General features: G+C 44.3%; 21 protein-coding genes and 1 long non-coding RNA gene across 32 annotated transcripts in view; 14 read left to right on the forward strand and 8 right to left on the reverse strand.

Moving 5' to 3' along the window:
- nol4la (nucleolar protein 4-like a) overlaps positions 1 to 1029 on the reverse strand; it is a gene marked incomplete at both ends in the record, with an annotated part of 20206 nt that extends 19177 nt beyond the window's left edge. Inside the window, one exon of the mRNA XM_079741227.1 lies at positions 688 to 1029. Coding sequence (XP_079597353.1) covers positions 688 to 1029 — 342 coding nt within the window. The remainder of the gene's footprint in view (positions 1 to 687) is intronic.
- Positions 1030 to 16670: 15641 nt separating this feature from the next.
- dnmt3ba (DNA (cytosine-5-)-methyltransferase 3 beta, duplicate a) lies at positions 16671 to 31480 on the forward strand. 4 transcript variants are annotated; one of them, XM_079741208.1, is made up of 26 exons: positions 16671 to 16723; positions 18326 to 18460; positions 18548 to 18693; positions 19006 to 19180; positions 19681 to 21395; positions 21489 to 21636; positions 22387 to 22443; positions 22825 to 22871; positions 23292 to 23441; positions 23808 to 23879; positions 24159 to 24308; positions 24411 to 24518; positions 25325 to 25457; positions 25654 to 25764; positions 25876 to 25920; positions 26006 to 26085; positions 26305 to 26417; positions 26604 to 26787; positions 28095 to 28179; positions 28404 to 28549; positions 28715 to 28805; positions 29171 to 29319; positions 29416 to 29501; positions 29670 to 29739; positions 29866 to 29984; positions 30194 to 31480. In XM_079741208.1, the coding sequence occupies exons 1-26, from the start codon at positions 16690 to 16692 to the stop codon at positions 30342 to 30344; spliced, it is 4500 nt and encodes a 1499-aa protein (XP_079597334.1). In that variant the 5' UTR covers positions 16671 to 16689; the 3' UTR covers positions 30345 to 31480. The 4 variants fall into 4 exon arrangements, with proteins under 4 accessions (XP_079597334.1, XP_079597337.1, XP_079597336.1 ...); XM_079741209.1 differs by lacking the exon at positions 16671 to 16723 and adding an exon at positions 17990 to 18141; XM_079741211.1 differs by lacking the exon at positions 23292 to 23441.
- A 6623-nt stretch (positions 31481 to 38103) lies between these two features.
- LOC307079145 (microtubule-associated protein RP/EB family member 1-like) lies at positions 38104 to 40369 on the forward strand. 2 transcript variants are annotated; one of them, XM_079741259.1, is made up of 7 exons: positions 38104 to 38240; positions 38519 to 38648; positions 38752 to 38897; positions 38988 to 39177; positions 39560 to 39645; positions 39781 to 39939; positions 40041 to 40369. In XM_079741259.1, the coding sequence occupies exons 2-7, from the start codon at positions 38528 to 38530 to the stop codon at positions 40095 to 40097; spliced, it is 759 nt and encodes a 252-aa protein (XP_079597385.1). In that variant the 5' UTR covers positions 38104 to 38240; positions 38519 to 38527; the 3' UTR covers positions 40098 to 40369. The 2 variants fall into 2 exon arrangements, with proteins under 2 accessions (XP_079597385.1, XP_079597386.1); XM_079741260.1 differs by having other exon boundaries at positions 39563 to 39645.
- Positions 40370 to 54255: 13886 nt separating this feature from the next.
- On the forward strand, positions 54256 to 60549 carry LOC307079134 (oxysterol-binding protein-related protein 2-like). Its single transcript, XM_079741242.1, has 14 exons — positions 54256 to 54337; positions 54641 to 54779; positions 54906 to 55017; positions 55110 to 55185; positions 55730 to 55864; positions 56037 to 56134; positions 56271 to 56453; positions 56575 to 56682; positions 56766 to 56855; positions 56955 to 57081; positions 57568 to 57687; positions 58112 to 58235; positions 58376 to 58466; positions 58799 to 60549. The coding sequence occupies exons 2-14, from the start codon at positions 54743 to 54745 to the stop codon at positions 58899 to 58901; spliced, it is 1404 nt and encodes a 467-aa protein (XP_079597368.1). The 5' UTR covers positions 54256 to 54337; positions 54641 to 54742; the 3' UTR covers positions 58902 to 60549.
- A 202-nt stretch (positions 60550 to 60751) lies between these two features.
- Positions 60752 to 65005, forward strand: LOC307079140 (proteasomal ubiquitin receptor ADRM1-like). Its single transcript, XM_079741253.1, has 10 exons — positions 60752 to 60811; positions 61255 to 61481; positions 61581 to 61697; positions 62463 to 62586; positions 62685 to 62771; positions 62886 to 62967; positions 63127 to 63380; positions 63712 to 63869; positions 64048 to 64150; positions 64408 to 65005. The coding sequence occupies exons 2-10, from the start codon at positions 61272 to 61274 to the stop codon at positions 64509 to 64511; spliced, it is 1239 nt and encodes a 412-aa protein (XP_079597379.1). The 5' UTR covers positions 60752 to 60811; positions 61255 to 61271; the 3' UTR covers positions 64512 to 65005.
- cables2a (Cdk5 and Abl enzyme substrate 2a) lies at positions 64525 to 73074 on the reverse strand. Its single transcript, XM_079741239.1, has 9 exons — positions 72543 to 73074; positions 72101 to 72193; positions 69420 to 69497; positions 69080 to 69179; positions 68535 to 68709; positions 68300 to 68397; positions 67496 to 67602; positions 67157 to 67361; positions 64525 to 66744 (listed from the first exon to the last, which is right to left on the reverse strand). The coding sequence occupies exons 1-9, from the start codon at positions 73067 to 73069 to the stop codon at positions 66604 to 66606; spliced, it is 1524 nt and encodes a 507-aa protein (XP_079597365.1). The 5' UTR covers positions 73070 to 73074; the 3' UTR covers positions 64525 to 66603.
- Positions 73075 to 75528: 2454 nt separating this feature from the next.
- Positions 75529 to 79899, reverse strand: xkr7a (XK related 7a; the record flags this gene model as incomplete). Its single annotated transcript, XM_079741256.1, has 3 exons — positions 79323 to 79899; positions 77099 to 77298; positions 75529 to 76481 (listed from the first exon to the last, which is right to left on the reverse strand). The coding sequence occupies exons 1-3, from the start codon at positions 79850 to 79852 to the stop codon at positions 75529 to 75531; spliced, it is 1683 nt and encodes a 560-aa protein (XP_079597382.1). The 5' UTR covers positions 79853 to 79899.
- Positions 79900 to 80729: 830 nt separating this feature from the next.
- Positions 80730 to 89005, reverse strand: rap1aa (RAP1A, member of RAS oncogene family a). The gene is made up of 9 exons (XM_079741267.1): positions 88947 to 89005; positions 87359 to 87513; positions 85438 to 85526; positions 85098 to 85166; positions 84950 to 85006; positions 84715 to 84855; positions 82600 to 82743; positions 82379 to 82497; positions 80730 to 81453 (listed from the first exon to the last, which is right to left on the reverse strand). Exons 3-8 carry the CDS (start codon positions 85492 to 85494, stop codon positions 82408 to 82410), a joined length of 558 nt encoding a protein of 185 aa, XP_079597393.1. The 5' UTR covers positions 85495 to 85526; positions 87359 to 87513; positions 88947 to 89005; the 3' UTR covers positions 80730 to 81453; positions 82379 to 82407.
- Positions 89006 to 93080: 4075 nt separating this feature from the next.
- On the reverse strand, positions 93081 to 108910 carry kdm5bb (lysine demethylase 5Bb). Of its 3 annotated transcripts, none has more exons than XM_079741207.1 (28): positions 108614 to 108910; positions 107117 to 107194; positions 106720 to 106842; positions 106452 to 106622; positions 105929 to 105985; positions 104996 to 105133; positions 104707 to 104800; positions 104475 to 104602; positions 104090 to 104248; positions 103558 to 103677; positions 103250 to 103408; positions 102978 to 103159; positions 101734 to 101896; positions 101508 to 101627; positions 101193 to 101387; positions 100905 to 101086; positions 98926 to 99050; positions 98628 to 98778; positions 98337 to 98448; positions 97872 to 98227; positions 96926 to 97064; positions 96503 to 96682; positions 96235 to 96390; positions 95635 to 96120; positions 95456 to 95540; positions 95145 to 95353; positions 94767 to 95030; positions 93081 to 94026 (listed from the first exon to the last, which is right to left on the reverse strand). In XM_079741207.1, the coding sequence occupies exons 1-28, from the start codon at positions 108764 to 108766 to the stop codon at positions 93889 to 93891; spliced, it is 4623 nt and encodes a 1540-aa protein (XP_079597333.1). In that variant the 5' UTR covers positions 108767 to 108910; the 3' UTR covers positions 93081 to 93888. The 3 variants fall into 3 exon arrangements, with proteins under 3 accessions (XP_079597333.1, XP_079597332.1, XP_079597331.1); XM_079741206.1 differs by having other exon boundaries at positions 104090 to 104269; XM_079741205.1 differs by having other exon boundaries at positions 100905 to 101110; positions 104090 to 104269.
- A 948-nt stretch (positions 108911 to 109858) lies between these two features.
- tuba5 (tubulin alpha 5) lies at positions 109859 to 113909 on the reverse strand. Its single transcript, XM_079741877.1, has 5 exons — positions 113805 to 113909; positions 112181 to 112406; positions 111416 to 111564; positions 110492 to 111172; positions 109859 to 110393 (listed from the first exon to the last, which is right to left on the reverse strand). Exons 1-5 carry the CDS (start codon positions 113805 to 113807, stop codon positions 110094 to 110096), a joined length of 1359 nt encoding a protein of 452 aa, XP_079598003.1. The 5' UTR covers positions 113808 to 113909; the 3' UTR covers positions 109859 to 110093.
- A 532-nt stretch (positions 113910 to 114441) lies between these two features.
- On the reverse strand, positions 114442 to 122846 carry klhl12 (kelch-like family member 12). Its single transcript, XM_079742415.1, has 12 exons — positions 122385 to 122846; positions 121931 to 122131; positions 121391 to 121544; positions 120968 to 121185; positions 119318 to 119467; positions 117705 to 117819; positions 117472 to 117578; positions 117144 to 117339; positions 116786 to 116944; positions 116586 to 116684; positions 115809 to 115995; positions 114442 to 115428 (listed from the first exon to the last, which is right to left on the reverse strand). Exons 2-12 carry the CDS (start codon positions 122111 to 122113, stop codon positions 115302 to 115304), a joined length of 1695 nt encoding a protein of 564 aa, XP_079598541.1. The 5' UTR covers positions 122114 to 122131; positions 122385 to 122846; the 3' UTR covers positions 114442 to 115301.
- A 173-nt stretch (positions 122847 to 123019) lies between these two features.
- On the forward strand, positions 123020 to 131712 carry ptpn1 (protein tyrosine phosphatase non-receptor type 1). The gene is made up of 10 exons (XM_079740696.1): positions 123020 to 123312; positions 123431 to 123535; positions 124145 to 124235; positions 124640 to 124740; positions 126662 to 126760; positions 126920 to 127057; positions 127515 to 127724; positions 128518 to 128679; positions 128892 to 129052; positions 129548 to 131712. The coding sequence occupies exons 2-10, from the start codon at positions 123479 to 123481 to the stop codon at positions 129864 to 129866; spliced, it is 1338 nt and encodes a 445-aa protein (XP_079596822.1). The 5' UTR covers positions 123020 to 123312; positions 123431 to 123478; the 3' UTR covers positions 129867 to 131712.
- A 5505-nt stretch (positions 131713 to 137217) lies between these two features.
- cebpb (CCAAT enhancer binding protein beta) lies at positions 137218 to 139060 on the reverse strand. The gene has a single exon (XM_079741836.1). The coding sequence runs from the start codon at positions 138840 to 138842 to the stop codon at positions 137955 to 137957; it is 888 nt and encodes a 295-aa protein (XP_079597962.1). The 5' UTR covers positions 138843 to 139060; the 3' UTR covers positions 137218 to 137954.
- A 3418-nt stretch (positions 139061 to 142478) lies between these two features.
- peds1 (plasmanylethanolamine desaturase 1) lies at positions 142479 to 154717 on the forward strand. 3 transcript variants are annotated; one of them, XM_079741337.1, is made up of 8 exons: positions 142479 to 142676; positions 143712 to 143831; positions 143966 to 144057; positions 144404 to 144548; positions 144672 to 144884; positions 152032 to 152180; positions 152516 to 152641; positions 154097 to 154717. In XM_079741337.1, exons 1-8 carry the CDS (start codon positions 142541 to 142543, stop codon positions 154241 to 154243), a joined length of 1128 nt encoding a protein of 375 aa, XP_079597463.1. In that variant the 5' UTR covers positions 142479 to 142540; the 3' UTR covers positions 154244 to 154717. The 3 variants fall into 3 exon arrangements, with proteins under 3 accessions (XP_079597463.1, XP_079597461.1, XP_079597462.1); XM_079741335.1 differs by lacking the exons at positions 152032 to 152180; positions 152516 to 152641; positions 154097 to 154717 and adding an exon at positions 145064 to 145965; XM_079741336.1 differs by lacking the exons at positions 142479 to 142676; positions 143712 to 143831; positions 143966 to 144057; positions 144404 to 144548; positions 144672 to 144884 and adding an exon at positions 148093 to 148141.
- A 1418-nt stretch (positions 154718 to 156135) lies between these two features.
- slc52a3-1 (solute carrier family 52 member 3-1) lies at positions 156136 to 159349 on the forward strand. Its single transcript, XM_079742224.1, has 4 exons — positions 156136 to 156308; positions 156906 to 157986; positions 158212 to 158335; positions 158703 to 159349. Exons 2-4 carry the CDS (start codon positions 156968 to 156970, stop codon positions 158913 to 158915), a joined length of 1356 nt encoding a protein of 451 aa, XP_079598350.1. The 5' UTR covers positions 156136 to 156308; positions 156906 to 156967; the 3' UTR covers positions 158916 to 159349.
- Positions 159350 to 183270: 23921 nt separating this feature from the next.
- scrt2 (scratch family zinc finger 2) lies at positions 183271 to 188387 on the forward strand (the record flags this gene model as incomplete). Its single annotated transcript, XM_079740907.1, has 2 exons — positions 183271 to 183430; positions 187543 to 188387. 2 exons carry the CDS (start codon positions 183271 to 183273, stop codon positions 188385 to 188387), a joined length of 1005 nt encoding a protein of 334 aa, XP_079597033.1.
- Positions 188388 to 197736: 9349 nt separating this feature from the next.
- Positions 197737 to 198983, forward strand: srxn1 (sulfiredoxin 1 homolog). Its single transcript, XM_079741017.1, has 2 exons — positions 197737 to 198018; positions 198123 to 198983. Exons 1-2 carry the CDS (start codon positions 197794 to 197796, stop codon positions 198330 to 198332), a joined length of 435 nt encoding a protein of 144 aa, XP_079597143.1. The 5' UTR covers positions 197737 to 197793; the 3' UTR covers positions 198333 to 198983.
- Positions 198984 to 202134: 3151 nt separating this feature from the next.
- On the forward strand, positions 202135 to 203348 carry tcf15 (transcription factor 15; the record flags this gene model as incomplete). The annotated part of the gene is made up of 2 exons (XM_079741061.1): positions 202135 to 202632; positions 203286 to 203348. 2 exons carry the CDS (start codon positions 202135 to 202137, stop codon positions 203346 to 203348), a joined length of 561 nt encoding a protein of 186 aa, XP_079597187.1.
- Positions 203349 to 209666: 6318 nt separating this feature from the next.
- On the forward strand, positions 209667 to 225818 carry LOC307079332. Of its 3 annotated transcripts, none has more exons than XR_013812044.1 (6): positions 209672 to 210780; positions 210913 to 211032; positions 211242 to 211440; positions 215916 to 216025; positions 216361 to 216900; positions 225689 to 225818. It is a non-coding gene; the product is annotated as an uncharacterized lncRNA (long non-coding RNA). The 3 variants fall into 3 exon arrangements; XR_013812045.1 differs by lacking the exon at positions 225689 to 225818 and adding an exon at positions 217790 to 218220 and having other exon boundaries at positions 209674 to 210780; XR_013812043.1 differs by lacking the exon at positions 225689 to 225818 and having other exon boundaries at positions 209667 to 210780; positions 216361 to 218220.
- Positions 225819 to 234220: 8402 nt separating this feature from the next.
- Positions 234221 to 241772, forward strand: slc13a3 (solute carrier family 13 member 3). Its single transcript, XM_079740869.1, has 12 exons — positions 234221 to 234878; positions 235224 to 235402; positions 235788 to 235857; positions 235950 to 236129; positions 236227 to 236352; positions 237399 to 237491; positions 237597 to 237701; positions 237810 to 237907; positions 238481 to 238593; positions 238798 to 238959; positions 239985 to 240122; positions 241025 to 241772. The coding sequence occupies exons 1-12, from the start codon at positions 234643 to 234645 to the stop codon at positions 241205 to 241207; spliced, it is 1683 nt and encodes a 560-aa protein (XP_079596995.1). The 5' UTR covers positions 234221 to 234642; the 3' UTR covers positions 241208 to 241772.
- Positions 241773 to 243341: 1569 nt separating this feature from the next.
- On the forward strand, positions 243342 to 245218 carry ocstamp (osteoclast stimulatory transmembrane protein; the record flags this gene model as incomplete). The annotated part of the gene is made up of 3 exons (XM_079741876.1): positions 243342 to 243385; positions 243724 to 244699; positions 244865 to 245218. The coding sequence occupies 3 exons, from the start codon at positions 243342 to 243344 to the stop codon at positions 245216 to 245218; spliced, it is 1374 nt and encodes a 457-aa protein (XP_079598002.1).
- Positions 245219 to 247098: 1880 nt separating this feature from the next.
- On the forward strand, positions 247099 to 248647 carry LOC307079879 (thyrotropin-releasing hormone receptor-like; the record flags this gene model as incomplete). The annotated part of the gene is made up of 2 exons (XM_079742381.1): positions 247099 to 247821; positions 248255 to 248647. 2 exons carry the CDS (start codon positions 247099 to 247101, stop codon positions 248645 to 248647), a joined length of 1116 nt encoding a protein of 371 aa, XP_079598507.1.
- Positions 248648 to 259734: the final 11087 nt, after the last annotated feature.

Consider the following 259734-nt stretch of genomic DNA (forward strand, 5'->3'; position numbering starts at 1 on the left):
TCTTTTCTTTTGTGGAGGTATAATCTGACATATAGAACCCAGCCGTCCCTTCGTGCGCACTGAAGCCTCCTCGTCCCGTTTGGACCTGCTGGAGATCAGCTGTGGTCCGTCAGTGGACGTTCATCAAGTAGATCATGATCTCAACTCGACAGCACGTTATTGACCGGGATCCGAGCCCATGGAGGGACGGCTATGCATGACAGCCTACCTTGCGTTTGCCTCAAGGCACCGGCGTTGCTATGGTAGCAAGGATGAGAGTAGGCTGTTCTGGTCGGGAACAGGACAAACTGAACCACCATTTGTATACATAAAGGCCTGCGCATACGGGATAGCGAAACATGGCTAAGTTATCGTTTAATAGTGAATTTGGTCGGACTCGTGCAGAATGGAATAAAAACAACTTAACAGGCAGCGACGGGACACCCCATGCGCGCGTCCACGCGCACGCATTCTCTTCCTCTCTCTCTTATAGACACACACGCGCACATACACACACACACACACAAACACACACACACACACATACAAAGACACATTCACACACACACACACACACACACACACACACATACAAAGACACATTCACACACACACAGACACACACACACGCACACACACACACACACACACACAGGTGCACACACACACACACACACACACACACACACACTCATACGCACACTTTACCGTTGACTTGACCGGGACGTATAGAACCGGCTTCCCTGACGTCCCCTTCTTGTTGTGCTCTCCCAGGACGTTGTTCCCGACCTGGAATCCTTTAGACTTTACCCAGAATTTAAATTTGGCGTTGATGTGGCTGTTGTCGACATACACGCCGTCCGACTCGTCGTTCTGTAACAATGTCTGCATGATTTTGTTGTATTTTCTCCGGGTGACCGTCTTTGTTTTCCCCGAGTCTCCATATGTCCGGAGACACCAGTCTTGAAATTCACTAAACATCTCCGCCTCCAGGACCACCGGACTCCGGCTCCGTTTGGGCACATCCATGCACGCCTTCTTCGTTGCCATTTCTCCTCTCCTCTCGCTCGCTCTCTTAACTCGCTATAGGACGAAGCGGCTCAATAAACGGGCTTCAGCGTCTGTGTGTGTGTCTGTGTGTGTGTCGATCCTCTTTTCCAGCCCCCCCGTCCCGCGTCGAGGTCGGTTCACGCGACGATGGGGATTCTCTCTCCCTTGTGCTCGCGAACGAGAAAACGACCATGAAAGTGATCGGGTTCAGCCGGTACACACCTGTTTGCAGAGATGCTGTGCTGTCCCGAACCGCAACGGCAAAATGTCACTTGCTCGCATCCTCCTCCAGTGAGGAACAGAGAGGGGGCTGTCCTACGCGGAGCGGGTCTCTCCCACCTGTGCGTAAACGACTTGGAGGGTAGAAGGGGGGGGGGGGGGGGGGGGGGGGGGTGGACGGAGTCCTCGCTAAACAACAAAGAGCACGAACACACACAATCGTGCCTGTGTGTTCTGCACCGACCTACTTTCTGTCAATAAACCCTGTTTTCTGGTGCGGGGTTGATGAACCTCCGATGAGCAGAGATCCTCGCGTTAGGCGGTGGACAGGCTGCGTGCACGCGCTTATCCGAGCATCGCCACCTGGGATCTGCTCGGTGCTGCTGCACACCTGTTTGAATGAATGGCACTTTCGCCTGCACCGTCCGGGATCGCCTGGTAGTGGGGCTTCGCGTTGTCTAGAATAAAGATGTGATCATCAGGCGACGACACGGGCTGTTTCACCGCCCTGCCCCGGACCATGATAGTGCCTCATCACTGGGATGGGGGGGGGGGGGCAAGTCGTACGGAAAGAAAATGTCCGATTTGGAGATGGCGTGGATGGATTTTCTTTCTTAATCAAAATGCACACAACTATTAACATCCACGTTTAACCTGATCGTTTACTAGGACGGCTCTGCTGAATAGCCTACATTGACAGCGTGAAATGGGACCGACAGAATCGCGCCGGCCAGTAGTCCGATCGCGAATTCCAAGCACGGCTTTCTTAATAACACCTTTATAACATCATTCTCAGATATAGATTGGACGAAAATTATACGAGTCCAAATGAAAAATATAGATCTCGCATCAATTCGATCCCACCTCCGAACGGCAAACTAAAAAGTTTGACCAGGAATAAAGGTGTCATACATGAATGCATGCATGCTTTTTCGTGTCTTTCGTGTAAACGCGTCTAGTTTGTGTGCCTGTGCTCTGCCCTGGTGCACGACGTGGTGCATGTGTGTGTGCGTGGCTCCTCTTGGCCTGTGCATCGTGGGGCCATGCTGGCGGTGGTGGCTGCTGCTGTTGCCATGACAGCAGCACAGCAGTGGCTCTGGCTGTGCATGCAGCGGGTGAGTGGGATGCCCCATCCTCATCTCTCCATCCTGACTCAGAACACGGAATGCTGGACAACAGCCCCACCCCGACCTGCGTCCACCGCACGCCGAATAATCAACTGCTACTCGATCAATAGGTCATCAAAAAGTGGGCGCGCGTGTGCGTCGACGTCGAGTATGTGTGTGTGTGTGTGTGTGTGTGTGTGTGTGTGTGTGTGCACGCGCGCACGCGTGTGTGTGTGGCAGGGGGATGACCAAAGCAAGTGGAGGCTATTTCATTCAGTTTCATCATTTGCTTCTACTTTTATTTCTCTCTTAGGACTGCTCTAAGTGAAAGATGGATGCTGTAGGACTAAACTATTGGGATCACATTTAATTTCCAAGAATTTTCCCAATTTCCAAATTTGTATTTTGGCACACAACTGCAAAATGCTTTTCGGAAAGAACACACTCACACACACACACACACACACACACACACACACTAAGCTTTTTGCAAATGCCGATACATTCTAGCATAAAGTGCAGCGATATTACTAAAGCAGGCTCGGGCCCCCTCCGAGCAGAGCGACTCGCTTGCCCCTGTAACCGCTGCCGTGTGGTTCAGCTGTCGGACCTGTAGGGACAGTCACGCCCCCTCACTCCTAATGAGGCAAAACTGCTGTAATTATGCTCCCCATCCCCCACCTAGAGCCTTCTTCCACCACGGGGGAAACAAGCCCTAACAGAGGGTCAGAGTGCTGGCTGGCTCGTATATGAGTCTAACCTTTGAGGTGGAATTGTATGTGCTCAAATATATAAGTAGCCTATCTTTCTATATCATTTTCTCTGCATAGGTCTAAACATGTATGATTTGCTTTCATTTATTATTTTTAACATGTTACTCTCCAAACTGCTTCGCTGTCTGCTGTAGGCTATTGTGAGCTGCCTGTCTCCAATGGAAATGACGCAGTGGAAATATCAAATATTAAGTCCATGGGTACATCAGGCCTATTCTTTAATATTAGTCTCTTAGGGGAACATTTGATATTTGCAACTACTAAAAATAGTCTTTCCAATTCGGCTGATGACTAAAAACATTGTTAACAGACAAAGCAGTGAGATGTAATTAGCCCTACTCCGGCGATGAGTTCCCCTTGTCCTATGCGAAGGTTTGTTTGATAAAGTAACTGAGCGACAACGGGACCACTACTGCCCCCTGACGGACAAACGTGGCATTGCGTCTTTCTTTGTGCACCTATCCTGTCCGGACATATCCTACACAACTCCTCAAATAAAAAATTCGAATCATTACCACATTAGGTAAAATCCTATTTATTTTCCATAGCTAACATAGGTTCAGCATTTATGGAAAATATGCATTTTTTACAACTCAAATTTTTAATTTTTAATTAATCCCCAACATTGTTTTTAAAGTGGGACAAATACAGTGATTATTATGGAAATAGAGAAATACGGTGGTTTATTTTCAACCAAGCATTCAAAGCTACTCTGCCGCGGTACGGAGCATCCAGGGGTTGGCCGACAGCGTGTGCCTGGCAGGGCGCTGGGACTGTGGTGCGACATGAACACACACTGACAGCCTTATGGGACCATCAGGCACGGGGGCGGGGAGGCACCGGACGGTGGGTCAGGGCCCGGGGTGGCTACAGGCCACTGGGACAGAAGAGCCATGAGGCAGCCAGGAGACGACAGAATGAGCACAGTCACCATGGAAACACAAGCGGCCCAGGCGAATCATGGCAACTGGTAACTAAGTAACAGGAAACGACGGACCATAGAGGGCCACGGGTCTGGTTAATCATGACGAGAGTAGGGGAGGGGAGGGGGGGGGGGAGTGGGGAGGGACAATGGCAAATAGATTAGGGCCAGAGGTCTGGTTCTGGGATGCCCATCCCCACCCCCCTGTGAAAAGTGTGCTCGTTCGGTCTCCACGCGAATTGGATTGACACAGGATTAGTGTCAACATGTGCACAACAGAGGTGCAGCCTCCGCCCTTCCCAAGCCATCCCTCTCTCTGCAAATGGGACCTTGGACCACAGAACACTATGGGCATGAGCGGAAGGAAATGGGGTTCAGGTGCATAGGCAAATTAACCTGCATGCAGTACTATGTGCATGGCTGTGTGTTTGCATGTGTGCAGTGTGTACAATATCTATTGCATCTTTGTGGCCTTGCTGAACTCGCAGCCTGATTAGGCATTTCATTGTTTAATACAATTTGTGTTTTAATTGTGATAAAACTTCACCTGTGAGGTGTATGATACTTGATGTACTTGTTAATGGACTGTTCATGTGTGAATTTGTGGCCCAATAGGAGGCAGAGCTTTAGACAGGAAGCTACAGTTGAAACCCCAAGGAAGTTACCCTCAGGAAACACCAGTGTAAATGTACCTGGCAGTTCATTTCCATAAATCTCAAGCTGTACATATATTATAGAGGCCAGAGGGATTTCCCCACCAGTAAGTTAGTGCAGAAGTGAGGAGCTTGTTTGCAACTTGATAATCATAATGGTCCTCAAGATTGAATCACGAAAACAATATAAATAAACAAACAAAAAAAACCCTGAATGACTCTCTCTCACTAATGACCACTAACCCAGCCCATTAAATGTGTAGCAAATTATGTTTCTCTTTCAATTACATGCTGCAGGGCGAATACACTTAATTCTACATAAAGACAGGTAGGTTTATATATTTATATATATATATATATATATTTGTATATTTGTATATTCGTAATATTAGACTGTTGGAGGATCTTTTATACTTTTAACTCTGAAACAGCTTGCATTAAATGATGTCGATTACCCAGTTGATAATAATAATAATAATAATAATAATAATAATAATAATAATAAATGTTATTTATAACGCACTTTACATCAACTTAATGACCTCAAAGTGCTACAATGCACATTAAAAGAAATACAACATAAAAGACTAAATAGATTAAACAGAAAAAATAACAGAGATAAAATAATCATTTAAAATAGCAGTTTAGCCAAAGGCTTTTCTAAAAAGATGGGTTTTTTTTGATAAGCAATACACTCTTAAGGCCAAGGAATATCCTTTACTTTAAACGGACATCTATTGCTATCAGGGTTAACCTTTTGATGCTAGCAGCAACCGTTTCAAAAAGTGCTATCATATTGTATCATATCCTAAGTATCTTTATTAGCATAGGATCTGTTGATGCAGGACCAATGCTGGTTTCTCTTACCCATCCGATACCGCTGGGATTGTGTTTGTATGAGGAACATGCCCCCTATTGCCCAAGCATGGTCCAAGTCCCATCCTTCTGTTCCTGATTGGCTGTGACATGTTGGTAGGAACCCCCTGCAGCCAGACTGACAGCTGCTCAGCCACGCTGCTTTTACACATCTGATCATACCTGGCAGCCATTCAAGAAGCATACCCACAATGCACCACGCCAGCTACTTAAGTTGTGAATGAGTTTGCTTTTTGAGATAAAGGGCATATCATTTTATTATTACAGTATTACATTGTTCCTGTGATTGTCATATAATATATATTGTTCACATGTTATAAACATTGGCTATTACTTTTATTTAAATTCTCATTCCAGAATTCCTGAGTTTGACCAAAACCGACAACAACATGGAAAATTGATGTGTGTTATTTTGTGGTACAGTAAATAGTTGTAAGTGTGAAAGAGAGAAAGAAAGAGAAAGAATACGCTTCTTTAGTACTGCAATACTTCTTAAAATAACCTCGACATATCTAAACTCAATGCTGATTGATAGTGATCACCATAGTGTTATCTATAGAATGACACCCTCAAAAAATAGAAAATGCCTGCCGGTCAGTACCTCTCACTTTGTTTATAGGAATTTGACTATCTAGTCTCCCAGAACACCCCCCACACAAACCACCCAGCCAGGCGAGTGACACTAGTTAGCGTCACACCGCTGCACAGTGCAGTCAGAGTGGACTGAACACTAGTATTTCTCTTTTCTAATTCTGAAGCCTCCAGCCTACTAACTGGGAGGGGCTCAATATATCACATTGCAACATAATTAGTCGATGATATATAATCCTTTATCACTAAAGACCTTGTGCTTGTCCTCGTTCTCCTGAATGGGGTGAGGGTTTAACAGACTTCTCCACTGTGATGCTTAGTACTGTTTAGGTAGATAGTTAAAAAAAAAACGTATGATTTAGGTATGATTGGAGAATTGTCAAGTTTAGGTCAGGGGGAAGTTAAGGTCAGAGTAAGGATATGGGGAAAGTCCATACATGTCTAGCTGAATGACGTGTGGTGAATTACTGAAAACTGACATAAAGGTATACCATAATTATTAGCAAATACGTTAAACAGTAGATTTTGCTAACATTATGTTCCTATTCAATTGTTACCAATATATGGTCGTTTTCCATTAAAAAATATACAAATATCCTGCATTACTTATTACTACTTCAATCAAATCTAATGCAATGAACTTTTGCCCCTTGTTTGTTTGTAATCCATGGATTTATATGACAGGTCCAAATATAATAGTTTTAATTGCTAGTTTCTTCTTAGCCATCCATATTCAGATTGTTATACTGTTTCTATATTAGAATGGCAAGAACATGAATAAACAGCTGGGAAGAGGTCTCTGGCAAAGTGCTACTTATTTGTTTTTGTGTGAGAGAGAAAAAATAGTTTGCATAGAGGTAAACATGAGTAACCGTTACTGTTTGGAGCATTTGGCGGCCTCTATTGTTTACAGATTGTAGATTTTAAGTTTTATTAAAAGACAATGTAGAATTTATGAGAAATCTGAAAGCTTATGTTAGCTATGTAGCACTAGCTTCAAAAGACCACCCAATAAAACAAACGTTTCATTGTATTATTCTGCATATTTACATCCTTTGATTTGCATTTCCGAAGTAATTTGTTTTATGCAAATTCAGTTCCAATAGCCTACCTATGTTATCGCTGAGGGGTCCAACGTTCATTTTATTTCTCCCATCAACATCTCAACCATTTATAGCAACAATTATGTCAAAAAGAACTATGGATAGGCTACAGTCCCTGAAGTCTTGTCGCTTGGGTACAAGTTGACCTTAAGTGCCCCTCAAATATATGTCTAATCAATTTTTTTTTACAATAAATGGTTAATTTCAACCCCAACAGCTTTTGAAATAATGTTTTGGTGCCAAACGAAACTGCTGAAAAGCATTCTAACGTTCACAGCTTGGTAAAGCCTACTGAGTCAGTTTTTGCAAAGACAAGTCTTGTCGCCTTGTCATATGATGCACCCAATCCTAGATTACAGCCTCACCTGTGATCAATAATTGATCAATCAATTAGTGGGTGTGTATAAAAAGAACCCCAGCACACCAGACCTTCATATCAACTGCAACTTGACCTCTGACAACATGCCTAAGATTCACCCTGAGACCAAAGCGTTGATTATCAAGAGGCTGAAGACCAGATCCACTGCTGAGGCGGCTGACACCTTCAATGTGTCTCAGCATCAAGTACAAAGAATAAGAAAAAGATTTGAAGAGACGGGAGATGTTTTTGACAAGCCCAGGTCCGGCAGACCCCGCAAGGCAACTGCTCGGGAGGACCGTTTGTTAGCTCGAAAATCTAAGGCCAGCCCCTTTTCCACTGCAGCAGAGCTCCACCAGGCCTGGTCAACTCAAGTCCCTGTGTCAACCAGAACAGTTTGTAGAAGTCTCTCGAAATGGCCTCCATGGTCAAATCAGTGCCCAGAAACCAGCACTAAACAAAAGGCAATTAAAAAAAAGTGGCATTTGTCAAGGCCCACAGCCTGGTAAAAGGATGGACGCTGGAAATGTGGCAGAGGGTGGATTTCTCAGAAGAATCTTTGGTTGAATAACATCATAGCCGCTGCAAATATTGCAGGAGACCTACTGGAGCCCGCATGGATCCGAGATTCACACAGAAAACAGTTAAGTTTGGTGGCGGAAAAATCATGGTCTGGGGTTACATCCAGTATGGGGGTGTGCGAGAGATTTGCAGGGTGAGGCGATGGCTGCTTGAGCTGGCTTGTGCTGGCGACGGCTGTTGGTGGTGGCGACTGCTGGTGGCTGGTGTTGACGGCGACTGCTGTGATTGTTGTCCTTCCTTTCGACCTGATGCACTTTACTATCCTTAACCTCAGCCTGATGTATGTGGAGTATTTTCTTTGTTTATTAATAACTTAAATAATATTCCACCCTGTTCCTTAACTTTGTTCTTGTTTTACAAGTTAGATATACACGCACACCTGTTTACACATTTGTTGTTCTTGTTCCACACATGACTAACTTTGTTGTTTTATTGATACCCCCTGCCTCTACTCTGCTGTTCTTGTTCACACTTACTGTATGTTTGCTTTGTTCTTAGAATTTATTTATTTTTTTCTCAACACTCAGCATCTCAAACACTGGGTCCAGCTTCACATGGTGCATCCTCCTTTGTGCAGATGACAGGCAGTGGAATCTGCATTTGCTGGAGGGTTTTATAACCAGTGGTCCATTTTACTTGTATTGCTTTTTTCAATTGTTTCCTTTCCTCACTTAACACTTACATATAAAATATTCATCCCTGTTCCTTAACTTTGTTATTATTTTTCAAGTTGGATACACAAACACATTATTGTTGCCTCACCCATTGTTTAATAAAAAAAATACTATTTCATTCATCCAAGCGTAATGATTTGTTGTTCTTTATATGTGATACTTTGTGTATGGCTTAGTCTTAAAAGTATCATGGTTGTGTGGTCAGCTCCTGCCTCATCAGAAGTTGCCTGGAAAATAAATGCTAAATGGACTGTTGCTACTCTGCTTTCTCAATCGCTCTCTGACCACGGGTAAGTGAATCGGAATTACAAGCAAAATCAAGGAATTCCAATAGCCCAGTTGCGTAAAAATGAACATCTTGAATCGTCTTTGATTTCAGAACAGGTGTAAGGTCAAGCCACTAAAGTCAGTAGCCTAGTGCTACCCATGCTAACACGAACGTAAAGCTTTCCCTCAAACTTAAAAACGTATCCAAATAGCTTGCAGTTGTCACCCTAACACTCCAAATGTAAAACTGACATTTACAAATATGCAACAATAGTCAAAAGTACTTGGGTATGTGTTTTTTAATTTACCATTCAATGCTGCTGTCAGTCCCATTGAAGAATACAGCAGCGCGGCGTGTTTGGAACTATATAGGCTTACATGTATCTGATCTCTCGCGAGATCAGAGTGTCGCAACTCTTCTCTCTCTCTATGGCTCTGGGTTTCACCAAAAAATCGGCTCCGTGTGGACGGGGCCTGTTCGACGACTCCCGGTCGCATGCCGAGCTGATGAGTTTCCTTTACCAGCGCGCCGAGCTGGGCCGATCCTCTCGCGAGATGCAACCTCTTCTGAGATCTCTACTGGATCGCGCGCGAGCCGTCTCCCGACCATAGATAGTATATAAAATGGATGTAGCATCCAGGCAGACTTCAGTTATTCCAACTGCATCCAATTCTCTTGGGTTATGAGCGTCGCCATCATGTCATAGTTTGACTATACCTCACATCAATGCCCAAAAAAGGGCATTGATGTGACGTCGGGGGGAGATACGCCCATCTAGGTGACGTACACCGAATTAGCTCGTAGCACATTCGTTTTAAAACGATCGGTTGGTACAGTTGACCGCAGAGCAAGGCATCTTGGCACCGGAATGAACAATAGGAATGAACGCAGTCAAGGTCAAGATGACGGAGATAGCATTCTAATCCTGAAAACTAGCCTCCGAGTAGAGGTGAGGGTCAGCGGCGAGCTGTCACTCAAGAGGCCGCGCCCCTAATTATTCATACATTTTAACCTCCAATAAAATAAAAACTAGCCTGCTTAAAAAAGAAATCCCCCCCCCCTCAGTGTTGTCATGGAGATATGAACTAAACATACTGACTAGAATGTTCTTTTGGACCAGGCTGTAAATAGGTTTAATAAGACTGTGAAAACGACCTGTTTAACAAGTGAGTCAACGAAGAATTGCTCACTTTTGGTACCATCTCGAAGTGGCCAGATGGTGCTACTGCAATACTGGTAGAACTCGCTGTGGTTGGGGCTTGCTCCCGACCATGGACCTACTATAGAAAGGACAGCGGACTAATGGCCGCCCATTCATTCCTATGAAAACTGCTCAATGGCGCAGAGGATCATCAAGGAGAGATTCGCATCACGGGCGCCTAGCCGCTCCCTCGTGCATGACGTGGCGGATGCAGAAATATTCTCATTTACTAGCATTGTTAGCATATAGCATCATCGGCGAGAGGTCTGAGCGAGAACAGTCGCATTGTTTACCGATCATGGAAGTATAAGTTAATAACCCCCCCCCCCCCCCCCCCCCCCCCGACCGATGAATTTCTATATGTGATCTTTAAACTACACTCATTCTGCCATCTGGACAACAATTAGTATTGAACAATTATTGTGCCGGGCCGAAACAACATTGTTTCACTATAACTTCTTTCAGCTGCCCACTCCTCCTTCTCCTGCAAAAAATACGTTAATGAAATAAAACGCCTGAGGTGGCGTTTTGAAAAGAGAAAACTTACATTTTATTAGTACATGGTATAAAGATAATTATGAGCCTTTGATTGATATCCAGATTTTTTTCCGGAGACATATTTCTGTTCCCCACTTGTATTGGAGTGAATGGGGATATCTACTTTTGGGACTCCATAGCTGTTGTTCCAAATCGTTCCCTATCACGGATATAGTGCACTATATAGGGTGCTCGCCATTTTGTAGTGGTGTTCGAATTCTCAGTGGTTAATTTCATGCACTATATAGTGCACTTAAAATACCCAAAATTTGACTACATACGATGTTCCCTTCATGTTACTCCCGTATACCACAATGCAATGCGGTCGTGTTTTTCCGGAGGAGAAGAAGAAGCTGAATAACCGCGAAAACGAATACATTTAATGATAGAGTCTCCGGCTTTGCTTTAGAAATGTCAACAATTTATTTGGGATTTAACATAGAAAATGTAACATTCAAAATTAATTTTAAAAAAAAAACTTGATCAAGGAAATGTAACATTCAACATCAATACAACCTCCAGCTTTCCTCATGAGTGCCCGGTTTGTTTACATGATGTGGGCGCATCTGTCTGCGTCACACAAATACCCGGCGCATTTACTGACGCAAATGACGTTTAGAAATGTTCAGCGTAGTGTTCGAATTCTCGTTTGTTTGTTCCCTATATAGTGCACTATATCATGAACACTATATAGGGAATAGTGAGTGAGTGAATAGGGAACGATTTCGAACACAGCGCATGAATCGAGGGACCCGGCCACAGCCCGCTAAAACAGCTGCAATACCAGGCTTGGCCGCTGAGCACTGGTGGATTGCGGAAGTATGCACTGCTCCTGGGGGCCTGCTCCCTACCCATCGCCGGTTGCGATGACGTCAGCGTTGCTTGCCGTTCGGCGCAAGTTTTCTCTCAAATCAAGGAAATGGTTGCTATTACATCTTGCAATATTTTATAACTATTAAAAATAAATGCTGGATTGGGTTTTATTGTAATAAATGCACGCATATCATTGACATACTTGTTGCTGTCTACTGTAGGCCTAGTTGAGATGTTGACGGAAAAAATACAATTCATGTTTGGCCTCTCCGATTTAATAGGAATGCTTTGGCACTTATTTGCATAAAAACAAATTAAATCGGCAATGGAAATCAAAGATGTAATCGCCTCCCAATATGAAACCAACTTTACTGTGGTGGAGGAGCTAGTCAACGCATTAGCTCGGCACTGAACAAATGCACTCCCTTTCGAATAGTTGAGTAGCCTACTTTAGTTCTCAAACTCGGGTGTCATGAAACATACATCACTTGTCATAGCTATCTTTGTTGTATACGGGGAATGGGTTAACCTAGTAATTGTTAGGCACTTCTATGAACATCCTTACTGTACCGACGGCGATATATGTATATTAGCCAAATGTCCTTATTGTAAGTCGCATTGGGTAATAGCGTCTGCTAATGCCCTGAATGTAAATGTACAATAGTGAACCCGTCGCCATTTTGGACCGTGTTTCATTTTGCGGTTGTTTTCCTTCACTGCGCCATCGCTATAAAAAACGGTCGATACTTTTGATTGACTGAATGATTTCTAGACTCTCGTCGCACAATACTAAATAGCATCGCCGTGGCAGCGATGACAAATAATTCGATATTTAAGTCGCTCCGGGGGTTCCTTACTCCGTCCAGACAGTTTTACGTATTTTCTACGTTCCGTAAAATGTCGACAAAACGCTTTCGCAGTCGATACTACGGGTCAAAACTTTATAGGGCTACGATGTTCGTGTTTTAGTGCTTAACGGTAGACACCTTGTTATACGTTCACTTAAATTAGGATGCACACCGAATTTGACTAGAACCCCGAATATACACGCCGAAAAGTCTCTTTATGCAACTTTCTCTAACCGAAATTTCTCAATGAACGATTTACAAGTAATCTGTGCCGTGGCCGAAGCTAGGTCTTCGACCATGAATTGATTTACGAAGAGACTAGCCCTTCTGTGCAGCGCTCGTCCAATCCGGAGCCAGCCCAGCGGGAGGGGGACGGGGCGTCACGCGGAGAGACCTATCCAAGGACCGGGCTGTGAACGAGACCGGCGTTGCAGTCCTCGTCCGCTTCTGAAGAAGGGACAGCTTCTACCCCGGGAGGTGAGTCTGTTTAATTATCCGCACGTTTTTTTTTTTTTTTATGTCGTGCGATATCCTGCTCTTAAAAAGTAGCCAGCAGTATCCACTTACTCGAATGATGCGTTTCTTTCGGGTCCTTTTTAGCAGAACTGTGTCCCACTATAAGACGTAGACCGAGTTTCCTGCAGGGATTTTAAGTTGTGTTCTCTGAGACCAGGGTGCACTCTGTCCGGGATACTTTGCAGTGGTAGTTTCTTTGTTATCACATAAAAGGCGAGGGCATTGTCTGTTAACCGTTGAGAGGACGGGCGCGTATCGAGGGTTCGGTATCATAGAATAACATTATTAACATAAAGCACTAAAAAACGACTGGTAATGCAAGTATACATTTGTTAGCTTTATGACCAAAATGGAATTGTTCCAGCTCTCACTATAGAGAGATCAAGCCGGTTGGGCGAGATTGAAACGGGAATTGTATACACGGCCGATCGTATTGGGCAAACAAAACATGTTACATTTCTAATAATCTCTTGTTATCTAACCGGGTGGAAAGGATATGCATGCACATTGCGTTCGCGGCAAAAGCCATCAACCCGCGAGATTTCATGCTTTACATTGAAAAAGGGGAGGAGAAACAGCAGCGTGGTTGACTCGAGGAGAAAGTAGCAGCATGTAGCCTGGAGCTTTAATTTAGTTTTGACCATGGCATTCTCCAAGATCCAAGAACATAGCATACTTAAATGGATGAAAACTGATCTGGGGAAGCTTGCAGTATTTCCTATGGCCACACAGTAGGCCAGTTCCAAGTATAATAAACGGAGTATAGAAGAACCCACCCATTGTGCCCTTCGTGGTAGAGCCCTTTCTACTCCAGGTTTATAGTGTAGGCCTACAGCCAGAGTCATAGAGAAAGACGAGTTGAGACGCTCGTTGATCTCGCTAGCGGGCTGGTCACGTGGTTCACGTAAGCCTGTTTAGTTCCAAAACACGCCGCGCTGTCATGTTCTTCTATTGGACTGACAAAAGTCATTGTGATATTGAATGTTTAGTATAAATGAAAACACGTACCCAATTAATTCTTTGACTGTTATAGCATTATTGCATATTTGTAAATGTCAGTTTTATATTTGGAGTGGTAGGGGAATACTGAAAACTATTACTAAGAAACGTTTTTGGAGGGAAAGCTTCAGATTGGTAGCACCACTAGGCTACTGGCTTCAGTGGCTTAACCTTAACTTTTACCTTGCTACATCTCTGTTGCCGGAGCCAGGAGTTTTTGGGGAAGTGTTTGAGATGCGTGAGAGTGTTTAGAAAAAAAACCCTCCATAACAGGCTGAGGTTTGCGGAACAAAGAACAGGTGGTAACAAGTAGGCTATGAATAAGAACAACAAAGCAAACATACAGTAAGTATGAAAAGAACAAAAGTAGAGCAGAAGGAATCAATATTAAAACAAAGTTAGCCATGTGTGGAATGTGATGGAAAAATTCATATGTTGCTACCCTTAAGTTATATAGGCTTTGTTTTCCATTCCGTGTATTGTCTTGCCATCCTGCTTCTCAGTGTCATCTCTATATCAACCTTTGTGCTTGGTTCAGCCAACTCATGCTGGAGTGAGTGATGTAGTCAAATTATTAACCCTTGTGCTCTGGTCAGCTTTCCTACCTTTCCCTGAGTCAATCACAATAGTAACCTTTGTGCTCTGGTCAGCTGTCCCACCTTCCTCAGTGGCATCTAAATGTAAACCCTTTTATTTGGGTAACCGGCCAGCCTTCCTCAGAATCAATCATGATGATAACCTTTGTTATGGGGAAAACGGTCACAAGGGATAGGACATCCTCTTGTGCACTCTTCTGCTTGATAAGAACACAGGCAACTCTGTGGCTTGGGTAAATATTACCTGATTTGATTATTGACATCTGCATTAAGGGGAGGATCTGAAACGGTATAAAAAGCTCTGACAACCTGTATTCTGGACTCACTCTGCTAGTAAGGAGTATGTTATGTATGCATGCATTAAACCTAGGTTATATATGTTCAACAAGTATTGTGTTCTTTTTGTATTTAGAAATCTCATCTTTCCTTGACGCAATATCTGTTAAAGGAAATTGTCATGACAACTACAACAAATGTGTGAACAGGTGTGCGTGCGTATCTAACTTGAAAAACAAGAACAAAGTGAAGGAAAAAAACTACAAGTGATTTATAAGCCGTTTCACTCAGGATTGCCTAGAACAGTGGTCATCAAACTTTTTAAGCCCAAGATCTCTGACCTCAGCCTTGGTGAAAGGCAAGATCTACCTATTGAAGCGTTGAGAGAGAGAAAAACACAGCCCAGATTTTTACTTCCAACTTTAGGCCTTTTATTTTGCTAATTGTATTTGAATTACATTGGCTTTGGTCCAACCTTCAACTTGATGCAACCAAGAAATCGATTTTGTTCATTATACATTGTTATAACAACAACAAAAATCAACATACTTAATAATAGTAATCACTGTTTATAATTTAGTCAGAAGGCAAAACTGTTGCAATCATGCCACTCACTCAAGTCAGTGTGATGGCTGTGACTGAACACTGTCTACTACTACTAACTAGTACTGCTTTGTCGTTTGGCTCATAGCTACAGACAGCCAGTCTGAGACAGTCTGTTAGGTGTCTGTTAGTGAGGCGGCTCCTGTAATTTGATTTTATTATTTAATCAGGCATATTTATATTTTATATTTGGATCATATTTATATTTGTGTATGTTGTTACATATGCGTTAATGAAATGGGCCAGCGCGCATACTGTGGTATTTAGGGTAAAGCACGCGGCACATGGGATGATTATGCGGATGTACGTGTGTTATCCGAGTCTCTCAGTAAACGACACTAAACGCAAACTGCCTCTGTTGTCATCATTGACAACTTTTTCTTTTTTCTTTTTTTTTATGTCGTTTTCTTTTATTTTTGGGAGCTACAGGGATAGTCTCAAAGATCTACCAGTCGATCGCGATCGATAGGTTTGCGACCACTGGCCTAGAAAATAATTTCTCTTGCATACTCAGAGGAACTCTGTCCTGAAATTTAAAAAAATGTCCAAAGTGGTTGAGGAGAGGGAGGTAGGATCCTCGTTTGGTCTTGAACTCTGACCTCTTACCTATTCTCAAAAGTCAGAGGGCATAAGTGGTTGAGGAAAAGTTGTCACCCACTCTCTGTGATATTCAATGGTGTTATGGTTCATTGGTTACAAATAACATTTTATAGATCAGTGGTCATAGCATGGTTGGCTGTGCAGCGTTTGGATGCTCCAATCGGTCCGAGAAGGGTTACCGAATGTATGGCTTCCCCAAGGACCAAGAGCGCATGAAGAGATGGATGGCATTGGTCAGCCGTCAAAACCTGCAAATGACATGGGCCAGCAACAGTCGAAAAATATGTCATGTAAGTAATGTTCACAGAGGTGACATCACTTGCTAGCATATCAAATGGCATCATATTTCTAAGTGTAGAGAATTATGACTTTTCGATGATATTTGAAGTGCAATGGAAACTGATCTTGCAAGCCTACCTACAGGTACACTTTGAAGATGACCAATTCACTGCCACAAAAACAGGAGGCAAGTTGAAGTTGAGGCCAGATGCTTTGCCAACAGTATTCATTCATCGGCCTAAGCCGAAGAGGAGGAAACCAATCCAAATGGACCACACATATTACGCCAAATTAAACTTCGGTATGATACATGCAGCTAACAATATTCCCTATTTCATGTAATTCAAGGATAGACTACACTCCTAATGAGATGATGACATTATTCATATTAGTACATTCAGCTACAAAACAACCAGAGGTCAGGGATTCTCTGAGGATTTGCATACAAACTTTAGGTCATTTACAAATTTCTACCCAATTATCCATTGCCAGTAGATGAACTTCTACGTCATATCGGTTTCTGATTGTGGTAGATGATTTGATTCATGTTTCGCTTTAATTTCTTTTCTATAGGAGTGTAGTGTACCCTTACATTTGAGATGACAGTAGGTGCAAATACAAAGGCAAAATACATATTGCAGCAACTTTACCTTGTTATTGTTACAGAGATTGCGGGAGATATGGCGAGAGCAATGAAGGGAACATAACACGAGACAGAGGGAGCGATCCAAAGGGCCACTTTGCCAGGGGCAGGTGATCCAGGGATGTGTGTGCCGAGGGCCAGTCAGTCGGGCCAGCAATGAAGAAACAACTTTGTCAGGGCCAGGTGCTCCAGGGACCAGACTGCAGGGGACTGATAGGGCGACCGTGGAGGACCTAATAAGGCATATCAAAATGGAGAAATTAATAAGGAGAGCAGAGAGGGCTCTTGCACAACAAAAAATAATTAATTTGGCGCTAAGAAAGAGGAGCTATTAAGTTGACCAGAAGTTAACACAAATGTTTTACCGAGACCAAAGTAGAGCCCTCTGACAGGAAAAGAAGACAGGAATGCGGTTGGGAAAGGAGACAATTTTAAAAGCAATGGGGGAAAAAAACGCGGGCACCACTGGTTAGAAATCCCTCCAACAAATTTAGATTCCACTGCCTAACATCCGCATGCTGTGAAGAAGGATGCAGGACCCAGGAGTTAAGGTGGAGCCAGGAGTATTGGGGCAAGTTGAGATGCTGAGGCTGATGGAAGGTGGTATGACTGAAGTGGATAGAGGGTGTGTGCTCTCCTTAGATGAGATGTCCATTACTCCAGGCGTGGAGCTCGATATGGGAACGGGGAGGCTATTTGGCAATATCACGCTGCCGGACCACAAAAGATAAGCGACGCGTTCACTGGTGTTTATGCTGGCTGGAGCTACAACACGGAGGAAACAAGTTGTTGCTTACGACTATGAGGCAAATCCACTAATTGCACAGTTTACCGGCCCATCATAGTCAGCATTGTTGAAGCGGCGGCATCTATAGGGCTTTGTGTGCTTAACATCCCCACAGACTTGAATAGAGCAATGTGGAAGTCCCTTGGGGTAACCTATGACAAGCCATGGATCCAGCATCCTGATGAGCCAAACCAGCGCTTCCATTTCATGCCTGACGTTCTTCAGCTTGTCTCGTTTACCCCGGGAGATCGCGATCGTCTACCAAGATAAAAATATATATAATTACGCTGTGCGTAAAAAAAGTGTCGTGCCATGCTTTGTATACAACACATATCACAAACAATTAACACACTGGAAATATGGAACTGTAGACTTATATTGAATGTGACTATATTCAAGACCCAGAAATAAAATATTAATGTCATAAACTGTTGTCAGTGGAAAATAATGCCATTGTATCTTCTCTTTTACAGCAAACTGCAAGATGGCAACCAATGACATTGTGCTTCCCGATGAGATCCAAGAAAAATGCAGTCGCTATAGCTTGCTGAGATGGCTCAACAACACGCTAAAAGTTAAATTTAATCATGTGTCACAGACATGCTCAGGTAAAACCCATCAATAGATTAAAAAATGTCCCTATTTGAATTGGAAATGCCAGGTCAACCTTCTCAACATCTGTGTGTTTTGTTCAGGTGCCACTCACTGCCAGTTCATGCACTGGCTGTTCCCAGGCTCGCTCGACATGAGCCAAGTGAAGTTCCAGGCAAGGAACGAGGAGGAATTCAGGCACAACTACAATCTGCTTCAGGAAGCATTTGATAAGAGCGGCATTACCAAGGTTAATACTTATACTTAAATTATTTCGTAATAATAACAGAAGATAGTCATTACAATTCTCATCTTCCTTCTTTGCTGTGAGATTAGGTTTAAAGGACAACATCAGTATCATTTTGACTGACCACCAATATCAGAGATGACCTTTTCTTGTGTGCAGTGTATGATTTTTAGAACAAACAGTCTTATCAGAACAAGCCAAATGTATTTTTCTCTTCTAGTTGTGTAATCAATTAATTATAGCAGGTTCTTTAAAAATAACACATTAGGCCACATGTATTTAACATTGCGTACTGTATGCTTTGTCTTTTTCCAGGGAATACCCATTGGAGAACTGGTCACCGGCTCATTCAAAGTAAACTTCATCTTCTTGAAGTGGTTCAAGACGTTTTTTACAGAAAACATCAAAGATATGGACTACGACCCAGTCCAAGCACGGGCTGGTGAAGGAATCTCTCCCGCGCTTATAATGATGAACTCCCCAAAAAGAGGTAGGCCTCAAGTGCCATACCAAAATAGCCACATTTTTTTTATTTTGATTTTGTAGTTCATAACCTCCAAAGAAAGCTGCAATGATAAAAGCAGATTTAATTATGGGGCCACAGACTTCTGTTCCTCCAAATACGTTTTAAACCATGTCAAAGGGTAGGCTTGTTGCTCAATCGATTCCATCCTTATATCATTAATTTGGTCACCTTATGTTTGTATGAAACATCTAGTCTAGTGCAAGCGCTGTACTAGATGTAAAAAGTAGGATAGTCAAATTAATTGTAAGAATGAGTTGTGAAGACTGAAGCCGTAAAATGGCTATCAGGACTTAGAGTATGAAACCAAACAAGCATCAGTTTTGAGCAGAAGGAAACACATGGCTGCTATTGGTTGTTCAATTGAGTAAGCTGACAAATGGAAACCTAGAATGTGCCTTATGTTTGACAAACATTTTTATCATTATGTCTATGCATTTTCAATTAAGTTATTTTTCACTTGGCAGCGAGTTGGAGACTGGAACCTGATGTTGAAGAAACGAAGGCTGCCCAAAATTTCCCCTACACTGAGAAGTGGAAGGAGATGTACAGTTGGGCAGAGCCCAGCACTTGTGGAGAGCTCTACGCTTACTGCAATGTGTGTGGTACAGACTTGTTGACATATCGCAAAGGCATCCAGGATCTAACCCGACACTTTGTCACAAACAAACACAAGACAAGGGCCAAAAAAGCCCAACTGGAACTTCAAGCCCCAAAAACAGGGCCATTGCCCTGTAGCGAGGTTGTCGTGCAGTTCATAAACAAATACTGTTCGTCAAGCTCCTCTGGTGGAGACCAGCCGTCTAGAGACTTTGCACGCTATATGCTGGGATTAGAGTTTCCCACTGATGTTTTATCGATTTGCAAGCAAACACCGTACTGCTTGTACGTGTACGGAGGGGTGACACTGGAGGAGGCGGTCACCGTGTCTGTGGTTCTCGTTGGCTTCTTCGACATAGAATCTGCTACTCACCATATCAGGCTTCTGGACGTTCTGCCCTCTCCTGCAGAAGAAGCAGGGGAAGAACCAAAGAAAACAGGAGGAGCTGTGGTTGAGGCCATGAAGAGATTCAGCCTTCCCTTGATTAATCTATCTGCTGTTTACGTTGATGGCACTGGTGCTTCCGCGGAGCAGATCTGCTCACAGCTCAGGGAGTTCAATCCAAACCTAGTTGCCTTCGGAGATCTGGATAAGTTGGCGGATGCTGCCTGCCATGCCGCAGTCACGGCCCTCTCTGCTTCGGTTCTGAAGATCATTTCAGAGCTCCATGCATATTTCAAGTCCACCTCCATGGAGATTGATTGTTTAAAGGATCTGTTCGCTTCTGAAAACAATGACAGCAAATCATTTCATCCTAGTAGAGACTGCCTTAACTTTAGTCAATTAGTCAGGAAGATGCTGGAAACGTGGCCAGATCTAGTTTCCTTCTTCGATTCTTGCAAGAAGGACAATGACAAAGTCCAGCCAATCTTTGTCATGCTGCAGGACGCAAACCTCAAGGCAACCTTTAAGTTCCTGGCTTTGGCCCTGAAGCCTCTTGAGGCTTTCCAAAAGGATCTAGAGATGCATGATGGAGATACAGGGGCAGACCTGGTGCGCATCTTACAAGAATCCAGCAGCTTGTTGCACACCTATGCCGCCCACTTCCTCAAGCCACAGGCTGCAGAGCGCTTCCTTGAGGAGCACGATGCCCGTGTCCTTACAGACAAGACGCTTCACCGGTCAGGAGCCGACCTCGTGGCTGGGGGTTTAGCCGTGGAGGACCTGCTGAATGAGCCTCTTACACAGCAGGTCTTGTCATTCTACATGACACTCACAGGTCTCATTGCTAAAGAGGTGCCACTAAGTAACAGGATCCTGAAGAGCATGGCGCAGCTCCTGAACCCCGAGACCAAACTCAAAGTAACAGACACGGCCGTGGAAGAACTGGGAAAGAGGCTTGGAGTCTGCAGGACTGAAGGAGAGGTGAACCAGCTCACCAAAGAGCTTCTGGAGTACCAGCAGAGCGAAGAAGAACAGGAGGAAGCTGGAGAACACCAAGATACATCTAGCATCTCACTGGAGAAGCACTGGGCCGGCGTGCTCAAAAACAGGCACTCTTCCTCCGTCCTCAGGAACCTGGTCTTGAGCCTGCTGTCCTTCCCTTGTCCTCCCCTCGAGGCCGAGATAGTCTACGCTCAGGTGCATGAATGTCAAAGGAATTCCAATTGGATTTGTCTGTTAAGGAGTCTTATTTGTTATGTATTAACCCATGCTACATGGGTCTTGTCTTAGGCCGTCGCAAGCGGAGATGCCATATTGTTTTCGGAAGAAAGAGAGGATTCGATTATGGAGGAGGGTTTGAACACCACTATTTCTGAGGGCACTAGTATCTCCCCTGTCCAGAATGGCATAAAGATGGAAGATGATTGTAGTGTATCAGGTGAGTTCAGAGACTGAAACTGCCTTAGCCTCTGTATATGATCTCGATCTTTGTTCTGATTAGTGATGTTGCAATGGACAGAATGCTCTTTTAATGGTGTAGCTCTATTCTGGACCAAACATCGGACAAAATTGTTTATAAACTATTATTTTCTTTTCAGTTCTGCACCACATGAAAGTTATTTAAAGCTTAGGTGGGCAATTATGGAGAAACAGCCAGAGTAAGCTTGAATTGGAATATGGAACCCAAAAATGCTTCGATAATAGATTGCCTACCCTAGTATTAAAGCTACAGTTTGTATGGTCGAGTGGCATCCAGTGTAACAAACTTTGCAGAATATTCTGAATATTCTTTTCATAAGTGTTTCATTTGTGTATAATCCCATGAAAATATTCAGTTGCATGCAACCTGAAACACCAACACTAAATGCCATTTAAACCTACACTCTGAACCTTTAATATAGAATTCAATAAAAGTAAGCAATCTAAACAATGCCTTTGTTTAGCTGGTCTATACTGAAACAACGCCCTACCAATCAAATTATTGTAAATATTACAATCCAGAGATTATAATTATTAAAGCCTTTTAGTGCCTATATTACACCAATCTTAAGTATAGTCGACAAGATAACCGTACTTAATATGATTACATTCTGCATAGAAATTATGATTTTGACAGTAATGATGATTCTTTTCACTAATATTCATTCAAAATGAATGCATCAATCTCTGTTTTCTTTTCTTCTACCAGTGAATTACCTTAATGGGACAGTTAAGCCATGCACAGTTCTCCTGAGGAAGCTCATCCGTAAGAAAGATATACTGAGATAATTTAAATAATATTTGTCGCATAATTTAATTGAATTTGACCACACGAGAATGAATACAGAATGTGGTACACCACTAAAATGCCAATGATGTATCTGTAATCTCTTTTGTTTCAAATGTCATAAATATTAATGATAATGATGCATATCTTACTGTTGAAGGATTGTTTGTGTTATTTGAATATTTAACATCACCTAATGAACATTGTAGTTGAAATAATAAGTAAATCATGTAAAACTATCAATAGATGTGTGTATATATACTAATTTTGGATTCACATTTAGATTAGTGATTATATTCATAAATGAAAAATGTCCTATGTGCACAATTTAGAGAATATTTTATTTGTTTTTCTTCTAAGAACCAAATATTGGGGATGACAAAGATGGACTCGTCTCCAGCCAAGAGGTAGGACATCGGTATACGTAATATGAATATGTTTGGCTTGTTTTTGATTCAAATCCAAGGCTATTTTATAAATATTAGATACTATGATGGTCTGTGAAAATGTATCAGTTGGGAATACATGGGGAGGTTTTGCATGTTTTGGTTTGACACACCCATAAATCTGGGATATTTCTAATGTCTTCACATTTCTTTGGGAAATTTTCTCTTCTTTATTTCTTTACACTTCACGAACTATAACTTTCATCCTCTGAGACTTTTCCCATTTTGGTGAACTGCATGGTGAGCAACGTTAGTGTGTGCGTGCCCAAGGGGACAGGGGTGTCGTTCAGAAAGGCTGGCTTGAAACAGGGCTCAGGATGTACCCGCCACCTGCGTGGGCATGCTGTATGTGTGAGTATAATGAGATGGATTCTCTCTCAGGGGCCCACTAGGGGAGGTAATGGTTGGGAGACCAGCTTGCGGCAGAAGCCCCCGTCCCGCGCAGTGTTTCAGGCCGGCCGGGGCACCTGGGCGAAGCCTGTAGGTCTTGATAAGGACAGCCCAAGGGGACGGGAGTCTGAGGATGAGTTGGTAGGTGTACTCACATATCCTACCAGACCAATCCCACTTGACCATCCTCTTATGGTTCCACATGAAAGCACTGTGATACACGTCCTAGCCTTAAGTGTCCCTGTTGGTTATATCAGACTAACCCTGGGCTAACCATGTTTACCTTCTCTGATAGGGCTGGTGTTAACCAAGCCTGAGGTAGATAATAAGGCCTGCTTGCCCTCTCTAATAACATCTCTTTGGCTGGGTGCCTGCTTTCATTCTAAACCACACGGCCATTGGAAGAAAGGGATCGGGTCTTTCAGGGTTATTGTGTAAAATGTGAAGGCTCACTGTATGCTTTTCAACTCAAACTGTGCCACCTGGTTCTTGTGGCTGGGCTTTCAGGGGAAAGAAACTTCACCATCCAGTAGGATTACACAGAGCGGTCGAAATATGAGACGGGTCCAAGCCTATCAGGTAAGATAGATATCATCTGATAAACGCAGGCTAAGACCGCCATCTAAATTGAAACATACAGTTCAATGGACGGATGGATCTGTCGTTAAAGAGACATAAGTTTTGTTTTCATTTACTGTTTTTTTTTTTGTAATGTAACATGTCCATGCAGACCCAAAAAGCGTACTTGAACCTGGCATGAAGGGTTCCCGGGAAATGTACCCATTTACTGGTTGGCAGGGGGGGCAGGGCCCTGATTGATAGGAGTGGGAACAGGACTGAGTGGTTCCTTCTTGGCAGGATGGGAAGGGCTTCCTGAACGGAGAGCTGGTGTGGGGGAGTCTGAAGGGCTTCTCCATGTGGCCCGGGATGGTCGTGCCCTGGAAGACCAAGTCAGCGCCCCCTGGGATGAGACGCGTGGAGTGGTTTGGAGACGGGATGTTCTCGGAGGTAAGAGGGACCTCCACTCTGTGTGTGTGTGGGCACTCAAATCATTGCGGTTTCTTCAGATCTCAGCATGAATCCACATGTCTTTGTGTTTTTGTGTTGCAGATCCCCTCTACAGGCCTTTTGCCGTTTCATGCCTTTACTCGCTGCTTCTGCAAAAATTCCTACGCCAGCCTGCCCACGTACAAGGACGCTATCTACCAGATCATTGAGGTAAGAGGATCTACCTCTTCATGAGAAATATTCATCCATTTGTAGCGCCTTTTTAGGATTGCATCGATCTTTCTGAGAATATTAAGGAATACTTTTCGACCAAAATAATAGTAATACTAATGTATCGGTCATTGGTTAGCTTCTATTTATCTATAAACTCGACTTGGTGTAAATGTGAAGATCGGGCTAAGGAATCAAGTGGAGGAAACAAAGTTGTTATGGTTGATGCCTTAAGAGATGAATAAAACCTTTTTTATAAAAATTGTTTTTTAAAAGAGATTTCAAAGTGGTTACAAAGCTGGCTAATGTGAGGTCACCAGGCAGGCTGTTTCAATATTTGGGGCCTTGGATGGCAAATGCCCGGTCAGAAGGTCACCAACCTACACTGAGGAAAAACCAATAGGGCCAATCAGAGGACTTCAGGGAACGACCGGCACGTTGCAGTAGGAGCTCAGTGAGGACACTAGGTTCCAGAACACATAGCATGAATAAGTCTTTAGTGAACTTAATCATGGCAGTCTCATTACAGTGCGGGCCTCTAAAACCTGAATGATTATTTTAGAATAAGCCTTGTTACTTTAGTGGCCAGGAATTAAGGGGGAGATACGTTTTTCAAAAACCTTGGATCATGGGGATTTGAAATGGGTCTGTAGTTGATAGGGGTCAGACCCGGGTTTCTTTAGAAGCCGCCGACCTAAGGCACGTTTTAAATGAGGAGTGAACGAAACCAGGGACTATAGCACAATATGTAATGCTGAACGTTAGTGAAGGCTTTACACCGAGCACCCTGTCCGCTCTGCTTCCAGCTGGCCGGGGAGCGCTGCAGGAAGTCGTTTGGAGCGGCGAAGGGAGGCAAGGAGGACGAGCTCAATCTGATGCTGAACTGGGCCCACGGGGGATTCCTTCCAAGCGGGCCGGATGGCTTCCGGCCCCCTGGCTGTAAGTGTTCCCTCTGCTGGACGTGTGTCTCGTACCGGAGTGTACCGTGTACGGGACGTGTCGTCTGAACTGCCATCGTTTTACAGCTAACCACTTAATTTTTGTGTATTTCTTCCAAGGTTCTAGACTCAGCCTTTTGACCCACTTTACATATTTGATACATAATTGTTCTCTATTCTATTTATTTTAAACACAGATACACAGGCAGATCATTCAGACAGTGCACAGTCAGACTACAATCCGCCAGCTAAAAGGAAAAATGTTAGCAAAGCAAAAGCGATTGCACTTGCAGTCACCTACAACAGAGGTAAGTAGTGACTGTTAGAAGTCCTGAAGTCTTTCTGCTTATATTTAGGTGCACGTTTGTGCGACTATTATTGCATTCTTTTTTTTTATTATGATTTATTTTACTTTGCAGAATCAATGATACAGGAAATTGAAGACAAGGGTAAAAAGATTGAAGGTATGCTTGAGTTCCTGTTACAATTTATTATTTTAAGACCTGAAGCATCTATATATCAGGGAAAAACTTAATGTTTTTGTTACAGATTTCTGTATGTCTTGTGGATCACCTGAGACAGAAATCTTCCATCCACTGTTTGTTGGCAGTCTCTGTTTGAAGTGCAAGGTAATCAAATATCCATCATTTAAATTAATCATTTATTCAGTTGACCTCAACCAGCCCCTCTCACTATTCTATTGTAATAAATATTTAGTTGCAAACACTGTTTGCTCCTAGTGTGCTAGTGATGTGTTAAATGCAGAAATCACATTTGGTTGTACTTGTACTTTCTTCTTCTGTTGGTGTTACTGTATTAACAAGTAACGTTCAAATAATGTTTTGCAGGACAACTTTATGGAGACGCTTTATCGCTACGACGAAGATGGCTACCAGTCGTACTGCACCGTTTGCTGTGGCGGCCTCGAGGTGATTCTCTGCGGCAATGCCAGCTGCTGCAGGTATGTACTGTACTGATGTACGCCCTGCATTCAGTTAGTATTAGTATGGACAAACCATGTAGTGTGTAGCCACCTGACATCGCTGTCCCTTGGATAGAGTTCAACTTCTTCACTGAATGTGGGACATTCAGACTTCATCAGACTGTGTTATTGATAGATCTCTTTCGCTGTGTCCTTATTCCTCAGATGTTTCTGCAAGGATTGCCTCAACATCCTGGTGGGCCAGGGGACCTTCGATCTGCTGAAGGACATCGACCCTTGGAGCTGCTACGTATGCAAGCCATCCGAGTGCGGTGGGAACCTGATGCTGAGGTCCGACTGGAGGCTGAAGGTCCAGGAGTTCTTCGTCAACAACAGTGCACTGGCATTCGTAAGTCATACCTGCCGATGTCTTTCCTTAAAGGGACCCAGGGGTAGAAGAACTAACACAACAGCCAGGGATGGAACACATTGAGGAGACACAACTGACAATTCAAAGGTAGATTAAGTCTGGGAAACGCAAAGAGAAGCAGAGCGGAGCCACGGAACAGAAGCTAAAAAGGCAAATGACAATCAAAATGAGGGGGAGCTCCACATAAAATGAATGCAAAGGAAGGGCCAGAGAGAGAGAGAGAGAGAGAGAGAGAGGGTCTAGTTTTATCGTCAAAAAGATTGTCATATGTCTTATCCTCTTTTCCTTCACCTCATTGGAAAAAGTCAGTGAGAGATGTGAGAATATGAAAATTACAGAGGAAACATAAGATGAGATAAGATAAGATTATCCTTTATTAGTCCCACAGTTGGGAAATTTGCAACATCCGGAAAATTTGACTGAACACTAGGCTACACAATGATGCAACAACAGATGTTATGGACGTGGCTCTGCTGTGGTGCAACTACAATGAACCGCAGAACCACAAGTAAAAGCGCTCTTAGATACTAAAACCCTGTGTGTTCTTACTGTGTTATTTCATGCAGATCTATAATTACGTGGACAACACTGTGAAAATATATCATTCATTACCACTGTTGGAAATTAAATATTTATCAACATGAACCCCAATAAGTATGAATCATACTAACTGGGATTGATGTTGATAAACAGGAGTGGACAGGAGGGTGAGCCACCATTCTCAATGTGAAAGCCACTTCGTCTCACTTTATTGACTCAGAGTCTACATTCATTTGTTTATTTAAATTCCAACTGTGGTAATGAAGGTATGTGTCCGCCTTTATTGAGCCTGCATTAGACAACACACAGGGGCGAAGATGTATTTTAGTAAACAAGAAGTTCCACCATCACATCTGGTGTCACACAATGACGCAGTCTAGTGTGAGTGCAGTCTGATTTTCTTGACACCGCTGTTTTCTGTTTCTAAGTTCTTACGAAGGCTTCTTCACATCTTTCTTTTACCTCATGACGTTTCATCCATGTCAGGGAAAAGTGGATAGGAAAGGACATTGTTAGGGGGACAACGTTTTAGTTGGTGACAGAGGCCCAGGGAAAAAAACTGGCTTTGCAACAGCTCATAGCAGCCTTTGTCGAGGTACTGAAAGCGCTAGTGAATATGTGTGCATTTGTGTGCATGGGGATAGTGACCTCTCATACAATACCTCTTAGAATCTAAGCATACAGTTGTTATTGGCTGCAAGGGCAGACTTGAGGCCAGAAGTGATTTGATCATTGTTTTAACCTAGGAACCCCATCGAGTGTACCCCTCCATCTCTGCTGACCAGCGCAGACCCATCAGAGTGCTGTCACTATTCGATGGCATTGCAACAGGTTGGTTCCTCCTTCTTACACGATTGTCAAGGAAACGTTTTCCAAATGCATATCAGACTACATTTCATTCACATTGAATTTGAATTGAGCATTCACATGGATATCTATCTTTCTATATACTTACTACTATACTTACTCTATTACTTACTATATATATAGTGATATATCTAGGTATCTATATTTAAATGTATAAAAACCCGAATCCCATTTCTCTGCTCCTGCAGGTTACCTCGTACTCAAGGAGCTGGGCATCAAAGTGGAGCGCTACGTGGCCTCAGAGATATGCGGCGATTCCATCGCCGTGGGAATGATCAAACACCAGGGAAAGATCGAATACGTCAGCGACGTGCGCACAATCACAAGGAAAACTGTGAGCAGCATTTCCAGACATAAATTTCACAGTCATACCGTCATTTTTGCGTTAGTTAATTATTGAGGCTGTGTGTTTGTCACTTGACAGATTTAATCGCCAGACCTCGTTTTTAAGGAAATAGCTCATTTTCCAACCACTCACCACTTCTCTGCTTCCTACCAGCTGGCCGAATGGGGTCCGTTTGACCTGCTTATCGGAGGCAGTCCCTGTAACGATCTGTCCATGGTGAACCCTCTTCGAAAAGGATTGTTTGGTAAGAATTTGACACGCATCTAGTTCAGAGGAAAATAAGGTTAAAATAAGCATTATTCAAATGTTATAGGTTAAATAACTAGCTACCTTCTCATATTAAGATTCAGCCTGAATGATGTCCTGTTTATCATTGGTAAACTACAGCAATGCAGTTCAAATGTATCGCACTGAAAAAAAACGATTAGGAATGCAGGGATATCTTGTCACCATTATGTTGCTGGGTACTCGATAGGTTATGAATATCAATAAATTTGGGGGCAAATTAGCATCATGTTTGAATTTGTTTGAAACAGAATAATCCACCAAAATCATGACAAACCCTGTATGAATTTCCAATTTTTGTCTCTCCTGCCTCCCTTCTCCCAGAGGGCACTGGCAGACTGTTTTTTGAGTTCTACCGCATGCTGACCATGATGAGGCCTAAAGAAGATGACGACCGCCCGTTCTTCTGGTTGTTTGAGAATGTGGTGTTCATGGGTGCCAATGACAAGTCAGATATCTGCAGATTCCTTGAGGTGTGTGTTCGTGGGAACCTGCAAACCTTGTCAATTTTTATTCTAAGGCAATAGATTGTTATCAGTTTCATGTATTTTTTTTCTCCCATTTTCCAGTGTAACCCCATTCTTATTGACGCAGTGAAAGTCAGTCCTGCGCACAGAGCTCGCTATTTCTGGGGAAACGTCCCTGGCATGCACAGGTACATAGATATGAATACCATAATTGCATTTTTCCAAACAGATATTGTAAAAGTGGAAGTCAAACGTTGTAGGGAATCCAGTTACTTTGGGTTATTGCAGATGTAACAGGACATAAAGTATATCTAATAACATTGTCTCTTACTCACTCTCTTCTTTTGTGTCTTCAGGCCTCTTGCAACATCTCTAGATGACAAAGTTGGCCTCCAGGATTGTTTGGAAGTGGGACGCAAAGCAAAGGTAAAAGAACATCAGGATTCACTTAATAATATAATATAATATTCATAATATTTGTGCATTTACACTTTCCTTGAAAATGTTGAATTATGAAACCTTATTCCCATTTGTCCTTCCCTGTTCCTGTAGTTTGAGAAAGTCCGCACCATCACAACAAAATCCAACTCCATAAGGCAGGGAAAGGATGGTCCTCTTCCGGTGGACATGAACGGGAAAGAGGACTACCTCTGGTGTACCGAGATGGAGCAGTAAGTTTTTCCAGACAATCAATGGCAATCAACAATAAGAGAATAGGGTTTCACTTCAACCACAACAGCATTTGTTATCGAACACAGGAGAATTGCTTTAATTGATATTCTGCACACATCTAATGAGTCACTGTACGAGCTTCAATCGATTGAATCTATTGTTAATATTCCCTTAATTGTTTGTATGTTTCGTTTTTGTGTTGCTGCAGAATCTTTGGCTTCCCTAAACACTACACAGACGTGAACAACATGGGCCGGTGCCAGAGGCAGAGGGTCTTGGGTCGCTCCTGGAGCGTCCCGGTCATCCGCCACCTCTTCGCCCCCCTCAAGGACTATTTTGAATGTGAATCAGGACAGTAAGCTGCAGGCACGATGTGGCAGAACTACTGTTCTGTCCCCTATGTTTTAAACACCCATACAGAGATTCTCTTTAATACTTTCACAATGAAATGCTTACTTTTTATTCAATGATTTATTTTATTGTCGAACTTATGTGACCCTATTAACAGGAATCAGATTTGTCAGTGATTGATCATGGAGGATGCTTTTACATTCAAGCAATGGTGCTGTGCTGAATCCAAACTGTAACACAATGTTCTACCTCGATACTTATTTTTGACCACAACCTTTCGTTTTTTTAACCTGTATTTAAATGATGTATGAAAGGGATGAACTGGTATTTTAATTAGGATTAGGAGTTATGTCTATGAGGTAATCTCATGATAGCATAATAAAGGGCTGTTAGATTTAAACTGTGCTACTAACATGACATAGCAGTTAGGTATCTTAAATAATTAACTCTTCATTAGCTTCTTTTTATAAATTTATCTTCTGTGTGTTCAAACCAAAAGCTAACCACATTTTCTACCCACGTACGCACTTGAGTTTGATCGTGCGATAGGCGCAGAATGCCGCAGGGGGGGAATCAATGTTTCTTTCCGCCAATTAATTCTCACCAATGGCCGAGATATCCACCATTGCAAGTCTTTACCTGTAGTGCAAGTACCGTCGTCTATGGTTTCATAATATCATCCAGAGGCGCAAACAGTTTTTGGCCGTGATATTATAGAGCTCTGGGAGTCCGCAAACAGCAACAATTACATTCCTCCTTCCATTTTTCTGTTCAACCTGGACTTCAGGGAGTGAAGGCTGATAGGCTGTCATGAAAAGGCATCAAGCAAAATTTGTGGGAAAGTTGTACAACTCAAAATATATACAACTCGATGGAAATACACAAATACATAAAAATTGACTTTTTGGTTTGAACTCACCTTAACTCAATGTAAACTTTGTTTTCTCCACTTGTCATTTTGTAATGAACAATTTCACAAAGTTCTCTTTAAACGTCCGATCTAATCATCTTGTTATTAATTAAGCTGCTGAGGACTTAGATGTGTTCCAGTAGCAAATATGCCACTGAGTCATTTTAGCATTTTGTAAAAAAAAAAAAGAAATGTTGTTTGTTTGCCTTTTTACTTTTTTTTAATAATACTAAGATGCACACTGATGTTCAATAGTAAGTTTTATTGTTCTTTGGTTTCACTCTTTGTTTTAAATCTTGACTGAAGACTTCTATGAAAGGTAATATTGTCAATTTGAATGACCCATGGTGCTATACAATATGCCTTTCACACTACGTCTGTGTTTGATTCAGCTCACTTGTTTCCTCAGTACCTATTCCCTCCATGGGGAACATTGCATAGTAAACCTTTAGGAGGGCCTGTACATTGTGAATAACTGGTTCTTACCTAGGCTAAATGGTTAGAGACAACAGAGGAAACAGCTTAAAAGATAACTTTATTATGGTAAAACAACGTAGTAACAGAGTAAAATAAGTTAACCTAAAGGTCAGGCTTGAGAGGGAACACTGAACTTGTAATACTGTGTGCATTGTTTTGATTCTGTCAAAGGTTGAAGCTCCACCTAAATGGGAAGCCTCTCATGATTGGTTTCTGTGGGTATACGCTATCTGGTTTATCCAATTGTGTTAGTGGGGGAACTCCTTGCGGTGTTCCTTTTGGTTGATATAGATACTGTCCCCTGGTATGGTCAGGGAGCGCTGTACCATGGCATGTGTAGGAGGTATAGGTCAAGGTCTCTATGGGAGAGTTGGCATAAAATCTTTTTTATTGCGAATGTGAGTAAATGGCTTAAGCCGTTAACAGGTAAACATAACTATCTCAAGAGTAAACACCCCAAACGTGTTTCATCCTCATGCAGATGGCAGGTGTGTGTGACAGAGATGGGAGGTGTGTGTGTGTGACACAAACGCAGGGATGGGGTCCAGGCCAGTCCATGACCCAGACCTAGAGTGATCCTGCAGAGTATCCCAACAAAGGACCACAACACCCCTGCTGCATATGGCCAAGTGGAGGCTGACGTGGCCTCGCCTCTTAGTACCGACTCGGTGGCCAGCCGTCTTGTAGGGCTAGCAGGGCTCACCATGGGGAGTGAACTCTGACTGTAAATCAGCTTCCTCCCGCCGGTCGTCTGTGGGCTGGTGATCCGTTCAACTTGGTCCAGGTCCTTGGCAACCGAGGACTGATTGGTCGCCCTCAGTGTACTCTCTTATGGTCGGGCTCCAGAACGCCTCACTCATTCTGGTCATTGGTGACCCAATTAGGCTCTCCTTTACCTCGGGAAGGGATGGGTGTGGAGGCCAGGCTGGGCCCCATGGTACCCAGACGTACCAAGGGTCCGATCCCGTTTACCCGGACGGCGGTTGAGGTGGCAGCTAGGATCTTGCCCGGTCCCTTGACTTTTGGCAGGGCCCACCTCTGTTTGAAGATTCGAACAAAGGCCAAGTCGTCCACCGTGAGTTCTGGTCCCCTGGGGTGTGGCTGCCCGCCCCTGTTTAAGCACACACTGATGGACAGACACTGAAGAGGCCCTTCATATATGCAGCTAGCTCATCTTCTAGTCACTCTATGGCTGGTCCCTCCATCTGGGGTCTTGTATAAGGAGCAGGCATGGGTCTCCCTGTTAGCATTTTGTGTGGACTCCAATGGGTGGTCCTCATTATTGAGCAATTCATGCTCACCAGTGCTGCTTCCCATGTTGGTTTAGTCTCTTGATTTGATGGTTCCATTTCCCTTCTCTACTAATCCTGCAGACTCTACTTCTTCCATCGGTTGCCTCCTTCTATCTCGCTTGCATTCCTTTGTGTTTATCTTCTACTTTCTTCCTACATGTCTGATAATCTTTATTCTGACATTTCATTGCCTTTCCAAGTCTCTTCTTTCTTTATATCTTAGTTTTATCATGAAGCTTATGTCGGACCTTGGGGAGGTTGCAGTATTCTTGTGTCAGTATCCGTTTAAACTGAATCTTGGGTCCAAGTGTGTCATGTTTGCATGCATTTGCTCACTCAATCTACTGAGGTCCTTTGCCTTGTAAATGCATCATCATGAAGTTGCCTAAAGCTATATTTAGAGTTACTGCCCAGTTTGAATTGATGTCAGCAAATGCAAAATTAAAAGAAAGCTTGTACAAGGGGTTAAATTGATCACTCTATGAAACACTTACATACCCTGTCCCATGTGGAGAGCTTTAATCTCCAAATCTATGTAGGCACGCACTGACCAAACATACACATATAAAATGTTTATAAATTTGTGTAAAATTCTTACTCATAAAATAACCGACGGTAACCTTGATAGCATTGATAGCAGAGTTGTCGGTCATGAATAGAGATGAATTAAGTGCTGAGTTCATGTCCATTTTTCTGAGAAACTTCTTAGTTAATTCTTAAGCAGATGTCAGTTTTTCTTGCTTTAATCTGCAGCAACCAGGTTGTAACTCATCCACAACAGCCTATAATATAAACAATGAACTGGTTCCTTGCAGAGGAAGTATCCTGAGAAGATAGAGAGTAGGTCAAAATGGGAGGCCTGGTTCAGGTAGACACGATGTCTCGGGCTTGTGTGAATGCTGTCACACTGTCACATTGCCTCTCTTTAAAAAAGTGGTGTCTAAACATTATATCCAATGTTTCACAAACGCTGCAATAGATTACAGTTCCAACAGTGATCTATTTAAATTTCCCAACCCATCTCTCCAAAAAACACAATAGATGTTTATGATCAAAACAAAATACTTGTTACAGTGGGGCAAAAAAGTAGAACTGTTAATTCGAATTGATCAAGTGAATGATGTTGATGAAAATATCTGCTCTACACAATGATGTTCCTGTAATTAGAGTAAAGGTTGTGTTGCTCCTAACAAAGTGAGTGAACCTGAAAGAGTTGTAGGTAGGCAAGAGGTGTTATGAAGCTTAAGGGAAGCTTTGTTTATAGTAAGAAATAATCTACTTGGAAAAGGGAATTGACTCAATGTGGACAAATAGAGGACACAAATAAAATAACAAATTAAAGACATACAAAACCTAAAATATCTATTTAAGTAGGATAACACCAATTAATATGTGTGATTCTGGTTATGACTTTGATTGAGCAACTCATTTGATTGTGGTAACTCTCTTGATACACCAATATGTGAATACTAATACATACAGTGGGGCAAAAAAGTATTTAGTCAGCCACCAATTGTGCAAGTTCTCCCACTTAAAAAGATGAGAGAGGCCTGTAATTTTCATCATAGGTATACCTCAGCTATGAGAGACAATGAAAAAAAAAAATCTAGAAAATCACATTGTCTGATTTTTAAAGAATTTATTTGCAAATTATGGTGGAAAATAAGTATTTGGTCAATAACAAAAGGTCATCTCAATACTTTGTTACATGCCCTTTGTTGGCAATGACAGAGGTCAAACGTTTTCTGTAAGTCTTTACATGGTTTTCACACACTGCTGCTGGTATTTTGGCCCATTCCTCCATGCAGATCTCCTCTAGAGCAATGATGTTTTTGGGCCTTCGCTGGGCAACACAGACTTTCAACTCCCTCCAAAGATTTTCTATGGGGTTGAGATCTGGAGACTGGCTAGGCCACTCCAGGACCTTGAAATGCCTCTTACGAAGCCACTCCTTCGTTGCCCGGGCGGTGTGTTTGGGGTCATTGTCATGCTGAAAGACCCAGCCACGTTTCATCTTCAGTACCCTTGCTGATGGAAGGAGGTTTTCACTCAAAGTCTCACGATACATGGCCCCATTCATTTTTTCCGTCACACGGATCAGACGTCCCGGTCCCTTGGCAGAAAAACAGCCCCAAAGCATGATGTTTCCACCCCCATGCTTCACTGTAGGTATGGTGTTCTTTGGATGCAACTCAGCATTCTTTCTCCTCCAAACACGACGAGTTGAGTTTTTACCAAAAAGTTCTATTTTGGTTTCATCTGACCATATGACATTCTCCCAATCCTGTTCTGGATCATCCAAATGCTCTCTAGCAAACTTCAAACGGGCCCGGACATGCACTGGCTTTAGCAGGGGGACACGTCTGGCACTGCAGGATTTGAGTCCCTGGCGGCGTAGTGTGTTAGTGATGGTAGCCTTTGTTACTTTGGTCCCAGCTCTCTGGAGGTCATTCACTAGGTCCCCCCGTGTGGTTCTGGGATTTTTGTTCACCGTTCTTGTGATCATTTTGACCCCACAGGATGAGATCTTGCGTGGAGCCCCAGATCGAGGGAGATTATCAGTGGTCTTGTATGTATTCCATTTCCTAATAATTGCTCCCACAGTTGATTTCTTCACACCAAGCTGCTTACCTATTGCAGATTCAGACTTCCCAGGCTGGTGCAGGTCTACAATTGTGTTTCTGGTGTCCTTTGACAGCTCTTTGGTCTTGGCCATAGTGGAGTTTGGAGTGTGACTGTTTGAGGTTGTGGACAGGTGTCTTTTATACTGATAAGGAGTTCAAACATGTGCCATTGATACAGGTAAACAGCCTCTTAAAGAAGAAGAAGTTATAGGTCTGTGACAGCCAGAAATCTTGCTGGTTTGTAGGTGACCAAATACTTATTTTCCACCATAATTTGCAAATAAATTCTTAAAAAATCAGACAATGTGATTTTCTGGATTTTTTTTTTCATTTTGTCTCTCATAGCTGAGGTTTACCTATGATGAAAATTACAGGCCTCTCTTGTCTTTTTAAGTGGGAGAACTTGCACAATTGGTGGCTGACTAAATACTTTTTGCCCCACTGTATGTATTAGTATTCACATATTGGTGTATCAAGAGAGTTACCACAATCAAATGAGTTGCTCAATCAAAGTCATAACCAGAATCACACATATTAATTGGTGTTATCCTACTTAAATAGATATTTTAGGTTTTGTATGTCTTTAATTTGTTATTTTATTTGTGTCCTCTATTTGTCCACATTGAGTCAATTCCCTTTTCCAAGTAGATTATTTCTTACTATAAACAAAGCTTCCCTTAAGCTTCATAACACCTCTTGCCTACCTACAACTCTTTCAGGTTCACTCACTTTGTTAGGAGCAACACAACCTTTACTCTAATTACAGGAACATCATTGTGTAGAGCAGATATTTTCATCAACATCATTCACTTGATCAATTGGAATTAACAGTTCTAATATTGTCCGTAGTTTATTGTGAGATTTTTGTTCATTACCATGAATGACAACTGCAAACAAAGAAAGACAACACATTTGATACCTCATTAATTATTTAGAGCCAACAACCAAAATAATAGGGTTATAATAGGGTTACGTTTTTTTTTGTAAAAAAAATGTTATGGAATAGATTATAGTAGACAACATTATATTGAACCTTTTTGCACATGAAATTATTGTGTATTCAGCATTGGGAGTCACATGCTTTTCTCAGTGACCCTGGCAAAAGGTCTTTACATTGTGGTTGAGAAATGGTTCTTACTTAGGTTAAATGGTAAGAGACAATACAGAGGAAACATCTTAAGAGAAAGATTTAGTTTATATGGTAAAACAACGTAGTAACAGAATAAAAATGAGTGAACCTAAGGTCAGTCTTGAGAGTCAACACTGAACATTAGAGACTACCGTATTGCCTGCGTCGTATTATTCTCACAAAGTTGAAAGCTCCGCCTAAATTCGAAGCTTCTCCTGATTGGCTCTTGCGAGCATACGATTCATGGGCGTGGGTAGGGGAACTCGATGGTTTCCATGGATACTATCTTCTCGCTGTCACTGGTCGCTCTACCAGGTCCTTGGTAGGTGTACGGTTGACAAGGAACCGCGAGTCTGTTCTATGTGACACGTCAAACACCCTCTGGTTTCCCCCGATCATGGCCATATTAAGTGACGCTGGACCACTAGATGGTGTTTTATGTCATAGCAAATCGGTTGAATGGCAGACTTGGGATGCATTCTGCGCTTCTGAGGTACCAGCCCTATTGAATTAATCCGCTATAGTAAAACAAAAAGGGTGCGGCTCAGATGTACCCTTATTCTACGGTGCATTGTGGGTATGAGGAACTAGACTTACTCACTGATGAGGACACTATATAGCGCACAAATGGAATAAATTCCAACATAGCCGGTGACATGTGAACAGGGTTGTCGAGTCAATGGCATCTTTGAAAGACCTCTGTTTGGTCACTAGCTGGATATAGGCTACTGGGCTGTAAACATGTGAAGAGATGTCGGATGATCGTGTTGGTCTTTATAAATAAAGTCGTTGTGTAATCTCTTTATTAATTGTGCTTGTGGTTCATTGTAATGAACAAACACCATATATGGTCCCTGGGGGGCAGTTTCCCAAAATAAATAAGGTCGGATATTATAAGAATAAGAAATCCTCACGACGCAATTTCTGTGAAGGGATGTTCTCAATGATCGTTATTGGTGAAAGAGATGGGGGCACTTTGAATTGCATGGGTTTAGCGGCGGGAGGGCGGGACCTCCGGTAGAGGAAATCCATTTCCTTTTTAAATGTTTTGGGTATATTGCTTTTTCAAAAATGTCTGAACCTAAGCTATATTCATTTTCCATGTCGCTGTGATTCTTGTCATCTTCAAATATTCTCGCTCCGAGGACTGTTAACTTGGGAACACAGTTCACAGGAAGATACCGAAATGTGCGTTGCGGTGGACCGGGATAACGCTACAATTCACGATCCTCTCCGACCCTAACAGGGTTTTTATATTAAAATACGACGACCCACGTGCTTCTCATCTATTTAAACAATCCGAGCGTCGCCCACAGGTTTAATACATTAATGAACTAGGAGCTAGACGACAGTCCAGAAGTTTCCACTCACCTGACTTTCCCTAAGCACTGTACGAGTGTGTTGATATAGACGCTGTGCATTGTTACTGTTGAGTTGTTGGAGCCATAGCAACATAGTGAGCGTTGAACCGAGTAAGTACAAGAATGTTTTTCATGCTTTTACGGAACTGCGTAGAGAGCAGAGGAAGGAGCTACTCCGATAGCTCGTCGTATACGAGGTTCACGATCGTTCAATAATGTGGTGGATGTATACTCGCAACATTATTTATGGAGCGATGTGTATTGCACTCGGATCAAAAGCTAGTGTCCGTGTCAAACACTATACAGAAAATATTTGTAGTAGGCCTAAATGCAGATGCCATCCTGAATTGTATTAATTCTCCACATCTTGTGCTTTCCATCACCTGTAGATTTCCCAGATGGCTGTTAATGTTTTCTCAACATCTCTGAACAACGATAACATGAGTCGACATGATCTGCTGTCTTGGGTCAACGTGTCTTTACAGATGAACTACTCCAAGATTGAGCATTTGTGTTCAGGTGCGAAAATACAGTTTTACACAGAAGCCATAATATGCACTGGATATGTTGTAATTTGGATATGTTTTGTATTTGCCAAGTAATGTACTGACTTGCCCTACAGGTGCGGCTTATTGCCAATTCATGGATGTGCTGTTCGCTGGATGCCTCCCCCTAAAAAGGGTGAAATTCAACGCCAAACTGGAACACGAATACTTACAGAATTTTAAAATTCTACAAAACAGTTTTAAAAAGGCTGGAGTTGACAAGGTAAGATTTTAGCCTTTTGGATTTTGTATTATTTACCGTTAAGACCAACGGGTATTTTCATTCTTGGATCTTTTATACCCACTTTCTAAGATAATTCCTGTAGACAGACTGATTAAAGGAAAATTCCAGGAAAACTTTGAGTTTGTTCAGTGGTTCAAGAAGTTTTTTGAAGCAAACTATGATCAGAGGGATTATGACCCAGTGGCGGCACGTCACGGACAGGAGACATCTACGTTTACCTCAGCATCCAATACTCCTGCTAAAGCCAAGGCCGCAGCTCGTGAGAATTGCATATTTTGTATACAATTAATATTCATATGTATTTATCATTACCTGTGTCCTATTTCTAAATATTTCTGATTGGTTTACTTTAGAAAATGTCATTCAACCTGCTGACAGACCGGCTTGTGTTGGTAAAGTAATTTATTAAGCAGTCCTAAGATTGGCACTTGGGGGATGTGGGAGACACAGGGTTGTATCTGTTCCTGAACCATCTCTTGTAGATTGGCTGACTAGCAATGATGCACTGGTAATGTCCACTCTGGTCGTGGTAGATGATTCTAACAGAAGCGCAATGGGTGCTTCATTTCCAATTTCCTATTGTAGAGATGGTTCCTTGTGTGACATTAGGAATAACTTTTTTGTTGCACCTAACATCTAAGCAGCCACAAGGGCAGGCCCTGCCAAAGCGACTGTTCCCTCAAAGAAATCTGGAGCAGGAGATGCGATTGGGGCACTTACTAACGAAGTGAGTAGTTGATCATGTGGTCATTGGAGAATGTCTGATGGCAATTCAAATGATCAGTTGGTTTTCAGTCTAATCACATTCACTGTATATGATGGAATTGAGGATTTGCTTAATCGTAAAGTTCTAACCCCTCAGGTTAGCGAGCTAATATTACACAAGACTACAGCCGAGAAAGAATTAAACTTTTACCTTGGAAAGCTGAGGACTATTGAGCTCATCTGCCAAGATAAGGAGACGGAAGGAGGAGCAGACCCTACTCTACAAAGGATTCTGGAAATACTTTATGCAACAGATGTAAGCAGCCCGTCAACATGGGCGTTATGCCTACATCCCATGATGTCAGCTATGGCTTATCCTGGCAGGATCCTGCTAACTGGATGTGTATCTCCCCATAGGATGGCTTTGTCATGACGGAGGGTGAAAATGGAGACGGGGGGCAAGAGGAGTTCTGATTGGAAAATGGGGAGTCTAATTTTTGATCAAAAACATTTTTAACATGCACTTTGCCTTATTTTGTCAACAGGTTACTTTATAAATGCATCGGAAATCACCTTTGACCCATTACAGTAATGATCTCAAGCAGCAAATGATTTGTTGTTTCTTCTTCTTTGTATGATGGGCAGTGGATTCTGCTTTGTATTAGGGCTGCTCGATTATGTCAAAAATGATAATCCTGATTATTTTAATATCGTAATCACGATTATTAAAGACGATTGTTCATTGATTTTTTTGTTTTTTATTGAGAACAAGCATTTATTGAACTTAACACTGGTATTTCTTTTAACACCATAAGTTTGAACTGAAAAATGCAAATAAAGAGAAATATATTAATAAAATGAATTAAATGATATGTACAAATATACACAATATACAAAAATAACACTATCCAAGACTTAAAGTACTATACATTAAAACAGAATTACTCTTTACCATTAAAAAAAAAAACAACTCCAACTATGCTGTAATGCACTTGCTACAACCTTACCTAGTACTGGAAAAAATACTAGTTATCAGTATCTCAATGATAAAACAGTTAACATGTTGAAACTATTTTGAGGTAGAGGCACCCTTTTGGCCAAAATGGCCTGGTTGCAGGGATGAGCGCAGGCAGGTGACCTCATTACCACCTGTACTGAAAACCCTCTCTGACGAGGCACTTGTGGCTGGAATGCAAAGATATTTCCCTGCCTGATTATAGAGCCCTGGGTAGAAATTCTGGTACATCTTCCACCACTCCAGTGGGTCCGCCTCAGTGTCCAGTGTCCCTGCCTGGAGGTAGGACTGTGGCTCAGAAGCGATGGCCTTGTCCTGGTCCGGTTGCGCAGCAGCGGATCTTTGAGCTGTGCCTTCAGTGGCCGGCTTGAAGAAGCTGCCCAGGGTGTTCTTCTTCTTTGGTGCACCACCAGCAGCAGCTCAGGGGCATCAGCAGGAGTCACTGCTCTCTCAGGGGCCTTCTCCTGGGAATAGGAGGGGGTGAATATTGTGAAGAGAAATTATTGACATGTTTAATCTGACTAAATGGTTATGGGTATTCACAACTAGAAAGAATAAAATATAACTTATCATTATTATAATTACCATGACAGTCTTCATCTCAGAGGACACTCTTCAATTGACCAAGGCTTGTCTTCGCTCACATATGTGAGCTTGAACCTAGGGTCCAGGGCTAAGGCCATGTCCAGCAGCTCCTGTGTTGGAGCATCATCATACCTCTCATTGAGATAGCCCACAATCTTCTCCTTGATGCACTTTGCAAGGTCTGTGTCGTTCTCCTGCACGGCCAATATGGAGGTGTTGAAAAGGTGGAGAGTTGGCTTGACAAAAGACACACTCACATATTGCTCCCTAGAAAGTGCATCTGTAAATTCAACGAGAGGGCTTAGTGACTTGTTTGTGGCCTCCAGTACATCGATGTCCTGCCATGAGGGGGAGAGGTGTCATTGAAGAGGACCTCTGCAATGGCGTGCTGCTCTAGGACCCTGCCAATCATAGCCTGCCGAGACCCCCACCTGGTTGGACACTGTCTTAAGAGAGTGTTCAGGCAGATTCAGCCTCTTCTGTACATCTGTCACCGCCCTCTTTTTCTTCCAACTGTAGGAGAAGGCGCTGACCACTCTTTTGCAGAACCCCATCGCACGGCCAATCCTGTGGTCCTTCATTGCATTCTCTAAAATTACAATAAATATAAAAATGTATCATCATAATCTTCATCAGTGTATCAATAGGCTGGGAAATAGGAATTATTATTATTAGGAATTAAATACATTAGCGTGTGCGTGTGTGTGTGAGAGAGAGTGTGAGATAGATAATAGAGTAGCTCAGATGATATATTCTACATTATTTGTTATTTAATAAATTTCATCACAAAATCAGGAGAAGTAAACCTATTACTCACCTATGGCCAAGTGGAGTCTGTGCCCGAAGCTCTGCAGCCTCATCCAGCCGTTTAGTTTAGCTGCCAGCTTCATGTTTGAGGCATTGTCTGTTGTGATACAGACTTGTCTTTCCTCGGTCAAGTCCCATGCAGCCATCGCTTGCCTCAGGCCCTCGGCTATATTTAGCCCTGTGTGGTCTTAGCCCAGCGAAAAAACGCCGTTTGGAGACAATTCGTCTTCATGGTGAAATTAGCGTCGATGTAATGTAGCGTGAGGCTTATATATGGCTCCATGGTGCGACTCGACCATATGTCCGTTGTGGTGGCAAAATATAATGCTGTTGACACTTCTCTTGCAACTTTTCTTCGACATTCGTCATAAAGGGCAGGCAGCGCAATTCTGCTGAAACGGTGACGTGATGGTAACACATACCGCTTGTCCAATGTATTTATCAGTTTATTGAACCCCGGGTCGCTAACGGTGTTGATAGGGCACATGTCTTTGGCAATCATGCATGCGATTGCATCCGTTATTTATTTATGCCGGCGGGAGCTGGGTGGATATGGGGTGGCATTGTAGAGCGTCTCCTTAATTGAGGACTGTGTTGCGATGGCAGGAGTCGAGGAGCTTTTCATTTTTTCCTTCATTGCTTGGTCATGTATTACTCTGTGTGCGGACTTTAAGTGGTTAAATAGATTGGTCGCTTGAGGTGCAGACACGGTCGCGTGGCATATCTTGCACAATATCTTCGTTTGTTCAGAGTCAGACTCCTCAAAACGAGTGTTTCCACACCACAGAATTCGTTTTACCTTTCTTCCCGACCAAAGGCTGCCTTTCAGCCATCTTCACCGTCTTCTTCTAAATGTTTTGTAAACGCAAGTTTTCAGGCGGGGGCGCAGCGGAGTGCACAGGTGGGAGAAAGAAGGGTTCGCTCCACTTACCACACAAGACACGGCGTGCGGCAGAATGATCGTTTTATTACGATGATGTTGTGATGTATCTAGATAAATTTTGCGCTGTAAACCAGTGTCAAATGAGTTATAAATCAAAACAATTGTGGAAATGAGATGCTAATTAAAGATAAATTATTTAAATTGTGTTATTCAATCTGTTGCTGTCTGTTTCTATGCAGTGCATCATATTTGAATATCTGAAGGCTGCTGGAATGTATGCAGAGTTGAAGGGAAAAGTCTTTACTTATACTATAACCTGTGTGGAAAGTCATTATTGCACCGTCCAACCCTCTTGTCCGAATTAATGTTTGGGCAGGAAGTTTTTATTTTCTCGGAAATACTGAAGCAAGCCAATTCAAAATATTGTGCCCAACTAGCTCGAAAAATAGTGCGTACATATACAAGTAGTAGAATGGTATCTAAACGTAAGCGTTATTATACATTCCTGGAAATTTAAATCCCAATTATCAAAAGTAAGCCATATTTATGTCATTGTTATTGTAATGTATAACCGATTCCGCAAATTTCCCATGGTTTCAATACCCTTTCCATTTGAGAAGGGGTTGGGTTATGGTTACTTGGCGTAATGTCCAGATGCGTCCCTTGCCCAGGGACTGTCTCTCCCGCCTGAACTAGTCTAATTACGTCCTTGAACGAAAGTATCTTGGCCTCTGTTTCTTCACTGTCCTTTCTGCTCGTCTCTTCACTGTCACTCCTGCTGGTGCCAGGTCCGGATCTTGAGAGCATTTCATTCTGGGTTTCAACCTCACGAGGGTCACCGCCGCTCCGGTGTTTGAACCCTGCTGAGTCGATGGGCTCAACGAACCTGGCAATAACAAGGTTAATTTAGTGCTTTATCCAACACACAATCGCTCAGACAGAACTAGAAACGCGTCCAGTTTTAAATCACGAATCAGGTCATGAAACCAGACTCTCCTGGGACCAATGTAGCACTCAACAACTCTGCCTAAACATCTTTACTTGTACTGACAATAGTTGTGTACCGTTTTGAGTTAACTTAAATGCTTTTGGGTCACTTAACTGAGAAAACATACCGGTTATAATAAAATAATTTCATCTCCAGCCCAGGTGCTCCGTGGCCACAGGTGCTGGACCCGTCCACCAACAACAACCCGTTAAGGAACCTTTCATCCGTCTCGAAGTCGTATGAGTTAAACCTTTGGTAAACCTCCTCCATCACTCTAGTACAAACACCACTAACTGGTAGCTTGGTTATATAGTTGCTTTTAAAAAGTCCCCATAATAATCGAAATGCTTTATGACAACAACCCCAGTTTCTACTCCGAATGCTGTCGACAAATGTGAACGACTGCAACCAACAAATAACAACAAGAAGGGCCCACAGCTGAGCACTTTGACCACAGCTCCCCACGCGGGCTTTCGTGGTTGTGTGCCATTTAAAAGCAAATTCAGTTTACTTTACTTCACAGTACTTGACTTAAGTACTGTGCTATCAAGTCTATATCAGCATACGTACGCATTCATGAAAACGGATGTTTCATCTCAATTGTGTGTTTGACTGTAACCGTTTTAAATTGTACGACTATGTTAATGTGTACAATTACATCCATTAGAATCTATAGGATAATATGAATGCTCTGTCGGAGCCCTACTGCATGGTCTGGTAATTGTTGGACTGGACCTGCCCTTGATCTCTGTCGGCCGTCTGCCTGCCGCACCTTTATACACCAATCTTTCTCTGTTGATCTTGACTGCTCCTTTGAATAATCATGTTTTGGACTGAGAGGGCTTCCGTATCCTTCAGCCATCTATGCGCTAACGGTGCAGTGCTGCTGCACACTGCAAAGAAAACTAAAACTTAACTTTTTGTTAATGTTTGGTAAAGGGGGAACCCTAAGCACAACAACAAAGTGCTACGGTTTTTCTTCAATTGTGTATGAAGTCTCACAAATAGGCACAATGTAGGCCTAGTGGCAAGGCAGGATGTTCAGCTACTTGTGTACTACCTAAAAATAAAAAGGCTGAACCTGCATATAGTTAGGGTTTCTGGATTTAAAATAATATATTGTTTAATGTGTGAACATAGTGTAAATTGATATAGAACTCAGTGATAAATCGATATAGTATTATGTAAATGAGGTAGGTGTGTCTTCCCCTGGTGAAAATAAATACACAGCAACTAATGTATTGTTTGGATTAGTGTATTAACTTTTTTTTCTTTTAAATTTCCGTTTGAGTTTAGAGTGAACTGAAAAAAAGTATATTTAAAAAGCTTGATAATCAAATAAAATAATCTTAAATTGCACATCAATAAAATACTAATATGTATTTCAGAATAAGCCACAATATCTATGGTTCTTCTACACATCAGCACAATCTTCCTCTCTATGTTTATTATTCACAAAAGAGTACATATGAATTCATATTAAGTCAGTCAACCCATAGATTCTAGACTTTCTCTTTTAAACTGCCATCCAATCACATCAAACATTAATATCTGGAATTAAAATCGTTGAGCTTCTAAAATTCCATATATAGTCTGGATTCAGATCAGATGACGGCTGAAATCCAGGCTGCCCTTCCTTCTTGTCACACCCAGCTGGGGTCTATGGGCTGTCTGAGTGTTGCAGAGTATTTTAGTCACTGGGGCTTGCCCGGATTCAAGGTTTGCCGTTGGGGACGGGCGAAGCAGAACGTCAGGGTACTGCTGGAGCTGCAGTCATAGTTTCCTTCCTATTGAATAACAACGGTAAAGAGGATGAAATCAAGCAGGTAGATAAGAGAAATTAGTGGATAAGAAGTATAGGGATCATATGTAACTTCGTATCATCATTTAGACGGCTCTCTACGAGACCGGTCTACACGGTATGTACATGAAGACCTACCTCTGCTGTGACACTGCTCGTGCTGCCGTCCCTGGGGATGGCCCCTCTTATCGCCTGGTTCTGACCGCTCCCTTTCTCCTCTCCCTGCTTCATGAACCTCTTGTTGACAATCCTGGTGACGCTGTCATTCCTGTGTAGCGGAACGGCAGGGGGCCTTGTAGGAATGCGCTCCAGGTTCTTCAGTTCAGTCTTCCCCTTTTGCCCAGCTCCTGGTGCAGGCTTCTCTGCCCGCCCGCTTACTTTGCGCAAGAACTCTGTGACCAGGCCATAGCGATGGTTTCCAGCAGCTTTACTGGGGGGCTTAGCGGCTCGGCTGGAGCTGCCAAAGTCAGCGTTTAGTGTGCTTTTTTGGGCCGGGCGGGCCCAGGTCTTCCGAGCAGGGCCTTGATTTGAGAGATTCACCAAGGCTCGTTCCCTGGAGGGGGAGGAGGACAAAGAGGAGGATGCTAGAGAGGAGCTGCTAAAGGTAGTGGAGGTGAGGCAAGAGGCAGAATGCCTTCGGTACAACTTCGGGGAGGTCTGTCTGGGTCTTGCCGCCCTTCCATTGACTTTCTCAGCGGAGGTCGAGTTGTGGAGAGTGCGAGCAGACGACGGGCTCTGCACCCTGGAGGGGCTGTTTCTCACCGAGGCGGCCCCCTGGGGTCCGTCCGTCTGCAGGCCAACGCTCACCATCTGGGGCTGTGTCTTGGTCTGAGTGCCCGAACAGGCCACCTCTACCCAGGCTCCGCTCGATCGCCGTCGCTCTTCCTCCGGGTGACTGGAGTGAGCTACCCGCCTCCAGCTGGCCGTCATCTCTTTCATGTCATCACTCAGGTTGGCAGAGAGCCCCAGATAGAGGGGTGACAGAGGGGTATCTGGGGTGCACCTAGGTGAGAAAATGGTGACAGACTCCCTGTCCGTGGTGGGACTCTGCCGCAGCTGAGCAAGGTGGACTCTGCGTGCAGAAGGGGGGCTGTAATATATACGGATGGCAGTGCTTTCTGGGGCGGTGTGGCTCCTCTCCGTAGATATCTGTTCAAGGTCGAGATCAGGGAAGTTGCATGGCATGATCGGATGGTCCCAGGTCTTCACGGGTTCCTCTTGATCCAGCTGAGCGACCGACTGGCTGAGATAAAACCAGTGTTTCCGGTTGGACTTGCGTGGAGCAAATGGCCGTCTGGACCTTTTCTCTTCAGCCTTGTATGTCCTGTGGGAGAAAGTATGGCTTTGTGTCTCTTGAAGAATTCAATGTCAATAATAAATGTAATATGTGCAGGTGGGGAGGAGAGTAATAAAACTGACCTGTCAATTTCAAAGTATCTCCTCTCATTGCTGATAGCACAGGCGCTGGCATCCTAGGAAAGGAAGTTTGGCAAAAATATAAAGTCTTAAATCAGTTTTGAACTCTCACTGAAATGAGGTAAACATAAGGAATGAATGTCTTTGAGTAACACTGGGATTGCAGTCTCTTACGTCAGAATGAAAATCATTAAAGAAGTTAAACCCTTTCCTTATGAAGCAAATTCAATGATTTTCTCTTCCAACAGGCAACATTATTTTGTGTCAATTATTGTTAGAACTGAAGCATAAAATCATGACTATTTTACTGTAAGCATCATATTTTTACAACAGTCCATGAACTCAAAGGTCTATGGAAGCCCATGCAGTTTTGGGTCGATTTCGGAACTGGTCTGGTTTGGCAGTAGCCCCCGCAGCAGATTGACCTAAATACTGTCGCCCTTGATGAAGTGTGTTGATTTTGCATGCTGCCGACAGTATGACGATGAAGCCATGCCGAGACGAGAGGATCAGCTTGGCTTTCATAAACACACACATTACATAAACATTACATAAACACACACATACATACGCACACAGTCGAGACAAATGGCTGAACTGTAAGAGTGTTCCATACCTCATTCGTCTTGCATCGCACAGCCTTGGGTTCACTGTCACATGCAGTCTGACTGTTGGGACACTTGGCCTCCAGTTCATGCAGCAGTTTCTGTAGCATGTAGATGGTTTTGGCTCTTGCCTGGATCGGGGGGGGAAAACAGACAAGGTCTCAAAAGATGCTCTACATATATTGCAATGAAATATAAACATATATATGAATTATATATATGAATATAATATAAGGAAGCATATAGTAGGCTATAGTTGAAGAAAAGATGTGTAGAAATGTAATCGCTTTATATGTAAGGGACCTCTAGGTATTTCAGTCACAACTTCTTATTACCTCATTTTCCGCCAGTCCGGGTTCATTCACTTGACCCCATCGATGGAGAACTGAGATTGCCTGCAAAATGAGCAGCACTTTTGGATCTCTTTGACTTTGCGTCATGTTAAATTGAGAGGACGACCCCTGCTGTGTGTGCTTCACTCTGTCCTTAATGTCTGTGGTACAGGCCTCTTCCATCATGTTATGTTCAATGACATTCTGAGCATCCATGTTGTGGCCTGCAAACTCCCCCAAAATAATGGGCAACATAAAGGAATCACAAAAATGGGCAACCTTTTGAAACGAAAGATCACCTAATCCACTATATGTCATAAGTTTCTCCAGGTGTCCAATAAAGGCCAGCAACATGTTTTGCAAAAGTGCCAGAGATTCGTTTACAGCTCCCTGAATGAACAAGGTCTGTCCTGGGGGTTGGGCCTTGTTCTGAAACCCGGTCTCGGGCATAGCAACAGGTGTGGAGGCAAGGCCATTTGAGGGCGAGGTTAGAAGTTGAATGGCTGAACTCACAATGCAGGCATGCTCTTTGAGAGAAAGAAGCGTTTCATAGTCTTTAACAGTCTTCCCATGGAGACCTCTGTCGTCCTTTCTGCCGGATACTTCCTCTTGGACCAAAGGACTCCATTCACCACCCACAGGACTCTCTCGGGTGATCTGGCATACAGACAACATCCCTTTGGTCTGTGCTGGGCTCCCGTCCCTAAGGACAGAGCTCTCGACCACACCTGCATCTGTTGTACCGTTGGCTTTATTGTCCTGTGTGTACTCTGTTGTGTGCCCCATTGTCCCACTTTGTCCCCTCTCTTTCAGTTCCCACCCCGGGTCTACCTGGGGAACCAGTTTTTCTGACACTACTTCCACTGGCTCCTCCTCTTCCTCTTCCATCGCACCTCCACATTTATCTCTCATGTCGCTCATCTCTGATCTCAGGCTGCGGTTCTCCACCTCCAGCTCTACAATGCGTCGGCTCAAAAGAGTGGCCTCCTCCTCCACCAGTTTCAAGTGAGCCTTGACCTCCGTCTCCCTGGAGCGGGCGTAGCTGGCTTTACCCTCTGGGAACTGGTTGGGGTCTACATCCCCGTAGGCCGAGTGGTATCTCACCAGCTCCACACGCATGCCTTCACTCTCTGATACCAACTTGGTCAGCTTCTTGCACATCAGCGCCAATTCCTCTTTAGCAAAGTGCAGTTGGCATTTTAGATCAGCGCTGTCCTCCTGAGGAATGGAGCAGGGAGAGAAACACCCAACAACCCACATTAGACAGAAGGACACAAGAGGCCCATAGTGGTTATTGGATACAGATATATTTGAGATCAGTTATGTTATATACGGGAGATATGTTATACCTCTATCAGTTGGGAAAGCCTTCTTTCTGCTTTGCTGATAGGAGATCTGACACTTCTCCTCTTCAGAGAGTTCTGGGGGTGTCAAACAGAGCAAACAGGTCACAGAGAAAACAGGTCTCAAACAAGAAGGTGTTGTAAACAATCTCTTCCTCAGTATAAGCATTAGGTTACAAGTGGTTCCATACTGAGTCATGTGAACTGCTGCATGCAAGCATTTTTTCTTCTCACCACCAAGGGCAACGCTGAACTACATGAGCGAGTTAATCTGTTTGCTTGGGTATGAAAGGAATTCAGGCTGCAGTGAGCCCTGTCTCGGGATGCATTGTCCGGCCAGAAGACACAAGAGCGGAGGTCATGGTTATATAAATAACTGTACTCAGGGGTTAGAGGTGGGGATTATGAGCAGTGCGTTGTTGCCACTGCATGGTCAAGGGTCGCAGATGAAAAGGGTCAATTTTTATGTAGACATAATAGGAGAGTTAATAGGATGTTAGTATTCAGAGTTTTCCTTGCGAGCATGCAACCCAATGCCCTTCTCTGCTAAGGACAGTGAGTTGTTTTTGAAAAGAAGTCTGTTCTATTTCTTCAGCTATTTGTGTGATGTGAACTTGTCTGCAACTGACCAGCAGATCAGTCAAGAGTTTGAAAGCATTTCAAATGTCCATCCTCTTTCCCATCAATCTAGCAAAGATTCTGTGGCCCTAGATTAGGTAATCTAAGTGGATTTCCCACACGGGATAAGAGAGAGTAGCAGCTGTCCCGTTTGAGTGGGCCAGGCAAAGTTAACGCCAAGGCACTGAATCCTGGATTAGTCCAAGCACGTGTGAGTTCAGCATCATCCACATGGAGACGAGGCTTCAGGGCAGAATTGGCAACAACAAGGAAAGGAAAAGGAAAACAGCAGACCAAGACATGATGCATTATAGCGATACGGAATAGTTATCTATATCTTTTCGGTTGTTGTAGGTCAGTATGTCAGCCTGCAAACACTATTTAGAATTCCATAATACATGCTGATCCCGATTTAGCCTAGCTTGATAAAATTCAAATGGAGGGAAAGCGGGACAGCATCTATTTCTGTAATCTCTCTATATGTTGCTTCCATCTCGGTCTCTATTTTGTGAAACCGCTAGTGGGAATGTCAGCTGTGCTGGAGTTCAGGCTTCAGCATACCAAGAGGCTTCACCCCACCCAGGCACCAGTCAGCTGCTGGCCGTGCCCCTGGCTCATATCCTTGATGTGGTCCAGGGTCAAGCGCCATCTGACATCAGAGTAGTGTCAGCGCAAGAGGAGACAACTGCATGGTACGGAGGCAGTTGTGACGCGTAACCAAAGTTGAAATGGGCGCCAGACTGCAGAGATATGGGAAATGTTTATGTGGTGTATGGATGGCAACAGCTGAGGGCCACCGCAAGGTTAGAGTGTACTATGGAGCAGACAGATGCAGATCATTAAGCTAAATGTATGGAAGTCCAACCTCTTTGGAGAAGACTTTGTCCACCTCAGTCTGCAGGACCTGCTTGGCGACCTCCAGCTCCTGGGTCCTTTCTCTGAGCACCTCGTTCTCTACCTCCAACAGGGCTTTCTTCTTCTGCACAGACTCCAGCTCGTTCCGGAGGCGCAGAGAGACGCTCTTTGCAACCTAACAGCAAAGTCATTTATTAATGAAAATACTCAATGTTCTATCAATGATATGATGTGATGTACAATGATGGGAGAAGAATCCACTAAGCAAGTAAATGACGAGGTAATAGAAAGTAACAGTGCGGAATGTTTCTTAACTGTTCCCTGTAAGTCGAGGCAATGATTGAAGCCAGAATTCAACACCATAAAGAGGAGGGTAATAATTGCAAGGGTTAAAGTAGTTTCATTGTTTAGAGAAAGTCAAGAGAAAGTATCAATTACCGTCCTGCGTTATCAGCCCTACGTAAAAGAAGCCAACCAACAAAGTGATAAACTTCAGCCAATGCGTTCCTTCCATGATACTGTTTCCAATCTTAAACTCGTATACGTTTTAGTTTTAGGCCTCTACTTCGTTGGAAACAATCAACCACATAATTATACAGAGCTTTTTTACGAACCTACCAACAGGATGTAGGATAAAAAAACGTTTGCCCCATTAAGGATTTTGTGGCACAAACCAACATCAGGATGTGGCCCGCCCATGAGTCATGCTGCCCTCGACCAATCACAACACTGCCCAGTTTGGGAGTGAGACGCTAAGCAGAGAAATATGTGGATGGTTGAAGTTAATTTGGATGACTCTAATTAACATGATTCACTCAAAAGCAGATTGACGAAGGCTCTTAAACTGTGTGGGTGGTTACTGAGTGCTTCTAAAGTCATCGAGAGGTAGAGAGAGAGAGAGAGCGAGAGAGAGAGAGAGACAGAGAGAGACAGAGAGAGACAGAGACAGAGAGAGGTCTGACCTTGATATCGTGCTCCAGGCTCCTGACCAGCTCCCCGTCGACTTGTCCAGTCTGAGCCACCCTGATGCTGCGACGCTCCGCTTTGCGGAGCCGGTATTGTAGAATGCGGCAAGTCTTGTTGGCCTGCTCCAGCTGCAGCCGCAGCTCCTGCAGCTGGTACACCTCCTCCTCCTGGAACATGTCCCGCATCTCCACCATCTCGCAGTGCAGCTCCTCCATCTCATCCTGTGAGGAGTGGTGTGGAGACACATCTCAAGTCCTTGAGGAGCAGGGCTATCCACTGTGCCACCGTACTAGTTCTAGCTCTAGAGTGCATAATATATCTCCAAACACAATGACCAAATATTTTACTGGCTTGACAAGAGGCAGACGTTGTTGGTGTTGGCAGAGAGCCCAAATACTTGGATTTGTTAACGTTTACTTTGTTAACTATATCATTGTTCCACAATCCGCAGGATACAGGCCCTATAAATTGAATAGGCCTATATGTGTAAATAACATGATTCTATATGGTAGTAGCATTGTTTAAGATGCTTTAACTGTCATATATTGATGTGGCAATCATTTTTGTAAGTAGCATGGAAATTATGAATTGGAATCAATTCATGAAACAATTCGTTGTTTTTCCTTCAGCGACAGGATTTCTGCCTCCCTAACATCGGGCAGCCTGGAGCGTCGTCAGTCACGCGGTCTCGGTCACTAATTGGGATTGGCATGTGCAATTACACAGAATCCTCTCTGCTGTCAAAACGCTGCTCACAGGACACGTGTTGGAGTCTAAAAGACTAACAATAGGTTTAAGGACTATTCAACAGGACGACACTCAATGATAGTTTATATATATATATATATATATATATATAAAAAAATTTGTAAACAAATATATATCCTTACTTTCAAATATTCGTTTTCAGATCTCAAGTCGTCGACCTCCCTGATCAGACCTTCAGTCGTCTCCCCCATCATCAGATTTGAATCATTTTCTGACACATAAGCGACTCCAAGAGACAATCCTAGATCAGGGGGATAGTTGCCCACAGTGTTGCCGTCCTTGCTCTCCTTTTCATCGCCTCTTCCTCCGCCGTGCATCGCAGATGCGCTCCCGTCCGACCAACTTATTTCAGGGTCAATATTCTGAGGGTCTGGCTTGTTTCCCTCCGACGTGCAATCAGACATTTCCGAGCTACTATCAGAAGAAGAGAGTTTCCAAGACACACAACCGGAGTCCTTGCTGTAGTCCTCCGATGCGTTGCTGTCATCGGACAGTTTCCTCTGCACGCTGGCACTCTTAGTGCACTCGTCGTTGGACACACTCTCCACGACGCTTCCCGCTCGCTTCCCTTTTCCCACTGATTTCAGCTCCGTTGCAGATTCCTTCTGAGTCCCCCGTGTGTCGTTGTTAAGCCGTGTCTTAGGGCAGGAGCTCCTCCGGCAGTCTTTAGTCCCCTTCTGGGTCTGAGGGGCGCCCTGCTGTGGCGCCCTGGGTGGCTGCTGGCCCCTGCGCGCCGGCTTTGCGCTGTTGTCCCCCCTGTTCATCTTCTGGGGTCTAGAGTTAATCAGAGTAAATCAGAGTGGGGAATGTAACTACTGTTGCAAAACTGATGAAAGACGATTCCCCAGACTCGACGTTATCTGTACTCACGAGTTATTGTTCGCTTCAAGTCTGAAAAAAGGGCAGAAAGGCGTGAGTTGTTGGTGCCTCCTGGCTGGTTCTCCGCCCACTCTGGCAATTACAGGGGGAGCGCTCATGGCTTAACGTATTCGGCCAAAAAAAAGTCAATCGACATTTCGTGAGAAAGTCAACCACATTGGTTATATGGTCAAGTGACACATTCGCTTCCTGGAATATAGAGGCCCGAAGTCATTTACTTGTTATTTGTCCATCCATATGTTTTTTCCAAAATATGGGGACAAATCATTCCAAAACTGAATTTGACTGACGTAGCCCTTTAGGAATCACATGTTTGATAGGCCAAATAATATAATAGTATAATAGTATTATATATATAGTAGATATAGTATAATATTATGATATAATATAATATGATACAACATATCATAATATAATACAATTGAATAAAATAATGTATTATTATATATTATATCATTATATATTATATTATATTATATTATATCATATTATATTGTATTATGTAACATATTATTATATTTTATTATGTATAATATGATATTTTATCATTATATATTATATGATATTATGTTATATAATACAATACGTTATAATATTTTAACCAATATATCAATGATATAATATAACTACTATAACAATATTAATACAAAGCACTTCTGAAGCCTTTCAGTTCTAGCAGAGAAGGATGTGATTGGCTGACCGAGCCACCATGGGTCTGGCGGTGAAGTCTCTGATTGGCTGATGGCGCCCCACTAGCGAAGTTGCCCTTGACGCCCTCTTCCGCCCAGTTCCTCTAGCTGTGAATTGAGGAATGTTTATGTTTTTAGGTCTTTGTATTGGTGACGATTAACAGGTACTGTAAACGTAATCTCATACATACGTATCCTCCGTTATTCTATCGGCATGTATATGCCAATCTTTGAGATAGAGGTTCAAATAATAGTATTGGGTTCTTCGGTTGTTTTTGAGTGCAGCACCAAGGCTAACCGCTAGCTAACGTTACTCACTAGCTTCTTACATTGCTAATAATAGCTGAAGCTGTCTTTGTCGGAAGTGGTTATCGTTAAGATGACCTGCAAGCGTCTCCCATTTTTAGCAATGTAATTTGTAGTACATGTGTTGGATGATCTTGAAACGGATTGTTCAAACGTTGCAGGTCAAGTGTTAACCTTTCTGTGATGCTCGCTAAGAGCTCGGGGCGCAGTGACAGGCCAGCTGCAGACATGACTTCCCAGTAACACTCCAGACTACGCTCACTATGAACAGCGAGGAAGAGTTCTACGACGCCGAGACAGGTGCCAGAGAGGCCTGATGGCAGCACAATCACAGACAACACATGACATATACAGACGAAATACAAAGTCATACAATGAAATTGGCAAGGAATGCAATGCATTCTGACCAGAACGTCTATGTTACAGGGCTGGAGTCGGATGATTCCTGTGAGGTAAGTTTTAAGGATGCCATGGTGTTTGAAGGCAAGCAGGCAAAGGATGGAAGCACACCACAACAAAATGGAGTATGGGAGCGAAGGTGAGGAAAAACTTCAGTCACTTATTGTGAATTTCGTTTTTGGAGGTGGTTGGAAATGTTACCAAATGATTACATGTTTATTTAATTAACAGGAAAATGCTGCCTGCAGATATGATCTCCAGAAACAATTTAAATATGTGGAGTGTATTAAAGAAATGTATTGGAATGGTGAGTCACTTCTCTTTTTATGCTTGTTCCCCATTTCATCTTTAGCCTATTGCAGAGACTTACGTTTCCAAACTCCAGTCAGTGCTTTGGAGTGTGATGGTGCACGTATTGATTGAAGCAATTCAGCAGCTTACATTGCAACGCCTTGTTGCAACTATTCGCTGCTAGACTTTCGCTGGTCTGATCCCATCTTTTTACAAAAGTCTATGATGCAAAAAACCAGCAGGTTATATTGAAGGTGCAGCTGAGGATGCTGTTGGCAATTTGTTGCGTAATGATTAGATTTTCTGCTCAAGAAATGCATTTTCTCATTATAATAATAATATTGATAATAATCTATCATATTATACATATTATACACATATTATATATAATAATAATGATTATTATTACTGTGGAGTTTGTGCGACATAAATTTGTGATTAGTCAATTACTAAGAAATAGTTTATTGTTTATATAGCATGTAGAGGTTTCTCTATATTGATCCAACCTAGTCATCAATCTAAAACTCAAGCATGTAAGCATGTTTTTTTTGGTGCTTCAGGAACTTTCTAAAATAGCAATGCCGGTGGTGTTCAATGAGCCGCTGAGCTTTCTTCAGAGGATCTCTGAGTACATGGAACACACTCACCTCATTCACAAAGCCTGCAGCTTGTCGGACTCCATAGAACGCATGCAGGTAAACACAACCCACAACCGCGGACTACGTCAAAATATCACTACTCATATTGCTTTTGAAGTGATCATTTCTTAATAATAACCTCCCACTCTATAAATCAATCCTACGTGGGTTATTTGTTATATACTTCAAGTTAATGTGACTTCAAGATCTGTAATTTGTTCCATGACAGGTGGTTGCAGCCTTTGCGGTGTCTGCTGTGGCTTCTCAATGGGAAAGAACTGGAAAGCCTTTCAATCCTTTATTGGGGGAGACTTTTGAACTAACAAGGTATTTAAAGACTAAAGGACTATATATGTCGGTGCATGCAAAATACAATAAATACATACCAGATTTATTGGATGTATTGTCAATTCATTTCTCACTGCAATATTATTAGCTTGAACAATATGTTGTGGTTTTCCAGAGAGGAAGACGGTTATAGATTGATCTCAGAGCAAGTAAGCCACCACCCGCCCGTCAGTGCCTTCCATGCCGAGTCTTTGAAGCAGGAGTTTGAGTTCCATGGCACCATCTATCCCAAGCTCAAATTTTGGGGCAAGAGCGTTGAGGCTGAGCCCAAAGGCACCATGACACTGGAATTGTTGAAGTGAGCCTATATTTGAACCTATAACGCAAAACAATCAATGTCTTCTTTCACTGATGGTTGTCTTGTTACCACGATTCGCTGTTTGGCTGAGCAATCGGTCTCTTGTGTGAGCTTCTTCCAGGCATAAGGAGGCATACACCTGGACAAACCCTATGTGTTGTGTTCATAACATCATCTTGGGAAAGCTCTGGATCGAGCAATATGGAACAGTAGAGATACTCAACCACAGGTAGGATCTAATGTAATGCAGTATTGTAATGCGGCAACATCCTCTTCTTTATTTGATTTCTTGTTTTGCATCTGATTTGTCAGTACGGGCGACAAGTGCGTCCTGAACTTCAAACCATGTGGCATGTTCGGTAAAGAGCTGCACAAAGTGGAAGGCTATATCCAAGACAAGAGGTGAGAGCATAGCACTAGTTATCGGCCCATGCAACGTATACAGCTGTGCTAGATTAGTTGTGAGCTAATGTCTTCATGACCTTGCTGTTTTGTCTTCAGTAAGAAGAAACACCGCGTGATCTACGGAAAGTGGACAGAGTGCATGTACAGCGTTGACCCCAAGGTCTACGACACCAACAAGAAGGCAGAGAAGAAGGCCGGGGGCATTTCCAAAAAGCAGAAGCAGGTGGGAGGAGCTGTCCTTCATAGCCCATTTCAACTCTACTCACACATTTGAACAGACCTCAGGGCTACACTAATCAATCAGGTTTTTACATGGACGTAATGCAAATATCATTTTGTGTTTTACTGCGGGCTCTCAAAGAAAAGACTCAATTAACATTACACATTTCTGAAACGTTATCTTTTTCTTCCACGACTCCGTGCAGTGGCGTTAGTGGAAGGTAAGGTCAAATAACATTTGATATGTTATGATTTGTAGTGTGCCACTGCTGTTGTCTTCTTCCTAGTCCTTGTTCCTGAGTGTAGTGTACGATTCTTTCATTGCCCACAGCCAATCCACAATGCCTGGCGTTGGCCATTGCATCGTTGATTGAGACTTGAGTCTGTGGCAACTTTAGTTTTTCATCACACGTTTTCGTTTGTAGCAGCAGGTGAGTGCTGCTCTGTACTTGTCTGACTGCTGGGTGTTGTGTACCTGTGGTCCGTTTAGGAGACCTGTGCAGAAGGGGACGAGGCAGATGATATGCCGGATCTGCAAGAAACTGTGACTGTGATTCCAGGAAGTGCCTTACTGTGGAAGATTACACCGCGACCACCACATTCAGAAAAGGTGAAATGCATAGATACTAATGGAAGGGAACTTTTTAAGTAACATTTAATTGTTTTATCAAACATGCTCTGCCCTAAACAACATATCCGTTACTTTTCATCTGAACACAGGCAGCGTAGATCGAATGTAGTAGCTGTTGTGTAGTGAATTTGTTATTTAGTTACATGACTCGGTTTCAAATATAAGGCAACATTGAGTTTTCCCATATATCGGAAATATATTGTAAATCACTTTGGATGGGCGACACTTACTTCCCCTTTTCAGTTTTTCATCAGCTGACCTCTGCAGCTTCAGAGTTTTTATAGCCTCTGTCCCTTGTTTACCTTGTAGCTTTGTTATGGTGGATAGTAACGGTCATAACTGGTACAGCCTCAGCCCATTTAAAAACTGTCCAAATGACAAACGTTAATTTTTTTCTGTGTAGATGTACAACTTCACCAGCTTTGCCCTGACCCTGAATGAGATGGAGCCGGGCATGGAGGGGCTTCTAGCCCCAACCGACTGTCGTCTGCGGCCAGACCTTAAGGCTATGGAGGACGGAGACTTGGGTAAAAACACACACAAACAGTGTGTCACTTTGACCTATATTCTTATTCAGTTGCGACGACATCGTAATGCATGCACCACCATGGGGTCCATTGTATCCTTTAATAATTCTGTGTTAATTTTTCCATTTTTCTGCCTTCAGATGGAGCAATGACTGAAAAAGAGCGGCTTGAAGACAAACAGAGAGCCGCCCGCAAGGAGCGCTCCAAAGATGAAGAGGAGTGGTCCACCAGGTCGGTTCTCCAGAGGATCACGTTACATTCCACATAAGGAGTCTGTTGACTACCATGTCACCCAGGAGGGGGCATCAGAATGTGATTCTGATAGCTGGGTTTCTATTAGAAGCTTGATATGCATCTGAAGCAAATTAGAAGTTTATATTTAAAGAACATCAGGATATATACCTGTTCATAAGTAAACAGCAATTAAACTATCCTGGCATCTCCTTGGTAGTTATGTAGCCGTTAGCTGATTCAGTTGTCGTCGAGTTGGAACCAGTATTCACAGTTCGCCACAATGGTGTTCATAATCAGTCCTAATTCTGTGTCGTTTGGTTTCCATCCAGGTGGTTTCAGACAAAAACAAACCCTTACACAGGAGCTGAGGACTGGCTCTACAGTGGTGGTTACTTTGAGCGTAACTTTGTGGAAAGTCCCAACATTTATTGACACAAGCAGCTCCTGACTCGTCCTCTGGCATTCTCCTGCTCCTACCTGATATAAGTGATTTTTATCTCTCATCAAATTTTCAAACCTCTGTGATGTTGAAACGTTCACTTTTACTGCCAATATTGTTTATTCCCTGTTTCTTTTCTCTCTGCTAGAATGTGTTAAAGTCGTGAGCTCAGATCGTGTCAGGCAGAGCTCTGACATATGCAGTTCCACATGAAGTAGCACAGGGCGACTATTTTAGAGTTTACTTGGTTGACTTAACGTCAGCCATCGCTGTGTGCCCTGACTAGGATTCGGCAGAGACTGTCCTGTTTTACCCATCTCACAGATCCATCTCGACTTAGGGATCTGGGAAGTCCTTGTGTGATAACTGGTGTAGCGGCTATACTGGAAACAGACATGGTTCTATGACCTGAGATATGTAGTCTGACCTCACTCCCATCATGTAGATATGGCACACATTACTGGTGAGGTACATGCAAATATCAGGTGCCATTTACATGTGGCTGGTACTTTTTTTATAATATAGCTATCAAAATGGATGATCTCATTTAGTTGGAAGTGCACTAAACCATCCCTCTATCGTTCAAGTGTGATTATGTTCTGTGAGTAGAGAAACTAGATACTAAAGCTGCTTACAATGTTATGAAGGTTTATTGTCATCTGCAACATGTGTCGAATGCATGCTAACCGAGACGGTTTCTTACACAACTCAAAGCCATAGAACTCAAAGGATGGTCCGCACTGAACCATCAGCTGTACAAGAATGTGTGACGTTGTTCGACCACATAAGGACACAGCTCAGCGTATTGATTTTGCCAGTCCGATACCAGTAGGATATAAAGAGAAATACTGTTGAAATTGTGTGTATAATTGACATGCGTTTTATTTTAGGTGTTTTTACATGTAGACCGTGCAACACTGTAACATTTTTAGGGCAGGTTTCTGTTCATGTTTTTCCAAGGCACAATCAAACTTTCGGTCATCAGCCTCTAAATGACCTCTCAGTTTTACTGAATTTCCGTTGGCATCATTGATCTGTATTCCAACAACCGATACAATAAGCTTTGCCATTGTTGACAATGTCAGGTGGCAGAGAAGGCCATTAGATACCACCTACCTATGCAAAGATGCAACTTATTCTGTTTCACCGTCTGAAATGTGAAAATGAGCTAACACCCCCCTCTTTAATATACTAGTAGTATCTGATGTGTGTGTGTACAAGGAATGCACCTGTTGAAATGATTGTTGACATGATACCCAAGTAATACTTGCATATGTGTAGTCGGTGGTGGGTTCCAAGCACTCTAATTCTGCATTGAACTGCACATGAGACCCTAACGCTACCCCCCCCCCCCCCCCCCCCATACATTGTTGACAGTAACAATTCAATGGCGGAGGTCCCCTCACTTCCATGCTCTTGGTATGTTTTGACCTATGTTGTAACTGGCATTGATTTTGATCTGTTTACAATGTACATCTTGCTTTTACAACACAATGAATACACAATACCAAGCAAAGTACTAAGTGTCTACCTACCACTACTGTTGTAGACATTATGCGACCACAAGCATTAGTAATAAATCGTCAACTATTATGAATGATTGAAGTTTTTATTGATCGGTGATGTTCATCCTTTTCTTTGACAATTCCTTTTCAGATTATTTGTAATTTATTCAATAACAAATAGTTTTTTCTATAATAAATATTTAATATAACACTACTAGTAAGTTCCATTTTTCTGACGAATACAAGATATGTTGGGTGAGCTCTCTACCGAACACGCAGGATTCCCGGAGTGACGTGAATCTCGACCAACCACAATGAAGCAGTAACAGTCAGCCAATCGTAGTTGTGTGGTGGTCTGGGTTTACCATTTCGCGTCTGCTGATATTACTGCAATACATGTAAGTACAACGCTCTCAAATAAATGATGCCATATGCTGAATAAAATGTTGAATGGTATATATCTGTTACATATACGGACGCCAAAGAAATCTAGAATTTGAATGAATGTAACCTCAGACGTTAGCTATGCTACATGATGCACTGTCATCAGAGCGACGTGCGGCTGCTCATCTCATCCAATAGCTCTTGCTATTTGTACGTCTAACAGTTACGTTTAATAATATAGACAATCAAGAATGATACCATTTTCTACCCTTTTCCCATATCATTGTTGCATTTATGAGGGTGTAACTAATGTGTATTGAAAATACCTAGCCCTGTGTCAAGAAGATAGCCTTTATATGGAAACAACATCCTCTTTCCCTATATGCACGTCAACAACCAACCCCCATTGGCCTTGGTGCCTGTGAAATGCCTGACATCTCACTGTTTGTCTCCCAAGTCACCCCAGTCATCGCCATGGCCTCCGGAGCCCTGTTCCCTAGCCTGGTGTCTGGCTCCCGTGGATCATCCAGCAAGTACCTGGTCGAGTTCCGGGCCGGTAAAATGACCATGAAGGGCAGCACAGTGACCCCTGATAAGAGAAAGGGCCAGGTCTACATCCAGCAGACTGATGACTCCCTGATCCATTTCTGCTGGAAGGACCGGACCACCGGGAACGTGGATGATGTATGTGGGAAAAGTATTGCCTCATGTAATCAGTCCCATACTCTCAGTTTCGGTCTGTTAGTGAAGCATATTAAGCATCTCCCATGTGTTGATATGTAGGACCTCATCATCTTCCCTGATGACTGTGAGTTCAAGCGGGTGAGCCAGTGCACTACAGGAAGGGTGTATGTGTTGAAGTTCAAAGCTGGATCCAAGAGACTGTTCTTCTGGATTCAGGTATGTGGCTCCATGGACTACTTGACAAATACTCCTATAGTAGTCCTACAAACATTAAACCACTAAGGAATGTTTATGATTAATGAGGTGAACTATGAACGTAGTCTGTAAAAATACATAATACGTTATATATTAAACCACAGTACTGACAAGGGTTGAGGATACACTGAAACATATTTGTCTGTATGTATATCTGTTGTGATGAAATGGTGGCTCGGATGGTGTTTTTGCTACAGCCATGATTTAGTTTGATCGTGTTTTAATGATCAGGTGGCTATGATGGTATATAACAGCGCCTCCTGGTTTGCTTTAGTGCTTCATGGGCGTCTCCAGGGCCTGTGAATAAGGCCCAGTCTGTTTAACCACCCTCTGGTTGGTACATTTACACAGGAGGCCGTTGTATCATTGCAATTTGTGCATGATATCCTGTTACATTGTTAATTAATCAGCTAAAATGCATTTACAAGTGTGGGAGCTTATTAATTCATTGTCAAAACTTTAAAGACCCAATGCAGTCACAGTGTCTGGTTTGAAGGAAAACAATATTTACTTATAATTCGGTAATTTGTCCAGAATAAAATAAAAATAAAAAACAAACATAAATCCATGTCTTTGGAAATAAACCATATTCCAGACATTTTATAACAAATAATAAAAAAAGACTTCCATGAGGATGTTCACTAATAAGTGAGGCGCCAGATCGGATTAGTGCAGCAAATATCGTCCCAACTGGCTCAAGGTTTCCTTTCGTTTTCCATACGTCAGGAGCCCAAGTCTGATAAAGACGAGGAACACTGTCGCAAGGTGAATGAGTACCTGAACAACCCCCCAATGCCCGGGGCCCTGGGCAGCGGCGGCAGCGGAGGACACGACCTGTCCGCCCTCGGAGGTAAAGACAAGGGGCAGCTTCAGTGACTTACTCCTGAGCACTTCTATAGTGTCGTAAAGAAAGAGTCGCATTTCAACACGCCGTCTCTTCACTTAAAGGGGAAGGCGGCCTGCAGAGCCTCCTGGGGAACATGAGCCACAACCAGCTGATGCAGCTGATCGGACCCACTGGACTGGGGGGCCTCGGTGCGTTTCGACCTGACTGAACCGTGTGCACACAGCCCCTGTGAACAGTGGATCAGGACTCCGATTAGTTACTTTGTCGGGAAACTAACATATGTTTCTGAACGACTCACGCAGGTGGTCTTGGTGCGCTGGCCGGACCGGGCCTGGCCAGCCTCTTGGGCAGCAGTGCTTCTGCAGCCAGCAACTCCTCCACAAGGTACTGCATCTACCTATCATCTATCACTGTCCCCCCTGACGCCCTCGGCCTATAAACTATGAATGACGGCTCCTCTGATTGCCGTGTGTAGCCAACTGACTGAACGTCGTCAAGGCCGGCCGTTGGCCATGCACTGACCAAGCCCCTTTTCCCCCTCAGCCCCTCCTCCCTGGTCACCCCGACTTCCGCCGCTGCCGCTGCCGCTGCCACCCGTCTAGGCTCGACCCAGGTGCCCAGCACCCCCGTCACCCCGTCGGCCACCTCGGCCGCCTCCCCCACCGACAGCAGCCCCACCACCCCGGTGGGCCCCAGCCTGGCGGCGGCAGGGGCGGCCAGCCCCACGCAGCCCATCCAGCTCAGTGACCTGCAGAGCATCCTGGCCACCATGAACGTACCGGCAGGGGGACAAGGGGGTGAGGAGAGCACTGAGAGCATGTGGAGAACACAGGCAGCTCCCTGGTGTTATTAAAGTTGGAGATAACACCAGGGATTGTAAGTCGCTTTGGATAAAAGCGTCTGCTAAATGCCCTAAATGGAAATGGAAATGGAAATATGTTATGCATTGTGTCAACTATATTCTGTAGTTAGTACGTTCATTCAGTTGGACTGAATGAACAATTTAAAAAATCGTTTTAATACCCTGGCTCTTCTAGTGTGTGCAGGAGGGGAGTTCAGTTAAAAAATGTCAGCAGTTCAACTGGAGTTGATGGTAACGACCGGGTCAATGGTGTGCTTGTCTTGCAGTGGATCTGGCCAGCGTCCTGACACCCGAGATCATGGCTCCCATCCTGGCCAACGCGGAGGTGCAGCAGAGGCTGACACCCTACCTGCCATCTGGGGAGTCTCTCCCGCAGAGCAGCGAGGAGCTCAGCCACACCATCAGCTCACCACAGTTTCAGCAGGTACAGCGCACAAGGTCACCTCACAGTCACACCATCGAACAATGTCCGGAGAGAATGGACCTGTTTCTATGTTTGCACACATGTATTCAGGTTCATTGAGTAAACCAAGTTAATAAACACAGGGCTGCCTTTCCAAACACGGTGCACAAACCCTCCATTCTGCCGGTGCTTTCTGCAGGCTATGAGCATGTTCAGCAGTGCCCTGGCGTCGGGGCAGCTGGGGCCTCTCATGAACCAGTTTGGCCTGCCTGCCGAGGCTGTTGATGCTGCCAACAAAGGAGGTCAGTGTTTTGTCCACATACCAGGAGTTACCTTGTGACCACATGTGGCCTTTTAGGAATATACTGGACTGTTCAGAAACGATGGGGAGGAAACAAACTGTTCAAACGAGCTGATCTTTGTTTCTAAAATGCTGTTTAAAAAGGCACTTTGTTTTCAAAATAAACTTACTTGGTGATCGCTTTCCATGATCGTAAGTCTATTGGACAGAATGCAGTACGATAATTGCTCAAATGTATCTTATGTGGGATCTCCTCAGATGTGGAGGCTTTTGCCAAAGCCATGGAGACTGAGACCAAGTCCACCGAAGACGGAGACGCCAAAGACAAGAAGGATGACGATGAAGACATGAGCCTAGACTAGAAGTGTTTTATTGCTTGATTTATTTATTTATTTATGCTTTTTTACCACTTCATCATTAGGATTAAAAGACGATGGTAAATATTTATTTAAAAGTGTGGCTGAACAAAGAACATATACTTATGAATACAAATTGTGGCGGTGGCCAAAGCAGTGTGTTGTCAGAGTGGTTTCAGACAGAGCCTCATGGAGTGTGACACATTGCAAGATGAAACATCACTGCTGGGAGTCACAGTCTACAGTAAGAAGACATGTCAACAGCAAAATGGACATCAGCATGCTGGTCTATTTAAAATAAAAACAAAGATTTGGTTGCTCTTCTAGCCATAAGAGTAGCTTTGCGCACAGTATCGGTACCCTTTAAGAACAAACTAATCCTGTAATAAACATACAACTGTTGACTGAATTAAAAGACAATTCATTCTTGTGTTCACAATTCTAAAAATATATATTTTTAAATATTTGTTGGAGAAAAAAAAAATCATTTGATAATGAAACATTCATACAATATATATATATCATATATATTGTGTTACTGTTTTGAACAGTAACACAATATATCAAGAAATGTAAAACGGAGCTCTTTGACAATAAGCAGTAGAGATCAGAATGTAATCCATCTACCCGTGCAGGCAACAATTTGATGATTATTAAACTACTAAAAGTGAAATATAAGGGCTGTCCTTTCTGGACAGACAGGTGATCCCTTAGAATACCACAACTTCAGTAGCTGTGTGACTGAGAAGTTGACTGGATCATCGTCAGTAGATGGTGATGCATTTCACTGCAAAGGTTTGTTGTAGGCACTTTGTTCATAGTAATGTTTTGTGCAGCTAAATCCTGCCAAATGTTGCGCAATAAATACATTAAATACCATGACAGTTTTGGTACATTAAAAACACGTCTGTGCTTATACATTCACTCCCCTATGAATAAAGGTTGAGGCTCAGAATAAATCACCCACTGTTTTAACCTTGACGTTCACTAGAGTTGCCATCAAGACTACTTTTGCCTATCTGACCTCTTTCTACAAGCTTGATGTAATGTCCTGAGAACTGAAAAGTGTTCGAAACGAGATCACTACACTGGCAACGCAGTGTAAAATGTCGAGACCAATATGCACACTTAAGCTGGATTGAAACGGATGTATGATAAGAGTGAACGTTAATCAACAGTGTGGTAGACCAAACAGTGTCAGCACTGACTGCATTCTGCTGGAGCATATATAAACATATTCTCATAAAAATAAAAAACACATCAAATAAATATACTCTACTCCCAATAAAAAAGGCCACCATTTGCACTGGAACATGCTGACCCACTGGTAAGACGACAACACCATCTCTAAATCACCCTAAGACGTTACTTTCTGACCACAGTTCATTGTACGACACACCTGTTTCACAGTGTATTTATAGAAACACAGTAGAGCTGGACCAGACGGGGCTAGTAGGAGCCACTACACGGCCCTGTAGAGACGCTTAAAGTGCAAATGATCTTTAGTTACCAGGTACATGAAGATCGACAAATTCCACACCACAACAAATACATAACATTTAGAAATGGTACCTTTTGCACATGGCATAAATAGTTAACAATACAAAGAGAAGTATAAAATAACAACACACCCCAAAACCAAAAGTAAAGCACCATCAATGTGCTGGTTGAATGTCTCTAACATAGAGTTCAATGCTGGATAGACACCAGAATACCACACCAAAACGAAAACACACATACATTCCAGGCCACAAACACCAACGACGAGTTTCAAAATGATCCCATCCTTCATGAAGAGACATCCTCCATAATACAAAAAGTATCACTAAATACTTACTCACTTTGTTTTGTTTCTCAAAAGATGTCTACGACAGGGTATGGCGGAGATGGATGCACTGATGATGATGTCCGAGGGGAAAGGCCCCCCGACCTCATTGGATCAGTGTTTCAGTCCCGGCTACACGTTCACACAGTCGCCCTCACGCCGCTTCCAGCATCAGGGGCGACCGGTGGAGACAAACAACTTTTGTTTCAATGCGTCATTATGGAACGGCGGCATGAAAGTCAATCTGCTTGAGGGCCAGCGTTACACAGGGGGCTAGCCCTGCTTCACCAGCCGGCGGTAATGTGGCATGACCTTGCTCTCAGGAAGGTAGAGGCCCATCTCCAAGGCAACCAGCACTTGGAACTCCAGAGGAATCAGCTCCCGTCGGTTTATACGAAATCGCTCCTCCAGTTTCTGTTGGGCCACAGACAGAGAGGGTGTTTGTGTTGTGAGTAAGACACTTTAATGGATGTGTTGTGTTGTGGATGTGTTGGGGAGTTGAGTCGCCAACGGCTGGTAATGCATATTGTTGGCTGTTAATGTTAAGCTAATTAGTCACACTGAATCAGCGGTGCAAAGAAGTCATAAAAGCAATCAAGAATATAAGAGCTGCATCACTTTAACATGGTCATTTTAATATCTCTCAAGTCACCCTTAAGGGCTTTACAGGCCATGTTTTATGACACCCTTAACCCCAGCTGCCCAGAGAGCAAGAGGAAAACTCAATGCTCTAATTATCAAGGAGGGTCATGCTGCATAATGCACGCTGGAACAAGCATATGAACAACCAACCGATTAGATAATCAAGCTGCAGGGTGGCACTCACGTCGATGAGCTGCCGGACCTCAGGCTTGCGTAGGTCGCTGCTGATCTTGGCGGCCAGCAGGACGCACGCCGCTGACACCAGCTTCCTGTTGTGCTTGTTGAGGCGGCCCTGCAGGACCAGCTTCTCAAAGTAGACAAAGGCCATAGCTATGGTGACCGGCTGGAGACTGCCCTCCTCGCCCATGGCACGGATCTCTCTCTTCAGACTGGAGGAGGGACGGAGCGACGGACACGTTAAAAGATGATGGAAAGCGCAGGAGACCACCATCCAGATGCACCAACTAACGAGGACGCTGTCGTAAAGAGCTGTGTAAAATGTGAACAGGTGAGGAGACGGTACCTCCTGATCTTGCTGAGCGTCAGCTTGATGTGGGGGAACTTCTCCTTGAAGGTCTCGTTCATGTCTTTCTTGAGGTCTGAGGGCTTCACATACTCTATGACGGTGGTCTGCAGACGACAAACTAGTGTCAACATGGCTTCATCCAGATCTGGTTCACTGGCCCTGAAGGGTCAAGATCATTTTGAATGCTGACATTTGCCCCAGCCTCAGAGGAATATAATAATTTACACTTACCCTCAAATGATTTCCCCTGAGCCCAAACACAAAGACCTGGCTTATCTTACACGCACACACACCTTGCTATAGGAAAACATTCACAATGCTGAGCAAGCAAACTCCAAAACAGCACAGTGGTAGCTTGGCAAAGTGGCAAGTTCAGACTGATAAATGTGTTGATTGTGTTTAATTAATTAAATTGTTCTTGGTGTGTTTCCGTCACTAGTGAGTCAGTCAATGAGGGACACACACACACACACACACACACACGGTTCATGTCGTTCGATTACTAAACAGAACATTGAATTGAACCCTGCCCAGGGTTGTTTGAGTGAATGGCTGTAAATAGTTGTACTACCCTCTACTAACATAGAGTTGCATTATCCTTCACTGCGCAAGAGGTTTGATACTAAAGCAATGGAGCAAATAACCTTAATGGCCAACATCACTGAATCTAAATGGGTTTGATAAAGCAGATGTTTCATCCCTCCAGGCTAGGTTTAGAAAAGGGAGCTCTTGGGTAATTAACAGCAGGTAAGGAAAGGGGCCCATTGAATCACTCATGGATCACATACAACAAAAGCTCACCACATAGGAGGCAAAGATCAGCACCCTCTTGTGTCGGCCGCAGGGCCACTGAGGGTCGCTGAGCCAGCTGGGGTCATACTCCAGCGTCTCCTCCGTACCTGCCCATCAGCGATTCATTCATAAAACCACAATCATTAACCAGGTCACTGTAATAATACAACCTAGGAGGTGAGCCAGAAGACTGGAAAGCATAAAGAGGGAGAGTGAAAGAGTGAGTATGTGTGTGCGTGCGTACATGGCTCCTGTGCAACACTGCTGTTCAGGCGAGCAGGGGCGGTGAGATTCCTCTGCCCGTTGCCGCGGAAACGGGACTGAGGAGTGGGTGCGGCGGCGAAGCTCTCGGGCAGGCCGCTGCTCCGGGTCCGCACCAGGGCGTTGGTCGGGTACAGGAACTGGGCGTAGGACACCGTCTGGGGGAAAGGGGGGGGGGGGGGGGTTAAAGCCTCTTCCAAAATATACAAAATTATATACATTTGTATAATATACAAAATATACAAAACTTTAATATTTTGTATGGCCTCACAAGGCTATGGAGGAAGAGCAAGAGACCAAAACCCTACTGTTGAAGAATCTCTTTCATTCAACATGTTTCATTGAAATGTACGCCAATAGAATGATATGAACTCAGACCGCGGGCAACCGTTTTCATTGTTTACGTCCCAATTGATTCATCTGTGCTCAAGGCTAAACAATCAATGGAGTTTCTAATATAATGTCACCGAACGACAACCCCGCCCACAACCCTGACTTCCTGTGCCCGCCCCCATGGGGAGGACCTACCTTGCCGTAGGCTCCAAGCTCCATGCCCTCCAGAGACGGGATGAGGTCAGCGGCCACCACGGAGGACAGCCTCTGTCTCTGGACCTCCAGCTTGGTGTCACTGCAAAGGGAGAGAGGAGGAGGAAGAAAAACAGAAACACATGTAAGCACTTTCTAGACGATCTCCCTCCCCCACCCTCCCTCCCAGCGCTTTGAGGCACACGGCACACAGAAGAGATGGGCATCATGACCCGGGGATGGATGGAGGCTGGGTGGGTGGATGGATGGATGGATGGATGGATGGGTTGGGTGGGGGGTGAAGGGTGCACTCTACTGGTCGGGGGAGTGGATTGTATAGTACCTGAGTTCAAAGCTGTCTCCATAGGGCAGCACTGAGAAAGCAGCAAATAGAGATCGCTTGGCACATATCAGCATGATCCTGGGGACACAGAATAAAGGGTGTGTGAGTCTACAAGCCCTCACCAGGCTGAACTCCTCCAGGCGGCCCCCACAGGGGCCCAGCCCTCTCGCCACAGGGGTCCAGCCCTCCACAGGGGCCCGGCCGGCGTCCATAGGGGTCCAGCCCTCCACAGGGGCCAGGCCGTCCACAGGGGCCCGGCCGTCCACAGGGGCCCAGCCCTCCCACCACAGGGGCCCTCCCGCCACAGGGGCCCGGCCGTCCACAGGGGCCCGGCCGGCGTCCACAGGGGCCCGGCCGGCGTCCACAGGGGCCCAATTGGCGTCCACAGGGGCTCGGCCCCACACTCGCCACACAGATAAGCACGTGCTCTCCGTTTCCCATTATACTATACTGGCCAGGCTGGACTCAGAACATAACAACAGGGCGACCGGCTTGAAGGTGTGTCTTCAACTGATGACGCACTCGTCTCGATTCGATGACACAACAAACAATTGTAGTCTTTTTTTATATTATAGCCTACCGACAGACAATTTGATTCGTATAAGGGACATCTGATATATTTGGGTTGTTTGAGACATACGGAACCCACACTATGAGATCGGGCATGATGAATTGAGTTTGATATTCAACCTTCCCCTTTTTTTGATTCCTCTTCTCAATAGCTCATTGAGAACCTGATGAATTTCAGATTAGTCTTGTTTACACACTGGACAATGTTACACATATTTTCCCAGGTGCCACACAATGTCCTTAATATCAGGGAAGAAACGTGATGGATATCAATATCAACAATCTAAGAGTGTGAAATATCGTCCATTGTGAAATCTTTAGACCTGGGTTTATTGCCACAAGCCGTATTTTTTTTTAAGGGTGAATATCGTCAAACTGAAATCATTGCAATGCCCTTCTATCCAGCTCTCCATTACCCTTTCTAATAACGCCTATATAGTTATAGGAACGAACAAATAGTCACAAACCAAGCTGTTCGGATCTCTTAGTCATAATCTAGCATGGCGATGCGACTCAAACGCAGTTATGCATTTTCATTGTTGTTTTCCTTCAATTTGAGGTCCAACATCTGCTCCAACCAGCTAGCGAGGCTGACATCACCCAGCCTGCGTGGGGGCAGGTCAGGTCGCTATAGCCCTCTGGAGATACATATCAGGCATTTAAACAGTAATAGAAACGTATAGCAGCGTGGCATTGTTTGACTGGGCCTGGCCAAAAGGGCCAATGGAAAGAGACCACATGTGAGTGCTGTTAGGGGGCTTATGGCCTAGTTACTTGGAATTCGCCATTGACAACAAAAGCACAGCCAAGCAGAGCCCTTCTCAACTGACAAGGTTTAAAATGGATGGAGTTCTTAGCGGTTTGCTTCTTGCAAGCTTCTACAACAAAACAAGTTTACCGAAAGCAAACTCTGTTATTCCAACAATGGTTTCATATGTCACAGGATTTACTGACTTATTGCTTTCTTTGGTGCTTCAGACTAAGAACAATGTTTTCTTAAGATTAAATTCAAACAAGTCTGGTCCTGTTTTAGTGGCAAGCAGAATCCATCTTCACATTTAGGAAATGAAACATACTGAGAGTAGAGCTGGTAGAATTATCTAAAACCCGGTACATTCTTGGAAACAAATGAACAGACTCAAATACGTTTTAGGAAAAGGTTACAGAGGGACAGTTGTTTTGACACTTTGTCCTTATTATCCATTGAATTCTCAATCAGCAAATGTTGATGTTGACCCAACATGGAGTTGGTCTTCTTGACAAAGATAACTGCACAAACACCTGCAGATTAGCCAACTGTCTGGCTCAAGAAATTACATATTTTCAAGCGAATACAGGGTCAGCAGTGTATCCTAAAGAGTATATAACGAGGAAGAGACACCACACCTCAAAGCTTACTGACTTTGTTCAATGGGTATGGGTAAAGGTAGTCCTTAATAAACATACAGGACTGTTAACTGGTTTAATGTTAATCATCTGCCCAGTGTCCATCAACAAGCTTCAAAATAGACACAGAAAGTGTAGAGTGTTACGTTGTGGTGTAGCTACAGGGGGATTCTGCACACACCAGCAAAAACAGACACGGGAAAAGGACTAACCCAAGATAGAAACAAGGGGATAAGAGCACATGACACATGCATGACAGATGAGTATGCCATGAGCTGCTCGATGGAATAATGATAGGATTGAACACCAGTATTAGGGCCTTTTACAAACTTAAAACAAGAATTCCCACAACCACAACACAGAAAAGACATCATAGGAATGAGGAAGACTGCATATTCCAGTCGTAATATTACAGCACCCTCTTACATAAAGGTAACTTAATGACAATCCGGTAGGTAGTGCCATTTTGTACCTCTCTTTGGCCTTAGTTTTGAATGGTTTACGTGATATTGGATATGCCATCGCAATCACCACACAGATGCAGTGCACTGCCTTTATCATGAGTGTGTTTGTTGACCTCCAGGTAGTGTGGGTATAAGGAGCTTATGATTTTAGACTGAAAGATAAGCTTATTATGTAATACTCAGACAACTAGTTACCTCCAGCCAAACAAGGAAACCAGTTTGTTAGTAAATGACACACATACTGCATAACAATGAACCAACCTGCTTCCTCTGGTGTCGTACTGTCTCATACTCCTGATGAAGTGGACCTTCTTGGGCGCCTTCGGTCCAGGGGAGCCGGAGACGTTTCTTATTCTTGAGACAAAACAAAACGGGCACATTCATATATCCTGCAATCAAATGCAATCAGTCGTGACGTGTGTTCACGCATGGGACTTGTTATGGTTGCGAAATAGCTTCCCTCTTCTTCTTTAATGAAAACAAATGAACAAGGAAGATGGGCATATGAGCTCAGACACTTTATTATCCTAAATTGAGTTTTTATAGAAAGCAAAACAGGATGCAGAAGCAAACGAAACTAGTATGAAACAAGAGATGACTAGCGTACCTGCCGATGCTCTAACATACGGAAGTAAACATACCCTAGTAAAGGCCCGTGGATCATCCGCGACACATGAAAACATTCACGAGGCCACTGTCTCACCTTTGACGCGAATCCAGATGTGTGGCACTGACTCCCTGGACGGGGCTGAACACAGACGGCGACCTGGCACTGGACGGATGTCCGGGAGTGATCGGGGAGAGAGGAGCTTCTAGCGACAGGGGCATCGTGTCTTCGCTACCACCCTCCAAAAATACTTCATTGGCCACGGCGACACTTGCTGCTGGTCCCGGTGAAATTACCAAAGAAGGGCGACCGGGGCTCAGCGCGCCGATCGCCGGGCCGGCAGCGGGGGCTACGGGTGACACCTGGACGACACATTCCTGGTTTCCCACCGGCGGAGGTTTGGCCGGTGCGCCGACGTCTCTAACGTGGAGATCGGCGACGTCTTTTTGTTCGATACTTCCATTGGTAATGTGGCACACGGGTCGTCCATCAAGCGAGATATTGGAGAGGAACAACAGCGCCGCTTGCCTCCGTCCTGAATCCTTGGCTTTCTTTTGGCGTTCTTTGTGGGATTTGGTTGTGGTGTTTCCTGTGGACTGAAGACCACAGGCAGCAGTCGCCATTCTAGTTTGAAATGTGGAGGTTCGAGTGGGAAATCCACTAGCCGGTACATGAATACTGACCACGCCCCCACCGTACCCATTGGTCTATATTATTATCATGCAAATACATACAGAGCGATCGTAGTCCATTGGATGACTGAACCCTGTGTTGTAAACGAGAGGGGGCCGGAACAGAGGGCGGGACCAGAGGGCTGGACCGGAGGTCGTGACCAGAGGGCGGGACAAGAGGGCGGGACTAGTGCCCTGGGGACAATGGGTCCTCAGTATTTAACCAGATGGGAATTCTCAGGTGAATCTATAATTGATATGTTGTCAACAGCAATCTTAAATCTATGTCATTAACTAATTTACTTTTATTTACCAATATTAAGCCTATGATCAAATACTAATTTTAACTATAGCTTTTGGACAAACTGATAAAATTCGTCCTCGATATTGACATTATTAGCCAAATTAATTGAAAGGGAAACGTTCAATGTGCTATATAATATAAACATATTGTGTAAAAATGTACCATGGGTTTGTATGAGCACATTTGAAGGTAAGATGTCCAAGTCTATCCAATTTAATGATCCAAATATTGCCCAGTAGGGAAATGTGTCATTTTCCGATGGAGAGGGTCCCACCTTGGACAAAATCCGAATGGAAAAACATATTTTCCTTTTTACAGTCATGGAGGTGAATGACATACATATGGTTTTGGTTCAGGATTCAAACAGTGCTGAGGGGGTTATTATGCTAAGCAATAGTGTCTATGACAGGGTGAATAAACAGTCAAGCCAATTTAGACACACAGCTCTTTTTTATTTTTTTATTTTTGCAACAACAACAACATCATCATGAAAGTGTCCTTCCACCGTTTAGTTCATCTTTTGCAGCTGCTGTGAGCGAGACAACAACCAGTTTAAGGCTTTGATTCTAGAAACGTGAATAGTAGGTATCTGAGGTACAGCCAAACTCTTGTCCAGAACACTATACGGGTCGTAGTCTCATTGTTACAGCGAGGGATCGGACAGTTAGCACCATTATTCATAACCCATGGCTTTGTTAGTGTGACACTGATGGGGTGCTTTGAGGTGGAGCCATTCCTATTTCAGTGGTACCTTGGAGAACACAATGTCCGAACAGTAGGCTAGTCATTTAAATCTGTCACGTTTAAATGACACAGGTTCATAGAAATGCACATGACAAAACACTCACTAAGTCCTGTTCCGTACATCCGTATTATATATGCACCAACTGAGCGTTTCAGCTCACGGCATATTTAATACAGGCACAGCGACATGAACAAACATCTCCCTCTCTGACTACTCTACAGAACATCAACCCAACACCCTGATTTAACAAGTAGCACATGCCTTTATCATCAATAATATAAATGCTTTTTCTGGGGTGTGTGCAGCCAATATTATTTTTTTAACTTTTTTTTTTGAAAAAAACATGTGGACGCACAGTTAAAGATAGAACTGCCCGTGTCTCTACCCCTTTAACATACAGTTGGATCCCACACATACACACATGTGTTCACATGGAAACGGATCCCGATTCTTTTGCTTTTGCTGTGAAAAAAGGGAAGCAGTATGCAATGGTAACCATGGAGATGCAATTAACACAGTGTACTAATCAAATGGCTTGGTTGGCATGGCGCAACAGAAACAACAACCAGGTTGGCCCGTAAACATACACGTCTCAGTTCTTTCTAGCCTAAAGAAGGAAAATAAATAAACCATTGCAATATCTGCTGTCAAACCGACATGACAATTCTCTGTGTTGTCACGATCGTATTTTCAAACTTTTACATTCAATTTAGTTAATTTGCCTGACCTATGAATTGAAGTGGATATTAGCAAGATGTATTCAACATGAGTGACCTGTTCCGCTATCGTATATACCAACTATGGGAGCGATGTAGGGATGTAGAGCATGTGATTTCTCGGTTTGACCACAACCACAACACCAACCGGTATTTCTCTGTTATCTGGCCTATATACTCATACATGTTGAATACTTCTCTCTAAAAGTGCCTCTCTTCAAAGGACACATTCTAGCACCTTTTTGTTATGTATCTCTTATCAGTCGTTTCATTACACATTAGCTCTGTGGCACACTGCTTACCTCAACATCACCGGCTGCCAACTCTCATTCGGGTCAACCACCATGTTGTTTTGTAACATAGCATGACCTGAGAGCCAGACAGGAATATAAATCACCCTTTATTGGATGGCATCACGGGGCTGTAACTGTATGTAGATGAAAAACCTCCCCCTCCTCCCTCACGGTCCTCCCCCTCTCTGTCCGCCTCTGCCTCCAGTGCTGGGCCGCACAGACAGCACTAGCCTCGGTACAGACCTCAATGTCTGTTCAGTCTACCTCTTAGAGCCCCGGCCGGCGCCCGCAGGCATGGTCTCTCCCTGGTACCTCGTCACACAGAAACCCTGCGTCGCCGCGTCTCCGGCGGGTCACACGGTGGTCTCGTACTCCATCACCTCTTTGGCCGTGCCAAGACAGCGGTACTGGATCCTGGGAGTCACCGGAGCGGAGCTCTCCAGCACCAGGATGGTCTTACGCAGCCTGCGGTCGATGAAGTGGGCGTCCCAGGCCGGGTACTTTTTCCTGGGGAGGTCTATCCGAATCACCGGCCCCTCAGTCCTCGGGGTGAGGCGGGGCAGCGTGGCCTGAGCCCCCCGGGTCGCCCGCACCTGAAAGACGTCGGCCTCCCCCCCGACCCCCTGCTCTCGGTCCTTAGTCCTTGGCAGGGTCCTGGGGGGGCTGGCCACCACGTCGGGGGGCAGGGTGGAGGCCGGGGACGCCAGGGGCTCGTCCTCCAGGCGCTCCTTCTCCACGATGTAGCCCCAGCCTGAGATGGGGCCATCGGGGTGCAGCAGGCAGTAGTATACGCACATGAAAAAAGTGCCCAGGGCGTAGCTGCTGGCCACCACGCACACCAGCGCCACGGCGGAGAAGTCGGAGGTGTGCTGGCCGCGGTACAGGTACCACAGGGTGGTGAGGGCCACGTTCTCCACAAACACCGTCAGGCTGTAGATGAGCATGCGGCAGCGTGTACGTCCCTCCCTCACGCTGAACCAGCAGAAGATGTACACAATGCCCACCATCATGTTGTAGATGATCTCCTCCCACTTGGACATGCAGAAGTCTGTCTCACCCTGGATGATCCAGAAGGTCATGATGCACCAGTGGGCCACGATGAAGATGCCAAAGTAGAGCTGGAACACGGAGGCGAACAGCGCGAAGGCCATGGTACGCGCGCCGATGGTGAACAGGTGCCAGAGGATTTGGATGATGACTGCCTTGTAGGTCATGGGGAGCTTGTCGTCCCGGGAGTCCCTCAGGACCTTCTGATAGGAGGCAATCATCCATGACAGAGATATCAGAGAGGCGGAGGCAGAGAGCCCTGGGGACAGAAGACAGCGAGAAAGGAAGTGAGAGAGAAAGAGTGGGATGGAGTGGGAGAGAGAGTGAGGAAACAAATTAGGTTGGAAGGAGAGAAGAAGGGAAATGAGGGTGATTAGAACGGAAGAAACCAGGGGGAAGAATACCACGAAGTAAAGCCGTATCGTGACTGCGCTGCACTCTACAATGCGAACAACTGGCCATTCTGATTATATCATTACTTTCAGAAGGACAAAAGAACTCAACTGAACAATCTCCTCCAAAGAAAATGGCGACTGGGTATTATCTTAACCATGGAGCCCAGCGAGACCAAGTGACACATTTTCAGTACTCAGCAGGCGCCCTATTGAGTCCAAGACAAGTGACTAATCGCCCTCTATGTGAGCAATAGGCGTTTGTGGAAGTGATGTCAATGCTTATTTTTACTGTCAAAAGAGTAGTTGGTAATCGTCTGCCAAAACATGACGTTGATGTCTTCGGCGCTCCGTGTGTAAACAGTTTCCCCAACAGTGTTTCCTGTGGTTAAAGGGCCACTTGGAGGGCCACGGTGCCAGTGTGGACCGGTGTCATGGTGCTGAGTGCTGCAGTGGGGCGGGACCCCAGCGTGGGGGGACTTACCCTGGAGGGGCAGGACCTGGCGGGCCTGGACCATAATGCTGAGCTGCAGAACAAGCTGAGGGGCACTTTTGAGGAAGGATTCCAGCAGACGCAGCATGCTGATATCAGCGCTCTGGAACATCATGCTCCAGTAGAAGTGGTGCCGCTCGTGGTCACCGCGCCAACGGCTCTGCACGCCCAGATACAAGGCGTGGACGTACCTATCGGGGAAGGGGGGGGGGGGGGGGGGGGGGGGGGGGGGGGGGGGGGGGGGGGGGAATAGGGGGAGGAGAGGGGATGCATGTACAGAGGGGGTCCACTAGAGATTCACTGCGATCGGTCAGCCTTAATGAAAATTAACTTAAAGAGTAGAAAGAGTGTGAAATGCGCCTCTTGCAATTTTCTCTAATGCTCCCGAAATGTGTTGCATGTATTGGATTATCGTGAATATTTAAAAAACCAATAACCGTGCCAGCGCTGTGGTTCTCTAAGCTGATGACGTTCCTCGGGTTCGTCCCCTGTGGAGAAACATCCCATTTGGCTTCCAAGAGGCTGTTTTATTTTTTTATTTTTCGCTGCTCTCATGAAAAGAGGATGAAAGCCGCTAAGTAGCGAGGCTGTGTGCATCTCCAGAAGGAGCCTCGCGCACAAGGGGACGATGGAGCCAGTGTGAAAGGGATCGCTGAACCGTGCTAGGGTTTGTGTAACCCTCATTTGTTCTGGTTTCCTGTTACACAAAGTGTCCTGCGGGACGTCATACATCCACACAGTATGTGCCAGCCCGTACAGTACAGCCTTTATTATCTGCAGGAGAGGATGCAGGGGCAATTTACTTCTTAGAATCTTCGATTTTGCTGACGCTTTGATCAGAAGCAACTTACAACCATTTATTCACACATTCACAGCGGAGTCAACCAGTCAGGAGTGGTCAGGGTGAGTCGTCTTGCTCAGGGAAACCTCAACACTCGAGGATCGTACTAGCAACCTTTCGGTTACCAATCACCTCCTGAGCTACTGCAGATACTATAGTGCCCAACCCTTCAAAGATCCTAATTCCGCTGATTGCGTATCACTGTCAGATAGTTCCTGAGTTTACGGCTTAGGATGCACACAGGAGGTAATCCTCTTAAGACACACACCCGCCGCCCTGAGAGCAGCGACAATTAACAGAGAACGCACAACAGCTTTAATGGTATTACCGGTAATTCTGCTTTACCACATCGGTATAATGTACTCCTGGCTTACGCACACACATACACACTCACACACGCACCCACACATACACACACACAAACACACACACACAGACAACAAACGTCTCAGGAAGAAGCCAAGAAATCAATAAATAGTGTTGAAGAGGCAGGAAGAGAAACTGTGAGGAGAGAGGGATAATGGGCGAGAGATGTGGCCTAGAGATAGCTTGTATAATTGATTCCCCTCTGATTCCTTTATCATCACAGAGTCTGTCTGTAAAGATTATTCGTCTAACCTTCCTCCCACCGTAGTTCAGCTGGAAGCCTCCTCCTGGCTGGCAGCAGCACAGATCTGCCAGAGCCAATCAGAGCGTCCAAGACTGGAGGACTGCCTTGCCATCTCTAACCGAGCAGCTGACCCACAGACCTAGAACTACCGAACCATGTGGGAGCGGAGAGGAACCTGTACACCCATTGCTTCATGGTCTCGCTCAGCACACGTTGGGACATTTTTAAGGGTTGAGTTTTAGGGTTGAGCTTAAAGCCGAACATAGAAGACCAAAAAAACAAATAAGTTAATATTATGAATGCTTAAATCCCTTGGAATTAAGCCACGAGAATTGGTCTACATATATTTAGATACTGCAGCAGTACGACTCCTTGTACATGAAAACGATTTACTCAGAGGAGGAGTATTTCACAATAATTTAGAGTCTAAAGAAAGGAGATTTGACTATATTGGCATTTCTGTGGATGAGTTGACGATTTTCCCCAGGAGATTATTGACCTAGAAGCCCATGAATGGGGTGGAGCCACTTCTCCACCCGTGAGACGTCAAAAAATGTACAATATTCTTCGACATGTGAAGTCCTATGCATGTTTCATTAACACATACCCACATGAAATGTAGCTGGGCTTGGAAGAATGCAAAGACTAATCAAAGCCCGCATGCATGCACAGATCGAGAAACAGATACAGATAGGAGCAGGGAGAGCGAGTAGGCTATAGGCTAGTGCATCTGCTTACACCCGTTTATATCGTCACATTCTTACCTCCAGACCTGAGCAAGCTGAAATATGTGAATGATGGCTTGAAAGATCCACATAAAGACTCTGCAGCAACCGTGGGCACCTCCCCCTGTGCCCGCTGCAGGCAGCCCCCCGACCGCAGCAGCGCGGCCAGCGCCCCGCTGATCGCTGTCCTTGGTGCTGAAATTGTTCTCCGTGCCCGTCGCCGCGACCACCGCGGCAGCCGTGCCGCTCTCGGTGGTCTCCGCATAATCGTAGGCGAACCATCTGAAGCTCAACACCTGCACGACCACCGAGGGGACTATCACAAAGACTAGAGTCAACGCAAACCACCAATAGTTTTCCCTTAAGTAGTAATCCGCGGCCAGCCACAGGTCTGAGGCCCCGTCCGAGAAAAAGACCAAAAGGGCGCACAGCGTCCAGCAGCAGTCCAGGAGGGAGTAGCGCTTCTCAGCGGGACGGCACTGCGGCGAGCGTTGGTCCAGGCTGGAGGGGCACTCGGGTGGGCTTTCGTTTCGCAATGAAACGGGTGCACCGTCAGATTTAGCGGCCATGTTTGTTGTAGAGAAGAGAGTGAGTAAGAGAGATGGGAAAATGATGGAAGGGGGAGGGGGTCATGTAGCCTGTGTCTATGCATGCGTGTGAGGGAGAGAGGGAGGATGGGAGGATGAAGAGGGCGAGGTATAGGTGAGAGGATTGGAGGACCGCTACCTCCGCTGCACCCCCATAGCAGAATATTAGTCATTACTATTTCATGAAAAATAGAGCAGTCCTGAGCGCTGGTTAAAAAAAGACTAGCACTGTTAATTAATGGCATTTTTTTTTGTAATATATATTTAAAAAAAACATTGTTGTAAATTGGTTTGTCCCAGAATGAAAAAGATGAATTCATTTTCAAATCTTTCATAAATAATGCACGGAAAGTAAATGATGCTGACACCTAGAGGTGAGATCAAGAACCACACATTAATAAATGAATTGTGGCCTAATAAACTGGTACCAAGGAAGTCTATTATTGTTTCGAACTGGATAACCTTCATTTCAGTATATGGAAATGATTCAGAAATAACAAATCATCTGTTTGGGTGTCATTGAAAAAACAAGCAGGGAGTTCAATATTTTGGTAGAGGGTTAACAGTCTTGGATATCTGTCCATCTACAAGAATCTTGCTTTAATTAGCCATTCATTTAGGCTATGTATCATGGATCATCAGCCCTTAAGTTAACTGATATGAGCTTAATCAAAGTAGCTTTGATAAATCAATTTATTTCTTTATCATACTTAATAAAAAAGCAGTTTTATGCTGAACAAAGTCCATCACCGGCAAAGCTGTTGTTCAATACCAGGTAGGCCAGTGCCTTTTGACATCATTGTCCCACTGAATATCATAATTATATATCCTAATTAAAGATAGACCAAGACGAAAACAATGAAAATGTACTAAAATTTAATCATTCATAAAAGCTGGAAAAATCATGTGTGACAGGGTAACACAAGAAGAATTATTAGAGTTAGTACAATATAATTTCAGCTTCAAGACAGAAAAAAAAAAGCGTAATTTCACCCATCAGTCTATAAAATACTAATTTCCTTAGCTTCATTATGCAAAAATGGAATTAGAATATATTATGGGAATTATGAAAGCCTGGCAGCTTTCAATATAAAACAAAGTCACTTATAGGAGAGATGCGATCTCACGAAGACACTTCCTAGCAGTATGAAACCTATGGACCACAATGCATGTTGTTGACACGGTTAGTGCAGAAGAAGGCATAAGAAGGCCCACGTACATGATTCCTTTTGCAAACATAGTCACAATATGCCAAAAAAACAGTTGTGTTACTTTCAATAAAACACTTTAGTCTCCATATATTATATGGTCTTTCCTTGAAACCTGACATTTTGTCAAAAGATAAGACCGTTGAAAAGAAAGAAAACAGTTGTCATCAACCAAGGCCAACAATGATGAATTACGTGTTGGGGGGGGGGGGGGGCTCTTCACCATTAAAAAGAGAGAAGAAAATCTTAAAATAATGTGCCGTCTCCTCTCCAGAGTGGTGAAGTGGTTCTCTGTCAGCCGTTGTCGATGGGATCCAGAGTGGGCTTGGAATGCTGGCACCATCCGAATGGGCAACAGTTAATCATTACAGGGATCTGCACAGAGGGACAAATCCTGGTGAATATGCAACGCTGTGCTACGTGCGAGAATGCAGAAGCATAAGGAGTGGTTTGTCAAGCCATTTTTGGCTCTTCTGTGAGGAAACGAGTGATTAACTTGGATCAAGTAGCAGCAAACAGCTGACATTTTAATACACCAAAGACCCAAGCAGAATAGCAACAATTTCCTAAAAGCCCATTTAAGGTCGTAATCACTCTTCTTCAGCACACCGCAGTTTGTAACCGGGCAACGCTCTTCAAACACTGAGTGCTGTTACACGGGTTCAACAGCAGATGGAACTGTACGCTAGATTAGGCTTTATGTGCGCATACAGCCCAGTTCAGCCCAAATAAAGGGTTTTAAAACATTGCAGGGTTGCAGCGGTGTGAACTGGTTAGTGCCGGAGCATATGAAGCTGTTGCCTTTCGTCACAAAGTTTACCACGTTAAATCGCCATTTTTAAACCATTTCAAAGCGGTTTTGTCGCAAATCTTTGATCTGAACTTCACTGAAACATGGTGCATACAAATATTTAAAATATATCGCCCTATATCCCATGTCGGATGAAGGCATGTTGGGCCAAGTTCTGCTGAGGCTTTCACTGTCCGCTGGTTATTTATTAATGCCAGACAAACGGGCCTGCTTGTAGCGGGCCAAAAGCAAACACTGCACCGGTCACCTGTTCCAACTGGCTCGCATTCAAATACCACTAACCATCCCTGACATTAAACTTAATCCATCAATCAACCTTCCAGTGGCCATTTAATTGAATTACTTTTCCAAAAAGGATGACCCCCCCGTTATGAACTTCCAAAATCTATTAATTATTATTGTCTTCTGCTGAAGCGTGAATGACTCAAAACGAGTGCATGTACTGATTCTATGAACAGATCATAGGCTTGTTGTCGTCTAGATCCTCACCTGGCTTACCGCTGGGGCTCACTGGCCTCTTACAGCAGCGTGCAGTTGGACTTCTTCTTGGCCTTCTTCTTTTCCATCGGCGTTTTTCTATTGATCTGTCGCACCAGGTCATAGAAAATCTACAACACAGGAGATGGAGCTCAGAAAATGTCTCATGTAGATCTATCGAAATGCATTCATATAGAAACGCTGATGGGGTCATACTTGGCACTGGCACCGACCTCGTTTACGTTGATCTTTGATTTAGCTGAGGTCTCTAAAAAGGCACAGTTGTTCCACTGGCGGGCAAGGTTCTGCCCCTGCTCCTTCCCCACCACGCGCTCGTCCTCCAGGTCACACTTGTTGCCCACCAGAATCATGGGAACCTGGTTCAACACAAGCACTTCTCAGTTAGACACGATTGCTTTGTTATGTTAGACATAAAGTTGCCATCTCGAAGACCTCCATTTTGTTCTTATGTCGTAATTCCCCGCTACATACGAGTGAGTTGAAGAGCGTGCGTGTGCTCTTCTCTGACGGAACCACTGCTGCTGAGTGGTGACACGTCATTAACTGCGCCGCTTGAGATTTGAACACCTGGTGGGTAAGTCTCCAAGGACAACTAGTTTGTAACATTCATAGTACAGAAAATGCAACGGCTTCCATCAGGGGGCCATTGACTCAATGTTACCCAATACAGGAAAGGATAAGGATTTAACAGACATTTATTGAAACAAAAAGCTTCAGGGTTGCCACTTAAATGTAATGATAAACATTTTATAAGGCGTACTACCTCATGTTGGCTCATTCAGTTATACATGGCCAATCAACCCAACTTCAATCATTAGTGAGGAACATTGGCAAGAAATGGATTCAGTATATTACACTAATTAATATTAACCTCTGGTTAATATTCAGTGTTGAGATGAAGCCTTTTAATAGAACACTGCTCGTGAATACAGTGTAACCATGGATACACAATTAGCATCCACTGAGGTCAAACTGTATTTCCTATTCACGCTTTGGGTGAACGTATTTATACACGCCTGACACCAAATACTAACTGCACAGTCACCAGGCAGGCGGCTATGAATAAATAACGCCACTCAGCATGGAGTAGCTCATGCCTCTGGGGCAGGAGATGATGTGAGCCAGAGTGAATGTGGCCGATTGCATCTAATAAAGGCAACTCCATTTCCATTCGGTTTCTACGGCGCCCGCCCTCACCCACAGAGTAAATTTACATGAAGTAGAGAGGATCGGAGATCAATGAGAAACCAGAGCTTCATGTTAACAAAGCTATATTAAAAAAATATGCCGTATTTGTAAACCTTTAGTGTACTAAATCCTTTAATGACCATGATACGTCATCAGGGTTTAAGACAAAATGCTAAGTGGAAATACCGGCTTCTCTGCCAACAATGCAGCGGCCACCTTGTTCTCCTCTAAAACTTCTGTTCCGGGTGAGAACGTTTGTTTTGGTTATGGCCTCTGTGTTATGATTCACTATTCTAAGAATCGCCCAGCGTGCCAGATATGAAACAATCTAGCACACAAATACAGTGTGCTTCCGCCATAGAAGCAAGCAAACAAACTGGATTCACGAGAGCGTTCTCTTCGTTACCAGTAATAAAAAAGACTTGTCTATTTTGAAAATACTTCATGACCAGAGCCGTGCTACATTACTGTAACTACGAAGGGTTGCATTTGAAAGATGGAGACTGCTTTGCGCCCAGAAGGATTTAAAGACATCTGATCCAATACCTGATCAACTTACAGTGTGGGAATAGTAGTATCTTGTCATTGACAAACATAATACTTTTGCTCGACTCAATATATTGCTGCGCTCAGCTGGTCTTGCACTGGTGTTCGTCATAGTCCTCCACCGAGCTGAGCCTCGAGTCTGGGGACGTGGGGGCAGGTGGAGACATCCTCTCCAACATTGTGAATTTGGACCGCGGCACCCATTTTAAAACCAGTGTTACCTAGGTTGCCCATTTAAAATCAGGTTATGTAACTGAAGGTCTCTCTGGAATTACCCTACATGTTGATTTCCTGACTTAACCTTGCACGCTGTTAAACAAGTACAGAACTTCAACTATAACTGGAAATCCATTTGGGTCATGCCATTATCTTCTCCGATTGGGCGTTTCAAGTGACACAGGCAAGGCCATTAGCCAGTGAAACTCTGACGTCTTAAACATGAATAGCAGTGAATGACGCTTGGTGTGGCGAGCTAATGTCTACAAAGGCCTACACTTTATGAGCCTGTGTAGGGCTATGTCGCCAGCATCAGTAATCACATCAGTCCGTTTCTTTGAGTGCGTTTCCATGGGATCAGACTCCGGAACACTCACATCCTCTGTGTCCTTGACTCTGAGGATCTGCTCCCGGAGGTCCTGCAGGTCGTTGAACGTCGACTGTGCCGTGATGGAGTAGACCAGAGCAAAGCCCTGGCCGTTCTTCATGTAGAGGTCCCGCATGGCCGTGAACTGTTCCTGGAGGACCGGGGGAGAGAGAGACACCGTCACCAAAGCCCCCACCTGTGTCCGGACCGCCAGCACCCTGCTGCCGGGTCGCCTCTAAACTTACAGTTCCGGCCGTGTCCAGGATCTCCAGCATGCATTGCTGTCCATCCACCTCCACTTGCTGTGGGGAGGAGAGGAGAGAGGAAATGTGATACACGTGGCAACATGGACCAGGGGAGTTACTATGCAGGAGGAAAAGCAGGCATCCGTACCTTTCTGTAGGAGTCCTCTATTGTGGGGTCATACTTCTCCACAAAAATACCTTGCACAAATTGAACTGTCTGGAAGGCACAAAGACAAATACTATCATTTAGAATAAAACTTACAATTTGAAGCCTTCATTTGTAGCATATGGGAAAGTATAAAGACAATGTAAATGATATGTGAATCAGCCACATATACTTCACATGAATGTAAACTCAACTCTTTATCAAAAATCGAATAAATGATTTGTAGTGACAGGCCCATTATAATGACTTTAATATGGCCTAAATTATAAATGACCAAATGAAAGCCGGCCTGTTGGAAGTGGAAGGCCTGGCCTGTACTCACCAGTGCTGACTTTCCCACGCCTCCTGACCCCAGGACCACTAGCTTGTATTCCCGCATGGTAAGGCTACTTCACTAGACCGCGCAAGGAACTACAGGCGCAGAACAAAAACAAATTAACTGTTGGTTAATTTACAAACCACTATCAGCAACTTTTGTACTTAATACATAGTAATACAAACAAGAGACAATCAAACTTATGCAAGAAGCAAAACCACATTGTGGGTTGCGGTGCCACACTAGCAAATGGTATCCCGAATCCTTTCAAGCACGGCAATTATGACCGAGCAGTAAAGCGCGGCCGACTGACATCAGCAGATTCAACTCTCCCTCTCGGCCAGAAGAATGAGCTCCGTCCCCCACCCACTCTCCGGGGACGTCAGCTGTCTGAGAAGGTGGGGCTCGTGCTGCGCCCCAAGTTCTCATCGCAGAAGAATCAAGAAAAGGAGAAGTGAGGGGGTCACTTCCTCCAGCACAGTCACAGCTCTCTGCTAAGTCACCAGGTAAAGACTCATGGCGCCAGAAATAACTATCAGAACGAACACACACACACACACACACACACACACACACACACACACACACACACACACACACACACACACACACACACACACACACACACACACACACACACACACACACACACACACACATTCTTTTTCCAAAATAAGAAGAGTGATTTAATTGAACTATCGTTTAATTATCATCTAGATGATAAATGCAGACATAACATACATGTAAATGTTTATAACCTGTATTTTTAGGTTCTTCTAGGCTGGGTTATTTCCATATCATGTTTAAAGGCTCACGAGAATATTTAGAAGATTGCAATTGCAGAATAAAATACTACATTTCCCAGGAGCCCCTTTGCCTCTTACCACAGCTACTTGAACTGATTGTGTATTGATTTTGAAGTAAAAAAACAAACAAGGACCTGTAGTATAGTGGTGGCAAGCATCAAAAAGCCAGCTGTGTAGCCAAGGCACAGTACAGTGTCTCAGATGTTCTGGATGCGATGAATGCCCTGTTGTCAACCACCAGAATGAAATGAGAATCCCATTTGATGGTACACCAAAATAGTCCAATTAGCTTCAAATAGTGCATCTTTAAAGTGATATTCTCCTAAAATTAACCAAAACATGTTCCCAAAATATAGTAGCACAAGACAAAAAACTATAAAAACCTAACCCTATACTAACAAAAGCAACCACTGCTCTGGAAAGGCAGCACAAGGCATATATCATGCTAATATGAGGCCACTTTGATTCACAAATGTCAAAGGGGGTGGGCGTGTGCGCAGAGAAATATCATTAAAGAGGCTCTTTGAATCTACTAATCATACCGGGTTTGCCGATCACAGACTTGAATCATTACTGTGGGACCTTTGTCGAACACAATACAAAAAAACACTCTGTCACACTCAACCAGCATTTGCAATTCTAACTACGACGAATGAAGCACACGCAGAATCCCACAATGAAAGACGGACACATGAGGCATTCTACAAAGGACCATTGTGATGACCACCCCCCACTCAAGTGTATCAGACAAACACTGAACCAGAGATCAGAGGAGACAGCATCAGCCACCATGTTAGAATAATTGCAAGAGATATGATACACCTCAGTTTAATGAAACATCTGGCGATACTTATATGGCTTTTATAACAGGGATGAAAAGAGCAATATGACCTTTTTCATGTAAAATCATAAATATGAATACCACAACAAAGGCCAAGCATTAATTAATATGAGCGGTCTCTTTGAATAGCATTCAACTGCATACTACAAAATTGAAGTTTTCATATCAGGAAGTAAAACATGATAGTAAGAAACAACCATCAAGATCAACAGGTGCTAAATAGCTTTGAATAACTTAATATGTTAAGCTTGCGTTTAATCACTTACGAGAAAAGACCTACCGTGTACACAGCTGCTGTCGATGACAGCTCCCTCTACATCTGGCAAGGAGGGCCCAGCAGACCTTGTAGCAGGCTGATATGGAGGGCAGGTGCTGAGCCGTGCTGAGACCCAACAAGCTAGGCTTCTCCAAACGAATTCCCACAGGAAACAAGCACTGTTTTCAAACAGGAAGAACAGTCAGAGTAATAACTTTACACACTGCATTTCCTTTAAAAAGATAACTCGATTTAGAGATTAGATTTGTAACGCAGTGTTTAAAGTGTGGTATATCACACAAATATCGATGTGGCAAGTTATGATTGTCCTATAATATCTGGTTTCATGATCTTTACCATTTTTTTTAAAGATTGGCGTTTATATAAAAGCAGCTTGATTTTTTTTGGATCAGAAAAGAAAACGGCAAATGAGTATACACCGTCTTCTGGGATCATGATGCCATTAGGGCTGATTAAAAGGAAACTCGTTCAAATAAAGGCCTTCTACCAAAGTATTGTGAAAATCTCTCAATAATTGCTGCGCCAATATTTTCTACTGTCGACAATGTAACATAGGCCACAACTCAGCTTCAGCTCTGCTTTGCGCAGTGGCTTCCCCAAACACGATAATAGTTTGAAATAACTTCATAGTAGACATAAATCCAACATGATTTTAATTCTGCCCATTTGTATCGCACTGTGCGGGCAAGTCTAATGATCTCAATACCACACAACTAAGTTATACTAGTGTTTATGTAGGGCTTTATTCGCCGCTTCCTAGAGGAAGGGTGGGGCTGTGAGCTCAGACACCCGACACAGACACACACCCGACGCAGCGGCTCTAGAAGTTCTAACGCGAGGGGAACCGTGGAAATGCGTCGTGCTGACTCCAGCCCAAACGTTGCCCTAACTGCGGCTCCTCGTTGGAGCTGATGTCGTCTAGGTGTGTTAACGCCTTTCAGGCGTGAACCCCTCGGCTCGGTACCCCAGCATTACACACCTAGACATCAGGCTCCACATGCTAACGTTTTACCACAAATAAATCTCCATCAAGTCCAAAACGCGGCTGGTTAGTGGAGCCACGACGCGGTGAACAGCCCTTCGCCAGGGACGTGTCGTGCTACGTCTAGTTATGATCGATCACGTCTGATCAGGCCGTCGGTTCGCCTGGTATTAATAAACCCGTGTTGGTGAATGTTAGCCTCCCTTTACAGCCCGGCGCTAGCGGCTAGGACAGGGAGGCTAGGAGTTAGCAGATCCAAAGGCGTGGAAAAACAACCGAGCCCGTTACTATAGTTAAATTATTTTGTTGGACGTTTACACCCCGTTTATGTACTCGCATATTCAGCGTTTGCAAGCCAGTGGCCCTAGTTCAATACTGATGAAAAAACAGTAGAAGTTGCTCTGATGGCGAACTAGTTATTAGCCGATAATAGCTACTCGGGTTAGTTAGCCTAGCTCTCTTACCCGAATCAGTTATTATCATTTCACTTATAAAAAAATCAAGCTCTCTTGTTTTCAAAGCGATATGCAGAACAACCTGTGTTGTAGGCCTCAACCATCAGATACTAAATGCATATTTCGAGACCGGAAAAGATTTGAAGTCACTTACCGTGCTCCGCTATGTGCAGAAATCACACTCGGCGTGAATGTACGGAAGGGTTGTAGCAGGGGCTGCCGATTGGATCGTCAGCAGCCAATCAGGTTAAAGCGGTTTTATTACATTTATTTAATGTTAATTAAATGTTTTTATTTTTTTATGGAAACACATCCCCTCTTATTTGAAATAAATACAGTAGGCACTATAATGTTGTTGGTTATGCCACTACTTCTTAAAACAATTTATTCCTATATCCTGGTGTGATTATAGGTTAGGCCTACATTATAATTAAGTCTAAAGTTAAATAATCAGATGGAGACGTGGGTTAAGAGAGTGGGATGGATCACAACATATCATATCGATAAAACCTTTAGCATTAGGGAGCTTGTAGCCTCAAGAAAGAAACAACACACTAAAATAGAGCCCTAACATTTTGACTACAACACACAAATATTCAAGTTTTAGATTCATTGTTAACCTCTGCCTTGTCTTGTTCAAAATACCTTTACATCTATGTACATGTCAATGTCCTGTATATGTAACACAAACCTCAGTGATTTTGATGAATTTATCTAGTGACACGGCAATAATAAGAATAAGAATAATGAGGCTTGCCTTTTCATTAACGACAACTCAAGATATGTGTATTTGAAACCTCAACAACTTGTGTTAAACACACATTTGGCAACCACACACAAGGATTTTATCAAATGGTAGTACAATGCCTAAGCTGAATCCTACGTATTTTTCCTTTAATGGTGCACTGTTGAATAACACTTTTGCAATGGGAAAATATTAATTTATGTACATGTATTCTTGAATACTGGATACTATTATCCTGACAAAGGTTGGATCCTGTGAGAATACAGTTCTTCTAACCTGTGTGTTCATAGTTCAGGTTACTATGGGTCTCTTTCACTGACTTCTGGCAATGCCTTTCACAATGTCAATGCACCACGCTAAAGAAAAAGACACCCAACTGGCCACAGCCCAATATCTGAAAGGACCAGGGGAGAACTTACATCATAACTTTCTCAATAGCATGGCCAAATATGGACATTGAATTTATGTGAGGGGTACGCCTGACTTAATGAGTCAACAGGCAGTGTGTGGTAATAACATTGGGATTCTAACACTCATCTTCACTGTATGCTTAGTATACCTGTAATTTATTCATTAAGTTAAAGACGTATCAGAATGTACTGAAAGGTTATTTTACATTAAAGCTTGTTCGGCCAAATCCCAAATGTAAGTAAAAAGTGGACATAAGATAAAATAATTGAATTTGCTTTAAGTAACAAAAAAACATTTCGAATTCATTGTGGTAATAATCTAAGGTCATTCAGAGTATCATCGGTTACAACACATTTATTGCACATTAAAATACATTCCCCACTGCATTTTATGTCCTCATGTTCTTAGTTTTAACAGTTGAATATACAAATGACATTCAGCTTGTCAGGTGGGTACCAAAAATGAATTTGTAGTATCTTTCAAAATATATATAGCATTTTTGTTTTGCTAAATGAAAAATCCAATTTACCTGGCACAAATAATTCAGTTATTGAAAATGTTCTTGTGGCATTAAACAACAAGTTTAATACAAGACATATATATATATATATATATATATATATATATATATATATATATATATTTCAAAACACCTCTAGTCTTTATTTCACTGTTACGAATAGAGTTCAATAAGTGGAATGTTACGCTCCAGCAGGGTCCACCTCTCATGGTGTCTTGGTAGAATTAGGTGGTTCTATCAGAACAAACGTGGTTTCACTGGAGAATGAGAGGAAGACGGATAGGGGGTCTGAAACGATTCCCCACACATTTTGATGTCTTTTAAGGAGAGTCTTTTGTTGATCAATCGTGAAATCAATGGGGAAATCCGGTAAGCCTTCTTGATTCTCTTGTCCCCTATAAAGTCCTTTCATATCTATTGGCCTACCGCTCAGTGAAACGCGCCAGGGGCAGGTTGTAGGATCAGTAAGCATTGGAGACGTTTCCATAGTTCTCTGCTCTACTGTACAGTTCTATTTGGAAATCAGATTAGAATCTGTATTTTACCAGGGTAAGGTGTATCCGGATGAGGCTGCACAGGCCTGTGTTCTCTCAGCTCTGCGTGCCAATAAACCCATTGCAGGCACACTGTACAGTCACTGGGGTTAAAACATAGTATAAAAGTGTAAACACATGCAGGGTGTATGTTTAGACCTTACTGGCGGCTGGTTTTTCATCACTCAGCTCAGGTCAACTAAGGTCATTTCCCTGTATTGCTTAAGGGGATCCAAATATAGCTGCTGCACCCTGTTTCACCCTGTCATGTGTATATGGTCATTCTGCTAGGCCTACGTTAAAGTCTACTTATGTTTCCATTGCTTCCATTTTATTTTTCTGGTGCCATTCTTTCCTTCATGCTTCATTTCTTGCACTCCGCTTTTTCCTATTCCCAATGTATTTTAATTTCCTCAGCGGCCTCAAATCACTTAATGTCCTCCAATGATATCCTCTATGGTGTTTTTATAATCAACGTCCCACTTCGTTCATTTAGACTTTAGACGTCTTTGCTGTGTTTGTAGCGTCTTCTCCTTGCATAGTCGAGGAGCCACAGCCCTTTGGCCGGCTCTCACTCCCTCTTCCGTCCCCGTCAGTGTTTGGCTCCCCCTTCAGAGAGAGATCAGGATTTAGAACAATAACACACATCTCTGGCAATACAATTGAACGTATGTCAATGGACAGCCAATGTCCATGGAAAACTTTTCATTACCGTTCAAATGTAAATTAAACTCAATAGTAAGGTTTTGGAATAGTTCAATAAGTTCAAACATTTGTTAGTAGACCGAGCCATTGAAAGCCGCTTTTATTGAATATCATTCTGAGCACGATAGAGCTCTGCGAACCCCGGCTTGACCTTAAAAGGCAGCATGGTCTGACCGGAGCCATATGTCGAGGGATTAACGAATCTTCCTCACATATCCCTGCACGTTTCAATAGCCATTGGCTACATGTATATCCATGGTTCAGCAAAGTCTCTCAACATGAATCAATTCAGACTATTTCTGTCCCATCAACGATATATCTCAAAATAATGAATAATTTGATTACTGGATGTAGATAAAAAGTCAACTTTTCTTTTAATAGTAAGGCCAACGTATCCATCCCAGAGCCTGGCTCCTGCCAGTCAAGGGCCAGCCTTTAAGATGCGCCTGACCAAATGTACCCACTTTCAATTTCTTAACAAATACCTCAGTATACGAGGCAAATAGACAATAGCTCCAACATTAGAGAATATATCACAAGTGGTGTAGCATCTCTTCCCCCAAATGTCTGTGCTCAAGATCGAAAACGTATCTTAAGGGACATGGTTAGCCTTTCAGCTCGAAACACACAACAAAATGCCAACCTCAATAGACAATTCCCGATGAATTAGTTTCTTGGTCTCTTCCTCACAGAAGTCAAGCATTGCCTTCCTATCATAACTTATCGAGGGGGTCTTCTCGGTCTGATTTCTCTGCCGCAGCCCAACAGGCACACCGGGGTCAGGATCAATCACCATGCATTCGCCCTCCAACTCTTTCACTTCGTCGGCCGTCAGAGTCGCCAACAGCGCGTCCAGGTCGTCCTCATCCTCAGCGTCCTGCGCTCTCTCGCCCCTCTTACTCCGGTCGGTGGACATCACTAAACACTGCCTGTAGGTTTAATGTTTTTTATTGAGCTGCTTGCATCTGACCTGTGTGATACAGGCGACGGTCAGGTATGATTAACAGTGAGGGGGCCCGAGGGAGGGGATCTCCCTCCCAGCACCCCGCCCCCCGATGGCAGTGCAATTATTTTGCACCCTATTTTGGAAGTGGTATGGATGTGTCCCGCCTCTGAGGGAGGAGACATTGGATGGGAATCATATCACAACCTATTTAAACACATCATGTCTTAAGGATACTTAAGAAGAGGGGAACAGATGTGTACGGAACAGGATTAGGGCCACATGTGAATTTATTTGACTTCATATTCTGATTTTAGTGTCAGAATTATGAGACTAGAGTCAGAATTCTAGATGTAGGAATAAAGCTGGCTGTAAAAGAAAAAACACAGGCATATACATTTGCACAAGATCAAGTGAAACAATTGAAAGACTTTGTAGAACAAAACATAGTTTATTCCACGATAAAAACCCGCAACGTCTTTAACTACCGAAAGTCTTTCCCAAGGGGTAGGCTGCCCTTAACCAGATCGCATGCTGTGGCAGTAACTGTACGCAGTTTCTTTTCTTCAGCCTGCCGCGATATCTCTTCACAGATGCCAGCCACCTTTGACCTTTTCTGTACATCACACTCACACACACACGGACACATACACTCTCACACACCGTCGCTAAAGCACCCCGACAGTCCAGCAGGATCAAGCTAGGTCAAATCAGACAAACATTATTGCTCAGATAAATAAATCTATTCTACAAAAAACAGAAATAATCATAGAAGATGCATGTACTAAACACCAGGGGTTAAAAAAACAAAAACATTAGGAATTATTCATTTTTTAAGGGGAAAGGTGATGAAAAACAAACATTTCACCCCTTTTGTGTTTATGCATGCGACGCGGTTCCATAGAAGGTTCGACTATGATCCAAAATCTTGACATGGTGCATTACTTTAGTTAAGACTCCTTCACACAGAGGTAATCCCATGCAGCACACAACGACATCCTGTATTTTTTTTTTTTTAATCATTTTGTTAACCACAACATTTTATATGAAGAAAGAACTATATATAATATATATATATATATGTAAAAATACAAAAACAAAATGAACCGTTGTGTTCTCTGCCAGTAGGAGTCAAATCGGAGAGGATAGCACCGTTGTTAGAGAGATCTGACGGAGAGAGTCGTGTGACGAGGTGGCTCGTAAAAGGTCATTAATTGTCCACGTCGTTAAGATCTCCCCTCATTGCCTCAGGTGTCCATCGTCTATCGTACAGCCCACGCAAACGTAGTCCTCCTTCTCCGCCAGCTCGGTCGTCACGCCGACGCAAACCTGGTGGAACCACTGGTTACAGCGCCCGTCACACTGGACCCAGTCCACCTGGAGACACACCCACACATCGATTAATAACTCATTTATCTAGCGTCAGGGGTAGTGGTTGTGATTGTGACCGTTACATCCTTCCCCTCTCTCCTTGTTGTTTTTGTGTTCATTTGGGGGGTTTATCGGACAATTAGTTATTGGATGACGCTGTTGATTGGTTGACCAGGTGATGGCCAGCCTGTCAAAGACAAGCGGTGAACCAGCCATTGGCCATCTCCCTCTCATTCTACAAGATTTGTGTGTCTCAGCTAAGAGGCATTTTTGGTGTGTTGGCTCCTTTGAAAAAATGCATGGGTAATTTGAGTCCTAATGCGTGTCACTAGAAAATGGTTAGAGGCTGAGGGGGAAGTGCTGGCTACATGTGATGCCAAGATTCCCCACATATTTAAATATATTCGTGGTGAGAGAGAGCAGTGGCAAGCTATACAAAACACAATTGAGTGAGAGTATGACTAATGAAGGAGAGATTTGGAGGTGGGCCAGGGAGGAGAACCTTTAATGTAAATTGTTGTCTGAACAATGGACTTTAGCTCCATTTAGCCCCAAATATCAGATGAGATTTTAGGGGCTAAATGGGACACGTGATTGTAACTAAGCAGCATAAACATCACATTGGGCCTAATGGCACGTGGTCTTGGGATGTTATGCATCTGCATTTTGACCTTGGGACTGCAACAATATAGAGTCCAACGTAGACTGGGACAGCAAAACATCTCTGCAGCGCTGAGCTTGTTTACCTCGTCTCCCTCTGGCTGCTGGCAGCTCTCCGCAGGGCACTCGGACATCTCCTCATCCGAGTCGTCCGACTGGGAGAAGTCTGAGCGCGGGGACGAGGAGGTGGAGGCCGCCCGGCGCTCCAGGCTCTTGTCCTTGTTCATCTTCTGCCTCTTGTAGTGGGGCTTCTTGTCCTGCCCTGGCCGGCCCTCTGCCTTCACGCCCTCCCTCCCCAGGTGCCGCTTGCCGGTCTTCTCGGAGGCGCTGAGTGCGCTGCCGTCCTCGTCCTGAAATGGGTGGAGAGGTTAAAGGCTTCACGCCCCCGTGCTTGCAAAAGGACGGGGGAGTTTTATTTAGTTGTTTATCTTTGGTGTCTGATCTCGGGGAACCGGTTGCCTTACCTCGGCCCACGACAGAGTCTTCTCCTGGCTGCTGAGCTGGATGTGTTCGGTGCAGTCGCTGGGGTTGTCCAGCGGTGGAGACAGGCACCCGGCCGGGGGCTGGCTCAGGGGCCGCTGCAGCAGGACGTGGTAGAGGTCCTGGGTCTCGGGCAGCGACACCGGCAGCAGAAGGCCCTCCACCATCAGCTCCTCCAGCTCCCTGCTCAGACCTGAAGCGGCGCGACCATGTGACAATATTAATGAGGAGCCTCACACTAGGTTCCCTTCTTCCGAGAAGTTGGAGGAATGCAGCAGGGGGCCCTAGCGCTCACCCTGCAGGGGGATGCACTTCTGCTCCGTGTAGAAGACCGTCTGCGGGAGGCTGGTCTTGTTCCACTCGGGCGTCAGGTACGGAGCCTGGGTGAGGAAAGACGACCCGTCATCGGTAAGTGTCGCACACACTCCCACTTACAGCAAGGGCCCCTGACAGAGGGCGCGCGGCCCCACAGACCTGGGCGTTGCTGTCGGCCGTGGTGCTCCCCGAGGCCCAGCGGGTCAGGACGGGCGGAGTGCCGGGGCCCTCCTGCATCTCCTGGAGGCGGAGCTCGTCCGAGGTCTGCCGCGCGCGGTGCTGCCAGCTCACCGCCCGCTCCACCAGGAAGTGGAGGGCGTCGGCCTCGGGCAGGCGCACCCGCGTGCGCTCCAGCGACGCCAGCAGGGAGAGGACCTCGGCCATGGGCGGCGCCTCCGAGCGGCGGCAGGACGGACAGAGCCACGGCCGTTCCGTGGGGCTCTCGCCCAGGTCCCGCACGCATACGCTGTGGAAGGCGTCGCGGCAGAGTTCGCACTGCAGCATGGCGCCCATGGGCGTCTTGTGACACACGCACACCGTGAGGTCCATGCAGTCACCCGAGGGCAGCAGCTTAGACTCGTTGTGCGCCCGGAGAGCGGCGAGGGCGTCCATCTCCCGGAGGCGCAGCTCCTCCAGGGTGGTGGCCTGGGGAAGAGGCCATCACGCATTAACCAGTCACGCCTTATAAACAGCTCTGGATCCATAGAGAGACCACTAACATGCCTTTATGCCAGGAGATGGGGAAGTGAGTGAACTTACAGCAGAGGATGAATCCTTGGACTCCGAGAGAGCTTTCTCAATGTCAGCCAGAGAGTCAAGCGGTACTGTTTTCTTCTTGCCAGGCTGCTGGGAAGCCTTCTTGGGCTTCCTCTTCGGAGAATCTACACTTCCGACCTCAAATCTTGGACATAGAATCTAGGATCCAAAATAATAAATGATCATTATTTTGGAGACTTTGGTGTGAACATGCTGAAGCCAAGTTAACATCGGAGCTAGACCAGGGGTGGTATTAAAACCATTTACTGACCTCCAGTAGAGTGAAGGGAGAGTCTTTCTTCAGAAGCATGGAGGCCGCCGACTCCTTCCATTCCTGCACTTCTGCCGACAAGGACCTGAGTCTCTCCAGGGGCTCCAGATGGACCTGGATGGCCTGGCCCCGGAGCACCATGTCCGCCAGCACATCTGCCGTGGGCACAGTGCCTCCAGCCTGAAGGACAACGGCAGAGTCACAATCTGCAGCACATCATACCAACACAGATAGCGGGTGCTTTCTTAACAGGCCCTCTGTCATGAACCCGTTCTCAACTACTCTTGGGTTTAATATTCTATCTGGAATAGCTGTTTTAAAATATTTTGCATGAAGGCCTACTTGCATGTTTCAGTTTTGCTAATGAACTGGAGGCGCTGCATTTGTAATATTGTCGCTATACTTAAACACACGCGTCCTAACCTGCCGCTCCTCCGCCTCCTTCAGCCACTCTCTGGCTGTCCTGATGGAGGCCTTGAGCAGAAGACAGTTGGGCAGCTGAGCCGAGATGGCAGACGCCTTCTCAGCCGCCGCGCTGAGGGTCTCTATGGGGTGGGGGGGACTGACGGAGCAAAACAAATTCGTAAGAAACAAACAAACCTGCAGTCATCAGTCCTGTTAATGCACGTAAAGACGGTAGCATCATTCCTTTTTGCACGCATGCAACACAATGTACAGGACTACTTTTGTGTGACAGGTGCTGCTGGGAGTTTCCTTTGGTTAAAATAAAAAGTTTTATTCATGCACATGTACCCTTATCCTAATCAGTTTGAGGTGGAGGATATGAATTATAAACCCTAGGGAGCCTTTGACAATCCTTGGAGAAAAAAATGCCAGAGAAAGTAGTGAATTACGGTTATCTTCAAAATATTACCATCCCGCTAGTGATGGGACATTGCAATAAAAGTAGAATAAGTATCTTCTTCATCTTTCTGTGAAGATGGAGGACACAAAATGGTCTGGCCCCTCAAAACAGGGTGTTTATCTGTTGATGCGTGAAAGGCACAAATGCAAAAACCAGAGAGCCATGCCATTGTACAGCCCTTGTGATAGTGCTCTTGACAGTGGTTCACTGTGCTTGCACCAAGGAGACAAGGGCAGAACTACATTTGCATGCTCACTTTTTGTTGGTCTTGTTGAACACTCTAGCGGCAGCGTTTTGCTTTCGCTGGAATTACAATGAAGCAAAAATCAGGGGTACTGACGTGTTACACAAACCAGTAAAAAAAAAAAAAAAGGTTACGATTAAAGTGGTAACCCGTTTGGTTTGAGGAAAACACATCCATCTCCTCGTCTCGTGGCGCATCGCTGAATCTCTTCAGACCAGACGCACCCTCAGCGACGGTAGACAGAGGGCCTGTGCTCTCACCTGGCTCTGAGGAGGCTGCCCGCCTTGTCCTCCCAGCGTTCAGCCACGCTGAGCAGCTCCTGCAGGCCAGCCATGGCCTTCTCCACCGACGGGTGGGGGGCCAGGCCCAGCCCCTGGTCGATGAGCCTCCGCATGGCCTCCAGGGTGAGGGCGGAGGGCCGGCCGGTGGCCTGCTGCACCCCCTCCAGCCAGCGCGCGTGTTCCAGCCTCACCCGCAGACAGGGCAGCTCCGGCAGCTCCACGTCAAAGTGGAAGCTGACGTCCAGCAGGCTCTGGATCTCCACCACGCTGGACACCGCCTCGGAGAGGACCTTCTCGCTGTGCTGCTGGAAGTCCTCGATGTCGTTCAGGAGTTTCTAAGAACAGACGCGGCGGTGCCCGACAGTGAGATGTGCATGCATCATAACCACAGCCAGTGAAACCTTATCCGGCGCGTCCCGACAGACTGGATGAGGCCCTGCCTACCTTTAGCAGCGGTGCTTGGGTGAGGCTACAGGGAAGGTTGTATAGCTGTCTCACGAATGACCTCAGCTCCTCCACCGTCAGCAGACTCTGGGATTTACCCCCACACTGAAACCTAGATCCCCCATGAGGACCACGCAAAGCAACACGTCAAGCCAGGGAGTCATTGTGCAGGCTACTCGATACCAGGAACACTGGAGGGTTCCCTTGTGGTGTGTTATGGGTGTGGTGGTGTCATGCTGGTGGAATGGTGGGGGTGTTATGGTGGTGGCGCGGGGAGTGTTTCCATGGCACCTGGTCTGCCGCTTGCCGCCCAGAAGCTGCTGTGCCACCGAGGAGCATTTCTCTGCATCCTTGGTGACCAGCCGCAGCCTGAAGAGGAGGTCGTTGTCGGGGAAGATGTTTGAGTCCGACTCGGAGACGAGGGACCGAAAGACGTTCAGACCTAAAAGAGAAAAAGAAAAAGGGCAATGGACCACACCGATGACTCACTCTGCTTTTAAGACTTGATATTTAACTCAACCTAGCCTTGAGGGGGAAAAAAAAAATGTAATGGAGAATGGCAGATCAGCGAGGGGCGGTGTGTCCTCACCCTTCTTCTTCTCCAGCCTGGCGTCGAGTGTCTCGGCCACGCGAGAGGCCCAATCGTCATACAGCTCTGCTCGGTGTTTGACCGCCGTCATCATGGGGTAAAGGTCGTCCAGTGTGAACCTGTAACTGCGAGAGGAGAAGGGAGATATAACCTCAACAAACAGGACAAGAGACGCTCTCTGCACATCCTGTTTGATGCTGCCGATCTACACACTGTAGGGCCCCCTTTATGAGGTAGGGCTGCACAATTAAATCATAATAAAATCGCCAAGTCTGTTGTACGTGAATATAGGCTGCCTCTGATAACATGCCGTGTACACTTGCCCAATCGTTACAGTTTCGTTTTGGATGCAAATTTCTTCGTAAGAGTGAGCCTACTTTTAGTCATCCAACAGGAAAACTACCTCAAAGACTAACTTCCCCAAATCATGGATGCATTAAAGATTGCGCACCAAATTATCATAGTCCCCCTCATCTGCAAACTATTCGCGACACTATTTTACACCTGGATTAAAAACTGAATCTCAATTATAATTGAATCGTGTAAATAAATAAGATATGTTGGTGAAAGGAGGGAGCATAAACTCATCTCCTATTCATCTGTCTTATCTCCAGGGTGATGTGTGTCTGAACGCATCTTAATTCCATAATCTTTTAAGAACGTTACAATATAATGCCAGATTATTTTTTTTGTAAGGCTGAGCTCGGCTGAATAACACATCACAGCTACATGGACCAGTGGGGCCAGCACTAGAAGTATAGACCTCTGAAGAATAAGTCCCGCCTCCGAGGCTCTTGGGGGGTTTTGAATGATCGTACGTTACAAACTCTGTAGGTGTCAAAGAAGTAAAAGCTGCTCAGGGTTTGAACACACTTTTTCCATCTAGATTCCACTTGGTTTTTGGATTGTCTCCTTCGTTGGCCTTTTTCAAGGCGATCGTTTGGAGAGAAGACAGAGTTCATCGCAAGCGATCTTTCTCAGCTCTCAAGAGCATAAAACATACTCGAGGAATGCAACCAGACAGACCTGACTCGCTATACTGGCATCTGTTGCCATCGAGAAGGATCTGCAGATTAAACTAAAACAGGACGCCCGTCTGCATGAGGTCATTGAACGCTTCCTCCGAAAGGATTGGAGGAAAGATTTCCTCTACTAGTGATGGGTGAGTGTTACTGGTAATGTGTAGGAGGAGCGATAATGTTGTTGTGGTAATTCAGTTTATAAAGCATTTTTTGTAATGGTTGGAAACACAAATATATTGCTGGAATTTGGGCTTTTGGGCTTAATATTCTGTCTGGAATAGCTACTTGCATGTTTCATTTTTGCAAATGAACCGGAGGTGCTGCATTTGTAATATTGTCGCTATACTTAATTTATTCCATTGAAGTTTAAGTTGCGACAGCATCCGGTGAACATTATAACAACAACTGGGAAATTTTGTTTTTGTGTCATGTGTGTGATGTGCAATCTGGTTGCGTAGTGACATTATGAAAGATCTTATGGTGATGCTGCATTAGTCTAGCTGCGGTAATTTACAGTGGTGTGCGCTGTTGTTGAAGATCAACTGTCTTGTTGTTGATGTTATGCAGTAGCACATAGTGTGATGCACATATTTGACTGTGTTTGCTGCAACGGCACCTAATATGAAATTGGTTTGCATGTCTCAGTGTTTGGGGGTTGGGCATTGGTGGAGTTTGTTACTGAAGAGCCTGACTTAAACCCCACGGTACACTGTGTATATATGAGGGGGGGGGGACATCGCAACATGCCTCCATTCCTCACTTAAGCCTCGAAATGTTGACAGACTTGTGTTCTTGTCTGTGGTTCACAATTTAGGAAGAGGTAGGATACCTACCTCTCATCATTTGACATACAGTAAATACACAGACCAACCGTTGTTCAAAGGTTGTGTTAGTAAGAGAAGACAATAGTAATAATTAAAGAACATATCGTAGCACCCTACTGTGCGGCGGACTTACTTCAGTGTGTAGTTGGAGACGGGACACGGGCAGAGGTCGTGGATGTGGTGCAGGCAGGCGAGCAGCCCCGGGCTGCAGGGGCAGGTGACGGCCGACAGGTAGCAGGTGGTCCGGCACTTGACGCACTGGCGCTCGTCGTCCTGCAGGTGGTCGTATTTGGCCTCCTGGCACCGCGACACTCCCTGAGGACGCCAGACGACAGAGGACTAACATTATTCGCAACCGGAGCCCTCCCGTCTGGTACGGCTCGACGCGCCCGTCTGGGGGCAATCGGCAGAAAGGTCTCACCATTTTCTTGACCGCGTCCCTCAGCTCCTTCTCCTCGCGGATCATGAGGGCCATGTCGCGGTGCACCGCCGACGCCAGCACCACGTCTAGCGTGCCCGCCTTGGAGGCCATGTTGCAGACCATCTCGTCGTGGGAGAAGACGTTGTAGCGGTTCAGCAGGCGGTAGTGGTCCACACACTGTCGGCCCAGAGGCATCTGGGGAGGAGGAGGAGACCGGCGAGGGGGTAGCGGAGGTTAAAGGTCGTCCCGGTCAGTTCCTTCGTCGAAGTGAGTGAGGAGGAGGAGACAGGGGCCTGTGTTTGGACATGGACCTACCCAGTCCGTGGTGCAGAAGTTGACCGCCTCGGCAAAGTTGAAGCCCTGGTTGAAGCCACTGTGGTAGGCCCTGGGAAAAGTGACCACAAACTCCCCAGCACACTGGTTTGTCCTGTAAATCTAGATGGAGACAGAAGCATTATTTCCTGGGAGAGAGGCGGCTGTTGGGCTGGTCTTCAGCCGTCGGGATGGCCGCCGACAGGGACACCTTGGAGGTGTGACGTACCGGGACCCCGTGGGCCATGAGGGTGTTGGGGTTCATGATGGTGACCAGCTGGTGCAGGAGGTCGGGCTGGGAGTCGAACAGCTCCGGGGCAAGCTTCTTCATCACCGCTTCCAGCTGCTCAGCAGCGGAGCCCGGCGCACCGTACCACGTCTTGGGTTCTCCCCTTTAAATTGAGGAGCATAATTAAAGTTCCACTGCACCTTTTCACTTCATCGATTTTTTTAAGCTTTTCTTCAGACTGGGCTTTGTGTATTGGCAAATGAATGGATGATCGATGATTTGTTTTTCCTACTATTAGCGTGATTTGAACTTACGATCAGGACTTTATCGACAGAGCTCCGATAGCTTCCGTCTGAATAGCGCTCTCCCTCCTTCAACATATTCATAATAAGACTGCAAACCCCCAGATATTTTCAAAGTCCTGCTTTGCCGAAGAAGTTTGAATAGACAAAGAAGTTTAAACTCACTTGCATTGTCTGTTTTGACAATGCGTCTTTAAAGTAAATTGCAAATAATCTGTTTCCTCATATAGTTTAGTTTTTCTTGAGATACATCGTTCAGTACGTTTGGTGAAATAATAGGAGTGGGAAGAGTAGTTAACATTGTGGTTAAGACTTGGATTGTGATATTATAGATAATAATGTTGAACGGAACATGCTGCTGTGAGATTATAGCACAAATCAAACCTAAGTAATATTCAGTTCTTTAATAATATTCAGTGCTATTAATTCTTTTTTGAATTGTTAGTATTTTAAACAAAATGTTCACCCTTTACTAAATGTTTATCCCCGTAACTTTAACTATATTTCTTGAAGCTGATTTGTTAACTCTCCCCAAACCACTCCTACTGCGATCAGTAGTATATACTGATCGCCAGGGTATATATAATAATAACCCTGATTGGACTCAGCTTCTGGCCTGAGATTGTTACTCACAGTGATCATCTAACTTCTTTATTCTGTTCCATTTCCTGCTGCTCATGCCACCTCTGCAGTAGCCACAGAGTGGAATATTGCACAGCGTAGGAGGGATAGTTTAATGTCTCGAGCACAAAATGAAAGCAAACAAAAAAGCGATGTAGAAAGCGTTCAAGGAAGGGATTTAATTTAGTTGATGGACTATCTGTCCATCAACTGTAAACTAATTATGATCAACCTTGCTTATCACTGGTCTTCATGCTGTTACTTTTTTCCCTTTTAACTAAGAGCAGGAAGTGTGTGTGTGCGTGTGCGTGTGTGCGTTACCAGTGCAGGTAGTTGATTGAGTAGCTCCAGTGGTCCTCAATGTGCCAGCAGAACGAGGAGAAGCACATGCCCACATAGAGCCAGGGCAGCGTCATGCCGCAGATGTCGGCGGTGACGTGCGTCAGCACCGACGGGTTCATCATCGCCATGTTATTGAGGTTCCAGCCACACTTGAGGTATTTCTGAAAGCGAGTAAACATGCATATTTATGGAAGGGTAAATATTTGACGGGCCGTCAGAGCATCATGAGACAGCACTGCGGGTTGGCCTACCTCGTCTGCTGGCGACACCTTGAAGCGCCCGTTGGGGATGGGGAACCCGCTCCCAAACTCCTTGGAGGCGATGTCGGCGCCATACTCCACGGTCACATCCTCCTCGATCGCCCCCACCAGGCGCCAGAACTCCTTCTCCACCAGCTCTGTCGGCACCATCTGTCCACAAACACAACGTGCTCAGAGGCCGATTTCAGCAGCAGAATAATAAAAGCACCATCTGTCGACAAACAACGTGCTTAGCGGCTGATTTCAGCAGCAGAATGATAAAAGCGAATAACAAAAATCCAATCTTATCTTCTACTCACGTGCACGGGCATGTTGAAGTAGTCTGACTTGAAGGCGTCTGCCATTTGCCCGAACGCACGCAGCGAGTAGTCCCTGTACGCCTGCTCGAAGCCAAAGGCCTCCTGAGGTTTGCTGCATTCCTGCCAAGGGAAATAAAAAGTAAACACTTGTAATATATTGTGTTGATTCGTTTAAAAGTCCACCATGACTGTGATTTGATATACTTTGTGGATATTATAAAACATGTGAGCGAGTTACAAACTAAACCCTCTTTTTCCTTCCTAAAGCCTTCTTGCAGGCACATCCACTTGCTGTGGAAACCTGAAACCTGAAACCTAGTCGCACTTAGATTTCCCTAGCCGCTCCACTATTGACTTCATGCGTTGACGTTCCACCCTCCCTTGCTAGAGGTTTTGGCTCAAAGCGCCTGCCACACGTCAACCCCCATGGACGTAAAGCAAGTCTCCTCCCACTTGTCCCGCCCTGGAACACCCACCACCCAACCGCCCCGGGGGTGGGAGTTGGCGAGAACTTGAGAAACGGGGATCTCACCTGAGCCAGACATTTGGGGCACCTCCAGTCTCCCTTGGGTACATCCTGGAGGGAGGGGATGAGGCAGAAGGTGTGGTAGCTGTCGTCGCAGCCGTCACAGAGCAGCAGGCGGTCTTCGTCCGCCCCGCTGCCGCACACCAGACACACCACCAGGTCCACCTGCACAGGGTGGACGCGTCCCTTTGGTTGGTGCCGCGGGTATAACCATGAGACACACACAAACACACATCAACACTCACACACGCACGGATTTGGAATGAATGGATGTTTGATGATTATGGATGGGTTGTTGAGTGTTCTGGGTTACTCTGGGAGAACTTTATGCATGCATCCGGTAGACTGAACGCAGTGAGGCTTTTAATGGTAGGACAGTGTCTCCACTTACCGGGCTTGGGGGAACCAGAGGAACCGGAGGTAGGTTTTTCTTGTAGCGGGACTTTATTTTATCTGTTTCAATCACTGGCTCTTTTACTTCCACTGGCTCTTGTTTCACAGTAACAGCATGCTCTTTCTCTGCGGAGCGACAGGAACGGTAGGCATTAAAAAAGGATAAAATAAAAGCACGCTGGCAGACAGAGGCACGAGTTAGCGACAGCAGGCGGTGCAACATGTCCTACCAGGTTCTGGTTTGGCAACAAAGGAACCCATCCTCCGCCGTAGGTTAGGCCTGTTGTCACAACCCTCGCCTGGTTCAGTCTTCATCTGAACACCCTACGCAAACAAACGCATCACAGCCCATTTCAGAAATAACCTTTTTAAAAATACTTATTGTGGATGTTTTGGATCTGATATCGAAACATACATGGGCTACAAATATTACACTGTGGACAAAGTGAGTCCGGCCGAGGCCGAGTGGCTTGTCTTTGTCTGACATCTGGCAGTGTTGCTCTGTTGAGGAAGCCCTACCTCAGATTTCAAGTGCTTGGCTCCGTAGGCGTTGGGGCAGACCCTCTCAGGCTGCTGGGGGGCTCTCTGGGGCGCGTCTTGGGCCATGAAGTCCTTGGAGTCCTTGCTGTCCGCCGCCAGGTTGGGCTTCGGCTTGTACTGCAACACATGGGCGTCACACGACATGTGTCAGGAGAACTACTGATACCCACACCTTTTTATTTACCCACTCCAATTATCTAATTGGAGATAGCAGGTTATATCTAAATAGTATATTTCATTGGGAAAAGTGTGAAAAGGTCTAAAGTGTGATCAATTTCATTTTGAAAGTTTTTTGTTGAGTTAGGCACATGTTATCCCTAAAATGCGTCTCTGATAGCAAAAGTGTAAGAACAGAAAGATTTCTGGATGATGGTAAACACGAGCACGTGGGTGGCTGCCGTGTGAGTGACAGGCATGAGGAAATTATCACTGCGCTCCACTAGCAATGAGGCCGGCTTCCCTTTGAGGCCAGGAGGGGAACAGATGTAACCGGATGTGAATAGTAGCAACAGAACATAACCGTTAGTGCAGACCCCTGGCTGATAGAGGGGGTGGAGGGCTGTCATGCTGTCTCGCTTTTGAACAGATTTACATATGACCGCAGACAGACAATAAATGACATAGAGCCAAGATGGTCGACGACTTAAGGTCATGTCACCCATGGAACAGCAAAGAAAAAAAAAGACAACAACAAAACGAAGGTTGACTTTGGCATAAGACTTCAATATTGTAGCTTGCCATTTTGTCCATCATGTCTTATATTGTTAACTGGTAGCTATCTGGTATTTTAAGATATTTTCTGAAACATTTTATTGCAACCCACATTTTTTTGGAAAGATACAGAACAGTACCCACACTGCAGTAAAAGAAAGTGTTAACCATAGTATTACAGATCTCCTTATTCAAACATACCTTTTCATATTCGGTATCAGCATCCAAACGCGTCACTTTGGCAGATGGTTCTGAGGCCTGAGGAGAGAGAGAGAGCTAGGGTAAGAGAGAGAGAGCTAGGGCTAGAGAGAGAGAGAGTGCTAGGGCTGGAGAGAGAGCGAGAGAACTAGGGTTAGAGAGAGAGAGCGAGAGAGAGCTAGGGTTAGAGAGAGAGAGCGAGAGAGAGAGAGCTAGAGAGAGAGCTAGGGTGAGAGAGAGAGCTAGAGAGAGAGAGAGCTAGGGTTAGAGAGAGAGAGCTAGGGTTAGAGAGAGAGAGAGAGCTAGGGAGAGAGAGAGAGCTAGGGTTAGAGAGGGGGCTAGGGTTAGAGAGAGAGCTAAGGTTGCAGAGAGAGATATAGCTAGGGTTAGAGAGAGAGATCTAGGGTTAGAAAGAGAGAGCTAGAGTAGATGTTTTTCACACACACATACAAACCTTTTGTAGGGGGGTGGGTTGGGGGGTTATTAGCACAAGACCTAAAAACAACCTGGACATAATTGCACTCACCAGGAGGTTTGCCCCGCTCTGGAACAGATTGTAGGGGTAAAGGACCTTCTCGTAGTGCGCTCGTAGGTGTGAGCCGATGGCCTTGCCCGGGGCGAAGCCCATCTGGAGAGCGATCTTGGTCCAGCGCCGGTCCCGGCAGACCAGGTCGAACCCGCCCTCGTCTGCCACCAGCTGGAAGAAGACAGTCGACACCGCGTCACATGACTCATGTATGGTAAATAACAACCAACGTCATTATTTGTGTTGACGTTCCTTATTTAATATCCACCTTATTTAGTCGGTATAGATCTAAAATCTTCCTCTCCACGTGGGGAATCTTCAAAGGACATCCCTGTAGGTCCCAAAATTTGGCGATTTGGTCCAAGAAGTTGAGCTTCACTCTGGTCTGTGCCTGGAAACAGGGACACGTCGAAGCAGGTTAAGAAAACAGAAATCATTAAAAAAAGATCATGAAGGCTTGTGCTGTATATCATATTATATAAACATACATAATATATTTTCAAACACACACACATGAAAATATGATGTTTAATTGCTTATCATTTTCCTAATCTTTTGGCCATTTTAAATACTATCAATAATACCATCATTAATTCCTTTACAAAATAATATCTACATCAACATGAAGTATTCAAATATTTGTTCAAAATTAAACAACATCCTACCTCTAGCTCGTTTAGCCTCTGGATCCGAGGAACAAAGTGAAGTCTGTCAACGTCACAGGCAAACGGCGGTTGCCATCCCTGAACAGCCAGGAATAAATTTGCATTTAAGGGACATGAAAGCACCTGAAGGTCATGTTGTTTTACAGCACACCAGAACCTAAATGCATTGGTTTTTAATCAGCCTCAAAGTTCTATTGTTGGGCTGATGACAAAGACCACGTTTGAAAATAGTTTGGACCAATGTCACACAGGTTTTTCACAAAAAGGACATGGAATCCTCTTGAGTAAAAACAAAAACATAATGGCTGCAACAAAATCATTACTAAAATACATATCCAGGTAACAAGAAAGATAGTTGAAATTGTTCCCTCATGTTTAGCAAGAAAAAAATAATATCTTAATAACGAGGCTGAACTAAATTGATATATTAAAGCTCAGTTGTATGAGATGAAAACATTTAATATATATATATTTTTTTACAAATCGCCCAGTTTTATAATGCCAATCCTCCATGAGGAAAGTTATTTTACCTCACCAGCCAACATCCCCCACTGACACACAAAATGGCCAGATGGAACACTCACTCAAACAGCCCTGCTTACCACAAAGCCAACATGGAGGACAACACCCTAACACAACTAGAGACCAACACTGGTTGATATGCACTACAGCCATTAGGCATTGCCCTAATACGAGATTAAATCAATCCAATGGAAGATGACACATATATTCCACCTCAAGTTTTAACTTTTATAGCTCATTAGCAGTGAAGCAAAATTGTTCCACCATGTGGAGGTCCTAAGTCTTGTGATATTTTACAACTTAATAGACAGAACACCATAGCAAAAACCAAAGAATTTAAATGAGAAGAACACCAATAACTAACCGAAGCGGACCCAAGGCCGATGGATCACACACTTTACACTTAATTGATTATGGACACCATAACACCATGTTCCCAAAAATGCATGCCTGCTTTTTTTCCTGGAATAGGGGAGCAGGAAAAACTCTCATGTCTAATATTTTTTTATTTGTGAACTGATTATTTGCACACAATCGTATGAAATGGTGCCGAAAGGCTTCCGCATAGTCAACTGTGTCAATGTGCGGTGTGCTCAATGATGACAGGTTACTGAGCTACTTGCTATCGTTAGCCTGCTGCTAGTTAGCCAGACTTGTCAGCATCAATGAAGCCCTAACTTAAGACGTGTTTGCATGTTATGCAGGCGACAATAACATCACAACGACAACACATTCTCGTGGTCGTGCTGTCGCTCACATCGCTGTGGTCCCCAAGAGAGCAGAGGTAAGAGACTGAAGAAGGAGAGCTAGCAACACAAAGAATCAGCACAGCCCGTCCGCCATGTTGAAAGTCCCTTTAAATCCTTCATCCTTGGTCCATCTTTTGCTTTATCGGTCGTGTACTAATATGTACCAGTATGATCCCCTAATGCGTCCACGGACTGGTTATCGATCTGGTTCGTAGCTGTTACTCACCAGAGGCGGGCGGACTTTACAGATGCCAGTTTTTTCAGCGATTGGACGGATTTTGTTGATGAAAGCGAACGGATCGCCGAATTCTTCCCAGCTGGGCTCGAAGACCGGGCACTCCGGAGGCGGCTTGAACTCGTCCGTCCGAGGTCGGGACATCGTTATGGATCGAAGCGGACGACCCAGATGAGCAAAACTCGCTCCAAAGTATATACTCGGTTGTATTATTCCGAAAGGCTCCCTCCAATCTTTACCTTCCCCCCGTCAGTATCTCTCGGCAGACATCAACACGAGAAGCTGCTCACACACACATCCACGCACTGTGAGCTGAATGTTCCAAGGCAGTGAGCACGTCCGCTCAAAAAAATAGATACCAGATTATTCAACGTTTTCTTTATTGCAGTTTCAACAAAACAACAGCTTTTAGCTACACCGATTTGGCAAACCCAAGTAGGACTAAGCATATGTTTTTCTTTGGTGAAGCTAAAGTAGTAGTGTTATTCAGATAGGATATTTCATTGACTCAAGATGATAGGGAACAAAAATGCAGAGCCTTATATTTCACATCCAGTCATTTCTTACTTTTTGGAGAACAAAATATTACAATTCCCTCGGGTTTGAATCTGCGTTGTGTTCAAAGAATATACCCAATATCATAGTCCCCTTAGGGCAGTCAGCCTTTTTTGGTTCAATTTGGCATCTTAAAAGTCTTGATCTCAACAGCATTTGTATTTGTTTATTAAGAAGCCTATTGTTCGTTATGCATCGTATCAATTTGACTTGTTAATAATCAGCAGAAACAAAGGTTATTAAAACACACCGCAGTGATATTCAGAATAAATTGGTTTGTATTCATGAGATGAAGGGCAATGGTTAATGAGACAAAAACTGCATTGTGTCTTTTATTGACTACGTCTCTTATCAAGTCATTTTTTGGGCCGTTTGCAAAGCCGGTGTTAGAAAAGTCATAGTCTTATGATGCATTATTTAATTCACTGTCTACAAACAATTTTCCTTTGTAACCTATGTTTACACTTGGGCGGATGGATATTTTCAGGTGACAGTTCCATGGCTACCGGGACTCGTTGTTTAAATAACCTATGACTAATTAATTTAGCTTTGGAATATTGCTTACATTCAGTTTCAACCAGTTTTGTCTTATAATTTAACATTCTCACAAAATAAAACTCCATTTGCATGGCACACACCTTGGTTAACATCGGGTTACATCGGGGAGTTGTATTTTTGTATTTTTAGAAAACACAACTGGGCCTATTTCCCTTTTAATTTACACATGTTTTTAGCAATATCATTTTTTATGCAATGTATAACAGAAAGTGGGAAACAATCTCAATATGTTCAATCTTATAATGTAACTCAAAGTAAGGGTTCGAACAAATTAACATTTGAACAGTAAAAATACTAAATTGCTAACAAAAAGTAGAAGAGAAGACAGTCATGTAATCACAGCCTGAGGGCTAAAGGATCAGTACTCTTCACCCAATTCATCATCATCCGAGTCAGTACTCATTTTGCCTAGCTCCTCATAATCCTTTTCGAGACAGGCCATATCTTCTCTGGCTTCAGTAAACTCTCCTTCCTCCATGCCCTCGCCCACGTACCAGTGGACAAAGGCCCGCTTAGAATACATCAGGTCAAACTTGTGGTCCAAGCGGGCCCAGGCCTCTGCAATAGCCGTGGTGTTGCTCAGCATACACACAGACCTCTGGATCGTGGCCAGGTCGCCCCCAGGTACTGCAGTTGGAGGCTGGTAGTTAATCCCCACCTTTAGGGGGAGAAGGGGTTGGTTCGAAGAGATACGTATTGACAGCATAGGGCACAAAACTGATTCAAAACAAAGCTGATCCACAACAAAATACTCACCTTGAAACCAGTGGGGCACCAATCCACAAACTGGATGGAGCGCCGGGTCTTGATGTTGGCGATGGCTGCGTTCACGTCCTTGGGGACCACGTCGCCGCGGTACAGCATGCAGCACGCCATGTACATGCCGTGGCGGGGGTCGCACTTGACCATCTGATTGGCCGGCTCGAAGCAGGAGCTGGTGATCTCCAGCACGGTGAGCTGCTCGTGGTAGGCCTTCTCGGCGGAGATGATGGGGGAGTAGGTGACGAGCGGGAAGTGGATGCGGGGAAACGGCACCAGGTTGGTCTGGAACTCCGTCAGATCCACGTTGAGGGCGCCGTCGAAACGCAGCGAGGCGGTGATGGAGGAGACAATCTGCCCGATGAGGCGGTTGAGGTTGATGTAGCTGGGGTGCTCAATGTCCATGTTGCGGTGGCAGATGTCGTAGATGGCCTCGTTGTCCACCATGAAGGCGCAGTCGGTGTGCTCCAGGGTGGTGTGGGTGGTGAGGATGGAGTTGTAGGGCTCCACCACGGCAGTGGACACCTGGGGGGCCGGGTAGATGGCGAACTCCAGCTTAGACTTCTTGCCGTAGTCGACTGACAGGCGCTCCATCAGCAAGGAGGTGAAACCAGAGCCGGTGCCACCACCAAAGCTGTGGAACACCAGGAACCCTTGTAGGCCTGTGCACTGATCCGTCTGGAAGATGATTGTTCATTAGCATTATAAATCAGACAGTGACATACTGTAATTTGCAACACTATTTCCATTGCATTCCAGTATATTTCATTTAAATACCAACCAAACAGTAATTGGGAAAAAAAAAACACCCAATTACACATTACTTACCTGTAGAGTGTACTAATAGAAAGACAAAACAGGTCTCACACTAAAACAAGCATTAATGGCCAACAAGGCAATGAGAATCCAAGTCTGACTCACCATTTTACGTATACGCTCCAAGACCGTGTCAATCATCTCCTTGCCAACAGTGTAGTGGCCACGGGCGTAGTTGTTGGCTGCATCCTCTTTCCCGGAAATAAGCTGCTCAGGATGGAAAAGGTCTCTGTATGTCCCAACCCTCACCTCATCTGGAAGATAGGTTCCTTGTATGATCAGAATGGCTACACCACTTTATATTGTAGCCCATATACACTGAAGAATCATCAGTTAACTTAGAAACCTTGCCAAAACAAATACAACTATTTAACCCTCGTATGAAAAGACAGAGGGGACTCAAATGTGTGATTTGCTTCTGAATTGGGGCCTTTTAGGAATACAGTATGTAGATTTAATAGTAAATAAATTAAAGATATGCGACTTGGATATTTATGGATATTAAAATATAAGTATTTTAATGTTGTATAGTGGTTCATTATAATAATTTCACTAACAATATGAATGTCATGCTTGAAAAAACAATTTCACAGGAACAATTTATTATGTTGTTAAACCTTCTGCCTTTCAGGCATTGCACAAAACCTGTAAAGCTATCCAATAGCCTACCAGTCAACAACAGCCAACTCATGTAATGCTGTGGATTGAATGTAGTTAAACATATTCCTAACAATAACTACTACCAAAGACAAGCAGATGAAAAGTAATGAATGTAGCTTCCAGTGGTCTAATTTAATAATCATCATAATAGGATTTGATTGAATGCCCCAGATGGCCACACAGTAGATAGCACACTATCAGGCCCCCCACCTATCACAGTGGGCTCCAGGTCCACGTACAGGGCTCTGGGGACGTGGCGCCCGGAGCTGCCCGTGTTGAAGAAGGTGTTGAAGGGGTCCTGGCGAGAGTTGGCCTGGAGGGGCACATCCAGGATCACCCCATCGGGCCCCACGTCGTGCTCCAGGCAGAAGAGCTCCCAGCATGCGTTCCCCGTCTGCACTCCTGCCTGACCCACATGGATGGAGATGCACTCCCTCTAAATGAACACACACACACACACACACACACACACACACACACACACACGCACACACACACGCACACACACACGCACACACACACACGCGCACACACACACACACACACACACACACACACACACACAAGTGCGAACAAACACAAATGATTTCGATCCTATTAGAATTTAAATTTAAGAGCAAAGGGATTAAACCTAAGAAACTACAAAACTGGATAATCAAAGTAGGGATGATGTAAATTGGATACCTTTGGAATCACCAAAAGTGCAAAATAAATTGACACAACAAATGTACCTTTTATCACATTTGATATCGACGAGTTTGTGAACTGAAAATCGGAAACTTTTCATACCACTAGGGGGAGACAGCCAGGTCGTAATGTCGTCTTGCTCTAATTGTTAATGGGGTATTATTAAATTTCATATGCCTATATCCTCGCATTGTTTGAATACAGCGAATCATCATTCAAATATGTTTAAAGACCAAAAAAAGCCCAACTACTATCTCAATGAATACAATGTTCCAAAACATTGTACAATTGTATTCACTGTAGAATATCATCCTACTGCTTAGGCCATTATAAATTAGCAAATTATTTTCTCTGCAGACAAAAAAAATCGGTATCAAATTGAGTTATGATTAAGATCAACCACTGTCGTTATGGCTGTTTTGATGAATTATTAGGCCTATTGACAGCTTTTCATAGATGTTTAAGGGCACATCGCCTATATAGAATAAGTGTGTTCAGAGGCCTACACACACGCACACTACACTACATACAAGCGCCCCGAGCTGTTATGTTAACATGTTTCAACAGGTCAAGAATTTGGTTCCTGGCCATCTTAGTGGGAGCTTACTATCGCAAGAAGATGAGTGATTTGTTTGCTATTAAGCAAATTAAAAGCGACGTCAAGAAAAAAATGATCGTGTGAACGATCCAAATGAACGACATGAATGAATGAATTCATTGGTTCTGAATATTAAGATATCATTTATTTATAAGATTGTATATTAATCCTGAGGATTTAAAAATTACAAGTAAAACCTTCAAACATACAGTAGACTATCATTTCAGCAAACACATATATCAACCAAACTTGCAGCGTATTAGAAAGTGTGGTGCCTGAAACTGCAGGTCTATGGGTCATTACATTAAACTATCTGTCCTCGCCAAGTGCAACAAAAAGTTATGAAAAGACACAATTTGACGGTCAACATAAAATATGCATAGCCCATGATATTTCTCTTTTTGGGAAGGCCCAGGTGATGCGGTGCAGTGTTTTTTTTTTTAAATTATAATAAATTATGAGGACAATGATCTCAACTAGCAGGCCTATGTTATGCAAAATTCATCACATCAATTTAACTAACAAAAGGTTAGAATCGAATGATCTTACCATTTCCCTTCAGATGCTGTTGGACAATAACTTCTGTGGTTTGATAAGAGATTGCGCCAAATTCCACCTCTCATCAATCTGTTGCTCCGATGTTGCAACTTTGTAGGTTTGCAACACAGTAGGCCTACGACTAGACTACACACCGCTCTTGTTTCGGGGCCACCCACCCGATGTCTGGCGTGTAATTTGCTGCCTGGCATCTGAAGTCAAGTCAAGTCAAGTCAAGTTCCCGACCTCTTTAGTAAATCATAAATCATAACCACTGATTGTTTATTTGAGCGCTAATGAAATTCAAATGGCGTCCATTGGATTGGGAATAAATCAATCAAATTGCTGTCTTGAATACGAATGTCTCCCACTGTGAAAAAAATAGTCATTAAGCTGCAGGTAGGAGTTGGGGTTAGGCTGAATACATTGAAGATACAAAAAATAAAACATACTAGTTGGCATTCGAACTCACTATCCATTGCATCTGAATTGCCCGGCTAAATATGTGTTATCAAAAGTATGGAAGTAGTCAACACTGGAGTATTGATAGCATTCATATGTGGCATAGTATGCTGCCATGCAGAAAGTAGTGTTGATGGATAAGGTACATTCAACCTTATTTAACACTTGAGCAAAATAATCTTAAGTATAAGTTTCACCGTGTTTATTAACAAGTTTGTGGCATTGTCAGCAACATGTACACATCCAAACAAACAGGTCAAGGACGAACACATGCACATTTTTCCTTTTCCGCTTTTAAGAATTTGGTAAATGCAATAAATAGCTAAGAGCTCCCTTCATTTAGATCCAAAAACGGTATAAATCTCAAAACATCTGTTCCATCTTCGAACAAACGAGAATCTAAATCTATTAAAGCAATTAGATTTTAAAAGCACTTTATACAGAAAGGATTACAAAAAACGTGTTTAAATGACTGGCCCCACTACAGTCTCGGCAAAGGTTCACGTATTTCGACAACATGACGATCACAGTCTACACGAGAGGCCACATGAATCCTGTGTGTGTGATGAAGGCGTGGGGGGGACTGTAAGGCAGATAGCAGCAGATGGGAGGCTCAGCGGTCTCCATCCTCTCTCTTTTTCAGTTTTTTTTATCAACAAACATGTAAAAAATATATTGCACTTTGAAGACTGAGTGAAACAGTAATGTCACAGGTAACGGACAGCGACAGGTGCACACACTGAGTCATGCAGGTGGAGATGGGAGTTCCTCTGACATCGTTTCATCCCTCTCCCTAATGTGCGTGGGTCTACCTAACCACACGCCCTCCACCGGCCCTTCCATAGCCCAGAGGAACGCCGCTCCGACGTCGACGTTCCTCAGGTGACTGTACGGACGGGGTTTTCCTTCCAGGGTTTTTGCATACGCACCACCGAGCGATTCCCTTTTTGGCGCGTGTGGGCGAGTGCACCGAGTATAGCTGCCTTGCTTTGCTTCTCATTCATTAAAAAGGTGCTGATTCCGGTCCCCAGGTGGTGGGGGGGGGGATCACTTTTCTCGCAGGACGCACACGCCTGCGTCGCAGCGCTGCGTGGCCATTGAGGTCACCACCTCCCAGCTGTCAATCACGGGGTCGTAGCACTCGATGCTGCTCAGTAAGGAGTTCCCATCGTAGCTGGCGATGGAGAGGAAACAGACCCAGACCCAGTGTTATAATACGTTAAGTTAACTTAATAATAGCCAAGTTAAGTAGAACTATATAGCCTATAAACATTTAGCTAAATCTCTTTCTTAACTAACTACTACAGTATAACTACGTAGCCTATAAACATTTAGCTAAATCTCTTTCTTAACTAACTACTACAGTATAACTACATAGCCTATAAACATTTTGCTAAATCTCTTTCTTAACTAACTACTACATTATAACTGCATAGCCTATTTATTTATTTTTCTTACAATATCTCATCTCATGTTTTAGAGCATACTGTCCTGCAGAATGCCTCTCCTTCAGCCTTCTCTGCAGCAAATGATTCACTGCGTGCACCTGCTTACCCGGCTATGGCATAGAGGCGCCCACGGAGGACGGTCGCTCCTACGTAACACCGTGGAGTGGTCATGCTGGCCACGGTGGTCCAGTAGTCCGTTCTGATGTTGTACACCTCCACAGAGTCCAGGTGGGAGACTCCGTCAAAGCCTCCTACCACGTAAATGTGGTCGTTGAGCAAGGCAACGCCGGCCCCTGGAACACAACCGTGGCCGGTGTTATGCAAACCACTCGAAACGCACTTAGAGGACGGGCAGAACATCTGAATACTGCGCCTGGATGGTGTTCAAACAATGGAGGTCATTTTAAAATGGGTCTCCGATTGAGATCTGGTAACCAGATGATGAAATTGGAGCCGACAGCGCATTTTGATATAGACCTCAAAGTAGAAAAGTAAGTAAATCAGGTTTTCGAGGTAGAAGCTAATTAGCCTACATAAAACTATATCCCCTGGTTTGGTGTCGAGTGGCCTGCCCCGACCAGGACTCCCGCCTCAGTTGGGTCACTTGGCAATGCACTGTTAAAGCCATGGCCGTTGTCTGGGGGATTTATTCTTTAGCTTAACTTAAATGGCTTTATTATGAAAGGACGTTTGAAGTGGCCAACTGCATTCTAGTAACCGGTACTGTTCAATGTGTTATCCACACTTTACCACGCATGGTTATCAAACAAATTATATAATATTCTAGTTAAATATCTATGTACAGTGAACTTCCATACTCATTCCTGTCCTCAGAGTCAGGTACACTTGGAGAAACAGCCATGGTGGAGCCCACCTCCCTTACCTGATCTCTTGGTGGCCATGGGTGTAACACTGGTCCAGTGGCCCGTGTGGGGGTCATACCGCTCCACAGAGTTCAGGATATTCAGACCATCGTAGCCACCTTCCAATGACAAAAGAACAGAACCGTAAGAGTCAGAAAGAAACAATCTGGATTTTTGAACAGGAGGAGAACTGATCGTTCCTCAGATGGCCGTTCCTCACCCAAACAGTAGATGAGTCCACTGGCCACCACTAGCCCGGCTCCTTCTCTGGCCGTCTGCATATCTCCTAGCATGCTCCACTGGTCGATGTTAGGGTCGTAGCGCTCCATGCTGGTGTGACGGCGGCTGCCATCAAAACCTCCGGCAACATAGATCATGTCTGGGGAAAACAAATAATATATAAAATAAAATAGGACACATAATAAATCAATGAGGATCTTATTTTGGCCTGCTTCGTCACAGGGTGAATGCCCAAAATGTGTAGCAGGTTTATTCTAATCTTTCTAAACAAAGGATTCACCAGTTTCACACAGTAGGCTAAAAAGGTGCGGGCTATCGTTCCCGGGACCAGGCCGTACCTCCGAGGGTGGTCGCCCCGGCGAGGCCGCGGCGAACGTTCATGGTGGCCACGGTGTACCAGACGCCGTCCTCGTCCGCCGTGTAGTCCAGGCACTCCACCGAGCTGAGCCGGGAGCGGCCGTCGTAGCCCCCGATCACGTACACTCGGTCGTGCAGCGACACCGTGGCCACGTAGCGTCTCTTCCGCGCAATGTTCTGCATTACAAACAAGTAGTACAATCAGCTTCATATCCAAACACTATGACGACATCTTTGCTCTTCTAAACTCTAGTTTGGTGGGGGAACTGAATGCGTAATTGTTTTGGGTTCACAACTTCTGCTGCTTACCGGGAGGAAGCTCCACTCCTGAGTCTTTGGGTCGTACTTCTCCACAATGTCAATGGGGGACTGTTGACTGCCGAAGCCACCGATCACCAATAGTACCTCTTTGGCACCTGAAATTGTTTCAATGATTAACCTTTCGCTCTTTGGAGAAATGAAAGCCTACATATTATTATGTAAATAGAAAAAAGGAGAATCATTAAGAGAGAGTTCAGCACGATGAGGAACAGGAACTTTACCCAGTCTGGCTTGTGTTCGTGGGCCTTGCATTTCACTCCTCAGCTCTGGTCTCAGATGGAATTTCTTTGCCTCGTCCACGAGGTCTCGACATGGAAGACTGCACCGAATGAGAGGCTGGAAACATGTTATGAAGTTAAACCCTCATTAATCACCATGGAGACTGTAACCGCGATATCTCGTAATGGCTGCTTCAGACTACACGATTTCAGCCCGATTTTGCCCCAGACAAATTTGCGAGTCGTACACGATTTTGAAAAGTCGGCGACGAGACCAGGTCTTGTAATGTGACATGCTTACGATCTGCGATTTTTTTCTTCTGTGACGTTCGAAAATGCCAGGACGAAAGTTTGGCATGCCAGAAATTTGGGGGAATCGCATGACGTATCCATTGTTGACATGGAGGGAATCCTGCGAACCACTGGTGCTCACGGGCAGTGTTTACTAACTAGTAAAGAACTAACTAGTAAAGTAAAGACTAGTAGAGATGCGCGGTTGGCGGTCATATCCGCGGACACCGTGGATAATCCACGGGTTGGGTGGATTGCATGAAAATAAGTAATACTTGGAGGAATTGCGGGCGGGTCGCGGTTGAAATATATAATAAGTAGGTTAACATATTGTATAGACAAACGGCAAACTGACAATATTTTCTATAATCTCCCTGCTTCTGAAATCTCCGCCCAGCGCTCGTCCGCTGGTTTTCCATAAGCATTCCACTGTGCGATCATCCCTGCTGCGTATGCCCTCACACATTGTTGAAATCATATGCTGGATGCTTTATTCTTTCTATGTGGCTTTTAGTTAATGATCGGGCTATAATAAGACCACGTTGGCTATGTTCGCTGCTACAGGGGACATTTCATAGTGGTTGGACATTTTAGCGAGCCGACAGGCTTTTGTCGGGACACGGAACACGCAACTCAAAATCGGATGACATTACAGCTCATCTCTACTAACTAGACTTCACTGCACTACGCAGAGGACCACCATCATAATGCCTAGTTTAGGAACTCAGGATCCATTGTTATTTACATGTTGTTGCTGCGTTGATGTAGAGTGTATCGTGAATGATACAGAGAAAACTCGCCTTTGTACTTTTGGCTTGAGCCATATTTTTGCTTTTGAGTGAAAATGATTAGCCAGCTGATCAACTGCAACCATCACAGCTGATCACGCGCCTGTAATATAAACAGAGAGGCATGGCGGGAGTCACGTAACCATGACAACGACTGTATATCAAAACCATTTCAGTGTGGAAAGTGGATGCAAAACATTCAGAAAACGATATGAAAACGATAGTGTGGACGGAGCTCGTTTTAATTGCGAATGTGCGTTTTTATTTTTACCCGGGTTAGTGTGGACAGGGCCTAAAGGTCCAAGAGCATCGCACCCTCGAATCTTGTAGTGTGGCCAGTCTTCCGACGAGACAAGGCCCTATTTCCTGGCTCTGTGAATGCATGGTGTGACATGTTAAATCGTGGAAGAATATCTGAGAATCGTGTAGTCTGAACCAACCATAAGACAATCCTTAGCTGCGTGAGTGAGTGAGTGAGTAAGTGGGTGAGTGGGTGAGTGGGTGAGAGAGAGAGAGGGTGTGTGCGCGTGTGTTCACCTCAGAATCTATGACGTCGGTGATGTAGCGAGGGGTCAGCAGTGGCATTCGGACAAACTCCAACATGTCTGGTAGGTAAGGCTCCCTCTCTTTGCGGTTGTGTTTGACCCAGTTCAGCACGGCCTCGAACACCGGCTCCTCAGAGTCCACCTACACACAGGGAGGGTACAAACTAACTTAGAAACGTAGCTTATTTATGACTATCATTCTTTTTTAATGATAGTTATTATTTTTATTTCTAAAATACTATCATTCTTTTTTTGTTATTATTAATAAGTCTTTACTGACAAAGTCATTCATAGCCCTATGACTCAAGCACAGGGTCAGATACGGTACGGCTTCAAATTTCAGAAGTCCGATTGAGATTTGAATTTGAATTGAACATATTTCATTTTGTGACTGAATGTGATAATATCTTTCTTCTTGTCAACCGTGGTGGGGGGGGGGGGGGGGGGGGGTGGTCTTAGTTAATTTACTTTTTAAAACATCAAAATGATAGCAAGAATCCACATTGTGAATCAGGGATCCATAAATCCTCCTGTTATAATAACCATGTTTGGGCAAAAGAAAATGTGCGGTTGCAAACAGGAATTTCCTGCACACAAAAGAAAACCTAAATCTGGTTTGCTTCTCTGCAATTTCATTGTCACTCAAATCCACCGAAAGCAACAGGTATTGGAGGGGGGGGCCCCCACTCACTGAGATTACAACAGGTAGGTACCTGTCAGTCTAACCCTACTGTAGCTTTGACTACACAATGGAAAACAGGGATACACTATAATTAGTGGGCTGCCTCCTGGGTTGTTTTTCACTGTCGGAGTGTGGCCGTGTCAGATACAGACTTAAAGACATGAGTCCACAGTATGCAATGCATGGCACTGAGTGCTTTAAGAGCATTAAAAGCAATGTATCCCAGTATTGGAATCCCCAGCATGAGCCACCATAAGTGTCAGTGCACTCAGACAAAGAGCGTTGTCAGGACCCTGGGAACAACATGTCCAGGCGCTGTAAAGCCCAACTTATACCTCTGTCCCACTGCAAGAGGCTGCCAGCGTTGTTGGTGTGCACCTCTCCAAAACATGTTCTACACGTAAACGTGGCCCATCGCCCACTTGGCCTTTCCTGCTATAAATATGGTTCGGTTATGACTTCAGGTCGAGGTGGACTAGTTGAGGTTGGTTCACAAGCAAGATCACTAGTAGTCGCTTACGTTGGCGGACTAGTGGACTACTGCGTATCACAGATGCAAAACCATCAATGCAAGAGCGATGGGAACTGCTGTAGAAAACCACATCCTACCTACCTTCCTACCTATTCTACACAAAAGTACAATTTGGTCTTCGGTTACTATCCTGTCGTGTTAAAAACCTTGCTGATGCACGTGCGTAGCAGAACAAAATGAGTCCACGCGGTTCTGTCACATCCCATTGTAACTTCTTACCGATCCAGAAGAAAAAAAACACAAAAAAAACTAAAAGGACTAATTGAATAAAGTGAACCCACCCATTTCGGCTCACCACAAGCCTCGGGCCCGCACGCACGCCATTGTCTGCCTTTCACTACATCAAAGCCTGAGTGATGAATACACGCCTAGTGCAGTTCATTATTATTATTAACAGTGCGCCTCATTTAGACACAGGCTAATCCTACCTGGATCTCATCACATTTGATGAGCTTCTCCACCTCCGCCTGGCAGAGCAGCATGAACTCCTCATGCTGCACCACCTCTGGGAAGTGCTTCTGGGAGAAGAGCTCCGCCGCCTGCATCAGGTCCAGGCAGTTGTGGGTGTCGGCAAAGTCCCGGATGCCCAGACAGTTGGTGGGGTCCAGCTGACCGTCCAGGAAGTCACAACATGCTCTCTTCACCCCTAAACACAACAAACAAAATGAAGCATTAGGGTTTATACATTTAGACATGCATATCCGTGTACACATGAAAGACTCTTGGTTAGTCATTATTCCGGATACTCTTAAATGGATACAACAGCCAACTTGTCGTTTTCCATTCAGTTAAACGGTGGTTTGAGGGATTGAGATCACCGTGCAGGTCAGCTCATGAGTCACTAAGCGTACCTTTGAGCTGCAACAAGCACGCTGCTGGAAGCAATTCCTGTACATTCTCAACCGTTACAAGCACCGTCTCTGTGTAGACAAAGTCAAGGAGAATCTCCATGGTGGCCGCAGTCAGCCCCTGAATGTCAACAAAGGATTTCCCCTTCTCCGAGAGCTGCAGGAAGACAGGAACACAAACACTTATAGCATTTTGACAAAAAATTACATGTTTTTCAAAAAGAACTTCAACCTCAAAAATAAACCTTTTTATTATTATGAAGAGCATGTCTTCAGGCTATTTTTATATGTACACATTTAATATACATGCTAAATAAATCAAAACTCTTACTCTATATGAATTCCTAGTATTTCCTATTGTAGAATATTTTTATACTCACCCACTTTAATGCTGTTTTGCAAGCATGTCACATTAAAATATATGGCAGTGATTCATAATCCATGTATTGAACATGTTGCCTTGTTGAACTGTGGGTTGCTTGTTACAGATAACATCGACATGTGAACTACAAATTATCCTAATTAATATTACTTTGTAGCTACCTCACTGGTGAACATGGCACAAAAGTAGTCACTGCAGGCGGCCAGGACGATACGGTGGGCTGGAAAGTCTGTGTTCTCCAACCTCAGAGTGATGTCGCAGAGTGTGTTGCTCTTGCGAAGAGCATTCATTGCATTGAGGATGGTTTTGGCATGGGAGTTTGTCATGATGTCCTTGGGAGCCATGATGTTCTAAAGACAGGACTACAAAGGGGACCACATCAAACACACAAAAAGAGTCAGGTGATAAATCTCATACCTGTATTATTTTATCTTGGAATGTCTGGTTGTATGCCAAAATAGTCAGTGATACCTGGATGTTTATTTGTATGTGCCTGTTTACTCGTACTTAGGCTTTTAAGTCTATATACATAAAAATAGGTCAAAATTGCAACAACAGCTAAAAAAATACTGAAGCTTAGACATACAATTAATGTGATGAATATCTATCACGTACCTGTCAACGTGTTGATGTTTATCTTAACTAGCTTTGCTAGTTAGCAACAGATCCTATCTCAAGTCCCAGAAGCTGCTGTCAGTGTCTGTTGAAAGCCACTGAGCTAAAGGTAATTCATGATTACAACGTCGGGATGTCAATCCCCATTGTACTGCTTACATCAATATTTTTGAATCCTCGATATGGCGTTAGGGTGTCTACCAAAATAATTGTTGACGGCATCACATCGACAGCTAGCTTCACACGGCAGGTCAAAGGGAACGGCAAAGCTCTACATAGGCTGAGAGAGGATCCTGAATTCTGGCGTTATCCCGATCTACCGCAACGCAATTTCTGTTATCTTACTTCTTACGGCAGGCAACAGTCCCCGACCGGAGCGAGAAGATTGAGAACATGACTACAACTACCACAACCGCAACAAAGACAAGGAGAGGTAGTCACTTATTTCGACAAAAGCTTCTCCGAAACATGTAACGAAAACGGATATCCCTCTCCCGGTAGTCCCTCCCTCGCTATCACCACTAAACCCATGTTGCTGAGAGTCCCGCCTTCTCTCTCGTCAATAACGCTCATTATGGGCATCCCGTCCTAGGCCGTTCCGCCGTGAGACCAGGAAGGCTGGGAAAGCGTTTACGCTACATAAACAGCCTGCTACGTCAGCGTGCGTGCGCGTTCCCGATGGGCTCGTCTGATTCCAAAAGAAGCTGCCTTTTGTGCGTCCTCCTAACGTAATTTAAACCTAAAATGCGGGGGGAACTAAGCGATTAAAGGAATACATGTAAGCTGCTATCAATACGAACACGGTATTGTCTTTACAGCTCGGTGGGTTGAATTAATTTGACACAAAATGTACAAAATGAATGTACGCTTATGAGCTACTCAAGGACGGTCGCGATAACGTGTAGGAGGAGTTTACGGCGTGTTTCCGGTAAGACCAAACGTAAAGACATCACAGTACACTGAAGCATATTAGGACTCAGAAATAGAGAATTACGTTGATTTTGTTAACTCCACCGTGACTGTTTTTTCTTGGTATTGTTTCCAAGTAATCGGGGAACTTCAGACGGCGTATCGCTCCAGGTCGCAGAAGTGCAATGGAAGAAGAGTTCCGCGAAATCGATCAAGTCGGGAGTTGGAGCGCCATTTACCAGGTAGGATTTTTCGCTTAATCAAGGTGGGATTTATCGTGTATGATTCGTTCTGGGGACCAGAAGATATGTTTCTCCTGGGCTGCCGCCTACATAAGAAAAATATCTGGTTCCTCATATTTGGCCATCCTCCCTCCTGACATAGTGGATGATTGATGTGTGTGCCTGTGCCTTATAAGCAGCACCCCTGGCACTATATCCACATTCCAGATACAAATCTTTCGCCAAATAATCCACCTAGGGTTACGTATCGTTAGTAGTAGACAAGCATGGGATTGTCAGGCACAAACAGCTATAACAAGAACAAACGAAGGATATCGATGCTATAATTACCATTTATGCGCCAAGTGGTAGACTACTTAGTTGTGAGTCGTTTATGTAGCAGCTAATATGACATTTGTATACAATAACTGCTAACTTACTCATCAACAAATGGGGATGACAATCACGCTGGTGAATGTAATGGGGGGGCAGCGGCGGCACAACTGCGAGTTTAGGCTCAGCGAATGACATACTTCCAAATGTATAATGTACATTTTAGAGCTTGAGGCAACTAGACAGTATGCCCTTATTGCTCAATAACATGAATTCAATGTTTTTGTTTTGCCACAGGAAATCCGTCAACAGTCCAGTGAACTCCCTTGCAAATTTGCCAGGTCACCAGAAAACAAATGTCGTAATCGTTACCGAGATGTTAGTCCTTGTAAGTACCATTTCTTATCCCAGTGCGATTGACCAACTCATGAACTCATCACTTGACTTTTGTGTATAGTTGAGGGAATGAAATGTCGAAAGCTTCTCTGGGAAGTTGTCATGTTTTTTTCATTAACACATTAAACTAATTGATAAGAATAATTTATAGCATTTATACAGTGTGTTTTCTAGGTACCCAGTGTGTGTGTGTGTGTGTGTGTGTGTGTGTGTGTGTGTGTGTGTGTGTGTGTGTGTGTGTGTAACACCTCATCCACTACAAGAAGCACTTTGACCAGCCAGTAGTGACTTGGTCGTCGGAGGACAGTCATTTTGAAGTCAAAATACTATATATATATTTATAGATGCTGTACATATTGTTACTACTGTTAAAAATGGATCGTATTTTCCCTCCAGTCGACCACAGCAGAATCCTTCTGCAGCTGGGGGATAATGACTACATCAACGCCAGCTTAATATGTATGGAGGAAGCAAAGAGGAACTACATCCTCACTCAGGTAATTTCCAATGTCACAGTCCTTCTGAAATAATTCATTGTTAAAGCCGTAAAGGTGGCTCTTTGTTTTAGCTTGATGGATCATTTTTTTAGTTTATTTAGTTTTAATGGGATATACATTGAAGTAGTTAGCAAGAGAATGACTCCCAATAAGCAACATTGTGGCTCACACCATGTTTGCATCTCCCCCTCAATGACTGCGGACATGAAACGTTTTCACGGTGTGAGGTCATTTCCCTGGCACAAATGCTGTGGCGTATGTGTTAAAATAATGCCAACCTTCACAGTCACCCATGGTGAAAATAATATTTGATTGTGATTGCATTCTTTATTCAGTCAAAGATCAGGGCGCTGACGTGTAGGAAGAGCGCAGGTGCTCGTAGGGTGGCTAATTAGGGCATGCAAGATGCAAATGATTTCACAGTTGAGTTGAGTTCTGTTTTTCTCGGCGGCCATGTGCTAACTATGAGCTCCCAGTGAACAGCTGTGTGCTGTACGATGGCTGTGGGAGTAAGTTCACTTTTTTAACAGGCTTTATAGCATACCACCGGTGAGTAGGGTGTGATATAGACACCAACACTAATACAGCCTTCATGCCATTCTCGTGTCTCATGAGAACAAAGTTGTTAATAGTGCCTACATCTCAAGCACTGCTTATTGTACTGGGGCACCCTAGGTATCACAGAGTGTGTAAACGGTGTGGTGAGTGGACCGTGCAGGGCGTGGGTAGTCGGTGTTGTTAAGGTGTAATGTGTCCATGCCGCTTGGTACCGACCGAGCACACAAACTAAGACGGCAGCCTGTGGAAAAAGATATAGTCGTATCATTTCTCGGGGACACGCAAAAATATTTATTTTCCTGAGTACATCCCTAAAAAGCCATTTTCAAGATTATCATAATGGTAGTATCTTATGAATATGTGTATGGGCTGAAGCTGTCTGGCCGCCCAGCGCATCCTGTTGGACATGCTAGGTCCGACGCTCCCTGGGCGCCGGCCCCCAGAGCTCCCTAACTGGTTTTAATCATAGACCCTGCTTTAACTAATCCTGTTCTGGAGATAATGCTGTCACCAGCTGACGGCTGGGGAAAATAGTGCAGAAGTCAGCTCTATTTGTGCATTACGGGAACAAATGTGTCAGCGATATTTGTATTTTTATTTCTTTGACTGTTGCTTCTGGAAGTGTGCAAAAAAGACATAATCATCAAGTGGGCTAAACTGTCTTCTGCAATGAGATAATTATCTCACAGTGTACTTTCTGAATAGATGGTAGGGAAATGAATGACAGCGCAAGGCGTGTGGTAACAAGCTAAATGCAGGTTTTCCGACCAAAACAAAACGGCCGCCCAATGTAGGTCGAAATTTAACCCGAGCATCGTTTACTGTCCCTCAATGACATTGTGTGGCACCGCACTACACATGACTTACTGATGAGGACCCAGCAGTAACCCTAACCATGTGCACCACAGGATTCTGTGACTCTCTGTTTAAAGTACACTGCATGTGACTTGCCAAAGGTTCTGTGACTCTGTTTAAAGTGCTCTGCCCATGACTTACCGAAGGTTCTGTGACTCTGTTTAAGGTGTTTTGCACATGACTTACCAAAGGTTCTGTGACTCTGTTTAAAGTGCTCTGCCCATGACTTACCGAAGGTTCTGTGACTCTGTTTAAAGTGCTCTGCCCATGACTTACCGAAGGTTCTGTGACTCTATTTAAAGTGCTCTGCACATGACTTACCGAAGGTTCTGTGACTCTGTTTAAAGTGCTCTGCCCATGACTTACCGAAGGTTCTGTGACTCTGTTTAAAGTGCTCTGCACATGACTTACCGAAGGTTCCACCCCCCCCGCTCCTTTCGGTGAATCTAAGTTTAAAGTGCACCGCCCGTGTGTCCTCCTCAAGCACGCCTCTGATGTGTGCGTTTAGGGGCCCCTTCCGAACACATGTGGCCACTTCTGGGAGATGGTGTGGGAGCAGAGGACCCGCGGGGTTGTGATGCTCAACAGAGTCATCGAGAAAGGATCTGTAAGTGGCTTTGGTTCCGTTTGTATTCACAAGCATACAATTGAGGGTCTCTACAATGTCTTATACATTCCACAAATATTCAGGATTATATTTATTTGTTGCTTTTCCTCTAGCTGAATTGTGATGCTTGTATATGCTGTTCTGTTATTGTTTTCTTAGATAAAATGTGCCCAATACTGGCCCCAAATAGAGGAAAGAGACGCCATCTTTGAAGACACCAGCTTCAGGGTCAGCCTCATTTCAGAGGACGTCAAAGTGTACTACACCGTCCGTCAGCTGGAGCTGGAAAACCTCGTTGTAAGATTGCTTTATAATGATTGTTTATACAATGCTTCATGTGTAACACATCATTAATGCTTGTGTAGGTTATTGTTTTTATTAGTGTAAAGTCTGTTATTAAATTATTATTATTATTATTATTCAAAAGATATCTTTTCTGAACGCGCCGATCTGCTTGGCCTCTAAGCAGTCAGCCTATGTGCACTTTACACTCGAAGCTGCACTCCCTAAGGTCCTCAGCACAACACCCCTCAGGTGTGACATTGATTGGATGAACGGCTTTCCAGAGAATATGTACAGAGACCCCACTAATTAGAGTTAGGTCATTATGGACCATGGAACAAAAAGGGGCTTCTTTTGTGCCTGAGTAGTGAAATGCACATGTAAACCTCTGGTGCAGATGAAAGAGGTTGAAGGTGAATCGAACTGAAGGAGCACATTGAGTATTCAAAGTGTGTTTGTCTTGGTAACCCAGACACAGGAGACCAGGGAGATCTTACACTTTCACTACACCACCTGGCCGGACTTTGGGGTCCCAGAATCCCCCGCCTCCTTCCTCAACTTCCTGTTCAAGGTGCGGGAGACGGGCTGTCTGAGCGCGGACCAAGGGCCCGTGGTGGTGCACTGCAGCGCCGGCATCGGGCGCTCAGGGACCTTCTGCCTTGTGGACACCTGCCTAGTTCTGGTGGGTACTGGTCCCTGCTGCTAATTGCCTCCTGTTCACCTCCCGGTCCAATCTACACACACTATGTTCTCCATAGGATCACTTTTACTGAGACATTTTAGTAGGGCGGCAACGTGGTGTAGTCTGTCTAGATTAATTCTACATGCATGATACTTTGTTTTTATGGTAGGATCGTTGTGTATGGGTTAGTATTACAAGGAGGGCGTCGTTTTTAAATGCACCACACACCGGTGCTAGAACCGCCAGAGAAGCTTAACCCCCTCTCGGGTGCGGTCATCAACCTCAACCGCTACCCAGACGGAGCTCACAGTGGCGTGAGCCCACCCTCTTGCCTTCGCAGTGGCGTCGAAGTGTCTAACAAAAGGCACTTCAATGTCATGAAAAGAACACAATATCGAAGTCCGGAACTGGTGGCTCCTTTAAGTATCTTGGGTTTCGGTGAAAAATATTTTTGTTGAGTTTTGACTTCGCAAACGTAGTATATCATAACGTAGCAAGCGTATATTAGAAACTTATACACAAGTTGGCTGTGCTTACAAAATCTGTACGAGTAGTAACTAGTCAGGCAACCAATGCTGCCGATTGTGTGGTCAGGGCGGGACTGTACCGACTCTCGGAAGCGATTGAATTAATGATCAAAGCTTAGCAATGTACATAAATGAACGTTTTGACTTTTACTGTCCACCAAAGCGTCTGTGACTCTGCATTGTGCGCCTTAAGTCGACTCAAGATCAACCACTAGAATTGGTCACCAACCGCTCAAAGTCAATAACGTGTCCTATGTCACGTTTAGATGTCCGTCCGCAAGGACCCTACGTCTGTCCGCATCCGCGATGTGCTGCTGGAGATGCGGCGCTGTCGCATGGGCCTGATCCAGACCGCAGACCAACTGCGCTTCTCCTACCTCGCCGTTATTGAAGGGGCCAAGTGCATTATGGGGGATGCTGATCCGCAGGCATGTCTACCCTCGCTCCGTGTGTGTGTGTGGGTTGTATGAGACACGTTTGCACAGGACATGTTCATAACTGATGCCTAAATCCAGATATTCGTGTTGCAAATAGGATGCAAATCAGAACCCACTTAAAGGGTTTGCACAGGTTATATGATTACTTCAAGGATTTACACATTTGGAATTAAATAAAGGATTTGTTTGTTTTCTATATTAAGGAATCATTGAAAGAATTGTCGAATGAAGAAGAGGATTATCCAGAGTTTACACCCCCTCCTCCTCCTCCTCGTCCCGGAAGGGATTCCCGGAATGACACAATCCAGCCGCCTTTTTCTGCCGAATGCGATGAGCTCATCGCCAAGAGCGTCCACTCTCTGGGGTAAATAAACACAAAGACCAACGTGTAGCAAGACCTTTGCTACACTCCAGTCTCTCGGCGGCCTCCGACATGCCAGTGGTTAACACAAACTTTAGGCACTAATTGAATGTCCAGAGGCGTGTCCTTGTGTGTGCTTGATCAACAGAATCCTGAGCTGGGGGGGGGGAGCGGGGGCATACATATATGGCCTGTTTGTGTACCATCTTATACTAGCTATCTTTGTTGTATACGGGGAATGGTTTAACCTAGCAATAATTGATTCTTGGCACTTGGTTCTATGAACATCCTCACTGTATAAAAGGCGATACATTGTTTCTCCTTCCTCTGACCAATGTACTTATTGTAGGTCGCTTTGGATTAAACGTCCGCTAAATGCCCTTAATGTAAATGTGCAGCCCTCTGAGGCCGCACCTGTGATTGAGGGTCATACAGATTGCACTGAGCGTCCAGAGCCCCGCTCTAATGCTCCCCTCTCCATGACGCCGTCTCCTGCAGAACCCAGCAGGACCCTCGGCTGCGGAGGAGGACGGTGGGAGACCTCCCGCCTCCCCCGAGCCCCAAGGAGGAGGAGGAGGAGGAGGACCGGCCAGACGGCATGGAGCCCCAGGAACACGCCTCCAGAGAGGTGGCTCGGCCCCGACCAGAGCCGAAGCGGCAGGCGGAGGAGCCAGGGGAGCCCGGGGCAGCGGAGGGCGGAGGCCCCGGCCTGGGGGAGAAGGCTCCCGGACCGTGGTCCCCCGTCGTAGTCAACCTGTGCCTCTGCACGGCGTTCGCCCTCAGCGCCTACGTCTGCTATCGAGCTTGCTACCACTGATGTTTTTTTTTGTTTTTTTTTATTAATTTTTTATTTTATTCTCACTTTAGCTTTTTAGACGTTTCTTTTCTATGGAGTCGATTTAGGCTGTCCTGCCTGTTGTCCTTGACTGGGCTTTTTCACTGCACTTGGAGTGGATTAGCCTTCTTCATTGATGTCATTGAATTCAGGTTCATTCTTCTTCTTTTTTTTTATGCATATATCATTTACAAATGCAGTGTGAGAGGGGGGGTAGGCGCACTGGGGGGGAGGGACCGCCCCGTCCGTTGGTCGTCTGGACACTCAGGGCCTTCCCTTTACACCACGTCGTCAAAGTCCCGACTTGGAGAGAAGCATTGAAACTCATGTATGCTCCTTTTTTCAGAGCAGTGGGGGGAAACATGTTTGGAGCCACAGAGCTGAATTGGTCGTTGTTTGGGCACCTTGCATATGCCTCTGTCTGCCCGCACTTCATTTACCAAATATTTCTCTTCAGTGTGGTTCGGTTGGAGACGTTCTTTATTTTTTGATTCAGTTAACATTGAATTTTCATCCCAAATCTTTCATTTTCTTCTCTCCTCCTGAACCAATGGGACTGAAAAGCATGGTTTCACCTGCTGTTCTTGAAACAGAACAAATAGGACCATTTCTAAAACAATAGTATTTTCATTTTCTATGGGTCAGTTTTAATCTCGGAAGGAAGTTGAACATTGACATGTGGAGGTCAGCATAAAGCCTCCACCAAATCCCAGCAAAATAAATGAGCAATGGAGGGGGGTTGGGGGTGTGGGGGGTAAACTTGGCAGGCTGCCCTTCAGCTGTCTCACCTTTCCAGGGTTGCAGACAGAAGAGATGCTGTAGTGTCTATGCGTGAATGTAGACATGTTTGTGTGTGTGCAATTTTGCTTGGGAAGGGGATGGGGTATGTTGACGAGTGCTTGCGCACGTGGACTTTTGATAGTTAGTCATTGTCATGTTCACGCAGATCTTAAGATGTTATTCAGTTCCGGCGGGAGCAGAGAGCCGGCTGATGCGGAGCGTTCCTGAAAGAGTCGTGCGTCGTAGCTCAGGAACCTCCTGTCTGACTTATCGTGATGTTTTTGTCTCCGTTTCGTCTGGCATTCTCCCAAAACATGGCTTTAAGAAGGTTGATAAAAAATAGACTTTATACAATTTAAGTTGCTTTTTAACAGTTGTCGAGTAGGCTACAATCGTGTAATCTGTGTTATGAAATTAGACAACATTTGAAATGATGGTGTTTATAAGTGGAAAACGCCTCGTCAGGGCATAGCAATGCCGTAGTAGTCAACGGAAAAACAAACTAACCTGTGGTCTTCTCCCATCTTACCAGCAATACGAATGCTCAACATCGCCCTTTACGAACGAGACTCCACGCTCAACCATCCTTGTAAGACAGGGAACCAGGGATATGAAATAAACCAAAAATGAAACACCAGCAGAGTGAAAAACAAGAGTGGGACTGATGACCTTTTGACGTCAGCAGCACAGCGGCCCGGGCGGGGGCGTCCTGCTGTGATTCCGTTCTACTGTTGAGCGTTCTGCAGCATACCTGACCCGAGAAGAGATTAAATGTGCTGCTTCGGTCCATTTGTGTGAGGAAATCAGAAGTACAGTACATTGCTGTACCTTTCTCTAGAATGTATAAAGTGTCCTATGGCCACTCACAGAATCAGACATATCTTTCAAATCAGGTTTCAACGTGCTGAATGAGTTATATTGTTTTACTTCAGTCAGGAAATGAATCCAAGTGCTTGGGCAACAATGTATTGCTCCGGGTCCACCATGATTATATTTTTTTTACATCCATTGTTTTACTTTAAAAATAAATAAATAAGTCTACCACTGGTTCCTTGTGATTTTCTGAAGTGACGTTTGTTTATTCTGCACACTGGCTGTGCAAATGAATTGTTTGACCAACGGTAACACCGGAAAATTACCACAAGATGGCGCTGTGGTAGCGTTACTGAAACGCAGCGGTAGCTTTCTATTGATTGATGACTAAAACCAAGACCTTATTTGCAGCCCACACTTTCCTGTTCTTGTACTGTATGCATACGCCGTCATTTAAGTTAAACCCTCACGGGCATCATCTGGCATTAACATGTCTTCTGCGTGGGCCTAAGGATAGCAGATACATGATAATACAGACACTGCTATCGTTCGTTGTGGTCTACCATCCTCAGTCACAACCCAGTCCTCGTCATCTTCTGTTGACTTTTTACTATCCTAGCATCTGTGTAAGAAATATATTGAGAAAACATGTTTCTATTTATAAGCTCCCTTTGCTTGAGTGTGGGCCTTGTACTCCGTGTACAATGTGATCTAGTCGTCAGTGGACTTGACAGGGACTTCCTGTTTGGGAGACGGGGAGGAGGAGGCGGTGGTACGCAGCGCACAGGAATGCAACCTGGACGGCGCGTAACGGCACTCCCTTCACCGCCTGACGTCACGGAGCGGACGAGACAGAACATGCTGCACCGGAGCCGCTCGGGGATCAGCGTGTTCACTGGGATCATGATGCAGGCATGATATTAAACAGTGCAATGTTTGAATTAACCTGCGACGTGCCCTGCGTAATGGAAAGTGAAAGTAATCAGGACGATCAACAGTTAGCGATACGATAGCCGCCTGCGTAAGCTTATAGGTTACCTGATAACCTATAGGTTATATATATATATATATATATATATAGCCTAAATTAAGACTGCTTAAGGTCTCACTGTGATCCCCTGACTCGACAATAGGAGATCTATCCAAATTCTGCTCTGCCTGCTCGTTAGTTGAGCTCTGTACGCGGAACTTCCCTATCTCACGCCAACCTGGGGTTCGATTGGGGGATGGTATCGGCCTCCAACTGTAAGAATGATAACTCATACAAGGAAGGAAGTAAGGATCAGGAAATTCCTAAATGTGAAACCAGATTCTGGGGTGTGTACTTCTTTCCAAAGCATGCTTGTACCTATTGGAGTTCTGACTCAATAGTCTCAACAACATGAGAATGTGCATTGTCATGTTTAGGTACCCCACGTTTTCTTTTCTTTTTTGCTTACTGCATTTTCTTCCCATTCAACACACACAAGGTTTTTCTTCCAAATATATAAGAGATATGCAAATATATATTAACTATAATGAAAATGTGTCTTGAACTATACCAATTATCAATAAACGATCACCCTCGTTGCACAGCTGACGTAGAGAGAATCCGTGATGCTGCAACACGAAACGTTTCAAACTTTTTCATCCGCTTTGATTGTTGTTGTTGTTATCCTCGCTCAACGTCGAGGTGGGTTTCCATGGCTAGATGCAGGCTGCTTTGAGAGGCGGTGACCAGAGGCATTGTTTATGTGGTGTGTTATTGCCTCGTCCACGAGCACCTATAGCCTCTACGTCACGTCATGCATGAGGTGCTTCCCCTGCAGCACCCTGCGCATCGAACCCGCTTCCTTCCTCCAGAGGTGCACTCGCATGACTGCTGACGTATACGGACGCACGTTTGTCAATCACTTAATAAACAACGTTGTTTTGTTTTGTTTGGGCTGATGGTGCTGTGGTAGGAAAGATACACGATGTGCATTGGATATGACACAATATACAGGCCCCTTAAAACATACTTGACGACTTACATAGATCAGAGGACAAATGTGAGGTTGTGGGTGAAAGGTGAGGCAATGAACGTGAGTATAGTCACATATGAACTGTGGTGGGTGGTGCGTCTGCTGCCACACCAAACACACCCTGTTAGCAATTTCGTAATCTGTAGCCTTGCCCTGCGCTTCACTTTGCCTTGTCTTGCCCTTGAAATCCCAAATCATGATCTATCATTTATATAGCGTACTTTTTATAGCGATGATTTAAAGAGTGCCCAGTGTTTTAAAGGGCAAAAACCTTTTTATATGAAGCTTACAAACATATGTTTTGATAGTTTCACAGAATTGAAAACATTGCTTAATGCGTAATAATTTCACCCAGGTCTGTTGAAGTTCACCCACCAGGAAGGAAGCCATGCATGTGTTCACATTAACGGCCATTACACCGACTACTGGTGGCCTGCTGAGGAGGATATTGTCCCTATTGTTTGATGTTATTGTATTTCAACTAATGCCCAAACTAAGAATTGGTAATAGATTCCCAGCGAGTGAGACTCCCTTTCAGGTCTGCAGGGGCCAGTCTAGGCCCCCTAAAAATATGTGTTCTAATAAAGATCCTAGTCAACTTCCATTATAGGGGAGTTTCATGATGGTTTTTTTTTGTTGAGCACTAAAAAGTTTAACTTTTCTGAGTTCTGAGTTCTTGACTCAGAACTCAGATTTGGACCCTAAATGATTGGGTGCCCAATCTTGAGATATAGTTGGGACAGAAAAAGAGATGTTGGACACATTCGATGAAGCCCCTGATCTAATGTTGGCCTGAATCAGGTTGTATTGTTGGCAGTTGATGCCTGGACTCTTCAGGCAAACCAAAGCAAAACATTTCTTCACGCGGGAGGAATCAGGTGTAAGAACGAAGCCTTATCAAACCAGCCGGAACTAGTTTGAGAAATAAATGACACAATATCAACAAACCCACATTCAAGAACACCAAACCCCAAACAGAGAAGTTTTCTGTTATTGCAAACATCACATCCCTAAAAGTGTAGCCCACACAAATTATCACCACAGCCACCCGGAATGAAGTGTTATCAACGATGTTATTAGGAATATACCCCATCCATTGGCTATACATAACCAACATGATGGAGATATTCCATGTAATCTGAGTGACCCCAACTCAGAAATGCCCGTTGGAGGAGGAGGGGGGGGGCGCCAGGCCCAGGACTCTTCCACTCGCAACGCAGTGACCATAAGTGACTTCTGCACGTCAAGTGATGCCTCTGAGTAGTCATCCGAGCCAAATAGGAGAAGTGAACATGAATGTCGAAATGCTGGGCTCGCTCTAAGCCGCATCATGCCCTGTGTGTGTCTTTACCGTACAGCTCGCGCTCCAGGTTCCCGTTACACCCCATGCTCCGGAAATCCGCTTCTTCTGCTGTCCGCCAGCCGCCCGCAGAGATGAGGAGGATCTCGTTTCAAGCTCCAAAACACACATTGTTTAATGAACTAATTAAGCCACTGAACTAATTGAGTCATTAACTAGTGGACGGTCAAAATGACCGTCCATACTAATAAGGTGGGACAAAAGTAACCCCATTTTGGACTTTGTTAATTGGATATCAGATATGTGTTTGCGTTTGTTGATGATAGACAGGCAGGGTGCTGTTTTTATAATATTATTATCAGGGGTTCAGGGTTATTAGCGTAAGAGAATTAGCTGTGTGCACAATTATATTTGAACACAAATGGTAATAAAATAAATTACCTTCCAGGTTTCCTTTTCCTCAGGAAAATTTAAAACAGAAGATTTTCACCAACCGCCTTTTGCGGGTGGTGTGTGTGGCATGTAACGGATATCGGGAAGTTTTGCAACAAAGTGACTTTGTTACAAACATTCTGCGATTAAAAAGCAAAGTAGCCTACCCAGAATGCTACTGAACGCCCAGTGGTCATTTGTGTGTATGATTATGTTTGCTTATTCACTGTTGCTCAGGTTGTGATGGGCCACCATTATATTATTATGTTAAGAATATTGTGACATAATGACCATACATTAAAAAAACAATGAAAGTAATATGTTGGAGTCAATGCATTGACTGAATTGCACTGGACATAGGCCTATATATTGTATTGTTTTGGTCAAGGCACGCAGGCATACGTCTTCAAGTTGCATATCAGAAGGCTATTTGTAATAAATCTTCAATCACTATTATATAACTATTTGAGGAAAAAAATGTCAGAATATGAAACATTATCTGTGTGTGTGTGTTGCGTGAGAATGTGTGTGTGTCTCTTTCCTTATCTAGCAGTTTTTTTTCTGAAAGTCAACTGACCCTAGGAGGGAGGGGGAGGGGAGGAGGGGAGGAGGGGGTTGTGATGCAACGTTTTACGGACAGACACTGCCCATTGACGGTAAAACCTCCACAAAGGGTTGGGCTAAACTTTCCAGAAAGAAGTCATCCGGTGTGGGAAATTCCTACTCTCCTGTCATGGTGTGATCCAGGAGCAGGGCCGGAGAAGGACCCCAGCACAGATCGCTTGGTAATCCAAGGTGGTCCACAATGTCAGGACTAATTCCAAGAGACAACCAAAAATAAACCAAGAAAGCTAATGCTGTGATTGTGATTCAACCACCGTAAGAAATGTAGATTCATTAAAAATTCTAAGGTTTGACAAATACTCAGTGTGTATTGGTGTTTTATCCACACTTCTGTTTTCATACTTGTTCTGCAAACTGTACGGATACATAGCAGTTTATTTTCCTGGATTAGTTTAAAATTCTCTATTCTTGGGGTGGGTGTAACCCTGAAACAGGAGGTGGTTGCTCAATATCTTAAGCTTAGCTGTTCATTATGGGAAGTGTTGAGAAATCCACTGCACTCGAAATGTCAACCGTCTTTACAAGATGCAGGAATGAACTGTAGACGTTTGCTCTTCTCTGTTTAGGGTTAGCATGGCTTTCATGCTTAATTCTGTCGAGGTTTTTTTGTGAAAATAGCCAAATGTTAGTAGTCATTTGTAATAGCAGAATACATTAAACTGTTGAACCCAGAGGAATGTGTATTTAGTTTGGGTTCAGCCGCACACACATGTAGATTGTACTCATTTGTGTGAGCATTGGTGAACGGGCCCATATGGGTTAAGAAGTTTGTAGTTAATGAGCTTTGCAGTTAAGGAAATTCTCAGCTGCATAGTTGTTTTAGTTTAGTGAGGAAAGGATACTTTGCTGCTGTTTCTAAAAACACACGTGGGTCAAATGCAATCCAGAATCTGTCCGTCCTCGTTGGCTTATGAAGAATGACGTGGGGAGTGTAGTTTGAGGCTGGTTATTGATTGATTTGTAGCAGAACCTTGAACCCCTTTCTGGTCCAGTGGACCCAGCAGACTGTTGACAGAGCTGTGTGTTTAAGATAAAGCTAACAATTCTCGCATGCAGCCTGACATCGTATTTGTGCTGAACTCAGCAGAAGAATGTCCAGAATTAGCTGGTATGGTAAATCCGTATTAGTGCTCTATGTTGTAGATTCCTCTGTGCAGAAGGGGGAGAGACATATTCGACATACAGACAGGCAGAATTAAGACCATGCTCAGTAATACAGATCAGCTAAGGTGCTTGTAGGTGTGGGTGGGGGGTGTGTATCAATCAGAAAAAAAGGTCAGTGCTAACAACACGATTCAAGGAGTTCCTGGGTCATTATGAGGCAATTGAACACCAGATGTCACATTATATTCCACAATTTTATTCATGGTCTTGTGTGCTGAATGTGTTTAATAACACTAAATAACCATGATGCTTAAACTCTGAGTCATCTTTTCAGCTCCATGGGCTGGCAACATATCTTTTAAACTCAGGCAAATATATCCATATAATCTCATGGACATTAAATACAGTAACTGGTCTTATTAAAATGATGTGCTGAAGTCCTATAGGAAGTTATGCCTGCAGAATTGCAAAACTAACATAAAACACGAAAATGCAAGATACATTTATAAAAAACAAAGTACAAATATGTTTTAATTTGATAAAATATAATATAAAATTAAAGCATTTAACCTTTTAATATTAAATAATTGTACGTAGTAGGCCTATTTCATTCATTGCCCATACTGTTACAAAGAGTTGCATCATTTCACTGCAGTGCAACTCTTCCCTTGACAACCATGGCTCCAGATGAGATTTTTTTTTATAAATTCACAATTAGCATGTAAAACATTTTTTACAGAAATACTGCATACATAGAAAAGCAATGCAATGTTATTTTTTTATCGGTCATAAAGCATTTTGAATGATTTGCGCAATCAATGCATCCCACATTTGGACCATACTCTCCCATCCTGTGTCCTTGTAAACTGGTGATGGCTGTTTTCACCTGTAAGCGTACCATGTACACACTTCTCCGTGTATTGCAGCCGGTTATTATCAGTCCATGAACAGTTTAGTATCCGAGACAACCCTTTCCATAAGAAAGAAGATGTGTAGACAGTGGTCCAAAGGTCTCTAATGCTGCCCGGTGGCAGAGAGCAGGTTGCGGAGGGTCCCCAGCTCTCTGGACAGCTGCTCCACGCGCTTCTGTAAGCGGTCGTTCTCTGCGGCCAGTTCAAGCACTTTGTGCTGCGTCTCCATATTACGCATTTTGGCTTTATCCCTGCTTTTCCTCACCGCAAGATTGTTCCTCTCTCGCCTGAGCTTATACTCTTCACTGTCCTTGTCGAGCCTTTTCTTTGATTTCCCGCTGGACATCTTCCCGTTGTGTGAGGGTGATCTGCTGGTACCTGACGGGGCAGGTGTGCCCGGCGGGCTGGAGCAGGACGAAGACGCGCTGGAGATGTTTCCCAGGCTGCCACTGGGAGTGGACTGGTAATGAAGATATGACCTCATGTCGAAACCCGAAGATCCCCCGTCCATCTTGGCGTCTTCCTTGCCGTCGTTACCCTCGACCCCCTTGCACCGGTTCTCCAGGAGCCCGGGGCTGTACACGGTGTCAACGCGCGTCTCCTGCAGGTCGGGGTACCCGGGCGCGTACGCGGGTTCCCTGACGCTCCTGAGGTTCCCGCACTGACTGGACTCCAGCTCGTTCACGAAGGTGTAGTTCTTGAAATTCTGGAACGCCGCCGCTCGCTTTATTTTGCTTTCCGTGAGGAAATCGGAGAACACGTCCCCCTGGTGATGCGCCTCGCCGTACAGCTGTTGACAATGCACTGCTGGGTCCAGGTACATGCAGAAGTCTTTGGCTTTCTCGTGCTCCTCGATGCCCTGCAGCTCCGTCATGGAGTCGCAGGTCCTCCGAGGCCTGTACGGGCTGCTGCTGTGGCTGACGGGACTCACAGCACTGTGTCTGGCATGGAGAGCAAAGCTGTCCTCGTCGTATAAACCGGCCACTTCCATGGATCTTAACACCCTTCGGATGACAGGAGCATGGAGGGCAGGCGCCCGGAATAGTTGGAAGGAGCTGGAACAAGCACTTGGAACAACACTTAAGTGATGATTGGGTCTGCCTCTTTGATTTTTCGTACAGCCTACTTCGTTTGACGACTTTAAAATTGTCCGGATGTTTTGGAATAGAAAGTTGCTGCGGTAATGAAATAGTGTGTATTGACAGCTCTCCCTGCCTTGACGACTTTATATAGTGAGGATACGAGGGGGGCGGGGCCGTGGCCGTGGCCGTGGCGGCAAGGTGTGACGCATCGATAGTAATCTAGGACAAACTCTCTCATTTATCTTGAGAGATTGTGGTCTCATCATTCATTGAACGCGGAGAAGCGGTGTGTGTGTGTGTGTGTGTGTGTGTCTGTGTGTGTGTGTGTGTGTGTGTGTCTGTGTGTCTGTGTGTGTGCGGGTTGCACAACAGGATGTTTTGAACTACACGACTGTTGAACGTCAAAGTTGTTTTCATGACTGTGGTCAATACGAAAGTCTACGTGAAAGGTTTGTTTTTAAATATTGTACAGGGTCATATCGTGACTTCAGGTTAGCCCGTCAAAGGAAACGTTACATTTTACACAGACGTCGGCTGAGCGTCTCTACGATTGGAGATTGGAGGTGATGCTGAGATGGGCAATGCTGCCCTCTTGTGGCATTGGGTCAATCTGATTTGTGGCTTAAATACTGTGGATGATTTCATTCCGAATTAAAGTTGAATAGCTCATGATAGAGTGGTTTCTCCCGAAGCCTAGTCTTTGACAAGGGACCAGAAATGTAGAAGTGAAGAAAAGGCTAAATGCTTATTCAAAATATAAAATGCAGTTACGAAATGGTCGTTTGAAAACGAAAAGTTATCAATTAAATCTTGAAAATGAAATCTATCGTTTAAGTTTGTTAAAGTTAGAGTTAAAGTTAAAGTTGCTTTTTCAACTTTCAATGTGTAATGTTTTTTTATCGGACCTCCCTTATGTTGACTGAACTACGGATATGGCTTCTTCTTGGCTGATTGAATTATAGGCCTACTGAATTATGGGCCTACTGAATTATCCAAGTAGGTCTATCTGTAGCATGGACCTACTATAGAATGGACAGCGGATTCCAAAATGGCACCCATTCATTCCTATGAAAACTGCTCAAAGTCGCAGGGCAACATCGGCAACATCAAGGAGAGATTTGCTTCCGCATCACGGGAGCCTAGCCACGCCCTAGTTCATGACGTACCGGATGCAGAAATATTCTTGTTTTCTAGCATTGTTAGCATTGTAGCATCATAAGCGAGCGGTCTGAGCGACGGCAGTCGCGTTGTTTACCGACCACGGAAGTATAAGTTAACTTCATAAATATGGAAGATTGCTCCATATAACGTATAACACCAACAACATAGTAAATGTATGTAGGCCTAGGAAAAAATGCAGTTCAATGTTATTGCTTAAGAGACCGATTCCTTCCAACTATTTACGAAAAAATGCAATCAATAATTTATATACAAATAAATGGTTACATATCGATCAGCAACGAGGTTGGAGTAGCCTTCCCACATAAATAATTGTAATACACCAACATTGTTAACTGTCATACACAGCTAAACAAGCAAATGATAATTAAATACTAACGCAACTAAAATGCTTATTAGTCTATTAACATTATAAAAATGATACCGTAATGCACCCGTTCTTTGTCTTTGGATCTTTTGAATAAATGGATCAATAAATGGTGAATCGCAATGATCTCAAGCAGAGGAACGTAAGAGTCATTGAGAAGCAGCTGAACCAGTCTAAAAATCCCTTTGTCACTAAAACATATTTAGTGATAAAAAGTCACCACAGTGCCTAAAAACCATCAACGTCATTCATGTTAAGTAAAAGGAAAAACCTCGGACACGAGAAGTTAAAGGAGCCGTGCACTAGGCCCTCTCGATGCCGGGCCGAAACAACATTTGTTTCACTACGACTCATTTCAGCTGCCCACCCCTCCTTCTCCAGCAAAAAATAATAACATAAAACGGCTAATAAAACGCGTTTTGAAAAGAGAAAACTTACATTTTTTTTAGTACATGGCATAAAGATAATTATGAGCCTTTGATTGATATCCAGACATTTTTTGCGGAGACACATTCCTGTTCCCCACTTGTATTGGAGTGAACGGAGATATCTACTTCTGGGCCCCTTGAATCGAGGGACCCGTCCACAGCCCGCTCAAACAGCTGCAATACCAGGCTTGGCCGCTGAGCACTGGCGGATTACGGAGGTATGCACTGTTCCTGGGGGATCTGTAGACGGAGCCACTTGGCAAACCACCACTGCCAAACATGCCCACCGGCCAAACACGCCCATTGCTCGTTGCTATCTTATAATTGGTCCATGGTTGCTATGGTGGCCATCATGGGGGAAAACAATACACAGCGCTCCATATATTTTGTATAGAATGCAAGCAAACTTAATAAAAACGTAACAACAAGAATAGGCGCGCGCTCCAGGGACCTTGAGGGACTGGAGCCGTGCCCAAGGGCCACTGGCCCGAGTGCCCGCGGCGACTGTCCCGATGGTCCCGCGGAGCACTCAGCGCCGCACAACATTTGACCCAGAAGGTTGGAATAGTAACCTTAAAAATTAAAGGGATTTTTGAAGGAGACGTAAGCCTTAACTACGAATGTATTTCCACTGAATTTTAACGAATCAATCAATAGGGCGGGACTCGGCGACGGGATTCCATTACATCTGTAGCGTTACGCACGCGCACGACCAATGGGCGTGTTTGGCAGAGCAATGGGCGTGTTTGGCCGGTGGGCGTGTTTAGCAGTGGTGGTTTGCCAAGTGGGCCTACTGAATTATAGGCCTACTGATTTATGGGCCTACTGAATTATAGGCCTACTGGATCCAACCAACATAAAAGTCATCCAGCCAACGGGATGCCCAGCTCATATTGTGCACATTGCTTCGACAGCCACACATGTATTATATGTGCACATACACAAAATATGTGTGTGTACATAAATGCGTGTGTGCAGATAAATATTATAATTTGACGTTAAAAAGTGCCTCATTAGCAGCACTATGGTGAGCACTATGGTATTGTATATATTCTAATTATAATATGGATATATAATGAACATCGTGATGAGGTCTGACCTCGGCTCGCTCCAAATTACCTTTATTGGAGAGAGGAAGACGCATGGGTTTTTGCAAGAGAGGGAGTTATGACTTATTACGAAAGAGGGATATCCGTTTCTGTTACATGTCTCGGTTATGCTTTATTTTCAAAGTTTTCATCTAAATCAAAATCAAATATTTATTCGCCATGTCTTCATAGTTTCTTGTGATGTTCTTGTGATTTCTGATGTTTGACTGACGTACACAGCTCACAGTGAGCAAGATACCGGAAATTGCGTAGCCGTAGACCGGGATAACGCTACAGCAAGGTACTGTCTCCGCCTACGTAATGAAATGCAGTCTTTTCATGCACAACCCTATTGGCTACAAAAAATAGTTACATATCTTTTCCAACTCAGCGATTGGTTGTTGCCCTTAGCGAGCTGGATGTTATTGGTTAGGCTAAGGCTCTGTGGGCTGGGTGGCTTCACGATTCTGTGGGTGCCGCCTTACTATGAGGAGAGGTTGGGGCTTGGTCGATCCGTCTATGGTTTGGCCGAAGAAAAGTAGATAATGGCGAGACTAGTAAACGAAGATGGGTGTGGACCTGAAGCAGGGTCGTCAATGCACCGGGAGAAGGGAAGGACCGAGGCGAGGTGGGGTCCACAACACGCAGGTGCTCGGGAACTTGCGAATTTATATTCGCCAGGTGAGCCAATTTCCTCCTCAAAACCATGTTGGTGTTATGTTCTGCTCCCATGTATTGTCAAAAAGTGGCGTGACACCGCCCTCCTTTTTTACATAAGCCAATAATAGTTATACTAAATGAGCGACGGGTGGATGTGTTGTATTCATATGTGAGTAGCAAAGTGTTAGCAATAAGCTACACTTAATAACTTACGAGTGTATCTCCCTCGTTGCTTGCCATTGGTTGCGACGTGTCTGCTGTTACACAACTTCCATACAGGAACGATTTGAAGATAATGGAAGTTAAAAAACATTCCTGTAGGAAGTGCGGTGCCTTTCTCACATTTACCAGATGCTGCATATTTACCTAAGTCACAAGGCCTTTCTTACCCATGTTGCAATGATTCGTCACTGACAGAAATGTGTGAATTGTGTTAACTCCGCTGCTCTATGACACAGTTATATCAAGATGTTATAGCCCAGTCCCACTGCTGTGGAGTCAGATGACTTACGCTGGCTCTTTGTGTTTATTCACTTGATTACTTACGTGACTATTTTTATTTTCCATTATTTACTCAATCAAACCTCTCTGACAGACAGGTATTTCCAACACGGCTGCCACTAGCTGTCATGCTAAAAATGAGAGATCTAATACAACTACAAGCCGAGCTCTGAGGACCTTAGCATTAGTGTTATTAGGCGTACCTCATCTCGACATCCAATATGCACAATACCTGATCTGGGCTTTGAACACATTACCGTGAAATACTTAAGATACAGTAGTGAATGTGAATACCTGCATTTACTGAGATTTCCAAATTTACCACTTCATTTGAAGAGAGGATAATTTCTTACTCAAAAGCAAATCAGTAACCACAATTGTCATTTTACTGATTCTAATACATTTTCTATACTAATAACATTAATAATATTAATATTAATAATAATAGATTCAATGTATAAACCACCTTTCAAGAGTCCCAAATAAAACAGGAATAGAAAATATATGATAGCAAAGATTGCCGAGGATGGTATTCATGTTTTGCTTTATGTTTAGGTAAAAGGTGCCAGGAATGGATAAGTGTCATCCTCTGCTTCTCTCTAATGGCCTTCAACCTCCTGCACCTCATTGCTAATTTCCACCTTGGCCATGTGTGGTTCATCCTGTTGGCTGTTCGTAAGTACAAGGGGGGTACATCACTCAGCCATTTAAGATGACACCGCTTGTGCTGTGTGCCCTAAAATCAGCCTGGCTGTGATCATATATGAGGTGCTTGTGCTGGTATTCATCTTTCTAATTTTTACTTTCAGCGGCTGGAATACTGACGGCAGACTTTGCATCAGGCCTTGTTCACTGGGGAGCTGATACATGGGGATCAGTAGAACTCCCCATATTTGGAAAGGTAAATATCAATTGAGATTGGTTTCACTCAGATCCAATTAAACTGAAAGGTTGTATAGCCATTTTCCATGATCCAAAATCACACAAGCCCACAAGCTACAGGCCGGATCCAAGTAATGGATCTAGCCGGGTATTTATCTCGGCATGTCGTTGTATCTTTTTCCACAGAAGGGATTATACAAACACAAGGCTATGATGTGTTTGAGACACTTCGGGCATTTTCTGAAGATTTTCTGGAACGATAATTGACTTTTGGTTACCCTTTTGGGAAGGCAACTGTCTTTTTTGTGTATTTGTGATGTTTGTATTGTTTGTTTGTTTTACTGGACCTTTCTATTCTGTCCCAGGCCTTTATAAGACCATTTAGGGAGCACCATATCGATCCCACCGGCATCACACGTCATGACTTCATTGAGACCAATGGCGATAATTGTATGCTGACCATATTTCCTCTAGCAAGTATGGCCATCAGTTTCCTCACCTTGTCCCCTGGTGAGCTACTGCTAATTACGCCAACTGTTTTACGCATAATGTTTGGTGTACATTATTCACTGTTTATTGTATCTTTTAATAAATTCTCTCTCTTTCTCTCTCTCTTCTTTCTCTCGATTGTAGCGGAGGTGTACCACAACTACCCCTGGTACTGCTATGTGTTTGCAATCGCCATCTTTGTGACCCTCACCAACCAGATCCACAAGTGGTCGCACTCATACTTTGGCCTGCCTGGTTGGGTGGTGTTTCTGCAGGACTGCCACATCATCCTTCCTCGAAAGCACCACCGCATCCACCACGTCTCTCCGCACGAGACATACTTCTGCATCACTACAGGTGTGTGGTATTAACCAGCGCTGTAAACAACACCTCCTTTGTTCATTCGGATGTGAATGAGAGAACGACATGGGGGTTCTCTTATCAGTGGTTCAAGTTTGTATGGAAACTTGAGTGATCTGGGGAAACAAGAATATAAGTTCCTTGGTTACGATAATCATTGAGACTTGTTTTTCCAGGATGGCTCAACTATCCTCTAGAGAGGCTGGGCTTCTGGCGCCTACTGGAGGATCTTATCCAGAGTGCGACGGGAGTGAAGCCGCGGACGGATGACTTGAAATGGGCGCATAAAGTTAACTAATGACGCAGGCTTACCACACGCTACCTCAGAACATAATGGCCTGTACCAAACATCTCTTCTTTTTTCTTTTCGTTTGACTAACGTAAGATGTATTCAATTGAAGGAAAGCTTGACCACAAATCTTCATAGCCAGAGCCATACACTTTCTTTTCTTGCACACTCTGTCCAGGTTATAGATGAGATTGATTCATTGGTTGAATCATCTGAGGGATTTTGCCATTACTAATTGTGCCGACTCCACAACCCAGCAAGCTCCACAATGCCAGTCAAATCCAACCAAGCTACGCCATCCGTCGGGCTACTCACGCTTCTTAAACATGATGACAATGTTACATATTTGCTTTAATTAATCATGTTATTGGCAAAGGGCATGCTCAATAAGCTTGCTCTGGAAGCTCAATAGGAGTTTGATTAAAAAATATTTATATTGCTCTGCAGTAAGATATTTTGGTATAAATCACTTACATTGATATTTGTAAGAATGAGTTAAATCCAAACAGCTTTCTGTACGGAAGCAGCTTTCAATGTGATTGCACCATTTTTATACTTAAATGTAGTTTTATGAAAAACTTCATGCACAAAAAAATGTCATATCGGTCAAACTTTATTTCTTCACAGAATATACAATTGCCTTCATTTTAACTTGAATAATACTTTTGGAACCATCGCTATTTATATCAGTCTGGCCCTACTGTACTTTGAGGATGATGTTTCTTAGAAATGACTTTTATTAATGCTTTTTCAAATCGGTTATTCTTCTGGTAAACTCGGCTGGCACGATGGAGGCTCTTGTCGTTTTATTCACTAGCCTTAATACCATAGATGCAGTAATTGAGTATCCTTTTTTTTCAACCCCCTTGGGTTGCCTTTGCTAAGATTCCCAAAGGTTTTTGTTCATTGCAAAAACCTAAGAAGAAGGAAAATAGAACATAACTTGAAGTTATGATCAGTTCGGTCATTGATAAAAATGTACACTTAATTATAACAATCCTGTTGATTATTCAGACAATGTTTATCACCTTGGATGTACTTAATTTGAGTGCTATTGATTCGATTAGCTTACAGAATATTGAAACAATTGGTAAATGTATGTCATGTCAAATTATAACTGCATTATAGAGGTAACTGGAGTTTAACAAATATTGACTTTGTTCAATGCATGACCAACTATTTATCTAATCAAATTCATGACACTTCTTAAGATGAGTTTAAGCATGCATACTTAAAGCATGTTGGTTCATGAAAGCAAGTTCTGGTATTCTGGTTTAAACAGCAAGTGACTGGATTCTAGTAAAAGTAGTTCACTTGTACAAAATATTTTAGACTGACCAAATTGTCCTAAATGACAACCATCAAAATGTTGTTTTCATTCCAGTGATCTTAAACATGTTTCTAATGGGAGCAGAACTCCTAACTTTTTTTAGTGGGGTTTAGCAGATTGAACAGGATTTCTCTTGGGAATTTTAGCGAACGGCAACATTTATTTATGATGGAAACTATTTTGTTTCAAAGACGATAGCTTTTTATGATCGGATGTGTCTGCTTTTGAATCCTTTGTACTTGATATTTTTGTAATGATTCAAAGTAGTTAATGCAATGACTGTTAAGTAGCCGAAATACTACTTGTCAAGGATACACGATTTTTGAAGAACAGTTAAGCGTGCTATGTGTTGATATGATGATGAGGTTGACATTTTGTGTCTCTTGAGTCTAAGGTCATAGTTAAATGTGGAATCTTGCAGTTTCATGCACTGCCCATCTAAATAATATATATGTTTTTAGCTGCGTGTGCTTGATTTTCACATGGAATATTAACATTCTTAAATTTAGTCTTCAACCACAGCTTTGACCTTATTGGGCCTACTTGTCAATTATTTCTGGAGAGGTCAAGCAATTTGCATTAACCGAACACTTATTTATGTAAATACTTCCAAGAATAATACAAAAGTAGGATTTTAAGGTACTAAAGACAAACAATTTCCACCAAAAAAAAGAAGTAAACCCTTATGCATTAACTAGTAACTCCTTCTCTCAGAAGGATCCCCGAAAATCTGCTGTCAAATGGTGTCATTTAATTGAAGCTTTTCTGTCTCATAGGTCATATACTGCTGATGTTTAGAAAGGGAGAAGTGGGTTTATTGCAAAACATTTTTATTACAGATATATGCAATAATAAAATATAAGATTACATTTTTCCTTAGGGCTGTTTGTTAACTGCTTCAAGATATTGGATTTCATTAGTTTTATTAGTGAATAGTCAACGCTTGTTAAATCCGTTTTGCTATGAACGTTATACTTTTTATTATATTGCCTTATCATTTTCTTAATTGATTACTTGCAATCGTTGCACCAATTAAGGAAGCACTTTTGACTCCACACACGGCTTGCTTATTTTCTCTGCTTCGCAAACCATCGATGTCTGCTGCTTGGTGGTAATGATTGAATTGTAAGTCCTAATGAATGCCATGATGCCTTTTTGTTGTCTTCCATTTGGGAGACGTACACATGTGTATATTAACCTATTTATAAAATGATACAAAAACGGAATAAACCTTAACAACATACAATTGCTGTGTATAAACCCTTATTTATTTTCTTACAAATGTTTTACCAAAGTATTTCGCTGAGCAATAAGTATAATGTGGATAACACATTTTAGGTTAAACAAGATTCAAAGGTTTTTAATTGTCCCATACACAATGACCATAGCACTATCTCGTGTCCCCCTTGATTTAACATGAGAGAACGAAAAAAGGAGTGTATAGTGCACATCAAGGAAATCATTTTGCAGCGAGATGCACCCATGGATGTCGAATTAGGGGTGCATCATTCTCCCGCAAGAACTCCAGTGTTGATAAAGTTACGTGCGCGCTCTCCCGCAAGAACTCTAGTGTTGATAAAGTTACGTGCGCGCTCACGCTATCAAGCGACAAGATGGCGGTCGCCGCCGGATCAGGTAAAATACTGAGACGAATAAAATGTTCTCACAGATATGTTGTCACATAACCCATTTAGAAATAATTAAGTGTATATATGCAGGTCTCGATGCTAGTACTGGTGCTATGAAAATCCAAGCGATAACTATTGTTTTTTAACGGTAGTTGACCCACGTTAAAGCTTGCTACGGGGTTGTAGCCTGTGCTTATGAAGCTAACATAGGGTAGACTTACATTTTCATACTAAGCTAGCTAGCTTAGCTCACACAACGCTAACTGTACGGATCCGTCCGGTGGATGAATGTATCCAGAAGACAGTTACTTCGTTCGGTAGTGTTTAATTAAACGCTATCGTACAACGTCAACTTGCGTTATGTTTAACTAACGCGGCAATTTTACTGAAACGTTCACGTATGTGTTTAACGTTATTGCACTGTCACGTAGGCTACCACCACGGGGTTACCTGGTGTACCATATACCCTATCAATATATACATGCGTATCTACACAAAGCTGGTTATATACTATATACCCTATTGGTTTTACCTTACGCCGACAATCTATAGTAACATTTATTATCACTATTACTTGGTCTGGGTATTACTTGATCATGCATTTCACGATGTACCCCATACACCCATGGCCAAGTTTGGGTGCTGCCAGTTGGATAAAAACAGAAGCAAGTCGATGAGATTTTAGTCATGTTAATGAAACCATCGTGTACAACAGACTATAGCCCTATGCTATTGCCAAATACACCGGTGAGATATCCGTATATTGGTCCACCTCGTGCTGTAAAAACATACCTTAAATCTTACCATGCACCACAACCGTATCCGTTTAACGTTAGGCCTTCCTTGATTAGGGTTTGTACCATACCAACATTACGTAACGATCTAGTTTCCTGTAGATCTTTCTGTTCTTTTTAGGTAAATTCTGTAGCTAGCAGGCCCATTACCAATGTATTGAGCCAATAACGTGCAGGCGAACAAAGTGACCCCCACCGCTATATCATACGTTTATGATGTTCGATATGTCTTTTATTTTCTCTAGGACAATCAACAAAATCTAACAACCCTGAATGGATGGCTACCACTCTACCAATGTTAACGCTGTTGTCACTGAGGTTATCCAATTGGCCCACATGCCTAAAATGGTTGCTGGGAATGTTTTCAGGAACTCCCAGCCATTACACAGAAGTAAAGAAGTCAGTGTAACCCCTGATATGCAAACAGGGAATGCATAGTATATTGGCCTATATGATGTGTGCTACAAAAATATTTTTTGGAAATGCCAATATTGAGATCCAAAATAAGAAAAAAGCCATCCATACCAAATTTGGTATGCACATACAATTACTGTACAGCATACATTAGTGGATTCATTTGGGCCACACCCTTTTTTTGGTCTGAAACAATGCTTTTCTATTGTGATCAGGCCTGAGTCACTATTGGCCTTTTACCATTTGCACCTTTGGCCATGCCAATCCATGCTGCGCTGATATGCGTTTCTATTACCAGTTTAAATGCGCAGAGCTGTGCCAGGTTGCGCCCAAGATTAACCATCTCCGGAGTCGGGCCAAAGGATGCCCTTCCCGCCTCCAGGCAGGCTGGTGTGTCATCGGCAGCCTGCTTGCTATGCCTCTCAAATGTTAGTAATATAGACCCATAATGCACTAACTGGGTGTCTCTTGTGAATGAGGCGCATCGCCATAAGCACAGGTTAATGACAAAACGTCTTGACAGTTTGGTTTGTTATTATTTGTTTGTTCCTAGAACTACATAAGCTTAATAAAAAGGTTTATGAAGATTCAATAAACACCATGGGATTTTTACCATGACGATATTCCCTTCTAAAAAAACAATGGCTTGTTTAAAAGGAGACATTTCTAGGATTGTTGATACTTGACACACTTTTTGCTCAATATCAGGGACTTTGTGTGGTACGCAGGACAATGTTTCATACATATTTTTCGATGCGTTAACAAGACTAGTCATAAATAATTCTGCTGTCAATGACCTATGGAGATCAGGAAGCAAAATAGGGGAACATTGAATGACTAAATTCATCATCGCGGATTTAATCGTGTGTTCCTTTTGTCTGAAACTTTAAATACATTTAATGTCTTGACTTAAACTAATGAATCTAATTTAGGTAAGCTATAATACAGAACTAAAAAGGCTACAATAAGTGCGTGTGTTGTGTCATAGACTCAAGACGAGCGAGTCGTCAGTTGAAGACACGCCTTCGAGCGCGTCACCCTGTTGAAATGGAGAGATGCAAATCCCAGCCGTTCTGGGCGGCAGCGCCACAGAGTAGGGACATGCTGCTGTAGTATAACTCCTATGCATGCTGGGAAAAAGATGTGTCCAGGATTTGCGTTCTCCATGACATCAATGGTCAAATTTATTTTTGTGGAATCAGAGTTCATGTTCCAGGCGGTAATTCTTTGGTCTACAACCTGACTATGAATCAGTGCTCTCTTATGTAAGAAAGAATATAGCTAAACATAACGGTCCCCCTTTAAGTAGTGCTGTGTTTAGTGGAGTGTTAGGGTACAGCATGGTGCTGTCTCAAAAACAAGGTCATGGATAATACAATCATGAAGTGGAGTAATAATGCGGTGCACTAGTACGTCTATATATACGTGTGTGTGTATATATAGACTTCAACTTGAGTAAGTTAACTTTAATAACTATGTATTTATTTTTTTATATCTGAGCTTCAATCGAAAGATATCATGGAAATGAGGCTTAACTTCCGTTACACCAGCAGCTGTGGTTCTGGGGCAGCTGTCCAGTAGCCACGCTGCAGACCCCGCAGCTGAACGTGGATGCCGATGCAGCACCGCTAAATCCATTTGTGGACTAGTTCTTGCTCATTCATAACCTACGTATGTGGCATGTTAAAGCACTGTATGCCCATTTTTCATGGGCTACCACTTCATTCTTAACTACTTTCTAGTGCACAACAAACATTGGCTTTAAATTGCCTGAATTTTCTTGGTTTTTCAAACCAGGAAGGTTTAATTTATTTAGGAAAAATAAGCTGATTCCATTATCTTTCCCTTATTAAAGATTAGACTTTCATTGTTTAAACGGTCACCTATCTGTTTTGTTTTGGTCCATCAGAACGCTAACTTGGGCAAAGTATTGTTTCCTAAAAATAATTGTATATCGACAGCTCAACCAATAGGTTAACAAAGACCCTGTACATGCTCAATACCATCCATAAAAGCAAATTGGCTTCACTGCCAGTCAGTATTTAAGGACGGTGTGATCTATAGCAATCTTGAGCCTCCTGAAAATATTTTAGTTTAGGGTTGTTTTTGTGTTGTTTGGGCTTGCGATACCTTCACAGGTATCACAGGCATATGTGGGCTAGAGTTCAACTGTAAATATCCTTTTTTAACAAATTTTATTACATTTTTAAGCTGCTTTCTTGGCTATGCTCTCAAAATATATTTTTGTTCTGATTGAGACCTGCCTGCTTAAATGTATTTTTTCAAATCCCTTCTTCACCCAAGAGTACAAAATAGAGAGCACTTTAATTAAAACAAACACATACAGATCTGTGTTTGTCCTTTGGTACAGCAGACTCAAACCCTGCCGAGGGCTCCCAGTGATGCTGTGGTGCCCATTGTGTCGGATGGCTTATCCCTGCCACAGTATGCCACTGATGAAAGCAAAACACAGCCTGTATTGTTTTACTTTGTTTGGCAACGCATTCAAACAAACTATGCTTTCTAAAGACAAAAAGTATTTTGTATGACTTTCTCTTTTATAAATACCAGTGGCAATTGCTCAAGTGCCATGCATAGTAGGTTATGTATTTTGGAATGTGTTCTTGCGGGCGGCTGCAAGACAAATTGTTTTAAAAACATTATACTTTGTGTCCTCCTTTTACGACAGTCGTTAAAGTTCCCCGAAACTTCCGGCTGCTGGAAGAGCTGGAGGAAGGCCAGAAAGGCGTGGGAGATGGCACTGTCAGCTGGGGTCTGGAGGACGACGAGGACATGACCTTGACAAGATGGAGAGGCATGATCATCGGACCTCCAAGGGTGAGCGGCATTACTCTCCCTTCCGCCACCTCCAGGGCCTGCTCTGAAGGAGTGCTGGGTTCACATCCTCTAGTATTCGGACACTTGGATGACTCCACCAAGCTGGCATTGCAATGTGTTATTTAGTTAATCTTTTGTATTGCATGTGTGAGCAAAGCTGCTGAGTGAAACCTAAGCACATGTATACTGTAGGCCAACGTTATAAATTCTATTTGTTTGACATGTAGCGCAAGCTGAGAGAACAAGCTCTGGATATACCGCAATTGTCTTACACAGTGCCATTTTAAACCTTACCCCACTGCAATAAATTGTGTGTGTGTGTGTGTTATCCACAGACAATCTATGAAAATAGGATGTACAGTCTCAAGGTCGAATGTGGTCCCCGATACCCTGAGACTCCGCCCTTTGTCAGATTTGTGACAAAGATAAACTTGAATGGCGTGGACAACTCAAACGGTGTGGTGAGTAAAGATTCTGGTTACTTCTCTCCCGGTCTGCACCGGACCACCCAGTGATGACAGAGCTGGCAGCATACTAGTAGAAAGGATTAGGTTGAACAGTACAAGTACAACAGAATGTGGTCGTATGCTGTAGTATTGTAGGCTGCAACTAACGTTATTTTCATATTCAATCTAATTAATAACCTGGACATTTCTTTAGTCAAGCTGATTGAATTCAATAACGTTATCAAAAAAGTTGCATCCAATAACTGATATGGTCTTCAAATAAGAAATGCTGGCCCTCCCAAAAATAAAGTCATGAATAATGCTGTCACAAGCTCCAAAAGTCCAAAGTGCTGTCTCAGGGTTTCCAAGCATTTTAGAAAAAATTGATTTTGAAAAGTAGATTTCCTGTCATTGAAATTGAGAATGTCCAAATTGATCAACACTATAAAAGGTATTTCATGTTTATGTGGTCTAATTTTTAGTCGCCATCTTAAAGGTGGGTTAGCTTGCAATAATAATTATTGAGGAGCTTGAGGTCTAAGTGGGGTGGGGGGGGGGGGGGTGGGTGGGGGGGGGGGGGGGGGGTGATATGCTTAAGATGCCACATCACCATGTTTTCAAAGGTAGGATCACCATCTTGATGGTTTGCATGTTGGTTTTTACATTGATATTGCAAGTTACTAAATAGTCCAATCAAACTAATTCCTTGTTTTGAAAAAGACTAGGTGACGTAACCTGACCATTTATGCCAGAGTATCTTTTCAAACAGATTTAGTTTGCAATTCTGCCAAGTTTGAACATTCAACAGGAATGTTGACATGCTTTAGCATTGGTTTCTAAAGGTAAACGTCAAAAGGTTAACGTCTAAATGTGAATTATTGGACACAGACCTTCAGCAGAACTGAAGGTCTGCTGAAGGTCTGTGTCTATTTACATTCTGCTTTTTGGGGTGCCAACTCAAATGACGCTCTGAAGTAAAGCTAGACCATGAATCACTTGTAGCAAAAAAAATTTAGAAGTTTGTGTTGAGACTGGTCTTAGCGTTCGGCGTGCAGCCGTGAAATGGCCATGTGGGACACATATTTGTGGTCTGTATCAAGTCCTGCCATCAACAATTTAGAGCAATCTTTTGCAACCAAAATGTTAAAATGTTTTTATGGGCCATAAATAATTTCAGCAAATGGCGTTTGCTAATGAGTTAACCATCAGGCCTCGCTGTCGTCTCAATAAGGAATCGTTCTGTTAATTCCAGACACAGCTAAATATCTATTTCTGTTCTGAATTAATAACGGACACGATGTGGTCTGTTTTATTAATTCTGTATAAACTCCTTCATAAATTGCTGAGAGAGGGGAATTGGCTTCTTAGAGTATATTCGAGTCCGCCGCGAACCCAAATTCATGGAAAAATAGGATGAGGAATAATCACGCATCAGCTTTTACTGTGTTCTCTTTTCACAATGTCAAACAGGTTGACAAGCAAGCTGTGTCCGCGCTGGCCAAGTGGCAGATCTCCTACACTATCCGGACGGTGCTGCAGGACCTGAGACGGCTGATGTTGTGCAAGGAAAACATAAAGCTCCCCCAGCCCCCTGAGAACCAAATCTACACCAACTGAGGCAGAGCTGCTCTCGCTTCCACCGTTACTCACCATCACCCCTCTCCCAGCTTTATGGTTTGCGTTCATCTCTCTTCCCCCGTCCACCTCTGTGTCACGTCAAGCCCTCTGCCAGCACCTGTGCACGCACATACATGGCAGCAAAACATAACATATATATATAATGACAAATACACATTAGAATATGCGCCAAACTGCGTAGATATACAAACTCAAGTCATTCTTCATGAAAGCCATCATCATGTCTTGGTCCCCTCCCTCTCATCACTGGAGTTCTGCTCGGAGCAGGTTCGACTAGGCAGGCAGGAGTCTCAGTCCACCCAGATGTGATCATTTGAATACTGTACATCTTACTAATCTTTTTTTTTTTTAATTGTTATTTGTTATAAATTCCGATTGTACAATAACATAAATAATATTATTGTGTGTATATCTTGTGTGTTGCCTTTTTGTAACCCAGTCAACACAATTGTGCATACTATCAACAATATAATTTGGGATCACTTCCTAGTATCTACTGAAAAGACAAATTTGATCAAGGTCACCTATGGAGACGCGTGTATTCAGCCGGTGTCAAAATACTTGTTCTGGCTGTTGCTATGTATACGTGTTGAATTCTGTTGACCAAATATATGGTACATGCATGTGTGCGTAAAGCTAGGTGCCTATAGAGGAAACGGGGAATCAAGTGGGCAACTTAAGTAAACAAAAGTGGCACAGAAGTAATCCATTTTTTTATTTTGTTGGGCAGAGCTACCACAAACTGGTAACGATTAGTCAATCCTAAAGTGTCCATGTTTTTGATTTGAACTGAAAATAAAATTGTGTTAATCGATCATTGGTTAAACAAAAAAAAGATAAAAAATGATCCCAGTAAACACCCCACTTAACCGCTTGAAGAAAACTGGAACCAGCTACCTCTTTTGGTCTTTGTATAGTCAGCCCAGACATCTGACTTGTGGAAGTATGTTCTTAACCACTTGTATTTCTGTTGATTTCTCCTCCCTCCATGTGAGTCATAAGTGTGATGCTAGATGTCTGGTTGTGGTTATACCGCTAAATAGGTTTTGTGGATTTAAGGTACACCCTTCATGCTCCAGAAAGTAGGTGTCTGGAATTTACCATGACTTGCCTTATGTACAGTGTTTACATATCTTCTGTTCTGACCTTGAGTGATCTTACCAAAACATTGGGGAAACTTGAGTCATGTAAGCACTCCTTTGCCGGCCAATGCATTTCCGATTGAATTTCAAATGTAGCTGGGCGTTTAGATTGGCGTTAGCGGCACATTTTATAATTAGTGGGTTAAGACCTATTTGTGCAATTCTTTGTGATTAGGCCTGTGTGTAGTCGACATGGATTTGTTTCCCCCACAATATAGATATGAGTTGCCATGACAAAATTGAATTATTTGTTTTCAACATCCATATTACTCAATTAGTAATAAAAGCTGCTCAGAGTACATCACATCTTGGTAATGTTAATTTTCCAGTTCAACTCCGACATTTTAACCGGTGTGCTTTCAACAAGGAGATGTCTACTTCTGGACAGGTAACATAGTTCAAGGAAGATAAGCCACTGAATGAGCTCTTCAGACTTCAACACATGATAGATTACACTAAGTAGATGACACTTCAAACATATTTCTCCCTTTTCTTAGTCGACCTAGTTTATTAAATATATCATGCCATTAAGGTCAAAATGTAAACGTCAGTGCCTTGTGATTGATTTCAGAACAAAAATATTTTTTTCTTGGAGAGCCCCATTTATCAAACGATAGAGGGCGATATTGTCTCCCGTATAGGTGAAGTAAACCCCCGTAACATAAAAACACGAACATTTGATCGACTCAAGCGAAGAAGTCACGGGTGGCTTGAGTTGTCAGCGACATTCGAAAAACGCACCCATAGAGGTGCTAAGACCCCAGAACCTGGTCCAGAGTGGCGGACTGCTCTTTGACCTACCCAGAATGCACGCAAACACGAGGAAAAGGCTGAGAAAGTCCTGCACGGTCACGTCTAGCAGGATGACCACAAATTGATCTGGACATTCCGATACATCAGACGTAAGTACATATAGCTACATAACAACTCCTTATTCAAACCCCAGTTTCCACGACGAAAATATTTTTTAATCTCTGCTTGAAGTGACCGAACTAGACATGAAATCCAAACCCAATTAATCGATATTTTGCGAGTTGTTGAACTCATCACACTAAAAGCTACGATTACCTCGTGACCATTGAGGTAACTATGCTGCGTTACCACTATCACGAGGCTGATCGCTTATGTGTGTGGGTGATAGGGAAGTGAGATCAGTCAGCTGAATAATATGTGTTCTACAAACTCTACACGTCCTACTTTTAACTCCATCACCATCAGTAAGTAAAGCAAAAGCATTGGTTAAACATATGCTCCTGGTGTCTTTTCCTTCATACTAAGTTATGCATAGACTATTCTCTACCTGGTATGTTTAGGAGCCTACTTAATTTGCCTGATTCTGATTAGCAAATAATCACAATTAATAGTTGAAATAATAAGAATATCCAGGCTCTCCAATGTTTCTATTTATTTTCCTCCAATCGTAAATTGTATTCCTTGACTTTGGTTCATGTAGAAGTTTGATATAATACCTATGTTAATTTTAACCTCTTTGGTTACAGCGATTAGCAGAAGTTGACCTAGTTGACAAGGCCAAAAACACCGGATCAAACCCCCCGGACCGATGGCTCTGCTGCTCCACCTCCTGGCCGCTGCCTTTGGCATGGGCTCCTGGGTGGCAGTGAACGGCCTGTGGGTGGAGCTGCCTCTCATCGTCAACACGCTCCCGGAGGGGTGGGACCTGCCGTCTTACCTGACCGTCATCATTCAGCTGGCCAACGTGGGTCCCCTGCTGGTCACGCTCATGCACCAGCTGCGCCCGGGCTACCTCCGAGAGACCGCCGTCATCTACGCCATCCTCGTCATCGGAGTGCTGGCCTGCGTCCTGCTCGCCTTCTTCTGGCGTGTCACCACCGCGGTGGGCGGGTTGCCACACAGCACTGCCTTCTTCATCATCACCTTCTTCCTGTCCCTGGTGGACTGCACGTCCTCCGTCACCTTTCTGCCCTTCATGTCGGGGCTTCCCGCCAAGTACATCACCACCTATTTCATCGGGGAGGGCCTGAGCGGCTTCGTCCCTGGGCTGGTGGCGCTGGCGCAGGGCGTTGGCATGGCGTCGTGTGTCAACACCACCGGCAACGCCACTCAGAACCTGACCGGGGGAGGGGAGGAGTGGACGCTGCAGACCCAGTACCTCCCGCCCAACTTCTCCCCGGAGGTTTTCTTCTCCTTCCTGGCGGCCATGATGTGCGTGAGTCTGGCTGCGTTCATTGCTCTGAAAAGACTTCCTCGGGTTTCCTTTGATCTGGCCGCCGACGCCCTGGTCCCAGAGCTCAGCGCGTCGGCCCCCACCGGGCTGGACAACCCTGGCCTGGAGCCCGACGGGGGGCCCCCCCTCCAGCACAAAACCAAGGAGAAGAACCGGAACCAACCGGTGGTCGCCAAGTCCCACTTCTCTGTTTACGAGCTGGGTTTCATCTACTTCCTGGTGGTGTGGGTGAACATGGCCGCCAACGGCCTGCTGCCCTCCGTACAGACCTATTCCTGCATGCCCTACGGCAACCTGGCCTACCACCTCTCGGCCGCCCTCTCCTCGGTGGCCAACCCAGTTGCCTGCATAGTCGCCATGTTCTTTCCAAATAGGTGAATATGCTGTTTTGAAGCAGTCCGTCACCAGACACCTACCTCATCAATAAAGTGATCAATAGACATTGCTATGAATAATCCCATGGTCTGACCGTTGATGTGGAAAATGGCAACCACATTACACCTTTCTAAACGAAATCGATATAACATAAAGTATCTGTATCCAGTGTAGAGGCCTGAGGATCATACGATGATTTAACGTTTGACCTGTGTGGTTTCCAGGTCGCTGCTCTTCCTGGGTGTGCTGGGTGTGCTGGGAACGGCGTTTGGGAGCTACAACATGGCCATGGCGGCGCTCAGCCCCTGTCCACTGCTACAGAGCTCTCCAGTGGGCCTGGCCATCATTGTGAGGATACACTGTGTGATAAGGCCACTTAATAAAGACCAACCCACTGGCTTTATCAGTGACTGGAAGCAAAGGTCTCCTCTGATATGTGGAGCAACATTGGGGAGATAAAATAATTATGCATCGAGGATAAGATGTTGTGTGTTTTCATTTTTATAACCAATTAATTATAGTATTATACATATTTTTATGTAGTATTCTTTAAAATACAAATTTCTAATGAAAATGATAAAAATTACGTTTTTGTCATGATAAATGACAAAAACGTTGAAGGATTATAGGTGAAGCATTATGCGAGAGAAAAGCTGGACTTGCATAAGTACATTTGATATGCATCATTTATTAATGTTTTCCTTGTAATCCCCAGGTCCTCTCATGGGTCTTCTTCACTGGAGCATTTTGCTACGTGAAGGTAATGGTTGGCGTCATCCTTAGAGACAAGAGTCACAGTGCCCTCGTATGGTGTGGAGCTGCATCTCAATTGGGATCACTGGTTGGCTCCGTCACGATGTTTCCTCTGGTAAACACCTACAAGTTGTTCAAGTCAGGAGACTTCTGCAACACCAAGTGCCCACTATAACGGGAACACCATGATGCTTACCTTTGAGGTGCAACGATGCTCATCATGGATGCCTGCTCATGCTCGATTAAAACACTATTTGCAACACTTGAATAAAATGAAGTCTGCAATTTCCAGGAAATTGACTGGCTAATATAAATATTTCTGATTTCAATGGGTACAACCTAGCCACGACTACTGGTTGTTGAAGAAATTGTAATGTCGATGTGACGGGAAACGACATTCGCTCGATGCTTATTTTGCCATTACGGGGGACTTCCACTAGATGGCGCATATATACCTTTGATTCAAAGAATTGCCTCTACTTAGAAAGTAGACTGGTATTAATCAGGACATTAAACCATCTCTAACTCTGCTTTAATATATCTTGTTTGTAATCAATGTTGTAATGATACTTTATCTGAGACATCTTGCTCTTGTTGAGATCAGAACATTTAAACCGTTTTTTTTATACAAGGTTTTAGAACTAAATATCAGAGGGGCACAAGTTCATGGGACACTTGCTAGCTGTATGCAGCCTTACCTCCTGCAGCGAGGGCCACATCAACAACTTGTGAGAGTTGAGAGAGCGGCATGATCAAACTATTGAGGATGGGATTTAGCCTTCTTGCGTTTGGAATAGAAGAGCCCCAAGCAATTTCATCCTTTTCTACATTTATAGTATCTTGAAATGCAGACTTTGTAACATTCACTGAAATTCTCATGTCAATACAATGATGAGCAATAATAACATTTTAACACATTACGAGAATGCAGGGGAAAGAAGAGGATGTGACGGTGACCCTGATCAGGGGGGAAACCACACAGTAGAAAAGCTAATCCCAAAGGCCTGGGACCCTTCTATATGGTGATGCTGCTGCTGCACATCCCCTGAGGAGGGGCGCAAGGACGCTGGTGAGCCATGGGAACCAGAGAGTGGTTCCTCGTCAGCAGCTGTTGGCGCTCCCTACCCCCCCCCGACCCCTCCGACGGGACCATGGGGAGGAAGCAGGGTTGCGGGGGTGCGGGGTGTAGTAGGGGTCCCCAGGCTGGCCTCTGTGGTGAGGCACAGGGAGGAGGGTTCTAATTACCCACACTCAAAGGGGGGCATTGGCTGTTGCCTCCGCTGCTGGTCACTTGGGGGTTCCCCTGACCCCTACACTGAGTAAAAGAAAAAAAAAAGGAAGGAAATCAAATGGGCCCACAATTAGCTGGGGATCGCCTGGAGGACCAATGATGTGTCCTGTTGCAGCACAGATGTGACTTCTTTATTCTGATTTGTCGAAACTACGGGGCAGTATAAATTGTACTTCAGATGACAGCCGTCTGGTTATTGCAATCAGAACAGATTGATTGATCTTTATGTGATAATAGGAAATATATGAAGAAGAATATCACGGGCCTTGCTTTTTATTGTCCCATCCGTCTCTCTTCCTGGAGGTGCAGAGCATTTTTAACGAGGCGCATGCGACAAGCCCCTAGAAGACGCTACAGTCGCTCCACGCATTTCAATTCAGCCCCTCTCGTTGTCAAGTGACCTTGAACTATTGGTGCCAAAAAAACCAAAAGCAATATTTTATCCCCCAGCATCATTAGCTAAAATTCCGTGATGGGTGTGTGGGTCTTTTGTGTCAGGGTGACGACGGGACAAAGAACAGTGTATCGTTTCTGCAGGGTTTTGTGTGTCAGATGGTCCCATGGTTCCTCCAGCTGGCCAGGAGGAGCTGTGGCCACCTGGATGCTGCGCTCTGGTCCTGTGAGATCCTGCAGTCTCCTCTGCCATGTGAAGCCTGCACTTACTACGCCACAGAGTGATCCATCTGCTCAGGACGGCACCACCCAGAGAGCCCCCCCCCCCGGCCCTTTCCCTTCCCCTGTCCCCCTGCAATGTGTCACATATAGGAGGGAGGTTTTAGACCCTTGCTTTAATGGCGAATGATAATAAAAAAATCCAAAGAACCATGACGCAATAAATGTATGGAGCCGGGCGGTAGCTGCTGAATCGACAGATAGATCACCTGTGTCCTGGATGCACAACAGCGTCGCTCGGTGACATTGTGTGGAGCGGTCGCCGGCCGGGCAAGGCTCACTGAGTGAGCGTGTTAGAGAGCGACAGCAGCGCACTGCAAAAGCATAATAACTGAATGCACCCGGGAGAGGAGATAAAGATTTATCCTCAGAATGTATCAACAGGGCTTTCAGAGAGTGCGGAAACGCACTTGAGTATATCTGGCAGGGACGGCAGAATCTGGCAGCTTATTTTTCAGGTGAACAGCTTGTGGGCAAGCAGTTGCTGAAGCATGGATGCAATTCAGATACAGGAAGGAGGCAACGCGCAGACAGCCCCATCGCCGTCCTCCCTCACACGCATTTTTTTCCACACATACTCCCGTTTAATGAATTCTGTCGCATTTATTTCAAATTGAAGGTGACAGCCGTCTGTCACTTCCCGGTGCCGTCCTCGGCAGCGGCGCGAGGGCCCCGCTTCTCGTTTTCTATCAGCAGGTATTGATGTTGCTTTAATGAAGTGCCCATCGCTCCACCCTCGGAGGAGAGACAAGTCTGTCAGCATATGTAAATGCTCTCTGGCTGTCATTGTTGTGGTGGAGTTCAGCACGGGTCAGCATGGATTCCCCCTCTGGGAACCCTTTGTTCCCGGGCTCGACTGTGCAACATGAGTGGACCAATTACAGCGCGGCACAGCAGGGGAGGGGGCTTGGGGGGGTGGGGTTGCAAACTTGTAACACTGCTGTAGTGAGCTAATTATTACCTCAAGATCAGCAGTGCAGAGTGTGAAACGTCATGTGTTTGGTTTTTGTTGGGTTGGGTTTATTCTCTGCTGCTTTCATAATATGCAATAAAATGCATTGTTGCTGCAGTGAGCATTTTTTCTGTTGCATATATACCTATACTTTTTTTTTTTTACTGTTTGGGATAAAGGTCGGCCTCATAGTCAATCATGACCAGTCACTGACAAGTTAAATCCCAGTGGTTCTCCTTTAAATTGTCAATGCAAAAGCAATTTACAGACCACTGACTGCCAGCACAATAACCTTGATATAGTGTCAAGAAATGATTCATGGAAATGTGCACTGCCTCCTCTCAGCTGAGACTGGACGGGCTGCTGGGGATGTTGATACTACGCCAACATGGCCAGACAACCAGAATATTTGCATACATTATATTGCATATTGTAAAACACGCGCTTGAGTTATTGTCCCAGCACACCTTTTAGCACCATGTCCACAACAAAGGCTGAAGCTTTCAAGGATTTCCTTTGCCATGCAATTAAATTCCTAATTATATTAAGTTGAATACCAATTACATTTGAGCAACCAAAATAATCTAAAACTCTTTGGAACACACACTCATGCAGTGTGGAAGGATTAAAAACGAGTTTACCACATGATATCATCATACCTCCTTGCATGCATATTGTGGATCAAAACAGCCACAATATGCCGCTCCCCTTTCTGCTAGCTGGTCTACTCTCCCTCTCGTTCATCTCCTGTATCCCACCCCCACTGACCTAGGACAGCTGCTATGAGCTACCAGTGCCCCCCTTTGTGTGTGGGGCCAGTCAAGTGGAAAATGGCTGCGACCGAGAGAGCCCACTTCAGAGAGCCATCATGCTTTGAAGGGGCATGATGGCCTTTGACAGTCACAGTGTTAACACGGCATCCACACAAACACGGCACTGCTATTACCGTGTTTACTAAAGCAGGGGGTAAAAAAGACCAGAGGATCTGCTGTTTGACGCCAGCGGTGAGCCGGCTCTCTGAGCCGCGCTGGAGTGGCCTGGCGGGGAAAGAGAGACCACGGTTACTCACAGCCAGGTGCCCGGGATGCTATTTCAACTGGTCACTTATGCCCTGAGCGAACAAGCCACTGCAGTCCAGGTCCCGGGATGGGCCCTGTATGAGGTGGTGGCGGCGGCCCTATTGCTATGCTGCTCTCCATTAGCATGCTTTATTTGGCGCCTGTAACCAGCCTCCTCTCCAGTGTTCAGTAGCGTGTCTCCCCACACCGAGCGGCTCAAGATCGATTCACTGCCCACGGAGCTGGGCTGGAACAACACAAGAACGAGCAGCAGTGATTTTAACTGCAACAAATGGTTGGCGTGTCGGGTTGGGCTCCAGATTTCAGGCGCTCGTTACCTGCCACAGATGCCACTGTTGTTTTGTGTCTGCTTATGACCAGAGGCTAGAGACCGGCAGCACTTGAAAAGAGCAGGAGGTGCCATTGTGCTGCACCACACCTGATCTTAGAAAATCACTTGGCCAGTCCTCCCCTAACACATATCTCCCAGGCATCGCCTCCAGGCCATCCATCTGTTGCTGGGAGAATGCATGGCTACGGACACATGTCCCTGTTTACATGTCAGCAAGAGAGCGAGGGAGAGTGGGAGGGGAGGTAGATACGTGTGGGCGAGACCGCTGTTCTCAACGGCACGGCTCTCCTGCGCTCCCCCTATGAAACTGATATTTAAATGAGAAAAAGGTTACAGGCAACTGTGGCACGCAAGCACGGCGTGTAATTAGCACAAACAGAGGTGGTGGTGGAGAGCCAGGAGAGTAGTACTTAGATCTTCAAATAAAACACCTCGTTCTCTGTAACCCCGTGAACAGATGAATATAATCACATCAAATCGAAGGACATTGCAGGCCCGCTAACAAATGTTTGTTTCCTATCAGGTCTGCACTATGCCACTATCAGCGAGCCTCTTATCATCTCTCGGCGTATCTGAGTGTGGCTGAGTGTGTGTGAATGTGATATTAAACTCTACATCCTGGGAAATGGCGAATGCCAATATTAATACAGCATTATACAGCATGCGCTGTTTCATTGAGCAGCGATAGGAGCATCACCGTGGAACCCATTGAGCCACAATGGAGCTAATCATGACATTAAGGGGACGCGACCTTGCGTCGCCCAGGGTACGGGTTGAAAGACGTGCCGCCCTCATCTACATTATGATAACTCAACGGGGCAATAGAAGGGAACGGCAGAGGGGAGACATGGCCAATAGGGTCTTTACGCAGGTCATGATTTACAGTGCGGCCGGGCCGCGTGGCAGAGGGCAGGGCGTCGGGAGCTAAAAGCCTGACGAATGTAGAGATTGCCTGGTCTGGAATCAGCGTGAGGGCGGGCCGGCAGGTATGCAATGCCGTTGACCTTGTGGATGTCAAGCATCATGTGGCATGGAGGGGAATGGAGCGTTTTGGTGATGGATATCTGGTGCCTCGGGTTTCTTCCCGGGTCAGCCCCCGTCTGCGCGGATTCAAAAGTGTGGTGAAAAGTAATCTACTAAAATGCCCATAAACGCATCCTCCGTGTTTGTTCCACCATTTCCCTTCTTGTAACATGAGGGGTTTGTTTTTTTATTTTCACTGAGGGGTCACTGCTGTCAGACGCAGCATTACCGCTCACCGCCCAACGGCTTAGTAATTCACTTTTATTACAGTGGAGAATGCTGTAGATCATGCTAGCACTACTCTCCGGTAAGTAGAACTATTCTTGGTGGAAAACAATCATTTGCAACATTTATCTTCGCCCCTGGTTATGCTCTTTCTCCCCCTGCACTCTCACTTGAGCGTGATTTAGTCCCTTACGGGATACAGCGCTGGAGAGAATGTCATATGCTAAGATGACCTCTCCATGCCTCGGTGGCTCTGAGCCAGCCGTGGAAGGACAAAGACACGCAAATACACATGCACGCATGCACGCACACACATACACACACACACACACAAACACATGCAAGCACATACGCACGCACACAGACGCACATATGCACGCAGACACATGTACCCACATAAACATGCACATGCATGCACGTACTCATGCAAACACACACTCACACATGCATGCCAACACTGACGCACACGTGCTGGCCAACATACATGCACACGGATGCTAACATGCATGCATACATGCACACGTGCACACACTCACACAAACACAAGCCTCACACACACATGCACTCACACACATGCACACTCTGTTTGATGACGACAATTGGCAAAGTCCCCCCACCCTCACAGTGACCCCAGCCACTGCTGGATGTATCCAATGGGAAGGGCTGGCTCAATAAATCTACAGGACTCGGATTTAGACTCTCTCACACACATTGTCCTTGAAAGTGGCAGTTCATGGCAGGTGAGGCTATGGAGCAATTTTTTAAACAGTAGCTTTGGCCATGTTTCTTCCCTGCACCTCATCACTGTGGACATTGTGTGACGCTTGAACCATGTCAGCCGCCTTCATATTTCTAAAGCGATTTAGGAGATTGGAAGGGGCTGGTATTTGAATGCTGCTAGCATGGCGTCCACATTGGACCGCCCTCGGCGAGGCCAGCCAACAAGCCCATTGAGAAATTAGCAGAGCCCCCTCGTGTGTCTCTATCCTTGAATGAATTATTCAGCTGTCAGGGTGGGAGCCGGACCGGAGACCTTGGGACGGGGAGCTGAGTCAGCGTTCAGGGCCCTTTAGGGCGACACTCTAAACCCTGCCGCTGACGCCCTTCCTCCTGGTCGAAGTGCTCTACCCCGCCACGGGGTTATCATATGGATAGGGGAAACCGAGCAGGGAAACTGAGACGCTTTGCTCAATAACGCCGGCGCTTCAGTCAATACTACTATTTATATTACTACTCCATATTGGTCAGTCAGGGTAGCAGACCAAACAGACGTCCTGGTAGAACATGAAGAGATAAACACCTTTATCCCAATCATCACGTTGACAGGGTATAATGTTCAGAGCAACAAATTGTTTTGTTGATTACAACCAATGGTGGATAATACTCGGATTAGCTTTAGCCGAGACGTCGCCAACATCTGTCTCCATCTTGTTTCAGGTTTGTTTATTCCGCTTTTTGTTTTGGTCTCAGACCTATGTGTGTGTGTGTGTGCGTGTGTGTGTGTGCGTGTGTGCAGAAAGAGGGGTAATTACTGGCATGCTGCTCTAAGTGCAGGGAAAGGCACTTCAGGACACTTGCAAAACAGTGTTTCATGGCCCGTGGCAAGTAGGCCCCGGCTCCGCACTACAGCCTCCTACGACCTCCTACGACCCCCTTCTTATGGCTTCCTTCCTATGGCCTCCTACGGACCCTTTCCTACGGCCTCCTTCCTATGGCCTCCTACGGACCCTTTCCTACGGCCTCCTTCCTATGGCCTCCTACGGCCTCCTTCCTATGGCCTGCTTCCTATGGCCTCCTACGGCCTCCTTCCTATGGCCTTCTTCCTATGGCCTCCTACGGCCCCTCTCCTGTGGCCTCTCCTACTGCCACTCCTACGGCCTTCTACGGCCTCTCCTACTGTCTCCTCCAGCCTCTTCTACTGCCTCCAACGGCCTTCCTACTGCCTCTCCTACAGCCTTCTACAGCCTCTCCTACCCCCTCCTAAGGCCTCCACTACAACCTCTCCTACCGCCTCTCCTCCGGCATCTCCTACGGCCTCTCCTACAGCCTTCTACCGCCTCTCCTACCATCTCTCCTACTGCCTCTCCTACTGCCCCTCCTCCGGCCTCCTACTGCCTCTCCTACCGCCTCTCCTACAGCCTTCTACCGCCTCTCTTACCGCTTCTCCTACAGCGTCTCCTTCAGCGTCTCCTACCGCCTCTCCTACCGCCTCTCCTACAGCCTCTCCTACCGCCTCCTGGAAGAGCTCTACGTAAACCTCCTCCAGGCGCCTCCAGACACCTTTCATGTCCCGGCTTGAAGACGTTGCTGTCAAATGAATTAAGGAAGTGGCCGGTGAATCCATTGGCATTAGCGCCGAAGACGGGTGTGAGGTGACGGTGTCTGGGTTGATGCTGTCTGAGCCACGGTTTTAGTGGATTTGCAAGTGTTTCTTTTTGGACTAAACGCTTACATTGTCTTTTAATTAAGGTATACTGGCATCGCCTCAGGCATGGTTAAAAAAGGCATAAAAACATGTAATAAACGTGATTGAAGAATGAACCCCTGCAAAGTGGTGTATTGGCAAGTGCGTTTTGCAGCGTGGGCCTCCTGTTGAGTAGAGGGGCGTTCGGTAGGCCTGGTGAATCTGTAGTCCAGTGTTGATCTTGCAGTTGTTTGCATACTTAAATATTATGCACTGAATGAAATATGATGTAATTCTATTAGAGAGGATTAGAAACTCAAAGCACTATGACCATATTGATTTTGATGCCAGGCTTATAGCTCAACTGATCATGTCAAATAGAGAAAGGTCACCATCCTGCCTTCATACCAACTGCTTAGATTTCAAGAAAACATTCTAACCAGTTTATAGTTTTAGATTATACCAAAATAAATCAGAAATATGAAAACAGATGCCAGGTGTAGCACATAGTTAGAGTAACTGATAATCAATGACCTGTATATAGTCTAATATAACATAACAAGGCTCCTGGTTGTCAGTCCTGTTGTTACGATTTCCCACACCGCGTCTCTTTCCTTCTGCTGAAGGGTTGATGGAGGAATGGTCAACATACACCATGTGTTTACCCGGGTTTGGTTGCCTTAGATCCCACACCTCAAACACAACGATCCCCTTCCCGTGTGTAAAGCGTAGCGCTGATCAACAGCGATGTAATGGTGGAGATTAGGTCGCACCGGGGACTTGGAACATCGAACAATAAAAAGATCACTCTTCGATTGAGAATTCAAACAGGTGTCAACCTGAATCCTCAGAGACCCAAATGAATGACAGGCTACTGGGCCGTAAATAGCAGGGCAGACGATGGGAGATTGGCCATATGTCCGCTGTATCTCTGGGTGCCAGCTAGCCAGCTAACACTGGCTCTGTGTGAGACAGCACTCTTCGGGGAGCGTCCCAGTGAAAGATCCTGTGGGACCGATTCAACCAAAACACTCATTCACTCAATTTAAGCAATTTCAACAAATTTGACAGTCGAGTTCTCTGCTCCAGAGCTTTGGATACACATGTACGATTAAGTGTGCGGTGTCACTGCTGCAAACCGATTAGCTGACAAGCAGAATGTGTTGGGAATGGAGAAGGGCGGTGGTTAGCACACATGCTAACTCAGTGGGAATGAGTGAAAGGGGAAAGTGGTGTTCATTTGAACTCCATATTTCTGCACCTCATTAGCCCTCTTCATATCCCCTCAATACCTATTCACCACCAAGAGAGCGCCAGGCCTCCAGTGTGTGTGTGTGTGTGTCTGTGTCTGAGTGTGTCTGTGTCTGTGAGTGTCTGTGTGTGTTTGTGTTTGCGTGTGTGTGAGTGTGTGTGTGTGTGTGTGTGTGTCTGTGTGTGTGTGTATGTGTGTGTTACTGTACTGGGAGCATGTGTGTGTGTGCTACTGTACTGGGAGCGTGTGATTGTGTGTGCGTGTGTGTGTGTGTGTCTGTGTGAGTGCATGAGTGTGTGTGTGAGTGTCGGGCAAGGGTAGGGAACTCTCCAAGGAACACACAGCTCCATCTGGGCCAAAGTAATTGGTCTGCTATTCATATGCAGCGATGTAATGGCCCGGAGCTATTCATACAGTCATACATGAACTAGTTACACCGAGGACAATCAAAAGATGGCTTGACCCCAATGTCACCGCTTGTTTAAAAGGCGCTGTGTTGGGAGACACAGTGGAGAAATGTAACCCTGGTAGTAGGAGCAAGGAGACAGGAAGTAACCTTCACAGGACAGGAAATCCCCTTTCTCACCACTAAACATCATAAGCCTGGTCGCTGTGTACTTACTGCGTGTGTGCAGTACTTGGCTTTGAACACATCAGCAATGAGGTATGCAGTGTGTCAGATTTTTCCGGTGGAGTTTTTGAAGGGAAAAGAGGGAGTCAGAGGAGGAAGAGTCTGTCCTTCAGTCCCTGGATGAAGGACTCCAGCCCAGTGGGCTGCGGGCTGAAAGGTGTGCTGGAGGGGAATCATCAATTACACTGGCAGCTTACCTTGAGTTATTATCCTCTTAGAAATAATTACATTAAAGAAGTGAAGTGGTTTCAGAGCAAAACCATAATAAGGTGAGTCCAGGAACACTTACGCAATCATCACACAGACACGTACACACACCATATGCACACACAATATTTACACCCACACATTTTTTTTGTCTGCCAATAGAAAATACGATGAATCAATCCTATCCATTTCAACATTATTGGACCTTTACCTCACAGATACAGAAATGTGTTCCCTCACTATGGAAAATGTAATGAATCTAACACAAACACTCTCCCTCTCTCTCTGCCTCTCACTCTCTCTGACTCTCTCTCTCTACCTTCCTCTGCCTCTCTGCCTCTTTGCGTCTCTCTTTCTCTCTCTCTCTCTCTCACTCTCTTCCTCTCCCTCTCTCTCTCTCTCTCTCTCTCTCTCTCTCTCTCTTTCTGCCTCTCTCTCTCTGTAAACACAACCCGTCGCTGTGTCTGCCCACTTACAGAAACACAGCATATTATTCCCCCCCTCCCGTGTAATGAAAGGAAGCTTCCTACATCATCGGCTCATTCCTCAACAAGACGAATGCGACCGTCGTGGCATTTAGAGACAAATGGCTTCCTCCGGTTGGAGAGGGTTTATTTATCAGTGGTTTGAAGTGGTGTCTGAGGCGTGAGCGCGACGGTGCGCCCGTACTGCTGCTGCTGATTATTCAGAGTGAAGAGGACCTGCCAGCCCATTACCACCCAGCAAAATAAGACCGTGAACACACGCGCCCCTCAACCCGGCCCTGTTCGCTCTCCCCCCCTCCAACCCTGTGTGTGTAGTCTGTCAGGGCTTGTCAACCGCTGCACCATTCATTCATGCATTCATTCAATCTGAACAAGCAGTGTGTGTCCTCATCCTCAGTCACTTATTCTCTGTCCCGTGCTATCTCTTTCTCCCAACGCCCCACCTCTCGCTCTCCCTTTCTCAGTGTCTCTCTCTCTCTCTCCCCCTCTGTTTCACTCTCTCCACACTGCTTTAAAATTAGCTACCGGTGTCTAGTAGGGGCTCGCCTCCCTCCCCCCCTCACTCCCCCGGCCGTCATCCCTCTACCCATACCTCCCTCACTCCAACCTCCAAAGACCCCTCCCCCCGACCAACACCACCACCCAGCGCCCAGCCCGCTTGGTCCTGTTGATGAGCCATTGTGCGATTCAAGCAGATGGATGGGGAACAAAGGGGGGGAGAAGAGGGGCCCCCTCTGCCTGCCTCCCCCCCCGAACCCTCTCCTTGTATCACGGCCAACCAGGCTCTGGGTAATCTTCTCAAGCTTTCATGGCGGAGCAATGAATAACCTTCGCATCCTCCCTGCGACCCGGGCCTGTAGCCTCACCCACCCCCCCAAGCCCCCACCTACCCCCCAGACCAACCCCCTTCACTCTCCCCCCCCCCCCCACCCCTGGTCTTATCTTGCCCGCTGCAGGCTCACCCAGGGCCCCGGGGGCCTCCAGGATAGCATCTCTCCCCCTCGCCGTCTCCACACCGTCTCTGTCCTCAGCACCCAATCATGTCGGTGCGTGTGTTTTTTTGCTCCTTTTTGTTTTGTTTGTTTCTCGGGGCGTGTTACACGGCATGGAGATTAATTGGGGCTATGGCTGACTGACATCTGGTCCAGCCTTCATAAAAGCCCGGGTCTTTGAGGTCCGTGGGCTTCATAATGAGGTGGATATAAGTTAATTTTTTCTCATCAACAGAGCATTCAGCTAAGCGCTACAAATGTGCGTTTCAACGCTTTCAACGGGAATAGCTCTAGGAACCACTTTGTTTATATTGGACAGTTTATTAAACCAGTTACAGAAAATGTTATCTGCTATAATCAAAAAGCAAGCACTTCTGACCAGAAATGATTACCCCATATTCCAAAGAAGAAATTCTAAGATTGCTCATACCATAGCAATAAGTAATGAATTGCCATTATAGCCGTTAGTCACCACAATCTTAGTAAGTATCGCTCTGAGTTCCCGACTCTGACATTCTCCAGTCATCCTTACTGTGTATTCAGTCCTCACTGTGGGGAAAAACAAGCACAGCCCCACAAAGACTAAACCACATCTCCACTGCTGCTGCCCTGCTGTGACCAGTTCACCTGCACTCATTTGCAGGAGCAGCAAAACCATTCCACTGCTCCCATGCAAGGTCCTGTTAAAATATTGAGGATGTACTTAAGTGCTATTTGGCCAAGTGTCATTTAGGCTGAAGGGCTCTCCATCTACAAAAGACGTCTTCAAGTGACTGGATGAGAGCTACTGCTGAACCACAGAGGAATACACAGGTGTTGAATAATTTACTGCATATGAAACATTCATGTTTTTGTCCCATATACTACTCCCAAGTTGAACTACGACTTATACTAAAGTAACACATTGCATACAACAGTATACGCAGCAGTACTTTGGGGACTTTTACATTTAGATTAATAATACTACTTCGAGAAAAAGTGAACATTCTGAAGCATAATTTAAATTGCTGTTGTTGCTCCTGGCGAAATGCTAGTATTGACACTAATTTACATAATAGCACAACATTATGCATATGCATAACACAGAGACAGGGGGCTAATGCAGAGGAAAGATAAACCATTACCTGAACTCCATCCTCCTGGGGAAAATGTCCTCCAACAAAGGAAATCGTGTAATCTAACGCTGGGATGAAGAAACTGAAGAAACCAATTCATCTCATTAGGAGTGTTGATAGCTGTTGATTTATGTTAAATATACAGGCCGGTGTTGTGGAATAGCTTGTCTTTGCTACACTATTCAACCAATTTCATGATGCAATGGCTTTGCAAAGGCATTCCGGCTCCACTGGCATAGTCAAGAGCTCATATTGATATATCTTACATAGTACAGTTCAATAATAACTCGGTCTGGGCATGTCCTGTCAGACTAACCTATAGGGACAGCTATAAAGTTCATAGTATCGGCGTAGTTATATTTTTGTATTGAAACAGTGTTTCAATAACAAGCCACAGTAGACCACCAATCTGCCACAGCAACAGAGATTCTGTAATGCAACAGAAATAGTATAATATTAGCATGGGACATTAATGACTGATCATATTAACAAGTGTGCTCCGTGTCGTATTCATACTGTGATATGTTTTGTAGAAATCGCCTAGTGACAAACGGGGCTATTTATACGACTGATTGTTTTACCTGACAAGAGAGCTCACAGTTGCTGTGCAGGGTAAAACAGAAGCAGCAGGTTTATTGATATTTAAAAGACAGTGAAGAGCTTAGGTAACCAGGACTATTTTTATCCAGAAAGGCTTTGCTGGAATATCAGCCGTCTCGGCGTGGCTCATGTTAGCCACAGGAAGGCTGTTCATGCACCATCACTCCTTTGTTCTCACACTGCGCTTGATCATATTCTGAGCTATACCTCCGCCGCCCAAGCTGACCTGTTGTGCGGAGATGTGTGTGTTTGCTCTTTTTTTATTTGGCTCTGCATCTACTGCACCCTCCTCCCCCCCACCCAGTTCCCCCCCCCCCCCCCCACCTCAACATGCTACAGGCAAATATTCATTACTAAGTAGCCTCTGGCGACTGTCATATGCAGACAATGGACTGGAGACAACAACAGGGTACGCAGCACACAGGGGAACCTTCCTACTGCACTTGTAGCCACGCCGCGCGGCAGCTAGCATGGAAAAACGCGGAAGAAAGGAAATGAGACCCACATATGTTCCCCGAGTGAGAGTTGTGTGTGTGTGTGTGTGTGTGTGTGTGTGTGTCTGTGTGCGCGTGCGTTGCGTGGGGCGTTACGGCGGATAAGCCTCCTTATGCCACTTGGAAATCACTGCAAATGAGCATGTCTGAGAAACCAAACACCTTGCACCGACTCTTGCATTTTAATTTCGGGGGGCATCTGTGACCAGTCCGTCATGTTCCTGAACCCCCCCGGGGGACACCCCCACCCCCAAACCCATCTTCAGTGGAGCCCCCAACAAATCGGGGGAGGAGGGGGAGACGGCGGGGAGGAGGGGTTGGTGAGAGGGAGGGGCCGGGGCGCATTTGATTGATGATGGTGTGAATTAAGCAGAAAGAGATAGAGAGAATCCTTTTATCAGGCCAGAAACACGAGTGGATTAAAATGTAGTTGTACAACCCCTCCGTATTATGCAGCCGCCTGGACGCCTATCACCGGCGACCAGAAGCCAGGAGCAGAGTCACCCTTTATTACTGACCCCCCCCCCCCCCCCCCCCCCAGACACACGCACACACACACACACACACACACACACACACACACACACACACACACACACACACACACACACACACACACACACACAATCCTGTTCGACCACAAAAGAAATACGAATAAATAAATTGTGTCGCAAATGCATGTAAACATATCCATATCCTGGTCATAATAATTCTCATATACAAAACACAATTGGAAACTTAGTAAGGTCAAATCTCAGCATGGCCAACTTAATTGTATTCAGTATTTTCATATGGGCATGAAAAAAATCTTGAATGTGTATTAGGGAAAATATATCACACACATTTCCAACGTGTTCCTTGATAAAATCGCCTATTTAACACTTTTGAATAAACTCAGGAAATAACTGAATTCCTCCCATGAAACGGTTTTGTTATTGGCGACGTGACGTTGATGTATCTGCCTCACAAGCTAGGAGGAGTGTCATGCTGTACAACATCCTGCCATATAGTCACCCCTTACTCATCTTTAACCACCGCGGTGGAGGGAGCCCTCACACACGCTGTCGTCTGTGTACAGCACCACCGGACATGAGGCGGGCCACCCCTGTCTGGGCTAGCGGCCCCTGTGTGTGTGTGTGTCCGACTTCGTGGCGGCTGCGCTCGTGTTTTTGTGTCACTGCATTATTTATCACCTCCTTTCCGAACCCCTACTCCTGCACATCACCTACTCCTGGGAGAGAGGGGGGGCAGGTGAGAGTTTATCTGTTTAGTTCAACACCCCCCCCCCACCCCCCACTCAAACCCCTAGACCTGGTTCCACAATGACAAGACCCCACCAGGTGATAAATGCAATTAGTGAGAAATATGCAATTACGGAGCCCCCCTCCCACATTCTCTCACGCGGCCAGACAAGGACAATTTGTCAACCAGCCCCCAGTGGCATCCCCCTTGCTCGGACAGGGACCTGCGCGGGGGCCTGTGTCCCCGCCCCTTCAAGGCGCCCCGTGGGGAGGCAGGATGGCCCCGTGGCCCCTGGCCATGTGGAAGGAAGACGGATCGCCCCGGCGCCCCGGAATAAGGTTCGATCAAGGCGGAACGAACACAGACCCTTTGTCTCCGACCCCTCGTTCCCCCTCACAGGTCCACCGGAGGACTCATCCGTCGCCGGAGTCCACGCCGCCGTGCCGCCGCCGAGAGGGGGGCGAAGGTCACGGTGATGACAACGACAGAACACGCGGTGCGGGGCGCCCGCCGGCGGGGAACGCAGATCATATCCCAGGGAGCGTGTCGTGGCATTAAGAGACGGCCGCGCCGTGATTTAGACGGCCAGAGATGACAGCGGGCTGACCCGGGCGACTCCGACTCCGGGGGTATGGGGGTGCGCTGGGGGCCCCTTTGTCCCCCTGTTTGAATGGACGTGATGGATAGAAGTGGAGCGACCGGGGGCCACGGACCGTGACAATCTGAGTACTGACCTGGTTTTCACCGTAGTCATCATAAAACACAGCGGCCACAGGCTCCCGGGGACATGTAATAACATCAGGCCCTTGGTGTAATTCACCGTCTCTCACTGTGTGTGGGACTGTGTGTCTGTGTGTGCTGGACTGTGTGTCTGTGTGTGTGTGTGTGTGAGTGTGTGTCAGTGCGCTTATGTGCGTGGGAGCATGCCTTCATGTGTGTGGGTGTATGTATGTATATAGTGTCTGTCTGTCTGTGTGTGTGTGTCTGTGTCTTTGTGTCTAGGTGTGTGTGTCTGTGTGTCTGTGTGTGTGTGTGTCTGTGTCTTTGTGTCTAGGTGTGTGTGTCTGTGTGTGGGGCAATATAGCAAAACCCATTACATTTGCCTTATAATTTGCTCCCACCCCGACCATGTGTGTAAACGTGTGCCTGTGCATGTGTGTGTGTGTGTGTGTGAGAGGGGGGAGAGGGGGGGGGGAATCAGGTGACTGCTGTCCCCCCACCCCCCTCCCACCCTCCCCTTAATGGAGTTCCAGTGATAAGAACAGGTCTGTTTATTAGCCACGTGCGGTCAGGCGTGGCGGGAACAGCTGAGCGGTAGGCAGGTGTGTGTGTGGGGGTGGGGGGCTCGGAGGGCTGGGGGGGTGCTCAGGCACCGCTGGCGGCCCTCGCCGTTCATTTCACGCACGTTATCGTCACACAAGCTGTGTTGGGGAAAGGAGGTCGCCGGGTGCAACCGGGCAATACCGCCACTGCTGAACCAATGGGGCTCCACCACCTCGGAGTCAGAAAGACAGTGGCGCGTGCGTGTGTGTGTGTGTGTGTGTGTGTGTGTGTGTGTGTGTGTGTGTGTGTGTGTGTGTGTGTGCGTGTGTGTGTGTGTGTGCGTGTGTGTGTGTGTTTGTGGGGGTTGTACCGTTCCTGGCAATTTGGTTTGTTTATGGAAATCAATGAGTCACCACTGAGTTTTTGGTTTTGCTGTTTTACACATCACACCAGGAACGTGGAATGTAACAACAGAATATTGGGGTTTGAGTGTTTTTTCCGCTTGGAGAAGCCGCCATCGTCTCTCCCTCACACATGCGTTTTGATTAAAGCGCCTTCACAGCAGGCCCCTATGCAAATGGTGTGCCTGGCAGGTAACCGCCTCAGATGGACAACAAAGGGAATCCATTAGCCTAAATCATCATAACGGCGTACGACGAGCACGGAGCCACCATGGAGGGTTACACAGTGCTAGGCATGCACAGAGCAATGTGAAGATTCCCCATCCAAATTAAAATGTCCATGCGAGGAGCCATTATCCAGGCTAGGGGAAGGCGAGCGTGCCACTCCTAGCCTCAGCCTGGGGGGACAGACTTGGGTGTCATCACCAACTTAGTCCATCAAGATGAGCCCACTGGGAGGAGGCTCCACAGGGACTGTCTGCTGTTTTGACACATGTCTTGGCGAGTTAATTTATCAGGCAATTACAGTATACATAGAAATAGCCTTATTTCAATAACATTTACGGTTGTGGAATCACACATGGTCCGGTTGGAGTCTAGTAAATTGTGAGAATGTTATTTTAATATTATTATTGCAACAGAGATCTATTATTCAGGTTAAATGTGAACATGTTGATAGTGAATAACCGCTGACTACGCTAAGGAACCACTCCTGCAGTTCTGAAAACCCTTTACACTTCGACTTACAATAACCTATCTACCAAATAATGCCATTCCCATCCAAAAAACACATTCTCCAGGGCAAATTACATTCCGGTGTTTATTAGCGGCACTAAGCGACTAGTTAATGTAATATCTGCCCCCAGAATGTATGGTGACTTGCGTGATAATTGACGACTCCATGTTGTTTGTGCGCTTTTCAATCTGTTTAGCGGGGGCCGTTATCGATGGGCCAGACAGCAGACGGGCGAGGCGCTCTTTTATGTTCCCTATAGAAGGAGTGACCCAGGAGCCAAGGCTCGCTGCAAGTGTGCCAAGTTGGCCATGCTTCCAGCAACAGCCATGCCGTCGCCAGCTGCATCTACCGCATGCACGCACACACACACACACACACACGCGCACGTACACACACAAATACACACACAATATGCCCTTTGAAAAAGCGCTCAACACACACCAATGCATGTGATGCATCGATGTGTACATGCATCAATGTGCACCATCAACGGCCATCCGTTCATCGCTAATGTGATTTCACATCAAGAAACACTATTCAATTCAACAGGACTTTAAAGCAGCTCTACACTATAGCCGACTATCTAGGAAACGATGTGTCACAAGTAATACGTAATGCATATAATAATATCACAAATAATAATCTCGACCACCGAGGCCTTGGCGCACATGTTTAAAAGAGCCATGTTAAACAATGCAGAGCTGGATATGTTAACATGCGAGTGCAACAGTGGATTTGGTAAGAGCCACTATACTCATCTGTCCTCTGGCGGTACACTCAGTATGAGTCACAGCGAGCGCTCACTCCACTGTGGAGACACTCAATTATGATTTGAATCTGCATAAAGAGGCAATAAAGCAATTGTCATGTGACCATCAGCCATTGTCATGTGACCATCTGCAGTGCACCTCGTTTCATTATTCCTGCTTCCTCTTCTCCTTCCTCCCAGGCCGTCCTTTCATGTGGAACACGCACACACAGAATGTGGCCATGTAGTCGCACGCCTCCAACATTAATTACAACTCTATCCACGGCATGAAGGGAATGCTGAGCAATTCATACGTCTGCCCTCTGCCTCGGAAAATTTACTGAAAAGTTGGGAGGAGGGGGGGAGAGATAGAGAGAGGGAGTGAAAGAGAAAGAGAAATAGAGAGGGGGAAAGAGAAGGGAGAGAGAGGGAAAGATACAGAGAAAAAGAGAGGGAGAAAGAGGGAGAAGGAAAGAGAGGGAGAAAGAGAGGGAGGGAGAGAGAGAGAGAGAGAGAGAGAGAGACATTTGTTTTGCTTTAGGTCGCAGTATTTATACATATAACCAAAGGGATGGAGCTCCGTAGTTATCCCCTCCGCTCCCGTCATAGGGATGCTCACAGACAAGGGTCTCATAACAGGTGACAGGACGTCTGCTAGAGACCCCCCCCACCCCTGGTTCCCTGCCCCCACCCCAGATTGGTGACTATTATAAACCAAAAACGTATGCTCTCAATATATATGCAAATGACGGCCGGTCCCAAGGTGAAGTTTGTAAAGCAGCCACGCCGCCCGTCTCTGTTTTGCTCATTTGCAAAAAAAAGAGGAAAAAATAGAAAGATGTTGCGGGTAACAAAGACCACAGGAAATTGAAAAATTGTTACTAAGTATTAGAAAAAGCAATCATTTTCTCCAGGCAGACTAATCCCATGAAAATTGATCTCACCTCAGTGCCTGACATACGTAGGTAAGGAAAACACAAAAGAGCAAGAAAAGGCTGTCTCCGTGTCGCCTGATGCTAATGTGGTTTTGTTGCCGTTTTCTCTTCTTGTAATGCATAAAAGCACATTTGATTTGGTGGCTACTCTCGTTTGTTTGTCCCCTTGGTTTCAAACAGGTGTGCCGGATCCTCCAATGGAAATACACTAACAGAAATGTAATTGTTTCCTAGATTTGATTCCCCTCCTCTCCCCCCTCCCCACCCTGCCACCCTGGCTGAATAATTGCTGCGCCACACCACTGGCTTTAATTCTCCATGTGGAAAAAGCTTTCCATTTGTTGGCTAATATTCAACAGACTGATAGTATCTCACGAATACAGCCCGGTTTCCCTTTCACAGAGGTACAAATTGGAAGGGACAGTCTATTACCCCGAGTTGTGACCTTCACCGTGGAACATCATATATAAAGAACCGCGTTGCCTTTATTTTAGCAAGGGTGGGAGTGAAGGCTGCTGATTAATTAACCCAATTAATTTAAAATAAGATCTGAACAATTATTTAGAGATAAATTAGCGCTAGGTTTGATGATGACTTATAATTATGGTTGGAGTACCTCTCACTAGAAAGCGATGTTGTACCATGAATACATTATTCAAAGACGTTTTAGCAGAACAGTCTCGATCGAGCGCACTTGTAAGTTAAGAGGAGGATTCTTGAAGAATAAAACAACTTTCAAGGTTCCATTATTTCTGAAAGCCGTGGATCGGAAACATGACTTTAATCTGAACATCCTCACTTCTGTTTGCGTGGCTGTGTGAAGGAGAAAAGCGCCTGTATACCCTTTGGAAGATGACACATTTGCTCTTCCTGGCTGACAAGAGGCCCTCCTCGTGGAGTGCTGGAGCGGGCAGTGCTCACTCCCATCTGCCTGAGATTTCATATGCTTTATTGCTCTTACTTTCCACCACTGTTATTTATTGAACTGCCAGCCTGGCGTCCGCTCTTCTTCACAATCAACAAATCCCTTAGCGCCTCGACGGGCACAATGGAGAGCAAACCGCCAGGCCCCGGAAGCAGCACAACAATCCCCTTCCGAAAGCCCCCCTTAAAGTGGTCACGAGCACCACTCGCAAACGTGAGCCGCTATTTACAGCCAGGCATCCACACGCACACGCCGTGACTCCCCGATCAGGGCTCCGGAGAGGGAGAGAGGGGCGGTGTGGAGGAGCAGAGCTTGTGTTGGGCATGGTGTGAGGGGAGGAAGGACCCAGAGAGGGATGCTAGGCTGGGGGAGAGCTGGTGATTTTAAGTAGCCTGGAGACGAAATGATCCATTGCATGCATCATGCAAGACAGTGGAGAGAGAGACTAGAGAAAAGCTTATGATTTGCAGATGAAAGGGAGAGTGCGAGAGGGGTGGGGGAGGGGGGGAGGAGAAAAAGAGAGATATAGGGAGAGAAAGAGAGAGAGAGATAGAGGGAAAGATGCTCATTCACTGGTGCACAGCTGTCTTATTTGCAAGGTGTTGAGGAACCACTTTTTTTTCAAGAGGATGAAAAGATTTTTTTTTCAGAGCCAAAAGGGTCCGCTATCATTTTTGGGCAGCTTGAGCACTAGAGATGTTATTAGCATAAATTATCTTCCCCTCCCTACCCTACCCCACCATAGAGATTGAAACATGTTAGCTCTTTTCTGCTTTTCACACTTAATTGCCCTATTTACTGAACAGTTGCCCATGGACAACAAATGCACACACTGAAATGCATACAGAACAACAGGCAGACACGAGCCAAATAGGGCATGAGTGATACACTGAACTATCCGCCAAGCAGCATTAGATACAGCCGCGCAGCTAAGGGCACTAGCGTCTATGCTATGGGCTTAACTGAAAGACCACACATTTTCCTCTTGATCTTCCCTGGGCCATTTCAGGATGTCTTTGATAAAACACAAACCAGTTTGATGAGGAGAGAGAGGAAAACCACTGCTTTAAGGATAAAATCACACCACCGTATTTCTATGATTATATAAAAAAAATACTTGTTGCATACGACTGTAAAATCAATTCGTCAATGTGTACGATAAGTGTCGAGACGTATCTAAGACGGACATTGCGAGCCACACTGCTCAAGATGAAACCCCTCATTGAAGTGACCTAGTAAGCAAGTGAGGTTGAATTATAGATGGTGACGCCTAATGGACATGAAGTCCCTCCACCTCGCCCCCGACCGCCGCGCTACGCTTCACTGTGGGACGCTTAAAACGCAATTAGTTCAGTTTCAAAATCATCCAACTGTGTGTATGCGTGTGTGTTTTCCTCCGTGATGCTATATTTTAACCGGCTAGGCCGACTGAATTAGCTGGAGAATTCAGACGAGTGATTAAACAGGCTTCACTGTCTGTAAATAGAGATAATAAGTGTTCGCGCAGACAGTGTAATTGCCAGCGGTGTCTCTGGTGGAAGTGGTCTGAAGGAGGGGACAAATCAAGTGGGTTGCCTTCATTTACTGGGCTGGCCAGGCCATCACCCCTGAAGGACCATACAAGATGTTAATGAGGTCAAGATTGCATCTGAAACCCCTCCCCCCCGCCCAGATCTGGGTGGGGGCCCGGCCGGGCCCCATGCTGCAACGTGGGAGGGCAGAGACCATTACTCTAGCCCGGGGGGCGGAGGATGGTCACTATGGTAACGTCCCAAGGCAGTGACCACATGTCAGAAAGGGAGAGAGAGAGAGAGAGAGAGAGAGAGAGAGAGAGAGAGGTAGAAGCAGTAGACCGGCAACTCAAGGAGAGAGGGGGGAGGGGGATGGGGTGTATCTGGGGTCTACGCAGCCGACCGCTTCACACACACAACCTGTGCACAGTTGTGTCATTTCGATCGGAGCGGCTGTGTAAATGTTTTAACCATGTCACCTGTAACATTCAGCACTACACCTGTGGCTGCGCAGGAAAACTTGTTGATCTCGTGTTTGACATAGATGTCATTCATGATCAAATCTAACTGTGTGTGTGTCTAAATAAATTAGCAAATTACATGTGGAGGAGGGGGGGGGGATACACGCGCTTCATGGGGGTAAGTCGTCCTGTGGTGCCGTCTGGAACAGAGATTCACACAATAGAAGAACATACGGGCTATATGTGACTTCACGAGTCCATGCTTTACAACGTCAAAGGTGAAACATTTAAATAACACATGACAATTTAATTATCATATCTTAATAAAAATACAATTTATTTTACATTTATTTAAGCGCAACACTGTCCCGTGGATCGAGAACACTTCTATGTGGTGTTTGGCTTATTAGGTTGGGTGGCTGCTGATCTGAATCCAAATGTTTGCTCTGAGTAGTTTTGGTCCTGACGTTTTCTCTGCATGTGTGTGTTACAGGAGCCCTGCTCAGCTGCACTGAACAAAGGCCGCAGCGAGGTGGAGCAGCCCGTCCACAGGTGAACCACAGTTCAGACGGAGTCAAACTGCTCCCAGACAGCAGCTCAAACACGGTACAAATCAATGTCCCAGAGATGGAACACCAACAGGATAATGACTGTATTATTGTTGTTAATGATCATTATCCGCACCACCACGATCATCGTTATCATCATCAGCATCATTATTATTATTTCATGATTAGAATAATTGTATTTGTAGTAAATTTATAATTTATCCTACCAACCCCCGTACAAATTTCTAAAACGTTCTACTTTCAGCGTATTTCCATTTATTTTTGGTTGCAATTAGCGCTCCCCAGATTAGCGTTGGATGAAGACAGCGTATAAGCGATCTTCGGTACCTCCATCTCCCACCAGGATCCAGTGAGTGAACCTAAGCTACACAGCGATAAGCTACATGATAATTAAAATGCGATGATCTGCTTCAGTTGACATAACCAGTGAAACGCTTGACATTTAGGCATGTTGCTCTGCGACACAGATAAAGGCTAATGATGTCATTTTGTTCTAGAGAACAGAGGAACACGTGTAGGAATGTGTCGCTCAGAGGAATCGGCTCTCCTGTCTGAAGCAGCTGAGTGCTCACTCATCGAGTGATCACTGCTTTAAAACAACAACAACAACAACAACAACAACACATGTCAACAAGTAAATTAATGAAACACATAAATTCGAATTTGTGTTCCAAAAAAAGAGAATAACACTGAAATAAAAAGGAATTTGAAAGACAATCCAGACCAATCCAGAAACAGCCAGCTAAAGCATTATCTCTGGGTGTTATTTTACATTTCACTCTAATCAAAAAGGATGTAATTAATTAATCAGATAATTCATTGCCATGCATGGCCGGATACACATCTGTGCAGCAGCAACAGGGAGGAAGTAACTAGCTTAGCGGTGGCGCTGCTATTTCAACTGTGCTGGAATCTATAAGCCTGGGGGAAAAAAGGAAAAGAATAAATAAAAAGACCCAACACTCCCGGCTTTCCAGGAGGATCGCCGGCATGGATGCGTAAAATGTGCTGTTTTTCACCCGTCTTGTGCGGGTGTTGTGATGGGACGAAGTGCCTTGAAAAGGTGAGCCAGGGTGTTCAAGGTAATGGAGAGGACAGGGGGGGAAGACACAATGCAAACATAAACTGTGCCACTTCATGTGAAAACAATGGGGGCCGGGACACAGAGTGTGCTCTCATCCACGGCGCTATTGTCTGCCCTCTACTTTTACTCCTCCTCCGAGCGTGGAGCATAAGCAAGGGGAGGAAAGGGGAGGAGAAGTGGAGCGAATGAGAGAGGGAGACAGGGAGCGAGAGGAGGGGAGAGGAGGAGAGGGGGGGAAAAGGGGGGCATGGGGGGCAGGAGTGGGGGCACTGGGGGTCTGGGCTGTGTTCTTTCTCCTCTGTCTGTGTGCGAATGCACAGACGGTTCACTAGTAATTTGATGTGTGTCCCCGGGGACATTTGATGGATTAAAGCTAAGCAGCTCCATTTCGTAGCACCACCTGATCTTCCACTGCCTGTGCCCCATATAAAGGCTGGCGTGATTGCTGATCTCAGCTAGTCTGACAGTCACTCTCTCTCCCTCTCTCACCCTCCCTCTCTCTTCCTCTGTGTCTCTCTGTGTCTCTTCTCTTTCTCGCTGGTCCCTTAAGCCTGCTGCATCACAGGAGCTATCCAGTGCTGAACAGGATCTTTTTTTATTCTTTTTTTTTTTTGGAAGCTGGGGGGAGGCATCGAGAGGCACGGCGCGTCGCCCACCAGCCCGCGTTCTCTCTGGTTTCCATTTTCTTTCCCATCCTATGTTTTGGGCTGTTGTCTTTTCCATTAGACACACGGATTTACTGTCAATCCACGCTCCCGCCTGTGTGTACGCGCGTGTGTGCGTGCGTGTGTCTGTGTGTGTGTGTGCGTGAGAAGCGCTTTCCTCTTTTTTGTTGCTTTTTTTTTCTTCTTCTGTCCACTGCTCATGCTTTCTCTCAGCTCCGTGTTTTGATCCGCTGCAACATGCCCCGCTCATTTTTGGTGAAGAAAATCAAGCTTGATGATTTCTCCTCGGCCACCTCAAACCACCACCACCACCACCACCACCTGGACGACTCCTTCACTTTTTCACGCTCCATCACAGACTCCGTCACCAGCTTGGGGGTCCGTCTCAGCGAGAATGGTGAGTAGTAGTTAGCGTGCCTCGGGTCTAGCCGGACAGCCCTCGTCCCGGTCTTTGTTGTCTCCTATCCTGTCAGCACCCACCATGTTTATGGACATGCTTTATGGCAGTTTGAAACTCACTTGATCATCATCATCATCATCATCATCATCATCATCATCATCATCATCATCATCATTCCACTGCAGTTAAGCTAGCGTTCCTCTTGTGCTAAATTCCTGTGTGCTGCCGAGTATGGGAATCATATATTGCCCATCTTGGGCAATATACGGAGGAGGGGCAGAGCGCTGGGGTGGGGTGGGGGCATCTCTATCCTAAATAATAATCCCCTTTAGAATAACCCCACCCCCATAACCATGCTCCCAGACTTTTGTTGTTTCTGACTCCGCTGAAGGGCAGACACAATCCAGGTCATGGCAACGGATTAGCTTATGTAAATACGAAATGTGTTTCTAATCAGGAGCATCAGTTACGTTTATAGATATGTATATACGTAGGCATTTATGTTTACATATATATATATATGCAAATATATATATATATATATACACCTATATATTTATTCACACACAGACACACACACACATACACACGTGTGCGTGTGCGTGTGTCTGACTGCACCAAACAGTGTGCTGACTGCACACAATCGGTCGGCTCGCTCTCCCCCCCCCCCCCCCCCCCCATCTCTCTCGCTCCGTTTCTGCTGTTCATGTGAGAACTAAAAGATTCATGAACATGAGAGAGATGACTATGGGATGATGTGTTTGTCCTTAGCTGTTATTGTCCTTGAGTTCCCATCACGGACAGACCCCCCCCCCCCCCCCCCCCCATCCTGACTCCCCCCACCCCCCATCCTGACTCCCCCCACCCCCCATCCAACTGGAGCATGCACTATCCTCCTCCCAGCCCCCCCCCCCCCCCCCCTACCCCCTGCATCTTTCTCCTCCTTCCGGGCATTAGGGAACTAGCAGGGGGGTGGGTTAGAGTTTCATGGCACCAGAGACATCAACACGCTGTACTGTAGCGCCGCGAGGAAGGTCGGGAGGGAGGGGGGGAGGGAGGGAGGGAGGGAGGGGGGAGGGGGGGGGGGGGGAAAGGAGAAAAAAAGAAAAAGGAGACTGGGTTTTTTTTTTTTTGCTTGGAGCAGCTTTGACGGCAGCCACGTGACAGGGAGCAGGGGCCGGTGGGGGGCTGGGGGCGTACAGTAAACACGCAGGAGAGGGCACATTGCCATACAGTGGTCATCCTACTGCCAGGGTACACTAAGCCGCGGCCGGGGCGCTGCGTGTGCACGCGTCCTTTCACCGTTCTCCGCCGGCAGGTTTAGGCTTAGGCTGCTTCCATTTTGTGGCCGTATTTTTGGGACGCCAGATGTCTCGGTGTTCCTTTGTTGTGGTTTGTTGTGCTCTGCTCGCAATAACATGAGCTGCGCGGGCCGAGCTGATATATGCCCACCTGTTATTCCTCCACAGATTTCCAGGTTTTAGAAGGGCAACATGTGCTGCAACATCTACAGTTTGTTCTTTTGGTTTACAGAAATACCCTTTTCACTTCAGAGTCATTTACATCGTACAATACATTTCATGTCAAAATATATGCAGAAATATCTTCTCTACAGGGATATTTTCACACAACTTGAACCAAAATATTTCAGAGTATATTAGTAGTTGCTGCTAACATGAATGGTATTGCTGAAAAATATGTCTACAGGACATTATTACTAAAAAGCAAAATGAGGAAAAAATGAACTACGCCTCATTGCCTAGATAAAATACATCTATTTCAATCATGGTTGACTTGAATCAGACAAAGGATTTTTTTGGTCCACAGGAAAAAAAAAGAGATAAAGAAAGAAGGAGAAAGAGAGAAAGGAAAGGACATGGCAGAAATACCAGGCATCAGCACTTCTGCGGTGCAAAGAGATTTTCTTTCCTCACATTGTCGAGACGTTTGACTTGAGTGTCTGTGGAACAACAAAGAGGACCAGCTAAGAGGCTCCATTAATTACATGCTTGCTTTGCATTAGAGAAATGAGCCTGAGAACTGCAGGCTGATACCGCTATGCTCGTATTCACTGATGGACTCCTTGTCTGACCTTGGGTGATTTTAATAGATTACATCATGAACATAGTAGTTGCTTAGGTACAAGAAATAAAACCATGACGTGTTCTAACGTTAGTAGGCTGCTTAATTTAAATGACCTACATTTTAAAATGTAAATGTATTTAGAAATACATAATTGTAAAGATAGAATATGAATCAAACTCATTTAGCTGCTTGGCTATTTGTTTTCCCATTGAACGGATAAGTCGCCAGTAACTAAAGCTAAAGCTAAATGCTAAGGATTATTTCTATTGATGCGCTGCTTTGGCTCAAAACAACAATCTGTGTCATCTTATAAAATCGACCAGCGCCTCTGTCTGTGTGCAGCAGCCTTCCCCAGCTCCTCAGTATCACGGTCATGTATTTTACAAGGTGGCTGTGTGCACCTCAACTCCTGGGAATGGAAGTAGCATGGATTGGGAGAGCACTTCAATTGATTTTCTAATGACCTGTTTCTTAGAGGCTCTTTGGCACACACACACACACACACTTGCCTTTTGTAGGCAGGTGACCCTCTTCAAACCACACCAAACAACAGAAGGGTTTAGCTCCTGTGCGCTGCGACGTATCACATATCAGCTCAGCTCCCCTGTCCTCAAGAACACTACTCAATTAATGGTATTCGTGTGTTGCGCGCGGCTAATCGGCTCCTTACTCTATTCCTATCTTCGTCTCCTTCTACCTTGTTGCACATGGCTGTTCCAACAGCTGTACAATTTTACAGATGATGGACTATTGATCAGCACAAAACTTTGAATTTCATTACAAATAAGTCAATACTTAATTTCCACTGCTTACTGCACAGGGAGTGCTTAGGAATGGCACATTGCTTCAGTTAGCTACTATTTCACCCACACCGTGATTTGTTGCACCACACTTTAGGTTTACCCCCCCTCCCCTCTTATTTCCAAGACTATGCAATAGTAAACTACAATTATAGTGGTAGCAGACACACAGAATGAATGCCGGTCCCAACATTCACTTTGGTCTGGTTCCATGGAACTGCCAGTAAGCCTTTTAGCTTCCCTGGCACACGGCTGATTAAGGATTCAGCGGAAGGCAGGAATAATGCCAAACAGAATCCATCTTTCTGTCATCATGCGCTGCACAGTTGGAGACATTTAGATCAACGTAGAGTACACCGCATCATTCCCGTTCCTTTACCTCGGAGAAGAAAAGGAAAAATCACCATACAGACCGCTAACTACTTTAATAACACATGGATCCGCTCCATAAGCCGTCGTCATTGCTGCAATTTATTTGCTTGCAACTCGGACATAAATCTGAAAAGAAGTGCCGGGGGGGGACTGGTGAGTCACAGGTGCAACCTGTTCAGCAGCAGGCAGGTTTTTATAATAAAATCAACACCTTCTTTTCATTTATAAAAACATTAAGCACCATCATTTATAGAAGGTTACGCGTGTTCTCGTAGACACCGGATTCAGCAAAAAAATAAAAAAGGGTTTTGAGTTAATCAACTGATTTGGAGCGTGCGCTGATGCGTGCCTCCTAGCACGGAGCGAGGTGTCTACTCCACTCACCACACAGGCACTCGCAGAGCCTTCACTGTGCAAACAGGGAGACGGGGCCACAGTCACAGAGGACTGGCACACACGGTAGACGGAAACATCTCGACTCGCAGAATAGAGGTCTAATCAATGAGACTGCTTTGCGTGAGAGGGCCTTTAAATGTGGCTCTTCTTCTATGCAGGGTAATTCTTTGATGAGCTATTATTTCTGGCTCGATGCCAACGCTGACTCTGAGCACAACCTTCGAGAACGCAGCCGAGTACATTATGTTTCTCTGAATCACAGCACTATTGTGGGCCCAACCTGTGTGATGGGGGGGGAGGGGGGAAAATACAACACAGTTTGCTGCGTGCTGCCATCATTTCATCCCTTCACAATGGGCAAATCATCCAATCACGTTATCGCAGACACATCATCCATCAAAACCCCTGTCTAGATCTTAAAGTCTGTGTGTGTGCGTGTGTGTGTGTCTTCCGCAGGCTACATCCAGGATTACATCACGCCATCTGTGTACCAGGGGGAGAAGAAGATGGAGCACAAGCTGGCCTCCCCCGTCTCGGACCCCCTGTACGCCCAGGGGGCGAACAGCGGCGGAGAGGAGTACTGCGAGCCTGACCTGGAGCACCCCGACAGCCCGCAGTCCGGCATGACGGCCAGCGGCTTCTACAGCGGCGAGTCGGACGCGCTGGCCGAGGGCTACACCATGGATGCCTTCTTCATCTCCGACGGCCGCTCGCGGCGGAAGAGGGACAGCGAGTCCCGCAGCGGCGGGGGCGGGGGCGGCTCGGGCTCACGGAGCAGCGCCTCCAGCACGCCGGTGCCGGAGGAGAGGGGTTCCAGCTGCGGCACGGCGCGCCACAGCTGCAACGAGTGCGGCAAGACGTACGCCACCTCGTCCAACCTCAGTAGACACAAGCAGACGCACCGCAGCCTGGACAGCAAGATGGCCCGCAAGTGTCCCACCTGCGACAAGGTGTACGTGTCCATGCCGGCACTGGCCATGCACATCCTCACCCACGACCTCAAGCACAAGTGTGACGTGTGCAGCAAGGCGTTCAGCCGGCCCTGGCTGCTGCAGGGCCACATGCGCTCGCACACGGGGGAGAAGCCGTTCGCCTGCGCCCACTGTGGCAAGGCCTTCGCCGACCGCTCCAACCTCCGTGCCCACATGCAAACACACTCTGCCTTCAAGCACTACAGATGCAAGCGTTGCAATAAGACCTTTGCCCTCAAGTCCTACCTGAACAAGCACTACGAGTCGGCTTGCTTCAAGGGCTCCGCGGATGAAGACGGCGAAGATGAGGAGTCCGGGTCGGAGATCTGACCGCAAGAAGGAAAGAGAAGCGATGTAAAAGCAAGGAAAGAAAATAAATAAAAACCCAGTTGACGGTTTTCAACCAACAATCCTTTCCACTCTACCCTCCATGCCTTTTTTCTTCCCTTTTTTTAGAAAGCAATATTTTCACTGAGATTACGTGAAGAAACTGCTGATTATGGCAAAAGACAATTTAAAAAAAAAGATGCTGGATTTCCCCCCCTGCACAGTAGCTAATAGTCCACAGAAACATACAATCAAACAAACTACCCCCAAATAAAAAAACCTGTAGAAGTTAGTTTTACACAAATGACTAACATGTACACAAAAACACACCACACACAAACACGTACATAAAGACACATGCACGTGAGCACACATACGCACGTACATCAACTTATACAACACACAAACACAATTATATATGAGGCCTGGCATGTGAATTTTTATCAATGACTATAATGATATTGATACCAATAGTAATAATATTTAGATTCCTGATATTTTATAGCAAATAGTACACAAAAATGAAAAAAAAAACATAAAAAGGACTGTAAGTGTTCTTTTGTTTTCTAGAGACAAAATGACCTCTTGTATTTTTATGCTGCTTTTTATTTGCTAAGAATTGAATTCTTTTGCAACTGCCAACATGAACTTTTTATGAAAATGTGAACTATGACAGTATTTGCAAAAAAGGGAGATCATTTTAAAAGGTAAAAAAAAAGACAAACTCCTTTTTGCCACAGCAATGTTTCAATTTAACGGATGTTATTTTTCTATTTGATTTTTTAAAACTTATTTTTTTGTGCTAATTATCCCAAGTATCTTTGTAACTGTGGGTATTCAAAACAATGTTAAGCCAAACTCATAGTAGACGACATAAGCTTAGAAAAACAACACCACCATGGGCCATAGGTCATTCAGACAGCCAACTGTAAGGAGCAGTTGATGAAGGCGCAGACCTGTTGAACAGGTCGCCGCCACTCTGCACACACTTTGTTTGAGATTGAGATTCAGGTGTTCACTCTGGTGACATTAAAAGAAGGGTCACACACACACACACACATACACATGGGAGCCAAACCAAAATAAGTATTGTTGCAAGTGCCATGATCAGTGATCCGTCTATAGCAATGACCCGCCCCCCCACCCCTTCCTGTTCTTCCTGTACACTTCCGCCGCGGTGGCTTGCATGAACTCTGCTGCCTTTTACGGTGCGTGTCGTCATCACCAAACACCCAGTCTTAACAAGCAATCTCCACAAATACCCCCTCCCTCACCTCTCTCCCCCCTCACTTTTTACCTCATCGATCAACGGACATGGACTCAAAATGCACCCTCAGTTACAAAGTGGCTGTTTGTTCTTCCCTCTCTTTGTACGTCACTGACCCCCCCCCCCCTCCCCCCCCTGGCCCATGGTTGAGACCCACACCATCAATGAATCATGTAAATACTAAACAGTATTTATTTATCTAGCTATTTATTTATTTATACACGTATTTATTTCCTTATGTATTTAACAAAGGATTGTTAATTGATTGATCATCTATTTATTGTTTGATTTGTCCATTTGTTTATTTATTGTTTGTTACTTTCTTTTTTTGTATTTTTCTATTTATTTGTGAACATCCATTGACCTTGTAAGATGCTGCTGATCTTCAAAGAAAATGTTTATATGCATGAAACTGTAGAGAGTCCTGGAGGGCTTAGATTTTTTTTTTTTTTTTTAAAGAGGAACAATGTATCGTATCAGTAGTAGAGTACTTCCAACAACTGCAAGCAAAAATATTTTTGTTTCGCGCAATAACTTTACAGGGATAACAATCAACGCTGTCCTCTTCTCAGTCAACTTGGGGCAATAAAATGACACAATGAAAATGAAATGATAAGGCATCTGACAACTTCTTGGCCTCGGCCACCAAAATCTGGCAATAATCCCCTTCAGTAGTTGATGTGTTTTGTAGCTGAGCTTATAAAAGGCCATTTTGTCTATTTGTAAGTTTGCAAATCGTTAAACCCATAGAAAGGCATAATGTGGATGTGCATTGTATTTTCAAGGGACAAATGATCAGCAATAATGCAATAATGGTAGTAACATTATTATTAATAATAATAATAATAATAATAATAATAATAGTAATAATACTACTCATAGTAATAATAATAATGCAGTAATCCTGAGCACAGCATTATTCTTTACAGTATCACATTAAACTTGATGCAATAAGTTTGGGCATTTTTAAAATGTTCTGCTTTTCTTTCACTCTTTGTTTTACTTTCGTTTTTAATAGAAAATTAAAAACAAAAAAAAATTGAATTTCCCATAAATACTGAGAAGGCACCATTCAATGAATTGCTGGAAGAAAACAAAAGGGAGACTAAATAATTATAATTAATTTGGGGGTTGGAGAGCACTTGAATCAAAGTCGCTACGCCTTGTAAATATCTGCTAGCTTATTGTACAACTCACAGGCAACTAACCATGCAAAGAAAATCAACACTTAAAACCACAATCAAACAGGAAACTTCTTCTTGTAACTCAAGACGGTAATAAAAACCGAAACAATAACCAGCAATAACAACAATTTCATTATAACAACACTACGTTCTTCTTATAATGACAGATTTGCGCAGGGAGACAACGAGTCCGGGTAGTTGTTGATAAAAGCCAAAGCGCAGCGTGCTCCACCTCAGAGCCGCCCCCCGTACCTCGCTGGGCGTCCTCAGCGCGTCCATGCGGCCTGCTGGTTGGACGCTCAGAGCAGGGAATGTTGTGAAGGGGGCTTGGCGGAGGGCTGCGGCGAGTGGGAGGATAACAGGTGTTTGGAGACAGACTGCAGATAGGGAGAGTAATTGAGTCGGTGAGCGACCTCCAAGGAGAAGGTCAAGCACCAGCAGGCAAATGCACTGTCAGCCATTTGCATATTCTAAATGGGCGACACAATCACAGTAATGGGGAGGTTGTCGTTAGAAAAGGGAAAAAAAGAGAGAAAAAAATAAAACAGTGCTGAGCGGGCATTGGGAAAATATGGGATTTCTGTCTGGGTTTTAATTTATTTTTACTTTAGGTATCCCTTTAAAATGTCCTCAGCCACCTTCCGCTGGTCATGTGAGCACTATGGCTGAATGGCTGTGAAAGCGTGTCCAGGCCACCTGTCTCTTCATTAAGGCAGTTAGTCATGTTGCTTCATCATATTTGCATTACAACACTTCCCCTTTTTTCAAAATAATCCCTTTTTTATTTAGATATATATTTAAAAAAGACATATAAATTGTGAGATGAGATATAAAAAAAATGAAAAATAAAAAAAATCCAATTCATTTCAAAACTGAACTTGTATCAGAACCAAGTAGCATTAGCGTATCATTAGTATTATCATAGATTATCCAAACAATGGATGCTAATGTAATCAGGGAGGCACAATACGATTCTACTGATTTAAAAAAACTGATTTTGAACCTAGATGTAGGGAAACATTGTTCCTCTTTGATAAATGTGTAAATATGTTTGTAAATATACCACAGCAATAATATGACAATGCATGTAGACATTTAATTGCTCCAAATTTCTTTTTTTTTACTCAAGTTGTCTTTTTAATAGAAGACAAATACAGGTAATAATTGCAGACTGGGTGGCAATGTGAATCAGGGAGTGTATCGATTAAAAGCTATCTGTCATAAGTCGACAAAACTACATGCTCTGTGTACTGGGTTTTCATCATGTTCTCTAGAATATCATTTTTCCTTTCTTTTTGTTTATGTGCTCGGCTTGGCTGTGCAATGAAAAGTGCCAAAAAGTATGATTTCCATGACAAAAGCCTTCAACATATGGTCGCCTGTTTGAAACCTTCCATATGGTCTTCATAAGAAAAAGAAAAAAACACCCTGATTTAGATTTTCCACTTTCTATCTCATTATCGCTCTTCTTATAATCTCTCCACTCATTTGTTGCAGCTGATTAAGAAGACACCGAAGCCATGATGGATGGGGGGGGGGGGTTTGGTTCATAGTGTTCTGCTACAGTTAATCATGATGACAATAATAATGAATAAAAACAATAGCACAAGTAAACCAATTTCATTTTTCCCCCCTACACTAGGGATACATTTCCTGATCATTCATAAGAATATCATTTGGAGATTATTTGAATGGTGTTAGAGCTAATGTAGGTAATTTGAAGAAACCAGCAAGAGTAGATTTTGAAAGTATCCAACCGAATAAATCCCAACCCTCCCTTTAGGCATCAATAGCTGGTCGCCTAGCCTTGTGGATGACTCAGGTCATGTTCATCAAGTGCACGGGCAGTATGCATGCAGGTAGCCGGGTAGGTAGGATCGGGGTAGGTTGGCCATCCAATAATTTAATTTGGGTCGAATTTAAGGATTGGACCAACAATTTCCCCACCCTTAATAACTATGAGAACTACAAAACACTGCTTAGGAAAATAAATACAAAACTGCAAAAACCGGCAGACATGCACAATGTGTAAACAGCAGTACGCAATCCATCAAAATCTTATCGACTTAGAAATTCAGAAAAAATGAATGCCGACCCCTTCAATACAGATAGGCAATCCGCTTTACATTGTGCTCAAATAGAAGAATTTTCATGATAGTAGACACTACTATCATGAAAATTATCATCACAAATATCATCACAAATATATACAAATATCAAACCGGCATTGAATATCAACAAACAATTGGCAATACTATAAAGACATACTGGGGATGATAGCTCTACTCTCAGCATTGCTAATCTTTTCAGATTCCCTGTCAGCGATCGCTATGTTCCTCGTACCTGTCTTTAGTGGCGATAATTCCCATTATGATTAGAATAAAGGTTTCTTGGATGGAGGGCAACACACACAACGGCCACAGCTGTTTCGGCTGTATCAAGCCCCATTCTGACCATTAACATTTAATGGAACATTGATTTTATGCTGGAACCACACTTTCTGGATGACTCAAAAGACATCGAGAGAAAAAAAAGATGGAAGGAATGGACAGAAGAGGGGAATAAAAATGAATCATTGCAGTGGACAAGGATTATTATTCTGAGGTGCTACCTGATTGGTTTCCTGGGAATATACAACACTGGAATTCAATTGCCGGTGTCCTTCAGTGTCCTCCAACAGTGAGGAAGCTGCATAATAAGACGCTGGCTAAGCAGGGATTCAGAGGTAGGTCCCGGGGATTCAGGAACAGCGGCAAGCAATTACAGCCGCTACAAGCTCTCTGTTGCCGGTCAAGACTCTTTAAAAAGAATTAATCTATAAAAGATGGCTTCCCCAACAAGTTTCTAATTAAATTCTGTGTGTGTGTGTGTGTGTGTTTGTGTGTTTGTGTCTGCGCATTGTAGTCAATTATATTCTTGTTGCCTGTTCCCGATGCCACCATAACAACAGAATTCCTCTTTATCGTCAGTCACTCATCGTATTATCGTCAGCACCTGACATTTAGTGTTACAAATGTAAGCATATGTCTAAGAAAATCCTGGACTGCTGTTTCATTAATATGCAGCCAGCTACATATTGATGGGCTTCCATGTATGCCGGAACGATTAAACGCATCGTTAATTTGATAGACAGAATCGACAAAAATGTGTCATACTAGTTTTCCTCGGCTGCCTCTCAGACACAGACAGACAATCACATGGGCCCTGCTAACTTGTGATAGACATGTGCTGTTATTCATGCCATTCCACAGGCGGGAAATGATTAAAATCGATGAATGGACGATTATAAAAGAACGGTAAATTGCAGCTGTACTGAGATTATGATGTGGACGAACAGTTTAAGGCAGAAGGACACACGCTGAATATCAAGGGCATCTTCCTGTGTGTGCGTGTGTGTGTCTGTGTGTGTGTGTGTGTGTGTGTGTGTGTGTGTTTGTGTGTGTGTGTGTGTGTGTGTGTGTGTGTGTGTGTGTGTGTGTGTGTGTGTGTGTGTGTGTGTGTGTGTGTGTGCTGGGACCAGCTCATGAGTGATCAGGACGTATCAGACAGGTAGAAAGGCCACAGACCTGTGGACGCATCACAGCGTCTCTATGCTGCATGTCAAGTGGCTGAGCTTAAACACCAAAAAACTCCAAATAAACATTGACATTATAGATCAACACAGCCCCTTGAGCAAATGTCACAGTGAAAAACGGATCGTCTGTGGCTGGTGTGTGTGTGTGTGTGTGTGTGTGTGTGTGTGTGTGTGTGTGTGTGTTTGTGTATTGTGTGTGTGTGTGTGTGTGTGTGTGTGTGTGTGTGTGTTTGAACAGTAAGCAGGCTAACTGTTGCATTCAATATTAAACCAGATTCAAGCATATGAACCTATACATCTGCCGTAGCAAATAAATATGGAATACACGCTACCTTTACCTTTATTACATAATAACTTCTTAGCAGAATAGCCACAGGGTTGACAATAAACATAATTCAACACTGAAAGCCGAAACACAGACTTGAATGTTTCTTTTTTTTGCTTACTGTCAGGTTATTATATTCCAACTGTGAGTTCCTTTATTTTTACTATTTTTAAACCCATTACTAGGGTTTTCAACACTCTTGCACGGGCCCTTTCTATACATCTGGCGCCACCTGTTGTCCAACTCACAGGGTTTGAGGCAAAGTAAAAAATCTAGCAACCTTTTAAAATACAACTCTAAAGCGCTGCTGAAATCTGACACTACCATTTCGCAAGACAACTATCATGACCAACAAAAGTTGCTCCAAACAAACAAGAGAATGCAAGACACTGGTTTGGTACCCAGCCAGCCAGAGCCAACCTACGGTGACTGTCCCTTTAAGAGCTAACAGTTTGTCTTTTTTTCACATTCTACATCACAGGAGAGAGATGCTCATTAAAGTGCTTCCATTCCTCACGGTTCCATCAAGTGAGACTGCCAAGCTCTTTAACTCACTGTTCTTGATGTTTGTGCTGTTTGTGTAAAACTCCATCTGTTTTCGCCTCTCTCCGTTGGCAGAGGGTCCACCTCATCCTTATGGTTCCCTTTTTGAAGTCGTGTCAAAATCACATTTCCACGCAACGAAATTATTCAACTTGTCATTAGCGCTGAGGGAAAAACCAAGAAGGGCACTCCCGAAATAGCCACTTTTTCCTTTCTTTTATATACTCTGTCAATGCAGTCAAATAACAAGAGATGAAACAGAGCCATCGGAAATGAGGTGATTCTGAGGGAAAATAAACAGAGCTTTTGATCTCGCTTGATAACATTGCACTGTGTGTTGTTGCGCTAACGGAGAGAATGTCAATCTCCTTTTCGCATGTTAACTTTCTCTGCCGAACAGAACAAATAAGTGGCCACAACAAACCGGCTGGGATGCCGCACGGCCAGCAGACACATTCCAAGGCCAAAAAGATCTGTAGATATAGATACCCAATTTCATAAAGAGAGAGATAGCAAGGAAAATAGTTATTTCAGGTTTGGCAGAGGTAAGAGCGAGAGACAGAGACCGACAGACGGAGAGAGAGTGATAGAGGGGGCGAGACAAGTGAATAATAATAAGGCCTAATCACTTAAACTCAGTAAGCACGCTAGTGCTCGCCGTTACCAGTCAGGCTGGCACGCTTTTCCAGTGCAGCCGGTTTGAACAGACATTCATCCACCGCAAAGCCAGTCAAAAGGACTGGACATCACTGTCATAATAATTATCACTTTAAAAGCATGTCAATGTGTTAAAGAATCATGTTATAAATAAATATAGCCCACTTCTCTGTCGAGGAGCTGGCAGGTAATTTTCTCTAGCTGCTCCAAGTGTGACATCCTCATGGGGACTAAAATCTAATATTAACAGCAAATCATTATGTGGGAAGTGTTCTTCCGTGACCCCCAGCTGTACCTGGGTGACTATCTCAATCTGAGTAATTGAGATGTGTGAGCGAGTGGAATGCCGCCCTGCTGTGATGGGGTAGGGTCACGGGGAGTGTAGTGGGACTACAAACACACTCTCCATGCCACGGACACCACTGCACATGTCTATGGTTTGAATGACAAGGCCTGTTTTCTTGGTTGGTTCTCCTTTGTTGTTACTCTTCTAGCGGCTGTGTGATGAAGCAGCGTCTGATTGACAGCAAAGCAAGGACTTGAATTAAATTAACTAAAAATAGCCTCGCAGGATCACAGGAGCAGGATAGGCGGCACAACTGCCATGTGCTAATGGTGTGTAAAAAGAGATGAGGAATTGTAGCGTTCCTGTAAAACTGTGGATTTGCATGTTTTGAATAAAGATATAATTCAATAAACAAGTGTAGCACTGCACAATATGTTTTGGTTTCTGTGTAACAGTTTTAATGAACATTTGTAATGACCATGCAGAATGTATATTGGTACTTCTACATAAATACTATGTTATGCATGTAGGACTATGCGATTAAAAACCAATATATTATAGACTTTTAAGCCATTCATTTCCTTTCTTAAGATAGTGCTGAATTAGTCACAATTAGTACAAAAAATCTTATTATAATGATGGGAAAACTTCGGGTTTGAATGTTGGTTGTTTCTATATAGAGCTTCTCCTTCACTATAATAGAAGTTGTATGATGTTGAAGCCAGCTTGGAACTGATCCCAGTGTGCCCAATTAATTGCCATGCAGTTCAAAGTCATTGCAATAATTCGATATAATGGCATACCTATGTTGTCCAGGAAATCTTGTGAAATTGCCCAATTAGAGGATGCAGGTGTCGTGGGTTGTGGGAAAACAACTCGAGTTCCGTCTCTATTATGCTACAGATCTTTGAAGCTCGTTCACTTACCTGCGCGCTGAGACCACCCTGCGTCTCAGTAGCACTCGTTACCACAGCAACATGGTCATTGGGCTTCACAATCCCTACCAAAATAGATTATACCAAAGTACATACTTATTTACTGGTAAATATAATATCACATACTATTACGCACTTCCCTCAGCAGCCGAACCCAACGCCACAACTCATTAATGTCAGTAATGAACAAATTTGAGCAATTATATTAAACTGTAGTCTGTAAAGTTGGCCTAGGGCTTATTGCTAGCCTATATATGATGAATTTATGGTCAGGCTCACTATTAATTACCCGGTGAAGGCTGCTGTCCAAATTGTAGCTGACACGTAAAAGTTAATTAAGACACTTTTTGAGTTTATTTTAATGCATAACGTGGGGAACTGTGTAACCTTAATGCCACACCGTTTCCAGGCACGAGGCCGGAGTGGGGGGATAATTAGCGCGTGTCAGAGTAACGGTAATCTCTTTAATGATGTTATATTTTTGTCCAATCAATGACGACCCGGATATACTGAATGATGGACAGTTGAAACGGCCAATTAAACGCCTCCTGCACAACCCATGCCGTGTTTCCGTGTTCTAACCGTGTTGTAAACAAACCCCCGGTTAAACAGTGTATCTGCTACGGTTAACAGGCTGAATGTATCGATTATTTCTTCACAAAAAGCCCCGCGTGAACGTTTTATCTGACGTGTTAATGTCCACTTCTAACAATTCTGGGATGGACATCAAATGTACAGACAATCGGTCGATCCATTCCGACAACATCGCAGAGATTCATAACATCCCAATGCATATCATCATAAGACCGATCCCCCCTTTGCTCGACGAACAAAAAGTGGAGAGCTTGATGTGTACAATAAAGGTAAATCATTTGAAATAAACAAAATAATACATTAGTTTATTACTACTTAATAAACGATAGGATCCTTAGCCAACAATGCAGCCTAAAATATTCATTAATTACAGGAGACAGAAGACGTCGAGACCGTCCCCCCGATTGATGTCCTTTGGATCAAAGGCAGAGAAGGGGGAAACTACTACTATTCATTTGGAGGATGTCACAGATTTGCGGCGTACCAAAGATTGCAACTGAAGACAATACCATCCAAGCTCTTTAAATCTAGCATCTCGGACTTGAGGATTTACTTGGGGTCTTCAACGCCAGATCTACTCTAAAGTTTTACTGCGATTTTGTATGATCTACCTGTAGTGTTTCTTGAAATCTCAGAACATGTGTTGGGTTTAACTGCAACTGAAGCCTGCAAGACAATGTATTCGCCAGCAGGGGGAATTGTAACCCAATATTACATGCACACTGCCTATTTACTCATCATATTGTGTATTGTATCCTAAGTCATTTGCTGAACATATTCTTCACTTTTAAGTGAATGATGTAAAATTATATTTTAAGTTTTTCTTTTATTTGCAAAACGATTCTCATTGCACATATGGGGCTTGTTCTGATCTGCGTGCATGTGTGAGATTTATGATTTATAAGCAGTACAGAATGTTTCACTGATATGCCATCATTTTGTAGGCATCATCAGATGGCTCTGGTGGATGAAAAGCACTTAAGTTCTGACCCTTTAGGATGCTTGTTTGCACCCCACTGCTTATCCTGACACCATTATATTTTCACAGCTGGACTCTAATGTCATGTACTGTACTGTAATTTTAGCCTTATGATACATGCTATATAATTATGATATATTGTTTTTTGCTATGATTTTAAATGATTAAAGAAATCATCACTAATACTTTGAAACAGGATATCTTCAGAAACATTTAAGCCTGGTGCATCGTTATGTAATTGTAGTGAAATCTTAATTAAAAAGAGGTGACAGTAAAAGCCGTTGCCATGGTTGGATTTCTAAACTCATTCTCTTTTTACCCTGCAGATGTCCACCTATTCGTACTGTTGGCTCAGTTGGCAGTGCCCTTGTGCAACACACTCATTCAGATCACTAATGTTATGGATCCTAGGGGGTGTAATTTAAGATGATCTTAGTTATCCCAGATAATCCATGCATCGCAGATTTAAGGCCTGTCTTGACGGTCTCCTTATGTTGTGAAAGGAAGAGTCTCGTGTGAATCAGTCTGAAAAGAAAGTGTTCCTACACAACATATCGCGTGGAATACTTATTTTCCTTTGGTCACATACTCACTGTCTGGAAGGTATCAGTATCCTCAAAGAGGTTGAGACATTTAAAACCGCTTTATGAAACACACATCAAACACGCACACACACACACACTTTGCTGCACCTGTTATTTTTGGTTGGTTCATTCTATGGGTGGTTTGTTATGCGTCATAAAGAAAAGATCAAGACAATTTTCTGGGGTTATAGGAACAGGAAGTGCTAAGAACAAGTTTAAGTCACTTAAGCTAAGTCACTTTACCCAAAACATCCCCTCTCTCTCTTTCTGGCCTTTAGTTCTTGAGTTCGGTAAGCATGTTTCAGTGTCGCTATATTCTATATACATTTAAAACACAAATCCACAACAAAACATGGTAGACTATCCCCAGCCATAGGTTTATGGACCTCTGTAGCTCTTATGTGTGGTGGTGGGCCTGTAACACGACCCAGTACAGTGGCAGAACAAAAGCAGGCCTTTAACACGCTTTACATCCCATTTTGCCGATGTTGAGCTTGATCCCTGCTACCCTGCAGAGAGCTGTCCTCTCTGTTTCCACATGTTCAGTGATCCCGGCTTCAGCTGTTTCACTTTTGCTGGTGAGCGATTGTAGATCAACTACAGTGGTTTCTAAAGGAGGTTTTGTTATAGTTGAATATATTAGATGACGACTAACACAGCTTCCTGTGTTCCCAGATCTCTAACCACTAACCACAGCCTTTCTACATGCTCACTTTATGTAGTCTGCTGCTGAGCAGAAAGATTTTGCAGCAATGTGTATACTCTCTCTGCGTCTACCTGCTTTTCTTAATATTTTTTAATCTAATATCTATTTCTTAATATATATATTTTAATATAATTATGTGGACCTGTTTGAGGTTCCACCACATGTTCAATATAGTTCCTGTTTAAGTCATAAATAAATGGTAATTTCACCATTTCCATTATCGTTGATAATTATTACACCTCTTTATAATACATAATGTATTACATTTTAAAAGCACAAAAATCACAAAGCACAAAAATGCTTCCACGATGATCACTCTAGAATAACGAATGAAATAATAAATAATCATTTTCGTCTGATTCTTACTTCAGTTGCAGTGCACCACAGACATCTTCGCAATGCACACTCTGTGGCACGAACACACCTAAGCTATGTCAACTCAAAGCGACACACAACTCAGCAGGTGGCAAGCAGACAGGCTGTCCCCTCATTACTCTGGACAACTGTGTGTGTGTGTGTGTGTGTGTGTGTGTGTGTGTGTGTGTGTGTGTGTGTGTGTGTCTGTCTGTGTGTGTGTGTGTTTGTGTGTGTGTGACTGTGTGTGTGTGTGTGTGTGTGTGTGCCTAGGTACTCAAGCGTTTTTGTGTGTGTTTGTGCCTGTGTGAACATGTGTGGGTACACATGTTTTTATCCCTGTGTTAATATCACCTTTTATCCCTGTGTGTATTCTCACCTCCGAGCAATATAGTTTATAAAACCTAGACCTGAACTTTCAGCAGCTTATAACAGAACATGGGGGTTCCTATAGCTCATAGGTTCACAGTCGCGGCTTGATGTGAGCGGAGCTAGCCTGGAGCCTGGAGGTGACACGCTTGTAAGAGCCCCTAAATTAGCCATTTGTCTTCACGTTGTTTTCCCAAAACCAGACCAAGGAGAAAGTAAACCCTAACTATGCCAGGATCCCCCATGGACATCTGCTCACTGTTTATTTACTTACACACACACACACACACTCTCTCTCTCTCTCTCTCTCTCTCTCTCTCTCTCTCTCTCTCTCTCTCTCTCTCTCTCTCTCTCTCTCTCTGACTCTCTCTGACTCTTTTCTTTGCCCCTAAAAAATTGGCACTCTTTATGTTGCCATATTGGAAGTGAAGAATGTGGACATTGATGATTTTAAAGACCTTTTCAACCAGAATTATATTGTCAAACCAGCCCTTCTCAAATGCCCAAACACACAGGCACAGACTGTTTACCAGTAGCAGAGGAAACAACCAACCGTGTGAGCCAGGCCGACCTGTTCACCTGAACCTGAACCATTCTTAAAGCCCATACCATGAAGCTTCAAAGACCAATATTAGCCCTCTTAATCTACATGTTAGACTTATGTATTATTGTGAATATACGATGTGCTAAGCTCATTAAAATAGCCCGCACATCCAATCCAGTATTGTATCCACATGTTGTTAATATGAGAAGGAGGACAGTCGATTTACATATTACATTTCCATTCCTACTTTGTGTTGCTGCATAGCTTACTGATGGGTGAGTAAGGAGGTCTTTACACTAATTAGCAATTATATGACAGTTATTGAGTCATAAATCTTTGCTCATAATAAAAGGTCACATGTAATGAGCCAATACAATGAAAATTATTTACCGATAAACCATATCAGCGTAATTGCTCATGATAGCATATTTTATTGTCTGTGAGTATTTTCTCCTACATTATAATAATGAATAAATTCATATTTAGTTCTAAATAACAACTATGGTTACTCATCCAACAAGCAGGCTTATAAATGGTCAATCAAACCTTTGAAGCTTGTATAGGATTCGGGAGTGGAGGAGTTTGGGAACTCCTCCCATCCCGTTATAAGATCCACTGGAGCGGCGCCTGCAGGTAGCCAGCTGCAGGCTGCGTTTACAAGTTTGGACCAAGAAGTTACAGTGTGGACACATGCAATGTAGACCACATCCCAATTGTTTTGGAAGTTATGTTGTGGTTTTATACTACTGGTGAAATGTCGAGGTGATTCTTTGTTTAGCTTGGAGGTGTGACTTTGGGACGATTCCTGCTGTAACCTTAAAAAAAACACTTTCTGCCAAACTTGTTGTAATGATGACTTTCGCCATGCACCGGCCCATGGCAACGCACTTGATGTATCCCAGCCTCGGGATGATGTCCGAGGACGAGGAAACCCGTAGCGAGAGCGACGGCAGCTCCACCGATCAGTGTTATGGAATATGCACCCAGGCGCAGAAGAGACGGCGGATCTCCCTGCAGACGGACGGCAACAACGTGGTGATAGTCAAGCAGAGGAACGCGGCCAACGCCAGGGAGCGAGACCGGACCCAGAGCGTCAACACCGCCTTTACAGCGCTGAGGACTCTGATACCCACCGAGCCGGTGGACAGAAAGCTGTCAAAGATTGAGACTCTTCGCCTGGCCTCCAGCTACATCGCCCACTTGGCCAACGTGCTACTGGTTGAGGAGGGCCAGAGTGACGGCCAGCCCTGCCTCGGCCCTGCGGTCTACACGCAGGGGGAGAGCGGGGCCAAGCAGCCTCGGAGGCCCACCATATGTACCTTCTGTCTGAGCAACCAGAGGAAAGGGGTAATTGTCTTTTTTTTTCAGAGGCCTGTCATTTATTTGTTGTTTGATTGAAAATTAAATGTTTACCCTGAACAGTCTGATACAATAGGCGTCCCTCCCCACAGTAGGGAGGCTTATTTAACCCGTGTAAATCCAACACATGTTGTATATCTTGAGCTAATACTAAACATGGAATGGCAACTTGAGATTTTTTACTTTTTTTGGGTTGATTTCCTATTACAATAGTACAGTAGTCCAACATCCATAACTAGCTACATTGGAGGCCAATAATAACAATAACAATCACATTGGCCTCACTTATTACAAATGATTATAAAGCTTTCTTTCTCTTCTTTTTCTTTTTTTATATTATTTTTATAATTATTCTTGTTATGGCTATTGTTATTATTGATATGATATGACCTTATCTATATTATTAAATAGTACTGATACTACTATTACAACAATTACTACTACTACTACTGCTAATAATATAATCATTAATAATAATTAATAATAAATCAATATAGTTAATACTGTTATAAAAAATATTTAATAAAGATAAAAATGTACAATTTAAATACAATTTTCTTAGTTAATTATGTATTTTTATTACATGGTTATGCCATATCATGTTCAAAAGAGTAACTTCCAGCACTTTTGCTTACTTCCAGATTAAGGATGGCAAAGACTGTTTAAAGAGTCGAGGGCTGGGATCCCATCGAATGAGACGTTGAGTCAGAAGAAAGAACGCCTTATTCACCTGATTCACCTTCTCCTCAAAGACATTCTCAGGAAAAACAAAGTAATTTGGTTAAACGACAACATACAAAGACCCAGAGGACCACCATGCTGGATACAACGGAAGATAAACCACCTATTTATGACCGAAGCTTATGTATGCTAAGGCCTTTTAAAAATGCAGTGCATTAAGAGTTTATGATTTTTGTAGTGTGAATACTGAAGCCTTAAAATGAAATATATTTTTATTAAATGAAATATTCCTGTGTGAGTTGCGTGGTTGGATTCTCTGAAACATGGGCATGGTTTATTATATTTGTATTTGAAATATGCTTTGACGAAAGTTAAAGTCTGAGTTACCATATAAAAACAAAATGTATGTGTGAGAAAAAATAACTAGGAAGGGAACTTTTGGGACGGATACATAAATAACCATTCAAAATACATATATTTAATTTATATCAAGACAAGACCATTCATCACACAAACACACACACACACACACACACACACACACACACACACACACACACAAATACCAGTACACTTATGCATACAACCATACATCACAGAAGCGAGCACACACTTGAACAAACACACAAACATTCGCACACACACAGAAATACACATTCCATCCCATTGTTATTGTGGGCAAGAAAGAGTTGTTTGCAGAGTCAGGAACGCCATGGAAACAGGGTTCAGGGGTTCCAGTGTCGCCTGTGATGTTTTTCAGTTAATCTCACAGTTGAGTTTTTTTAAGTCTGGTATCGATTAGTCATGGCTTATAATGGCCCCCGCTCTGCTTGGAAGTCTCAACACAGCTGTTGGTATGCAGAAGGGATAAATCAGGGCTGAGCCACCGGTGGACAGGGAGTGATGGGAAGAGAGGTTGGAGGTCCCACCGGAGTAGTACAGACAGACACGCACACACGCACTCACACACACACACACACACACACACACACACACACACACACACACACACACACACACACACACACACACACAAGCACACACACATACACACTGACAAACCCACACACACACAAACATACGCACACACACACACAGACACACACACACGTACACATATACTCACAGACAAACCCACACACACGTACACACATGCATTCAAACCCATGTGCAAAAGCAAACACACACACCCATGCGCATGCACACATGCACATACACACACACGCTCGCACTCACACACTAAGGCTAAAAGAAGCGTGTCAGATTGGATGCATGTCTGTAGCTTAGCTTTTTACATTCTCGGACACATTTACACTTCCCTGGGTCAGATTGGTGTCCATCTCCAGCTGTCCATAACAAGAAGGGATAATATATATTGTAGAATGTGTATGTTCCTGGTACGGCTTTTGAAAGCTGCCACTTTATTTAGAATTTTATTTTTTAAAGCGTCTGCCAGAAGACATGACACATTTGCCTTTGTTGTGTTTTGATAAAGGTTTCTAAAGTCAAATATAGTCACTATTTTCAAGGCTAACTCGTTCCGAAAAAGAAAAACAATCAGGCGTTTTATTGAAAATCCTAGATTTTTAACCGTGCAGAGATTACAGCGCAATAGCCAGGCAGCCTATGTGGGGTCTTCCTCTTTAGGACTCGGCGTCTCCCAGTGATGGGTTTAGCAGACGGGCTGCTGCTTAGACACACACACACACACACACACACAAACACACACACACACACACACACACACCAGAGGATGGGGCTCACTCTACTTCCTGTCTGGGATCACTTTGGATCCCAACATATAAAGAAAAAAAAGATATGGACAACATGTGAGGGGCGGTTGAAAGTGAATGTGTGCTGGGGGTCCAGGTCTGGGCAGACCCCCTCTCCCACCACCTGCTCTGTCAGGCTAATTAGAATTTGCTGTGCTTGGTCCGGCATTTGAATGGCTCCCAGAGGCCTCCCCCCTCCCTCCCGGCAGGAAGATGTCACAGAGGCACAGGAAGAGAAAACACACTGGCCGACCTCTGGGTGGAACTCGCGGCGCGGCCGGCTCTGGGTCAGTTCCCCTCCTGACATCATACTGAGTTAGGAACCCAGATGTACGGGGTTAGCACTGAGTGAGCAAAAGCATGTACGCTTGTTTCCGAGGTGACTGGTAGAAATGAATGTCAGAGACCGTGAGTCGACGAGGAAGGGGAGGAGGCGGGCGGGAGGGAGAGATGGGGGTCGCACTGGAGCAAAAGCAATTAGAGTCGCTTTGGATCTGTTTCATGTCTGTGACAGGCGGCCGTAGCGGTCCACCTGTGGGAGTTTATAGTTTACTACCACACTTCGGGCGGCATTTTTTTTTATTTTCTTCTACGGAAGCTAGCTCTCCCAAATGCCCAGAGAAGATTTCCTGCAAGGAGAAGCTTCAGTGGGGATGAAACAGAGCCTGACTCCACTTCCTCCTCCCCAGCCAGGTTTCTGACCAGAGGTGAATGATGGCCCCAATGCAAGCTCTATTGTTTTTGAAAGAGGGGGTAATTAATTTCTCTTTCAGTTGCTTGCAATCACACTTTTCTTTCTCCCTTTCTTTTATGAGGTTTAAAGCACATGGCCATTCACAGTATTCTCTTTTTCTTGCTAGCATCTGCAATGAATGCATTTTTTTCTCTGCTCACGAGGCATAACTCGCTATAGCGAACAGGAAATGCGTTTCTTACCTTCAGGGTCATACACAAACATTGTTGACAAACCACAGCCCTGTCCCCTGTCTGTGTTCAGGTAAATGGTTAAATAAAGGTTCTATAAAAAAAAAATAATATTTATATATATATATATATACAGTGGGGCAAAAAAGTATTTAGTCAGCCACCAATTGTGCAAGTTCTCCCACTTAAAAAGATGAGAGAGGCCTGTAATTTTCATCATAGGTATACCTCAGCTATGAGAGACAAAATCAAAAAAAAAATCTAGAAAATCACATTGTCTGATTTTTAAAGAATTTATTTGCAAATTATGGTGGAAAATAAGTATTTGGTCAATAACAAAAGGTCATCTCAATACTTTGTTACATGCCCTTTGTTGGCAATGACAGAGGTCAAACGTTTTCTGTAAGTCTTTACAAGGTTTTCACACACTGCTGCTGGTATTTTGGCCCATTCCTCCATGCAGATCTCCTCTAGAGCAGTGATGTTTTTGGGCCTTCGCTGGGCAACACAGACTTTCAACTCCCTCCAAAGATTTTCTATGGGGTTGAGATCTGGAGACTGGCTAGGCCACTCCAGGACCTTGAAATGCTTCTTGCAAAGCCACTCCTTCGTTGCCCGGGCGGTGTGTTTGGGGTCATTGTCATGCTGAAAGACCCAGCCACGTTTCATCTTCAGTGCCCTTGCTGATGGAAGGAGGTTTTCACTCAAAATCTCACGATACATGGCCCCATTCATTCTTTCCGTCACACGGATCAGACGTCCTGGTCCCTTGGCAGAAAAACAGCCCCAAAGCATGATGTTTCCACCCCCATGCTTCACTGTAGGTATGGTGTTCTTTGGATGCAACGCAGCATTCTTTCTGCTCCAAACACAACGAGTTGAGTTTTTACCAAAAAGTTCTATTTGGTTTCATCTGACCATATGACATTCTCCCAATCCTGTTCTGGATCATCCAAATGCTCTCTAGCAAACTTCAAATGGGCCCGGACATGCACTGGCTTTAGCAGGGGGACACGTCTGGCACTGCAGGATTTGAGTCCCTGGCGGCGTAGTGTGTTAGTGATGGTAGCCTTTGTTACTTTGGTCCCAGCTCTCCGGAGGTCATTCACTAGGTCCCCCTGTGTGGTTCTGGGATTTTTGTTCACCGTTCTTGTGATCATTTTGACCCCACAGGGTGAGATCTTGCGTGGAGCCCCAGATCGAGGGAGATTATCAGTGGTCTTGTATGTATTCCCTTTCCTAACCCTTTCCTAATAATTGCTCCCACAGTTGATTTCTTCACACCAAGCTGCTTACCTATTGCAGATTCAGACTTCCCAGCCTGGTGCAGGTCTACAATTGTGTTTCTGGTGTCCTTTGACAGCTCTTTGGTCTTATCCATAGTGGAGTTTGGAGTGTGACTGTTTGAGGTTGTGGACAGGTGTCTTTTATACTGATAAGGAGTTCAAACAGGTGCCATTAATACAGGTAACAAGTGGAGGACAGAGGAGCCTCTTAAAGAAGAAGTTACAGGTCTGTGACAGCCAGAAATCTTGCTGGTTTGTAGGTGACCAAATACTTATTTTCCACCATAATTTGCAAATCAATTCTTTAAAAATCAGACAATGTGATTTTCTGGATTTTTTTTTTCATTTTGTCTCTCATAGCTGAGGTTTACCTATGATGAAAATTACAGGCCTCTCTCGTCTTTTTAAGTGGGAGAACTTGCACAATTGGTGGCTGACTAAATACTTTTTTGCCCCACTGTATATATGTGAATAATGCGATCATCATAGCCTATCACCAATGCATTGATTCTAGATCCTAACTTTCTAACTTTTGGTCTTAAGAACTGATCTTTAAAAAGGAAATCTTTATCCATGAAAACATGAAACATAAAAAGATACAATTCAAAGGCCTCCTTACAAATGAGTTAAAACATCTCAAAATCTTCTTGGCATAACTGCTTCCCTAACACACAGGCACACAAACACACACACACACACACACACACACACAGACACACACACACACACACACACACACACACACACACACACACACACACACACACACACACACAGAGTGGAACAAACCGAAAGGTAGGATAGATGATCCATGAAGGGGAAGGAAGTTTGAGTTTGTGTCTCCATTGCCAGGGCCCTATTCCTGGGGGGGGGGGGGGTGGAAAAGGTAGTATTTGTGAGCTGTGTGTTTTAACTTGTAAATGACCTCTCGAATTAGCTATTTTTAAATGTTGATTAGGTCCATATGTTATCTTGTTCAGCATCCTATGCATTGCAATTGTCTTAGTCACAGTATGTTATCTCAGTCAGCTTGAATGTATGGGCTTCTTGTTCAATGCATGCTTACACCCCGTGTTTGCAGGCTGACCCAATGTGATCTTTAGAAGACAACCTCTGAAGAGCAACTTCAGAGAGGGCTCAGGGAAGCCATTGATGGCTGTGTTGTTTGCTCTCAGCCCTCTCATTCAGCTGAATTCAATAAAATACAATGATTTGCTAGTTTCCAGTGTTTAACATTCACAACATTGCGCATTTCTTCTTGCCAAAGACCCCTTGTTGGAAAATAAGGGGTATATTTATGCAAGCGTGATATTTGAATAACTTCCTCTCTCTCTCTCTCTCTCTCTCTCTCTCTCTCTCTCCCTCTCCCTCTCTCCCTCTACTGCCTGCTTAAAGTAAAGTGCCATTTGAAAGGTTTGTGAACACGCGCTGACCAGGGGATGAGTTGGGCCCCTGGCTCAGCCCGCTTGTCAGGGATATTAATGGCTCCCAGAAACCGCCGTCCTCCTGGTCTCGGAGACTCGGACGACCTGCTTCCGATCCTGCATGAGTGATTTCCCAGAGAACGGAAGGCGGCTGTCTGAGCGTCTGCTGTGCAGCTCTGCTGGGAGAGCAGCACTGTCTCAGGTTCAGGCTAGGTCTGCGCTGCTCGGTGCGCAGGCCTGCTTCCACGCTGGGACAACATGGGCTTTTAATGGGACGAGGAGCTCTGCCAAGGCCGGGAGGGGGGACGGGATCCAGGGACGCCACCGTGAGGCGCATGGATCACATTAAACGGAAGGGCTGCAGAAAGCATCAGAGCAACTCCCAGTGATGGAATTATGGAACATAAAGATCGACACACCCACAGAATTATACTGGCTGCCAGAAGGCTGAGGCGGAGGTGAGAATCTAGTTATAGTGGCTCAAAGACTCTACTTCCTTAAACAAACAATCAAACAATGTGAAACATCCCGGGGGAGTTCAATCAGGTGGCAATGGCAGGATTGTTTTCAACCGTATACAGCATAATCCCAGCAAAACGGAATGGATTCAATACAATTTCCTTAAATATGCCCCAAGAAAGCCTCAACAGAGTAAAACATTTATGACTCCATCCTCCATAACTTGTTATGTTTAGGAGGTTGCGTGTGTGTGTGTGTGTGTGTGTGTGTGTGTGTGTGTGTGTGTGTGAATGTGAGGTTATGTGCCTGCCTGTGTATGCCTGTGTGTGTGTGAGTGTATGCATATGAATGGTATGTGTGTTTGGGTGTGCATGCATGCCGTGCGTACGCTGAACTTCCTTGGGAAATTCTCCTTGCCGAGCCCTGTGGGAGTACAACAGGAACTATTGGGACGCTACATTTCAGCAAACCTTCAGAGGATTTCCTCAATCAGAGGCTGCTCGGAGTGTGCAGTGAACAGCCTCACTGACAGAAACATGGAGACCCACGCATGCAGCTGGCTATGGTAACAGCCTCTGGGAGCTAGCCTGGTGTGGAACACCCTGAATCGACAGCTAAGAGAGGCGGTCCCATGCACACACACACACACACACACACACACACCCACACACACACACACACACACACACACACACATACTCGCAGACACCAATACACGCATGCAAGCATTCACACACACACACACACACACACACGCACACACACACATTCACACACTCACACACCTGCACGCACACACACACACAGCCGCAGACCAGCTCCTAGAATTATTGCTTGTTTCAAGATAATAACGTGCAATCCAACTTTTAACCATCTATTTGTACTTTTTCTGAACATAGCACATAATTTGAAATCACCGTAAAATGTTCCAGGTGATGTTCATTAGACCCACTGGAACGCCTCCACAAAGACATACTTGCGTCTATGCGAACCAGGCTTGTAAAGTAAGTGTGCCTATGCTACAAGTAGAAGACAGGAAGTGGCTGTTGCTCTGCATCTGCGCCTTTCTTCTGCAACCTAGCAACCCTCCACCACCCTGCCACTCATTGTCCCAGCGCCCTGCATCGCATTGTTCAATCCAGATGGTACGTTCTGATGAGCCGCTCTCCTCTTCCCTTTCCACAAGCCTCTCCTATTAATAACTGTCGGATCTAACCCCGGTGTCAGCACGGGTGACACATACACGTTTCAATGTTTTTCACGGGGGGACAATGGGAATTCCCATGGATGAAAACAACAGGATGAGACAACTTTCTTGCGTTTTGTTTGATGTGAGGGTGGTTGGGCATCGACAGTCAATCGCCAAGCGAATGTTCGGTCTGATGGATGAGGTGCTTTGGCAAAATCGCTGCATGCCTTCTGTGGTCCTGTATCAAGATAATACTAAAGTCTGTGCAGCCTATAAACAACTAATGACGACAGCCCCTTGACAGGAAACAGCGTCAGTTTCAGCGGTTTTAGGTGTCAGGGATAGACTTTGTTTCAACAACTGATCAATTGCAGAAGATGTTGTTGTTAATATATGTTCAGGTGAGTACGTATATATTAATTTTTATAGGTTTCATTATTACTTTAGTAGTATTGTTTGTGCTAGATGTAGAACTATGTCAATGAAATGAGAGAATAAAACAATGAGTACATGCTTTTATTTTTTCATCTTAGCTTGCGTTGCTACATTTGGCAACCTCAAGTCAAGAAATAATAGGGAATTGCAAAGAAAATGCTGCTTTAAAGTGTGATGGAATCAAAAAGGACTCCTTCAACTCTATCACATGGACCAAGGTTAGTTAGTTTGCAGTTAAATACTATATTTATTTTAATTAAAATGTAAATCAGATAAAATCCTATCAAAAATTCAACATTTGATCTGTGTTCATCTATTAAACTTCATCCATATAGCAATGTTGAGACAAAGGGTTCTGAAACAAATGGGATCAAAATAAGAACAGCCCCCTACACAGAAATTAACATTTTCTTTCTATTGTGGACAGATGCCGTCTTCTCGTATAATCAGAAGAAGCCGCGGTAAGATACAGCACTATCAGTTCAATCGTACTGCTAACTTGACCGATGAAAACAGCCTTCTTCTCACTGACCTGACGCCTGAAGACTCAGGAACCTACGAGTGTAACATCGGGGCAAAGGTCGGGGGTCAAAACTCCTTTTCCCTGGTGGTCCTGGAGGTTCTAGGTAGGCAGTACGTTTTACACACCCCATGCTTAGGTTAACATTGGATGATTTCTAATGAAGCAATTAACACGTTATTTTTGTTACAGATAAATAATATACTATTATTACAGAAAGGAGCCCTTTCCTACAACCATACTTGCTCTTACATCAGGGGATAAAAAGTTGTGTACCTTTACTCGAATGCTGTACTTAATTACAATTGTGAGATACTTATTTGATGACAAATATATTTAGAGACTTTTACTTAATATAAAGAATATATTTATACTTTAATCCCAAAACAAGAAAGCCTATTTAACTTTGTATAAACCTTCATGCAACAAGGACTAAATGTGTTTTCACGTCAAAAAAGTGTATGCTGAATAAAATAGGCCTTACACTTTTAATGATCATATGTAGGCCCACAATTAATAAGTAGGATGCATTCTTTAGTTTAATTGTTACTTTTATACCAATATACTTTTCTCTGAATTTAATTACTTTCATTTTAGTCTTACTAAACTTATTAACCATTTCCAACTGCTGCTTGAGTTTTCGTATTGACATAATCTGGGGTTATTTGCTGTTATTTCCGATGAGTTGAAACCTATAGTTACAGTTAGTAAAATTGTTGAGGGGGAGTAAAACAACTATCAATCTGTCACAATACAAAAAATGTAATATAACCGCAAGTGGTGATTAACGGGGTCCGAGCAAATTTAAAAGTCAAGAACACACTAATGGAAGATATATAAATATGACAAATAGTTATCAAGGAAAGATGTTGATGAATATGTTCCACTTAATGCAATACTGTGCCTCGGCTTTCAGGTGAGCTGCAAAGCAATGGCCGAAATTCATGTTCAGCATGCTATAATCAGGATTCAAACTCTCAACCTAATGATCACCTGTACAAGGCAATATCCCATTGAGCCACTAATAGACCTGAACTTCATCCTCATTCACATGGTCAATATGTGTATTGACAACCAGTGTTGGGAAAGTTCACTTTCTACGTGAACTAGTTCAAAGTTCAGTTCACAAATTTTAAAATGAACTAGTTCAGTTAAACGTTCATAATTCAAAATTTTGAACGAAGTTCACAGTTCCAAAAAATGAACTAGTTCATAGTTCTTTTTTTCAATATGTTGCTGTGAGCTATTTGTTTTTTCTGGTATTTTGAACATTGAGCCCCCTTTGTGGTTTGTCTAGGATGAAATAGAGTGGTTGAATCAAGTATCGTAGCGAAATACAGTTTATATCGTGTTTTATTGCACATTTAGCGAATTTCGTAAATCCCATTGATTTATTTTGGAAGACTCATTGCTCGTTGGCCGGAAACGGAAAAGGGGGGTGTTCACGTTTGGTTGTAGTCTTTTCGCTCGGTTCTAGCCCTACTGATGAGACGGAGAACCGAGCGAAAAGACTACAACCAAACGTGAACAGCCCCCCTTTCCGTTTCCGGCCAACAAGCAATGATTCTATGAGGTATTCTAGTCCGCTGAACTATGAGCCAGAGAGCTAACGTTATGGATAGTACATATTTATAATTCGTAATTCGTATGGCAGGGGGGCCCACACTTTTTTGGCGTGCAAGCTACTTTAAAAATGAGCAGGTCAAAATGATCTACCTACTGTACATGGCAAAACGCCAACACGGTGGCTGCTGGTAGTTAGTTTCAAGCAGGCTTCCAAATGACAATCAGTCATGGTGGAATGGTATTTGCACTTAATAGAGTAGAGCCAAATAATGCAGTCAAGGAGGTAGCACATTTCCTTATGTTTGGATACTTTCCTTTGTGAGTAAGTTCCAAAATTGTCCATGAGCCCTGGATTTAAGCTCAATATCAGTTTGTACTATCAAAATCTCTTCCTCCACTGCAGACGTGTTTAGGTGAAACAGTGCTGCAATTTTTTGTGATTGAGTAAATCAACCTCAACATCTTCCCTAAATGGATAGCAGTCTTGAGAGTCTTGGAAAAGTTTGTCAAAGTCAAACAGACAATTTTCATCAATCCAGTGGTAAATGCCATAGGGATGCAATTCTTTTTTGTTTAAACGTTATACGTTTTTTCTTTTTTCTTTTTTTACGTCACACAATCTACCCACCCTACCTTTGCGATCGACCGGTCGATCGCAATCTACGTATTTGGGACCTCTGCTCTAGGGTCTAAAGCATATAACCGCGTTGTCTGATTACAGTTTAATTCATTTTCCACAATTTAACAGCTCTCGTTTTGAAGAATAATCACCGCGCCATTCGTTTCAATGGGAATCGCGCCGGTCTATACTTTCAAAATAATAAAATTATAAATACATATTTATAATTTGAAATTCGTCCCAGCCTTTATACGACAGATACTATAGGGTCTATAGCATATAACCGCCTTTTCTGATTACAGTTTAATGTAACAGTAAGCTGGCAACACCGCAACTGCAAATTAACCACACAGAGATTACCATGGCAACCGGTCAAACAACACGGCGATCTGCGCGCGCATCCTCCGTGTTGATAAACAAATAACCCCCATATTGAACGAAGTTAAACCAAGTGAGGGTGCCGTTCACAGACACCAGAATGAACGAGTTCACAGTAACGTTCATCAGGCAGTAATACAATACGTTCAGTTCACGTTCGCCCAAAATATGAACGAGTTCATGAACTATCGTTCAATGAACGCGTTCAGGCACAACACTGCATACAACATCCAGAAACCTCCAAGCTCACATTTCCCAAGTGAATTAAGGGCTTTCTTAAAAGCATATACCTGAAAAATCTTTGAAATTCTGGGGAAATTAAAACTTTGTAGTCAAGAACACTAACGGAAGAAATATAAATATAACAGAGTTAATTATGAAGGAAAAATGGTTAACGAAGAAGTTCCCCTAATGCCGTACTGTGTCTTGGCAGTCAGATTCTTGGAAACGAATGATTCGGAATGTTGATTGCCTGATGAGTTTCAGGTGCTGTTCAATGTTGTGTTTCTTAAATGAGTGGCAATGACAGAATGTCATGTTCAGCTTGTTCATAATGCTCTAATCAGAATTCAATCTCTCAACCTAAGGATCACCAGTACAAAGCATTATCCTGTTGTGCCACTTACATTCCTGAATTGCATGAAGTCTCATTCACATCATGAAAATGTCTTCTGATGAGCACACAACATCAAGAAAACTCCAAGCACACATTTCACAAGAGAATTAAAGGCTTTCTTAAAAGAGCACAGATCTGAAAATGTGCACTGTTAATGATATCCACCTAATAATAACCGTATGGTAGTTATACAATAACAAAATGGTCATATAGGCAAAATGGGTTGAGACTGTGGATGTTTGGCTTTTCTATGAAATTGTGGGAAAATTAAACATTTTTAGAGCAGAAGACCAGGGTGAAAAAGATGCATCTGATTTTAGAGATTAATATGATGAAATATTTTTTTGAGTCCAGGTCATTCTGGTAAGGAGAAATAAGGCTAGTTCATAATTGTTTTAAATAGCGCATCCTTTGTGTGCAGTACCACAATTTGGGTTTATGGGTAGTGGGGGGTATTGGTATCCACCTAATAATTGTTGTACGTTTTTTATACAATAACAAAATGGTCATATAAGAAAAATGGGCTAACTGCTCCAACTTTATTGGCCAATATTTCTCAAATGGAACGACATAAAACAAATTCTGTTCAACGATTTTTTTGAGGCTTGTTCTAAAGATTTTATGTGGCGATTTTGGTGAATGTTTGATTATTTTTGTAGCTTGTGAATCCTTTTATCATGTTTAGCTTTAATATGAAATTGTGGGAAAAGTAAACATTTTTAGGGCAGGGTTTTATAAATGCATCTGATTCTAGAGATTAATATTCAGAAAGAATTTTAAAACAGTCCAGGTCAATCTGGTGAGGAGAAAAAAGCCTAATTCATGATTCTTTACAATAGCGCCACCTTTGGGTGCAGTACCACAAATTTATGGGTAGTGGGGGTTATTGGTAACCATACCTGAAAATCTCAAGAGTTTTCGACTTACGGTATAGGCTGCAGTATGACTTTTACAGAATTTGAGGGGAAAAAAAACGTTGCGAAACAATAGGGGACCAAGCAGCTTCGCCGCTCGGACCCCTAACTATTTGTGTATATTTATCTGGTCATTTGAATATTCGAAAGGACAGGATTTTCTTCTTTCTCTTTTATTTCACCAATAATTTGTAGTAGGCCTACCTCCCTTGGAATGTACACTCCTTCATTGAAGTATACAGTATATTCCAACTAAATACAACTTCTGGTTTGTTTTCTATTGTCTTTTTTTTAATCTCATAATCAACATTTTAAAACATAAAGACATCTAAATCAATTAATATAAATGTAGTAGGAAATAAAAAATGTTTATGTTCTCTAGAAAACAAGAATTGTATCTGAATTGCAACAGTAGTTACTGTACTTTGCTGCTGAACCTCCATCGTGTTGTGCATATGAGAGACTCAGACTGTGCATATGATCTGCAGTATGTGTGACTGAGCCACCCGCTCCTGAGCTGCCGGATCTGCCGATACCACAGACAGTTGGCTGTTTCCTGGCCATATGCCTTCTCAAACTTCTTCTGCCCATCATTGTGGTAAATTATTATTTTATTTTCTGTAATTATTCAGTTGCAGAGAATCTTGAGGCCTTTGTTAGATGTTGTCTTAATTGCCCATCAGTGAGTAGCCTGGCCTGTAGGCCTACATTGATGGTACCTCATTACCTTTATGATGATATCTACAGTAGCCTATTTGTTTTAAATGTATATGTCATTGTTAAGGCACCATACGTGTAGAACCGTAGAAAGCAAGATATCAAACAATATAGCTTTTGCTTTTGGCGTTCCCTGTCACATTGCAGTGCATTAATAATTTCTAAACAGCAAGGTCAGAGCAGATCTTGATACACGTTATTATTTATTTCCCACAGGCCCAAGTATTCCACGGCTTGCGGAGAGATGTGAAGAGTGAGAACCCTGTGCCTTTGAGTTAATTTAAGTTGTAATAGTTGTATTCCTTTGTGTACCATAACAGCTGTCTTTGTGTGCATCCCACCCTTTTATGCTATATTATCCAACCTATGTTTTTTTTAAAGAATCATTTTCTGCGCTTGCTATTGAAGGATTGAATTGATTGATCTTTCTGTCATCCTAAAGATACCTTGTAAACAGACAGCCCATAGGGTATGGGCATGTAACCAATGGCGGTTCTACACAGGGTCCTATGGGGGCCTGTGCCCCTGTAGACATGTCCCTGGCCCCCCCTGTGGCCCCCCCGTGCTGACCAAATAAAACTATTATGATTTTACTGATTTTATGGAAGTAATGCGACTCAACGTTCTACACAGGTTAATTAGAGGACCAGTACCCAAACACAGAGGTGCTGGTCCTTGGTGAATGAGAGCTCAGCAACTACTCTTGGAGAAGGGAGCCACGATAAGAGTCGAAGGCAAGCAAAACGATTTCATTTCGTAAGTGACTTGTTGTTCTTGCACATAACAGTGTAACTGTAGTTCCTCACACTGATAATGAAATTAAGTTTGTAAATGGTCTCGATATATTTAGAAACTTAATCAAATCGAAGCAAACTCATCGAAGCAGAAGCGGGTATCCAAATGTCAGTATCCTTGCTAGGTCTAGGCCACACAATGTTGTGATGTTAACCACGTATCTGCTGTTACATTAGGATAACAAATACATTTGAGTGAAGAGTAGTAGGCTATCTGCCCGTATTAAGTAGCTAGAGATGGTTATGGAACGAAGTGTAATGCATGCCCTATGTTTTTTTTCTTTCTTTTTATAGCAGCTATCATGAAATGAGGAAAGATAGAAAGAACAGGGAATTTTTCTAAAAGGGAAGAACATTGTTTCTCCACACTGAAACTGATAAAATAAATAGGAAATGGCACATTGTTTTGCACTTCGTTGTACCCTGGAGATTACCGGCCTTGCGCTGAGTTGTTGGTGGGGGGGGGAGGCTAATATAGGAAGTAAATATAGGCTATTATGACACGGCTCTTCTCAATGGCGTGGAACGCCCCATTCACTTGCATGGGCCCTTCACAACAACGCCATCAACATAACGAATGGTAACAAATATATTGTAAAAAGACACCTTGTGAAGTTATTTTTTCGTTTGGCAAGTAGCCGCTCACTGTCGAAAATAAGCCCTGCTCATTATCGAAAATAAGACACCTCCATTTCGCGTTGGTGTCCGGTTCGCCCTGTCTGGGCTTTTTTTTACAGATAATGACCGGCGTTCTATTATCCCTTACTTAACGTCAATATTACTCTGTATGTGGAAGGGAAAATAGTTTTATTTGTAATTACAATATTATGCTGTTTTTTTTTTTTTTTCAGGGACCCCCACAGATATTTCAGTTTGCCGCTTTCATGGGAGCCAGACCTCTCACTATGGGGGCTCAGCTCCAACTGGCTCCCAACTAACTCGAACCCTGGTTATGCAACGAAATGTAATGCATGCCCCTACGTTTTTTTAAAAGGGAACAACAGTTTCTTCACACTGAAACTGTTAAAATAAATAGGAAAGGGCACATTGTTTTGCACTTCGTTGTACCCTGGAAATTCTTTTCTCATTGACACTCTCTATTTGTACCCTGTACTGTATTTTTTTTCTTTTTTTACGGCCCTACCTCTCTTGCACGCTTGTACAAAACAAATCTTTACATGATTTTGATTATTTAGGGCATAAGCTTCATCAATTTAAGATAGATTGAAAGAGGATTGAAAAATACAGACTGGTGAAGTAATAAACTCTTTTACAAATTAAATGTTTGATGATTTTAAAGTAAAACAAAGTTTATAATCTTTCAATATCATTTTTTGCCATTTTATTTATGCCCCTCTGGTTAAACACTGGCCCCTCCTTGACCCCCTTGTAAAATTTGTCTAGAACCGCCACTGCATATAACGTCAGATGATGGATTTGCTGGATTTTGTTCCACAGTTCAAGTGGAATAATAATGGGCAGGACACCATCTACTGGCAGGGCCTTAAGTTGCAGGTCCTAACCCTAACCGTTCCTTCAAAAAAGTATTTTTTTAAAGTAAATCAATACAATAACTTATACCACAACATGGCCCACATGATCATGATTGTTCAATAACCCGCAAGTTCCAAGGGTGTTTATGTTATTATATTAAAAAAACAAAACACGAAATGCAGTGGTAATAATCTATATTTATTCAAGCCGATTAAGTTGATAAGACAACAACATAGGTAGAAGTAACTAATATCTAATCATAGATGGTAACTGTTTTCATTCAACGTCTCCCTTGTCTGCTGCCTTAATACAATGATGAGTTGCCGATACTTACATAATAGAATATGTTAGCAATCATGAAACTGTTTCACGATAGTTTTTTCATCAAGATTACAAACAACACCACACAGACACACACACACACACACACACACACACACACACACACACACACACTATGTGAGGTTTAGTTTTAAGCAGACAGCATTTTTACTCCAGTTTGTTTACTTACGTAAGATACTATTGTTTCCCAAATTCGTTTTACTACCATCCCTATAATGAACCTTGGTAAGCCATCTTCGGCTTACAGACGAGGAGTTAAGCAGCTTGACATTGGGTAGGTGCATGACAGTGGTACCGTAAAATGTCAATAGCCCGGGATTTTATTTGTTTCTATCACTGAACTTTCGAACAAAACTCTTGCCCAGCAACGATGGGAAATACTATCAAATGCATTATTTAAACCAGTATGAATATTACCGTACACGTTTACCAGTCAATCGAATAACGCCTGCACACGCACGCACGCGCGCACGCACAGAGTGGTAATCTGGAGAGTTGGGAGAATTCCCTGTGGGCCGGTAACGTTTCGGAGGGCGCCGGGTCAACGTCGCAACCAATTCGATTTTGTCTAGCGGGGAGTAACTGAGCGCCCCCTCCTGAAGTGGTACAGCCGAGGTCAGGCTTGAACTGCGATTGGTCAGAAAGACGTAACAGCTAATGACAACATTGAACTCTCATGCAGGCTCGAACAGAGTGACACACAAACACACGCACACATTTAAAGGGGACATATCATACCACCAGGTGTGAGTGTGATTAGCCATTACAAGCCATTTTCAAAATGTGCAGCATTGTGACATCACAGGTGGGCGTGTCCACCTAGATGTGTGACGGATAGATGAGCAGTGTTTGCTAGTCTACTGGGTAGGCTGGTAGACTGATCTATCCAGCACACATCTAGATGGACACGCCCACCTGTGATGTCACAATGTTGCACATTTTCAAACCTGCTTGTAATGGCTAATCACACTCACACCTGGTGGTATGATATGTCCCCTTTAAGGAGTTTTTCACCCGCTCCGTATGCAGTTTTTTCCATGCTTAAAGCACCAAGGCTACTAGTATGCGGCGAGCTGGGGCTCTCAGTTTCCCCCCTGCGGTGTATTCCTTGTCTGTATCCCCTGCCATCCAGTTGTCATACGATTCATGCAGACTGGTTTTGAACGGCTGATTCCATGGATGTACTTTGCGCCTGCCGTGTTTTCCCGCCGATGTGGCGAGGCTGTATAGTTATGCTGTATGCTGTTGAGAGCTTAAATAAATGCACTTGACAGATGCAATATTGTAGCCAGTGAAAACCGCAAAATTCTGACTTGTACGTTTATGGGCAAATTAAGAATAATTGGTTGCAAAATGTTGCAAATTTGATTCTCTATGCAAAGCCCATCTCGTCGATATTGCTGTTTAGGGCTGCTCTAGTTTGCACAGATTCAGAAGACCCGCAGCGAATTCAACCCGGTCCACTTGACATCGGGTAGGCGCATGAGTGTTTATTTGGCTACAGGCTTTTCTAATGTCTCATTTTGTCTGTTCGTGTATGTGGTGCACTTTCCTATCCTTAACGTAAACATTAACCTACTCAGTAGGACTGCCCCGACATGAGTCAGACATGACGATTTGTCTTTCCTTTACTTCTAACACTACGTGACAATTGCATTTTCAGCCCGATTTTCAAATTTTCTCGAGGGAGAAACCCCCAAACCCCCGTTTAAAAAGGACTCTAACTTCTGGGCTACAGCCCCGGATGTTTTCAATTGCTAGTGACGCTCCTGTTAACCAGTAAGTGTGGTATAGTACATATTTTCTAGGAGTCCCAAAAGGGGGAGGTGGAAGTAATTTGTTAAAGGTTGATCACTGTTTCGATGGATATCTTTTTTTCTGAAGGCAGTGATTGAAAGTTCTGCAGCTTCATGTTGCATTAGGGCCGCCTTAGAGAGACAAGCTTCAGAGACACTTAATCACAATTGTTAGTTTTTTGACAACTCCTGGCCACAAGAGGGGCCAGGAGTCATTTAAATAAAGAATTATTAAATATGTTACTTTCTAAATATGATATTACTCCCAAAACGCAGATTTTGAAATATCCTTGGTTTAGCTGTAACAGGGTGTTCACTTACACTTTCATGCCTAGATGAGTGAAAGATTTTTTAGCAGTGCATTGGATGTGAAAGCTGCACGTGGGTGAAAACGTGTGTCCCCTCGCGGGCCCCGTGGCATGTCCCCTGGGGGGGCCCATCCATAAAACACGACCCTGGTGGGGGCACACTCTGCTATGGAGGATCACAAGTGTCACGGAAATAGTAATAAAGAAATAGATTAAATTACAAAGTAATTAATTATTTGATATATTAAATGAAATATTAATAGATCAATAAGTAGCTCAAATTAAAAAAATGTTTTACAAAAACAACATGAACAGTCAATAAGTACATCATTTAAACATACATTAATGAAATCATAAATAAATGATGCAATTTGAAAATATATTTGAAAATGCAGTTTAAAAAGAGAAATAAATAACTGGATTCACAAATTGGATTAAGAATAGGGGAGACCGGGTATGGTTGTAACACTTTTTTCTTCAGCACCTAAATCTACCATTTTTTTAAAAGCTACAGTTCTGGACCTTTTAGGCAACGTACCCACATTTGTCTACTACAAGTGGCAACCATTTAAATCTCCTCAACTATATCACGGAATTTGTGAGATTATGACAAATACAATGTATACCTTTGTTATAACCTACCCCACTACCGGGGTAGGTTGTAACACCTACTGGGGTAAGTTGTAACAGGTAGACAAAATGCAAAAAACCAATGTTACTCCATTTGATATGCCGATTTAATTATAACCATAAACAACAGGGTTTGAAAATAGATTCACCAAACAAAATATTCTTAAACTGTATTGGAAGTGAAGAGTGACATATGCATTGTGTGTGTGTGTGTGTGTGTGTGTGTACAGAAAAAATAGAATCGTAGCGTAGGCTATGTTAATGTTATGAACAAAATATAAAAAGCATAACGTTTATACGTTGTGTGTGTGTATTTGTGTCTCTTGAGAGCGAGAGCTGAACAGTTGTTTTTTTTTAGAACAGGGCAACATGTTCTCTAACAAACAAATTAAATAAATCCTTAATCTGAATCACAATGGTGACAAATAAAATTGGGCAGACCTGGAGTGCATGCCTGGTGGGCCCAAAAGTTGCATAGGACACACTTTACCCACACCTCTTTGGATTTGGAATTTCGAAAGGTTTCCATGCAGACCACACAAAAATCTTCTTCCTCCTCTGACGAGGAGTTCTGAGCTTTCACCATTTTCTTGGCAGTTTTGTTGACCTTCCTCTTCTTTCCTTTATCACCCCCAAAGAGTTTAATTTTGATGTTTTTTCCTTTTCGCCGGTCCTCCTCTTCCAACGCCAGCTTAACTGGTGTATCAGTCAAGATTTCGGAGCGCCTCTTCCTCCTACCCTTGCCTGTTACTTTTCTTGGGCATGCTTTCGGAAATGGCCGAATTATTATTGGACTGAACGGTCCTAAGATGGACCCAGAGGTGCTCGGCATCTCTGGAGGAGGAGCAGAGCCTGGCGGCAGGTGAGCAGGTGAGGAGCCTGGCGGCAGGTGAGCAGGTGAGGATTCTGGCGGCAGGTGAGCAGGTGAGGAGCCTGGCGGCAGGTGAGCAGGTGAGGAGCCTGGCGGCAGGTGAGCAGGTGAGGAGCCTGGCGGCAGGTTAGCAGGTGAGGAGCCTGGCGGCAGGTGGGCAGGTGAGGAGCCTGCCGGCAGGTGGGCAGGTGAGGAGCCTGGCAGCAGGTGAGCAGGTGAGGAGCCTGGCGGCAGGAGAGCCTCAGCTGGGTCAGGACGATCGGTGACCTGGGAGGGCGCAAAGTCACTGTCCTGAAAGATGTTCGGATGGTAAGGCCATATGCCTGTGCACTGGAAGCCTACCTGAATGTTCCTTTGCGTTGCGGCTGTGGGTAGGGCGTTCCTCACGATCCCTGGAATGTTGTAAATTGTCATTGGTTTGCCTGGATTCATCCTCATCCAGTCATCACTGGCCGCTTTCACCATTTTCTTAAATGGACCAAAGACACTGTGATCAAGTGGCTGGAGCTTATGGCTGCAGTGTGGTGGAAAGGTCAGAAGAACAATGCCCTGACCTTTGCAAAAATCAACGGCTCTCACAGAGATGTGTGAGGAGTGATTATCCAGCAGGAGCAAAACCTTTTTCTCTGGACTCACCTTTGTATGTCTTGCAAAGTGACGAGCGGGGAGTATGTCTTGCAAAGTGACAAGAAAATGCAAGAAATCCTCCTCCTGCATCCGGCCTGACTTATTAGCACTTCCAGCACTTCCTAATGGCCCGCTCTGTACAAAGTGTTCCTTAAAGTTCTTTCGGGGGAACACAAAGAATGGGGGAATGGAATTCCCCTGAGCTTGCACAGCGTATGCAACTGATACCAATGTGCCTCTCTCACCTGATGTCATGGCTCCAACCTGCTTGACCCCCGGCGCGCTACCACTCGGGATGGTGCCTGCACAGTTGTGACGCCTGTCTCGTCCATGTTCCGGATGTCAGAACCATCAAAGCGGTTCTTTTCTATTGCCTCCGACAGGCGACTGAAGAAGCGCTCAACATTTGTCTTGTTGAAGGAGGTGGCCCTTGAAAGGCTTGTTGCCTGTGGACACCGAATAGATAGTCTGGGATGTCGTTTTGGGATGTCGTCGGATCAGCTTATTGTCCCAGGTTTCAGGATGATTTATATCAAAACTCACGGCTAACTGATATGCAAACTTTCTGACCTATGCAAAAGCATAAAAGGAAGTCTGAGTTAGGACACACATTTCTGTTGATTGTCTAAATTCATATGTTGGTATTTATTCATTTTTTTATTTTACCTGCTTTTATGTTATTTATTTATCATTCACAAACATTGAAAAATTGCCTATTCTACACTGTTCTCAGCTATCATGCTTACCTCGCGTGGAGTTAGCCCAAAGTATATATCAGCTGCCTGGCTAATGTACTCTGTCAATAGATCCTCCTGCTCCCTGCTGAAGACTTTGTTTGGACTGTTGTATCCAACCCGAGGAAGGTCCTGGGATCCCTGATCTTTAAGAAGTTTAAACTTCTTCCAATATCTATTAAGCGTAACATGGCAGATGCCATGCTTTTTTGCCACTGCCCTGACAGATGTTCCATTGTTAACTTCCTCTGCTGCTCTTTTCAATATCTGGGCATCCACTCCACGATCAGTCTTCCTCACCCATGTTCTACGCATTCTGTAGAATTATTAAAATCAAAAAAAAATTGACTTTGTATGTAAGGGGATGGTTGTAACACTTTCAAAACATGCGTTACAACCTACCCCACCCTGTCATCCATTACTAAGCTAGCTGTATTAGCATGGTGCTTTGACATTAGCAAGGGAGAGATACACCATTCTTTACTAGAGAAACTATAGTTTGACCTGATATGACTCATACAACTTTATCTACAACGGTAAAAGTACTAGAAAACAAAAATAAATAAAATAATAAATTACTTTCTTACCTCAAAATTTGGATTTCTCTCGTAACTCCTGGAAAAATGGCGCCAACTATTTGAATATTTCGACGAGTGATCAAAATGGAAGGAGGAGGAGACTGAAGCTGTCAGATGGCTCGTATCTTATCCCTGATTGGTGGAATTGGTCGTGTTACAACCCACCCTGTGTTACAACCATACCCGGTATCCCCTACAGATTTTAATCAGGCATTTAAAAGGGCGATTTCCTTGACATTTCCATTTCCCTGCTGCTTTTCCTTTTCCTATTAGCTATTCGATTTGCTTGGTCATTTAGCTTCTCCTTTTAGCCTCTCCATTTAGCCTCTCCGTGACACTTTGGGCCTTGCGCTGGTAAAACGAGGTAAAACAATGCAAATTAGCCATGGGATGTAACAAGCTCTCTGATTGGTTAGAGAGCCGCACTCGCCTAAACACTGTTTAGGTGCCAAGAAGACCCTTTTAAGAACATAAGTTATGTGCCAGCCGCATTTTGCCTTGGCTTTCACTCTCTTAAAATGTCCAACACTGAAATATCCAGACAAGGGACATTGCCAGTGAAATGGAGCGCCGCGGGTGTTGCACCAGTGGAGACACCCTCCATATGAGCATGCGTGACATAGGCTAAGCTCTTTGATATGAACCACTTTTTGTCATAAAAATAAAGATGCTTTGTGAACATCTGAATCTTACTTTCTAGTTTTCTTAAAAGCTGTATACTTCTCAAATTATTTGAAATTAAAGCCTTGGGTCGGACTCATTAATACCTCAGTCTCAGCACTGCTGTGTTGGAAAGTCTTGTCCAGGGTGGGACACCACGAAAGAAGTGATAACGGTGCGACGGGTGAAGTAGTACATGCCCCCCCCCCCCTATTTACAGCACCCTCTCCGAGAAAAGTTCCAACATCCCTGTTTTCAGTCAATGTATTGCATTGTATGTATGTAATATGAACAGGATTGCAGGTTGTTGGAAACTACAAAATCACTACAACCATGACGCAATAACAGAAAAGTCGCCTGCAAGGAAACCCCAAAACTGACTTGTTAGATGCTGAAATGTTCAGTAGAGCTGAGGGGAACTGCAGAGTCTAGTGATACTTTTCTGTGAAATCCTCACTACCAGTGTCCACTTCAAAAATATTAGTTATATCAGCCCTAACTACAAGTTATAAATGGTCAATCACTAGTACTCTTATCTGTATGACAAATCATACATGACTACAGCATTTCTCGAAGTATGCGTACTGTCTCAATGTAAGTTGGTATTGTCTCTGGCAATGGTACGGATGGATTTGGCAGTGTTGCCAATTCTGCCACAGACAGGGCCCTGGGCAGCTCCAACTCATGAATGTGAACTCCGTCTGTCACAGGTCTCTGCGGCCCTCTCCAGTCAACTCTGCATTCGTCATGTACCTGGAATTTAGGTGTTTATTAGGTGTAAAAGTGATACATTTTTATTTCTGGCAAGGATACATATTTTGAAATAAGTAAAAGCCACTATATTGATTATAATAAAAAAATAAAGAAATTACCTGACAAAAGTTTGTCCTGTATCTCTTGCTTTGCTCCACCACAGCTGCAGAGGGGATTGGTTACTGGCGGTTCTTAAGGAGTGGTTGTTCCATGCTCTCTGGAATTGTTGCAGATGTGACTGGATATGCGGCATGTTACATCTATGTAAAGCATAGAGGTCTGTCTCCTTGTCTGGATTAAGCCATCCCTCAGCTTCCAGACGATGAAAAGTGGTATAGAAGAGATCAATGACATTTTCAAATACATCTCTCCACAGCCACTCAATTAAAAAAAAAAACAGTCAAAAACACAAACAGACTACACTCGCCAGCAAAAATGATTTGCCTACCCGGGGCCAGGGCTCCCGACATTGAAGCTAATCTTAGGGTGCTGGCATGCGTCAGACCACATACAGAGTTAAATTAGATGCACCAAACACCGATACTAGTTTCGACAACATTGTAGTTCATGTCGGCACCAACGATGCTAGGACGAGACAAACTGAGGTCACAAAAAGCAACATAGCTAGGCTTTGTGACTTCACCAGAAAGATGTGTCGGCATCGATTAATCCTCTCTGGCCCTCTACCCGATAAGGGTAATGATGAGCGCTATAGTAGAGTATTGTCTCAAATCGCTGGCTGGCATGATATAGTTCAGAGCAGGGCTTTGGTTTTGGTCCCGCGATCCCACTGATCGCCACAGAGCTGAGTGTTAACCGGACTCCCTCTCAAAATAACGCTGTACCTATATGTACGGTGGTGCGGCCTCGCACTGTCTCGAGGTGTAAAATCCGCAGGCGAGGGCCGCGACCAGTATGTCGAAATCGCACCATCCCCTTGATCGAGTGTTAACCGGACTCCCTCTGAAAATAATAAAATGGAAGCACTCAGAATAGGGTTCATGAATATAAGGTCGCTTTCATCTAAGGCGCTCTTGGTCCATGATCTAATTGTTGATAATAAGATCAACATACTGGGCCTTTGTGAAACCTGGTTAAAACCAGATGAGTTTTTAGCCCTAAACGAAGCTACTCCCCCCAATTACGTTAGCGCCCAAGTATCTAGAGAAATTAAGAAAGGTGGTGGAGTAGCCCTGATATCTAATTCTAAGCTTAATTTAAAGCCAAAGAATATATATATATATTCAGATCCTTTGAGGTGCTTGCGTTCTGCTCCTCAGCTCCCCGACAAGTGAAACTTGTCCAGACTCTTTCGTTCTAGCTGTAGTATACCGTCCCCCAGGACCGTATTCACTTTTTGTTGATGAGTTTTCTGATTTTGCAGCTGATCTGGCTACATATTCAGACAATATTTTGCTCATTGGGGATTTCAACATTCATTATAATAACCCATCTGATGCCCTCGCAAGGGCTTTTCTGTCCATTACAGATACGCTTGGCTTCAAACAGCTCGTCCAGCACCCAACCCACATCGGTGGAAACACGCTGGACCTCGTTTTAACCCGTGGTGTAGACATTTCACAGCTAGTGGTCTCTCCCTACACCTCAGCTTTATCAGACCATTTTTTGCTCACTTTCCAGGTGGTGGTATCCTGCCCCTGCAACGATCAGCAGGCTACTTTCAGCTGTCGCCGCATCACTACTGCAACCATTACAGCGATGGCAGATAAGTTACCCCGTTCACTTGCTCCTTTTTGTAACTATAGGGGTTCTGTGGAGTGCCTTACTGATGACCTCAACACTGCCCTGTCTGCTGCCATTGATTCAGTTGCTCCGCTTGTAATTAAAAAACGATCATTGAAAAAACCAGCTCCCTGGTTTAATGCAGAAACGCGCACCCTGAAGCGAAGCTGCAGAATCCTTGAACACAAATGGCGCTCGACTAAACTTGAGGTCTTTCATCTTGCATGGCACAACAGTCTGCTCACCTATAAGGGTGCGCTGACTACTGCCAGGAACGCCTACTTTTCCCATATCATCAACTTGAATAGAAACAATCCCAAGTTTCTTTTTGACACGGTGAAGAGTCTGACTCAGAATCAGACTGAGACAGTAGGTTCTTCCATCGTGGCAGGTGAATTCATGGATTTCTTTGAGAATAAGATTCAATCGATTAGAGAGGAAATTGATGCTTGCCGTGCAGCTTGTCCTACACATCCTGCGGGGCAGGATGGGGTCCTGCCCAGTAGGATGGGGAACTCTGACGCAACTCTCTTGGAGTTCAAGGCAATTCCTCTGATGGAACTTGAAAAGGTGATAAAGGCATCGAAACCAACAACTTGTATGTTGGATCCTCTCCCTTCTAAGGTTCTCAAAAAACTTTTTCCCACTGTGGGGCCTGCAATCCTCTCGCTTATGAATCTCTCGCTTTCAACAGGAATTTTCCCTCCAATTTCAAGGCTGTGGTGATAAAACCGCTACTCAAAAAGCCTGGCCTAGACCCTGAATTAGTCAGAAACTATCGGCCTATATTGAACCTGCCCTTCCTGTCCAAGGTACAGGAAAGGATTGTAGCAAAGCAAATCGTCGATTATCTGACGAGGAACAATCTCTTCGAACCTTTCAAGTCAGGGTTCAGGAATTTCCACTCAACTGAAACTGCTGTTACAAGAGTTGTAAATAACATCCTTCTTGCCTTGGATAAAAAGACAAGCTCAATGCTTGTGCTGCTGGACCTGAGTGCTGCGTTCGACACGATCGACCATAGCACTCTTCTTCACCGTCTTGAGCACTATGTTGGTTTCGGGGGTACGGCTCATGGTTGGCTTGAATTGTACCTCACAGATAGAACCCAATTCGTGCTCCATGAGGGTTCAGAATGAAAACACTGCAAACTGCGCTTTGGCGTACCACAAGGGTCGGTCCTTGGTCCATTACTTTTTGCAATCTACATGCTTCCCTTGGGCAACGTTATCCGCAGCTTCGGAATTAGTTTCCACTGCTACGCGGATGACACCCAGCTCTTCATTCCTGTAGATTCAGGGAACTCGGCCCAGATCCAGAGGGTTGAGTCCTGTCTGGCTGCGGTGAAGGGCTGGATTTCACAAAACTTCCTACAGCTTAACACTGGGAAGACAGAGCTGATAATTATCGGCTCGAAGCAGGACCGGAGAGAGTTTGAGGATGTCTCACTGTGGTTGGATGACCTCGCCATCCCACAGAGTGCATCTGTCAAGAATCTTGGTGTCCTGTTCGACCCTCAACTGTGCTTTAACCAACATGTTAGAAGTATAACTAGAATTGCCTTTATCCATCTGAGAAACATTGCAAGAATCAGACTAATGTTATCTGCAGCGGATGCAGAGACACTGATTCATGCATTTGTTTCATCAAGACTGGATTATTGCAATGCACTGTTCTCGGGACTACCAAAATATAAGTCAGCGCCGCGTCTGGCCGGACCCGACTCCCATCAATACTTATCACCTGGCAGTAGGCTGAGCTCAATGTGGCGTCACGAGACTGCTCGAGGGGGAAATCCTCCACCGGTGGAAATCTCGGCGCTGGGACCTCGGGTTGAGGACCCCCCCCCCCTTCCCCCGATCCCTGAGCAGCGTCGGACACCGGCGCAGAATACAGCACACGACTTACATGTCCCTACCTGTCGTGTCCGCATCCCCGTAGTCCCCCTAACTGCCTGTGGAAACCCTGCCCAATCCAACCCAAGAATCAGGGGATGCGAGAGGCTCGAACTAACCGCCGCCTTGACCCTATATTTTCTACCCCCACAACGAATTTCGATGGGGACCAAAGGATACTCGTGCACATCCCTGTGCATACACCTCACCGAAACGCTCGACGCCTCCACCCATGCCTCCGACCGCACCAGGCGCTGGTGGATCATGGTCTGCATGCAGCCCGAGTCCAACAGCGCCTGGTGCGTACCCCGCTGTATCCTCACCGGGATACGGTATGCTTCGCCGGGACCGTGGGGAGGAGATGGGGCCCCGGTGACGCGGACGACCTGACCCACCTCCATCATGGGGCACTCCCGCCGGAAGTGGCCAGGCCGCCCACACCGCCAACACCCCTCCCCTGCCGTCTGAGCGCCCATCTGTGGAGTGGGGGGGGAAGGCGACTCATGTGCCCGCTCTGGACCGCCCCCCCCTCCCCATCTCGCCCTCGGCGCCGGGGTTGGCCTCTCCCGCCGTGGGGCAGCCGCCCCGGTACGTGGGCCCGTTGTCGGCGGTCGCTGGCTCGCCGGTGGTGGCTGCAGGTGGCTCTCTGCCAGGACGACCACGGCAGCGAGACTCTCGGGCCGGTGGTACCGGACCCAGGCGGAGGTCCGAGCCGGCAGCCCCTCCACGAATCTTTCCAGGGCCACCTGCTCGACCACATCCTCCGCCGTGTTCCGGTCTGGGACCAGCCACCTCCTGGCCTGGTCCCTCAGCTGCTGGGCGAAGGCGAAGGGTCGGTCCCCCTCGCTGAAGGCCAGCGTCCGGAACCGCCGCCGATGTTCCTCGGGGTAGAGGCCCAGCCGGTCCCGGATGGCCCTGGTGATGGCGTCGTAGTCCCGCTGGCCCCCGGCCGGCAGGCTGTGGGCCGCGAGCTGCGCCTCTCCGGTCAGGAGCGGCAGGAGCCGGTGCGCCCACTCCGGGTGAGGCCACCTCGAGACCTCGGCCACCCCCTGGAAGGTCTCGAGGAAGGCTTCTGCGTCGTCGGCCTCCCCCATTTTCGGGACGTATATGTGGGCGGCGGACCCTGGCCCTCGGGGTCCTTTGCCGCGTCCGCCGGAGGCGAGGAGCTCATGGAGCATGGCCCGATCGGCGGCCAAGGACTGGGCCAGCTCCGTGAGCGCCACATTCTGGGCTTGGTGGAGCTGGCCTTGCCGCTCGGCCATCTGGGCCAGGTGCCCGAGTACATTTCCCAATGGGGACTGGTCCACCCTCCCGTGCTCGCGCCCCACATTGGGCTCCACTGTAACGGGTCCACAAATACACAAAGGCAAGCAGGCAGGGGTGCTGTCCCTCAGCGGGAGGACTCTTTTATTGTTTTTAAAACGAGAACACAAAAACTCGTAACGGTAACGAAAAAGGGGTTCGTTCCCACAATGTCCCTCTCTCTCGGGACTCGTGTGGGTTTCCCTCGTGCGGGATCTCGGGGGTCCGTGCTCCGGGTTTTCCTTCTCCTACTACAACAGAAAGCAGGCACATAAGTACACCCTCCCTGATTGACCTGAGTGCAGACACCTGCTCGCCACCAGGTCCAATCCCCCCGGCCAATCCCGTGCGCTCCCAACCTGTCCATACTCCCCCTGCAGGCCAGACGTCGCACGTCCCCCCACAGACACAGTACAAATCAGTCAAGTGCCTTGATCTCAAGTGACCCAATATCATCTTGTAGCCAGCGCTGGGGTAATGGCGATGAATGTCAGACACAATCACGTCCAACTCCTCGTCACTGATACTGTTGTTCAAGTCATCTCGTCTGAGTGCACAGAAAGTTGCACACTATTAGAACCACAGTTTGAAAGTATAATACACAAATAGTTTGTGTATTATGTCTTGCATTGTATTTCGTTGTCTGTTATGCCAGTTGTTTATGTGCATGCATTGGAATGTTCTACTTGTCAATCAGTGTGGGGGGCGAATCATCAGGTCAGCTGGGGGAGGGGCTTGGGAGAACAGGAGGGTGGGGGCTTGCACGATGAAGGGACCGGGTTGGGGGTTGGGGGTTGCCCGGGTAACCGGTTGTTGTTTGTGTGGATTTTTGCCTTTGGTTAAGGGTTTCAGTGACCTGGTTTGTAACATTAAAGTTCCTTTAAGTACTTATGACTGGATATGGTTATGTCACCGGCGAGGTCATTACAGTATTAAGTATGAAAATACAGTCAGCTGTTGAGAAATGTAGCTCCTGAAGATTCCATAGCATTACACCTAACATTTATCGGGACTTGAATGTAACATTATATTTCAATATGCTTTCTCAGGATTTGCGATGTTGTATACGAACAAAACGTACTCTAGTGACCAAGCCTACACAACAGGAAAGGTAGCTATCACCGCTTGTCCTATCTTTCCTCGGTCAGTGAAAATTATATTTTCAAAGGACAACCCGCATGGGGTGACAATTAGCGCTAGATGTCGTTAGCCTTAGCTAGCTAGTCAACTAGAGGTTTCTTATCTTAATCCCTACAGGGCAATCATGCGATGGAGAGTTTTCAAAGACACACCAAAACGTCTTGCTATCTCCCTGCGCGGGATTCCGAAGGAGATCTGCAGCTGTAACTGGTCTCTTTGTATGTCAAGACAGGGCTGAATCTCTGAAATGTTACCAATTTGGCGAATTAAATGCTCCACCTCATTAAACTTGGCCCGAACAGCGTCCTCTAAATGGCAGCTGGATGCTTCCAAGTTTTCCCTTAGCTGAAGCAACCTCGTCAGAGCACAGTCATAGTTAACTGGAACATTACTGTCGACATAGTCAGCCAAATTAATTATGGTATTTATTGTGTTATTCTGTCTTTCTTCCATTTAGTTCCATTTTAGTGCTTAAAAAAAACACCCTTCTCCTTCCCACATCTATGTCATACGTCTGCATATGACATACCAGCTGATAGCCAATCGGTGAGCTTATTACATCCCATGGCTTATTTGCATTGTTTTACCTCGTTTTACCAGCGCAAGGCCTGGAGTGTCACGGAGAGGCTAAATGGAGAGGCTAAAAGGAGAAGCTAAATGACTAAGCAAATTGAATAGCTTATAGGAAAAAAAAAAGCAGCGGGGAAATGGAAATGCAAATGTCAAGGAAATCGCCCTTTTAAATGCCTGATTAAAATCTGTATTCTTAATCCAATTTGTGAATCCAGTTATTTATTTCTCTTTTTAAACATGCATTTTCAAATACATTTTTGAATTGAAGCATTTATTTATTCATTAATGTATTTTTAAATTATGTACTTATTGACTGTTTATGTTGATTTTGTAAATCCCTTTTTAATTTGAGCTACTTATCGATGGATTAATATTTCATTTGTAAATTATTTTTATAATTCCTCTTTTTATATAATGAATTACTTTGTAATTTAGTCTATTTCTTTCTTACTATTTCCGTGACACTTGTGGTCCTCCATACTCTGCTGGACGTGGTTTGGTGCGCTGTTCTTAATATTGTAGCGACCCTGGGACTCTTTAGGTGTTTGTGTGTTATGTGTGTGCAATTCGTTGTCCGTTATGCAATTTGTTCCATGTGCATGTATTGTCATGTTCTACCTGTCAATCAGTGTGTGTGAAGGGGAATCGCCAGGTGAGCTGGAGGAGGATCACACCTTCAACGCATGCCCGTTGAAGGTGTTATGCGTTCTGCGGTGTGTGTGTGTGTGTGTGTGTGTGTGTGTGTGTGTGTGTGTGTGTGTGTGTGTGTGTGTGTGTGTGTGTGTGTGTGTGTGTGTGTGTGTGTGTGTGTGTGTGTGTGGTTGTGTTTCCGTAAATTAGTTGTTGGTGTGTATTTTGGCGTTGGTTACAGCCTTACAGTAACCAGATTTGTACTAAAAATATTCGTACAATAAGCAACTAATGACTGATCCTTCCCATGTCACCGGCGAGGTCATTACTATATCATTAAATCTCGTCTGAACTTAAATATACGGTTCAGAAACAGATATCCTCTAAACGAGCCATGGCCTTTCATACATTTCCCCCGTCCATTTATATTGTCAGCAACTGCTGCAATTTAGAAGAGCAACACCAACAGTTATTACGCGCAAAGTAACACAAGTATTTGTTGTGATGCAATGGGTTGCGCTGAGAAAGCTAATGTGTAACCCCCTACTTAGTAAAGATGTTATAACTAAGCTGCAGCGCCCGGCCCGGGGCTTCAGTGCAGTTTAGAAGGCGGGGCAGCAACACTTGAGGTATTCCCTATAGGCAATACCAACACACTCCAACTTGGAACTGAAATGGAAATATCGGTATTATTCCGGAAATTATGGTGCGTCAGAAAACAGCTGATTGTTTTTCTAACACCACTCGTTTTCCTGCCTTTACTTTTCGGTCTTCCAGAGAAGGTAAGTGTACTTTATAGTTCACTGCGATGTTCTTTTCACACTTGTTTCAGGACAGGACTCAATCAATTAACCGACGGACCAACCAACCAACCAACCAACCTCTATCTATCTATCTATCTATCTATCTATCTATCTATCTATCTATCTATCTATCTATCTATCTATCTATCTATCTATCTATCTATCTATCTATCTGTCTATCTGTCTGTCTGTCTGTCTGTCTGTCTGTCTGTCTGTCTGTCTGTCTCTCTGTCCCTCTGTCCGTCTGTCCGTCTGTCCGTCTGTCCGTCTGTCTGTCTGTCCCTCTGTCCATCTATCTATCTATCTATCTATCTATCTATCTATCTATCTATCTATCTATCTATCTATCTATCTATCTATCTATCTATCTATCTATCTATCTATCTATCCATCAATCAAATTGCATAGTTTTAAGTCTCAAACATATTGCATTGTTCAAACTCACAAGGAAATTTTCTCAATCATTTTCACTCCTGAAACAAATCTGTGTACATATACAGTTGTCTGTAATTAACTATTTCTCACTTTTACACTTTCACACGCAAGCAGATGTGCACCCATAGACAAACACACACACACACACACACACACACACACACACACACACAGACACACACAGATACACACACTGTTTTCTCTCATAATAAGTACATAATTGTACATATTAAATAACAGTACAATGCTATTATTAAACAACACCTGACCAGGTGTGTGTGTGCATTGTTGACATGCTGTCCTTACATTTATCCACCATAGTTAAGTACCCGATCACTGCTAACTCTGCGTGTCTTTCAGGAGGGGAAATGTCTGTATGTGGTATTGCTGATGGCGGTGTTCTGGTGCACGGAGGCCCTGCCTCTGGCCGTCACTGCCATGCTCCCTGTTTGCCTCTTCCCCACAATGGGGATCCTCCCTTCCAAGAAGGTCTGCCCCCAGTACTTCCTCGACACCAACTTCCTATTTCTAAGTGGTCTGATCATGGCGTCGGCCATTGAGGAATGGGGACTGCACCGCCGCATAGCGCTGAAGGTCCTCAAGATTGTCGGCGTAAAGCCAGCCTGGTGAGACCAAGCAAAACCCTGCATGCCATCTCAACCTCTTCTGCTCTGTTTTGGGTTATGCATCAAGAAATAGTTTATTTGGGGCGCCCCGGTGGCTCAGTGGGTAGCGGGCGTACCATTAAGGCCCAGTCCTTACTGCAGCAACCCGGGTTTGAGTCCTTCGCTGCATGTCTTCATCTCTCTCCCATACCTTCATGTCTATCTCACTCTACAATAAAAGGATTACCTTCAAAAAAAGATATTAAAAAGAGAGCACATCTCTTCATGTAACATTTCTGTCAACGTAGTGTTTGTATTAATAAAGTGTATTAATAGAGTGTTATTTGATGACTGTTCCCCGTGCAGGCTGATCCTGGGCATGATGCTGACCTCGTCGTCCCTCTCCATGTGGCTCAGCAACACGGCCACCACCGCCATGATGCTGCCCATCGCCAACGCCATCCTGGAGAGCCTGTTTGGGGACCTGGAGACGCTGAAGAGGAACTGTAGATCAGCGGAGGACGCTGAGAACGAGATCATAAATGGTACTGCTATGACGTCTCACAACTATAAACTTCAAGCTCATAGTGCTCATACTGTGACGTCTATTGTGACGTGTTAATCAATGATTGCTGCCTTGCAACCAATGTGTAAGTTAACTCCATAAAAAGATCCACCAATGTTTACCCAGGTGTATCATGTATGTACACTGAATACAGATGTACGAGTTGGTCTCTGCCATGTTCTCTAATACCTAACCTAGGATTTGAAAAAAGTGGTAATTGATTGATGTTTGTCTTCAATCATATATTAAAGTCTCAAAGGTCTTCCCAAAGGCCTCCATAGGGCCTCACAAGAGACCTATAGGAAGAAGTTAATCAACCTCTAATCAGTTGTTTGGTGATTCCCTCGCTCCGTGGTTCCTCTCAGGCCCGTCCAACATGAAGATGCAGCCCATCCAATCCCCGCCTTCGGAGAAACAGATTCTGTCCATCGAAGGGTGAGGACCAGCAACGCCGCCATGGCCATATCAAACGTCATGCTGTGACCTGACCGCAGAAGCTGATGAACAAACCCCCCCCCCCGCCACAGGCAGGACGGGGCGGAGCAGGGGGATGGGCGGACGGCTGAGGAGGTGCGGGAGGAGGCCCAGTACCAGATGCAGATCTGGAAGGGCTTCCTGATCTGCATCCCGTACGCCGCCAGCATCGGCGGCACCGCCACGCTGACCGGCACCGCACCCAACCTCATCCTGATTGGACAGCTTAAAAGGTATCGTGTACCCTGGGTTGTTTTTGCCCTTCTGCATGAATCTCCAAAGTTTTACATTTCACCCAAAACGTTAACGCTACCCAACTCTGTTTCATAGCTACTTCCCAGAGTGTGATGTCATCAACTTTGGGTCATGGTTCGCCTTCGCCCTCCCACTCATGCTCATATTCCTCTTTCTGGGGTGGCTGTGGATCGCCTTTCTCTATGGGGGACTCAACACACGGTAGGCGACGTTATTGTCTTTGAGATTCATTACTTTGGTTTGTGGATTACTGAATGTATGTAATACACAGCGGAGGAAGTTGGTAGCCTCCTTATAGTAAACATTAACTGTATGATATTTAATGATTAAGTCTATATTTCAACCCTTACATCTTTGAGTATGGAGTCTCAATAGTTACCATTTAAACCAGCTTTTTGTTGGCTGATTGCTGATGGAGTACTTTGAAGGGGAGGTGAACACGATGTAGTTTAGTTATAGTTGTTCTATTGCTTTACAGTTTTTCTCAATCGCTCTTGAACAAAATGTCAAAAGGATAATGAATATTAAGTAACAAAAGAAATTATGCAATTTTTCCACAGTTAGAATAATATCGTAACTGACAGAAAACCGGTTTAACGTGTTTTTCCTTCTCAGGTGTCTGAAAATTCTATCCTGCTCCACACTCAATGTTCTTTCCCTGATGTCATATAAGTGTTACACTTCTCAGACACTTAAAGTATAATGCCACACTGTCTCGTTCATTTACAACCTTGCTCATTATAACTCTCACACAACGACCGTACAAGTTTGTAAGTAACAGACAGTTTTCATTGGTCGTTACCATGGGGATAACACCTCTCCCTCCTCCCTAGTACTCTCAGCCTGAAACTAATGGTTTTAAAGACGTTGTCATACATTACCAAGTTACGATGCTCATGCTCCCCTGATGGACTGTTTTCACTGTTTTCATTGTGTACAGCTCCCTTACATAGATGCTTAAGGTCAACCTACACCCTCAGAAGATGCTTGGTTATCCACTCTATAGCCAATGCTGCATCTCACTGGCACTTTGCTTCATACTCAATGCATTCACATCAACCGAGTGCATATGTATTTGATTATGTATCGTCTATCCAAGGAGGATACTCAGGAACATCTACAAGCAGTGCGCCGTCTGTTTCCTTTTTTTTACAGGAAATTATTATATTTATATGTATATATTCTCCTGAGGTGGCATGCCCGTGTCACAGCATATACCTATCATTGGCTGTTTTGTTTTCATGCAGATTGTGCGTCAAGAAACAGGACCAGAGAGCCGAGGCCGAAGCCAAAGCGCAGGCGGTGATTGAGGACGACTACAGGAAGCTGGGGCCCGTAAAGTGAGCATCACGTGTCCTCACCCTTCAGGTTAGCGGTTAGCGGGTCGGTGTGGACCTGTCGTCTTACTGACAGACTGTCGACCTCTCTTGTCTTTTTTCCTTCAGTTTCGCAGAAGCGTCCATTGCTTTCTTCTTCGTATTATTTGCGGTTCTGCTGTTCACCCGAGACCCAAAATTTGTGACGGGCTGGTCCGTGTTCTTCCCCAAAGGGTAGGAGAGGAGTGCTCAATCCAAAGTACGTCTGTCCCTGTGTGCTCCCGTCTGTCCACTGAGTCTCCTTCTCACCGTCCATACCGTGCGCCTGTTGTTGCCCTCTAGGTACGTGTCTGACGCGGTCACCGGGGTGATCATCGTCTCCATACTCTTCTTCTTCCCCTCTCAGAAGCCGTCTCTCAGCTGGTGGTTCAACCCACAAGGTCAGAGGAATCACACAACACCATTGCCACTCTATAGCGTCATGAGATAATGTATTTGTTGGATGATTGCAAAGGGATGTTGGATAAAACTAACAACTGAGGGAGAAAAGCGATTGACATGAGTGGACTATTTATTATGTGTCATTGTATCCTGTCCTGATTTGCACGTTTAGTGTTAATCCACTGCAGAACCTGTACTGCGGCTTAAGCAAACCAGCAGAATGTTAATAGCGTAGATTAGAGAGCAAGTCCTTGCAAATGAGACTGTAGCCCTTCTGTTTGTGTGATTATATAAATCTCTCCAAAATGTGTTGCATTATTTTCTTGCTTGTATGTGTGTCTGCGTGTGTGTGCGTGTGTGTGCGTGTGTGTGTGTGTGTGTCTGATCAGCTGTTAAAACAGAACACCAGAAAATAAAATAAACAGACTTCATTGTAGTCTTGCACATGAGTTCTTTTCATGCAAGATCAGTTCATTTTAAACTACCGCATGTGAACATAAATATAGTTCATAAGGATTTAAAGCAGCCTATGTAATGTGAATGCATTGAAAATATGTTGTTTTCCTGGTCAGCAAGCAACAGTGCGTACATCCCACTCCTCTCCTGGAAGAAGGCCCAGGACAGCGTTCCCTGGAACATCATTCTGCTGCTCGGAGGGGGCTTCGCTATGGCCAAAGGCTGCGAGGTACTCATTCAAAGCCCTGAATGGATCCAGGGTGACCACGACAACAGCACAGAGACCACCTGTTCTCTGCTCAACACCTGTTGTCCTATGAACTTTCCATAGTCGTTCTTCCGGTATCGTTCAACAATTGTGTATTATTATTACCCCGTGCACTGGATGGAGGATGACCTTTGGCCTTGACCAGACATGTTGTTTTTTTCCCAGGAGTCCGGCCTGGCTTCGTGGATCGGAGGCCACCTCCAGCCTCTAGCTGAGGTCCCTCCCGCTGCGGCGGCCATGTTGCTCACCGCATTCGTCGCCTGCTTCACCGAGTTTGCTAGCAACACCGCCACCATCATCATATTCCTACCTGTCATCGCTGAACTGGTAAGACCCGCCTACCATCCACCCGCTGCTGGCGTCCACAAGGCCTTTCATCACTTCTTTAACTTGGACTGAAGTAGCATTATGAGTCTACTATGAACATAGTCTGTTATGATACATACTACTAGCTGTAGGGTGGGTTGTTTGGACTTTTGAATCACTCTACAACAAAAATATACAGTACAATGCTTCGTCCAACAAAAACCTTTAATTTAATAATTATGTATTATTAAATTACTATTACAATGACTAAATCTTTATGTAATAATACTTTATTTAGTTTCAAGTGCACATTGTGCATCCTAGGCTGCATTTCATCACTAGACCAGTCTTCAATACAAAGTTAAAGCACAGGCATCAAAATCTAGAATGACTGCTGCTCGTAACCAAAGAGCACCTTTTATGATTGTCTGCTCAGTAAAGAGACTGGTTTTTGGTTTGGAGGTTGAAGGTCTTGGCTGTGTTTGTATACTTGGTTGGTCATTAACTGCATGCCCTCATCATTAATCAGTATGTGACCAATATATGAGAGTGAAACAGTGACAGATGACTATGCAATGCAGTAATGCAGTATTGCATTATATTTATTTATTCTTTCAAGATTTGGAAGATATTGGGTCAAATAATGAAATAAAAAAAAAAACACAGTCTAAATATCCTACTTACATTAACATTGATAAATGGGCAAATGGCCAAAAGAACAATCTGCCAATCTGTGAATTGTGTAAAAACTAAATTTTAGTGTACAATATCTTCCCCGGATCAGAATTTAAGTGACCCGTTGTACACTCCTGCTCACTCCCTGAAAAAGCGCCATCATTTCTGTAATGATAAATCCAGTGCTCCCTTTTTTATGAAGCCAATAAGATGTGATGTGTGAAGTGTCGTTGAGGCTTTATTTATGAATAATGCATGTATTTTGATTAACAATATTATTACTATAATCATTGCTATAATTATTAGCAGTTGATTATTATTAGCATAAGCAATATGGTTGACCTGAATCCTGTGATTCTGTTGTTCTGCAGGCCATTGCTGTGTCGGTGAACCCTCTGTACTTCATGATCCCCACCACGGTGGGTTCCTCCTATGCCTTCATGCTGCCCGTCTCCACGCCCCCCAACTCCATCGCCTTCGCCTCCGGACACCTCTTGGTCAAAGACATGGTGGGTTCCTCCTTCCGACAGACACACACACACACACACAGGCTCACGCACACTCACTCACACACACACACACTCTCTCTCTCTCTCTCTCTCTCTCTCTCTCTCTCTCTCTCTCACTCACTCACGCACTCACTCACTCACTCACTCACTCACTCACAGGGACGTCCCTAGGAGTTCTGGGCCCCCTAACAGAATGCAATTATAGACCCCACCGCCCAAAAAGAGTCTTCTTAAAATATTTTTATAAAATATATACATTTTAAATATTATATATTTAACATCCCATACGGTATGGGATGCTAAACATTTCCTTATCTCCATATGTAACATTACACGTAACATTTCCTTCTTAGTACCAATGTAGGCTATTTGTAGATAGGTAGGCTATTGGATATCATGTGAATGGTAATGCAAACAATCTTTTCAGTTTTATCATCCAGTGCATGCTGTTATTATTTTAGCTACAGTAACGCTAGCTGTTAGACCAGGCTTATCAGGTTGTCATGGGAATGTGTAGAGTAAATACACTTTTCTTGGTAAAAAAACTGGGTGACCAACTGTCGACCCACTTTTCTAATGATTTTGTGAAACTGGAGAAACAAACCACATGTTCATTTAATTTGATGATTTAAAAAACTATATAAAAAAAAAATATATAAAAAATATAAATATATATATTAATCAATATTTCGCCAAAATGTAGGCCTTTAGAATCATCCTCATTGACCCCCCCCCCCCAGGTGTGTCCCACACAATCACGCACGCACACACACACACACACACACACACACACACACACACACACACACACACACACACACACGCACACACACACACGTAGAGGCGCCGCCATTGACCCAACAGATATTAATGTCTCTTCTTCGTCTGTTCCGTATCTGTAGGTGAAGACCGGTGTGGTCATGAACATACTGGGTGTCCTGTGTGTGAGTCTTGCGATGAACACATGGGGGGTCGCCATGTTTGATTTAACACACTATCCAGAGTGGGCTCATCCCGTTAACGTGTCCAGCACCCTCGTTCACATGCACATACCGCCCATCGCGGGGCTCAATGTTACCCTTTGATAACTGACATACATAGGTATATGTATGAATATTGTGAATAGAGCTAACACTATATTGGTTGTGTATTAATGAACAGGGCGGAGATTAATAAACGTTGACGTTGATTCTAAATGCTGAAGGACTTATGGGATGCGGAACTGTTACCCGGTATCACACACGCACATGCACACCCACACAAACCAAAAACACGTCTTCATCTCTCATGGGGTACTTTACCCGCCCCCGCGCGGTGAGACGCAGCCCATCTGTGTGGTGGCGCATGCTGTGACACTGTTTGTCTTGGCAGAGGCCAACTCAACTCCAAAAATGTGTTCAGAACATCAAAGTTCAGTAACATCACAAGGAAGGATCCATCTTTCTAGGCTATCAAGGCTTTAAGAAATACCCAAAACGTGTTTTCCATCTCATTAACCGCACTGGAAGGGGTGACTGATGTAAAGGTGGCTGAGTGAAGAGATAGGGCAAGGTTATAGCAGTTAGTGATTAGTGTCTCTGACACTAATTTGCTCTTCCCAACAATGGCTGGCGGGGCTGTTCTGGTCACAGGTAGTGCTGTTCTGCAATCAAAAATGATTCCAATCCCAAAAATCGTAATTATGTTAGAAATTGGATGTATTCCCGATAGTTGTTAACACTGAAATAAATTTTTATTATTTGTTATCTAGTCTGTTGGTTTGTTTTGTTTTGCACCTTGCTGTCTTAAACTTTTATCTCATTTTAGAAGTAAGTGGCTTTTCCTGTGTGAATATGTGGGTTGCTCATGGCAACAGCTTTGTCCTGTAAGATTATCTCATACCAAACCTTAAAGTAGTCCAATAATCCTGAGGATGAAAAGAAATATTTTCTTCTTTAAGGGTCGGAAACGGGAAATATGTTGTGTCATTGTGAAGTCACAAGGTCTACCATAATCATCTACTTGTGCAGAACACTGATGGTTACTCAGTGTGAGTGGGGTTAGAACAGGAGTTCTTACAACTGGTAGGTGGTACACACTCACACACACACACACACACATACACACACACACAAACACACACACACGTTGGACAGCACAGCCTATGTTCCTATAATGGCACGGCCAACCAACTTGTGAAAATAGGTCTTTAAACATATGAAAGAAGTAAAAGACAGAAGTACGGGTTTTCCTTCTTGAAGCCAAGCAACACACACACAAACATACGCATACACAAAACACGGAACCTCTACAAGTGTATTTTTCTAATAGCATGTGAGTGAACACAGTTCCTCTTAATGAAACTCCAAATATGGTGTCAGAACAAACGTCCGTCAGTCCATCAGACAAACGTTGGTCAGTCATATCGAGTATATGAGGGTAGGTGTCTCTGAGTCTGGTCCAAGCTGTGGATGGACTTACCAGAGCCTTGAACGGGACATCACAAAGAATAATATTGTTCTTAACATCAAAACAAGAACAGAATGACAATATAAATGTGGAAAACCAAATAAGGCAAGGTTGAAGATATGACTCTATCTCTATAAATGATCCTTTTAACCCAACTGTGAGATTGTAAGATGTTTATTTCATCAACAGTTTTATGGCACAAAGATGGGGAAAGTACAATCCCTATGGAACGAGAAATGTTGATGTTCTTGTCTTTGAAGAGGTCAGGAACGGTGATCTATAGAAATCAGCATGCTATCTTTGTACACAATACGCTGTGCACAGAAATGTTGACTAAAATATACACAACACAAAATAAAATGACAACATTGATGGCAATCCTGGTTGCACAAGGGGCCAGGGTAGTCTCAGCCAGGTTTTGGGCGTTTTAATCTACTTCTACTCATCGATGAGCAAGAGGCCTAAACTTGACTTCCTCAGCAATTACACTTATCTCTAGGTCTTGCTTTGGATAGGGTGCAAATGCTTAATGAAGAGCCAATAGTTAAAGAGCAGTTCCTGTTTGTTTGGGAAGCTGTTTCAGTATGTCGTGACTCTGAGTCATCAGGTTATGCGTCATGAGTCACATATGATGACCTCCATTGCTCTTTCCACATGGGCACCCAGAGGCAGCCTGTAAATATCAACAGCAGCGGTCACCAAGTTCCCCCTTTAGGCTCTGATATCTCAGAGCCTTCACTCCCACTTATGCAGCAGACTGCAGCAGGCAGCATGACAAGCTTCAGCGAGTCCTTCAGGTTTGCCCTCCTGTTCAGGTGAGCTTTGTTCATGTTTGCTGGTGTATTTGAGCTGATTTGTTGCTTTGTTCATGTTTGTTACTTTCTTGTTTGTTTGTTGGTTTTTCCAGTAGGCCTCACTGAAGTTTTAATGATCATTGCAGAATAGTTGTCCTGACACAAAGCAATGTACTAAGGAATTACTGTTATCCATATCCATTATTTGCTTTTTTCACTTGTAGAAGAATTGCTGATATGATTTGGCTTATGACTTCAGATTTTTTTATTATTATTATCACTTGTATTGCCTTGTTGTTAGTATTTATCCTAGTTGGTGAAACCTTTTAACTCTAATTCCGTATTCTTATCCTTGGCAGTGAGAAGCTGAAATCTGTCCTGTCCCATCTGTGGAGGGTCTACTCCTCACCCTCAGTGGTCGGACAGGGTGTCCTGACTCTGGTCTCGTTGTGCTCCGGGATCGCCATAGCAACCGCCGGCCTGCTTTACTATTGGCTGTCAGCGAGTTTAAGATATGACCCCAAGGTGTCGGTACAGATCGCCTGCACGTACAGCGCGGTCATCTTCCTGCTGCTGTTCCTCTGCCACCCTCTGCGCTGCGTTGCCACCATGGCCATGCTGGCGCTCTTCACCAAACAGGGCCGCAAGCTGGTAATCTCCACATCCTTTGTGAGCCTGATCTTCAACGTGGTCCCCAACATCACCATCAACATCGGAGCGGTGGTGCACATCCTCAAGTGCGCCTCTGAGGGCTTCGCTCAGAGCCTGCTCAACTCCTCTGGGATTCTGAACAGCGCAAAGCGTGACCTGGTCCAGGAAACTATTAAAGCCATAGAAAGCAACTGGCAATTGAAGGATAAGTTTATCAAATTAGATAATTTTATGCACATTGATATGTCCGAAGTCAAAAGCAGATTTACTAATACTAGTGTGCAGATAGAGAGTGATTTTTTACACGCCAGGTACTTGGTTAAACACTATAAGCTGTTGTTTAACCGAATGCTGGCTGCCCTGTTCATATTTTTATTCATTTTACAATCAGTACGCTATTTAAAGTTATACCTGACATCGCTCCACTTTGAAAATGAATATCTGGAAAAAGAGACCATCCAACATTCTCCTGAATCATCCGTTGGGGAAAAATGTACAAGCAAAAAGAAAAGAAGTGGAGAGTGTCGCCACGGCCTCATGTCGATGGCCGTGGTGACCTTATACTTCACTGCGATGACCTTCGTCATGGTTGTGGATCACGTGGTGTTTCATATCGTGGACCTGAGTGTGCCCTGGATCCTCGACCTCCCGAGCACTCCTGCCAGCATACAGGTCGATTTTACGGTAAGGATACCACGACACCGTGTGTGTGTGTGTGTGTGTGTGTGTGTGTGTGTGTGTGTGTGTGTGTGTGTGTGTGTATGTGTGTGCACACGTGTGTGCACGTGCGTGTGCATGTGTATCTGTGTGACGCATGCAACTATTAATGGCTGCATTGTTTCCCCATAGACCTGGTCGTTCATCCCTGCACTGTGCTTTCTGCCCTTGGGGTGTAAGAAAAATATGTTAACGCACTCCCAGCGCGACTACAGCTGGGTGTTCACCATCAACCCATCCCTCTGCCACGTGAGGCCCTCGGCCCCCGACATGGGGGTCAGGGTCCTGCTGGCATCACTCTGGCTCCTCAGCTACTTCTTCGTGCTGCTGGAGGTCCTGGCCAGACGCATGCGCAGGAGAGTTGCGGCATCGTTCTTCCAGAAGCAGGAGGAGAGGAGAGCAGCCTTCCTGCTGGAGAAGGTGCGAGAAATGCGCAAGAAAAAAACACAGGAGGTTTTTTCTGTCAGTGCTGCATCATGTGTTTGATTTCTGTTAACTGTTTTCCCGATTTCTAGTAGAATAGGGACATTTTCGATTTTTGGTATTGGTCAGCATAAGATATTGCAAGTTATAAGCGTTCTTCTTTTATTTGTTGAGGGGGAAGCTGTATCATGCTTGTTCCCAATACTGCCACTAGATGGCCCTCGCGGGCTTCCATTACCCCACTGCTGAAAAGTGGGCTAAATGAAATGCACTTATTCAGGTTGGAAAGCTTATAAGAGTGTGAATTCTTGTGAAGTCATGTATATTAGGCTAATAGATCGAATTGAACAAGAACTCTTTGATTTTGTCATTGAATGGAATAAAAAAACAACATTTCAATAATAATTGTAATCATTAATTAGTTTGAACCCTAATCACTTACCCACAGATTATTGTTTTGTGAATGGAAAATGTATCCCAATAACTTGTTTGAATATTTATGTAGTCCTACATTATTGTTGCAGCATAGATAGTCCATTCACTGTATCCTTTTCTCCTTCCTAGAAAGTCATCTGAACATCAGAAACGTGATAATATGGGTACATCCAATTAAACACGTCACGTATTCTCAATGAATATAAAATAATCAACTAGCTGGATAGACGCTGGACCCTTTCTGATTGAACCTACGAATCTGTCATCATCACTGTTTGCACTGATAGTTCTGTCTATTATGAGAAGGTTAACTACCTCTTCACTGGGCTGTGAGTGGCACATTATAATGTAGTCCAGGTGTTGAGATACACTGAGACAGATAGATTCAGTGTGATAGGTTGTGAGTCTCTGTAAGTGGGGGACAGGGTATGAGTGGATACGGTTGGCTTAGATACGTGTTTAGCGTTGTTCTTCTTTTATATCTCAATATATAGAGACGCAAACATGAGCTGAGAGAAAAATAATAAAAATACACTATCTCTGCCACACAAAACAATAACGTGTTACCATTGAAATTTAAATACTGTATTAGAACCATATAAATAGCCAGCAGATATGATATTTTTAGAATTGTCAAGTCTAAAACTTTCAAAGCGGTTATCTCAATTGTATAAAAAAAAGAAAGAAGAAAGCCTGCCCTAAAAATATCCGTTGGTAAGGATAACATGGGAGTCCACAGTATAATTAGTGTCACTCGGGCTTGGGACTGCGATATAGATAATGTGCTGATTTATGGGCTGCACCCGCCCTGGTTTAATGCAGGGTTTCCAGCACATCCCAGCTGTGGCTGTGGTCTCACACGACATATCACGCTACAGTTGGCCGGGGAGGTGGGATCGATTTTTTTTTGAAGTAGGTGGTTCTCAGGCTAAGCAGTGGGGAGTAGAGTCCTCTGGAAGAGAGGGTGGGCAGTAGGGGAGATAAGTGATAGGATGAGAGAGGAGAGACTGAGAAAGTACATGAGAGCAGAGTCACTGAGAGAGAGAGAGAGAGAGAGAGAGAGAGAGAGAGAGAGAGAGAGAGAGAGAGAGAGAGAGAGAAATGTTGTGGATAACTAGTTCAGGGCTGAAGGACTAGGCGGGAGTCATTTCCATTCTCCATTGATGCCACCTGGGTATCAACCGTTAACACCGGCTTCAGCTAAATCATGGTAAGAGATCTTTTATTCTACAGGAGTAAATCAAAGTAAATCAAATAATAACCATAGCATATTGATGGTGTTCAAATGTGGCCCAAATCCACTGGAATTGGAAATTATTTTAACTATTAAAGATGCCTTATAAAATCACTAAAACCCTTTCTATTGATGACTATTTCTGTCCAAATGTGAAGGACTTTTGTTCCATGCTCCAGAGCTCCTAACTGAATAGCGTGCAGTGACCATGGAGAACAGCACGTCGTCCGCCCTCTCCAACCACAGCTCCTCTCCACTGGACGAGCTGAGGGACATGCCGCTGAAGCCCGTGGAGGAGCAGGTCATCACCGTCCTCCTCACCGCGTTCATCTGCTGCATGGGCATCGCCGGCAACATCATGGTGGTCCTGGTGGTCCTGGGCACCAAGCACATGGTCACCCCCACCAACTGCTACCTGGTCAGTCTGGCCGTGGCCGACCTCATCGTGCTGCTGGCCGCCGGCCTGCCCAACATCTCCGACGCGGTGGCCTCCTGGGTCTACGGCCACAGCGGCTGCCTGTGCATCACCTACCTGCAGTACCTGGGCATCAACGTGTCCTCCTGCTCCATCACCGCCTTCACCGTCGAGCGCTACATCGCCATCTGCCACTCCATCAGGGCCCAGTTCATCTGCACCGTGTCGCGCGCCAAGAGGATCATCGCCGGCGTCTGGCTCTCCACCGCGCTGTACTGCGTCATGTGGTTCTTCCTGGTGGACACGGACGAGGCGGTGTACGCCAACGGCGTGGTGGTGACCTGCGGATACCGCGTGTCCCGGAAGCTCTACATGCCCGTCTACTTCTTGGACTTCGCGCTGTTCTACGTGCTGCCGCTGGCCGTGGCCACCGTGCTGTACGGCCTCATCGCCAGGATCCTGTTCATGAGCCCGCTGCCCTCCGACCTGAGGGACCGCGGCGGGGGCGGCTCGGTGCACCAGGGCCAGGCCCACAGCACCGCGCTCAAGCCCAGGAAAAGCACGGCGTCCGGGAGGAAGCAGGTAGGGAGGGCACAACGCCTGTGAGCAAAGTTCACACCCCGGAACTCGAGGGGCTATTGCTTTGATGTGACAGGGTTGGGTGGCATGAGGGAGGAAACTTTGCTTGTTCCTGCTTTCAAACCTGCTTTTCTTTGTTTAATCTTTAGAATCTTTTTTGAATGATTTATCTATCTCCCATCATTTTCTGCAGTTTAGGTTTGATTGTGTTGATCCTCAGTAGAGGAAATATAGTGCCGCACCAAACATATTCACATTCTAAATGACTGGTGTGCGTTTATCTCCTACATTATCAGGAAACCATAACTTGCTGGGTCATGGTTATGGCTTGAGTTACGGTTCCCTCTAGACGAAAGGTTACCATTAACCTTTCACAGTTATTGTAAGTAGTTGGACGGCGTATCCCACACGGCCCTCTGCGTCTGCGTGTCTCCAGGTGACCAAGATGCTGGCGGTGGTGGTGGTGCTGTTCGCCCTGCTCTGGATGCCCTACCGCACCCTGGTGGTGGTCAACTCGGTGACCGACCCCCCCTGCACCGACGCATGGGTGCTGCTCTTCTGCCGCGTGTGCGTCTACTGCAACAGCGCCATCAACCCAGTCATCTACAACCTCATGTCCCAGAAGTTCCGCCTGGCCTTCAGGAGGCTCTGCGGCTGTAAGGCCGGTGGCGGCGAGGGCAAGGCGGCCAGCCAGGTGCCCGTGTACTACAGCGCCATCAAGGACTCGCTACCCGATAGCGGCGAGCCAATTACGATGCAGGAGGATGTGAGAGGAGGGGCAGGGCCGAGAGGCGCGGCTGCCCGTGGGAGCCAACGAATTCGGCATTAAGGGGCTGGTGGGAGGTGCGTTGTTGTTGATTTTGTTGATTGTTAGTATCAAAACTGAATTAGCATAAGGGTTAGAATTTGGTACAGTGCTTCTTTGTTGAAAATTGGTATTTACTGTAGATATTTATTTGATTTGTTGTTATTTTTTCTGCTAACAGTTTATTTGGTAATATGCTAACTGCCAAATAAACTTTTTCTATCTTGTTATATTCACATTTATACAACATATCTTTACTTCACATATAATATAAACTATACACATTAATACAGATGCTTAAAACTATTTGAACCAATAGGGATCACTACTGTAATTACCATATCTTACCTTAGCAGAAAAACAATAAAGTAGCCTACGAAATGAATGCTGTCATGAACGCTGGTTAGACATTGTGTCAGAAAATTATGTTCTGAAGTTTTTCTTATGTCATATGGCGCCTATATTTCCTTGCAAGTCATGATGTTTTTTCGATTGTAAGTTGAACATTTATGCTGAGAAAACCTTTCAATATAATATATATATTTTATTTGATATAACATAATAATATGTTTTCCAGTGCAGCTTGGTTTGAATGAAAACACCACACTTACACAACTGATCTGATTCAGCCCTCTGAACAATTCAATGTGGACAGACTTACATTCCCCATGTTAGCATTATTATGTCCATTAATGTAGCCAGATGCATCTTAGGTATTTCCATTAGTACGTTAGTATTTGTGGGAATGCTTATGTTCCAGCCCAATGCTTGTGTTGGGTTTCCTGTTGCAACGATTTTTTGTGTTCACTTTGAGAAATGTGTTGTTATTTATTCAACTTTTGAAAACTGTATTTTGTTACTACTCGTTTTTTCAATGCTGAAATGGTAAAACTGTTTGATTATTGTCACTGTTTATTAAACTTTTGTCAATGGTGATTTGTTATTAAAAGAGATGTATACAGCACACCTTTCTGTAGTTTAGTTTTGTTCTGTTTTACAGAAATATTCCAGACAAGGCAATCCCGTTCTGAAGAAGAAGAACAAAATGACACCATTTTATCTGTGGCCACTGGGATAGTTGATGATCGTGGGTTTGACTGCTAGCTAGACCTAGTGTACTGAAGATTTAAATTTCATGAGAAAGGAACACATTTGGTGTTATTGTTGTGAGGCCATCTACTGGAAAGAGATTCATCACAAATCAAGTTCAACATGACAGGTTAGTCTAGAAAAAGTAGCCAATATTAGGGACAGAAATGTCAGGCAACACTAATATTTTAGCAAATCTAAACAATAGTGGGAGATGTTAATAATGCAAATATTAATTTGCAACTTATTTATGAAAGATTAGGGAGGAAAGATAATAATCACCCGACACAAAATCACAATAGAATACTTTCCCAGGGTTTGACTGAAGAAAATGACCAATAAAAAAAAGTGACAATTGTTAGCCTACATAGACTCAAAATATTCCCCCACCCTCCTCGGCCCTGAGTCATCCTGGCTGGCTGTGATTCTGTGCAGAGTGAGTGGTGTTTCTAAAGGGCTATATGTCATAGACAGCGATCCCAGATCTAAACCGTCTGCCGCAGAGGAAAGGCAGTAACGCAAGGTCTGACTCGTCTGTCACCAAGACAATCTGGCTTCATAAATACAGCATAAGTATAACAATACAGCAATGTATAACAATAAGGAAGCCTATTGATGTGTGAAGTCCCCACAAGGGATATACACACGTCAAAACAAGTCTCACAGCATACGCCAGCGTATGGAAGGTTTCCTGGATGGAAAGAAACCTTGTTTTTGAGTCTTATTATAGTGCTTCTCCTTGTGGAAAAAAAACAACTAATTAAAGCATCAGATATATAACAGTGCAGGCCGACTGTTTCTGGATAATAGTCATTATGCGTTGAGAGCTGCTTCTGCTCTGTGATGAGAGCACATGATCCGTGTTGAACAACCTGGTTATTCTTCCTCATCACCCATAGACTGATGAATTATGCATAGTGTTGTATGCTCTTCAACAGTCGGCACACGCATTGTTAAATATCATTCACAACAACACGTAATGCACACTGTTTCAGGGTAGAGATAGTAAACCTTGTTAAATATCCTGGTTTGGAAGAAACTGATCGTAAATCGTCGTAGTATTGGTCACTTTACAGACAATGCTTCAGCAGCAGTTTGAAAGGTGTACTGACAAAACCAATGCATAGACACACATGGTATTCAAGCTTGTCGAACATCAACGGCAAACCTACAATTATAGACTGTACACATCAACAGCTCTGGCAGACATTGCAACGTGAAACAGATATGTTTGTACACTAATTATTCTAACTTTTATATTAGTAACTGTCAGGCAGGACAGCCATCAGGCAAGCGGCACATCTTTAGCATTATGGAATTATGTAACGCTTCTGTGGCAATGACAGCGCAGCCCATTCAGACGGATGTGTAACTAAATTCTACTCCCAGCTTGGATAGCTTTTAACAATCCATGGTAGGTTTCACGCATCGATAACTGCATCCATAATGCAAACCGTCTTCAGCCATCTAGATGTTTTAATGTAACTTTGACAAAGAACAAATAATTAAGCTTAGTAATCAGGCTAGCCAGAATACTTAGCATGTATTCTCTCTTATCACTTAACTCAAATGAAGGTCCATATCATGAAATAAAATGTACTTAATGATGTTCATTTCATTTTTATTTTTTGTCGTTTCACACAATTGCACATGGCCTCATGCGTGTTTTATTAGCATTACAATATTGATTTGATGTGGGATATGAGAAGGGGTTGCTATGAAACGGTGGTCAACATAACAGATTTCACCCCATGCCCTCGAGTATTCATATACATTTATGTGAAGTCTCTCCTCTTCTCCACTCTCCAACTACCGCACTCCTCTGTCGCTGCCACACGGCAGGGAAGTGATTCTAGGAAGTTTGCCAACTACAGATCCTATCAACTTGTCATGAATATGTGTTGAGATTTCTGCCCTCAGGACTCCTCAACAAAACATACAGAGACTGATTGCTATAAAGGCCTCACCCAAGTTACACATCTGTTGGTTTTGACAGTAATATTCTACCATTAGGGTGTGAAGAAAAAACCAAGAGGCCATCAGCAAATCAAAACTCTTAAACCCACAGTCACAGGAAAAACAGCCAACACTAGTAGAAAGGTAACAAGAATAGAATATCAAAACTGCTAAAAAATATCATACATATACATTTTTGTATTAAAAATTACTAATATAAATATGTTTAGTATTCAGTAGTTTTCTGATATATTTACAGAGAAATAAGAAGATGAACGTACTCTTTAAACAACGGGTAATGCTATACTTGGATTCTGCCTTAATAAATCAATATAAACTAATAAGTGCTTAGTGTGAGTTATTCTGTTGCAAAACACAGCATTGTTCAGCCAGATTTAGCAACATAGGAATTATTTTTAGCTGCTGTTCATAAGTGTTCAGTAAAAAAAAAAACGGATTCGCTAAAAAGGTGTCCTGATCAAACAGACATGTGTTTGGATGCTTCAAATGATGTACCAAACTTCCCTGTTACATTATGAAAGATACCTTCATGTTGTTTCCAGTATACTAAACTGTCACAGAATCCCAAGTACTACTTCTACTATTCAGCTGGGGATTTTTGTGTCAAATCCAATCTATCAATAGGAACGTTGTATATGGTAGCTACATCACACCATTCACACAACAAACAGACTTTTCTCCAAATCTACATCTAGTTCTACTGTCAGAATGATCGTAAGACATATTCCCAGGGATCAGACCCTGCTGCTTCCTACCTGAATACCCTGATACACATCCCTGGCAAACAACCACAGTCTCAACAGCTGGCCACTGTCAAATTAGTACTGTTCAACACTAGATCTCTGTCTACTAAAACCTTTGTGCTCAATTTTTGAATCCCCTTCCATAACCAGGACATCCTATTTCTAACAGCAGCTGGACAGGGAAAACAGGCTCACTTGTAGAGCTCTGCCTCATTGGGGTTCACTGGACTCTCCAAGGTCATTAGGTCATGGTGGGGTATTGGTGCTGTTTTCTAAACCACTAACATAGTCTTCCCATCACTGGTAATGCCTACTATAGTTTCAAGCTCTGTGGCGTCAAACAATTTTGACTGAAGAACTGTGGAGGAACTCCAGGCCTGAAGGGGGCAGAGCTAACCCAGACATGACAGACAGGACAGGATGTGACATGGTTAACAGACAGGATGTGACCCATGAACTCTTAACAAGCATTGGTATATAATGTTTAGGGTTAGCGTAGCAAGCCCTCTTTGTCTCCTCAGCCTACAAATACAGCTCATGTTCAAATACAGACGCAACTGGTATGGACTAATTCAAGTGTTCAAGTGAATCATGTTTGCTGTTTTCTGTTTGATTTGGATCTGGTTTGAATGTAAATGTGAAGTCCAAGCTAAATGTAATGGAAATGCTGGCAATTGATACTGATTAAGTTTGTAAACCAAGCAGCAATTACTTTGGGATAACATGAGATGTTTAGTTTAATGATTATGATTTAGATGCTTACTGATGTGGAATGTGATTTGATTTGTCCTTTTGTTCATCTTGAAGGTTATCAACCTATTCTTCACCTGAAATTCCACCTTATGTGCCATCAATCTGCTACTTCACCTAATTCCATACAAATATCCAATGTTTCAAGAACCAACAAATCCATCTCAAAGAAAATAAATCACCAGAACGGAACAGAGTTGTCCCTTTGCATTATTGTGTGTTGAACAAGCCATTTTCAAGTTTGGGCAGAGCTGAAATTACTTTTAACATCTGGATAACTTGACAGTTGATAACCAGCTCATATCCAGCGTGGCAGTGAAGACCCCAGGATTAAAGCCTGAAGAAAGGAAAGCTGTCATCGCAAAGGGAGAATTGACTGGGAAAAACAATGGCGAAGGAAGCTCTTGGGAAAACAGTGAAAGAGCTGAAGCAAGAGAGGACCTTGGCTAGAAGTGACTTCACCTAACAAGCCAACTTCCTGAGCAGAACGTCAGGAAACTTGACAAAGGCTGAACTACAAGAGGATTTCAAGAAGCTCACGTCACTGGCAAGGAACATTGGGGAAACAAATTATGACTACAGGGCTGGACTACTGGCAGACCTTGAAGTTGAGACAGATGAAGGTGAAGAAGTCAAGCTGGACGAACAGCAGCAAAAAGACCTGGAAAAGGTAATGGAGGAGTGCGATGCAAAACAGGATGAAGTCTGAAAAACAATCCAAAACAACCTCTGGCCCAGATATGGGGAAGACAAGGTTGGAGCTGCAATAGAAGAGGCAGAGACAGCCTGTGAAGAACTTCAGGGAATACCTGTTTCCGCCGTGAATAGAGATGGCTATGAGCTACGGTGGGACAGTGTGAAGAAGCAAATCAAGGGTGCTACTACAAGCCTATCGGAGTGGGAGATGTGGATTCCAGCGGCACAGAAGGCAAGTCTGGAGGACAGAGTAAAGGAGCTGAACGCTTTAAAGACCAGCCTTGAAGCGAGGGGAGCAGAATTTCTCACAGCACAAAGACTAGCAGAAGAGGAAAGAAGACGAAGAACACCACTGCCTGTGCCAGCTCATCATCAAATAGTAAAGATAAAACCAACCAGTCTACCCAAGTTGGCCTTCTGGGAGAACCTGCAAAGGCAGGGAGAGCCAACTTGCTCAGTAGAGGCAAAGAAGTCCCAACTCCTGGACAGCGTTGAGGAGAGAATTTGCCGGGACCTGCGCCTGTCTACTTACAACACTGCTGAAGATATGTTTATAGTGCTGGAGATCAGGTATGGAAACAAGTCTACAATTGCCCTGGAGATAATTGAAGATCTGGAGAAATTTCCTTCTTTAAGAGCAAACCAGCCAAGGAAAGTCATGGACATGATTCGAACCATTGAGAAGGCCCTGAACGATCTCACAGAGCTCGGAAACACTGGAGCCATAATGAATCCTCTGGTGATCAGATACATAGAGAGCAAGCTGCCAGACAATATGAAGAGAGACTGGCTCGTATTCATGGTCAACCCAATAAATGGCGTGACACCAGACACTAACTTCGACAGCCTTCTTGGATTGCTGAAGACCCAAGAGGAAATTCTTGAGAGACTGGAGCAGCTTGGTGTGAGTGAAAAGCCTGAAAGGAAACCTACTTACCTGGACAAGAAGTATGCCTCCACACGTTCCACAAGGAGGGGAGGATGCGTTGTCTGTGGAGATGAAAAGCACCGGGAGAAGATTTTCTTTTGCAAGCAGTTTAAATAACTGGAGCCTGGCGAGAAGCTGATTGCTGTGGAGAAGTTGGGAGCGTGCAAGCGATGCTTAGTCTGTCATGGAGAAGATGAGTAATGTAAAGACACTTTCCTGTGCAGGAACAGGGACTGTAAAAAAGGGAGCTCTTCGGACCACCATTTCTTTCTTTGCTCAAGAGGAGACTTCAAGATGAAGCAATCTGATGGAGCAAAATTCACCTGGAGAAAGCAAAAGCTCACAGAGGAGCAAGTAAAATTGATGTCTGAACTCACTCTGGAAATGGCAGAAAGATTCAAGAAAGCTTTTACCGACACCACTGCAAGAGCCAACTGTGTTGTAAAGGATTGACGTGGAGTGGTGGCGTCAAGAACACCTGAGTTACCAGTCATTCTAATGCTGTTAGAGGTAACTGCCAATGCAGGACAGAAGATTGGAACTCTCATTGACTTAGCATCAGACACCAACTACGTCGGCCACAGTGCTGCCAGGAGATTGAATCTGCAAAGTGAAAACATCACGCTAATCATTCATGGAGTCGGAGGAATGGCCATGAAGGTTAAAACCAAAAGATACTCACTCAGAGTGAGGGTCAAGACACCCACCGGCACGGAGAGAGCTCATGAGCTTGTCTGCTATGGCTTGGATGAAATCGCCAAAGTGCACAGAGTAATCAAACCAGAGCAACTCAAAAAAATCTTCCCAGAAACCAACCTGGAAGATCTCAGAAGACCAAAGCACGTTGAGCTACTCATCAGTCACCGGGAGGGAAGACTTACGCCACAAAGAGTGAAGGTAATTGGAGACCTTGTCCTTTGGGAAAGCCCGTTAGGAAAGACAGTTGGTGGAGCGCATCCAGACCTCTTTGAAGAAGTGGATATGGCTGCGCATACATCTCAAACACACTTTGCACGATCCATGAGAACCTCAGCAGTGAAGTATGAAGAGATCACTGAAGCACAGGAGGTCAAGGCTGAAACCAAAAGTATGGTTGCTGGACAAGAGTTCTTGGACTGGTGGAAATGGGACAGCATTGGAGCAGACTGCGAACCTAAGTGTGGAGAATGCCGGTGCGGCAACAGTCAACCAGGAGGCAAGAAAATGACTCTGCGTGAAGAAATAGAGCTGGAGATTATAAAGAAAGGCCTAACCTACATCAGAGCAGATGCGCACAGTGATGGACCCCACTGGGACACAAAGTACCCCTGGATTCAAGATCCAAGTTCCCTTCTCAACAACAGGAGTGAGGTGGAATCCACTTTCTTAAGAACAGAAAAACAACTCAAAAAGGAACCAGAGTGGAGACTGGCATACACGGTGGCACCAAATCTGCACTCGCTCACAAAACCCGTGCGACTGGTGTGGAACAGCAGCCAGAAGTTTAGAGGGCTCAGCATGAATGACCTTCTGTTGAAGGGGCCTGATGTCCTCAATCCCATCCGAATGTAATGGAAATGCTGGCAATTGATACTGATTAAGTTTGTAAACCAAGCAGCAATTACTTTGGGATAAAATGAGATGTTTAGTTTAATGATTATGTTTTAGATGCATACTGATGTGGAATGTGATTTGATTTCTCCTTTTGTTTATCTAGAAGGTTATCAACCTATTCTTCACCTGAAATTCCACCTTATGTGCCATCAATCTGCTACTTCACCTAATTCCATACAAATATCCAATGTTTCAAGAACCATCAAATCCATCTGAAAGAAAATAAATCCCCAGAACGGAACAGAGTTGTCCCTTTGCCTTATTGTGTGTTGAACAAGCCATCTTCAAGTTTGGGCAGCGCTGAAATTACTTTTAACATCTGGATAACTTGACAAGCTCCTTGTGTTTAAGATTAACTGAGTACGTCCAGTATGTTGCATCTTTGCTTAGTGCACACCGAAACCAAATAATATTTTTTTTTTAACCAAAGACGCCCTATACAATTACGACACTCATAGTTGTTGGTGATTTTAACCTCCATGCCGATGACCTTTCTGATGCTTCTGCTTTAGAATTTCTGAACCTTAACGTGTCTTTCTTGTACAGCAGGTGTCTGTCTCCACACACTTTACTATGGAGGACTCTTTTTGCTAAGTGCATTTTATTCCACACTGTCTTTTATTTTACATCCCAACCCCATAAGTGGAACACCTAATTCAGGAACAGCTCCCCTACCACATTTATGATCTGGTCAACAGCTTGAATCACCTTTATTACGCCACACTAGACACCATCGCCTCTCTTTCTACAAGGGCAGGATCAGCTGCTAAGCCTTCCCCCTGGACTGATGAGCCCAGCCTCAGTGCAGAGGGAGAATGCAGACAGGCTGAGTGCTGTTGGAAGAAATCCAACCCGCAGTATAAAGACCATTGGTCTCTTTCAAACTACTTCATCAAGGCTGCAATTTTATTTTTATTTGCCTTTTTTAGTCAATAAATCAGTGTGAGGGGGCACCATCCTGTTCTTGTTCAAGACTAGCCAGCCTAGTTAGCCCTGCTCCCCCGCCCCCACAGCTACATGATGTGCCCAGATGACTGTGAGATATTGTTATAATTTTTCACTGATTATATAAAGACTATCAGACTCTCCCCTGTCCCCCTCTCCTCTGAAGTAGTACTGGACGTCCTGCTCTCCTGTCTCTTTTCATCTCTATCTCCATGGCACCCACACACATTTATCCTCTGGTCCCCTAGATGTGACCCCTTCATTGTCAAGTCCTGTCCAGCACTGACTTTCTGTGCACCATTATGTATGAGTCTCTATTAAGTTGCCGTGGCCCTGTCTGCATAGCTCCATTGCACCCAAACTCCTCTCCATCCATAGAGTAACCCATGACATTGTGAAGCATGCCGATGCAGGCGGCCATGCCATCCCTTATTGGATATCCTTGGTGTTTAGCTGGCTTATCTGGAAGCACCCTGAATGGGTTCCCCTCTTACCTCTCAAACAGAACGTCTGCTGTAACGGTGAATAACTATCTCTTCTCATGCCCTCTGTCTTGTGGGGTACTGCCAGGTTCAATCCTTGGCCCAATCCTTTTCTCCCTGTACAAGCTTCTCCTAGGACACATTATTAGCCATTTTGCTGGCATCTCCTACAATCTCTTCAATGACATCCAGCTGTACCTATATTTTGATATGAAATACTCTGCTAATCTGTCTCTTCTTCCGAACTGTCTTGTTGCAGTCCAGGACTGGATGGCTGACCATTATTTTGCAGTTAAACTCTGAAAAAACAAATTTATTGTTCAGGTCTGAAATCATACTGAGTAGCATTCAGCCTTGCACTGACCAGACTTCCCCTTCCATGAAGCTGACCTGTCCTTGATGTCATATTGGTTGAAGGGCCCTCAGAAGATCTTGACCCCCTTTGACTCTCTGACCAGGGGCTTCTGTCTGTCCGACGTAGCAGACTACGGACAATAGGTGACCGTTTAGCACCTACTTTGTGGATCGCCTTCCCCCTCCAACCTGTTCTTCCCCTCTGTTGACGGTTTTAAACAGCTTCTAAAAACCCTCTTGATTAGACAGGCTTCTTAACAGTACTGGGTATCATGTTTTTATTTGCCCTTGTTTTTAATGCTGTCTGTTGAGGTATTCCCCGTCCTTTTAGCGTTGTTTATTATGGTTTTACCCATCATGATTTTTGTTGTTATGCATCGCTTTCTGGCAAGCACTCTGTAACTTTTGATTTGAAAAGGTGCTATATAAATAAAACCTACTTACTATCACAAAGTATGGGTATGTTAAGGAACAGCCTACAAATATAAACTATATTTTACAGGCTCTGTTGCCATCGGCCTGAGATGTTTTTAATCCAGTCAATATCCATAGACTCAGCCTGCAGGCCTCGGCTGAGAAACACACAGACCTATCATTTACAGAAGCCAAACTCCTGATCAATACTCTTGGCTTTCCAATCAAAGGAGTGATAAAGAATCCACCAGTGAGTATGGAATTGATTGCATATGACTGCCAGGACGCGCTGGGCCACCCAGAGGGTAGTTAAGATATACGTTGTTTACAACCCTGCACAGGGAGGGCTGGAGGTTACATCAAGCTACAACCACCACCAAACCACTTGTTTCGTCTTTATTGAGAGAGATCTTCTGGTCAAGTCCGTCACATACATCTTTACTCTGAGTTAATGACTTGAGATAAAGGCTAGAGGGAGAGAGTATTGTCCCTAGGTTCAGATCCGTGTCAGTCTAAATTCCCTGCAGTTCTTCCCTTGAGCTGGGACAACATATTTTTTTCAGCTGGGTTTCAGTTGTAATGAAGATATTAGTTGTCTGATTGAGTTTTACTCTTGTAATGTTTGTCACTTAATAGTGTAACTTTTATTTAAGAAAAAATCAAATAAAAGCAAAATACTTTAACATTTAAAGGTTGACGGACGGTCCAGAGTGACCCTCGTGATGGGGCTGTGGTCTGCAGGACTATGCCCTGACATACATGCAGAGACACAGACTGCAAGCAGTCCTCTTTATTGTGACTCTCAGCAAAGCACCTTAATTCTGCATGACAGCTCAAATTCCCTCGTTATTCCAACGTTATTATTGCAGTTCAGTTTCCCCATGTGGCCATTAACTACTGTCATTATTAATCTGGTATTTCACCCTGACATTTGTTGCCGTGTTTGTGCGACCATTTACTGCTGTGAGTCTGTTGAGCTCCCCTTGGACTGCTGGACGAAATTCAGGGTTGGACACAAGGAGCGCTGGTTAACAATTTTTATTGTGCTTATGAAAACTTTAGTCATACGGTATACCTATGATGTTCTTTGTAAAAGACTCGTAGCATCCCACGCATTACTGTAAGCGGCAGCATTCAGAA

This window comes from Pollachius pollachius, assembly GCF_949987615.1.
Source record: "Pollachius pollachius genome assembly, chromosome: 8".
NCBI classification, from domain to species: Eukaryota; Metazoa; Chordata; class Actinopteri; order Gadiformes; family Gadidae; genus Pollachius; species Pollachius pollachius.

What these genes read in the sequence shown, in the direction of transcription:
- srxn1 (XM_079741017.1), top strand. Translation starts at nt 197,794, where the DNA reads ATGTATCGATTATTTCTTCACAAAAAGCCCCGCGTGAACGTTTTATCT. An exon ending in GCTTGATGTGTACAATAAAG is followed by an intron (nt 198,019 to 198,122) that starts GTAAATCATTTG and finishes CATTAATTACAG; the next exon opens with GAGACAGAAGACGTCGAGAC.
- LOC307079134 (XM_079741242.1), top strand. Translation starts at nt 54,743, where the DNA reads ATGAACAGCGAGGAAGAGTTCTACGACGCCGAGACAG. An exon ending in TAAAGAAATGTATTGGAATG is followed by an intron (nt 55,186 to 55,729) that starts GTGAGTCACTTC and finishes TTGGTGCTTCAG; the next exon opens with GAACTTTCTAAAATAGCAAT. An exon ending in ATGACACTGGAATTGTTGAA is followed by an intron (nt 56,454 to 56,574) that starts GTGAGCCTATAT and finishes AGCTTCTTCCAG; the next exon opens with GCATAAGGAGGCATACACCT.
- slc52a3-1 (XM_079742224.1), top strand. Translation starts at nt 156,968, where the DNA reads ATGGCTCTGCTGCTCCACCTCCTGGCCGCTGCCTTTGGCATGGGCTCC. An exon ending in GCCATGTTCTTTCCAAATAG is followed by an intron (nt 157,987 to 158,211) that starts GTGAATATGCTG and finishes TGTGGTTTCCAG; the next exon opens with GTCGCTGCTCTTCCTGGGTG. An exon ending in CAGTGGGCCTGGCCATCATT is followed by an intron (nt 158,336 to 158,702) that starts GTGAGGATACAC and finishes TGTAATCCCCAG; the next exon opens with GTCCTCTCATGGGTCTTCTT.
- slc13a3 (XM_079740869.1), top strand. Translation starts at nt 234,643, where the DNA reads ATGGCGGTGTTCTGGTGCACGGAGGCCCTGCCTCTGGCCGTCACTGCC. An exon ending in TATGGGGGACTCAACACACG is followed by an intron (nt 236,353 to 237,398) that starts GTAGGCGACGTT and finishes GTTTTCATGCAG; the next exon opens with ATTGTGCGTCAAGAAACAGG. An exon ending in CTATGGCCAAAGGCTGCGAG is followed by an intron (nt 238,594 to 238,797) that starts GTACTCATTCAA and finishes TTTTTTTCCCAG; the next exon opens with GAGTCCGGCCTGGCTTCGTG.
- klhl12 (XM_079742415.1), bottom strand. Translation starts at nt 122,113, where the DNA reads ATGGCTCCCAAGGACATCATGACAAACTCCCATGCCAAAACCATCCTC. An exon ending in ACGAACACAAGCCAGACTGG is followed by an intron (nt 117,579 to 117,704) that starts GTAAAGTTCCTG and finishes AAACAATTTCAG; the next exon opens with GTGCCAAAGAGGTACTATTG. An exon ending in CATGGCCACCAAGAGATCAG is followed by an intron (nt 115,996 to 116,585) that starts GTAAGGGAGGTG and finishes GTTGTGTTCCAG; the next exon opens with GGGCCGGCGTTGCCTTGCTC.
- ptpn1 (XM_079740696.1), top strand. Translation starts at nt 123,479, where the DNA reads ATGGAAGAAGAGTTCCGCGAAATCGATCAAGTCGGGAGTTGGAGCGCC. An exon ending in GAGTCATCGAGAAAGGATCT is followed by an intron (nt 126,761 to 126,919) that starts GTAAGTGGCTTT and finishes TTGTTTTCTTAG; the next exon opens with ATAAAATGTGCCCAATACTG. An exon ending in TGGAGCTGGAAAACCTCGTT is followed by an intron (nt 127,058 to 127,514) that starts GTAAGATTGCTT and finishes TTGGTAACCCAG; the next exon opens with ACACAGGAGACCAGGGAGAT.
- LOC307079140 (XM_079741253.1), top strand. Translation starts at nt 61,272, where the DNA reads ATGGCCTCCGGAGCCCTGTTCCCTAGCCTGGTGTCTGGCTCCCGTGGA. An exon ending in CCACCGGGAACGTGGATGAT is followed by an intron (nt 61,482 to 61,580) that starts GTATGTGGGAAA and finishes GTTGATATGTAG; the next exon opens with GACCTCATCATCTTCCCTGA. An exon ending in GCCAGCAACTCCTCCACAAG is followed by an intron (nt 62,968 to 63,126) that starts GTACTGCATCTA and finishes TTTCCCCCTCAG; the next exon opens with CCCCTCCTCCCTGGTCACCC.
- tuba5 (XM_079741877.1), bottom strand. An exon ending in TGGAGCGTATACGTAAAATG is followed by an intron (nt 111,173 to 111,415) that starts GTGAGTCAGACT and finishes ATCATCTTCCAG; the next exon opens with ACGGATCAGTGCACAGGCCT. An exon ending in GGTGCCCCACTGGTTTCAAG is followed by an intron (nt 110,394 to 110,491) that starts GTGAGTATTTTG and finishes CTCCCCCTAAAG; the next exon opens with GTGGGGATTAACTACCAGCC.
- cebpb (XM_079741836.1), bottom strand. Translation starts at nt 138,842, where the DNA reads ATGGAAGTGGCCGGTTTATACGACGAGGACAGCTTTGCTCTCCATGCC.
- LOC307079145 (XM_079741259.1), top strand. Translation starts at nt 38,528, where the DNA reads ATGGCTGTTAATGTTTTCTCAACATCTCTGAACAACGATAACATGAGT. An exon ending in TAAAGCCAAGGCCGCAGCTC is followed by an intron (nt 39,178 to 39,559) that starts GTGAGAATTGCA and finishes CTAACATCTAAG; the next exon opens with CAGCCACAAGGGCAGGCCCT. An exon ending in AAATACTTTATGCAACAGAT is followed by an intron (nt 39,940 to 40,040) that starts GTAAGCAGCCCG and finishes ATCTCCCCATAG; the next exon opens with GATGGCTTTGTCATGACGGA.
- peds1 (XM_079741337.1), top strand. Translation starts at nt 142,541, where the DNA reads ATGGCGAGACTAGTAAACGAAGATGGGTGTGGACCTGAAGCAGGGTCG. An exon ending in ATACTTCTGCATCACTACAG is followed by an intron (nt 144,885 to 152,031) that starts GTGTGTGGTATT and finishes CTTTTACGACAG; the next exon opens with TCGTTAAAGTTCCCCGAAAC. An exon ending in TGATCATCGGACCTCCAAGG is followed by an intron (nt 152,181 to 152,515) that starts GTGAGCGGCATT and finishes TGTTATCCACAG; the next exon opens with ACAATCTATGAAAATAGGAT.
- cables2a (XM_079741239.1), bottom strand. Translation starts at nt 73,069, where the DNA reads ATGGCGACTGCTGCCTGTGGTCTTCAGTCCACAGGAAACACCACAACC. An exon ending in CATCTGGATTCGCGTCAAAG is followed by an intron (nt 72,194 to 72,542) that starts GTGAGACAGTGG and finishes TTTTGTCTCAAG; the next exon opens with AATAAGAAACGTCTCCGGCT. An exon ending in TACGACACCAGAGGAAGCAG is followed by an intron (nt 69,498 to 72,100) that starts GTTGGTTCATTG and finishes CTGTGTCCCCAG; the next exon opens with GATCATGCTGATATGTGCCA.
- kdm5bb (XM_079741205.1), bottom strand. Translation starts at nt 108,766, where the DNA reads ATGTCCCGACCTCGGACGGACGAGTTCAAGCCGCCTCCGGAGTGCCCG. An exon ending in GGCGGCAAGCGGCAGACCAG is followed by an intron (nt 98,449 to 98,627) that starts GTGCCATGGAAA and finishes TGGGGGATCTAG; the next exon opens with GTTTCAGTGTGGGGGTAAAT. An exon ending in CGGCCGACAGCAACGCCCAG is followed by an intron (nt 95,541 to 95,634) that starts GTCTGTGGGGCC and finishes TTCCTCACCCAG; the next exon opens with GCTCCGTACCTGACGCCCGA.
- rap1aa (XM_079741267.1), bottom strand. Translation starts at nt 85,494, where the DNA reads ATGCGGGAATACAAGCTAGTGGTCCTGGGGTCAGGAGGCGTGGGAAAG. An exon ending in GCGTGGGAAAGTCAGCACTG is followed by an intron (nt 85,167 to 85,437) that starts GTGAGTACAGGC and finishes TGTGCCTTCCAG; the next exon opens with ACAGTTCAATTTGTGCAAGG. An exon ending in GAGTCAAGGACACAGAGGAT is followed by an intron (nt 82,744 to 84,714) that starts GTGAGTGTTCCG and finishes GTGTTGAACCAG; the next exon opens with GTTCCCATGATTCTGGTGGG.
- dnmt3ba (XM_079741208.1), top strand. Translation starts at nt 16,690, where the DNA reads ATGGACCACACATATTACGCCAAATTAAACTTCG. An exon ending in CCGAGATAGTCTACGCTCAG is followed by an intron (nt 21,396 to 21,488) that starts GTGCATGAATGT and finishes GTCTTGTCTTAG; the next exon opens with GCCGTCGCAAGCGGAGATGC. An exon ending in GCACAATCACAAGGAAAACT is followed by an intron (nt 28,550 to 28,714) that starts GTGAGCAGCATT and finishes GCTTCCTACCAG; the next exon opens with CTGGCCGAATGGGGTCCGTT.